Genomic DNA, 285,548 nt, shown 5'->3' with positions numbered 1-285,548 from the left:
AGGGCGACATACTTCTGTATGCATAAAAGACTAGGCCTACTCTGCTATGAAGTAGCTATAACGCTATAAACTTAACAAAACTTTAAAACTATCAAAAGGTGAACATGAATGAGTTGTAGCGATAATTAGAAGAATCTAAGCAGCACACTGACGTATATTACACTGAAATACTGCATATTTATTAGATGAATCACCTACTACCGATTCATACTCTGACTGTATTCGCGTTCCTCTCTCAGCAGTCCTAGTGTTTTAACATTGTTTTTTTCTACTGGGTCTATTCAGCTAAACGTTTTCGTGTTCTTAAGCAACTACAGGCTTTATTCTTATCGGTTTCATTTTTTCTTAAAAGGAGACATGTTTCGTTTACCCTTTCAGACTCTTAAAATCAATAATAAAGCAGCTGACAATGAGCAATTCAAGAAACACTTGGCCTAAATGACCCCTTTCGCTTGGCTATATTCATCTCTCTTAATTAGACTTCTAAATTTAAGAGGTCCCACACACCGGCTCCATTTCATATCCACATGCTTCACTTGGCACCGGGCGCTTTATTCACTGCGCATCCCGCAAGTGATTTTCTTCCTTGCATAACCTTAAATTACACTTGACGTGAACGCGCCGCACTAAGTATAGTCTGACATCCTACGACACGTGTAACCTTCCTTAATAAACTCGTACTGAACACAACCTGTCGTCTGCGTGACTATCTTCTAGTGGTCATCTTGGTAAAACCATTACTCCAGGAGAGTATGCGCAGCGCCAGACGAGAAGAGACGCAAACTTTAATACTGGAAGTTTGCATGCTTGTAAACTGCATGTATGTGGTTTCACTTAGCCCACTTACCTTCCCTGTTTTGTAATGATCATCTCAGTCTGGTATTTGTGAAACTTGGCCCAAAGCGGGTAGTTATTCAGGAGGACCTGGGTTTTCCCGCACACCTGTAGACCAGGTAAGGAATACAGCGGCGCGCGCGGGTACCCGTGTTGAAAATGCGCGTGGAAACCGTCCGAGTTGCCCGTGTAGACCTCTTTACTGCTGGGTGAATATCCATCTGCCCCTGTCGGCCCATAAGTCTGTCCCGTCCTGGACATGTCTGTCCTGGTGGGCGGCCGAACGCTGCTGAAACAGTTACTGAGCGGAGCCGGGGAGTAAAAGCGTCCCGTCTGCGCCCCGAACCCGGAGACGCTCGGGTCTGCGTGGTACGGCAATGTCAAAGCGTCCTGTCCGTTCGGAACCGGATCTTGATAGTACAACCTGGCGTCCTGGATGCCCATCTTGAAGTCTAGCTCCTTGCTCCGGTGAAGGTGAGCGCTCACATCGTCTTTAGCCAAACTTTGCGCGTCGGTTCCATTCAACATATTGAGATAGAAGTTACAACCTATGCCGCCCATCTGCAGCCCTGGTGTGAGCCTACGTGCAGAATCATATGTCGACCGGTCTTCTCTACACACTAGAATAAATCTCCTCGAAACAAACTTTCATGTAAATGGCTAAAAGAAAGTGAACTCTACTAACTTTGCGCTGCAGAAGCTTCCGACTTCTGAAAACTGGTCCTCATTTACGAATAATACACGACTAGTCCAATTATATAAAAAAAACAATATTAGGAGTAAGATTTATTGATATGATTATACTGGATATTTCTCTGTCTAGATATTATTTTTCAGTTGAGAATGAGCCCTGCGGAATCAAACACACGCAGTCTCTGAGCCTATATACATATGTGGACTGGTAATTGTGAGGAGGTGGGACCCAGACACAAACTGGACGGTGATAGGGTTGATGTTTCAGCGGGCCTACCCCTATTTCGACCTGTCAGAGATGACAAACCTTAATATTACTCCAGTAAACACTCCAAGATACGTACATTTGACTGTTTTGTTAAAAACACCCATCGTGTGTAATGCTGTAAAAAAATCTTTTTTTAATTAATTTTTTTTTTAAAGAAAATTTGTCATTAGTGTGTTAAATAATAGCCCTTCGGATTCGGACATAAAAATGCTCTCTACGTGTTTTTCTGAGCTTGTTAAATTTCTTAGTCAATTACGTTTGAGGTTCGTTTACAGTCGTCAGCAAAACGGATTTATGATGAGACCGGTGGGTTTCATCTTACAATGAAAGGAAAAAGGAAATGTGTCTTTACGTTTAATAAACACACAAGAATGGATCTGTACGTTATAATTACACTTTGGTAATATACAATGTATGGAAGAGATTTACTATAACATTTTGAAAGCATTTTAGTGGGACAAGTCGCAGGAATCTCATTAGGGAGTCCAAACAATAAATGTGTAGATATCTATGTATTTCTAACCACTGACAAATAGGAAATAAGTCGAATCTGAAAACACAAATGTTAAAATAATAAAAAAGCAAACAAAGTAATTTAAAATAACAACAAATATGTAAGCAGTAACAGCCTTGAACCAGCACAAAAATAAACAAAGAAAAAAAGTGTAGGTTAGATTATTTTTAAATGCAAATGCAAGTCAGACATCAACAGCAATAAGTAAATAAGTAACTAAGTAAACAAACAACCAAACAAATAGAATTGTAGTCTTGGATACCACAGTTCACAACAGTGCAATTACAATTTACATTTATGTTTGGACTAACTCATTCAAATATACTGACAGTACTGCTGTGCACCTGCACGCGCACACACACACACACACACACACACACACACACATAGAGGCATGCACAAAAAGCAAAAAGACAGAAAGAGTCGTCCCCCCCCCACTCCACAAGTACAGGTATGACACAGTTCTCTCTTGGTGCTGTCACTACTCTTAATTGCACTTTTGGTATCTCTCCTAGCAAGGTGAGCTCACAAGGTCGCGTGTTGAACTCATTGGTGTTGACACCCACGGCAGGCAGCAGCAGCTTGTCCCCTGCGCCTGGCTGAGCGACTTCCCCGTCCCTGAGAGGCTGGACACAACCTCAGTTTAAATCCACCGCCCTCCGGCTGCCCAGAGCACACGTGTCCCACGGACCTCACCGTGTCTCCATGGACCTCACCTTGTCTCCACAGACCTCACCGTGTCTCCACGGACCTCACCTTGTCTCCTAACCTCTCCTCTGCACATACAACAGGGCTTACCCTACACTATTCACAAGGACCTCGACCACAGTCCTCCGCACTGCTAGGGTCATTTACAGAGCGCTTTCAAATGATAGGGATTTGTATATAAACTCATCACAGTGATAACTGATACGTGACAGTTTTGTTTTCTATCAACAAGGGAGTTTAGACTCTCACAAGGCCTTTTTACCAAAGTAGTTTTCTTTGTTTCAGTAATATAGTGTGATTAAACCTTGGCTATGGCTTACATATTGATTAATGTCTTCTATTTTTTAATCTTTTATTTTTAAAAATAATGGAACAAAACATTGCTGTTGACTCCTGAACACTGAAAACATTTCAAATGCCATGTGCGATTTGTATGTTTCATCTAAGCGGAGGCAGACGTTCATTAAAGCTGTCTTAGTGATGGCCTTCTTGATCGGTTCTGTGAGGGCTGAAGCTGGTATTGCCGCTCAAGGCTGTCACATCACTTTGGCTAAAGTGTGATACATTTCTGAAAGCTGTCACATACACACTTCCTGCATAGCAAGTTCAGAGCACTAATAATCTGCCTTAAGCATCTGAACACTTGTCGAGTGATTGTGAGGACATGACTTTTGTAGGTAATCAATGAAAAGTGTGTATAATGCCAATATTTGGCATTTGGGAACATATTCAGTAAGAAAATAATTATATGAACATATTTAAACATTCTTAGAAAACAATGTCACATGTGCACTGTCTCTGCAGTTTCAGTAAAGTATTTATGTGGTGTGATTATGAAAACCTGACTCATCGCGTGAGGTGTCATCACGTGAAGCACATGTTTAAATGCTGGAAACGTTTCTAGTGTTGCATGGTACATATCTGCAGGCTTCTTTTTGGTGTTTCTGTAGACTTGAGGGGTCGTCTCCGTACGTTCTGTGCAGTTATTCTGCTACATGCAGCTCCTGGGTGTGGGCCGTGATGGCCGCTCGCTCTGCACCCGCGGGAGGGAGCCGCTTCCCCCTCAGCCCCTCAGCCTCAGACCCGGGTCGCCATGGGTCCAGGGAGAACACGCGGGCCCTGCACTGTCATGTCAAACGACGCACGTCGTATTGTCATAACCGTTATGATAGGTCAAAATGAGTTAAACTTCTTTGTACGTGATATAGAACATGCTGGTCTGTACGTCGCGGGTGAAAGAATCCTTTGGGAAAGGCTTCATCTGTAGAGAAGACTTCAACTATAGAGGAGGCTTCATCTGTAGAGGGGCTGAATAAATTCAGGAAACAAACCATGAAAGAGGAAGATAAGAATCCCTAGTGGCAGGGAGGCTGGGTGAGTTTTTGGGGATGGGCTGGTGTGGGTGAGATGTGGAGATGTGAGAAGGTATGAGAGACAGAAGTGGGACAGATCTCATAATCACTGTGTAAATAGCTCTGATTAGAGAGACCTAGCAGCATATGTGGTTTTTTTTCCCAACCTAGTCCCTGCATTAGGCCTTTCTGTCTGGGTACAGAGACCTAATTAACACAACATATGTTTATTTGAATCCCCATGCCGGGTGTGAAAGGAGGCTTTCGGGAGAAACCACCTACAGGGGCTGTGAATGCAGAGGGGGGGGGGGGGGGGCTGAGAGGAGAGGCAGCAAAATTAAGAGGTGTAGGAGAAAGAGTGAGAGAAAGAGAGAGAGAGAGAGAGAGAGAGAGAGAGAGAGAGAAAGAGAGAGAGCAAAATGAGTGAGTGAGAGACAACTGGAGGAGAGTGGAGAGAAGATAACACTTCATGCTCTGCGGAATTCGCACCCGATATCACATGAACTCTTGGAGAAGTGCAAATGTATTCCACTGCAACCCAAGAAACAAACAAGCTGCCACTTCCTTAGTTTATTATTAGCTGGTAATCAATGCTTGGTGTGTTAGAGAGGGGAGAAGACTTCTGCCATGGTACGGTCATGCTCACTGGGGCCTGGTTAAGGGTGACAGAGCTGCTTGAGTTAAGTTCAATTATCATATATCACTTCATAGAGTGAGATCCCTGTCGAACCTCCATTTTCTAGGAGTGCTAACAATAACGACAGATTAACAGTGAATTTAGATGGATATTTAACTCGCTAAGGTCTGACGAGTACAAATATATCGTACGTGTGCTGCCTGTCAAATAAGGATCCAATGTAACACAGAGCCACAATTTGCATACGATATATCACTTTGTGGCGACTACAGTGGTTGACGATGACATTATCCATTGGCATTCCAATTCCTTTGGTCATGTCAGCATGCTGGTGGTGTCGAGGTTAGTGGCATGGTGAACATTCTCTTACCGTCCCTTCAACCATGTGGTTTTTCCCTGGACACAGTGTCTGCGGGCGGAGCGCAACTCTGCACACACGGCAAACACACATGCCCAGACTGCACACATGACCTTTCCTGCTGAGAATGCTATCAGTAAGAGATGAGACCCAAGCACATTCCCATTCCAAGCCATGTGTGCATGTATACAAACACTACGGTTTGGGCCGCACCTCCAGAACTTCAGTCAAGCGGCTTGACGTATCGATTAGGCTTTAGTGGACGTTTAGCGGACATCGCCCAACGACGTCCCGGACCGCGACATGCTTCCAGTGTGGTTAAACTCGATTTTTCGTCAGTGCTGAACAATCGAGCCCCGAGTAAAGAGGCTGTGAGTGGACTTGCGGGAACGTACGGGCGGGCGGTGTGTGGCGGTGATGCCGTATGGCCGTGCAGAGCTGTGGCATGTAGTGTGTGAGGGAGGTCTCGCAGATGAAATGCTTTGCTGTGCAGCGGCTGCGTTTGACGGGACACGGCAGCTGAGCGCTCTCCTTACATTCCTGCTGCTTGCTCCGACCGCGCAATCATTCCCTCCCCCCCCAAACAAAGCCTTCCCTGACTTGCCAATGGATGGGAATGCTCCCCCCCCTCCACCCTCCATCTGCCGATCCCCATAGTCACGGTCACAGACTCGCCCCTGCCCGGCCACCGTAAGCGCAGGGTCGACATTAAGAAGACGTCGCCGCTGTCATGTCCACCGCGAACTGCCGAACGATGCCGCGAGCGCTCAGGGGCCACGTCGGCCGCTTCTCCGCGGCTGCGGGAGAAAGACGACCCTCTGAGGGGTGTGAGAGGACAGGCGGGCTTGGGTCACCCCTCTCTGTCTGTCCTGCGCAAAGTCATGAATGAGTGAGAGTGTGTCTGTTTGTGTCTGTTGGCCTACGGCCTGGAAAATGCACCAGGCTCAATATCATGTCTCATATACGTTAGGGAGCCACGGCAGACATAAATCAGTGTAGGCCATCTTTAAATCCACTTTTTAAAATATAGGCTCTAACTTTATGAGCATTGCGATTCTAATATACACAGACCAGAGTACTGAACACGGTAAGTGTTCAGATGGTGTGGAGGAACGACATTATCACTGACAGAGACAACAACAGAAGAATTTACAAATTTTAATCAATTTTTAATTGTCATTGTATACAAGTGAGAACCTGGCAGTTCACACGCAACAAAGAAGTCTTGCTGATAATGTAATGTTGTGTCCAGAGGCATGCGGGTTTAAAACAGACGTCAAGTACCCAGGTACTGAGCAGATGCAACGTTGAGTGTAATTTCTTTTATGAATCTGTCGTCATATTCCATCACTGTTCACCCAGGGCGCTGTGGGCTGCTAAGAAAAGCACAGGACTGAGTTAGTCACCTTCCTCAAGTTCACTGCAAGTTCAAGACACCTTAGCTCAGAGCAGAGGAGCGAAAACACATTAAATTGGTTGTGAAGTGAAGGGTGTCTTTTTCTTTTTTCTATCTGGTTTTGTGTACACTGGGGAGATTTTAAATAAAAATCAAATAGGTTCTCGTGCATTTATTTAGAACAGTGAAGTCAGATGGTGTTGACAGGGTTATGCATATGTAGTGCCACAGTAGGAATCATCTTTCTCTCCCAGTACTATAAGTGATATATGTGGTGATATAGAGAACTGGTTAACCATGTCATGGGAGACATATTTTTTTGTTGAAAATTGTTCTCTATACTGAGGCAAGTTAATGAGGTTATTTGTTGACGTACACATTTAAAAATAAATATGTGCAAAGAAATACTACAGTTAGCATAATGACCTTCACATGACCTAACCAATCAAATGGGCAGATTAAGCATTTACATAAGTAACTTTGAGTAAGGCCAGACTAGAGTGACCCCATTGATGGACCCCTGTGTTGCCCATGAGCAAAGCTGTAAAGCACTGCTGATATACTGTATAGAACATTTCTACATACTAAAGATGCATTGCATGAAATCAGAGTAGATTTTCATATAATCGGAAGCATCTCTGGAATGGTTAGTGCAGTGCATGGCACAATGATTCCCTCTCAGTCTCTTGAGCTCTGTTAGAAAGGCACAGGAGTGGTTTGGGGGGGGGGGGGGGGCGGGGACTTGCCCCCACCCAATCATTCCTGTTTAGACTATATACTACTATCTAGTACTCATACTACTCACCCCTGTGAGAAAGTGGAAATGAAACATACACCAGGCATAAAGGTCTCTCTGTGTTGAATGTGCAAGTCTGATTCAACCACCAAGTTCTTTTTGTAAAACCAAGTGAGAGTACTCATGACTCCTTAATCTGGACCAACTGGGATGGTGCATGTACTGGTGGGAGTACTGGGTGATAGCAGGTATCCAGTCTGAAGATACTTCTTTACTCTTGTCTTGAATGACCAGGAGAGAATAACTTTTCCAGGCTGGCTTGGAAACACAAAGGCAAATGATGATAAATGTTTTTGCCTAAATATACTTGAAACATTTATTTGAGATACTGACATGTGTCTGTTTTTCATTATATGTTATATACATAATCTGGATTGCACAGCATTCTTTGGTGTACAAGTTTTACATTCACTCACTACTTGAAAGGTAAATAATGAAATACAACAGTCACTGAAAACAAAATTTAGTTCTTACACCTTTTTTCTAATACTATGTCTGTAGGTTTTTGTTTTGATCTCCTACACTATGTAGGTTTGTGGTTTTATCTCCTACATGTCTGTATGTTTGTGTTTTTAACTCCTACATGTCTGTAGGTTTGTGGTTTTATCTCCTACATGTCTGTAGGTTTGTGGTTTTATCTCCTACACTATGTAGGTTTGTGGTTTTATCTCCTACATGTCTGTAGGTTTGTGGTTTTATCTCCTACACTATGTAGGTTTGTGGTTTTATCTCCTACATGTCTGTAGGTTTGTGGTTTTATCTCCTTCATGTCTGTAGGTTTGTGGTTTTATCTCCTACACTATGTAGGTTTGTGGTTTTATCTCCTACATGTCTGTAGGTTTGTGGTTTTATCTCCTACACTATGTAGGTTTGTGGTTTTATCTCCTACATGTCTGTAGGTTTGTGGTTTTATCTCCTTCATGTCTGTAGGTTTGTGGTTTTATCTCCTACACTATGTAGGTTTGTGGTTTTATCTCCTACATGTCTGTAGAGTTTGTAGAGTTTGTAGAGGTATGTGCTTGATACACTTGTTAGCAATATGTGTGGATAAAACACCACAACTCAGTGATTAGCCGTATTGTATATATTTGTTCACAACAGCTGTTATAATATTTGTATATGCTATTTGTAAGACTTAATAACTTTAATAAAAATAATCTTTTGAGTTCTGTAATGTAAACTGGCCCTGCCGTTGAGCTTCAACAGTCAAACCGAACTATACAATACACGACTGATGGATTTTCAAATGGACTTCAAAAGGACATAAATTACACCTGGCAACCCATCTTCATTTCCATAAATCCCTTATGTACAACCTCACGTGTAGTGCAGTGAGACTAATCAAACTTGCAGGGACTCCAGAGTGAGCTTGTTGTATTTTCCGTGAGCCTCAGGTGTCCAGTTTCAGGTTGGTTCTGTAATATCGCTGCTCTGACACACTTGGCATTGGAGCTGAGTTTGCTGCAGCCCGGAGCAGTCACCCCCCCGTGGGGTCGCAAGTATATTTAGTCCCAGGCTAGGAAGGACCACTGTGGGAAAACGCATCCTCGGAGGGTAGCGTGGTTCTGACAGAGGGCCCCGTCAGGTCTGAGAAGAGGGGAGACCTCCTGCAGTGATACCTGCCTTCTTTTTGACACACATTACTCCCTTTTCATCGCTCCCACTCTCTCTTTGGGATGTTTGCAAATAGGTGTTCTGGTAATTGACACGAATCCCATTAGGATTGTTTCTGAGGAGACACATTTAGAACACTCTGAGCAGTGTGAGCTGTGTTCAGGTATACAGCTAGAGAAACCTTGGGAGATTTGTGAGGTGTGTGAGGCATGTGATGTGTTTGAGAAGTGAGGTGTGTTAGGTGTGTGAGACATATGACTCGTGTGAGGTGTGTGAAGTGTGCCATGAGACAATGAGGCCTGTGTGAGGTGTGTGAGGTGTGTGAAGTGTGCCATGAGACAACGAGGCTTGTGTGAGGTGTGTGAGGTGCGTAAGATGTTTGAGATGTGTGAAGTGTGTAAGGTGTATGAGGAGCGTGAGGTGTATGAGGTGTGTAATGTGTGTGAGATGTGTGAGGTGCATAAGGTGTGTGAAGTGTGTGAGGTGCGTACGGTGTGTTAGGTGTGTGAAGTGTGTGAGGTGCGTATGGTGTGTGAGGTGCATAAGGTGTGTGAGGTTCGTAAGGTGTGTGAGGTGTGTGAGGTTCGTAAGGTGTGTGAGGTGTGTAAGGTGTGTGAGGTGTGTGTGAGGTGTGTGAGGTGCGTACAGTGTGTGAGGTGCATAAGGTGTGTGAGGTGTGTGAGGTGCATAAGGTGTGTGTGAGGTTCGTAAGGTGTGTGAGGTGCATAAGGTGTGTGAGGTTCATAAGGTGTGTGAGGTTTGTAAGGTGTGTGAGGTTCGTAAGGTGTGTGAGGTGCGTACGGTGTGTGAGGTTCATAAGGTGTGTGAGGTTCGTAAGGTGTGTGAGGTTCATAAGGTGTGTGAGGTGTGTGAGGTGCGTACGGTGTGTGAGGTTCATAAGGTGTGTGAGGTTCATAAGGTGTGTGAGGTGTGTGAGGTGCGTACGGTGTGTGAGGTTCATAAGGTGTGTGAGGTTCATAAGGTGTGTGAGGTGTGTGAGGTGCGTACGGTGTGTGAGGTTCATAAGGTGTGTGAGGTTCATAAGGTGTGTGAGGTGTGTGATGAGAGATTCTTAAGCGTTTCATTTCTAGCCTCTGAGATGACATGTCATTAGTAAAACAAACATTCTGGCAATGTTAAATTGCTGTCATAGCCTAATATATTATGTTAGAGGTGCTGTAAGAAAACTAAGTAGCACATAGGTGTTGTTTCAGTGACAAACTGAGGAATTTTTATGGACATATCCAGAGTGGGAGTTGGAGTGTCTGAAAAGCTATTTAGGACCAACTTACGACTACCTGCTGCTTTTGAAATGTAAAAATCTTACCTTTACACGTAATATCTTATACAAAGGTATACTTTAAATAAATAAGTATAAATCCTAAGAATCCCAAACAAATTGGTTTTGACAAAAACTTATTGAATATATTGCAATATTAATTAAATATTTCTGGGTCTAAGTTTCTTACAACTGCTCAGTTGCTGCTGTTAAAGACTCTTAACAGCTGCCTCTCCTACATGAAGCCTTTTATATACCACCGTTCTTTATTTACTGTGCTGCTGGGTCTACAATCAGTGTAATAAGACTGCAGTTGATTGAATGATTGACAGATCTAGTCATGCAAAAGGATGAACGTCTTGATTCAAGAGATGAAGAAGAAAAGCAATAATGCACAAGAATCGCTTCTGGCTATGATGCCATAAAACATAAAGGACGTGTGTGTGTGTGTGCGTGTGTGTGTGTCCATATTCCCCAAGGCCCTGCTCACTCGTCTTGCTCTTAAGCTGTGGCATGAAGCAGACATTGACGTGTGCTTGTCCATGTGTGTGTTTATGTGTCTGGTGTATTTGTGTACGTATCTGTGACTGACAGCCAATCGGAGGGCGGCGCTCAAAGGCGGCAAACAGCGACACTAAGGGCCGGGGGTGGCGACTGTCACTTGTAGCTTAAAGCGCCATTTCATCTGACAACAGCTTGCCAACCGGCGGTCTTGCCTGGGTCTCGTCTCCCCCAATTTATCTGGCTTTATCAGTATCAATCATTCAGATCATTTATTTTTAGTGGAAGACGGCCTCTGCAGCCCACTAACGAGCGTCTATGTGCCCGGCCCTGGCCCTGTTCCAGCAGACACCTCCACTGACAATCGCAGGGCTGTAGTCAACACGCATTAAGCACCTCCACCCAAATCTCACATCCTGTCATGCTCCTGCTGTAGCTGTGAGGGTTATTGGACGGGTGTTCCAAGGCCCAACAGTTGCAGAACGGTCAGGTTTGAGCATCAGACTTCCTGTAAAGTGCGAAACTGTCATGTTTGTATATGTCTGTTCTCTTTTTTTTTGTTGCTGGTGTGCAGAAAACCTTGTGTTGCTGTGTTTGCTTTAGAATTTGTCGTTATTTCTCTAGTAGTAATACGTGTGGTACTTCTGTACATGTGTGTGTGTGTGTGTGTGTGTGTGTGTGTGCGTCTTTGAGGGCTCCATATGAATGCACTATGCTTTGCGGTAGGCAAAGCACCTCACCAGTGCACAAGGACGAGGGATCTATTTTGTTGGTTTATGTATCCTTGTTCCCGAGGTTCTCGGGACGGTTCAGTTTTCTAGTAACCCAGCCGACGTCACATGGCTATTCTGGCCGGTCAGTTGTGACAGCCGGCCAGCAACAGCAACGTCAGGGCAGGAATGCAGCCTGGGGGTGGGGGGGGGGGGGGGGGGGGGGGTTTGGGCTGCAGCCGCTGATCCTGACAGAGGAAGTGGAGATGGGGGTTCTCCTGTTTCACTGGAAAGGCTGGAGCTGGTAGGGGCACATGGGCCCTATGGTTAAATGAGGAGGAGAGGGGACGGAGACAGGAAGAGGGGTGGGCAAGGTATTCGGCTGTGGTGCCAGCAGAGCCCGGCCTCTGGCATGCTGCATTCCTTGAGATCAACACCACGGTGTTTCCTTTCACCCCCCCCCCCCAAAACCCCACCCCACCCCCCTACCCCACCTCCACCAGCCTGCTCACTGTCCCCTGCTACACCAATACCACCATCATGGCTCCCCCCCACCGCGATCTGGCTTCCGCTCTCTGGGGAGGCTCATCAGGGTCAGTACAGAACCGTTACTCTCGGCCTTGGCGGTCTCGCCGACACCGTTCTACGCCCCAGCTTGCCTTCTGATATTCCGCCTTTGCAATCACGATGGAAATGAATTCTTTGGGGTTCACATATTACATAACGTGTGTGTATTATGTGCGAAAGTTTAAAATACAAAGTAAACAAAGTAAAGCTTGAAACGTACGCACCAAATTCTATTTTTCTAATTTCCTAATTATTAAAGATGTGTGTTATTTGCTCATTCTGGGCAAGAAAAAAAAAAAACAGTTCAAAGAAGTCACTGAAGGCCCAGTGTGGCCGTGACATTTGTGTCCACGGTGAGCGTGTATAAACTTCTGACACACAGCCCATGAAGCAGGCTGACCCGTTTGCCAGCATCAGCATGTGTGGCAGTAAATTAAAAGCATCTAAGGGCTGTTTCAAAATCATCAGGTTTAACAGCTTCCTCTTGCATTCACAGCCTGCTGCCGTGTCAGAGGGTCTGATTCTGCCCTGTAACGCTCCATAGAAGACTGTTGTACTTAACAACAGAACGTTCATGCTGTACTTCATTAAAGTGCAGAAGTCCTTTAAGAAGCCTCGAGGACCTGCACAGAGCAGGGTTATGCACACTTTGATTGTGCATTGCAGGAAATCGTTTAAAGTCTCCACTAGCTGGATGGGCACTACAGCACATGCTCAGAGGAAGCTCATTTTAACCTGCCATATCAGCTTTTTCAGATATTTTTAGAAATCAAATGTAAACGGCGAATTGACCATTCACAGTTTCAGAAAAAAAAAATTGAATCTTTTTCTTTGACAAAATGATCCAAACAAGTGATTTCTAGCTTAGGTAATAATTTACAGAAGCATTATTGAGTTTCTTTTTTATGCATTAAAGATTCGTGTGGTTAAACGGACACGCGCATATGCAAGCACACGCACATAAACCATCCTGAATCTCAGGTTACAAACCACACGCTCCTCCCCCCCCCCACACACGCTGAAAGAAACACCATTAATGAGTTAATGGTGATTACTGAGGGACATTAAAAATGACAGCAGCGGTTATATAGAGTGACTCTCTTGGTGTTGCCTGCTCAAACTCTGCATTAAAAGCACAGCAACTGTGTGTGTGTGTGTGTGTGTGTGTGTGAGGAGTGATTGAGCTATACTGAGGGTGAGCAGGGAGGGCTGTTGTGGGGGGGCTGACTACAGCACTCTGAGTTCAGGTTCATTCCTATTTTAATCACAATTGAAAATCGGGATATCAAGTTCAACTCACATGCTGTCATAGGTTTAAAAGAGTCACACGTTCAAACACTTAATGAATTGTAGCTACTTAAGATTGAGAAGAGAATGGTGCTGGTTTGCTTAGCTGATAACTGATAACTGGAACTAGATTAAGACTACAGCAGCACCTTGGGTAATTGTGCTCACTGATGGTAAGGAATGTCTTCATCATGATGATCACTACATGTAAACTCTAAAGACACATATAAAATCACCTTCATTTATCACACCTATGCTGATTATTGTTTTATCTCAGTGTGAAAATTGAGTAAGCCATTTGTCATGAGTTAAATATGCAGCTGTTTTCTGATCCATTATCTTTTCACTATATAAGCCCCGCCTCTTTGTGACACTTTGTGAACGTCTTCCAGAAAATGCTTTTATGGAAACCATCACCACATAACGAAGGCCAGCAGGTGTGTGTGTGTGCTTATTTCTTCAGTCCTGGCTGCAAAGTCATGCGCAACTGGACAACCATGAGGTCAGTGGTCATAGAGGCTGAACAGCCAATGAGGGCAGGGGTCATAGCTGTTGGACAGCCAATAAGTGCAGGGGTCATAGCTGTTGGACAGCCAATGAGTGCAGGGGTCGTAGCTGAAATGTGGGCATCATCAAGACTGCCAGTGGTGAGCTTTATTAAAACAAATGATTGAAATGACATTACCATATATCCATTCATCTCACATGCAAACTGAGATACACAGCGTATGCTATTAAAAATTATTAAGTTAGATATTTTTTTTGGGAAACCATTTCTTCAGAAATGATACTTCACTCTGAAAACTCCACCAAAAATGAAATAAAAGAACATTTTTGAATGAATGAATAATAAATAAATGACTGGAAAAGAAATTGAAGTCACTGTACACTGGCAAATTAAAGATTGTGACGGGCAAGGTGAGCAACTAAAATGGAAGCGATCATGCCAAGTCTCAGGGAAAAAGGATGATTTAATTGAAAGTGGGCAAACCAAAAACCCGTGCAATAGATCCAAATTAAGGATATAATGACCAGTGGTCAACTGTTACAAAGACAAGACATATATAGGCAAACAAACGACCCTCAGGTGAGACGGATCAAGGGCTCCGCCCACCTGAGGGACGCACACAACGTAACAAAACAACAGCCGCTGTGGACGGAAGCGACCGGTAGGGGGCCGCCTCACCGTGACAAAGATTTTTTATTTTACTGTCGAGTAAATAAAATAAAAAATGGGAATGCATTCTTAAAGTTGACAATACTGTTAAAGCAATAAAGTAATTATTTTTGTTTTTATTTTATTAATAAAAAATATATATTTTTGGCATGTATTACACACATTTCAGAAACTTATTTTCAAAAATGTTTAAAGCTATCAACTATACTTTTATGCTGTAATGTTACACATATTGTTAGCATAATGAAATCTAACTTCAAAGTTATAATAAATATTTCAGCATAGAATATTTTGTAATAGGCTATATGATTTTTGTATGGTATTCTAACCAGGTGAATGGGAATTCTGCTTACGGCCCTTATTTTGACTTCTAATAACATGTAATATGGACTATGATAAAATCACATGAATTTTTGGATTTTAATCTTCAGATTGTAGCTGACCGAATGATCGACTAAGATCTTAAATATGTTAGGCTGTCTACCTCATACTACTCTTTTCTTGGATATCTTCTCCCTCTGCCACCATTTCCACATCCTTTCTTCACGCTAAGGCAGTTAGCACATTAGCACATTAGTTACTCATTCTGCTTGTTACTGTTTACAGTTTTGCATAATTATTTAAACACTATGACTGGATGTTGGAACAAAATTCTAAAGTGTCCCAGTCGAGTACCAAATCCTAAACAAAGTTGGCAAAAAATGCTAACGCTAAACATTCTCCACATCAATCAGGCTAAATATTCAAAAGTAAAACCCCTTGTATTTGACATTCAGGGGCCCGCACGGCCCACTTTTGCTCTGAGGATAACACAGAGCAAGCAGAACCCAGACGATATGCGGTCCACTTCTGAGCCCGAACGCGGGCTAAGTGTGAGGAAAGCCGCGTCCGAGCTGTCCAACTGCGGCCTCCGTCATCCACACGCTCAGAAATGCGGAGCTGCGCTCAGTGTAGCTGCACACAGTGTGTGTGTGCCACAGTACTGTGTCATTTTGTATTGAAAAATAAGGCAGAATCTTCATGTGTGAGTCATCTATAGAAGAGCTCGATGTGCCAGCGCCTGGCTCCTCCCACCTCACCAAGAAACAGATCAAAGAGGAGCTCTGTGGTAATTTTGACTTAGGGGCTTTACATGGCTGGATGTATAGACATATACAGGTATATTATCAGCAAAGTAAAAAGATATCTGTGCTGTACAGTTACCAAGGTCTAAGAGTGAAAATGCAACAGGTAAAAGCCTACAGAAGATTTGTTTATATTTGTTCAATGAGTACGTCAGGGAAAGGGCCAAGCATATGACTGCATGTGTGTATGATGGAGAAGGTGGAGTGCTCAGTTTCTTTAAAGTAGCAATAAGACATCCACCCGTGAGGGCCATTTCTACACCAACCTAAAACATGCAGAAGTAAATGATGAATGACTTTTTTCATAGCAGGTTGTATCTGCTGATGTATTATATTTTGAATAGCCAGATAAATATTTTGACATGTACTGATTACCTAGCATGGACCCAGACATATAGGAATAGCTCTTAGTTGAACATTGTACTTAGTTGATCATTGTTCAACACAATTTTGAATATTGTGTGAAGTACAGAAACATTTAACAAGCTTGTAATTAAAGCCAGTCCATGAAAATTTGTTGAAAGTTTTACTCTAGTGACACAGGCAAAATACAAATACGCTTTAATTGATAGCTGTGCCAATGTGCAATAACTGCATAAGAAATGAAGAAAAGTGAACGCAAATGTTGTCATATTCTCAATGAACATTAACGACTATGGGGGAATTAATTAATAGTCATTCATAAGTGGGAAAAGTACGAGTTTGATCAACGTCCCTATGAAGTGTACATTTACTTCTGTAAAGTGAGTCATCGTTTCTGAGAAGGCCTGGTCCATTAGACCAGCTCAACCTCCGTAAACCACGATGTTCACTCGCACCAGTTCCAGACCCTCGGCAGAGACAGAGTCTGCGACTGGTTATGTGACATTGTTCAGCCTTTTTTAATGGGGGTAAAAATCACCGGACCCTTCAGAATCATGTCACTTTATAGATGGCTACGATGATGGCTACGATGTTCTTTGGTACATTATTTACATAGTGTCTTTACTCCACCTGACTGAACTGTACTGGGAAATAAATTATATCGAATGTAAAATAAACCTGTAGAGGTTATACCACAATTGGAGTCTAAATCAATGGGTGTTTTAGCCAAACTAAATGTCAAGAAGCACAATTGTATTGTAAGTAATTATTTCACAGTAAGCATGGGTATTAGTTTGTATGTATGCATATGAATTAAAGTAAGTAAGTCTGTGAGTGAGTTTGTGGTTGTGAAATCCTGTGTGAATTTGTGCTTTCCTGTGCTTGTCATGGGTTCCGTTGTATTTGTGTATACCTGTGTGAGTGTGCATGTATCTGCACTTATTTTAGGGCTGTGTGTGTGTGTGTGTGTGTGTGTGTGTGTGTGTGTGTGTGTATCACAGTATTCATCTGTGTTTGTGTGATTATTTGTGTATATTTGTGTATACCTGGATGAATATATGTGATAGTTTCTGGCTGATCTTTTGGATTTATGTTCCTATAAATGCATGTGTATGTATATGTTGTTTATGTGTGTTTAAAGAGCTTCCTGCAAATGTGTGTGTGTGTGTGTGTGTGTGTGTGTCTGCATGTGTTAGAGAGCTTCCTGTGAATGTGTATATGCGTGGGTGCATGGGTGGATGTCTGTCGGCTGGTGTTACGCTGACGTCGAGTGGTCTGGCCTTGTGTACCTGCAGGGTGCTCTCTCTCTCATCAGCAGCATTACGCCCCAGTGCATGATGGGTGCTGACCTCAGGGATGGGCCACTGCCGACCTCAGCCCACACCCTGCCGGCAGCCCCAACCCCCCCCCCCCCCCCCCCCCCCCCCCCCCCACACACACACACACACACTGACACTGCTCACTCTTCCGTCTCTGTCGGTTGTGCACGTGCAGCTAGAAGCCCACACACACACACACACACACACACACACACACACACACACACACACACTGCAGAGCCCTGCTTCCCAGAAGAGCATGCTGGGTAACCCCAGACCTCGAAAGATGAATGGCCAACACCACATTCTCAGAACTCAGAACTTATATATTGTCGCTGAGAAGGTGTTTGAGAAGACGGGTCTCAGTTGCGAGATGCTGAGAGACACATGAGCAGTAGAGACCTGAGACACATGCAGGATGAGCGCGGTAATGAAACGGCACTGATCTGGACACGTAGAGGGAGGAGGGGGAAATGTGAAGTGACAAAGGCCCGTTGTGTGGGAGCTGACATGACGCTGGCCTGACACGGTGCTCCCTCTAGGGGTTAACCTCCAGTCTGAAGCACCGGCTGAAAGTGGGTCAGGAGGAAGAGGTGGAGGGAAAGATTGAAGGATGGAGGGGTGAGGGGAGAGATACAGGAGAAAGTGGCAGAGGTAAAAGAGCGAGAGCGAAAGAGAGAGAGATGAAAGGTGATTGGTGTGGCGAAAAGGTGTGTTTGTGGGGTGGTTGACAGACAAATGCACCCAGGTAGTGTGTGTGAAGCAGGTGGGTGGGGCCGTGGAGGGGGAGGGGCCGTGCGGGGGCGGAGCATATGTGGGTACAGGGTGAGCAGGGGCCTCATCTCATGGAAGAACCACAGAGCTGATGTGCTGCTGTTCTCAATGCAAGTGCAGTGTGGCATCTCAGCACCCAGCTTTTGACAGGGCACCAGAGAAGGCCACAGCTGGCACCATACACACACACACACACACACACACACACACACACACACACACACACACACACACACACACACACACACACACACACACACACACACACACACACACAGCTGCTTCCAGAGTCACAGCATGCATGCTCACATAGTCTTGTGCCTGCACTGTTTGCTTCAGTAGCAGAGCAGGTGGTATGTGTTGTATGATATTTAACTAAATATGATGGTAAGTATACTGAATGCTGAATACTTATTTGGTGAAATATACATAGATTTTGCAGCATTGCACTTTGAACTGCAATGTTTTAAAGAGGGGGCTGAGAAAGACAGGTAGCAACAAGACAGGAAGTAACAACAGGTATTAATGTGGTTTCTGCTGATAGCACACCCACCTGGGCTCCTGCGTAACATTCGGTCATGCTTTGGGAACACAGATGGTGATTGTGGCTGCGTTATACCTCTGGTCATACCTGCAGACTCTCACCAGAAGGGCTCATTTGACTCTCAGCTAGCATTTTATCACAAACTGACCTTTGTTAATTAAAATTAACATCTGTCGCCTCAGCCCTGACTCGTTACGTCAGATGGAATCAACTTTGTGTCAAGAAGCCCTGGGGTCTCCGGCCCTAACGAGCCTAAGATCCTAATTAGTCACACAGGGTCCGAGGGGGCAGGAGGGTGCGGTGGGCAGGAGGGGCCACAGCGGGTCCTGCTGGGATGAGCATGGCCCCCGGGGGCCAACGGTATTTATACTTCATGCACCTATAACACACATGGTGTGGGTGAGACGTGATTGGTGCTGGACCCAGTTGACCCCTCCTTCTCCTGCCATTACAACCACTATCAGTCCAGAGAGAGGTGGAGGGCACCAAGAAGAGGTGGAAGGTAGAGAAGAGAGAGAGAGAGAGAGAGAGAGAGAGAGAGAGAGAGAGAGAGAGAGAAAGAGAGAGAGACAGAAAGAGAGAGAGAGACACAGACAAAGAGAGAGACAGAGAGAGACATAGACAGAAAGAGAGAGACAGACAGCCAGGTCAGTATTAGTGTTGGTGTATAGCGTACCAGGGTTTAAGGATCAATAGAAGAGCGGAGAGCTGAAATAGAGAACAGATGTAGGGTGGTACAAAGTGAAAGCGCTGGTTGAAGTCGCACGGCTTTGATAAAACGTGGTTCCTGCTGAATATTTTATATTTTTCTGCTGAGGAAAGCATGCCAGATATGCAAGATATGTTTGAATTCCTCGTCTGGCGTCCTCCACCGGGGAGGGTCAGTGTGAGTGCCTGACATTTAATGAGCTGACTACAAGCTTGCAGAACCTATAAGGGCCTGTGGGTTTCCCACAGTTCCATTATTATGAGTTGTGGTTTCAGTGGCTGACGATTTACACTGGCAACATTAAAGCAAACACAAACATCTGTAGAACAAGGCAATGAGTTCACAAATATCGAAACTTATACTAGATCCATTTTTTTTCCAGGGTGTTGTTCCTCTTCATTGGCTGCCAGGGCCTGTCCTCACGGTGACCGCCCCCTGCCCATGTGAGCTCTCGTTTGTATGTGTCACCTCATCTTTGTGTGGCTGTGCAGGAGAGCGTTAGCTCTGCGCGTGACAAACCTTTGGGTGGGTATGTGGTGGTTCGGATGTGGACTGGGGCTCCGCCTCGGAGAGCGGGTGGAGGCGGTGGTGGAGAGGAGGGGAGTGCAGTCCGGGACGGGTCGGACATATGTCACCAGCATAGGGGTGACATGAGGAGACACCCCAGCCAGGCAGACGCTAAGTCTTTGTGACGGCCTAGACATGGAGGCCATGACGTTTGGGGGAGGGGCACAAAGGGCGATCAGGTGGATGGTGGTAGATGTGAGTAGATCTGCTCCTGATGGTGTCTTCTGGCCCAAGAGGCATGACGAGCTGTGTTGGGCTCACAGCCATGTTGCCAGTGAGGGGAAGTGAAGTTGGGGCAACAATCCACCCACCTGCACACTTACTGTTTGCCCTCTGTCTCTCTCTCCTCCCACTTAAACTCTGTTTGTCTTTCACTTTATTCTGCCTCCTCATTTTCTTTCCCATCCTCCTCATCTTCATCCTCATCCTCCTCATCTTCATCCTCCTCAGCACTCCGGGGTGATGCTGCTCCACAATCTGCAGTTTTTTGTTGTTGTTTACAAAATAGAATTTTTTCGTAAATCAACCATTTACACAAAGCTACATGATCAGTTAAACAGGCGGATTGACGTTATTTTTCATGTTCAACATTAAATTAAGTGGTTATTCCTTCTGAATTAAATACAGTCATGGCAGTCATGGTCTGGTGGTAGGGAACTGGTCTTGTGACCGGAGGGTCATGGGTTCGATTCCCAGGCCTGACGCCATGACTAAGGTGCCCTTGAGCAAGGCACCTAACCCCAACTGCTCCCTGGGCGCCAGGCTAGGGCTGCCCACCGCTCTGGGCACGTGTGATCCACAGCCCACTAGTGTGTGTGTGTGTGTGTTCTAACTGCACACATGGGTAAAAAGCAGAGGACAAATTTTGATTGCGGTGAAAAATCACAATTGACAAAAATATGGCAAAAAAAAGAATACCTAAATACACAAATGAGCAAAACATCATACTAAGATGTGAAGAATTTTTACTTTCTTAAGAATTACTTTCATAATTCTAAAGTTGGATGGTCCAACACTTTGTACATTTGTTTTATTGTGGGACGATACCTCCCAGATGTTTATGCATTAAAACCTATACCATCTACTCAAACACTGCACCAATTCTCAAAATGTATTATATGTTTGTTTTTAGTTTGTAAAAGTACATTTTACAAAGCAGAACCCCAAATAGAGAGAAAATAGGTGATTTTAGTTACTATATTTAATTTTGCATTTTTAAAAGACATTTAGTTTAATACACCAAACACAGTTATATAAATGTAGTTATGTACTATATGTCAAAATATAGCTTTGTATTGTAATTATGCATCTGACTACTATGTGTCTGATTACAGTTTAACGGACGGCACTATAAAAATGTCGCAGTAACTTTAAGGACAGTTGCTCCCCGAGTGTAATCGTGCAGGTTAGTGTGTAAGTGAAGTAGAGACTATTCATTATCCTAAATATTAACACACATACTACATGTGGCTTTGTTCTTCAGTGTGTTCGTTCTGTGTTCTTCTAAATGGGATGAATGCAGTTGTGAAATGACATCTTCAAAGGTGGAATCCACGCAAATGGGACAAATGTGTTTGTGTTTAGCTTTAACCTCAGCCATCTTCATCTCAGCCCTCTTCATCTCAGCCCTCTCTTGTGGTCTCGTTCCTCATTCAGTTGTTTGTCAGTTAAAACAATTTCATGACTTTGTCACCATGAGGTGTGGGCGGTGTAATTCTAATTCATCTACACATCTTACAGACAACCCAGCTCCATAGGTGGAGTAGAGACAGGCAGCCGTACTCCTATATCCCCAAATATGTTCTGGAAGGTTCTTTAGAATAGAGGAGACAGAGACATGGTTCAAAAAATGTTGATCAATGATTATCAAAATGTCAAGGTGGAAAAAAAGGGGAATATTTGAAAACCTTAACCTTAAACATAAAAACACCCATGTTCCCATGAGGCAGGCTTGAAAACCCACCTTATATGTACTGCAGTTAAAACACACATGTCTGTTGGGAGTACCTTACTACTACCTACTATAAAAACACTGAGACAGAAGGCAGACTGCGCCAGTGAGTTGCAATATATTATAATGCACACAGGCCTCCATGTTAAACATGCACTAAATATAAAATCCCTGGAGGCAAAACACTGGTAGCTGTGAGTGTAGATCACACCGAAAAAACAGAGGGGAGCAGTCAGCAGGGAAAGTGCCGCCAGAACCAATTATCACACCTGCCACTCCACCCACGCCTGCCACTCCACCCACACCTGCCACTCCACCCACGCCTGCCACTCCACCCACGCCTGCCTCTCCACCCACACCTGCCTCTCCACCCACACCTGCCTCTCCACCCACACCTGCCACTCCACCCACACCTGCCTCTCCACCCACACCTGCCTCTCCACCCACGCCTGCCTCTCCACCCACACCTGCCTCTCCACCCACACCTGCCTCTCCACCCACACCTGCCACTCCACCCACACCTGCCTCTCCACCCACACCTGCCACTCCACCCACACCTGCCTCTCCACCCACACCTGCCTCTCCACCCACGCCTGCCACTCCACCCACGCCTGCCTCTCCACCCACACCTGCCTCTCCACCCACACCTGCCTCTCCACCCACGCCTGCCACTCCACCCACGCCTGCCTCTCCACCCACACCTGCCACTCCACCCACACCTGCCTCTCCACCCACACCTGCCACTCCACCCACGCCTGCCTCTCCACCCACACCTGCCTCTCCACCCACACCTGCCTCTCCACCCACGCCTGCCTCTCCACCCACACCTGCCTCTCCACCCACGCCTGCCTCTCCACCCACACCTGCCTCTCCACCCACACCTGCCACTCCACCCACGCCTGCCTCTCCACCCACACCTGCCTCTCCACCCACACCTGCCTCTCCACCCACACCTGCCACTCCACCCACGCCTGCCTCTCCACCCACGCCTGCTTCTCCACCCACGCCTGCCTCTCCACCCACGCCTGCCTCTCCACCCAGACCTGCCACTCCACCCACGACTGCCTCTCCACCCACGACTGCCTCTCCACCCAGACCTGCCACTCCACCCAGACCTGCCACTCTACCCACGCCTGCCTCTCCACCCACGCCTGCTTCTCCACCCACACCTGCCTCTCCACCCACACCTGCCTCTCCACCCACACCTGCCTCTCCACCCATGCCTTCTCGTTATTTTGCCCTTTCAGAAGCAGAAAGTTTCATAGGCTATAGAGAAAGCAGTAATTAACTAATGTCTATCTAACTAACAGGGTTCCTTTCGTATTACGTAACATTAGAAAAATGTAACAATTGAAAGAACTCTCAGAAATACTGCTTACAGTCTGTTATAAAAAGGATCAGCTAAGTACCACTGTCTCTCTGCCCTCTGAGTCTATACTCATCCACCCAGCAAGGTCTTCTCAGGAAGTGCATATCACAGTTCAGTTGGCTTTCAGACTTGCCAGTGTTGGTTAGCATTCTCAGGAAACTAGCCTATTGATTTTTTCACACCTGCCCCTGGAAGATTAAAACCACAATTCTTTCACACAAAGGAACGTTCCTACTATGGCTAAGCATTCATTACACAAACATTCACACAATTATTACATAGAGCCACGAGAGTTTGCTAGCATCTTTACAATATATCTAACGTCTACTGATATGCAACATAGCTATTACTGACTAGCAGCGCACTAGAAGACCAACACTGGGACAAAGTGGAAACACCCCTGGTGTTGTGAGGGTTACGCTGAGATTATTATAGTTACACCCCACAAGACTTAGCGAAGGCTTTTAACAGCTCTGTGATGACCACAGAGTTGGAGCCCTGCTTGCATGCCTCAGTTGTTTCAATTGAACATCTCAGTTGCCAAAGATTTTCAGCTCTGTGTACTCTATAATGATTATCAAAATGATGATTATGTTCTCAATAATTATGTACATAGCACATGGCCAATATTGTCACTTTTCAAAAGATTTTTTGTGTTTGATTAGGAAAGCACAACGCTGAAATACTTCCTATTTTGGTGTGACATTCAGAACGATTTATGCTCCTGATTTTGGATTCAACTTCAGAAAAAAAAGTCTCAAGTTAATGAGGTGTTGACAAGCGAAGGGAAATCAGATTTAACAAGCAAAGAAAGGTGTTGGTTTGCTCTCAGTTTTCAGAGCTTATTCTTACAGGATCTGACAAGTTTCATCCCAATGTTTCATCCCAGTTTTCCTGCTTTGATCGTTCTTCTGTAAAGTCGAGTGGAATTCATTCTTAATCCAGCCAACATGGGCGAATCTTACTGGTTGCTTCCATACAGCCAGATGGAGAAGGGCTTAACTTGTACGTTTTTGCTTGAAGTATTTGCTTGAAGATAAAAAGAGGATAATAAAATGAGACTTTCTGACATTACTCAGCTTTTTGCTAGCTATAAATGTTGATAATATTAATCAATTATTTGCGTATTTAGGTATTTATATGGTGTGCATGATATTTACCATATGAAATTAAGGATTTCAGACATTTCACCACCAGTAATGATTGATTTGGTTTAGCCATTTAAACTAATACTTTAATAGTATATTAGTGGCAACTCAAGATGACTTGAGTTAGATGTACGTAACTAAGAGACTGTATACATCACCTTGTGTTGGTTAAGCCATATCTCCAGTTTGTGATATTTTCATTGGGACAATGTCAACACTTGTTTATTGGTCCTGAAATTATCCCTACATGGCTTCCAAGATGTTCATAGTTAAATATGAACATAAAAAAAGAAGAGGGGAGATGTTACTTTATGGAAACACGCAGGCTGCACCGGTGATAATCATCAACTACTCCCGGCTAAGTAAGAGTGACACCATATTTAGAGAAAGGAATTAATGTGTGGTTGTAACCTTCACATTTCATTTAAAGACACTAATGTTGCAAGGAGGGGAATTTCCTCAATCAGTGGGGCTTTTTTTTTTAAGAAATAAAAAACCCAAAAAAGGGAGAATGATCCTATATCTGTATATGTACACGCATACACACACACACACACACACACACACACACACACACACACACATATATATATATATATATATATATATATATATATATATATATATATATATATATATATATATATATATATATATATATATAAACTATTTACATTTGTGCGTTTACCTGACAACAATAGTTTTTACTGTAACTAAGGGTAGTGATTTTCTACAGTGATTTCCTGCAGTGATTTACTCTAAGAACATGTAATTTTATGTGCAATATTTAAAAAGTAACATGGTATTAGATTAATTTGTGAAGGATATGATGATATTGATGGGCAATGTAATCATAAATATTTTTTGGGAAAAAAATTACTTTTGTTTCATATAACAAAATGTACTCTTTATATTAAACACCAAACAGAATTAACACACCTCTACACAGTTTTGACACCTTCACATTTGTATTTTTTTTTACATGTTTCTACAATTTCCATATTGCTACTTTTGGAATAAAAATTTAAGAAAATAAATAAATAAATAAAAAATTGACTGCATGATTACAATGTTCACCAAACTGCATAATTGGATCCTTAATTAAAGAATTCCTAATAAAGAATTAGCGCAAATATATATATATATATATATATATATATTTTCATTTCAGTGGCGTGTAGAACTAAATGACACATTAAATGAGATAAAGTAGTTTGGAGATTTTAAACAGTTGTTTGTGTACCATTTGTCATCCGCAACCGAAAGTGTGCTGTGCGCACACAGGAAGACGGCGTGGGGGGGGTTGGCTTCTGCTGTCACACCCCCAGCCCTGCAGCGCACGGGCAGGGGGCCGCACGTCTCTATTAGTGCTGTGAGGAAGCCAGACGCCCCCCGGCTAAGAGCCCCTCGCTGTACTCAGTGTTTCCAGTGCGACCCAACCCTCCCCCTCAGCAGTGATTCATCGCCCCTTCCTTACAATGAAGAGATGTGGGTTGAGAACAACCGGAGTTATAAATCGTTTGTTTGTGGTCGGAATTAGTGGGAGCGTTGCAGTTGTGGCAAAACGAGAAGTGTGAAGGAGGATCACATTAAACATTTGTGGAAAAGGAAAAAAGCAATATTGCTAATATTCTTGCTACTACTACTACTGACAATTAGATGACAAAGAAGAAAATAAATGCTTTAAGTGAAAATAAAGAATGTATGTGTGTGTGTGTGTGTGTGTGTTAGAAAGACTGGCCCTGTAGATGTGTGACTAGCTGCATGGTATATAGCAGCCGCTGTTTATCAGCCATTTCTTCCAATATAAGCTCTCTAATTGCTCAGAAAATTACAGCCGGTGCTGATTGCAGTTGAGATGGGTTGACATTACAACGATGTCTCGCATCTCACCATAAATACCACCACCCCCCCCCCCCCCCCCCCCCAAAAAAAAAAAGCCTCACCACTTTAATCGTGAGCCATCCTCGCACAGTCATGGCCTCGGTGACCGCCCACTGCCCTCTGCTCGCTTAGGCTGACGGGTGGAGAGATGTCACGGAGTTCAGTCTCGTCACGCCCTGACACTGGTTCTCCCATCACCCCCCACCCGTGCTGTGCTGTCCATCACGCGAGTTTGGCTGTGAATCATGGGACATGTCTGGGTGAGCACGTGGCTCCACACCTGGCCACACTATGCCGGCGGAGTCTCTGCCATGCCTGCATTAAAACACCACTGGGATTTTCATATCTACGTGCTGCTGCGACCGAACCCCCGGATCACGTTTGCGTTCATTTGGGAGCTCCGCCAAAACAATATGATGAGCTTTGTGGCTGAAATGATGTTGTGTAGATATGTATGTGTCTGTGTTGGGTTTGTTGTGTGAACGTACGAATAGAAATATCTGTACACAGACGAGCATGGATACAGTAAGGATGTGTATTTGTGTGTGTTTGTGTGTATTTGTGTGTGTTTTTGTGTATTTGTGTGTGCTTGTATGTATTTGTGTGTGCTTGTCTGCGTCTGCAAACGAACGCGTGGAGTGACTCACGCGCATGTGTGAATCTGCTCTGGCCCCTGTGGGCAGGGGTGTGTCACCCCTTTGTCTTGGCACTGCTAAAAGGAGGCCGGAGCGGCCACAGAATGTGTGGTGGCATCTGTGACATCAGCTAAACCCCTCCCCCCTGCCTCACTCCCGCCCTCAAGCACTTCATCTCAAATGAACTTCAGGTCAGAATCCAGCGATCAGTGATGCGACGCTGTGCTACCTCTGCCTGCCCACTGGGTGGGTGTGAAAGGGCAAGTGGAGTAACAATGCAGCTGTTTGTTTACCACCACGAGTTTCAGCCAACATCATTCAGCAGTGTTTGAGGCTACACGGTACTCTGTGATCGATTGGGAAACCTGTTAACTGCACAATACTGTATCAACAAATACAAATCAGTGGCCACCTTAACAGGAAAGGTGATTTCCAGTGCAGTGCCAAAGGTCAGTAGTTCCTGGAAGATGATTGTGCTGAACATTTTCCTCTTGTGATCCACCTGTCTGCAACAAATGGAAAGTATCTGCTGACAAACAGATCATTTCCAGGTCTTGCGGGTCTAGTGAGTTCACTGACATGCATGTATTCAGCACAGTAGACCAAGTTTATTTGATCATAAATGTGTGCGTGCATGTGTGTGTATGTGTGTTTGCATGTGTGTGTAGGTATGTCTGCTCGACTGGGTGCTGGACGTGGCGCTGATGCACTGTGACAGCGGGCACCCTGGCTGGCAGCCTCCCGGCGGGCACCACCATATTGCCCGGGTCCCCGGGGAACGGGGGATCAGCACGCCAGCCTCGGCAGGAAGTGATAATAGGCACAACACGTCTTGCTTTCGCACATTAAGGCGAGTGAAGGGTGACAGATCGGAACTGTGATACAGCCGTGTGGAAGAGAAGAAAAAAGGGAAAACACAGGACGGCCAATCGCCACGCGGCCCGGTACGGCTTGGCTGTGCCGCTCGACGCTACTGTGCTGTTGCCAACCCAGACATGGAGTCAGAGTCACGTGTTCTTCACCAGGAGGAGAGACATCCCTGACCAGGACACGAGTCCATGCACAAAGCCTTTAGTTCTTGACACCAGGGTGCCCATCAGTCACACGGAAATCCCAACAGGACTTTCAGTGGTCCAAAGGAAACCAATTTGCAAAAGCAGCCCTGCAGACAGCTGGCTGGTGATCTTCACTGATGTCACTGTGATAATGCCGTCCACCGTTCAGCTGTGTGACTAGCGTAAAGGGAGCAAATATGGCTACATTATTTCTTATAAAAATAAATAAAAATCAAGTAAGTATTGGGAGCGCTTAAATAGTTGACTCCATAAAAATGGATCTGTGGAGATATGCGTTCTCTGTAAGTGTGCTTAGAACCTTCTAGCTGTACTATTTCATGTTACTGCTGGGTTTGATTTATGAGCCTATCTAGGATAGTATCACTAGTCAAATGTCGCCAAGCGAATTGCGCTCTGCTCTGCTGGCACACTCCTCTACTCTCTGCTGCCCCTCTTGACTCCCGGTTCCTCCCGGTTCCTCCCAGTTCCTTCACTCCACCTCCCCTTGGTTGACAGTTCAAACACAGCTCACAGCAGGTCTAGCATCTACTGTGATCCCAACCCCGTTGCTCTTAACATGCAACAGACGGGGCAGGAGGGGCATGGTTCATAACACCCCTCCCTCCTTCCCAGTCACCCCTTTATTGAACACTCATTGCCAGACAGTAGTGAACCGTGACCATTAAACCTGGGCCCGCTCCCATCACCCCCCCGAAAAAATTGTTTCCTCTCCTACTTAACTGCAATAAAGAAAAAACGGAGCGGAATATGTAAACGACGTGCACGAGGACATCAAGGGACTGAATCGAAACTAGCTAGCGGTGGTAGGCTACGCTAACGATAGCTAGCGTCGCCACAGCAGGCGGAAATTATCATACAGTTAAGCCCGCCCACTAAGAGGGAAGATATGATTGGTCAATTTGAAACTGGTATTGCGCTGAATTATAACCGCCTGGCCCTCTGTAAACGAACAGTGGGACCACCAAAACATTCTGCAGAGGTATCACAGTCCTGATAGGGGAGATACAGGCTCACAAGCTTCCACTCAACTTAACCCTTCACCTTCCATCACAGATTGAATAGACACGATTGAATAATTTATTTGCTTATATTTTTGTAATTGTTTAGATGTCGATTGTCAAACTGTAAGTAGATAAAATAAAATTGGATAAATAATATTATATATATTTATGTTTTAAGAATATTTTTAGGCCCTCTGAGAGGGCGTAGAGGGCCCTGACGGTTCCCCACTGTTGCCAGATTGCTTTCACCTGTTCCCTATTCCCTCTGCATACTATCCCACAGGTCCGCTCTTCCAGTACTGTGTACTGGGCTCACGCCCAGAGACGGTCAACGACGCCACGCTGCAGGAGCATCCACTCAACGTGCCTGAGAGACTTGTAGCACCACACATGTGTAGCTCACTCTTTCAGTCTGTGTACTGAGAGACTTGTAGCACCACACATGTGTAGCTCACTCTTTCAGTCTGTGTACTGAGAGACTTGTAGCACCACACATGTGTAGCTCACTCTTTCAGTCTGTGTACTGAGAGACTTGTAGCACCACACATGTGTAGCTCACTCTTTCAGTCTGTGTACTGAGAGACTTGTAGCACCACACATGTGTAGCTCACTCTTTCAGTCTGTGTACTGAGAGACTTGTAGCACCACACATGTGTAGCTCACTCTTTCAGTCTGTGTACTGAGAGACTTGTAGCACCACACATGTGTAGCTCACTCTTTCAGTCTGTGTACTGAGAGACTTGTAGCACCACACATGTGTAGCTCACTCTTTCAGTCTGTGTACTGAGAGACTTGTAGCACCACACATGTGTAGCTCACTCTTTCAGTCTGTGTACTGAGAGACTTGTAGCACCACACATGTGTAGCTCACTCTTTCAGTCTGTGTACTGAGAGACTTGTAGCACCACACATGTGTAGCTCACTCTTTCAGTCTGTGTACTGAGAGACTTGTAGCACCACACATGTGTAGCTCACTCTTTCAGTCTGTGTACTGAGAGACTTGTAGCACCACACATGTGTAGCTCACTCTTTCAGTCTGTGTACTGAGAGACTTGTAGCACCACACATGTGTAGCTCACTCTTTCAGTCTGTGTACTGAGAGACTTGTAGCACCACACATGTGTAGCTCACTCTTTCAGTCTGTGTACTGAGAGACTTGTAGCACCACACATGTGTAGCTCACTCTTTCAGTCTGTGTACTGAGAGACTTGTAGCACCACACATGTGTAGCTCACTCTTTCAGTCTGTGTACTGAGAGACTTGTAGCACCACACATGTGTAGCTCACTCTTTCAGTCTGTGTACTGAGAGACTTGTAGCACCACACATGTGTAGCTCACTCTTTCAGTCTGTGTACTGAGAGACTTGTAGCACCACACATGTGTAGCTCACTCTTTCAGTCTGTGTACTGAGAGACTTGTAGCACCACACATGTGTAGCTCACTCTTTCAGTCTGTGTACTGAGAGACTTGTAGCACCACACATGTGTAGCTCACTCTTTCAGTCTGTATACTGAGAGACTTGTAGCACCACACATGTGTAGCTCACTCTTTCAGTCTGTGTACTGAGAGACTTGTAGCACCACACATGTGTAGCTCACTCTTTCAGTCTGTGTACTGAGAGACTTGTAGCACCACACATGTGTAGCTCACTCTTTCAGTCTGTGTACTGAGAGACTTGTAGCACCACACATGTGTAGCTCACTCTTTCAGTCTGTGTACTGAGAGACTTGTAGCACCACACATGTGTAGCTCACTCTTTCAGTCTGTGTACTGAGAGACTTGTAGCACCACACATGTGTAGCTCACTCTTTCAGTCTGTGTACTGAGAGACTTGTAGCACCACACATGTGTAGCTCACTCTTTCAGTCTGTGTACTGTGGCTGCTGCTCTTCCTCCGTGTTTTTTGTCATTGTCGCTACGTGGCGTAATGGACAGTAACGATGTGCCTCCTGCTCCCTCGTTCACTCTGCGACACGTAAACTCTGCTGCTACCACTGTTGCTGCTGCTTCCATTGTAAGAGCACGTTAGCTTTTCTGACAATGCTGTCTTAATGAGCCAGGAGCCTGTATTGAGTCTTAATGTTCATTAGTGCGTAGAGACACTTTGGATCAGTTTTTTATCTAATAGTCTGATAAAGGGTGCTAGTCTAACAATGGACACTCACTCAATGCAGAAATGAGGTCAAACTTGAGAAGCAGGAGATGGAAGGGGGAGATGAGGGAGGAGGACAGATAGAGAAAAGTGTAGATGTAGATGGATGAAGGTGGATGAAGATTGATGAGGGTGAATGAAGATGGATGAGGGTGAATGAAGATGGATGAGGGTGGATGAAGGTGGATGAAGGTGGATGAGGGTGGATGAAGGTGGATGAAGATGGATGAGGGTGAATGAAGATGGATGAGGGTGGATGAAGGTGGATGAAGGTGGATGAGGGTGGATGAAGGTGGATGAAGATGGATGAAGGTGGATGAAGGTGGATGAGGGTGGATGAGGGTGGATGAAAGTGGATGAAGGTGGATGAAGGTGGATGAAGGTAGATGAAGGTGAATGAAGGTGGATAAGGGTGGATGAGGGTGGATGAAGATGGATGAGGGTGGATGAAGGTGGATGAAGATGGATGAAGGTAGATGAAGGTGGATGAAGGTGGATAAGGGTGGATGAGGGTGGATGAAGGTGGATGAGGGTGGATGAAGATGGATGAGGGTGGATGAGAGTGGATGAGGGTGGATGAAAGTGGATGAGGGTGGATGAGGGTGGATGAAGGTGGATGAGGGTGGATGGGGTGGATGAGGGTGGATGAAGGTGGATGAGGGTGGATGAAAGTGGATGAGGGTGGATGAGGGTGGATGAAGGTGGATGGGGTGGATGAGGGTGGATGAAGGTGGATGAGGGTGGATGAAAGTGGATGAAGTTGGGTGAGGGTGGATGAGGGTGGATGAAGGTGGATGAGGGTGGCAAGGAAAAACTAGGGAGTTTTTCCTTGCCACTGTCGCCCTTGGCTTGCTCACTGGGGGCTAGGACTCGGCACTTGTAAAGCTGCTTTGTGACAACAACTGTTGTAAATTTTATTTATAAAACTGTATAAATAAAATTTGATTGATTGATTGATTGACTGATGAGGGTGGATGAGGGTGGATGAAGGTGGATGAGGGTGGATGAAGGTGGATGAAGGTGGATGAAGGTGGATGGGATGGATGAGGGTGGATGGGATGGATGAGGGTGGATGAGGGTGGATGGGATGGATGAGGGTGGATGGGGTGGATTAGGGTGGATGAGGGTGGATGAGGGTGGATGAAGGTGGATGAGGGTGGATGGGATGGATGGGATGGATGAGGGTGGATGGGGTGGATGAGGGTGGATGAAGGTGGATGAGGGTGGATGGGATGGATGAGGGTGGATGAGGGTGGATGAAGGTGGATGAGGGTGGATGGGATGGATGGGATGGATGAGGGTGGATGAGGGTGGATGGGATGGATGAGGGTGGATGGGGTGGATGAGGGTGGATGGGGTGGATGAGGGTGGATGAGGGTGGATGAAGGTGGCCTGAGTTCTTGATGTCATACACAGTAACCATGGCACAGAAGAATATAAAAAATACACAGACATAAAAAAATAATAAAATAAAACAGAATTAAGAACAATCACAAAATAAAATAAATACATACTGATTCCTTCAAAACAAGAAATAAGAAAACAAGCAAAAATGTACCAATATGTCCCCTGTACCAAAATGAATGAATGAATGAAATGATATAGCACCTTTCAAGATAACACAGGTACAAGTCTTCCACGACCAATCACACACACTGGTGAGAAGCAGCAGCCAATTGCACACAGCGTACTCTGCCGTAATCCACAGTCCCCCGGGGGAATGAATTGATTAATCTGTGAACTGTTGAAATGTACTACCAATCATTTATAGGTGTGGTACTATCCAGTGCTGATGGAGATTGGGTCCTCCTTTTAGTCTGGTCCTCCCAGCACTTCAGTCAAGAGAGATTTTACTTTCCACTGTCATCTATGGCTTACTTATTATAGGATTATATACAATGTCTGTTGTAACAGAAGTTGTAACACAATGCTATTAATAAATAACATTTAATTGACAATTGGATTTCTTTTTTGTTGGTGCTGGTTACTATGTAATGATTTTGATCTTTAGATTGGGTTGGGTTGATGTGTGTTGGGTTGGTGTGTTGGGTTGATGTGTGTTGGGTTGGTGTGTGTATGTGGTAGCCGTGTTTCAAGAGCCCGGAGTCTCTGGATTCATGGAAGGTAGGAGTGGGTGTTCTTCTGGTCTGTCTGGCCATCTAGTGGAGTGCTTGGGATATACAGGGATAACGAAACTCAAGGAACAATGATGCAAACCAGGCAGACTGACGTTTGACTAAACGCCTACACTTCTTTGGTCACTCTATGCTTGTGTACAGAAAGGTTTGAAAAGGTTATGTTATATAATTAACACTACAAAAGTAGCAAAAGGGCAAATAAGGACAGAAGCTATATGTTCACTTTAAAAAACTTCTTTAAAAATAGCGTTTGAATCTGCTATTTGACCTGCAGCTTTAACATTTATATTGTGGAAGGAGTTGATGGCCAATAAGAAAGATTGTGTTAACAGATAACATGGCATCGGCTCTGTCAGTAGGGGAAATGAACGAGACCAGAGTGCAACAGTGAAATGAAGGCACGTTTTAAACTGACACATTTTTTTAAGCAGTTTGTTAGCTTCTCTAGACAACACAGAGTTTATCCGTGGACCTAGACTGAAGCGTAGGTCCCCAACCTAAATCCCCATCTATGGTTTTACATTCACACCTCAAGATGCAACTGCAAGGCATAGTGTAACTTGTGTTATTTTAGTTATGAGAATGGAAGCTAATGGTACAAACAGTCTTGCATATATATAAAATATGCTGGTTACTTGCACTGACTTTGTTGCCAACTGGGCAAGAGGTGTCATAGGTCACCCTTAACAGGAAGCTTATCCTGCGTATGTGGAAGTTTTAAAATATTTCCCCAGCTAATATCACTGTTTATTACAGCCTCCCTCAAACATCCAAGCTCCATGGCAGCCCTGTGACACTTGTTGATTATCTGAACAAAAGAAAAAGGGTGATTCAGGTTGAGTTCGGGGCTATGGACATGGACATAATGAAGGAGTCATACAGTGACTAAGCACCATGGGTCTATTCAGTAGTGTGTTGACTTTAGAAAAAATCAGTGGAGTGTCTAAATTTGGTGCCTATTCAGTTGGTTAGGCACTGTTCTCTTTTACTCAGCAGTGGTTTTAATAGATCCTCTTGACTCCAGCATTCCTTTGAAAAACATGGCCTTCTTCACTCCATGTGGGGTGCACCTACTGGTTATTCTTTCATTCAGGCTCTTCAGAGCTCTGGTGATGTTTCAGAAACATATGGACAAAATCCATAATCTGTAGGAGTGATTGGCAGCAGAATCTGCAACATCTGAGGGCTGACCTGAGATCAGTGATTCAAGCCAGATTTACCCCAAACCCAAATAAGTGTGCCACTGAACCGGTAAAATTACTGAATATGGGCTTCCACTTGGGGTCATGCAGAGGTGTGTCCCCAAATTGATAAGACTGCAGCAATTGTAGATTGAGTGGTCGAGTGATGGAGTTGAGTGGTGGAGATATGTGTCAACAGATGTATGGCCAAGCTTTATCTGCAGGGTGGAGATGCATCCTTGATGGACCATTGGGCAATTAAAATTGGGTACCAGTATCTCAGAAGTCCACCACCTCCTCAATATAGAGATTTATACAGGGCATATAGAAACTCTGGAAACACAAAGCCTGTTAGAAAGCTCTGTAAAAACTGACCAGATCTATTTGCACAGGAAATCTAAAATATAGAACTATCACTTCATGCTGTACTACTGGGTAATGACACCTCTGAAAGTGTGAGAAATCCCCACGTCATGCCAACGTGTCCATGCCAGTTCTTTGCTAGTGCCATGCCAAGTCCATGCTATAGTGCTCTTGGGTTGGCCTCGGGATTAACCACCACCTCTTGAGGCCAAGCAGTTGTGAAAAACATTGTAAACATTTTGTGCAACTAGGCAACCTTTGCTTTGTGTAATGGAGAAAGATGGTCACCACAGGAGACCAGAGGGGACTGAAGGTTTTAGGCAGTACTGGTATTCTTCGCACTCAGGAACCACTGTCATCAGAGCATCAGAAACTGCCTTTCTTCAAGGTTCCAGTAGGTTGAGGTTGTAAATTTGGAGTGCATCACCTCTGTGTGTTAAGATTACATCATAGGTGTAAATGTAAACAATTAAGCAGTTTTGGTACTTTTGAAGAAATGTAAATGTGCCATATTTTGTTAATTGTGATTTTTCACTGCAATCAAAATTTGTCCTCCGCTTTTTACCTATCTGTGCAGTTAGAACACACACACTAGTGATTACTAGGGGGGCTGTTGTGCACACGTGCCCAGAGCAGTGGGCAGCCCTAGCCCGGCACCCGGGGAGCAATTGGGGTTAGGTACCTTGCTCATGGGCACCTTAGTCATGGCCTCGGATCTGGGGATCGATCCCACAACCCTCCGGTCACAAGACCAGTTCCCTACCACCAGACCATGACTGCCCCACGAAACTATTCTTTGTATGAAAGGATTTAAATGTAATTGGCTAAAGCACAGTACAGTAGAATTCCGGAACTCGACCGTCTCAATCAATCAATCAATCAAAGTTTATTTGTATAGCACTATTCACAACACATGTTGTCACAAAGCGCTTTACAGGATTTAAAAGGTTAACAATACTATGGGTCCAGAACCCTAATGAGCAAGCCGAAGGCGACAGTGGCGAGGAAAAACTCCCTATGATGGTGGGGATTAGGAAGAAACCTCGGGAGAACCAAGACTCAAAAGGGAACCCATCCTCCATTGGGCAGCCCATTAACACACAAAATACACAAAATACAGACAAATACACAAGTCACACACAAATCACACAATCAGTGTAAAGGTAAAAGTAAAGGTAAAAATGAAAGTTCTGGGTTTTAATATTGTCATTGTAAATGTCTGTTGATGAACGCCAGGCTTTCATTCCGTGTCGGAGCAGCGATGCTGGTATTGTAGGCTCCGACTGCAATGTTACTCTCCAGGTGAACATCGGAGAAAAGATACGAGATGTAGTAAATATGTAACAGATTAATCAAAGGCCAAACTAAACAGATGAGTCTTTAATCGAGTTTTAAACATTGAGACTGTGTCTGAGTCCCGAATAGAGGCAGGAAGATTATTCCACAATTGTGGAGCTTTAAAAGAAAAGGCTCTTCCACCTGCTGTGATCTTTTTGATCCTAGGAACAGTTAATACTCGAAGTTTGACGCAAAACTTAGAGAAAATTTTGTCTTGGAGATGGAGCAAAACTTCGGAATCCGACCCGATTCACATTACTTGTAAACAAATTACAGTTTGTGCTTCAGTCACATACCACTAGTTGGTGTTAGTTGCCATTGTTGGTCAATGGGTTTTAAACCATTTTGAGGCTGTGCTCCAAGCTTTTGATGTATTTTTGTTGTTTTTTGTGTTTTTTGTACTAGACAAAAAACGTGTCCCAAGAAAGACATATTATAAAAGCAGAAGAGGAAAACACTAAGAACAACGATAGAGTTGAAAAAGGCAATCATAGAGAAGTATGAAATAGGCATTCGTGTGATGGACTTAGCATTGGAATTCAACTTGATAGTTAAGAACGGATTAATGCGTTTTCAGTTATTATGGGGAAAACTGATTCGGAACTTGCCTGCATCGGAACTCACCTGCATCGCTTCTCGACGCTCCTTCTGGAACTAATTAGCGTTGAGTTCCGGGGTTCTATTGTAGTTTCCCCAAATTTGACTTACAGTCATATTGTCTGATTTTTAAAGAATTTATTAGCAAACTATGGTGCAAAATAAGTATTTGGTCAATAACAAAAGTTCATCTCAATACTTTGTTATATATCCTTTGTTGGCAATGACAGAGGTTAAAAGTCTTCAGAAGGTTGGCACACACCGTTGCTGGTATGTTGGGCCATTTCTCCATGCAGATCTCCTCTAGAACAGTGATGTTTTCAGGGCTGTCGGCAAGCAACACAGACTTTCAACTGCCTCCAAAGGTTTTCTATGGGGTTGACATCTGGAGACTTGCTAGGCCAGGACCTTGAAATGCTTCTTACGAAGCCACTCCTTTGTTGCCCTGGCAGTGTGCTTGGGATCATTGTCATGCTGAAATACCCAGTCACGTTTCATCTTCAATGCCCTTGCTGATGGAAGGAGGTTTGCACTCAAAATCTCACAATACATGGCACCATTCATTCTTTCATGTACACGGATCAGTCGTCCTGGTCCCTTTGCAGAGAAACAGCCCCAAAGCATGATGTGGCCACCTCCATGATTCACAGTAGGTGTGGTGTTCTTTGGATGCAACTCAGCATTCACTGTCCTCCAAATGCGACGAGTTATGTGTGTACCAAACAGTTCTACTTTGGTGTCATCTGACCATATGACATTCTTGCACCACTTAAAGATCTCTGCATTTCTGAGGCATTATTATTTGTGCCTTTTCTCTGGTTCAAGTGAGGAGAGAGTAGAGGAGACCAGCCCAGGTGACTGGGACACTGCCAACCACTGGAATTTAACATGAAGGGCTAGGAGTTGGTTCCTCTTTACATACACCCATTCTCTGTGCTTTTGACCTGTATATTACTCCGGCTGCAAATGGGTGAAATTGAGTCCCAGGACAGTTAAAAACCTATTTGAATTGAGTGTAGAAACGGAAGTCTTGCACAGAAGCACTTTATTGTCAAGGGAGGTTCATCCTTCTGTGTGATGAAAGTCAAAGCCCCTGAATCTCTGCCTCCAGCACGTTTTAGAGCAGCAACATGAAGTGAACCTTAAAAAGACAAAAAGGGAGAATATGAATTTTTATTATTTTTTTTTTACTTTTATTGAATGTAACTTAGTTAACACAGAATAGATATGGTCCAATATAGGTCACATTTCATAAATGAAATGATCCTAAATAAAAATGTACAAAACCTCTGATGGGTTCTGTCATGTATCAGAATTTAATTGGCATAATGGTGGTTACCAATAGAGACCACTATTTCCCTATAGAACACCTGTAGATCATGTTAGAGAAACACCATAGCTAGAATGTCTAGAATGAGTCACAAATTTCTTTAGAATGTGATGTCAATTCATCAGAAAAACACGACGCATGATTAATATCCATTAGACACCATTACAAAACCACAGAGAATCAACAGAAACTTTTAATGGTAAGAATTTTATGCACACATTTTTTCAGCAGTGATACACTGCTGGCTAGCCAAATCTGACTTCATAGAAAATGTATTATGCCTACATCTCGTTGATTTTATAGGTATTGGGCAGTATTATAGATATTCACAAAAATATATTATTTGGTAGAGGCGATGTGTAAGTATGCTCTTTGGCGCTGAACTTAAAGTATGCTCTTTAAGAAGCATTTGTTATCTATGTGTCTTGAATTAAATATTTTTTGTTTTTTTACCCTTTCAAATATGATGCCCTGGTGAGAAAAATCTCTTCCATCAAACATGCTCCCGACAAGTCCAACCTCTCTCATCTTTGTTCACAAACTTCTGAATCAAGTCATTGAATAAGGTCATCATTTGTAGGTCATAGACGCTGGTGTGAATTGATTTAATCCCCAGTAATTCACAAATTGTGTGTAGTGTGTTTAGCATAAAAGCAGGGCCTTGACCTGTCAGAATCTCTTTCAGGATAACGATTCAGGAAATTTAGGAAGAACGCCTCTGCAACACCACAAGCTGAGATGCTACAGAGAAGCGCTGCTTCTCAGTATTGCATTGCATATACCTCCAGGACTAATACAAAGCTCTGACCTTGTGTACGCACCTCAATGGACTGATGGGATCCATATCAGTTTTTTCCAGAGTGGGCCTTAATTAAGGGAAGGGTGCACAACTGCACTCTTGGAATAGCCGGGGGCTTAACCGAGTGACATTGGTGGCACGCAGCACCTGTGTTCGCTGCCTCAGATAACACGGCAATACAACTGGGAGAGGGGGAGGGATGTGGGAGGCAGGACGTCATGTAGAACGTTTGTTTTACCGTACTATTACTGTTAGAACGTTTGTTTTACCGTACTATTACTGTTAGAACGTTTGTTTTACCGTACTATGTACTGTGTGCTAATGCTCAAGGAAGCTGGGACAAAACTTTGATTTGTGTCCGACAAGTGCCGAAATATGCATGTAAGTGTGTATACATGGAAGTGTGCTCAGCCAATCAGAATGCACCTGGTAGAACGTTGACACTGTGGCTAAGTGAAAGTATAATAGATATCAGACTCTCCATGTATGTGTGGGTCACCTTTGGCTGAGGTAGGGTTTAGACAGGCTTGGCTACTATCAATGAGACACAGGTGCAGATTCTTCTGGGTTGCCTCTACCCTGCAGACAACTCCTCCTCAACCCCACTGCATTAAAATGAGGCAAAGCAAAAATTTTTAGAGGAAAAAAGTCATGTTATTCTTCAGTTCAATCTTGTAAACAATTGACTTTCTGGGCCTGTGGGATATTCAGGCCTCTTAAGGTAGATCACGTTTTATTTGAAAATGAACCTGAAATTGAGTGTATCCAGGCTGTTTGGGACAGGAGCTGGTGTGTAATCATTCCCTAGTACCTAATCTTACTGTTAAAGAAAGCTGTTAAAGAAAATAGTACCTACAGGAAACCTCGTTATATGTTTGTTGTTTGTTTGTATTTTGGTTTAATGATGTACCTGAAGCAGTGTACTAGGTGACTGACTGAGGCTCTACGACTATACCTACTGAACATCTTGTCTGTAGATGGAAACCTGTTGGAGGCTGATGACACCACCCATCAACACTCGGGACGAACACAGGACTGTTTGAGCCAATGATGAGACCTCTCTGAACATTCTGCATGTTGAATTATTCTGACAGTCAGGCAATCTGATAAACGTTTAGCAAGAAAATAAGACCTTTGGATACTCGCAAAACCCTTGCATCACTTAGAAAATACTTAAATCACTTAAAGCATCTTGACTTAAAGGCTTAAAGCATCTTGGGGTGAATACATCCACCAGAAAAGCTTGAGGAAACATTTGGGCCGTGACAACATACTGTAAGTCCTGATAAATACACTAAAAGGGGATTTTCTTCTGCAGGTAATGCATAAGCCTTCAAGGGGTGCGGAACACAATAACATTGTCCTCCAGGTAAATATGGTATTTAACTAATATATTGAATTGTTATATTTTGGTACGCCCATTATATTTTCCTCTCTTGGTATTCTCTTTTGTCTAGACACAGGGGTCCCATTTGTTTGTTCACAGGAGGAGTGTTGTTCTACTAAAGGCAGAGGAGGCTGATGTGTGCTGTTCTGGTTGTAGGCTGTCCAGCTGTCATGGTTTGGCTGTCTAAATATATATACATGTAGGACTTTGTAGCGTTAGACTCTACACTTCTGAGTCAGAGATGTAGTTGTGGAACAAAAGACCCAGAATACAATAATATATTGTGGAGAACAATGCAAAAATATAAATTGTGTGAAGATGAAATGTCTGATTATCTAACAATTAGCAATTAATTTTAGCTAGTCTTCCGTTTGTTCAGGGAAGATTAAGTGCATACTGGAGATGTACTGACGTGTACACTCATTAAACTCTGTAGCTGTGATACACTTTACTCAGCCAATTTAGTTACATAAAGTAAACTGATGACACTTTCAAGATTGGATCTCTCTGTGTGGGTATGTTGTTTCAGTAATGATGAGCTGTACACACATGGTGCTTGAACTGAGCTACGATCAATGTCAAGGTCATTCCAAAGGTCACCGAAATATGTTTTTCAGCACAAAAAATTACCTCAGCAGTTAGGGATGGGCCTAAAATAAAGTTAAATGGGTATAAAGGGCATTAGGTAATGAAGTAGAGTCCCATATTTATTTATTTCATTCCATAATTATGCTTTAATTATCCTAATTCCTATTAATTTTTGAATATACTATAGGCTTTTAAGTATAGGCTTTTGACATTAACATTCATGGGCCATAGTAGAAATAATCATAGCTAGTAACCTTTGTACCGCTTTTGTTAATCCTGTAGCCACGCAGATAAATGGGTGGGGTGCAATGGGTTTATTTTTGCTTTTCTTGGAAAGTAATACCTTCTTATTTATAGGCCTGTGTTTTCTTAGTTTGATCTTGACTGCTGGGTTTGGGTGTGTTCACGTGAAAAACTTTGCTCTTTCTTTTCTCTATGTGTGTACTCTCTGCATGTCCAAGATGAAAACAGTGACACTAAGAACAAATGAGAGAAAGAGAAGAGAGAAGAAAGTGGGAGAGAGAGAGAAAGAGAGAGAGAGAGACTAAGAACAAATGAGAGAAAGAGAAGAGAGAAGAAAGTGGGGGAGAGAGAGAGAGAGAGAGAGAGAGAGAGAGAGAGAGAGAGAGAGAGCGTACGAATTGCTTTCTTGAATTATGTGGTTTTGAGCAGCAGAGGGGTGGGTCATCCTGTGAAGCGCGCGGGTGTGTGTGTGTGTGTTTGTGTGTGTGTGTGTGTGTGTGTGTGTGTGTGTGTGTGTGTGTGTGTGTGTGTAAGAGACAGAAATGGAGAAATGTAGAACAAGAAACAAACAGATTGGCAGTAGAAGTGTAGAGGTAAATTTGGAAGAACACTTTATATTAAGTAAAACGTTTTATTGCATAGAAAATGAAGCATTGCCTGTAGTATTTAGAGATGAACGTGTCAGTCCATTAACTCATACTAAATTAGAGATTATACCTTGAGGAGAAATAAAATAACGTTTTTAGCTTTGTTAAGCTAAAGTTGTTAGCTCACCGGTTTAAAATTTTACAGTACAAGTTTTATACTATAGAAGTTTATACTTGAAAAAACAATTTTTTTGTGTTATTTGTCAACAATCATGAAAGCCAAGCAATGGAAGTGCAAGTTTGAGTTTATTTACCATAGTATTTACACAGAGAAAAATCAGAAACATTAGGCATGTATTTTCAATGTTGTTTAAATTTCCCTCAAGTTCCTCATAGCTATCACAAAAATATTTCTAAGGTTACGCATTATTAATGTTCTCACTGTTCGGTCACTGATTTGGCGAGTCATCACACTCTCTCTGTGGAAGCGTGTAGTACACAGGGCGGTAGCCACGTTCACAAAGCTTTATCCCCTGAGTTATTTAAGAATATCACAAGGTAGTCACACATAAAATTACAGACTGAAAGAGAAACCACTGAGATTTGAAAAGAGCTGACTTTTTTTTTTTTTTTTACGGAAAAGTAATGAACGGGAAAGATTAAACATCAGCAATAGCTTTTTAAATAACTCCTGAGTGAATTCTTTGTGAATAGTGGCTTGGGTGTCACTTGTTTTAATTTTGCAGTTTGTGGATGAAGGTGGAAGTCTAATTCTAAGGTGATGTGATGTGTGCACTACACAGTGCCAACGTAGTTGACACACTGCCTGTGTTTGTACTGATCTGTATGTCACAGCCACATCTGATGATACTTTTAGAAAGTTAAACTTTGCACTTTTTCTACGTATAAACATGTTGTGTCTGGTCAAAACTTTTCACAAAGAGATGTACATATATAGCTGTTTTTTTGTTTTCAAAACTCTCTTTGGTTGACTATAGTGTTCTGTAATGTTGGTTACAAATATCACTATAGCTGTTAGTATCCTGTGACACTGAGCCTTTTCTGTGATGCTGAGCTTTTGAGCAAATCTTTGAGCACCACAATTGTTTCAAATAACAGACCACTAATCTGTTTGCATGCTGTTCTCAGTCATTGTCTTTCATTGCAAATTTCTCCCCAGCTATTCCTCAGCTACTTGGCAGTCAGCTGAACGGGTTCGCCTGCTCCTTATTTGGGCATGTGACGTCGCACTTGGGGATCCAATAGTGTGATAGCTTTGTGCCACGTTCTCTCTTTGGTTAATTGGGCCATGGCTCTGCCTGTTCACAAAGGCCGTCAAATTAGACAGCTAGTAGCTAGCAAGGTTCACCACACAGTACAGTGCACACACAGGAAAGAGCTGCTGGAAAGGGAGCTAATTAAAAAGTTATACTTCATTCTTGTCATATGGCCTCCATGCTGTTTTATAGCAGTACATGAGATTATTAATCAGCAAACAATATCTTCCTCAACACACATCCCCAGTGAGCCTGCGAATGATCTATTTACACTGTAGATCTTACAGCTTAATACACTTAAATTCCTTTAAATACAGGTCAAGTATATGTACAGTACATATAGTTATGCATTACAAATAAAGGTGTTTTGTGATTTGGTCAGAAGAAAGAACTGCTTTTACTTCAAGTGCATCTTAAATAATTTCATAGTGTTTACCCATATGGTCCAGCTAAAAATGAGCCATGGTTCAGGGTACTGACTCTTCAGAAGATAAAATTCATGTTTCGTTAATAAATATACTTTCTGAACTGTCTATGGAATCCATAGTACCACTGACTTGGAACCATGGTCCATTTTGTTAGCCTTGATATACAGTTATACTGTCCATAAACTTGTGTGACAGAATTAATCATTACATCAGGACAAGCACAGTTCATCTTCCACATTGTTTTACTTGAAGGTGTGACACAATGATGATGATCTAATATGATCCAATAACACAAATGTTTGTCAGTTGCTAGATAGCATCTGAGTTTTCTAGAAAAGGTCTGGAATACATTCTAGAAAAGGTCTGGAATCTGCACATCCTGCAGATGTTCTTTGTCCAAGGACTTTTATCCCATACACAGGAAGACCAACAATAAAGATGCAGTTTACATATGATCTATATTAGAATATGAATGACATATATAGGTATAGATTTGTTAAAGGGAAATTCTACCAAACTAAGGTGTAATTAATAGAGACATTTGGGAATATTAAAAAATAAATGACATCTATAGGTCCTTTTTTGCTTTGTTAATATTTGTAAAGGTAAACGGGATATTAAGGGCTTGTATAAAGTGCTGAAGTTGAAATAATATTTATACCTACTTAGAAATGTAGTCATTGGCCATTTATCTCATAATCGTACCATGGCCCTGCTGCCCTGCCCTGCAGGACACACTCTTGACTACAGTCAATCAGTCTTTAAACAGTCACTCATCAGAAACATTACATATTGTGGCCCCTGTATGCACATCTATGGCAATGACTAGGGATAAGTAATGAAGGATCATGGGAGTTGTAGTTTAAAATACTGAAGAGAATTTGGATATTTCACTGTATGGATTATGACTGTTCTATGGTTTCTCAATGGTCCATAGACTACAAACGCTCTATGGTCATTCTACAAACGCAAACCTATTTTCAGACACATATTACAGTAAAAAAGAGTCTACCACCTCAAAATTTATCAAAGTAAAACAGGAAGAAAATTCAAGGTAAGGTGGAATGCCCCTTTTGTCAACTCTCAGTAGCATTCATTACTCATTAATGTATTCAGTTGTAAGAAAAAGATGCTTCTTGAATTACCTGGATTACATGCGATTTGATCACATGATCTTCTTCTAAGCCAGTCTTAGTTACCAAAACTTCAAAATGGAAGAAGTTTGTGAACCTCTAGGAAAATAGATTTTCTAAAAGAAGGTAACAGGAGCCAGGTGTTCCTGAGTCTACCAAAAACCAAACACTAAACAAAGTGGTGTTCACTGTGAGGATACCACAGAGGAAACCACTGCTCTTGAACAAGCCATTGTTGTCTCAAGTTTGCTAAATCTACACAGTGTTATATTTGGAGACACAACATAAAACACTGCATTACACCCAACATCAAAACCTCAAGCTCAACCCCAGCTCTGAAACATGGTGGATGGAGCGCTGATGGAGCTGCTTTGCGGCCTGGAGATCTGAGTGGCTTCCAGTCGCTGGGAGACCCATGAATTCCATGCTGGATGAGAAATTTCAGAGTATTTCAGGGCATCTGTATGTAGGTGATGTAAAACTCAAAAGACGTCGAGTCGTGCGGTATGGCAGTTATCCAAAATATGGGAGCAACTTCAGAGTGTCTCAAACAGAAGAAAGTAAAAATTCTCCAATCAGGGTCTTGACCTCTATACCACTGAAACGCTGTTGTTATCTGATGCAGCCTGTTCAAGAAGTATATCCAAAAACTGCTAGTAAACTATAAACAGTCCAAAATACCTCTCAACTTCTCAGGAGCTATCAGTGGTTTTATTACAGTTACTGTCAAGAAAAGAGGTACAAACTGGTTACTACTGGTGTTCATATACTTTCTCCATAATCATGATAAAACTATTTGCTGAATAAAGATATGGCACTGCAAATTGCTGTGTGTAAATTGTGAAATTAATAGGGATTTTTATTGTTGTGATCTAAGTAACAATAAGACAATATTCTAGGTGTCATTTATACAGAAGTATAGGTAGTCACAAAAGGTTCATGGAGTTTTTCTTGCAAATGTACAATGCACTGCCAAAAACAAAATAACCCCAATTTCACCAGGATCTGTCCTGAGCCTCCAATCCCATAGCCTAACCTGTAGGAGGCTGTTAAAAGTATTAATATGGACCAATAGAGAGTGCAGTGGGGGCGTGGTCGGGGTGCAGGGGGGCGTGGTCGGGGTGTCAGATCTTGCTGTTCTCCAGGTGCGAGTCAATGTGCTTGATCAGAGCATCGTCGGGGTAACCAACAGGGAAGATCAGGTGACAGAGTGGGCAGCTCCTGACATCAGTCTCCTCCTCCGTCTCCATCCACAGCTGCAGACAACACGGCACATTCATACAATTCAAAGTTATTGACCAGTAAACACCACGACGCATTAAATCGATAAAGTCAACCTTACTTTTACCAGGTGATATAAAGTACATTGCTAGTTTAAGATGTTCAGCTTCAGAGAATGAATACGCGATTTTTACGGTTTCGCACCATATGTACGGGATGCTCACGTTAATGGAAGGCCAGGACTGGGCGTGGTCTGCATGCAGGTATCCAGATGGGTGGCAGCTTAGCGTGTTGGGGCGTGCTGGTATTGGAAAGGCAGAGCAGGAGGCGGGGCCTCTCATGCCAGAGGTGGGGCCAGAAGCCCCCAGCGTCCGCGGGGGGCTGATGGGGTGGGGGCAGGTCCACTCCTCCTCGTCCTCCGAGGAATGGGGCGGCTGTGGAACGGCATGCAGCGGTGATGGACCGGGCTGAGGCTCGTAGTGGAGATGGGACAGTTCTGAGTGCTGGAAAGACAGCTCCCTGGAGTGTCTCGGGGACTCGGCCATACCGCCCTCCGCTACGCCCGCCTGGAGCCCGGGGTGGGAGCCTCGCCTCTGGGCCAGGACATGCGGACTCCCCACGTGCTGCTGCGGCGGTGTCTGCTTATGGTAGCTCTCCACGTAGGGCCGGGGTTTGGGCAGCGTGGACACGGGGTCCAGGGAGAAGCGTGGTGGGCGCTGGTAGGCGGAGGGGTCGGCCACCTCCGAGTAGCTGCGGCGACCCTGGAAGCTCGCCCTCAGGTGGTGGATGGGGGGCCTGCAGGAGTAGGACGCCGGGCCGTCGCTGATCTCAGGCAGGGGCGAACGGCGGTGCATGTCCGGCGAGAGACGCTGCAGGACCGGAGAGCGGCGTTGCGGGACGGGGGAGTGGCGTTGCGGGACGGGGGAGTGGCGTTGCGGGATGGGGGAGTGGCGTTGCGGGACGGGGGAGTGTCTCTGGTGAGGCACGGGAGAATGGCGCTGAACTGAACACAGGATACAAAGAAACCACAGTTCACACACCTGATAAAAGGTCCGGCAATTTTTAGACATCTCCCTGTCACTGACTGAATGGTAGTTGGTATCAATACAAATACATTCATATTCACACACAGGGCACTAATGTATTTATTATTTTACTATCAGAAGCAGCTGATTTTTCCAATGGCAGGGTTTGAACGTAATAAAGCACTAAGTGGAACCTGTTATTAATGTGACTCAGAGAACACTCAACAGTATCTTAAGATATACTAATGTCTGTAATGACTTCCTCTTCCCTCATGTGTTTCCTCTTTCAGCTCTCATTGTTTTTCCAAATCATGTGTGGGTTAGATTCTCCTCCACCATTCACTTCCTTGATTCTAAACATGAACTTTTACCTGTTTCTCTTTGACTGCAGTATGTTGAAATGGCACATAATGAAATTAAGTTCTGCTCTTACTTTACAAAAATAATAATTTTGCTCTGGTTGAAAAGTGATAAAGCTCAGCGTACTAATGGCAACTGCAAAGCTTCCTGCATGGGTGAGATAGCAATCAGCCATTTAGAGAAATCACCTCCATCTATGAATCAGTAGTATTTTTCCTCTATCTAAGCTTCTGCTTTTAGTTTGGTTTCCTATATCAAAGGGGAAACATCATTTATGGTCACGCGGTTGTGCACAGGAGTTTAAAGAAGCAAAGGGAGGCCTGTGTGTGCTCGTGCAGTGGCTCTTAAAGCTACAGCTAGTCAAGTATGCAATACTTCAAAACATTCAAATAAGCTTTAAAACCAAGCTGATTTTTGTGCAATGATAAAGGACCAGTGGCCCTGCCCCAGTAGACATTTGATAGTACGTGTTGAACTGAACACACTAGCACTTCTCCTTTGGTATTGGTTGGTTTTTCACTTCTTCCATTTATCAGTATTGATTCCTGTATGTTTGCTGTATTCTAATTCAACTGCATATTGAACTCTAACATGAACCCTACTGAATAGATGAAAAAGCACTTTTGCAAGTCATTCTGGGTCTCTTTATGAGTGCATAACTGATGGCAGTGTACGCCACACCACGAGCCATTCTAATGAGTTAATGTATGTTTTATTATTTCAGCTCCCGGAAGATTAAGACTAGCATGCTAATGCGTGCTGATGTGTGCTGCCCACCTGGGCTGACCGGCTCCTGTGACACACTCCTCAGGATCTCGCTTTGTTTAGCACTCAGTGCCTGCAGTTTGCCAAGCTCCTCCGTTAGCTCAGTGTAGGCCAGGGCCAGATTCACCCTGAGAGAGAGAGAAAGAGAGAGAGAGAGAAATAGACAGAGGAAGAGAGAGAGAGAGAGAGACGATAAAGTGTACAAACTCACTAAAAGGTCCATGCATCCATGCCATGGGTCTACACAGCTGACCTTTGGCGACCACAACATATCACATTATCACATTTATTTCACACACTCCAGGATGTCTAGGAATGGCCTCAAGAAAAAAATAACTAACAGACCAAAGGCCATTTTGGTTTTGCTGTTAGGTGAAACCAGCGCTAGTTTCAGTATACTGAATCATTTATGAATATGTTATCGGTCATAATGATGTGTTTAATATACAGTGAATATAACAGGAAAAGCACCTGCCCTTTACACAACCATTCTCTGACATCACAAGTACTAACTACATTTAATGATATTCTTCACATTACTATACTGTACTATACTATACTATACTATACTATACTATACTATACTATACTATACTATACTGTGTATATATATATATATATTTATATTTATATATTTATAAATATATATATATATATATATATATATATTTATATTTATATATATATATATATTCATATATCACTTAATATATCAATTTGATAGCAATTTTCCTTCATTTTTTAAAAGCTTAAGATACTCGATGATAAAAAAATGTATTATATACAGATATGTAGCAAATATTAACCACTTAGTACAGTGTGTCATTCTATCAAGACAGATAAATAAACCGCTCTTCACCACTTGAAGTTTAACCCACACATTAAAAAACTGTATAAGAAAAGGACCGATAGATGCAAAAGGCTGCGGTAGATTGAAACTCCATCTGTCATCAGATCCCCTTTATCTGATTACATCCACACCAATTTCATGCAAACCACGGAAGCTTAACTCTAAACACTTCTCGGTGTACAACGATGGTGTCAGATAAGGAGCGGTAGGAAGAATTCAGGCTGAGCTGGCATGTACACGATTGAGCATGTGAAATGCCACACTCGTTTTTCCTCGTCATCAACTTGGGTTTTTGCAAAAGGTTAATAAGGGTGGTCAGGAAACTATTCATTACAGCAGAGCACCTAGTTGTTTTCCTACAGAATGTTCATGTCAATTAGTGTGTGTTCTCTAACAAAGTGCCATGAATATCCATGCACGCTCTCACTCTCAGTAATAGTTGTCAGACAAAAGACGGGGGTTCATGGAGTACCATTAAAGACTATATGTAACACTTTTATTCCCTAAAGTTGACGACTTCACAATAAAAACCAACATGGAATAAAAAAAGCTATTTCTTTCAAAAATCTTTTGGAGACCACATATTTAACTTATAAAATCCAATGATTACAACTGGACATCAGGCATAAAAATGTATGTATCTTCCTGTAGTATCTACTTAGTTCACAGAGAAAAGTAAAACCAGAGTAACCAACAGCAGAAAACATTTAGGTTTGAATAAGGAACTTTATATGTGCCAAACCCTCAAAAATGTCCATTTGCATATATTGCAAACCACGGGAACTTCTTACTTTGCAGAAGCTGAATCTCAAGAGTAAAGCCGAAAAGCGGAAATACTCAAATGACAGCTATTATAAAAAGCATCAGCCCATGTGAACAAATAAAGCATCTTAAAGTCATGAGTCTTCAGTCAAGGGCTAATTCATAAACGCATTCGGATTCATAGCGCTAATCCTGATGTTGGACAATCGGTATGTGATCTTATGCGACCCTCCAGTGCCCCCCTGGTCTCTGCCCTCTGCTGCAGGCCAGTAGATGTAGATGTTCTTACCATGCTGCTCCTCACACGTCCATACAGGCTGCCACAGACTCTTAGTGTCTGACTTAATGTGTCTCCAGACAGACATGAAATGGATCTCTTGGACTTACTGCATCAGGTATTAGACAATGCATGACTTTTTCACACTTCTACAAACACACACACACACACACACACTCTCTCTCTCTCTCTCTCTCACACACACACACACACTCTCTGTCATACTGACTTTATCAGTCCAAGTCACACTTTGAAGGCATCACCTTTAGCTTAGAGCACCTTGAAGTCTGAAAGTGTGAATTCCTTCCGATTAAATGCATAAAAACTGCAGAGGAAGCTCACGATTAATCTCACAGAGGAAGACAGTGAGAGATTATCTCTCACACATATTAGCATGGACATGTATATGTGTGTGTGTGTTTGTGTGTGTGTGTGTGTGTGTGTGTGTGTGTGTTCATCTGGTCCACAGATGCCAATTATTCTTATGGATCATTTTACAAGTGCATGACTGTCATGCTCTATATGCATGTGTGAGTACGTGGGTCTAAGTGCTCCTGCGTGTCTGTGTGGGCACTGAAGTGTTTTGTGGTACCTTAGAAGGGATATTGATGATTCAATAAGTGTGAGTGTGTGGGAAGGGATGTGGGTGGGCATCAGAGGCATCAGGGGCATCAGGGGCATCAGGGGCACCAGGGGTATCAGGGGCATTATGGGGTGGATCTGACCTTTGCTCAGAAACTAGAGTTTGGAATATTTATTGACTTGACACTCAAATGTTGCCGCACATGCATGCACCTCTGGATAACACATGAATATACAATAACACAGACCACATATTATTTTGCTATACAAGTAGCAAAATAAGCATTACTACTACTCTAGTATATATTTGTATCCAGCATGGAAATAAACAAAAGGCAAAGAATTGTTGGATAATTTTGGTAAAGAAAAAAGAAAAAAACCATCATGCATTGTATGAAATGTTGATCTCTCAGTAACAGGCTGAATGCACTGGACTGTACAGTTCAAATACAGAAGGGACCGGCTGGAATCTTGCAGCGTGTGCAGCTCAGGAAAGAGACGGCAGACGCACACGCTTCTCTGCACAGACTGAGATGTTTACAGTAAGGACCTGCACCCAGGGTCCTATGGCCGTCCCACAATGGGCGCAGGGTGGTGACATTGCAGTGTGACAAACACAGGGGTGACTTCTTCACATAAGTCTAGTTGCTCTTCAGGAAATCGATGGTTAAAACCTAGAATATGCAAAACAACTGTCACCTCAAAGAGCACATAGCCATTTATAGACTGATTTGGAAGATACTCAATCTTACAGCCATTTATTGGTTTTATTGAGCTTTGCTGGTTTTTTTGTGTTCATGGCAGACTGCACATGTAATGAAGGACACGATACAAATATAATATGAAAAACAGTGGTGAAATAATGATAAAACCATGAGGTGGGGGTGCTGTGATTTGTGTCTTTGTGCATGTTTGAAACTGAGGTGTAATCAGTAAAAGAAGCTCTTGATCTGACGAAAGATGCCATCAGTTCAGATGATGTCGACAGGAAGGCTTTGCTGTTTTGATTCTGGTTTTCTTAGAATCTCCAACCCTTCAGCAAATCAGAGATCACACAAAAGCCTTCGAACTGTTTTTCAGCAACAAGGCAAATTTGCAGCGACGAATCCCTGCAATGAGTTTGACCATTTACATTAAATGCCAGCACTTACAAGAACAGGCCTGCCATTCAGACAGAGAGTGAGGAGGGAGAGAGGGGGAAACTGAGGTGAGTGAGCTGGAAAAGGAGTGGGCTCTGAGCTCTGCCTCTCCGTCACTTTACTTTCAATTCTCTCGTAATTTCTACATCCTCAGTAAGCGACGGCTCGCTTACAAACAGCTCGATAGAGGAAGGCAGTGAGCGGTGGGTCTGAGGAAGGCACTCTAAAGGGGGAACTCAGAGATGTGTTTTTTTTTTTTTCTTTATTAGCGCATGTGTTTCTGAAACTCACGAAAGGAAATGAATTTTTAAAAGCACCGCATTGAACCAGTTGAAGGAGCTTTGGTGTTTTAATGAAGTCATGTGGTTTTAAGAAGCCATACTGCCATCTACTGCTGACTGACAAGTTCATCAAGGTTATTCTGAGCCTCTGACTGATTCTAACGCTGTTCTTCTCAACATGAACTATGTCATTCAGATAAAGGCATAATCTATGACAAACCCTCAGTAGAAAATATGGCAATAAGGTATAATGATGATATATATGGATACATATATACAGTAGGTATATATATGTGTACATATATAAGGTAGGTGCTGTACAGCTGTGGAGGTAATGAATAACTTACTGTTCATCCCCCACCTTCTTAATCCACTCCACATCACACTGAGCACAGGTAGAGTTCACGTCCTGCACCACAAACACAAGAGACACATACACAGAGATGTATGTATTCTGTACATATACACAGTATATACAAATACACACATGTGAATATACACAAATGTGAGTGTGTGTGTACAAACCCGTTGTCTCTGGTTATTCTGAAGCTCTCTTAGCTCCTCCTGTAGTCTTTCACACTCCGCCTTCAGCTCCTCCTCCCTCTGACACGCCCCCTGAGCCTCGTGCCGTGCCCCTTCGAGCTCCGCCTCCAGCCGTTGCAGTTTGAGATCAGATAGAGTGTCCAAACTACGGGAACTCTGGAGGGTCAAAGCTGGGCAGTCTAATCCTGGTGTGGAAAAATATACATGCATATAAGGTAATTCATATGCATAATAAGCAGACATTTATCCTCACCAGCCAATGTCCCTTTGAAGAAATACTGTTGTTTTTGGCTATGCATATTAAACACACACTTGCATATCAAAGCTTAAAGATACCCTCTCATCCTCAGTTACTCAGTATCAAACCTAATCAGTCTCATTTTACTCTACATGCATTTGGCACACACACAAACACCACACACACACACACACACACACACACACACACACACACACACACACACACACACACACACACACACACACACACACCCCCCACACATACACACATACTCCTAGCCCCCCCACCCCACACACACCCCACATGCCTAACGCGTGCACACACACACACACACACACACACACACACACACACACACACACACACACACACACACACACACACACACACACACACACTCACACACAGTCCTCAAAGCAGCAGCTGCATTTCATCCTTCAACATCCTGTATCATGTCCACTTGAACATGAAATGTCTTTCAGGCAAATCAGCCTTTGTTCCTCGCCAGGTCCGGACGATAGCAAGCCGACAGACGCTGGGGGGAATAGACCGTCTGAAATTAACAAAGCCTCCCTTAGAAGAGGTGCATCACACAACCCTTTGGGTTCATTTAGTTTTTTGCAGTCGCTAAGATCCAAAAACTGGTACTTACAGCACAATTTGGGAAACCACTAACTGGTGCACTAAACCTTAAGCACCTTCCCTGCCACACTCATTTAACTAGTCTAAAACACACTTTTGTAAAACATTAAACAACTTTCAAAACTGAAAACCATGTGTTGCCCTTTGGAAAACACTGTCATGCAAGTGTCCAACCGACCAACCAATTATCCAAACCCAGTCCTCACAAGCAAAAACACTTCTGATTTTTACAAATCTTTAATAATCACGGCCTGTGTCTTACAAAGAGGCTACAAGCATGAAACCAGAGCCACTTTGGTCAGTAATGGGTGAAGTTTTCTGGAGGAAAAGGGTCCAGCAATAATTTGTGATTCTACACTGTGGCATCAGCCAGACATATCGAAATGAGAACAGACCTATGCACTGTACATACTACATGTTCTTACAGAACTGGTAAGAAAGAGAAAGAAAGAGACCATCGTCAATATGGTCAGAGCTAACAATAGCATACTTTATAGTACAGTACATGTAGCATGTTTTTCTGTAGTGTTCATGCAAAACCAAAATAAACCTTCCCCTTGTAATTGTGTTTTATGGTGTAAATATACCATGAAGAAATAACTTCAATATTTTTGAATATTCGTGTATATATGAGACCTCTGACAGACCTTCACAGCAGACTACAAACTAAACACTCAAACATGGTAGTAGTGTTTTCCATTTGACACATCAGTGTGTAGTTGTCATATATGAAAGGCTAATCATCTGATATTTGTGTGTAGTTTGGATGCAATAATATGGTTTTGGCAGAGTTTTGGTTGAAGGGTTCGCTTTTTCCAAGAGTGTGAGATGTTTTGCATGTTGTGTGTTGCATTGGCTGCTGTATGTTAAGTTTTGACAAAAGTAGACATACTTTCAGAAATTGGATCTTAGCAAGACCCAAATACGAGACAATGTGCACCCTAAACTTGAATGTCAAAGTAACTAGTTTATTTGTTATCTATGTATTCAAGTATATACAGCATGTGTTGCAGTACTGTTCATGCAAAATGGATGATAAACATTCCCCTTGTAACTGGGTTTTACTTTATGGTGTATATGTAGGCTACTGAATATGCATAAGTAACCTGTATATTTGTGAATATCCATGTATGTTTGAATACTATGACACACTGAACATAAAAACGGTGTTTTCCGTTTGTGTGTAGTTGTTGTATAGAAAAGGCATTTATTATATGATAATTTAATATTTTATATATTAAATTATAAAATATAATTATCATATATTATATTAAATATATGATATTTGAGTTTGAATGCAAAAATACAAATTTGGCAAGAGTTGAGGGAGTTTTGAATGAAGTGTTTGCTTTTTCCAAAAGTGTGAGAGGCTTTGCATGTTGTGCGCGTGGTTTTGGCTGCCGTGTGTTACGTTTTCACAAAAGAAGATGTCGTTTCAGAAACTGGCGTGTGACGTGCACCCAGGGGTTTGTGGCGTGCACCCAGGGGCGTGTGGCGTGCACCCAGGGGCGTGTGACGTGCACCCAGGGGCGTGTGACGTGCACCCAGGGGCGTGTGACGTGCACCCAGGGGCGTGTGGCGTGCATCCAGGGGCGTGTGGCGTGCACCCAGGGGCGTGTGGCGTGCACCAAGGGGCGTGTGGCGTGCACCCAGGGGCGTGTGACGTGCACGCAGCGGTGGGCCAGCAGGCCTGGGAACTGGCCCCACCACCTCCTCCTTTCTGCCGAGCATGATGCCTGTGAAAAGGAGGACGGGAGCGTCGGCCGCGTCTCCCCCGGCGTGGGCGCTGTGATTCAGCTGCTCATAAAGGAGCAGTCCTTGAACAGGCGCCTATCGTGATGGCTCAGCAATAAGCAAGTATGAACTCTCGCACGCCCACACGCGCCTGCACTGGCTTGTTTTTTCTGTGTTTTTTTTTTTACCTCTGCACTAGATTTCGCTTTGTCCGTTCGTAACCCAAAAGTAATCTCTCAGTTCATACTAGTACATATCAGGACTGCCCCTCCCAACCAGCAAAGAGCTGGTTAAGCTGAATTTGTAGATTTCCAGATTGGATAGCCTGAGTCTAACTACTGAGAGAGTCGACCCTGTCTTCAGCACAAGGGCCAGGGGTTAAAGGGTCATAACTCCATGGATGTATTTAACTGCGAGGGTCACTGTTCATCCTGCCCATAGAAGGTGAGTTGGAAGGCCTGTTTCCTGTGCATTCAAGCATGATACGGACAGGGACAGCAGTAACTCCTGAAGGTGGAACCTTCCTCAGGGGAGGAAAGGGGATGAAAGGACCTCAGTATGGGGGAGGACATGTTATGAGTGAGCACCGCTGACCATTACAGGAGGTCACAACAACACAGAGCTACTGTATTTTCAGAGTGAAAACTGGTTGTAAATTGGCAGTTCACAAGATCACCCCTGTGTAAGATCTCTTTAAATTCAGAGCAACTGTGAACATTGAGATAACCTTGCTTAGCCAAGAGGATGCTAAGTCTGCTTGTATTAGCAGATTCGTGCCTGATTTCCATGCAAGTGTACACGCGCACGCACACACACACACACACACACACACACACACACACACACACACACACACACACACACACACACATACACACACACACACACACACACACACACACACACACACACACACACACACACACACGCTAGGCAGAGCAGGACTCACTGTGTGTGTCAGGACTGGCATGGAGTTGCAGGTACTGCATGTCTTTACTGTGCAGCTGTGTGTTGAGTTTGTGGAGCGAGTTGTCTCGCTGCCTCACGGCCGTCTCCAGACTGTGGATCCGCTCCACGTGGTTCTCCACAAGAGACGTCTGCGTGAGACCAAGACAAAGCGGATAGGACGTTAAGCAGAGGCCCAAAAAGACAGACAGCCACAGTTCTATGGCCAGAGACTTAAAAGCTTACAAAGACTTAGAAAACCGAATAACCAAGACAAATGAATAGACTGAGAAAGGACATCACATTTCACACTTTAGATGCTTTGTAAGATGCCTAATGACTTTGGTCCAATAGCAAAAGACGAGAACGTGTAAATGCCACAGATGATGGCTATCTGAACGTGTGACTATGGCAGGAGGCACAGATGCTCCGACGCTTACATCACGAAAATTACACAAATCTTTTGACTACAGCCAAACACAAAGCCATTTGAGACACACAAATAATGTGTAATTACGAGTATACAAATATCTCAAAATGGTCTGCATTCCCGGCATAGCTGTATCAGAGCAAAGATCATCTGGCACATCTTGGCCCTGTACCCAATTAGCAGCTATGCATAATCCAGATTAATCAAACGGACACCTGGTTAGATTGAGGCCTAAAGCAGCTGCTAGGGCTACTTATAACTCCAGCCCGTGGTTTCTGAAGCCAAACTTAGCTGTGGCTTTCAGAGTTTTGTATGAATGTTTTAGTGAGCAGCCTCACCATCTTGTCCAGGTCTCTTTGGAGATTGGTCTTCTCCATGTGTATCTTCTCGTAAGCCTGGATGACATCTTCCAACTGTTCCTCACGCTCCTTACTCTTCTGAAGCTGAACGGCACACGTAAGTGAAAAGTAACACCATAGAACCAGAGCAGGATAAGGCTGCCAGCTCTCTGTATGACAGCAGGAGCACAGGCTTCAGAAACAATATGATATCGCCACACAATTGGCCATAGCATGGCATGGCCACAATTACAGAATGCAGAATCTTAAAAATTAAATGCCTCAGTCATGTTTTGTTGTCTGCACTTTGGTTGAAGACAAAACTCATAAGCCTTTGCAATGATTATCCCACTGAAAGCCTCTCGGCTCTGATCCCCTGCCAGTTCCCACTGCTGGTCTGTATATCAGGCTCCGCTAACCCAGATGAAGGCAATTTATTTTAAAGTGCCCTGTGACTGAGCTCAGCTCCAGCTCGCTGTAACAGTCCTGGTGTGATGAAGCACAACAAACACTCGTTGGCGAGAAGAAAGGAGATGGTGAGGACCAGAGCGAGACCACGGCCCGACAGGGAGGGAGTTGAAGACCGAGGGGCGTGTGGTCCCAAGGTAACGAACATCAGAGGGAAAGGGAGCAGATGGGAGATCAGGCCGGAGACTGCCGGCTGACTACGAAAACACGTAGCAGCCATCATGAAATGTCAAGAGGCTTCAGAAGTGGCTGAGCTGAGGCACGGCGAGCACGGGGGGGGGGGGCTCTGATGTCATTGCATCAGCCCCGTCACACGCAGCAGACAACGAGGCTCCCCGTCTCCTGGAAGCCCAGCGGACGAACCGCACCTCCACCCCTGCTGTGTTACACCACGCGGTGTAATGAACTTCCCCTCTCACCTCATGAGTGAGGATGTTGATTCTCTGCTGCAGGTTACCATTCTCCGACTGGAGCAGGGCCGTGTCTTTGGGCTCGAAGGAGCAGTAGGAGTTTCTGTCATCGCCAAAGTCGCCAATCATGGGGAACTGCACAGAAAATACCATCGGTGATTCAGCGCAGCCTCTCCTATCCAGCAATAAACACCTCATAATTAGTTTTCCATGTTTCAGTGTTATGCAAAGCAAGGCTTCAATATACACATTACTGTTTTTGGCATTGAGAATATATAACGTATATTCCATAGCATTAAATCCTGTCACACTAATTTAGGTGAAAAACTCCAAATCCTACAGGCAGTGAAGCAAAATTTTTGACAAATATTCAAATTTTGAGACACTTTATAAGAACTGTTTAAGAGGCATTGCAGAGAACCTCAACTCTGGTTATATAAACAGGTAGGAGATTTTATTACTGCAGTACCTCATGAAATACATTGACAGAGCTAAACAAAAACCTAAAATGAAAACTTTTTTTGTTTAGTAAAGCAAAATCTTTTTTTTTTCCACTACGATAAACTGGAGATACTGACTGGAGAGTTTCTGAGAAGAGGAGCCCTGACAAAGCCATGGTCTGCTCCTCTGTCTGATAGCACGATGTTGAGATTTGATAGAGAAGAAGTGAGCACATCATGTGAAAACGTGGCTCTAAGAACACAATAGGTTTTTGAGAAAGGGCTGCATAAGTCTGTTACCACATTTCTCCTATTACTGAGTACGAAGCTATGTGAAGGATTGGATACTATAACCGCTCCATCCTAAAGACGCTGTTGTTTAGAAGCTAGCCTTGCTGGCACACCTATGGGGCAGGCAGAGTTAAAGAGCTCTAAATGGCCCATCAGGCCCATCAGCACCTGTCTGTAATATCACCATTAAACCGGACCCTAATAGGCACCGGTCAGGACATCAGCAGTGATTGTTTGCACTTATGACTTTATTTAGTTCTGTCACCCATGCTGAGGGAACTGAGGGAACGAGACAGTCAGAGCAGACTCAAAGCTCCAGAGACGAGGTTAGAGTGATCATGGTCGTCCAGTGCAGCAGCGAGAAGAAGCCTTACTCAGCCTGGCTCTGTTACAGTGTGAGGAAGATTAATGATTCAATTTTAGGCACAGTAAGGCAGGTGCTGCATTTCTCTGGGCACACATTGGATAAGGTGTTTGTGGAACAATGCACAAGCATGCTGGGAGCAGGCAATTAAAGGTTCGGAAATAATTGGTCAGCCAAAGTATTGTGGTTGCAAACCCAGGCAAGCTGCAATATTATGGGACCCATGTCATAAGCATACGGGTGAGAGTATGTGCTGATGAAGTACCTCTGTCTCAAACATCCTGCTTCTCTGGCAACCTTGTGTACTTAAACAACACAATGTAATTCCAAGTCAACCACACTTCTGTGAAACCAACCTGTTCAGTTAGGAATCAATTTCACCTGCTGTTGTGCAAATGGAACAGACAACAGGGTAGATATGATCATAAAGGAGTGGTTCTGCATGTAGTGACCTCAGACCTTTTCTCTGTACTCATCCTTTCTAGATGATGTTTTGGTCACTTTGGCATTTTGCCAGTTCACCATAGAGGTAGCAACCCACAGAAGTTGCTTAGTGTAGTGCGGCTTATCCAGGATGGCACATCAATGCGAGCTGTGGCAAGGTTTGCTGTGTCTGTCAGCACAGTGTCCGGAGCATAGAGCAGTACACCAGAAGACATGGAGCAGCCCAGTAGCAGGACCACTAACTCCTCCTTTGTGCAAGGAGGAACAGGAGGAGCAGTGCCAGAGCCCTGCAAAATGACCTCCAGTAGGTCACTAATATCCATGTTTCTGCTCAAACTGTCAGGAACAGATTCCATGAGGGTGGTATGAGGGCCCAAGTGGGGCTTGTGCTTAGAGCCCAACACCGTGCAGGGCGATTGGCATTTGCTAGAGAACACCAAGATTGGCAGATTTGCCATTGGCGCCCTGTGCTCTTCACGGATGAGAGCAGGTTCACTCTGAGCACATGACAGAGTCTGGAGATGTGACAGAGTTTGGAGACGCCGTGGAGAACGTTCTGCTGCCTGCAACATCCTCCAGCATGACTGGTTTGGCAGTGGGTCAGTAATGGTGTGGGGAGGCATTTATTTGGAGGGCCACAGAAACCTCCATGTGCTAGCCAGAGGTACCCTGAATGCCATTAGGTACCAGGATTAGATCCTTAGATCTCCAATGTGAGACCATATGCTGGTGCAGTGGGACCGGGTTTCCTTCTGATGCATGACAATGCTAAGCCTCATGTGGCTGAAGTGTGTCGGCAGTTCCTGCATGATGAAGGCATTGATGCTATGGACTGGCCTGCCCGTTCCCCAGACCTGAATCCAATCGAGCACATCTGGGACATCATCCACCAACACCACATTGAACCACAGACTGTCCAATAGTTGACGCTTTAATCCAGGTCTGGGAGGAGATTCCTCCGGAGAAAATCAACCACCTCATCAGGAGCATGCCCAAGCATTGTAGGGAGGTCATACAGGCACGTGAAGGCCACACATACTACTGACCCTCATTTTAACTTGTCTTGAGGAATTTCCACTGAAGTTGGATCAGCCTGTCATTTGATTTTCCACCTGGATTTTAAGCATGATTCCAAATCCAGACCTCCATGGGATAATAATATTATTATCGGGTGTGGGAAGAGTTCAGTGAAGCCATAGAAAGTGACGTTCAAATGGCTCCGAGACGATTCTGGCAAACCGTCAGGGAATTCAGGAAGGGAAAGTGGTTCTCGACCGACACTATATACAGTGAGGCTGGGAATCTGCTGATCCCCGATTGGGGATGATATTAAGCAGTGGAAGGAATACTTTGAGGATCTTCTCAATCCCATCATCACGCCTTCCATAGAGGAAGCAGAACTGGAGGACTCGGATGAGAGTTTGTCCATCATTCGGGCCAAGGTGACCAGGTGGTTCTAGTGGGTGCATGGGAGTTTGCTCAACCAGTCCACATGTGTTTTGTGGATTTGGAGAAGGCATTGGACCATGTAACTCATGAATTCTTCTGGCGGGTGCTCCGGGTGTATAGGGTACTGGGCCCACTAATACAGGCTATCCAGTCCCTGTACAAATGGAGCAGGAGCTTGGTTCGCATGGCTGGCAGTAAGTCACACTGGTTCCCAGTGGGAGTTGGACTCTGCTAAGGCTACCCTTTGTCACAGATTCTGTTCATAACTTTTATAACTTTTTATGGGGTAGTGGCGTAGGGTGTTCGGTTTGGTGGCCTCTAGATTCTGCGTCTCCTTTTTGTGGATGTTGTGATCCTGTTGGCATCATCAGGCCAGAACCTACAGCTCTCGCTGGATCAGTTTGCAGCCGAGTGTGAGACGGCCGGGATGAGGATCATCACCTCTAAACCATGGGACATGGGTGGAGTGCCCTTTCTTGGTCGGGAGTGAGTCCTTGCCTCAAGTGGAGGAGTCCAAGTACAGTCGCTGCTCCTCCATGTAGAGAGGAGCCAGTTGAGGTGGTTCAGGCATCTGGTCCGGATGACACTGAAGCACCTCCCTGGTGAGGTGCTCTGGGCTTGTGTGACTGGGAGGAGACCCCGGGGAAGACCCAGGACACACTGGAGAGATTATATCTCTCGGCTGTCCTCGGAACGGCTGATTTTTAAATAATTTATTTGTGTGTTACTCACTGTATGTCTTGAAAATACATATCTTGCAAAACATTGTAGCAATATTCTGTTCTGAAGTCTAAACTGAATATATATCAATATTTGAAATATGTGGCATTTTCGTATGGGGTGTCTGCTCCTCCACACCCTCATCACTAAGGGACAAAAGAGTTGTTTATATACCACTGTGCTCCAGGCCAGCTGGGTTATAAATAAAGCTCTTTCATAACACACGTCAGGGACTCAGCAGTGCTCTTAACGAGCCCTGTCTGATCCCAGACGTTATTATTAATGTCTCCCATGGAGCTCACCCTCTCGGTACCAATAAGCCTGTTCGTTTGTTCTGCCCCTCCGAGTGTTTCCTGATCGCAGCTGTTCTGCTGTGTGGGAGTCGAGATGCAGAAGGACATGGCTCATGGTCTCCTGTTCTCGATCTGTTGCCTCACTAACAGGGAGCAGCCCCGCAGGCCCTGGGCATTACCTTTATCTCATAGAGCTTCAGCTTCCTTTTGATGTCAGTGTTCTCCCTCTCCAAGCCGGCCAGCCGGGTCTTGATGTCCTGGTAGGCGCTGATGAGGGCGAAGTGAGAGGCTGAATACACGTCCTCGGGTGAGGGCGACCCGGCCCAGCCCACTCCACAGCCATCCTCCTTCAGGCCTTCGGGTCCACCCAGCAAGCCCAGCTCGCCCCCGAACAGAGACTCCATCACTGCCCGTCCTCAGCCTGGGACAGATGGACAGAGGGAGACAGTGAGAGAAAGTGTGTGTGTGTGTGAGAACGAGAGAGAGAGAGAGACAGAGATAAATGTTTACACGAACGTGAGATAAAAGTTAGGCGTCTCGCGGAGCCGTTCACGTCTGGTACGCTTTCATTAAGTTCAGCTTCCAGCGGCAGGTGTTTCTGCGTTGCTCCACCCTAACCTCCAGACTGTCTTCTGTGTCTGTCACACTTCATTAGCCTCAGCGGCTTGGTTAACGTGGATGCAAAACAGCCTTGAGAGTAGCACACAGCTTTCCCCACAGCTGGCCAGCCATTGCAGGCCTTGTCTGCATGGCATGGCTGGTTGCTGTGGGGATCCGGTGGGCAGAAGCCATAAACTATTCAGTGAAGACCACAGGCATAGCTAGTTAAGAGGAATGAGCGGTCAGGTCTCCCTCAAGCAGAAGCTGCTCATTAATGCCATTAAAGAGATGTTACTATCACCTAGCAACTACTCAACAGTCTCCTTAATGCAAGAGTAGATGAACCCCGTGTCAACAGACAACATTGATCAAATTCATGGTCAAAGGAGCATGAGCACTTATAAAACTGTAAAAGAGCCCTATTGATTTGACTTCACTGGCTACTGTATTTAGGGCTCATCTGTGTGAATGCTGGATCAAATACATACTGTAAAGTCTCCCTGGAGAGTTCAAGTCTTGCACAGTGGCTGCCGGTTGCCAAGGAGCTTGAGGCGGGGCTTCAGCACACAGCCCCTCCCCCAACCACCCACCCACCCTGCGGCACGCTCGACTCCTCCCCCTTCCCCCCTACACCAGCCCCAAGGTGGGTCAAGAGGAACGGCGATGTCATAACAATGGCTGCAGCAACGTTGGGGGGGCGGGGGGGCGGGGGTAGATGGGACACCCTCACATACATCGCATGCCGTGCAGAAGACGGGATGGAGATGCATGTAGCATCAGGCTATCCATCTGATGTGGTACGGAGGTGTGAAGAGAATTCACTGCACACAAAATGAGTCAGCCATCCTCGCTCACCGAGCTATTTTCGAGCGCTTGCGTGTGCATATACTTTATATGTACAAAACTCCTTTGCCAAGATTTCTCCTCACGCTTCCACTCCCTCCCGCTCTCTCCTTCAGGGGTAATCCAAAATAACACCCACACAAACACTCATCCATTCGCTTAGGCAGGGTGAGCAGCATGGACACTGAGAGGAAGGGAGAAATAGCTGATAGTGCTGAGGGGCAACATGTGGAGGTGCTGGCCAGATTCTAATTTCCGGGACGTTTGAAGTCTTGCTATTAATCTGCACTCGTCTCAAAGTCTGTGTGGCACTCCTGCTCCTGTGGGGTTGATGGTTGGACTTCTTTTGTTATGGCCATCGTATGTATTGTTGAACTAAACACTCAAAAAACCTTCATTCATCTTATCAATGCCATGATATCGGAGATATTGCTAGCACGCATTAATGCATTGATTACAATACAGGACTGACATCTTGTCAGAGTACAAAATGCTGTCAGGATGTGAAGATAGGTGAAGATGGGTGTGTTTCTTACATCCCTCTCTCTCTCCCTCCCTCCTCTGTTCTTTCTCACCCCCTTTCTGCTCTCTTTCTCTCTGTATTTCTCTTGCTTTTTACTCCTCTCCCTCACCCTCTCCCTTTCTCTCTCCCTCCGTTTTCCTCTCTCTCTCTCTCCCTCTCCTCCAGGTTAGGGTCTCATTACGAGAGGTTTAGGTCCTCCAGGGTTCCATTAGGAATCCCACTGCCCTTCATTACCATTAGAGCACATACCAATACACACACACACACACACACACACACACAATGGCATACACACACACACACACACACACACACACACACACGCGCACACACACACAAAGGCATGCGCACACACACACAAAGGCATGCGCACACACACACACACGCATATACACACACACACACACACACACACACACACACACACACACACGCATACACACACACACACACACATACACACACACACAAAGGCATGCACACACACACACACACACACACACACACACACGCATTTTTTAATTTTAATATTTGTTGATTATTGAATATGTATTTTTCCACAGTATTGTTGTCCATACAGAAAGGAAATATGATGTTTTCAAAAAGTGTAAATGTGAAAAATCACATTGAAAACAAAAAAGCTAAAAATGTCATATGTTGGTAATAAATTGGTTACATATAAACATAAACTATATTTTACATAAATACATTTATGAATTTGTACATTTCAGCTCAGTTTTGTGACCTAACACTGTTTCTATTAGCGCACATTTTTGATCAAACCAAGCTGACAGCACACCAGTGCCTGACATTTGCAGTTCTTGATGGCTTGGCTCAGGTTTATTGGGAGTTCGGAGGGAAGACAATTGTGGCCCATCTGGTGGGTGCAAGGTCTGACTGGTTGAACATTCTCCAACCTAACCGACAGCCGCAATTTGTTAGCATTGTAATGAACAATGCAGGAAGAGGGAAACAAGGGCGCCCTCCTCGTCCGGAGAGCTGGGGTGATTAGAGGCACTCTGGCCCCTTGCATGCTACAGGCACAAAGCATCAATGAGACTTCAGCTAGCGTTCTCCTGATGAGAACTGCCGCTCCATTAGAGAGCCCAGAGTTCTGCTCACTCTGATTTGATTGCGACTGCTGTGTCTGGCTGTGGTTCGGTGGAAAATTCTTCTTGATTGCTTCGGCTAATAAAGTATTTAAAAGAAGCTTTGATCTCTTATCTGTTCTGCTTCAGGGCTTTAATGACAAATGTGTAAATTAATCACCCAGTTAACCTCTAGAATGTAAATTACTATTAGACTGGGATTCAAATGGAAAGAAGTAGACATGGATATCCACATATGTTCCATAATATATGCACTGTAATATAATGCTCCCAAATATGTAGGAACTGTGTGCAAACTGTCCAGAACACAGGGTAAAGAAAGGGCACCCAGTCCATACAAGTCCAGATCTGTCCAGTTTGGAGTCAGGACACAGTAGCAGAGGACAGCGCCTTTAGGGAGATCAGATTTCTGCTCACCTGGTGGAGCAGGTAAGGTAAGATATTAACACCTCCAATGTCATGGCTCTGACCACCTGTTCTCTCACACCACTAAGTGTGTACGTTGCTCTTGATAGGACCATCTGCCAAATCCTGAAAATGTAAATTTAGATATGTTACATTTTTAAATGTTGCCTTGGGCAGTGTTGTCTGATAAAGATACATGAGGTGGCATATTTATTTTAAGCAGTGAAAATATGTGCAGATTAGGAATGTGTGATACATATGGCATTGGCAGGAGGCACAGGGTATACCACAAAGGATGAGAAGGGCTGTCCTATCTGCATGTGCATATGCACAAACATAAAGGAATTCACAACTAATGAACTGATTGCAATGTGTTAAAAAATATATGAGAAAGCATCTGTCAAAGATGGTCCATTTTCACTGAGCCTACCTTCGGACACACACACACACACACACACACACACACACACACACACACACACACACACTCACACACATAGAGTGGAAGAATTCACAACATTTTCTGGAGAAAATCTTGATTCTTTTGTTCATTAAGAAAAATAATTGTTCATTCTTATCCTCAGCACTGCGTTAGATCTGAGACAGGGGAAGAATTGTGAGTTCTCACCAACAATCACACTCTACTGCTTTAGGGTAGACATTACGGCACACACACACACACACACACGCACACACACACACACGCACACACACACACACACACGCACGCACGCACTCACACACGCGCGCACTCACACACACACACACACACACACACGCGCACGCGCACGCACACACACATGCATGCACACACATATACACACACACACACACACATGCACGCACTCACGCACACACACTGTTGGTCCCACCACTGTGAGGGGGAGGGGTCTGAAGTATTTCAAACGGTTACTGGCTTCCCAGAGAAGAAAGAACAAGAATCCAGTGGTGAACCAGCTGAGTTATGCTGGATGATGCATTGACTGGTAATGTGAGCGTTTCCGTGATGCCATGACTCAATAAAGACTTGTTTATGCATAGCTGCCCCAGTGTAGTGAGTCTCTGCTCTCCTGAGACTGATTGGTCATCACCGCACCCTGGTCATACCACAGCATGTACACACACTCCACCAGCGCTAAAGCTGGCTCAGTATTTTAGCCTTTTATTGTTTTAGCTCATGGGCTTATTGGGCTGATGGAGAACGCTGTGCTGACCGTTAGCAGGCTCTCTGTCCCTCTTACACACTGTCTCTCTCTCCCTCACAAGCTCTGTGTCCCTCTCACATACTGTTTCTCTCTCTCTCACACACGCTGTGCCCCTCACGTACTGTCTCTCTCCCTCAAACACTCTGTGTCCCACACACTGTCCACTGTCTCTCTCTCTCACACACACACTGTGTCCCCCTCTCTCACACTCAGTGTCCCTCTCACACACACTCTCTGTTGTGTGTCGGCTCAGAAGTGCCAATGAGTTACTAAGTCTTTTACACACTTAGAGAAAGGTAGTGAAATATGACAAATCACTGACTCGGTACAATAAACGTAGGAGAGCCCCATGTTCTAGAAGGCTGCTAAGTCCAATCTGCAGAGTGAGAAATAATGAGACATGACATGATGAAAAGCTTGGCTAGAAAAGAAAACATCAACACCTGCACTTTTCCATTACCAAACCGCAAGGCATCGTGAAGGAAATCTCTTGATGAGCTGAAGTTTTTAATCAAACCAACAGGACTGGTCTTCAAACCACTGTCATAGAATATGATGTTGACTTTACCAAAAAAACTGCATTTAACCTTTACCTTCATACGATCCGCAGAAAGACCTCAGGTCACGAGCGAGGACCTCTCTAGGCCTGTCACGCGTTGATGATGTCACACTGACATATGAACTTCTCTTGTCTCACTAGACATACTGCACATAACCCGAGGAGCGACTCATTCAGCAGACAGCTGGAGACCCCTGCGCATTAGACGCTGGTTTTGGCCGCACGCTTGTTTGGACTTGTTACTCCAGCGTGTCTCCACCCTGCTTGATGTGGCGTGTGGGCGGATGGGGCTTGCGTAGCCTGACCATGCAGGGACAGGCAGCAGTGGAGCTCTGCTGAGGGAGAGAGAGTGTTGAGTGTGGTGGGCAGAGCGGAGCATTACGGTGTATTTTTACCAGAGTGTGGGAGTGAAGCAGGCACCGATACTACAGCTCGCCACTGCAACCATCACAACCACGCGGAAAAAAAAGAAACATTTTCTGCATGGCCACACGCGCCGCGTGGTAAAGGGCCGGTTCCTCAATGGAAGGAACGTGCCGGAGAAACGCGTGCAAATGCACAGAGTGAAACGAGAGGAATAAATGTCAGGCACGGAGGTCAGCGTGTGAGTCAGACGTACACGATCGATGTGATGTGTGTCTTTGCAGAGCTGCAGGAGGACGGAGGATGTCTGAGTGTCAGGTGGCTGATGTAAGGGGAGAATGCAAATTATTAGCCTTACTCCCACACGTCTCCCATGCTGCAGGGTCTGGGGGGGGGGGGGGGGGGGGGGGGTTGGGGCGGTGGCGGTGGGGAGTTCAGAGGAGGTTTATTTAAAAATGGTAAACTGACACATTAAAGGCGTCTTAAAATACACATGCACTCCCACTCAGCCATCTCCAATCTATCCGCTCCTGTGCACCTCCAGTCTTTTCAAGGTCTTTTTTCTTTTGGTTCTATCCATGCCCACCTCTAAAGAGCCATATCCACTCTCCAGCCGATACTAAAACTTCAGCATTGCCCCTCAAAAGAAGCTGCGTTTCATTGTAGTGTGGAAGTGAGTCATGGGTCTGTTTAGTTATTAGAACCGAGCTCATAATGTGGTTGAGTATCTCCCAGAACCCTCCGAGCTCACTCGCCTCTGAAACACATCAAACAGCGTTCCGCAATACTAACCCAGCTACCATCTCCTCAAACAACCACACACACACACACACACACACACACACACACACACAGAGAGAGAGTTGTAACTTTCATTTTCATTGTTCATCTTGTTGGCGATGATCTAAAAATCCTCTCACATTCCCCTGCACCCTCCAAATAACAAAGCGTAAAAGCAACGATTACATCAACCATGGAGAGAGTGAAATATGACTACAGTTACAGATAGCACATATGCAGACAAAACAACATACTGAGCATACTTATGAAATTATGCAAATGTAACACATTACACAGTGAAATTCAACTTGTTGTGATGATTATCAGAACTCTGGCTTATTGACCTAAACTAACAATTTAGAGGTGTCAATCATTTTTATTATATTCTAATTAAGCAGTTCACAAAAATTTGGTGAAGTGATAGCATTAACACTTTATAGCAACCAGGCAATCTGTTTACCATTCATTCAATTACAGTATTTCACATATACCATTAAATTGCTTATATAATCACTGCTCATAAAAATAGATCTCCAGTTATCAACCCACAAGCATAAGAAGGTGAAATACCTCCTACTGGGGGTCAAGTGCAGAGTGCAGAGATGGAAAACCCAAGATACACCACCCGGTGTTTCAAGAGTTAGCTCAAATAACCTTTATTCCTACCAGAACAGACATTAAGAACAAACTCTTATTTATAATAATGGCCTTATTATTTATAATGAGACACTTCTTAGTGAAGGGTGGTCACATAAGAAAAAGACGTTCAAACAAACACAGACCAAATCAAATGGAAATAGAACATTTACAAGTATCAGTCGATTCCTAAAAGCATTAACCGAGAAAAACTGTATCTAGTTTTGGGATTCTCTGTAACAGATTCCAGTAATTAGCAGCAGCCAATTAAAAGGATAACACGCCATGCGCCATGTTGGGTTTAGGGATATTCCCTGTGACATAAAGGGAAGAACTCGTGCTTAGCCATACAAACTGGCTTCAATAAGTAACTTAAATGGAGGGGGGGTGTAAATATCCAAGAAGACTTGTATAAATAAGTATAAAGTGTTAAGTGTGGAGCAGTGAAATAGTGAGTGTGCAAAGAGGGTCACTTAACAATAGAGTACAAGGCCATGGTGCGTTCTGAAGGGGGCTTTTGTAATGAATCAAACAGAATGAAAGAGGTCTCGAGCTTTTGAAGGACGCCTTTGCATAAAATCTGGAAATTATATCTCCATAATCAAACAAAGGAAATACGATCATTCAAACATTATTACATCTGACAGCAGGTGTAAAAGAGGAACAATATCTATGCAGAAAACCAGGTTTGCTTTAGCCTTTGACTCCAAAAAGTTGACAAGAAAGTGAAAGAAAGTCAGTGCACTATCCAGTGCCCTCCACAAAACTTTAGACTTGAATTAATGATAAATTAAAGCTTGTTCTCAAGTTGTATCTTCCTTTCACTGGGCTGACAGAGTCGTTTAAAGTCACCCAAGCTATAGAGGTGCCACTTTGCAGAGACACCAAATGACACCAGAGTGTCCTCTGCAGACATCATTATTAGAACTGCAAGGAAGTGGTGGACACAGGAGGCAGTCAAACAGGCGGGAGCAAAGCGTCCTTGGAGGCTCTGTGCCAGCAGGACAAGCTGGACTTGGTAGCTTCACAAGATCCCGTTCTGATAAATCCCAGAGAACAGAGAGACATCAGCTGTGTAGACATGAGAGAGACAATCAGTATGAGACGTGGAAAAAAGAGAAGAAAGAGAGTGGACATGGGTAAGCAAGGGGAATGAATGAATTGAATGAATTGGTACCAAAGCTTTGGAAGTCATATACATCCAGATTCAAGATTGTGATCCCATTTGTATATGATGTCCTCTCAAGCCTATACTAACTACATTGCTGGGGTCTAGACACCACTCCAACAGGGCCATTATACCCGAGAAGAGGGTAATTAAAGTACCTCAAGACCTCATGCCTAAATGCCATGGTAAAGGAGAGGTACTGGTGGTAGCAGCTAACAGCATATGTTCAGGAATAAAACAGTTAAAGAATAGTGTGGTCCTCGTCTATCAAAAAGACTAGATTGGTGACTGTGGTCTACTAGTCTCCAAATGAGGCTACATCTTTGGGTTTGATCTCTTTTGTGATAAGACAAAGTTACCTTACTTTTTAGCATCTATGCTAGCATAGATGTGTCATTTAGAAACATTTGTTGAATGCATTGGGATACCCATAGAGTAGCAGCCATGCTGACATATTAAAAGCTAAGAAAGATAATTAGCTTGTGTATAATGACTCAGGGACATCCTAGTGTACGTAAAGAGGTCTTCTCAACCACCAGCTTCTCTGGCTAATGCTAATGGTGCTGCCCAGCTGCCTCTGGCTTTGATGCTATAATGCTGAGATGACTGGGTCATCTCAGACTGTCATGTCAGCTTCAAACCACTTGAAATTGTGATGATGGTTCTAATAGAACCAGTCAAGTCTTAGCAACAGAAGATTCAGGAGGTTCAGTCACAGTCGATTCAGCTATAAGGTACAAGATGGTGTCTGAATCTTAAAGGTAGTCAAACTGTCCATCAAGCAATGTCAGTGTTTAGCAGTGTAGGATGTTACAAATGTGTGGTCTGTCTTGGAAATGTGCAAAGCACTAATATTAATTCTAGTATAAGAGTGACGACCTCATAGCATTTCCAGACTTGGAACTCCACAAAAGAAAAGTACGTCTAGCTTAACGATGGAGATGGATAGATATCCCAAAGGGTAAAACTAGCCAATAATCACTTATTATCAATTATTCCTTCTAAAACACATGGGACTGAACCATTATAATACCTTTTTTGTATGCATTATGCCCATTAAATTGCACACTAATACAGCAAAACATTCCTACTTGTACATATATAATTATTTCAACATAAACATGTATTTTTCTACCTTTTCCATGAGGTAAAACAGGAAATAATAATTAAACCATTGGGGACTTGCACTGCATGAAGCTTCTATTTCTAACCTTCAGTCAGGCAGCACAGTAGCCTCCACTTTTGATTTTTTTGTTAAAGAGAAAAGGCACACAATTTTGAGAAATTTAACAACAAAAACGTTTACTCTAATTAACCTTAAAGGGGTATTAGAAATGGAAAGCATGGCTATTCACATTCTGTACACTAGAACTCCCAGAAGGCCAGCTAGCATAAATAATGCCAGCAGATATCAGCCTATACTCATAATGAAGCATATTTCTGAGATGTGCCATCAGCTTGCTAGTACTGGAATGGTAGGCTAACTATAACTTGCATGCTAATTGTGATGTTGCACCTTTTTGCCATCTACTGACCAAAAGTACAGGGAGTTCAAATCTCTCGCTCTCTGGGGCAACATTTTGAATTCGGTGCCATTATTACCACATGGTTGTTGTTGAATTATTCACTGGTTTCAGCTCGACCTACATTTCATTTTCGATCAGCGATAGTGATGTTGTTTGACTGCTGTCTGTCATGCAGTGCAGTCAATTCAGCAACGAAGGCCCCCGTGAGAGCTTGTGAAGCAGCCAGTCACGGTAGATCAGGCTCACGTGAGTACTCATAAAACAGACAGCTATGGTAGTGCTGTTACTTTCCTCATAATCAAAAATTACTTTTGACAATCAAAAATTTCATTCCATAATCTAATATAATAGAATACTTGTTGGCAGCAATGAAATGGTAAATGGTGGATTTCCTATGAAAGGGACATTTCAGCCATGGTGGATTTGTGTCATCTTCAGAATGTTTTTCAGCTTGAGGTAAGAGATATTTGGCTGACTGTAATAACCTCACTTCCAAAGGAACTGATACATAAGTTTGTAGATGCATGCTGTATATGTGCAATACTGTAACTTGTTCATGAAAATAGTCATGTGATAGTCATGTGATAGTCATGCGATAGTCATGTGATAGTCATGTGATGTCTTAGATAAACTGAACTGAAGCTGCGCTGACCTTGTTGTCATAGTCCTGCTTGGTGGGAGAATGTTTTGGATTGGAACAGAATAATGGCAAAAAAATCATATGCAGAAAATATGTGACCAGACCACGTGCAATAATACAAATTTCGGTGCCAATTCACATGGTCATTTGTGGCAGCAGTCCAGCACAGAGCATTTTCCAGAGTATTGTAACATTTTCCAGAGTATTGTAAACTGGGAGTCCTGGTGTGGGAAGTCCTAACAGTGCTATAGCAGCAGTAGAGTGTCGGGCAGATATTTCTGCTCAGAGTAAGCGTGAGATATGTTCTGCTTCTTGCCATAAAACGGTGCACTGGAAATGCTGGTCCTTAGACAAAGGCCATCAACTCCCCTCATTTCCTTAAAAGTAAGAATTAGGAACTATAATCTATTAGGAAATGGATTAACAGTCCTACGGCATTAAGCAGCACTATAGCTGAGCACACAGCTTGTGCTTTGTGCTATGTTGGACTAAATTAATGTGGAACACCAAATGTATGCCTATATCACAGCTTATTGTGTGTGTAGTGTTTTATATTATCACAGGTTAGAGTGTATGTAGCATTTTACCTTATCACAGTGTTTGTATCACAAGTGTTTCCAGTGTTATATAATATAGACATGAATCCACTCAAATATTTAGATTGCTTTCATAATTTAATTGATTGAATATAAAAAATACAGCACTAGTGACAAACATAATTCTTCTTAAAGTAAATACCTTATTTAGATGCAGTACTATGTGTGCAACTAAGCTAATGCAGTAATAACTGTCAAATAAGGCTGTGTGTGAATGTAACCATAAATGTTTCCCACAATGTGAAATCAATGTGTAAGATTAAATACCCTGATAATTTAATAGTAACATCTACATTTTGATTAAACAGTAGTATCTTCTTTGCTGAGTTTATGTTTAATGTTTATTACATAATATATCATTACATAAATTGTTTGTCCACTTTACGTTTTAGATGTGTATCCAGCCAGGTATGAGTGGCTATGTGACAATGGCCCCTTCTGCAATACCCCAGCACAAATCATCTTTGTACAAATAAATGTTGCACCAGGCATATGTTCTTGTGGCTGTGGTGGGGTGTTGGCAGCAGGCGGTGACTTTTGATTGGACAGTGAAGGTAGTAAATTAAATTCTTGGACAAAATAAGATTGAAGGAAGTCTTGGCCTGGGGTAAGAGGATTTTTGGAGTGGGGATGAGTGGATCTGGGGGAGGTCTGGTGTACTGAGGAGCTGCCTTGGGTTTACTCATACTCTCCCTGCTACTGCCTCTCTCCCTCTCTCTCTACCTCTCCCTCACTCTCTCTCTACCTCTCCCTTCCTCTCTCTGCCTCTCCATCACTCTAGACCTCCCCATCACTCTCTACGGCTACCTCTCTCTCTACCTCTCCATCACTTTCTCTCTCTACCCATCACTCTCTACCTCTCCCTCACTCTCTACCTCTCCCACACTCTCTCTCTACCTCTCCCTAACTCACTCTCTATCTCTCCATCACGCTCTCTCTTTACCTCTCTATCACTCCAGGATAACCAGGAAAGTCAATGTTCAATAATTATGAATCCACATCAGGACTACAAAATGCAGCAACGTCACATTTAGATACATCATCTCAAAATCAACTACATGCTCTGGAATCTACTGCTGCGTTGTCCGTTTGCCACACGGATCCCCCCACACCCCTCTTGATGGTTAACGGTCTATTAACTTGCTTGTGTTATTGGTCAGGAAAAACGATCCTGTGTGTCCCTCTTATTAAACAATATTAGTAATACCACAAGCAAGGGTGTAGATTTGCTCTTGACATTGGTGGGGACCTAATTCGATCATCGCTGGATTGTAGCAGGGACACGTCACTTCTGTCCATGCTAATTCTACAGATATCCTGTTAAGATTACGGTGCTGGTATATTTTTTTTACCATATATTTACCATATATTTATTTTGTATTCAGATCTAGGTGTGAGCCTACAAATTCTTAGAAATTACACAGCCTGCATTGGGTTTAGACAATTTTCACAACCTATCAAATTATCTAAACGTGCAGCACTACTTGGTTCATTAATGCAGAAGCTACATGGTCGATCTCAATCGTGCCACGTTTATGTTCACACGAACAGAGAATTCAAGATTAACAACCCACAACCCGGTCCAAAAGAACTATCGTCATTCCAGTCTGCTCCAGCAATTTAGAAAGTAGCTAAATGGTTGTTTGGGGTAATGCTAAAGCAGCACAACTCGCTCGTTTTTTCCTGTAATGTAATGAAACATATTGATTTGCTGTGCTGCGTACAGACTACTGTTGGTCCCAACACTTATGAAAGTTACTAGAGTGTTAACTGCATCCTCTTGTGGAGTATTTCGAAGGTTCTCAGTACGCAGGAGCTTTGCGTCTAAAGCAAGCGCACCGATGGTGATAATCACGATTCACTTGTTTTGCATGTTAATTCACTACTAACACTTACTGGTTGCAAAACACAGCGCACAAGAATATTAGTCATGTATCACAATGTTTGATAATCATGACCAGATTACAGCTGCAGCCTTGGGCGTCATGAACAGGGGGAGCTTCCCATCAACATGATAACGGCGAATAAACACATTTACATCAGTTTTTAGGTTTTTACTTCACATATTCGCACCATTCCTTCTTAGATTTAGTTAGTGCACTAAAAATAAAGTTATTTTACTATTAGGTTATAATTATGTTTAGCATTTCATCAGATGATTAAATAATGGCACCTAGACTATTTGATAGAGCCACTTGCAAATGAAGACAGAAACAAGAATGATGCTTGGACGACTGACATAATACAAAAAACTCCTAAATGAACCATGCATTTCATAAGTGCTCCAACAACTGTCATTTTTGTGACCATTGCTAGGCCTATTTTTGCTAGGTCATATTTGGCCTATTATTTTTCATTGTTTGGGCCCATCTGCTTCCCTGTTGTATTGGAACTAGTGCATAGATACTATTTGATTGCCTCATACTGGCATATTCATGCTGTCATTGTCGTTACATCACGTAAGTAGCGTAATAATAGGGCACCCACATTTTGTAAACTAGGGCAACAAAAGGGATTAATTCAACCCTGTTCATACTGACTTGCTTGGGCAGTCAATCACCTAAACTCCAAGTGAGAGCAACAAAATGCTCACAATACTTCACAAACATTATAAGAAATGGTTTATTTGACCAAGATGGACCCAACAAATCCTGAATGTAGTATGAGCAGACAAGGCAATTAAGAAGAAGCTTAAAATCTTGAACCTCTCATTTTTAAAATAATGGAGGGGAAGTCATGAAGTAAGATTTCTCACTTAGCCAGGTAATGTAAGCCAAATGTCCATACTGTACAACTGGACAGTATTCACGTTGGGCCTAAATTTTATCTGAACTCTTTTGCTTAAAGAAAACGCTCCCAGGTTACTTTGACAACCCTCTGATTGTGTTCTTTACAGGAACACACTGTGGATAAAACACGTCAGAACTCGATAAAGTTAGCACCAACCTGGCACACCACAGGAGACATGCAAGAGACCAGGACGAGACGGATCAGAGCCACCGGCACCTTCAGCAAGTCCCCGGCCAGACCGGTGGAAAAGTAAAAAAAAAAACGTGCGGCGAATCAACCAGCGTGGAGTCACGCGCCGTCACGCCCCCTTACCCTTGCTAAGTCGGCCCTCCTTAGCGCTCTCCCCGGCATGCTAGAGAACCGTGTGCTTCCACACGCATCGCTGCACACAGCAGCTGGGCCCTCACACTGCTGCCACTGCCATCGTGAAGTTTGGGTCTCCAGCTGATTCCATGACAACCCTGTTGTGTTCCTTCCTCCATCCTGTTTATTTCTGAAGCCATGCTGAGGGGGTTTATTTTTTTCTTTCTTTTTTTCTTCTGCGGGGCAGTGGAAGGATGGAAATTCTTATGAGAGGGTGAAACCTCTAGATGCCATGGAGAAGATCTTTGGGGTTATGGGAAGGCAAAGCCTTTTCATCTGCTGGGCAGAAATAGTCACACCAGGGATGGGAGAAAACACCCTATACCATGCATATGCCATGTATATAATAAATAATGATAATAAAGAATAAGAATAATATATGGTGTAGAACATGTCTCGTAGATTTCAAATGTTGTGAAATTAATTATCTCCTTAACATGGTTCTTCATGGACAACAGATGTGCGTATATTATAAGAATCTTTTGTACTTTGTATTTGCATGTAGAGAACATGATCCAAGCACAAGTGTAGCCACACACAGTATGAAATGTTAAAGATCCTATGGCATACCACGGGGGTTTCCTATAGGCCCAGCCAATTTGCTTCACTCATATCAGCCTATAAGAGCACTAGCTTCATCAGGTAGGCGCCTCCCTTCGGCCTCCAATAGGCTCAATAGTGAGGTCTGGGGTTCAAGCCCCACCCCCCTCTAAGATCACTTTTAAACCATAGTCCTGTCACTTACCAAACCTTTTAAAACAAACCTACATTGTCTTCCCTGGTGATTAAGGCCATACTCAGCTCCACTGACACAGTTTAGTCATGCAGGGTATATCCATTAAAAAAGAACACGATTCCTTGAAAGGATATCAACATATTTCAATGTCAAATGGAAAGGGTTTTTTAATCCGTTTTATAATTTTTTTTCTTTTTGATGTTTGTGAGTGTATTTTGGCTTTTGTGAGTTGTGTGGAGAACCTAAATTGAAAAATGATTACACTTTAGTCACAAATAAATACAAAAATAAATGTACAATCATAATTATAGTAAAATTATACAAAATGATGTACAATTAAATTATAATGAAGTCGAATGAAACTGGGTGCAAAAAGTCACACAGTGACACACTTGTAACGGCATGCATGCATTAATCACGCATGCATGAACTCCCATGAGCTGACTGCTTGCGGTGTCTCAGGAGGAAGAGATATGTTGGTGTGTTTGAAAATGTCCTGCGGTATGACACACATGGCGTCATGGTCAGCATGCATATCTCGTTGACATGTGGAAGCGAAGACTCAGATTTGAGCTATTTTAACGCTCAGCTTTCTGAGCACAACACAGGAGATGTGCTAGTTTATTATGCTGTCACATGGTGACTTCAGCAGGCGGCCCAGATTTAATGCAGAGAAACACCAGACTAGGTTTGCAATCACTCTGTGTGGAAGAGAGAGAGAGAGAGAGTGCTGAACGTGAGGTTTATAGCATGAGCACTGGAAAGAAACACTAGGTGGGGTTCTGCTCGCTGTGCACAAGAGACTGTCTTACTCCGCTTTCTTGTTTAGATGCATTGCTCCATTACTCAAATGAGAGGACTGAAATGTCCTTGGCAAGGACACTGAGCGCTGTCAAGCACGGACACTGCCTCTCCAGGCTTGAGGCTTGAAGGGTTGTGGGGGGGGTGAGGGATGATGTGAGGTGAAAATGAGAATGATAGTTACGCTCCATGGATGAAAATGAAATAAAATTGTGTGGTTGTTGTTGCCTTAATGCCTAGTAGTCACTGCTATCACATAAACCCGCTCCAGCGCTCCCATGACAATCAGGCCCTGACGTCACAGCACACGCATGCTGAGAGGAAGAGGAATGAGGGGTGTAAAGAATAGCAACAGATAGAGAAAAAAGAGAGAATTCTAAAGGAGGAGCCTGAGGCGAGGGGCATTCATCACACAGTACCCGGAAAACCATGGAGAGGAGATGGGAGGAGAGGAGAGGAGGGGAGAAAAGGGGAGGGGAGGAGAGGAGAGGAGGGGAGAAAAGGGGAGGGGAGGAGAGGAGAGGAGGAATGGAGAGAGGATGAGGGGGAAGAGAGAAGAGTGGAACATGAAAGAGGGGAGGAGAGGATGGGGAGGAGAAGAGAGGAGGAGAAGAGAGGTGTGGAGAAGACAGGGGAGAAGAGATGAGGGGAGAGGAGAGGAAGGAAAGGGCAGAGGAGAGGAAGGAAAGGGCAGAGGAGAGGAGAGTAGGAAAGGGGAGAGGAGAGGGCAGGAGAGGAGAGGGGAAGAGAGGAATTGGCCGGAAGAGAAGATGGAATGAGAGGTGAGGATAACAGGAAAGGGGAGAGGAGACGTGAGGAGAGGAGGGGAAAGAAAGGAGCACAGACAGTGGCTGGTAGAAGAGGAGTGGCACTAAGTGGCGTAGTGGTGATGCTAGTGTGGTACTCCAGTACACAGAGCAGGGAGGCTCCACAGCCCATCTACACACCCACACACTGTGGTGATGTACACTCCCACACTCTTGCTGATATTAACTAGTAAACACCAGCTCCAAAAGAGGAGTTTACTTAGGAACAACACCAGCTTGTAATAAGCAAGCACTTAAATGGGTAATTATTATATAGCCTTGAAAGTCAAACCACACGCATACACACACAAACACAAACACACATGAAATGCAATCTTTATTCTATGAACTATGTACCACACCTACATCTAATCCTGACCCTGTACACATGGACACGCATGCTGTGTATATATTCTTTGTGTCAAGAAAGACAGAAAGATGGTCCGATATTTCCACAAGGGCGCCGCAAGCGGGTCTGATCAGAAGCGATGCCCTCGCGTGTGTCCGTGGCCTTCAGAAGCATGACTTCAGCAGGCTGCACGCTGGCCCTGAAGGTTCCAGGCGTAGGAAATCTGTCCACACTCTCTGCTCCCGTGCCAACGCGTTCCTTCCCACACGTCGGCCTCTTTTGCTGGGCTGAAGGAACTTCCGTCGGAGTCTTCCTCACGGCCAACCGGCAGGAGAGACGGAGGCGCCTGAAGTCTGACAACACGCTCTTCCTCTCTCGACCCCCCGTGGAGCGATCTCGCAGGGGCCGCGTGGGTTTATTAGCGGGTGTGGCGACGTTAATAATACCCCGCCATCCCCGTCGACGATCCACTTCGGCAGATCGAAGGTGGGAGAGACGGAGAGGGAGAGACAGGGGGTGAAGGGAGCAGAGGGGAAGAGCACTTCAAGCCTAGATGAATATTTTTAGGGCAACTTGAGGGAATTTCAGCAGTCCAGCCCTGAGACCATGTCAAGTGGGTAACCTGTTTACCTCGACTACAAAATCCAATAATATGTCCTCCATCGGAATGAACAGCGTGAGGCGGAAGCCTCTGTCTCTGTATTGCTTGCCTCCTGTTCCCCTTTAGTGCGTGACATTTCCTGTCTGTTCATATTCTCCATGCTGTTATTCTCTGTGCTCTTACATGCTTGGTATGCATCTCACCCTTGTGGCATATTCTTCCCAGTGTTCAGATCCTAAACCTTCCTAACCTTTTCTCCATGCTCTCTTTCCCTCTTCTCTCTCCCTTTCTGTCTGTATCTCTCTCTCTCTCCCTTTCACTCTGCATCTCTCTCTCTCTGCCTTGCAGATTATATTTTATTACGCCTCCATAGTAGGCAATGCGCCTTGTGTGGGCTGCAGGGTCCATCACATTACAGAACAGTTACATCATTTCCATGTGGTCCCTCGATTAGGCAGGTGTTTGCTGATATTTGGAGGGCCCGGGAGCACGCCCCCCCCCCCCCCCCCCCTTAAAACGGCTGTGCATACATTAGCCCTGCTGGAGTGCACGACATCACATAGGCACAACAGCAAAGCAACCTTTCCCCCAAACGGCGTCCCCGTAGTGTTAAAGCAAGGCAGACTCTCAAAGAAGTTTAAAGGTCACCGAGCTAACTACACACTGCCAGGCTATGGAATGTAAACCACCATTGACTTTCATTGTAGGAATCGGAAAGTGTTGCCCTGAGCCAAGTTAAAACAGGAGTCTGCGAGGAGCTTAGCAAGTCATGGCTAGCGCTCCTTTGAGAATAAGCAGCTGGGAGGAATGTGGCGGCCGGTACCTCTGCACCCCGTTATATAAGAGAGAAATGAACAGAAGTAGAGGCGGGAAGAGAACAGACAGAAGAAAAATAACAGAGGCACATCCTCAATGAGAGAAAGGGAAAAGACATTTCTAAAGAGGAGTTTAGAAATTAAGGAAAGGCCAAGGAGAGGCTCTCAGTGGCTAAAATCCTCCGTAGCAGCGGCGTTCAGTAAGCCTAACAGAGGACGTTTCTTATCAGGACCAATAAGTTGTTGTCACTACGAAGTGAAGTATGCAAATCTGCGCCTGCCGCGTCGCTGTGATTCACTACCGCTCCAAAACAACAGCGGGCCGAGCCATTATGCAGGACTCCAATCAGATGGCCTACAGCCTACAGCCACTGACCTGCATTTAGTGCTCAGAACAGCAGCAAGCTGATGAATGCCAGCTGTGAGAGAGGCGTGAGAGCGACGGCAGGACGGACACGTCAGCCAATGAGATTCGCTCTCCAAAACACCCACACCCGAAGAGACCAATCAAATGTCAGAAACACTTCAAACCCCACCTAAGGCCGCGACGCTCGATAATCCCATCTCACTGTGCTCCTGTGGGTCTGGGAAAAGCCATAAAGTGGATATTTCTGTCGCCGCCACCTTTCATTTACAGAGGCGGCCAGTGATTTTCTTTCTTTCTTTTCTCCGTTTTCCATGTCTATCCATCTGTCTGTTAGAAACAAACTGACCCGAGTGGTTGCAAAACACGTGCAGTAACTTGAAAGCCCTTGAAGGCCAGGGGATTTTTTTTTACCATCTGTTCTGAGCTGCGCTGTATCACGTACAAGCAAAAAAAAAACACATGAGGAACAAAGAACCCACGGGAGGGCAGTGTGGCCTGTTAAATATTCTGACACTTCTGGCAGGTGTGTTAAAGATCTGAAGGAACGCACCAATCCAGGTGCACCCTCCACCACTCCTCACTTACTCTTGTGTCCTCTCCAGTTCTACTTCCTCTGCTCTCCTGCTCTTTGAGTGACCTTTGTGACCTGCACCAGACGTTCATGAATATTCCAGCACCGGTCTCAGCTCCCCAGGCCTGGAGGAGCCGCTGTCACAGGCGGACCAAGGACATAAGCGGGTTACATAAACACACGAGTCTCCATCAATCTGTGTTGGCCAATGTGAGCACGACAAATTGATATGAAGCAAAAGATGACATTAGGGTTACATTCAGCATGGCCTGTTCTGTGGGACATCTAGGCTCTACTATACTGCTTAAGAATTGAATTAGCTTATTGTTATGTGTGTCAGGGTACCCATGCTGTTTCCTTCTCTTCTTGCTGTCTAATTGATCTAATTGATGTCTAATTGATGTCTTAGGATTAGTAATTCCCCTTGTTTAGCGCCTGCCAATGGCTATGTGGCCTAACCCACAAAAGGGGCGTGGCTTTGATTTTAAATGGGGAGTAGCGCGCAATGAGAAGTAAGACTGGCAGACAGATGAGCAGGGGTGTGTGTCTGACAAACGCTGTTTAGTTATATGTAAGCACACTGTTGAGATATTGGACTGGGACACTTTGGGTATGGTTTAGTTTGGTTTCTGTGTTGGTCTTTATTCTGTCATGTTTGTTGTTCCTATAAGTGGACAGTTTAGGTGGGCCCACATACTATATTACATCCAAGTAGGAATACTGCCTGGTTAATACACCAGTTTAGGGGCACGTGCCATCTTTGTATTTCTGGTTAATTAGTTTGAGTTAGGTAGGCTAGTTTCTTTTCTTTATTTCTTTCCTTTGGTACGGTCTACAGTCCACTTATAAGAAGTTTGGTTATGTCTATTGTGTTGCACTCCAGTAAAAAGAGTCTGTCAAACCATTATATCTGTCTCTAGTTTTCCCAACTCACTTGCACTCCACCGTGTCTTTATTTGTTCGGTCCGCCTCTACCCTAGACAGGGGCGGGTCGTAACACTTATGAAAATATTCTTTGTACATATGAAACATTGGCCAGTAGTGTCAGTATCTTGAAGTCCAAAACTAATATGAATATGACCAGTACAATCAAATCATGGCCACAAAGAGAACTATCTAAAACCATGCAAACGATTTCTACAAAGTAAGACTGAATAAAATTATCGAATGCTTGTGTTTTTATGAATAAATAACAATTTGGCTCATTTGTGGCAAGTTACAGCACAGAGCGATGCTATTTTGTGAAATTATGTGCAAGATGACAAAGTGAATCTGAAAGCATTAATTATATATCTGCGATCCTTAATGAAGCTAAGCTGAAAGACTGCTCATACATTATTATTATTATTATTATTATTATTATTATTATTATTATTATTATTATTATTATTATTACATTATTAAACCTGGACCAGGATAACTTATTTATGAATAGGGTTTGAGACCACAAACAATATGTCTCCATCCGCTATCTGCATTTGAAAAGAAATGTGCTTGAAGACACAAATACAACATTTAGTTCTGACACACTTTGCCTTTCCTGATGAAAGCAGAGGTAATCAAAGCACACCATAATAAACAGCACAGATAGGACAAATGACCGAACTCATCAGAAATGCATGGTTTGAGCTTTGTTTCTCTGGCTGTTTTCTCTGATGAGATCATTGCTGAATTGTGCCATCTGGATGCACGCAGGAGTAAGTAAGCCCTGCAGGAACAGACGCTGTACAGGGTCTAATTCCCACTATCAGCCTGCGCTCCCTGTGTTTAAACTCCAGATCAATCTCTGACTGACATGAGCAGTAAATTTGTATCAACACAAGCAATCCAATCTGGTAGTATAGAAGTAAATCCAGCTTAACCCAAAAGAATCTGATTTAAATTAAATGGACCTCTAATGCTGTTATTTACTCCAAGCGTAAACTTAACAGGTGTCTGCGCATATATATATATATATATATATATATATATATATATATATATATATATATATATATATATATATATATATATATATATATATATATATATATATATATATATATTTGACAGACAGGCATGAAGCAAAGCTCATGCCCCACAGACATTAGTTATGTGACTATGGTTAGCTCTAGGACAGACATTGTGACTTAACACCTAGTATCAGATTCATAAATTAGCTCCTGCAAATGGTTTCTCACAAGCAAAATGACAATAATGCTGAAAATCGAATTCACAGTAATCATGTCAAGGCTCTAAATGCCAAAGGATAATAAGGCCAAGTACTGTAGAAGTGTATCATCCATAATTACAATTTGCTAAACTTTTTTTTAGCTCCCAGGAAGCAATGAATATAAATACCCAAACCCAGCTGTCTGCAAATGTTGCTTTCCAGTAGGCTAATAGTTTGCCTCTGGAATTTAAAACCAATGTTTTCGAAACATAAATTTTGGACTTTCAGTTAATTGCAAAGGAAACTCACACACAGGCATTTGCCATGCTATGGTCACTCTAATTATGAGCATAAATAGCACCATATTAGAAAGGAAAAAACATCTGGGACATTATGATTCATGTGTTCATTTGCCTCCTCGATATCACTAAGGCCTCTTCTGGTTCACAACAATTATCTTTTTCACAGGAACTGTCTTGCAAAATAACTAACATTCAGCTACCCCGAGGCATCCTTCTCAGCTGGTGTAAAAACAACTCCAAAATCCAAGCCTGAAAAAAGCAATGTATCCCTGTTTATGGTGACAAGCCCATCGGACGTCGACATGTCTCTAAACCCGTAAGTAAACACTACGGTTTGGCGCGACGTGATTCAGCACTGGTAACTGTCCATAAAGCGTCACGCGGCCCCTTCAGTCCGTCTCAGCACAAGGCCAGAAAATACGACTAGTGCCAAAACTTAACGTTCACTTTTATACATTATGAAGTGCATAATCAAGTCTTAAGTAAGCACGAGCTAGCACAGAAAATAAGACAGCTGTCTGGCATCAAGTCAGAGTGTTGACTTCTGATTTCCCCCCCATCACTGTGAGGCCAGAGAGCTTCTCTGTTGGGGTGAAAACGCCGATTGTTCATTTCGCTGTTTGTTCGAATTGCTGACGATTGCTGTAGTACGAGTCAATGCGCAGTGATTTATCATTTCATATTAGCTGAAAGACAAGCGAAGCCCCCCGCCCACCCTTCGACTGCCTTTCCCGAACTTTTCCGTGAACATTAATTTTCATTGTGCCACGAGAAGAAATCACGCAAAAGGCGAGTGAAATGCTAAAACAGGGAAAATGCAGCATCGTTATGTCAACTCCACAGCATAGACATACACCATCCTTTGTGCAGGAAATCTAAGAGAAATCACAGACAACACAAGGAGAGATCAAATCTCCTGTAGATCCTTATCAGAAACTTACGTTTACTACAGAAATAGATTGCATATTGACACATTTCAAAAACAAAATACCAGGTTATTCCAGCATAACGTCAAATCGATCAATAGACCGTCTTGCAGTTTCACCTGAATATTTGCTCGTGCCGATGAAGACATTCCTTCCCATTCATATAGTTCACTAATAATATTCCCTCTGACGAACTCAGCTGCGGTGGTGCTGATGTCAAACCGCCCGAGCTCCCTTTAAGTACATGTACAGGGCTTTGTTTCAAAACTGAACACGTTTGCAGCAAATACGTTAAATACAACAGCCCTAAGAGGAGATCGTGCGATCTGCTGGATCTTAAATCCGCTATTTCCTCTAAAAGCCTTTTACGTGGCTCTGTTTGGCGTTTATATGATCGTTTGTAGAGCGATCTGTCAAACATGGCTGTGCGCACCGAGCGCTGTCCGCCACTGTACACCCAACGCGCATTATAATGTAGCCCTGGCTGAATAGTCCCAAAGCATGCGAAACCCAAATATATCCATATTTCTGAGAGCCATAACGAAATACTCACGATCTGCCATCGACTGCTCCTCAGATGCCATGTCTTAAGCGGGCGCAGGGGACCCCAAATGTGCTGGTTTGTTTAGTACCGGGTGCCTTCTGCTCCTCTGTTCTCTGTCAGAAGAGCGTTTCTTCTCAACTGCGCTGACTGTGGGAGATTAGAGAGTTCTGCGCTCGGCTGGTGATCAGCGTCGCGCTGCTAGAGGCGTCATTGCTGAGGGGAAACATTAACCACAAGCCGTCCGCCAATAATAGACCTACAAAAATTGCTCAATTTTTAATTGTACAGTTAAAATAGTCTTTAAAGCCTTTCTTTTGGCATGTCTGACTCATAAGTTGCCCAATAAAGTAAATTTGCGCTGTACTGTGTATGACAAAGGTGCAGGAGGGTATTATTACTTACTGAAACGAGAAACCTCAATTTACAGTAGGCCGATGAATACACTGTTAAACCCAACAAACAATAATAACATGTTAATGTTAATGAAAGAAAAGTGTACATGCACAAGACACAAACTAGAAAGGTAAATTGATGCTTTAAAGAGCTCAATAGAATATTCCATTTAGAGACAAATCAGGATCAATGGTCTTGGTTTTTCCAAAAAGAACATTTTCATTTGTTTAGCTTTCCCCCTATTCCATCAGACTAAATGGCCGTACCAACTTGCTAGAGCCCACTCGGCGTTACGGGCCAGTACATTGTGAGGTGAGAGACATGCGATGGCCTGAGTGCAGGAATTTGGTGAGCAAGTGTAAATGTACTGGTATGTAGTGGCTACTGGACCCCTGGGACAGCAGGGAGAGGTCGTTCTCACGCACGTCTGTAGTTCTGATTCATATCTTTAATGGAATGAATGAAACATATTAAAACACTAAACATAGGCTACGTGTGCTTTATGACATGAAGTTAAAAACATCTTACCAAGATCCAGAGAATAAGTGACAGGCCCAGTAGGGAATATGAGTACAGACAGCTTGGATGGAATATTTTTACATGGTCTTTTATGCCTCAAATATAATAAATCTCCTTTTAGTGCAAGTTACAAAGAACAAGACTAAACACCTTATTTAAGACAATAATATTTCCAATATCTTAGCTTAAACTGAACAAAAGCATATACAGCACAGCATGAACTTATTCAGGGAAAACCATGTATTTTTAAAATGAGCCACAGCCGGGCCTGTGGTACAGGATCCAGTGGATAGAGGTTGGATAGATGTTGCTACACTGACCACACAGAGGTGCAGTTGTGCAGTAGCAGTCAGAGAGTGTTCATGAGCACACAAACATCCCCCACACTTCACAAAGCAAAACAGCGTTCTGCAGAGGCCTGTGCACACGTCACTCAGCCGAGTTATCTCGCCATCACATCGAAGAACACAAGGATCCATAGTCCACAAAGAAGACAGGGGCTCTCAGATGATGCAGATTAAATTAGTTTCACTACATCTGCTTTAACCAAAAATGTCTATTATTAAAAAAAAAATTTTTACAGTAACTGGAAGATTTTCTTAATAAGATTAAACATTCATGTCAGTGTGAATTTAATTCTGAGTTTGAGTCATATAGGCTATCAGTCATGCCTGGGTAATTGCTGATCGGAACGAGAGTGTGAAATATGCACAACCTGCCTCTTATTGAAGCTGCTTTAATTATATAACAATGGATTTGGTCCATTGCACTTGAATGGAACACTTTGTCCTCAGCAATAATTACTATTAAAAATCAGAAAACTGTGGCCATGAATTCATTTATTACAAAAAGTTTTCCACTGTCCTGATAAAAGCTGGTGTCATGACAAAATCGGCCTTAAGAAATTTCAATGAATTTCAAAAACAAAAAACCAAAAACATACAAACATCAACAAACTAGAAGAGGACGAAGAAGAAGGCATGTCTCACCTTGAGGCATAGCCACTGTGCTATAAGGGTTTATTTGCTTTGATTTCATTTCAGCTTGGATATTGATATCATTTGTTATTCACAATAATGTTTACTAGAGGGACTTCCGCAATTGCATTTCTTTCACAAACTCATTACTTGTTATCATAAATGTATTCAGTACTATTGGATCGTCTACTCCTGAAATGTCCAATAACTGAAGTTATGTGCTATCTGACAAAACTGCAATGTTCTTTCCTGCTCCAGGACACCAGAGATATTTGATCTGACTTCAGTGCGTACGCCTGTGACGTGCAGAACTGGAAAGGGCGTCTTAGACGTGTGAAGGACAGAGAACATACACGTTTACGACTCTACACCACTGCTCCAACGTGCATGTCCCGTCCACAATGTCCCACCTCCGTGTCCTATTGGACAGAGACAGAACTAGAAGACAAAGCTCTTATTGGGTGTAGGGCTTTGATCCCCCCCAGCCTTTTCAGGGCACAAAACACGCGTTGTAAAGAGTACGGAGCGTTTAGTCCTGTCACAGCGCCGATAGGAAACTGCGCCTTGAATTACTTTGGACTTGTTTTTGTTTAAATAACGCGTCGCAATGAAGTTTGTTCGGTTTATTATGAAAAATTCTGCTTTGGCCAGCGTGCCGAAGCACATCGATCACTTTGCTAAATTCTCGCCGTCTCCTCTCTCGATGAAGCAGTTTCTAGATTTTGGTGAGTATATATTTTAAACGTTGTGATTCTGAGCAAAGTGGGGAAACGTAGCTTGGTAGGCTCTGTGTGCGCTGCAAAACAGCTTTGCAGCAAATGTGTAGCTAGCTAAAATAAATCGGTCCCAGTAAGTCCTTGAGTGTAATGTGATGTGTCAAAGCTATCCTGCTATATTATTACATTTCTGACTGACAGTGTGTGATTTCCAGGTTTAGAGCTCCCCAGTGCTGGGATACCTAGATAAAGCTTTTTATACCGATCGAGTGTTGCATCATATAGGTAGACTACTAGTGTTCAAGGTCTCTGTTCAACAACAGCAATTCTGCTGTGCAGTGTTTACATATAGATATAGTACACACACACACACACACACACACACACACACACACACAAATGTTTACAAATGTGTGTGTTATGTATGTATGCATGCATGCAATGTATCCACTGATTGAACTTTGTTGTTAAACACACAACTGTGTATAATGATTCAGGATCCACAAACGCCTGTGAGAAAACTTCATTCGTTTTCTTGAGGCAAGAACTCCCCGTGCGTCTCTCGAACATAATGAAAGAGATTAATTTACTCCCTGACCGTCTGCTGTCTACTCCGTCCGTTCAGCGGGTACATAGCTGGTAAGTCAAAACCCTGGTCGTATCTCCCGAAGTTTTGTAAATGCTTTTGTGATTGATATTGATAGCACATAGTAGACACCACTCCACTGCTGTCGTTGAAACTGACCCAGACGTTAATGAGGTGAACTGTTCGCTATTTGCTGTACATAAGATCTCATTGCTGGCCCGGGCAATCCTTCCATGAAGAGCTTTGTTACCTTTGCCCTACTTTCACTTCCTCGTTCTCCCGACCCGTGTTTATCCTGGTCTTAGTAGTACAACCTCATTGGATGGCCAGCTGTTCATAATATCAACTAATATAGATAATTTAAGATAAAATGTACAAACAAAAACATTAAACTGGCAGGTCTCTTGTTATTTTAGGAACAAAATTCAGTTTGTTCCTTCAATAATACATTTTGCAGTAAAAATATATATAATGCACACAAACAGTTCCACAGTTCTCATGTTGTGTTTTACTTCAATCATTTATCAAAATTGTGCTCTTTTGCTTAATTAATGCTACCATAAGTATATTTGTGCAAGTATTTCAGCTGTAATTCAAGATCTTGACATATGGGACCACCTGTGACTGCAGAAGTTGTCACTTTACTCAGATGTGTTACTTAGTGTACCTGTAGTCATGGTCTTTTGTATTTGCTAATAAAACCCCATGTGCAATATTTTACTGTGTGCTCAGGTACGTTCAGAGTTTGATGGAGATCCTTGAATTCTTGGAAAGAAGTCCTGAAGATCACAGAGTCCTGGGAGAGTACGTGCAGGAGGATTATATGAACTTCTAATCTGCTCTGAAGTGTTCTGTATTATTTTTGGTTTTCTCCATGATCTTGCACATGTGCTCTGACCTTCAGGTTCGTGGATACACTAGTGAATATCAGGAACAGACACAACGATGTGGTTCCCACCATGGCCCAAGGCGTGATTGAGTACAGAGAGGCTTTTGGTCAAGATCCGCTCACCAATCAGAACATCCAGTACTTCTTGGACCGATTTTACATGAGTCGCATATCCATCCGAATGCTTATCAACCAGCACAGTGAGTGACTGAAAACACGCCTCTTTCTGCCAAGCTTGACGCCGCCTTTGTTTTCAAAGTCTGCTGTAACAAAAAATAAATAAAAGCAGCTATCTCATTTAAAGTGCTTCCTGTGAAAAAAGTAACCTGTACATATTATGAGTAATAGGTCTTTTTATATTGCTTAATAGAAATAAAATATTCTTAAATTATACGGGGACGACTTGCTGTCGCCAGTGTAGATGTAGGTAGATTTTTGTTTGTGTTAAAAACATGATGGTTAACGGTTATTTTTCTCACAATTATAGCTCTGGTCTTTGATGGGGCCACAAATCCTATCCACCCCAACACCATTGGAAGTATCGACCCGCACTGCGAAGTGACGGAGGTTGTCAAAGGTGCAGTATAAGTGCTGTCGCTATTACGTGGAGGTTATGTTCACTATCAGAGACCATCACCATCGAAGTGTCCTGTACTTTTGGACGTTCGTACAGGCTTTAATGGCACGTGTGGTCTGTGTGCAGATGCTTACGAGAGCGCCAAGATGCTGTGTGACCAGTACTACCTCAGCTCTCCTCATCTGCTGCTGCAGGAGCTGAATAGTGAGTGATGGATTATGCCGCTTTCATTTCCAGTGCCTGTTATTGCGTAATTGAGTTGTCCAAACCGGATGACGAGCTGAGGCTCTGATATGCTTGTGCACGCAGCAAGTTGTGTGCGCTCTCATTAGAGTCACAGATAATCACTCGACTTTCCGCATACTACGCCATGTACGGTGTCCGAGTGGACATGGCTGACCGACTCAAAGTTTGACATTTGTTTGTGTCTATCTCTGTTACCCAGCCAACGACAGTAATCAGTCCATCAGCATAGTGTATGTGCCGTCTCATCTGTACCATATGCTGTTTGAGTTGTTCAAGGTGAGCCCCCTCGTCAAGTCACGAACCAAGTCACGGATATAACATGAACTGTGTTACCATGACAAACTCTCTCTTCTCCCAGAATGCTATGAGGGCAACCATTGAGAACTGTAGTGAAGGCACTAGTCTTCCACCTATTGAGGTTATGGTGGCTCTCGGAGGGGAGGATCTTTCTATCAAGGTTGGTTGAACTAAACGTCTGTTGAAGGTGTATAAGATTTTAATGAATGGTGAGCAGTCAGACAGCTTTAGAGAAAGGGTAACAAATCAGTGGAAGGAAAGAAATAATGAAAGATTTTCATAAAACACATCAACTTATTCAAATTGGCTTTTGAATTTCCCTTTCTTGGCTACTATTGGATGCGTTTCTGTCTGACAGTGATATTACTCAAGACTGCTCATTAGAATTACAAGTACGTGCTGCTGTGTACGTGTCTACACGCCCGTCTGATGATTTTTTTAAGGGTTATGCAATGTAAGTCTGTTAGCTAAATGACAGGTAATGTGTCCAATGAAATTACTTATTTTGACTATGAATGGCTACAGAGGCCTGGCTTTTCTCAGTGTTCTGAACAGATATATCTTAGTCAGAAAGTAAAACGTTATGTATGTAGTTTCTGTCAACTGAACCATGGGAAGAACGCTTTGCCATTTATCCTCCACCATTCATACAACTAACGTTGTTGCCCGTAGTTGCAATTGGAATTGTATTTTGGGAATCCAAGCAATAATTTAAGGTTGCCTGTAATTTGGGGTGTGGGTGGGGGGGTTGGGCTACAGAAGTGGTACTCTCAGTATTTATCTTGGATCTCCCTTAAACTGTGGGATGTTTGAGTGAATATGGTCCATCGCATTATTACTGCTGGTTTTTTCTCTTTATTATTGGGTTGGTATTCAACCCTTGACATCCATTCTCATTCAGAAATACATGCTGACTCCTTTTGCTAATCTTAGATAGGATTTGGCATGCGTCACTTGATATTAAGAGTCTATTAACTCGGTCCCACAGAAAGCTGATCGCTCCCTGAAGAGCGCTCCGTTTATTGGGATGACACAGAACATACATACACACCTGCTAGGACATAATGCATCAGATCAGTTGCCTTGGTATTTGGTTGCCATGACAATACCATGACCCTTTCTTTATCCTAATCGATTGTGCACCCCTGACCAGAGGACGGAGATAAAGTAGACCCTCGTTTCTTTCTAGGGCAGTTGTTTTGTCTGTGTCACCCCAGGTAACACAGGGTATCATCTGTTCCTCGCAGTGACTTTTTTTCGATTTATTTCCTCATTTTCTTGTTCCATTGCCTTGCAGCTTTCATGTGTGCTGTCTCTCTCCGTCTGCAGATGACTGACAGGGGTGGTGGAGTTCCTTTCCGGAAGACCGAGAATCTTTTCAGCTACATGTACTCCACGGCGCCGGTGCCTCAGTTGGACCAGCAGCACAGAGCTCCCCTGGTGAGACGTGTCTCCTGTCCCTGTCACCACGCTTCTTTACACCTGACACAAAGAGGTTCTGCACTGTCATATGAGCTCAGCATGTATGGGAGGAAAAGCTGGTTAGAGCAGTATGGTGAAAGGGTGTATGGTGAAAGGGTGTTTGTTAAAATGGTATTTGGTAAAAGGCAGTTTGGTAATAGCAGTGTTATTTGTACTGCACAGCTTATTAGCAGCGTGTTATAGTGGGGCTCTTCGAACACCTGTGCCGTTTTGTCAACAGGCTGGATTTGGGTACGGGCTGCCGATCTCGCGTCTGTATGCAAGGTACTTCCAAGGAGACCTGCAGCTGTACTCTATGGAGGGTTTTGGGACGGATGCCGTCATTCACCTCAAAGTATGCTAGCTTCTTCCTTCAGTCGGAAGTAGCAAATCAAACATGAGCCTAAACCTGTCCTTTATTTATCAAAGGAATCATTTCAGACAGTTTTATGCAAATGTGTCCTGCTCTGACAAACATGGCCTTGTAAACAACAACAAGGCTTTCGAAACACCTCGTTGTGTTCTTTTTCCCTCAGGCGTTATCCACCGACTCTGTGGAAAGGCTTCCAGTGTACAACAAGACGGCTCTGCGGAACTACAAGATGAGTCAGGGGGCGGACGACTGGTGTGTGCCCAGCAAAGAGCCTCTGGACCTGGCTGTGTTCCGACTGGCCAAGTGAGGGCGGGGCAGCGTCCTGGAGCCCCATCGGGCCCCGACACAGGGACCAGAGATTGGACCGCTGCGTGTGGCTGGAACTGGCCCACTCTCTCGGGAGACGGGCGGTCTCTCCCGTAGCTCTAGTCATCGCATGCAGCGGCCTTCCGTTCTGCCATAATCAACACATGGACTTTTATTTGAATCCACCTTGGTTTGAGAAAAAAGGTCTTTGTCACAATATTACTTTTACACCAAGCATGCGTGAGCGAGGTGGCTGAGAGAGGCGAAGGCTGGGTGGACCAGATGCAGGGGAGCGTGGCCAACAGCCTGCGATGCTAAACTTGTTAGTGGGCAGATGGTGAGCGACCTGACCCTCGTGGCTGGACACAGCCGTGGGCAGTCGGGACGAAGCGCCGCCCAAGAGCAGAAGGAATGGGCCTCGGTGGACGGGCCAGAGCTAATCATATGCGTAATACTAACATTTACTGATAGACTGTATGATTGGAGTTTGCTGTGGGAGTTAGCACTTATTACTGCAAGGTCCCTCAGTAGCGGTTTCGTCTTCTCGTTCCAGAGGGATCCGGTATGATGACACAGTTGGTTGTGGAGTTTGTTCCATTAGCTGCCAATGATTCTAAGCAAACAGTACCGTAGAGTCCACATTCACTATTTCATTAAACTGTTCTGTGATGATGGCACATTTCAGTACTGTAATGTCACATACCTGAAACACCATTTCAACATTATTCACACAAGGAAAGAAACTGAATATGATTATTGAATTATATATATTTTTGGAACCACGATGAGTGTAATGTGTTAAGTGATTTCTAAGTGCATGTTGTCAAATCAGACATGCCATCCCAAGTTTCGTATTATTGCCTTAGTTAAACATCTGTATGATTGTACACTCCACTAACTTAAACGTTTGTATGATTGTATACTTAACTAACCTTATTATTTCCATGACTGAACACACTCCATGTACTTTGTGATTTTGAGTGTCTTTTGCCTGTAAATTTAAGCTTGAACCTTAAGCCTTGCATTATATGACTCTGCAAGAATAAATATAGTATAACTGCTGGACAGATGAGGAGCCTTAACCATGCCTGATGCAGGTTTCATTCGTGTTCTGTAGTTTTCATTGTATGTGAACTTCAATCAGTTTATATACCTGTGTGGCTCCCTTTTGGAAAATGCATTTGCTGTAATAAACTACTAATTCTAAACAAGAACCATGCAGCTTGTGAGGACCATCATGCATACTATATTTATCCAGATTTTTATGAGACTTTAAACTCTATGACAAATGAGCGAGAGTTAATATTTTTCTATAAAATCTGTTTCCATTGTATATATATCATGAATATACATATAAAGGAAATAAACATGGTCAAATAAAACAAAACCCTAATTTTTTTGTCATTCATAAATTTTGCTTTGGCATAAGCCATTTGCTCACAGTCAGAAAGCTGCTGTGTAGCTCATATGAGGCTAACGTCTCATCATCTCAGATGCAGTTTCATGTTAGCAGCTGATTAATTGTCAAGTGCTTATCTGGAAATGGAGCAGATTAAGACGTGTGAATTGAGGAACCGCATACTGGGCATCTGCCTAGTGTGTGAAAGGTCGCACACTCTCAAGTAAACAACCAATGCTTGTATGTAATACGTGATTGGCCTGGCATGGCTAGATGGAAAAAATCCTTTGAGAAAGTCTTAAAATAGACAACCGAAAAACAACTGTGGCAGAACCAGTTGGGTACAGCAGAGGACAAACTGACCTAATCAGTTCATATATGGATGCGCTTGTAGTTACTGGTGCCTGTTAAAACTCAAATGCATTTGATTTATCTTTAGAGTATGATGAACTCAGTCGTTTGTGTTATCAGAGAGCCCACGTTTTGCTTTGATGCCTGATATCAAGTGCTGCTGGCTATTTACAATCCACAGAGAAAAAACACTCAGAGAACGTAATGTGTAGCATTGTGTGCCCACCGGCCAGGTTTGTGGGCATGTTTACTGCTGTACATATAAGAGGTAGCCATGAATACAAGGCAGCAGTTTTTGTCTTTATTCTAATTTATAGCCCACGAGCCTCAGATTTAACAGCTTAACTATGTGTGTGTGTTGACTGACTAAACCATATCTGCATACGCATATTGTCCAGTGAACACATATATGAATACGTGTGAATGAACTTTTTTAACGATCTCTCTGTTCACAATATCCACAAAAGTCAAGCAGTGCCGAATGTGTATTCAAGCATCTCAGTGTAAGGCAGATGGTGTCCCTCCTTCTCTCCAGCAGCTGTACCCTGCAGCTGCACCCCCGGATTGGGGTTGGGAGGGGGGAGTCCAAACGAGTGCAGTCATCCCAACCAATGTGTTTGTAATGTGTTTGACGTAAGTACTGAACACTTGGCATGCCCTCCATACCTCGGGTCTGTTTACCGCACTGGCGCTCACGTGAAGGGCACCTGCTGACTCTCACACCCCTGTGGAGGCATTTACCATAACTGTTCAATCTTTTTTGCCCTGCAATAAACTTTCTGTTGCTTTGAATTTGACACATATATATTTTCAGTTCTGATTACGAAACAAACGCAATTTGAGTATTCAATCAGAAACAGTACAGAACGGCAGTTCTCCACTTGTTAACTGACTTGAAACATTCGGCTTCTCTTAATTAGAACTGGTTGTGCAGCAGCAAAGTTTACATTGTGAAATTTGTCAAGTTTCAGATGGAGCCTGTAATGCTGATTTTATCCTGGATCACCACTGCGTTTCCGCCACCCCGTGGCCTCTCCTTACCATCGCATTGACTTCCGTCCTCATTGAAACAGATGCTGGCATCTCTAGCGCCATCTAGAGGAGCCCTGCAACTTCATCTCCAATGTTCTGTAATTACTGAGACTGAAACCATTTCCCACTCTTCAAGCTAAGACATTTATGTTTTATTATGCCTTCCATAAGATTTTGGACCCATTTCTGTCTGAAATCTTCTTAAATTCATTTCCATTCATAGCAGTCCAGTGGTTCTAATACACCCAAGATGATTTTCAAACTGAGTAATTGAAGCCATAAGCTTCAAAGTTTCGAGTTTACACTATCTGTGGTGTCTTTAAGATCCTGCCCATCATCTCATCAGCTTCGTTTCGCTGATATTGGCAGACTGTTTTGCACTTGCTAAACAGTAACTTAGCACATGTGGTTTCGGACTGATACTGACACTCACAAAACCCTAAACGGACAAAAGAGAGCGTGTGAAAGGGAACTCTAGTGCTGTGGTCTGCTTCCTGCCTGCATCACATTAGAACTTGAGATGATTTATTTTTAAAAACCGTTTGTTTTAATTACAAATAAAATCTTGTTTGCACTGGTTTTAGGATTCTTAATTGTCTTAATTGCATATTGCAAGTTAGAACAATAAATAACTGAATTAATGAAAAAGAAAGAAATAGTCTGATATTAGATTATCTAGCTATTATAACGCTAGTTGAAGGAATAGATAATAAATGTAGGTAACACTTTACATTATGTTTACAACATAAGGCAGTCATGGTATGGTGGTAGGGAACTGGTCTTGTGACCGGAGGGTCGTGGGTTCGATTCCCAGACAGGCCATGACTGAGGTGCCCTTGAGCAAGGCACCTAACCCCAACTGCTCCCCGGGCGCCGGGCTGCCCACTGCTCTGGGCATGTGTGATCCACAGCCCCCTAGTAATCACTAGTGTGTGTGTGTGTGTGTGTTAACTGCACAGATGGGTAAAAAGTGGAGGACAAATTTCGATTGCAGTGAAAAATTGTGCAAAAATTGCACAATTGACAAATATGACACATTTACAAGTATACCATTAATTACAGTAAAAAAAAAAAAAACAATGTGTAATAAGAATTTGATATATAGTACATGCTCTATAAACACTGATACTCCATGTTTTCCATTATGTGTGGACAGCATATTACTGGTATGTGTTGTTACACATTATTAGTCAGTTTTTATATAGCACAATTGGACAATAACAGTGGTTGTGCTGTGGTAGGCTATTGAATAATGTTATGTGTATGTTGTTTCTACATGCTGAAATCATGTTTCTTAACATGTTTCTTAATGCGTTCTTATAGCACGCATAAAGGAGTGAAGGAGTGTACAGAACAATAACCATGCACAATTGTATTAGTCACTTCCAAACCCCCCTCCAAACAACAGTATCCAGAGCTAGTACACTACATGTTGCATCCCAACATGAAATTAGCAGTACTTTCACAATTCTCCTAAATACATTTCATTTCAGCTACAGATAATAGACAACATGCCTTTATTTTGCTGACTTCAGGATCAAAAGTTGCATATGGCACATTTTCATGTGCACATTTGCATCTTACACACGAGCGCTGGTGTGAAACTCTAACCAGTAACTTCTCTGTGATTGGGTGCTGCGCCCTGCTGGACTCTGGCGTGGTCTATAAAGCCTGCAGGACTCTGGCGTGGTCTGTAATACCGGCAGGACGCTGGCGTGGTCTGTAAAGCCTGCAGGACTCTGGCGTGGTCTGTAAAGCCAGTGCCTGGGCACCGTTCTGGCTCTTCATTTTCAGGGATCTGCACCCACAAGAAAGGTAAGCAGCCAGCTACGTTACGCTTCCATTATTACTCTGACACCTCACATGGAAACTGCAAATGGAAACAGCGTTTGCAGACTTAATTAGTGACCAATGACTGACTTGAACAAATGACTTAGGAAGACAAAATATCTCTCACTTACAGATGTTGGCCTTGGGCATTTGGGTGCTACCTGCACTGTGTGTCTGTGCAGTCGGCAAAAAGGAGACTGGAAACTCAGTAAGCATAAAGCGGCTAAAGAAAATGCTCCTGATGGTTTTCTAAGAATGTGTTAGGAATCTTTACTATTTTTTTGTGGTTTTTATGTATCTGATATGAACTATTGCATCTTTGAATGTACAAAGAAATTAAGTAATATTTATACGTCCCAAATAATTGATAATTGATTTATATATGGTACTTCATACATATTTTTCAATGTGAATAGAAAACAAAAACCCAAAATGATTTAGAGAAATAGTTTTATTTTACAATAAACGTTTCTATTACCTATATTCTACTATATTCAATGAATGAACTCAATGACAATACAATGTAGAGCACTTACTTTATGAATGCGTCATCATTACGTTGTCCTCTAGAACGAGATGAAGATGTGGTGGAGAGAGGACCCCCTACAGCAGTCTCTTGATCTGGTGTACACGGTACAGTAGAACTGCCTCATATTCTCTGGAAACGAAAACATTAGCACCTGGAATGTACCTTAAAAAAGTGCATGAAGTCATTTTACTGGATTTTCTCTTTTGTAGGAGATTGAACACTTGAAAAATCAGCAATTGATAATGAAACAAAGACAAGATGACATGAAAAAGGTACCAGCTGTAGATCTAACTGAACTGTTAAACAATGTCTTATTTTTAATTCTATATAATTATATATATATCTTTCTTATATATATATATATATATATATATATATATATATATATATATATATATATATATATATATATTTGTTTTTGATTGTTTGTTTGTTTTGTAGGTTATGACGTACTGTACCCAAACACGAGCATACAAAGAAAGTGACGCTAATCTAACATCTCTGCAAGAAGGTCAGTACATTTTAAAATAATAAATACAAACATTGTTACATTTACACATGTATGGTGTGGGTTTCTAATAAAATTCACCATGATCACAATGAAGATTAAAAACATATAAAAGCATATAAATCACTAAAATATTGTCAGTGAAGTTGCTACATTCTCCCAGGTAGCAGCCCTGTGCTCCTCCCCTTTGCCCAAGACGATGAAGATGAAGACAGTGATTCAGATGGCCACTTGCTGCCTGACCCCTGCAATCATTACACTGCGCTGGACCAGAGCTGGAGGGCCACCAACTTCAGCACCAAGAATGTCGCCTGCGACCGGCGGGTCAACTGGAAAGGCTGGTACCGCATGTTCTACCGCGGCAAAACCATTCAAATGCCCGAGATCTGCATAAAAAAGGAGATGTGCGGAACCCACGCCCCGCTGTGGCTGGTCGGCGGACACCCACGCCTGCGTGACGGCATCGTCACCCGCAAGATCTGCGGTCACTGGAACAACAACTGTTGTGCCTTCAAATCGCATCCTATCCAAGTGAAAGCGTGCAGAGGCAACTACTACGTCTACAAATTTGTCCAGCCGATGGCCTGTCACTTGGCCTACTGTGCAGGTGTGGGCTCGTTTTTGGGTTTATTTATGCTACGGCAACTATCAGAGGTCACATCCGGTCACCTGTTTCAACATCTTTTGCAAACTTTCAGATGTTAACACACTTGTGTGTGGGAGGTGCAAGAAAGATGAGATCTGCACCAGCAGGGACAAGATCAATTGGTTTTGTAAGAAATCACCAAGCAGGGGTAAGTGCTCCTCTAGTCTAGCACCTAACTTCATTCTAAGACACACATGAAGGATTTTTTGCCTTTTACCACCGCAACAACCTTTTCTTTAATGATGATTTTCAGTGAAATCCAGAGTCCACTTCTTCGCCTCCTATCCTGGCCGCTTGTCAGGGAAAGTGAACCGCATCCAGTACAGGAAGGTGTACGTCAACGTGGGACAGGCTTTCAACCGGCTCACGGGTGTGTTCACCGCGCCAGTCACGGGCGTCTACCAGTTCTTCTTCTCCACACAGACTGCAAACAACGGTGCCAAGACTGACCTGTGGCTTGTTGTAAATGGCTACTGGGTTGCTGTGTCTCACACTCAAGTCAGTAGGTCAAATTCAGTGGGAAATCTCTCGACGTACATGACCAGTTTACGCAAAGGTGCCTTGGTGTATATAACCCATAACTGTGGGAACTCTTGGGCAAACGCAGCGTCCAATACCATCACATTTGGGGGGTCACTGCTTTTAAAACGAAAGTAGTCCAATCAGATCTGTCATAGTGAAACAAATGAATATAACATTTCAGAGCCAGAAACAATTTATATTTACATTTTTTTTCATTTAAATAAATATAGTGAACAACATAATAAAAGGTATAAGGTGGTTTCAAATTAGCTTATTTTGCTTTGTTTATTTTTGTAATGTTATTTGTAACGTTTTTAGTATTTATAGACATTATCGAGATTGTTGACCCAATATATTGTCATTACCTTCAATGAGCACACGGGGGAGCAATAACGTCACGTCTGGCAAGTAGCGTGAACGTGTACAAAATGGCACTCGGTCACGCGCAGGAGAACGCCGAGCAACTGTGCACTGTGTGTAAACTGCATTAAAGTTCAAAATATTGAATCGTCTCATTGTTGTGATCCCTTGTGCACTCTTCTAAAGTATATTACATGGCAGTTTATGAAGAATGTGTACTGAAATAATGCACAGGTAAGTCAGGTCACATTGTCTTAAAGGCCTTGCCTTTAAAATACACTTTTTAAAAGTCCCTTTTAAGCACTCTTGAAGACCACACCTAAACATATCATTGCCTTATATGACTATAATGAACATCCATTCTTGATTGTGAATTTCTGTTTGCCGTAATTTTTTTCAAGTTAATATGAAATAACATTTGCTGCGGAATTGATGTAATCTAACGATTCAAAACATAGATTATTTGTGTTAGACCGACTTTCACATCTATTCCGTCCACACTAGTCACATACTGAGGGGAGCGGGCGCGCGTGGAGGCGCGCGCGGAGGAGGAGCGTCCGGCTCTACGGCGGACGCCATTCGCTCGTGCTCGAGCCGCTGCGCGTGAGGGAAGCGCGTGAAGTTCACACGGGAACATGGAATGACGCTCCGCCAGCTCTCGCGTCTCAGCAGTCCTGAAGGCAACAAGTTTCAGAAGATCGCCAGGGCTGATGAGGATTTACGCGTTACCGTGGACTTTCTGAAACGGAACCACTCGACTTCTAGTGAAATAGTGAAAGCGGGTTGTGTTTATTTTTTTAAAGAGCCATGAGAGAGAATAGGAGCGTTGTTTTAAGCAGTTGACTTTAATGGATGATGGTTGGTGATTTGGCTTCATTCACATCAATTCTCTAAAACTAACTAGGTTGCGCTGGTCTGGTCTGTAGGCTGTGCAGATCTTTAAGTTTGGTTGTGAGATTCTGTTAGAAACACATTTTCGTTTTTTGGACAAAACTAAATATGGCAGAACAAGAAAGTTTGGAATTCGGAAAGGCGGATTTTGTCCTTCTGGACACCGTGTCTTTGGAAGACTTTATGGCCAACCTTAAACTCAGGTAAACAACCTTCTTGGTCTTTCACCCCAACTGTGGTACACAGATCATTGGAGATCAATACAAATGCACTTTCATGGTTGTCCTAAATCATAGGACATGGTATGATTATTGGGTGTGGGTGTGGATCTAGCATTATAAACTGCTTTGGAGGGGAACAAAATGAAAACATCACTATATCACTTTGCCCTTAAGGTAGCTCAGCTGTCAAACTGCATCTCTGTAGTAGACTAACCGGAAAGTTACTGACAGAGATATCTGTATAATGCCAATATTCAAACATACAGTTAGATCAACCTCTTAAAATCAGTGACAGGAAAAGATTTTGTGGATACAAGTTTACTGTGAATGCAACTGATGTCTATATAACAAACCCAGTGTTACTGCTGAGGACTGTAATTTATCCATGCTATTAATAGAGGTCACATTTATTGTCACTGATTTTGTGTTATATAATCCAGTCTGGAAAATGTGCATAAATAATTAACTTGTCCAACCAATCATTAGATCATTAACAACTAATTGTCTCTACCAAACACAAAAGTAGGCCTGCATTTTCAGTACTGCGAAATGGTATAATCACATACCAGACTCACAGGCTCATCACCAAGGCTCTCGGTGACTTTTTTATAAATACATATTTGTCATGTTTTGCTTAACATCTTGCACTATTATGTCATCAACCACAGGCTGCACCTGCTTAATCTGCACACAGAAAATAGCTAGAGGGGTGTGGACAATGGAAACTCCCCTTACATTACACACAATGGTAGAGTTTGGTGCAGATGATCTAATATTTTTACTCTATATTTCATAAAAGCATATCACATTTCCCTATTACTCTGTCAATAATTGACTGGCTGCCCACGATGTAGTGAATAGGACAGTAGTGTGTCTGAGTGAATGACACCTTGTCTTATCACAATAGAATATTTGACCTTGCTTAATCAGTAATCTAAAATACAAGTTCAACATTGGTTGTATATTTTTCTGATTGTAAAACGCGATAGCCTTCAAAGCTAAATCGCAGTTATGCCAAAGCATGAAGGATTGAGCATGTTTGTGTATTGTTTCCCAAAACAGACGTTGTGATTATTTTTGGTTTTGTTTGAACAAACTGACAGATTTTTGGAACTACTTTATTCCAGTTTTTCACCAGTCAATCTTCCAAAACATTATATGGCATTATATTTTATATATAAATAGATGGCATGTCGTCTACTAGCATCAGGTCTGTGTGGTTGTGCATGCTCTGTTTTTCCAGTCTCCCCTAGCTGTGGTTCGGGTGAGTGTTTGACTTTCTGTCCGGTCCGGAGATGGCGTGTGCAGTTTGTTATTTGCTGAGGGTGTGACCAGGCGTGCTTCCCGCTACTTCCCTTGCTCCACGTGTGTGTGTGTGTGTGTGTGTGTGTGTGTGTGTGTGTGTGTGTGTGTGTGTGTGTGTGTGTGTGTGTGTGGTGCTCTCCTAAGAACAGCTAAGGGAGTGGGATACCAGGTCACATGTTGTGCCCTTTAAATGGATGGCGTGCCCTTCTGACCTGCATTACACATTCACCCAGGAACCGCACTTGTCCACCAAAACAGAACCTGAAGATTATAGAAATTGGTGATGATGATACACAAGAGACATATTTAAAGTTATTTAAGTTTTGAGGAACTAGTCTTCAGCTCTGTATGCTACTCATCCAGTGATGATCAGGTGTGTTTAGACTAAACTTCTAGGCTAGACTTTTAATACCAGGAAGAGGAGACTAAATATAATGGAACTGGAGTACAAATCTTTACTTGCGGTTGTCGGCTCGGAAATTTAGGGAGTTTAGCGTTCAGGACCATCACACAGCTGTAAGAGCTCATTCAGGCTCCTCGTTCTGAGGTGTGTACATTAAACAAGTGTCAGTGCTGCTGGCACATACAGTACTTTACAGTGTTTATAATCTCAACCATGTTTATATGCCTGTACAAGATTTTGTGTGGGCACCGTACTTAACTGATGTCCACTCACTTATCTATGGCAGGGTTGTTTTGTCTGCTGGGTGGATGAATGGGAAATATTTTGGCAATGATCTGCACATTTCCAAAAACAATCATAAGGGCTGCTTGGGAAATGTTCAGAATTCCTTCAGGAGGTTCAGATGGACCAGCTGATAAGCACTACACCGTGGCGACAGGCTGAACTGGTTTCGAATATACATTCTCTGTCTCACAAGCTTCCTGTGTCATTCTTTAGAAATGTTCAGCTTAAATAGTCTATTGTTTTCTCGCTGAAACCAAAAATCTCAAAATGACTGAAGTGAGGAGATGTTTCCCTGTCTTGAAGAGTTCACCTTTGTTCCCTAAGCCCCTTCCTTTAACAGACTGAAGGTATATTAACAACCCTCCAGAACACTTGGGCCCGTTTGGGTTTCAAATGTTGTAGCGGTACCTCCCTGTTACAGCCTGTTCTTATAGATGTTCATGCATGTAGGTTTCATCATGACCTGAAGACTCATCGATATAGCACACGCCCCAACAAACGCTGATCTGACCTTATTGCTGCCTGTCTGTCCCTCGCTGAATGTGGAACCGAACGAATACAAAGTCATTCGTCCATAGCTAATTGAGAATGCAGTATCTGAAGCTCATTAAGGTTGAATTTCAACAGGTTTAGGATTGTGTATCAAATGAACATGGGTGCTTATTGCGAAACGCATCGAGTCAAACTGGATTGGCGTGAAAACTAGATCAGCTGGTTGTCAAATGAGAAATATCTTCAGTATTAGGCTGATATGTACCTGTAGAACAAACAGCCACTGTCTCTCCCCCATTTCAGGAGGTTAAATGTTCACTTGTTGTCTTAACGGCACATAAGGGCTGCGTGGAGCCCATCTGTGACACATGGCAACCTGATTCCCTCCCCGCACAGCAGGCGTGGAGATCAAAGAACTCCTTAGAGCTCTCAGGTGTACAAAGAGTCAGACACGAGGTTAAAGGTTCTTCTTCCTCTTCCTGTGTGCATGCGGCAGGTGGAACTGACCGAACCGAGCGGGCCAGCCCTCAGAAAGGCAAAGTGGGTTGACGGAAATGGCAACGCATCCGGGCTTAATTGGTCACTTTAAATGTCCCAATATGGAGAAAGAATATCGCTGAAAAAATATTTTCCATTGCTTTACTAAAGGCTCTGGGAATTTACCTTCTGGCTTTCCACGTTTTGAGCTTCTGACCAGCCCTCTGTCTGCTCCACTGCTGCCTTATATGCCATCTTGTCTCTTGGGCTTGGAACACTGATATGTTTGCCCATATCTAGAGTTCTGACTACCATAGTCACACTTTTTAATATAAAAAAACAAAGGCTACAGAGAGAATGGTTTTTACTTCCTTCATTTTATTAATGTTTTCTTTTGATTTTAATAGCAGCAAAATGTAATGGATTCATTTGAGATCATTTTTAATCCGTCTGCTGTAGAGCATTAATTAAAGGTTCATGCTCTGCAGAACCACACTGCTTTTCTGCCTCACACCATCACTTCGATTTGCAATCACTATATGCTTTTCTACCATTTGAAACTATTGAAAAGAGGAAAGAAAATACATAAAAATCAGCACAACGCTGTAATGGTGAAAATATGTTTCTCTTCCTGAAATGCTGGATTAGGGTCTTATTTTTTAAAAACGAAACCCCCTTTTCTCTCACTCTCCTGCAAAGAAAAGGGGGTAGTCTCGCCACAAGAATTTCCATACAACCCCCTGTAATCTGAAACACATTACCGCCCTTACATAAACAGGACTCTGCTTTTTTCTGTCTTTTTCCCCCCCTCAGAATAAGATCTGAGCCCAGCAGACGTTTCATTTGTGGACTGGGCCTTGGCGGACCGGCCCTAGGAGGCCAAGTAACGTTTGAGGTGTTCCCTCGCTCTCTCATTGGCCTGCGTCTCCTTCTCATTACCCCGCGGCCTTCACTGTTTTTATGGTTATGGCCGAGCCCCTCGCTCTCTTGGTATTCCCCCCCCTTCCTTTTCATGTTTGGCTGTTATTTTCAGCTCGGTACTAAGGACGCTTATATGTCTTGAGAATAAGAGTTTGAATTAGGATTTGCTAGAAGTCTAAATATGTTCTTTTCTGAGTAATCTGCTCATGGTAGATGAGGTCACACCTGGATCTATATTCACCACTTTCAGTTTCTACATGTACTGTAACCAAAATAGGTCAGAGTAGGCCAGAAGAATGAGCCTCATGCTGACTCAACTGAGTGGATGTGCAGAAATATCTTTCTAAATGCAGTTGTGCGATGTGTAAATATGAGATGCGACCTGAGAGAATGTGAGAAGCGGTGACCTCATTCTCGGGTGGCTCTGTGTGTCCCACCTGTTGACACCAAGCTTTGTTGTTTGGGTGGGAGTACACTCACACAGGCTGTGACTCACACTCATGTAGGGCCTTTCCCTCTTCTCTGTTCTTCTTTTTTCTCTGTTCTTTCCCCTCTCTCTTCCCTCTCCTCTGTTCTTCCCTCTCTGTCATTCTCTCTCTCTCTCTCTCTCTCTCTCTCTCTCTCTCTCTCTCTCTCTCTCTCTCTCTCTCTCTCTCTCCCCCACAGTCTAATTACATTTTATAGACAGTTTCCTCATTAGCTTTGCTTCACTCTCCCTCTTACACTTTCTTGCTCTCATTTACCCTCTCTCCTCCCCCTCCCTCTCTCTCTTTCTCTCTCTTCCCCTTTCCCCCTTTCGCTCTCCTTCCCACTCCCTCTCTCTCTTTCTCTCTCATCCCCTCTCCCTCTCTCTATTTTTCTCTCTCTCTCATCCTCTTTCTCTCTTTTCCCTTGTCTGTTTTTCTGCTTTTCCATGCCCTCTTTTTACTGTGATCGAAATTTAAGAGCTGTCCTCAGATAACACGCTGAGTAATGTCTGAGTCGTTGGCCTGTTTTTCCCTGTTTATTTTCGGGTTTTTTTTTGTTTTGTTTTGTTTTTGGACTGGCACCTATCTCCTCTTCTGTGTTGTTGATCTCACTCCAAGGTCTGGCCCACATGTTAAAGGTCCCCGAGTTCAGGCCTGAGGCCACGCCTAACCACCAGATCCTTTTCTGTCACTTTGCTACCGACTTCTGAAATTGTAGCCCTGAAACCTGCCCCCTTTCGTCCCCGTTCTCAGGCCAGCGACAGGGCAAACGTAGCAGTGATCCCAGCCAGATATTGGGAGGCCGGAATAACAAAACCTCAGCTGCACCCTGAGCCCCTCATGTCTGGCTACCACCTTATCAGAGGGACTAAAAAAACCCAACAAAAAAGGGCCGATTTGGCATGTGGCCAACAACTTGCCTCATAAATCACATCTTAGAGACCTTCCAATTTTCACTCTCTGTGCTAGGAATAAAATACCACTGCACGCCCAACTTCAAAAGAGTGATCATTCCTCTCCTCTCCCCTCTTCTTTCTCCTCCGCACACCAGACACCTCGCCGCTGTAACCTCCCCCTATTCCGCGTCTGTATCTCCGCGTAAGGAGAGGAGGTGACCCAGAGGACAGGGAGCAGGAGCGTGGCTAATGGAGTAAGTCTAGACCAGCTGGAAGCTCCCTAGGCGTAGTGGGGCCCGGTCAGACTGTTTTGTCTGCTGGCCAGCGGTAGGGGTGTTGCGCCTTTTTCGAGGCCCGTCGGGCCGTGACGAGGGAGCTGCTGTTTCGTGCTGAGCGGGCGTTAACCTGGCACGGGCGTGTGCTAACGCGACTCCCAGATGTGTCTGAAGAGCTGGGCTCGTGGCACGAATTGCCAGGGGGAAGTTAACGGTAAGGTGAAAAGCAAGAGTACGTCTGAGCTAAAGTGGAACGTGCAGGATTTAGTTATTCAGGGGCTGCCTTCAACTTTTAGAGTTTTTGGAAAAGAACAAAGGATCTTAGCCTTGTGCCTTATGTGTAACTAAAACACCATGTGGATTATAACTGTTGGCTGAAAAGAATGTGCCTGAATTTTGACGTGTTTTTTTTTTATCTATTTTAATATAAGAAACACTATTAAAATACTTTAAAGTGTGAACACTTCATCACTAGTCTGATTGTAGCCACAAGTATCACTAATAATTAACACGAGTTTTCAAAACACAAAGTGAACTGAGCTACAAATGATTTACAGCAGCGTTGCAAGTGTGTTTGGATAGAGAACAGAGATCCATTATCAGGTCTTACCCAGCATGCACTGTGCTAAGCTGTGCATGCTGAACGACGCTGCATGCTTGATGGTAAATTGTGTGTTTGGGATGATGGGATGAGAGTGGATCAAGAGAAGATTATCCCTCCTTTGCTGTGGCGGTGTCAAAGCAGATTGTCGCGTGTTGCGCTGGGGTCAGGACGCCTGTTTCATCATCTAACCTCTTAATCTGGCCGTTTGGCTCTGGTCAGCACTTTTTAATCAGTTCTCCAACTGGGGCAATAGACCTTCATCCCGATTTATCTCTCTGAATTTGACTTTTTGTTGTGGGATTGTTTTCGCACGCGCGCACACACACACATTCCTGCAACTCACATTTTTGCTGGAGTTTCTACTGATGTCAGGGAATGTCGGTTTCGCTCCACCCTTGTTAACGGTGGACAAATATCCACAAGAGACCCACCCAAAACAAGGCTGCAGGCTGTAGTTATCTACATCCTGGCCTGTAATTCCACTCTATAAATGGGACGGCTCTCCCGTGGCCTTCCTGCGTGTGTGAGGACCTTTCCCCCTTGGCCTGGGTGAGCACTGCTTACAGCTGGAGCTGGAACAGGAGGCTGGGCAAGACTCTCCCCTGGTGGAACACAGTGTTTCAGTCACACATATCGCTGTGTGTGGGTACGGAGAGTCGAAAGGGGGCAGGTCCAGGCAGCTGACGCTACTGCTGGGAGGTGAGCTGAGGTTATGTTGTCTGGGCGGACCGCTGAAGTTAAGGTGGAAGTTAAGGCAGGTTTGAGGGATGTTACGTGGGTCCAAGTGATAGACAGAAAGGGGCCGAGGTCCTGCCGTACTGATCAACCCGGCTCCACACCTCACCGCCTGGTCCTGCTCCCCTTATACGTCTCAAACCCATTTAGGTCTGATTCATTCATTCATATGCAAACAGGACCCAAGGAATTACACTGGGCCCGTGTGCTCTGATTTAGAGCTTCACACTGCCTGCTTTGTTAGTGTTGTTTCTGGTTAGTGTAACACCCCATGTCGGAGACAGATGGGTGCTGGTGATGACCCTCTTTATTCCAGACACACCCTGGGACTCGATTCATCACGTTTCAAGCACAGCTGATGTTGCTTTGGCCTGCTTCTTTCTTAGACTAGGAAGAAAGGTTTAGCAGTTGGAAATGGGTCAAGTGGTTCTAGCACATTTAGACTGGTTGTCCTGATGGAGCAGATGTCAGTGTAATAAAGTCGTCTGGGAATGGACCAGTATCGTAGTTATGGTAGGACACACAGTTGTGGGTCAGTGCCCCAGTGTGGGCTGTAGTGTGATTGGAGGATTTCAATAACGGATGACGGACAGAGCTATCAAGTGAGCATCGAACAGGCGAACTGTCCAACGTGGGTCCTGTAATCCTGTAATTCTGTAATGGTTCATGTTTGCATTTACATTTATGGCATTAGGCAAGTTGTCTTTTCCAACTTACAGAAGTGCTTGTTGATTTCTGACATGCAGAACACACTTTTCCACTGAATCCTGCACTATAGCCGACCAAAACCCACTGCATCTGTGGGGCAAAGTACTGGACACATGTGACACAGCCAAGCTTATGTTGAACTTGACCCAACCCGGAAGCATCCCGTTATGGGAGCTGGTCCCGCCCACTGCCCACGAGCACTGTGAACACGAGGTTCTGACAGGAGTGGGCCGCGGCGTCGGGTCGGCCTGCGCTCCGCACACACAGAACGCACATTGACGGGAGAACAATGGAGCAGGCACGCCACGGCCTCCCACCTCCGAGAGCGGCACAAAGGAGCCTTTAACGTCTGCCACGAGTGATCCGGCCTGCCCTGCGTCCCGCACCGGAGTGCCAGCGTCTCGTGCCCGCCCCTCCGCTCCTCCCTGCTCCTCACACACCGACGCAGACGTGAGACGGCACACTCATACGCACCGGTTTCGCCCGTTGGCCCCGAGGATCGCTCCAGAAAGGTGTCGGAACCGGGATAAGGTTAAGGCGTTCACCCATGCTGCCGTGTGTTTTGTACAGCCCAAGCTATGAATCCACACACTGATGCATCAAACCCCTGCACCTCCCGACAGGGGCAGAACGGACTTGGCAGAGGTGCGGGAGGAGAAGAAAGAGGGCTTTATTCCGAGCATGACCCGGGGCTTCTGGGAACAGGAAGGAAGTGAGACTTTGGCTCTCCTGGGGCCCGGAGACTAAAACAGACGACTGCTCCTCATACAGCCGGGCAGACGGAGTTGTAGCTGCTCACCTCTCCGTGAGCAGAGGGCGGCTGTGAGCGTGTGACGTGCGTTAGGCAAACGGACACCACGCAGTACTCCTTCTGCGATGGCAGTCCGTGACTGTGGCCTCCTCCTAATGCTTAATTCAGTTATGTTTAAGTCAGCATCCTTAATAAAAGCATATGTCCTTGATATTTTGCATTGTCTTGTGTTTGGTTTGTCTGGGGAACGGCTTAAGGAAGATTACGTTCTCTGAACACGACTTAAGCTTTATGCTTTGTTGTTTTAGGTTTAAGCTGTGAAATGTTTGCAGTATTAAGTAAAGTCCCACGGTCCACAGTTCAGCAGCTCTTCACCAGACTGTCTCTTCCGGCAGGTTTGAAAAGGGCCGCATCTACAGCTACATCGGGGAGGTGGTGGTGTCGGTGAACCCTTACCGTGCCATGAACATCTACGGGCGGGACACCATCGAGCAGTACAAGGGCCGGGAGCTGTACGAGAGGCCACCTCACCTCTTCGCCATAGCGGACGCCGCGTACAAAGCCATGAAGAGAAGGAACAAAGACAGCTGCATTGTGATCTCAGGTTAACTGACGTTTGGATCTAATGTGATTAGAGTAGACAGAGGTGCTCAGGACTCGCGTAGCCCGTGGTTCCTCAGTGTGGCTGGACCGCTGACGGAAGGTACTTGCAATCCTGAACAGGATGCGAGGAAATAACTTTGTCGTTTGGAATTCTTCACCAAGGCTCCTTCATATGAGTCAGAGCGTTTCAGTGAGTCAGAGTATCTGTGTCAGTGGCTCATTGTTGCATATTTATTGTTTAGTCGGGAAATTATTCTGACCTGGGGCCCATAGCTGAGGCTTCTGGTTTAAGGCAATTTGGAGTTTAAAAATACAATCGTAATTTAGATTTCAAAGTAAATACTGATGGGTGACCACAGGTTGTGACTATATTGCAAAAATATTTGGGATATTTAGTGCCATCTGGTGTTCAAAGGATATTTATGACCAGCATAAAATCAAAATGTAAATTTTTGATTTACTGTTTTGATTCACCATTATTATAACTCGAGTAAGTAAAAACAAATATTAGGTTGGCTAATATCCACTGCTTGACTGAATTAATTGTTCCTTACTGTTACAGTGATGCAGCATTTAACCTGACGTCTGACACATAACAAAACGTGCTTGTTTTCAGGGGAGAGTGGAGCTGGAAAAACAGAAGCCAGTAAATACATTATGCAATATATTGCTGCTATTACGAATCCCAGCCAAAGAGCAGAGGTGGAGAGGTGAGTGTTGCGGTCACTAGAGTGACCTCTCTCATGTGCTCTGATTGCTGTCGATAACGCTTCTATCACACTCGTACACCGACTGCATGGAGCTCAGCTGAGCAAATTGTGTTTGTGCATGCATACTGCATGCTGAACTAGCAGTTCTGTCGGTTTGACGCAGACCTGTATTGGAGCAGAATGAGCATCGGGACTGAATAATGCATGAGACGTGGCCACGCAGGCACGCCGGTGATAGGCTATAAGGCCACACGCAGCCGCGCTGGAGGCGATGTCATTATAAATGGGTCGTATTTGCTGACAAAATGCTGTGCTAAGCATGGGTTTTATTTAGCCGGATAAGAACGGGTACAGGTACGGGGCGCGCGGTTTGAACCCGCCCTCTCTGTGTTCTTTCACCTCCGTTGAGCAACAGCACCGCGGAGACTGGCACGTGGCCCACGGCATCTTTGACTTAGATTGCAAATGAAGGTTTCGGCAAGACCTCGGATCAGCGCGGCTGAAATTGGTTCATGGTTTATGGCCCACTGTAATGATGTGCTATTATCTGCCCTGCAAAGGTCAGAGTTCTGTAAAGCAAACCGAGGCCACGGCGGGCACCCAATGCAGCAAATATGAACAATGTGCAGTGGAGTGCAAGTCGAGACATGCTGGAACCTTTCTGCGTGTGGGTGTGTTATTCTGTGCGTGTGTGTGTGTGCGCGCGCGGAGATATGCACGTGTGTGTGTAACTGCTCATTGGAGTCTATGCAGACAGTAAGCACAAAGTACACTTAAAGCCTAAGCAGACACTTGTAGATTGGTTGAGTATCTGTCAGTGTTTGTGTGATGGTGTGCCTGTGTGTGTGCACATCTGTGTGTGTGCGCGTGCATATGTATGCACACACATGCATGTGCAGGTCAGGCCAGTGTTTCACGTGCAGTACAATCCAGGCACCAGGCTCTGGGACTCCACTGTGGTGACATGTTGGGCCCACAGGACCATGGACATGTGTGCACTGGCTCCTGGTGGCCGGGAGGTTGTTTAATTGCTAGCAGACAGGCGTTTTAGCTCATGCTGACATAGACCGAACCACACTGACTGCTGAGGTTAGTTCACAAGAAACACGTTAAAAGCTGCACGATTTTACAGGGTGAAAAACATGCTGCTCAAATCCAACTGCGTCCTGGAGGCTTTTGGAAACGCCAAGACCAACCGCAACGACAACTCCAGCCGCTTCGGGAAATACATGGACATAAACTTTGACTTTAAGGGGGACCCTATCGGTGGCCATATCAGTAACTACCTACTGGAAAAGGTAAGGGGATTTAATACAGTGATGCCGCACACTGTAGCAAACAGCTTAGCCCCGCCTCCCCCAACACCACCACCCCCCCACCCCCCACCCTTCTCAGCACTCAAGTGTTTGGCCATGTAAGCATGGGGATTAAACTGTAAACAAACATGTTTTCTCCACATGTCTGCCTCCTCTTCAGTCTAGAGTCATCTTCCAGCAGGAAGGGGAGAGAAGTTTTCACTCCTTCTACCAGGTGAGCAGAGAGACACGCACATGAGCCGCTTGTTTTTGTATTCGTTGCCTGGTGACGCGTGGCTGCCAGATGCTACGAACCTGTGTTTATTAGGCCAAAGTCACAGCCACCTACTGAAAATAAAATATACCCTCTGTGATGCCCGTGGGAAGAAATAACTGGGTTCAAACCTGTTCTTTGGAATGTTTTTCGTTCTGGGTTACACTAATCCAAAATTGTACTTGCTTGTGTACTAGCAGCTGGTGATTATGGTAGGGTTAGGGTGATAAAAACATCAGAGCAATAGGTGAGACTTGTAACCCAGTCTGCCTCCATCACGGTGTTGTAACCCAGTTTGCCTCCATCACCGTGTTGTAACCCAGTCTGCCTCCATCACGGTGTTGTAACCCAGTCTGCCTCCATCACGGTGTTGTAACCCAGTCTGCCTCCATCACCGTGTTGTAACCCAGTCTGCCTTCATCAGAGTGTTGTAACCCAGTCTGCCTTCGTCACGGTGTTGTAACCCAGTCTGCCTCCGTCACCGTGTTGTAACCCAGTCTGCCTCCATCACGGTGTTGTAACCCAGTCTGCCTCCATCACGGTGTTGTAACCCAGTCTGCCTCCATCACGGTGTTGTAACCCGGTGTTGTAACCCAGTCTGCCTCCATCACAGTGTTGTAACCCAGTCTGCCTTCATCACGGTGTTGTAACCCAGTCTGCCTTCGTCACCATGTTGTAACCCAGTCTGCCTCCATCACGGTGTTGTAACCTCTCTGCTCTTTTCCAGCTTGTTAAAGGAGCTCCAGATTCTCTCCTGCGCTCCCTCCACGTCCAGCGGGATCCTACTGCTTACAATTACATCAAAGTCGGCGGTCTCATCAAGGTGGGCCGTTTCACATCCTGAAGTGCTACCATGCGCAGTTCACACCACACTCCTCTAATTGTGAAGTCCTAACAGATGGCTTGGCCAGTGTTTGTGAACCAAAAGCAGCAACATCAGCTGTTACTAATATGATCCCACTGTGTTCTAAACGAACTATTGCAAACACAACAGTCCCTGCAGCACACGGTCAGTTCAGTGGACTCTCCATCGGCCAGGATGCTCGGTGCGCTCGGGGCCTTCGGCTTTTTCACCCCACGTTACACAGCAACAGCAAAAATATGCGAAATCACACTGTGCCCGTACACGCGTGGTGTGTTGCGTGTTAAGCTCCATATGGCGCTGTGCTGACTCAGAGGGCCCGAATGACAGAGGACCGCTCAGCTGTCTGTGGATGGGAGTTTAATGAGAGGGAACAGAAACGGTTTAAGGCAACAAACAAGATGGCGTCATGGAGCAGGCTGGATTGCGGTGTTCAGTCCTGGCACACACACACTCTTCGGCCCTTTGAACATTGTGTGCCACGGTTTTTTTTACATTTTTTTTTATAGGAACACTTTCTGGTCAAGCGTCTGGTCCAAAAGTGCTGTGGTTTCCACGGTTACCTACTGTATGAATTAGCCCCAGTCTCCAAGGCAGCATTAGGCACCAGAGGCTGGGTGTAATTAGGAACCCTACAGCTGTTGTTGTTCTCGGACTGCTGGGACATTAGTTACCACCTCAGCGATTCTCTGGGCTTAATTGTGCAACTGTAAATGCAGTGGGGGGGAAACTGCGAGTTGAGGTTTCCTAGCAAACAAAAAAAAAAAAATGAAAAACTTGTCCCATGTCAAACTTGAGGGCTATATCTGACCACAACTTAAGAAGACAAATTTTATAAAATAAAATAATGCAACACAATGTTTTTAAAACCCCAATAAAACATGATAAAACATGATATGTTTTGATCACTCTATTACACTATGATAAGGTTTTGCCATGATATGGCATGTAGGTTTCAGTCTAAATGACCCTGAACTAGCAGTTGTAACTGCCTTCACCAAGTCTCTTGTGCCACCTCTGCAGTCCTCCATCAACGACACTGCAGACTTCAAAGCTGTAGCAGATGCAATGAAGGTGATAGGATTCACCGCAGAGGAGATCCAGACTGTCTACAAGATCCTGGCTACCATCTTGCACCTGGTACCCTCCTTGGTTTTAATGTTTGTCATATTTACCTGTTCTGTAGTGTCCCACCTTTTGAGAACTGTAGCTTAGAGGTATGTAACCTTGGAGTATTTCTCAAACTACTAACGAATGGTGGAAGGAGTTCATCAGGGAACCGTGCTGGGTCCTCTTCCAGGGCAACCTGACATTCGGCAGCGATGGAGACGTGACCCTGATCGAGAACTCGAAATTGGTGGCGGTGCTGGCAGAGTTGTTGTCCACCAAAGAGGAGAACGTGGAGAAGGCGATGTTGTACCGTACAGTGGCAACCGGTCGTGATGTCATCGACAAGCAACACACGGACCAAGAGGCTAGCTACGGTCGGGACGCCTTGGCCAAGGTACAACACAGCACCTTCAGCCGGCGTCCAATCCATATCCAAAGTCCAAGGCTTTGTCCTGATTGCACACAGGCTATAAGGAAAAGTAATATTTTTATGTCAAGCAGGCCATGCTGCTTGGACCAGGAGACATACACAGACTCTTGAGACCAAGCATGGCTGAATGTGGCAGTGTTTTAGTTTGAGGTTAAAACAGCTGTCGTTTCAGTCTCTTAATGGTGTTCCCACTCTCTGCTCTGTGGCTTCATTCTCTTAGTGCCATGCTGAGACTAGAGATCCTGTTCTTAAAGTATTTACTCTTCCCCTAAATAAGGCACACTTGGGTCCCTGATGATTGGGGCAGAGTGCACAAACTGTAGTGATGAGGGCAGTTCTACCTCCTGGCCGTCACCTTGTCCACTTTTGAGTGTAGTAAACTGCACAGGAAGGGCTTTTGGGTTGGTCCTGCGCTGTGGCTCCACTAATTGCGTGGTTCTGACCCAGGTGTGTTCTACCTAGGCTATTTACGAGCGCCTCTTCTGCTGGATAGTGGGCAGAATCAATGATGTTATTGAGGTGAAGAACTACGACGCCAGGATCCATGGGAAGAACACGGTGATCGGAGTGCTTGACATCTACGGCTTTGAGATCTTCCAGAACAACAGGTGTTTCTTGCAATTGGAAAATGTATATTTTGGCAGTGTTTGCAGTCTGCCACATTGATTACGTATATATTATAGCAATTGATATAACACTCTTCCTCTGTCTCTCACCCTCTCTCTCTTTCACTCTTCCTCTGTCTCTCACCCTCTCTCTCTTTACTCTTCCTCTGTCTTTCACCCTCTCTCTCTTTCACTCTTCCTCTCTCTCTCTCTCTCTCTCTCTCTCTCTCTCTCCACCTTCTCTAGTTTTGAACAGTTCTGTATAAACTACTGTAATGAGAAGCTGCAGCAGCTCTTCATTCAGTTGGTGCTGAAGCAGGAACAGGAGGAGTACCAGAGGGAGGGGATCCCCTGGACACACGTGAGACCACGCAGGACCCCCCCACACACCTTTAACCCAGGACCCCCCCCCACACACCTTTTAACCCAGGACCCCCCCCCACACACCTTTAACCCAGGACACCCCCCCCGCACACCTTTAACCCAGGACCCCCCCCACACACCTTTAACCCAGGACCCTCCCACACACCTTTAACCCAGGACCCCCCCACACACACACCTTTAACCCAGGACCCCCCCCACACACACCTTTAACCGAGGACCCTCCACACACACCTTTAACCCAGGACCCCCCTCACACACCTTTAACCCAGGACCCCCCCACACACACACTTAACTCAGGACCCCCCCCTCACACACCTTTAACCCAGGACCCCCCCCCCTCACACACCTTTAACCCAGGACCCCCCCCCTCACACACCTTTAACCCAGGACCCCCCCCCCACATACACCCTTAACCCAGGACCCCCCTCACACACTCTTAACCCAGGACCCCCCCTCACACACCTTTAACCCAGGACCCCCCCCCCCCTCACACACCTTTAACCCAGGACCCCCCCACACACACCCTTAACCCAGGACCCCCCCCACACACACCTTTAACCCAGGACCCCCCCACACACACCCTTAACCCAGGACCCCCCTCACACACCCTTAACCCAGGACCCCCCTCACACCCCCTTAACCCAGGACCCCCCCCACACACACCTTTAACCCAGGACCCCCCCACACACCCTTAACTCAGGACCTGTAGTACACGGCCCCCTACATGCTCCCTGAACTCCTGGTCCACCTTTGTGCTGAGGCGTCAGTCTCATAATGAGTTTGTAGGGGTTATCAGCTCATCTCTTATACGTCGTACCGCTCTCTGACGCTCATAAAGTAATGCTGTGGTATGTGCGTGTGCTCTGGGCAGATCGACTACTTCAATAATCAGATCATCGTGGACCTGGTGGAGCAGCAGCATAAGGGCATCTTCTCCGTGCTGGATGAGGCCTGCATGAACGTGGGGAAAGTGACTGACGAGATGTTCCTGCAGGCGCTCAATGGAAAACTGGCCAAGCATGCTCACTACACCAGCCGCAAGGTAGGACACTCACCACACCCTGTCTGCAGGTGTTGGGGCAGAGATAGGGCTCTCACCACACCCTGTCTGCAGGTGTTGGGGCAGAGATAGGGCTCTCTCCACACCCTGTCTGCAGGTGTTGGGGCAGAGATAGGGCTCTCTCCACACCCTGTCTGCAGGTGTTGGGGCAGAGATAGGGCTCTCTCCACACCCTGTCTGCAGGTGTTGGGGCAAAGATAGGGCTCTCACCACACCCTGTCTGCAGGTGTTGGGGCAAAGATAGAGCTCTCACCACACCCTGTCTGCAGGTGTTGGGGCGAAGGCTTTGCATGACCTACTACATCAGTGAGAACTGATTATTTTGAAGCCTTCCCGGGAAAGTTACAGCTGTAGATGTTTTATAAGATAACGTCTAAACTCCAGTTTAAGCAAACTTGTAAGCTTTGAACCTGTTGTATAGCGTCCGTAGCGAAACACTTCCCTGAACGGGCACAAGAGGGCAGCAGCGCACGGTGAAAGACGTCCCTCTGTCTGGCTCCACACCGAGCTCTAGGTGACATCACTGACAACCAATGGGAGCTGGTACGACTGGCGGCTCACGGCCGTAGCGAGAGCGCAGAAGAGAGAAACGGAGACCAAGTAAGCTGCGGGAGACAAAGGTTTAACCAACAATGAGAAATCAAAACGGGGAAAGATAACGCGTTTATGCATCGACCAGCCCCCAGTTTCCACATAGAGGTTTAAGCTCTAGCCAAACGTGCTGCTTGTGGTCATCCATATTTGGTCTGATGTCCGTACAGGCAAGTGGGCAGAGATCCAGAGAGCTGTACGCTGCAATCAGGGTGTGAGCTTGAACAGCGAAGCTGCTGGTTCATCGCAGCATCACACACACACACACACACACACACACACACACAAACACACACACACACACACACACACACACACACACACACACACACACACACACACACCACACAGACTCACTCACACACATGCAAAAATACATACAACGATGACTAAAATAAGGTGTGAGAATGAGAACAGAAGGTGTATGGTAATTTTGATGTGTGAGGCTGGTGGTGTAATCAGAAAATATCACTTGGAGCTGGAACATTAATTAGTCTGTGGAGCTCATTTGTAATGTAGAAGATTACTGCCCGTTGTAGAGGCATCACAGAACACGGAGTTCAGACCAGAAGGAGGGTGTGACTCATTCCTGCTGTTTATGTGTGTGTGTGTGTGTGTGTGTGTGTGTGTGTGTGTGTGTGGAGCGTGTTCACGGTGTGTCATGTGTTGAATGTATAGCTGATGTGCGGTACCATACTAAACCTCAGAAAGCATTTGAAACATGGCATCACATAGAAGATGAATGTAGGTTCTTGTAGACGTTATGTTTCTTCTATCAAACCGAGATACAAGCTAGTTTTCTTGATCTTTTCTCTGACTCCTCGTTGTGGATCTATAGACATGGCGGTGTGCGTTCATGTCATGACTCAGGTCAGGCTGTACCCCTGGCAGAATTAATGTGTGCTCATTAAAAGGTTGGGGCCCCTGGTGTATTTTTTTTTTGTTTTGCTGATTCCACTTTCTTGTCTTCTCCATTTTAAACTTTCACATTTGACTGGTCCAAATGTGCCCAGACTCCGCACACTGCATATCTTCAGGCAGTTCACGCAATACTGTTATTTTTTCCTGAAACCGCGCTCAAGTGAGAGGTGGGGAGGGGGTACATGGGGGGGGTTGGGGGTATATGGGGTGTGTGATGGGGGTATATGGGGTGTGTGATGGGGGTATATGGGGTGTGTGATGGGGGTATATGGGGTGTGTGATGGGGGTATATGGGGAGTGTGATGGGGGTATATGGGGTGTGTGATGGGGGTATATGGGGAGTGTGATGGGGGTATATGGGGAGTGTGATGGGGGTATATGGGGTGTGTGATGGGGGTATATGGGGAGTGTGATGGGGGTATATGGGGAGTGTGATGGGGGTATATGGGGAGTGTGATGGGGGTATATGGGGTGTGTGATGGGGGTATATGGGGTGTGTGATGGGGGTATATGGGGAGTGTGATGGGGGTATATGGGGAGTGTGATGGGGGTATATGGGGAGTGTGATGGGGGTATATGGGGTGTGTGATGGGGGTATATGGGGAGTGTGATGGGGGTATATGGGGTGTGTGATGGGGGTATATGGGGAGTGTGATGGGGGTATATGGGGTGTGTGATGGGGTGTGTGATGGGGGTATATGAGGTATTTGATGGGGGGTATATGGGATGTGTGAGGGGGGTATATGGGGTGTGTGATGGGGTATATGGGGTGTTTGATTGGGGTATATGGGGTGTGTGATGGGGTATATGGGGTGTGTGATGGGGGTATATGGGGTGTGTGATGGGGTATATGGGGTGTGTGATGGGGGTATATGGGGTGTGTGATGGGGGTATATGAGGTGTTTGATGGGGGGTATATGGGATGTGTGAGGGGGTATATGGGGTGTTTGGGTGTATGATGGGTATATGGGGTGTGTGATGGGGGTATATAGGATGTGTGATTGGGTGTGATGGGGTATATGGGGTGTGTGACGGGGGTATATAACACTTTGCAGACTGTAGAAGTGAATCAGAAAGCTCTCTAACCTAAAATCTACTGTGCACATGATGTTGTGTTCTGGTAGTTCTCCAGGGTTGATTATATGTGAATCTGAAACCCCAGTTCAAATACCAGAAAAATTGATCTGAAACCGATCTTGTAAAATTCCTGACAGTACTCTTACTGAACAGAAGGCAGAAACTCTTAAATAAGTATATGAAGGTTTTGATAATGTGTCTTTAAGCTTTTAACTGTTATATTCTTGTCTGATGTTCTCCAGTTTATCATCACACATTTGCCTGAAACACATCTTTGTGAACATATCAGAAAATATAATTTGTCTGCAAACCTTCTATTTATTAACATGTTAATAAACTGATGTTTGGATCATGATGTTTGGATCATGTTGAATGGCATTTAACTGTTATTCATTTAAATGATTCAAAATGAAGCATCCTTTCTTCTATATGATGCACATTAAATCCTGTCATGGTTTCAGGTCTGAAAATGGGTTTGTCATCATTGATTGAAACATTCAGGCTTTAATAGGGCTTTAAAAGACATGAGTTTTGTTCTAGAATGATCAAAGGCAAGAGCTTAGAAACCTCTAGTATGCTACGAAACAACACAGTCTCATTTACTCTTGACCATGAATGTCCTCGAAAGTCAATAGAAGGTGCTTAAAAACGTCTGTAAGGGGTTTTTCATGTCGAGAAGTGCATATTCTCACTCTCTCTCCCTCTCTCTCTCTCTCTCACACACACGTGTGTGTGTATATGTGTATATATATATATATATATATATATATATATATATATATATATATATATATATATATATATATATATATAATGTCTGTCATTTTTTAAAGTGGTGTCATTTTTGCACCGCACACGTGACCTTGAGACCATTTGGGTCAGTACTGTAACAGTCAGTGTACAGTTGATATGGATGGAGCTCTAGACTGCTGAGTACTGATGTGTAGCTACAGTCTACAGTCTGTAATCCGCACTCCGTCTCCAGATTAACTCCCACACGCACTTCAGACCATTAGTTAATCCGTTGAAACATCTCTCCTGCTCTCACTGTCTCCCACACTCTCAAAATGGTGTTGATCCCAGATGTGTGTAGCTGGTGTTGTTCTCCCCAGCAGATTCTAATTACAGTGATGTGCTGACTCAGATCAGATGTTCACACTAGGGTGTTTGGGGAGGGGGTGGAGGCTGGGTGAAGTCCACAACCTTCTCCAGCACATGCTGGGTGGAGGTGCAAGGTGGAGGTGACTGGATGTTGCTCCAAGAGTCCATGGCATGGAGACAAATGCATGCGCATTAGCTGATCATGCTGTGATTGGATGTTGCAGCTCATTGACTGCAGCCTATTGGCTGTTGATGCTCAAACCCAAATATGTGGTGCATCTGGAATGGGTCAGACTAGTTCCAGCAGAGAGCAGTTTATTATACTCGAAGTTGCCTCATCTGAAATTAGCTGTAATTAGTAAATGACAGCATCTTGAGAAAACTTTTTGTGGTTGGTGTGCAATTAAGTCATACCAGTCCACTGCTTGACTACACAATGAATTAAATTCATTGACTTGGGGAGGGGTTATGATCGCTGCTTCGCACGGTGGTTTTATTTATTTTTTTCCTTCTGTGTGGACAAAATTCTTCAAGTGCCAGTGACAACTTTTTTCTTCAAAAGCGATCCTGACCACTTGAGAGCCGATCAAAGCGCCTCCTCTGTGTGGTTTTGAATTCTTAGACCGTTGAGCTCCAACTCCAGTCCTGATGGTCAGTGAATGGAACCTGATGTGTGTCCAGTGCAGAACCGTCCACGGACGTGGTCGGGCTGCAGTGTCACGGCTGTAATGAGCTGCTGTGATGTATGGAAAGCAGGTTTACAGCCCTGAAGAAGCGGAGCGAGGTGGTTTGGCGTGTCAGCTTAACTGACACGCTGCTGAAAGGGTCACAGGTGGGGGTGAGGATGGTGTAATGGACGTGAGGTGAGGTGGACGCTGGTGGTGGTAATGGAGCCAGAGAGGTGCAGGTGAACCTGGAGCCTGTAAGACCCAGAAATGACCAACATTAATACTGTCCCCACAATTACACTGCACGGGAAGCCCTGTCTGGTAATAACCCTCATCCACATATGTAATTGTCTTCGTATCTTCAGAATCCCTTGCAGGATGTTTTAACTGGTAGGTAATGAAGATGTGTCCTTGGTGATCATCTGGCCTAGTCTCTCTCCCACCTGCTACATGTCACTTCTCTCTCCCTTTGGCAAGAACACAAAGTGGTAGTCACAAAGTAGCATGTTAGACACACAGACACACAGGCTCAGAGCCATCAGATGATTTGAAGGGGGAATGCTATATTTAGAGGCGTGAATCCTCTCTGTTCCCGTTACTTTTCTATCAAAGTCCTCCAGAACCACCCCCCCCCCCCCCTTTCAATCGTCCCCGCCCTTCAGTGTGACTCATCGGCGTCTCGCGGCTCCCTTCCCCGTCTGGATCACCAAACACGCGCCGCACATCTGCGTAGTCCATTATTCCGACGTGGGTCTGTTTCCTTTGTTCCTGGGCGTGTGTTCTGGGCGTGCCCGGCCCAGTTGTGGAGAGGGAAGGGATGCAGCAGGCTGCTCGGACCCCGCCCGCCCGTCCCGATCCATTTGAAGCCGTGCCCGGGCTGGCCGTTTGTGCAGCTCGTCGGGAGCCAGCCAGCCAGATGGGCCGGGTCGGGTCAGAACGGCAGCTTCTTTCGGTCTGCTTCTTTCTGCCTTCCACCCGTAGCTCACAGAATAAACCCCCAGCCTTCTCGGCGTTCCTCTGAGCGAACGGCAGACCCAATCTTTGGCAGGTTCTGCTGTCTGCTGTGACTTGGCGAGTGAGCTGGACGTGGCTCCGTGACGTGGCCTCTCTGGCTGTGGCGGGGAGCTCCAGCTCCCTGAGTAGAGGTGCCGACCGCCGCTCCAACAGCACTGCAGCACTTTTCTAAACCTGCCTCTGTTTGTTAACGGCCCCTGGGTGGGTGGAGGAGTCATGGGGTTATTGGCCTGGTTCACGGTGATGGGCCAGTCTGCTGGTCTGGTCATCTGTGCTCCTTTGCATTAATAAAAGCTGCAGTTTCATTCTTTTACATGTATTTCTTACATAACAGCGATAACCGCCTTCATGGTGTTTTACAAATGATCCTTTAAGGGATGTTTTTTGTTTTATTTATACAAGCATTTGAGTTAGGAGAGGGAGCGTGATCAAATAGTGTTTTTAAATGTTTTTTTAGCGTCTGTAGATCCATTACTCATTCAGGATTCTAGGGTTAGTCTGATTGTGAGATGGATGAAACATCTCATACATGTAATGGCTTACAGAAACCACACATGCACATAGCATTTATCTTTGCAAATTTGATGGCTCACCTGGGTCTCTGTCTCTCTTTCTTCTGTATTTTTCTTTTTCCTTACACTTTCTTTCTCTTTCTCTCTTTTTAATCAGTTGCCTAACTTTTGATATCACACCTCCTGAGCACTGCTGTCTCCTGCTAAATGAAAACATGTCCTTCCTTCTCCAGTACACATGGTTCCCCTGCACACATCCTCTGTCTCTCACACACACACCCCTCTCCCACACACAGCCTCTGTCTCTCACACACACACCCCTCTCCCACACACAGCCTCTGTCTCCCACACACACCCCTCTCCCACTCACAGCCTCTGTCTCCCACACACACCCCTCTCCCACACACAGCCTCTGTCTCTCACACACACACCCCTCTCCCACACACAGCCTCTGTCTCTCACACACACACCCCTCTCCCACACACAGCCTCTGTCTCTCACACACACACCCCTCTCCCACACACAGCCTCTGTCTCTCACACACACACCCCTCTCCCACACACAACCTCTGTCTCTCACACACACACCCCTCTCCCACACACAGCCTCTGTCTCTCACACACACCCCTCTCCCACACACAGCCTCTGTCTCCCACACACACCCCTCTCCCACACACAGCCTCTGTCTCCCACACACACCCCTCTCCCACACACAGCCTCTGTCTCTCACACACACACCCCTCTCCCACACACAGCCTCTGTCTCCCACACACACCCCTCTCCCACACACAGCCTCTGTCTCCCACACACACCCCTCTCCCACACACAGCCTCTGTCTCCCACACACACCCCTCTCCCACACACACACCCCTCTCCCACACACACACCCCTCTCCCACACACACCCCTCTCCCACTCTTAGCCTCTCTCTCCCACACACACACCCCTCTTCCACACACACACCCCTCTCCCACACACACCACTCTCTCCCACACACAGCCTCTGTCTCCCACACACAACCCTCTCCCACACACACCCCTCTCCCACTCTTAGCCTCTCTCTCTCCCACACACACACCCCTCTCCCACACACACCCCTCTCCCACACACAGCCTCTATCTCCCACACACACTGCTCTCCCACACACACCCCTCTCCCACACACAGCCTCTATCTCCCACACACACCCCTCTCCCACACACAGCCTCTATCTCCCACACACACTCCTCTCCCACACACACACACCCCTCTCCCACACACAGCCTCTGTCTCCCACACACAGCCTCTGTCTCCCACACACACACCCCTCTCCCACACACACCCCTCTCTCCCACACACACCCCTCTCCCACACACACACCCCTCTCCCACACACAACCCTCTCCCACTCTTAGCCTCTCTCTCTCCCACACACACACCCCTCTCCCACACACACCCCTCTCCCACTCTCAGCCTCTCTCTCTCCCACACACATCCCTCTTTTTCTGCTTTTTTGCACCGTTCCTCATCCCTCTCCTCAAAATAAGGCCACGCTGTCACCTTGAGAGAACATTTTAAATAGAAAGGGGCTGAAACCGAAGCTTCCATGACACGGCTGTGAGGAGTGGAGCCGGTCTGGTGCGTGTACCTCATCCTCCTCCCTCTTCATCTCTCCACAGCTCTCCCCTACCGACAAGAGCCTGGAGTTCGACCGCGACTTCCGCATTCGCCACTACGCCGGCGACGTGGTGTAAGTAGCCTCACAGGACACTCAAGAGCACCCACACCTGACCAGGTGCGGTTAGGGACCGGGTGTGGTTAGGGACCGGGTGATGTTAAGGACCAGTTGCGGTTAGGGGTCGGGTGATGTTAGGGACCGGGTGTGGTTAGGGGTCGGGTGAGGTTAAGGACCAGTTGCGGTTAGGGACCGGGTGCGGTTAGGGGTCGGGTGATGTTAGGGACCGGGTGCGGTTAGGGGCCGGGTGATGTTAGGGACCGGGTGCGGTTAGGGGTCGGGTCCTGCTGTGAGCATGTATCAGAACCCTGCTCTGTGGGCTAAGGCGGGGAGCAGCTCTAATGTGGCGGTCCCAGGCTGTGGAAGCCGCGCCCGCTGGAACCCTGGGAAATCTCCTGATCTCATGCGCTCCTGCTTCCGGCTCACTCCACCACCTCCGAGCCGCGATTCATCTCCCATCCGTGGCCGTTTTAATACTTTATGAGTCCGTGTCCGGCCTGCCTCCTGGTGCTTAGCGTGTGTACGCGGCCTGGAGACGAGGCTAAAAATACGTCCGTCGGTGCACGTATATTAGCGGCGCGGCCTCTCTGTGAGTCAGCACCAGTGTAATGCTGCTGGCCTCCCCGGGTAATGCTGCTGGCCTCCCCGGGGCCTGAAACACTTACTGTAGCACTTAGACGGCCGAGAGGGAGTGGACAATCAATCGGCCACTCGCCTAGCATTTCCTCTTTGGTGTTTTGTACTTGGGTGCATTTGTGAGGATTAAGTGTAGTGCCCGCCATAGAACAAGGAAGCTTAAACCCACTTTCTGCGTGTTAATGTGAGGCTGCGTGTTTTCTGCTGAAATGCTAACGTGCCTGCCTCGCTGTGTGCTAAATCCACAGTTACTCTGTCATGGGCTTCATTGACAAGAACAAAGATACCCTCTTTCAGGACTTCAAGAGGCTGTTGTACAACAGGTCTGTGCTGCCATATGTTCGGTTTCATCTTCTTGCCTGCGGTAATGACCGACTAATGATAGCCTTTTTTGATGACCCCTGTTGTCTCACAGTTCGAACCCTGTGCTGAAGGCCATGTGGCCCGAAGGCAAGCTCAGCATCACCGAGGTCACCAAGCGACCCCTCACTGCAGGGACGCTCTTCAAGAACTCCATGATCTCCCTGGTGGAGAACCTGGCCTCTAAGGTAGGTGTTTGGAGCACATTTGTGTCTGCTCATGATTATAATGGAAGGGAATATAAAAGTCCATAACGGATGTTCAGAATCAGGTCGCCTTATTTACTGAACGCTCACCGTTGCCCCCTGGTGGTGTGCACAGGAACCATACTACGTGCGCTGCATCAAACCCAATGACGTGAAGTCGCCGTTGCTGTTTGAACACGAGCGCTGTAAGCACCAGGTGGAATATCTGGGCCTTCTGGAGAACGTCCGTGTTCGGCGTGCTGGCTTTGCCAACCGCCAGACCTACGCGCGCTTCTTACAGAGGTGAGTGTCCTCCACACACCTGACCTATTCAGTTCTCACACTCAGACATAAGCCAGAACCTCCCATCATGGTCTTCAAAATAAATGCTGTCATTGCACTTGTTTTGATATAGACTAAAATGCCGGAAACAAAAAACTGTAGATTTCTGTCACAAACCACCATTCTGAGAAAGCACATTGTGCAGGTGTACAATTGAATTGTTATTGCTACTTTGACAGAATGAATGTTTGTTTTCAACAAAAATTCTTTAATGCTGGATTTCTGTGGGAAATGGATGTGTGTGTTAAGGAAATGTCATATTCGACAACACAGGCAAAGGCCAGATAAAGGGAAAGACTTCCCAGCACACCGACAGCTCATGGTTTTGGCCATTGTTTCCGATTGGACACTAGCATTGGACACTACCACTCGGGCCTGCACAGTGAACAGAAAAGCTGTTATTATAAATCCAATATTTGTGAAAATCCGAAATACAGATATTAATCTGGATGTCATTGGCCTTAACCTACTTAATGTTGATACTTTTCTGAAAGAGAAGAGGCTGCTTCAGTACCCACATCTCTGCAGAGGTGTGTTCCTGCCTCTCTGCAGAGGTGTGTTACTGCCTCTCTGCAGAGGTGTGTTACTGCCTCTCTGCAGAGGTGTGTTACTGCCTCTCTGCAGAGGTGTGTTCCTGCCTCTCTGCAGAGGTGTGTTACTGCATCACTGCAGAGGTGTGTTCCTGCCTCTCTGCAGAGGTGTGTTCCTGCCTCTCTGCAGAGGTGTGTTCCTGCCTCTCTGCAGAGGTGTGTTCCTGCCTCTCTGCAGAGGTGTGTTACTGCCTCTCTGCAGAGGTGTGTTACTGCCTCTCTGCAGAGGTGTGTTCCTGCCTCTCTGCAGAGGTGTGTTACTGCATCACTGCAGAGGTGTGTTCCTGCCTCTCTGCAGAGGTGTGTTCCTGCCTCTCTGCAGAGGTGTGTTACTGCCTCTCTGCAGAGGTGTGTTACTGCCTCTCTGCAGAGGTGTGTTCCTGCCTCTCTGCAGAGGTGTGTTACTGCCTCTCTGCAGAGGTGTGTTACTGCCTCTCTGCAGAGGTGTGTTACTGCCTCTCTGCAGAGGTGTGTTACTGCCTCTCTGCAGAGGTGTGTTACTGCATCTCTGCAGAGGTGTGTTACTGCCTCTCTGCAGAGGTGTGTTACTGCATCTCTGCAGAGGTGTGTTACTGCATCTCTGCAGAGGTGTGTTCCTGTGTTTCTGCAGCGCTGCCTTGAAAGTGCCCTTGCTTAACCTTTGTGACAAACAGTCTATCAGAGAAACGACGGCTTGCCAACATACAGTATGTGCTCACATCCGAAAGCGATGTGAACCTGTTGAAATGATTCAGCGGTTTGCATAAATAGCTCCTAAAATGTGACCTGACCTTAATCTGATTACAAATCATTAAGGCAACACAAACGACATTTTACAGTTTCATATTTTTTTTAACGCTTTAAATAATTAAGGTCAAAGGTAAACGGACATACTGGGGTGAGGTCAGTCTGCTGCCTGAGAGCCTGGACGCTTGCGACCAATGGCTGTCCAATGATTGCGGAGCCTGTGGCCAGATGTCAGGTCACCGGTCTGGGTCACGCAACACAACAATGTCCTGAACCCTGGAGTCCATCAATAAGAGAGTGACCCAAAGAGAGCAGGCGTGCCGTGTGGTAGGACAGCCCCAGGATTCTGACTGCAGCCTCCGTGAACTGATGCAGCGTGACAGGAGGCATTTTTAGCGAGTCATTCTGAAGCGTACGTGAGCCGTTGTGTCTAGAGAACTGGGCCAAAGCGGGTCACACCGGCACACCGGCTCATGGCGCCTACGAAAGCTTTTGGATGACATTGCCAGTGAGCGGTAGCGCTAGGTGCTAAGTATACGCAAACACGTTCTCCTTGGTTGTTTAAGCCCTTTATTTCATATGAAAATGTCAGACCAGACCATATTTAACATTTTCTCAGGGTTTACATTTTTTTTTTCTATACATATTCTGTATGCAATGGGAAAAAAATTGTTTATCAATATGTGATATTATAGTCTCTTTCACATGTGCACTCTTATCTTTAAGGAGGTGTTGTCTGTTCCTCTGTGTCGTGTGGACACTGTGTCCTGACTTCAAGCCCCCCCAACACACACCTACACACACATACACAAACAGTTGATCAGATCATGTGTGACACTCCTGTTGCATAAACACCTCCTGGCTCTGAACAAGTATAATGGAGAGAGATGGCCTAACTGCACTAGAACCATTTTGTTCCTGCTCCCTGTCTGTATGAAGGCCACGACCATTGATGAAATATAACCTCCCAATGCACCAGTCGGGCAGTCTGCACTGTAGGACTTGTTCCAAGCACTCGCACCACACGATTTTTAAACACTCTCTCTCTCTCTCTCTCTCTCTCTCTCTCTCTCTCTCTCTCTCTATCTATCTCTCTCTCTCCCCCTCTAACCCACCCCCCTCTGACCGTGGTAGTGACACCATTCTACGTTTTGTAATTGATTCTTCTTGCTGTCTCATATAGCAAAATTCAATAACCGTGCCAATTTGGTTTTATTAAATGGGTCTTGCACACAGACAAAAGTTTAGAAAATTACATTTATATTACGTTCCCCGGATCTGTGACATTTCTCTTAAAATGTCTCTAGTACTGCAGACAAGATGAAAACGGGATTTGTTTATAGACAATAAAATGGGTGGAGTAAAAAGTGGAGGTTATTTGACACCTCTGCCGTCCCATCCCCCCCCCCCCCCCCCCCGCCCAGGTATAAGATGATCTCCGAGTTCACGTGGCCCAATCACGACCTTCCCTCGGACCGCGAGGCCGTGAAGCGTCTGCTCCAGGGATGCGGCTTCGAGCAGGACGCCGCCTTCGGCAAGACCAAGGTGTTCATCCGCACGCCCCGCACCATCTTCAGCCTGGAGGAGCAGAGGGCCGAGATGGTGAAGAGGATCGTCCTCTTTCTGCAGAAGGCAAGGACTCCGCTGGGGATCGGGCTTATTCCAAGACCCTGGGGGTTGTGTCTTTGGTTTGTCATTCAGATTTGCATAGTTGTGTAATTGCTTTTTGCAGGACGTCTTTGTCCTGGTCAGGGTTTTTAAAGGCTGTTAAATATGTACTGACTCATCTGCTGCTGAAAGTGGGGCATTTATTACATGGAGCTTCCTCTATACACACACACACACACACACACACACACACACACACCAGCCCTGAAGGCCGGGATGGCTCCAGCGACCAGTGGTGTGTTACGTCTGCACCAGCCGTCCACTGCAGACCCAGGCAAGGCTTTGACACTCCGCCACTTAATAGCACAACAACGTCCCCAGGCAGCCAGAGACCGAGCCGTCTACCCAGTCCCGTGCTGCTAAAGGTCCGATTCTCCCTTACTGGAAACACTTGTGTTGATGTCGTTCATAAAGTCAAAGTCAAATTGATTTGCACATCGCTTTTTCGAACACGTGCTGTAACAAAGCAGCTTCACAAATGTTTGGGTCCAGACTCGCAAAGTTAAGGAAGAAACCTTGGGAGGGCCAGATCTCAAGAGGAGATCCATCCCAACAACCCCTCCTTGGGCTATTTACTGTGTTATTTTCTTCAGTGTTTTCAGAAAATACACAGGGGTTTTCAGTCTAGTCCTGAGGGACACAGCCCAAACAGCCCAAACGGCCCAAACGGGCTTTTGTTCTGCTTCAGGTCACTGTATACCTGTGTTCAGGTCACTGTATACCTGTGTTCAGGTCACTGTATACCTGTGTTCAGGTCACTGTATACCTGTGTTCAGGTCGCCGTTCAAGGGCTTAAGAGCTCTCGATGACCTGGCTAAGACATACTAGGAGTTTGCCAAAACCCTCCTATGACTTGGGCCCTTGAGGACTGGATTGTGAAGCTTCGATCTAGCAGATCTGGCAGAGCTGATAATTATACTGGTTTTGTACTGTGAAACCCCAGTATTGCTCCCGGGTATTTCAAAAGGTCTTTGTGCTGTTCGAAATACTCTTGTGGCATAGAAGTTCATGAAGGTGTTTTTTGTGTCTGACGCTCTGTAATTTACCTAGATCCTACTTCCCGTTCAAGATTTAGATCATGAGTTTAAATGATTTTGTCATGGAAAAGAGCCACTTAATAGGTGATTTGAACAGAAGCCAATCTGTGAATTCCTACGTTGGTAAAGTGATCCACGGTGATGGCCACAGACCTCGCAGGGCCGTTCCCTGGACAGCGTAGCGTCAGCGTGCCCTCTGCCGGGACGAGAGGTTGACTGTGCGACCTTTGCGCCGACACGGTTGTGCGCAGCAGACGTATCGTCCTGTCACTGCTGCATGGCCCCCTGTCCCCCCGAGGGAAGGCATCAGCTTTGGGGACGTTGTCACTTCATTAAGCTCACTGCTCACCTCCAGGCACTCTGTCTCACCCGCGCTGATATCACTAGCGCCTGTCTGCGCCGAGTGACAAGCAGCACGGACCTAAACGTGCGCACGTTTATGAGCCGGAAGCCGCCATGATCTCTGTCCCCTCCCTGCCTGTGTCCCCCCCCCAACCCGTCCTCACATTCACACTCTCTCTCGCTCCGCAACTGGCTTTAGATCATCTTCCACACTACCCAATCCCTTTATCCGCACCGAGGCAGGCTTGGTTCAGACTGGTTCGGCTCATGCCAAGTGTGCCATTGTTGACAGAAGTGGTAGAATCAGTTCCATGAGTCCCACCCTTCACAACAAGCTCCTTCAGATAAATATATAGAAGCCCAGAATGAGAGTTCTTCCCTGCCATCTCTCAGAATAACCCTCTCTCTCCTGCTTGATGTAATAGCATTTAAATTGATCCCGGAGGTTCTGCAGGCCCCTCCTGTGCCGTGCTTTAAGGACGTGCCCCCAGGATGTGTCTGTCTGTCTCCTCCTCTCACACCTACACACACACACACACACACACACAGCTCATCTCCCCACCCGCTCATGTCTGTGTCCTCATGCCTCTCATTAAGCACTGTGTTTCTTCATCTCCTGTTCTCACACCTCCCCGACCCCTGACCCCACCTCCGGCTTGTGTCTCCTAATGTCCCCTGTCTTCGGCTGTGTCCTGATGAGTCCTCCCCTCGGTGTTCGGTGCTTAGCGCTTGGATGGCTCAGAGACTCGCAGCACATTTCATCAGCTAATACAGGATGTGAAGCTAAGCGGATTAGCTGCTATAAACACTCCGATCTTCAGCGTTAATCAAGACTCTTTTTCCTTTTTCCCCTTTAAATTCACTTTCAGGTTCATTCCTGGCCACGCCCATCATATGGGATGGCCATGTTCAGGTTTTTCTTGAATATTACAGCTTTTTCCACCTATGTTTATGGTATTTACACTTATGTCTATGGTATTTACACTTATGTCTATGGTATTTACACTTATGTCTATGGTATTTCCACCATTCTCCCCAGCTCTTGTCTTTTTTATAACGTTTCTAACAATGGTCCTCTGGATTTCTCTGCTGTGTATTATGTATTCCCGGGTTGGTCGTGGTTGGTTAGACCCTTCACAAATTGAACGGCACCGTCAGTCTTGCAGACAGTGATTCCCCGAATCCTCTTGAGCATTATTTTGCTCTTTTCAAACCTGCTGCAAATGATTTCTGTGATATTTGAAGCGTTGACTTTAATAAAGCAGGCCGCCCCATACGCCGGGTGCTCACCTGTGACGTGCTTTCTCTCATCCTGCCGTTTCGACTTGTCATGTCAAACTACAGGCTTTCAGGACATGTCAGGACACTTGAGCACAAGCCTGTGATGTATGACTATAATTTCCTAGTCCGTGCCGTGTGAGAGGCAGACGGCAAGGCACAGCTCCCAGTAATGTTGTGTGCCATTCAGGAATCACCGTCCAACACATGGATGAACCATTGAAGGACACACTGTATATGAAGATATTTATTTGACTGGAGAAATACCTAATGAGGACGTGATTAGTCAGCGCTCAGTTCTCATTACTTGCCAGATGTTTATTAGTCCACTGGTTATTTTTAAATGACGTTTCTTTTCTGTTTTTCATCCATATTTAGTACCACCAAATGTTGCCTATCAAAATAAGTCATTTCAACTTCAGTGTTTAGTATACCTCAAGCAAGATATCGGGAAATAAAAAGTTCATGATGAGATGATTGCTGGTTACTACGTGAACATTTGTTAAAATGGGAAATGTGGAAAACTCTAATGAGATATGTGAGTAATTATGGGTTGGGAGGCGGAGAGTGAGAGAGGGAGAGTGAGAGAGGGAGAGTGAGAGAGGGAGAGTGAGAGAGAGAGAGGGAGAGAGAGAGTGAGAGAGGGAGAGAGAGAGAGAGAGGGAGAGAGAGAGCACCGTCAAACCAGCAGTGACTGTGGAGGCGGTGACAGCTGCATCATGAGCTCTGCTGTTTCAGTAATGATGGAGGAATGGCAACCCCCCTCTGCCCCAATCACACACACACACACACACACACACACACACACACACACACACACACACACACACACCAGATCCCCGCCATCCCCAGCAGTCTGTTAGAGGTCACAGGAAAGACGGCAGCCTCCATCACAGTGTCGAGCAGCTCGTCAGCCCTGCGGTATTGATTTATGAAAATGTCCCCCCCCCCCGACCCTCCCCATGTCCTCCTCCTCCCCCCCGTCCCTCCCCCCCGTCCCTGGCGACAGGTCGCCTGTTAGGATCTGTCGTGCTGCCACTAAACCGTGTCCCATTCGCGGGGCATCAAGTGTGTCATGAAAAACCACAAATTTTTCCCAGGAGGATTTGCACATGCAGGAATTGTGCACTTGACTGTGATTGGTGGGGGGCTGGGGGTGGGGGTGGGCATGGGGGTGGTATCTGGACTGTGATTGGTTGGGGGGGTGGGGGTGGTATCTGGACGGCATGCACGCCTCTTATGTGGTGGGGTCACACAACTGATGAATGAGAAGCTCCCAACCTCTCACTCATCCGTTATTGTCTGGTGACACCTGATGGGAAGGGCCACGAATCCAAACAGGTGTTGATTTTAGAGAGCTGTATTATATTTCCATGTTTTGTTGTCCGCTAATGGGCAGACCATTTCACAGGACAATTATACTGATTATGATGTGTAAGTACTCCATTTTGTGATCCTATTGATTCTAGTGGTTTTTATAGCAATTGAACTGAAATAAATGCAATCCATCGCCTGACAACAGCTTGGCCAGCATTTAGCAGATTACTGGATTTCAGTCCACTGCCCTTTTTAGGGCCAATCAGAGCCGAGCGTGGTAATCCGTCACACTTAAATGCAATGGGGGAGATCTTCAGTCGGGCTTTGATGAAGCTGTAAACTTGGAGAAGAAGAGCAGAGGAGGAGATGCAGCATTGTGTCCAAGTGCTTAAAACGGCTCAAAATGGCTTATTGGCGTGGGGGGCGGAGTTGAATGGGAGGGAGACCCTGGTCCAGGCCTGATTTACCCACGCTCCCCTGGGGGTCGTATCTCTGGTCCTACCCCACTAACGATAAGCGCAGGCCGTCTGGCAGCCTCCCTGTTTAAACGCCTCGTGGGCCGTGGGCATGGCTGGCTGTGCTGGAGCAGCTCGGTCGCCCGTCTCAACACGCCCACCCTCGCTCACGTACCTCCACCGCCTCTCGCGTTGAGCTGGCAGGAGCAGATACTCACGGCTCGGGGCGCAGCCTGTCCTGCTAGAGAGGGCTGCCCCATTTTGGTGTTTGCGTTTGGATAATGTGATATGCAAATGATGCTCTAACAAGTCTAATTTTTATTGCATGCTTTAAGCATCAAAACCAAGCTGAGACATTCCCAGACGAGGGTTCTGTGACTGTCTTGGCATTCAGATGATCCAGAAAATGTCCAAATATTGCAAGCCGGTCTTTAACTGTGACGCACCAAGCATTCTCCAGCGAACTTTTAACAGTTTGCGAAGGCCGTGTGTACATTTAAAGAGAATGCGACATTTTGTTCCCGTCTTGCAGCCCTGTTCTGTTGTACTTCTGATACGAATTGGCAGAAGGCGTCTTGGTGCACTGTGAGCGGAGTGTGAGAATCATATGTAACGTTCAGTGACTGTGTTGGGCTTTGGATCACACCGTGCTGAGCAGTGACTCACCCGGGTCTCACAGCAGGAAGACGCACCCACAGAGTCACGGAGAGAGAAAAAGTTCTCTCTGCAACCTCCTCGCCTCTCCGCTCTCGTTATGGGGCCTTGCACTGACGACTCGTGAGCACGAGCGCTTGGGACAGAAGGCCACGAAGTTGAGATCTTAAACAGGTTTTGAATTAGCAAACGTTTAAGAACGCCAGGATCTCGCGGCATCGTCCTGGAGCGAATGCACAGGTGTTCTGGAGAAAGAGAGCAGGATCTGTTCAAGGGCTTTGTGCTGACTAGAGGGAATATTCGCCCTCAGAGTCCTTTATTCTGCTTTATTTAGCCAATGGAGTTGCAGGATACATCACTGTGTGGCACACGAAGTGGCTGTGAGGTGATCGTAGCTTCAGGCCAGCATGGGGTAGACACTGACATCATGAGACACACAGGAGCCATTACACTACACAACATATGGCCTGACTAGAATGGTTAGAGCTTCTTCTAATGAAAGTTTACAGATGACCATCTCATCAGGACATACTTCTATTTCTTAAGATTAATATTTAATTTTCATATAGCATAACAAATGTATAAGTATTCCTTAACATGTCTAGTTAGTGCAGATATGAACATGATGTCTGTGTCCACAGTCATGGGTATTCGCACACACAGCCTGTCCTAGAGTGTGAGAGCCAAGTCCTCTGATGGTCGGGGCAGTGTGTAAAGGGAAGGGAGCATGTAGCATCTGCTCCAACAACCCCCGAGAGACGCCTCGTCTTCCCTGGACATCTATTATCCTCCGTTGTTAGCGTGTAAGATGCTGATTACATCGTTTGAGCAGCACTTTGGGTGTCGAGCGTCTGTGTTTTTCTTTAAAACGAGCGTTTTCTGCTGAAGAGGTTCGCCGTAAGTGCGGGGTAGCGAGCGCCATGGTGGGGGGGCTGACCCTTGATGTTTGTTCGCACGTACCTCCTCGCAGGTGTGGCGTGGCACGATCGCGCGGATGCGTTACCGTCGTATGCGGGCCGCGCTGACCATCCTGCAGGCGTACCGCCGTTACAAGGTCAAGTCATACATCCGGGAGGTGAACGCACGCTTCCGAAACGTGGGGAGCACGAAGGACCGCGGCAGGCACGTCAAGTGGCCCACCCCTCCGAAAGTGCTACGCAGGTTTGAAGAGGCCCTGAGGAACATCTACAACAGGTCAGAACGCCAGCACACACACACACACACACACACACACACACACACACACACACACACACACACACACACACACACACACACACAGTGGGATGAATGGGAAATGCAGGATTCACGTAATGTAGGAGTTAATAGTGACTCTCACTCACCATTAACTCCCACTTCGCCTTCTAGCCAGTATGTGGGCAACGGGGGTGACGCGTGTTTTCTTTGTCAGGATCTGGCCTGAATCATTCAAACTCTACGACAACACGCATCAGCTCCCACTTCAGCACAGTTACCATTGTTCGAGGAACGACGTGTCAGAGCTATTTTCCCAACAGGGTCATTGAAAGTGTAACAGATTTCTCAGATTTCTGTAATGTGCATATAAGGCTGTAATAAATATTGGTATTTCTTTCTGTAAACTGTGTTTGTGTATGTGTTTTCTAGGTGGTGGGCCTGGACACTCATTAAAGGCCTGTCCCCCGAGGAGAAATTACAGATCAAGGCCAAAGTGGCCACACTGGAGTGCCTGAAGGGTCAAAGGGCAGACCTGGGCCTTCAGAGACCCTGGCAGGGCAATTATCTGGTCAGTGTCGGAACCTTTGAGTAGAAGGTTCCGAAAAAATACACTAAATGGAAAATTGAGCTGTACCAGTGGGAACATTATACTCCTACAGTGAATGATATGTAGACAGATTGCTTCTTTTCTTCCTGCTCATGCTGTGTGTTTGTGTGTCCTCAGAAGAGTGACAGTCCTGAGAAAGCGTCGACGTTCACCCTGGTGTCCAGTGATCTTCAAAGGAAAGACAAGTTCATGAGGGTCCTCTTCTCCTGCAATGTCCGCAAGGTACAAAATAGAGTACATGAAGCTGTGATCTACGGAAATGTATCTTACTAGTCTGATTTACCTTAACTTGTTCTGTACATGTATTGTATTTGCTGATCCATGTTGATTAGCTGATTAGATCTCTGATTGTAGTTTTTGTCCATTCTGAATCTCCAGATCAACCGCTTCAATAAGGCGGAGAACAGAGCAGTAATGATCACCGATCGTCACCTCTACAAGCTGGACCCACTGAAACAGTACAAGCCCATGAAGACCACCCCACTCTATAACGTACATATGTGCTACTCACACCCTTTATTACACACTACGCTCTTATGCTGCATGTTATGAGTTTATATTGATAACATATCAATGCGATGCTCGAAATCCTGAAACCCCCACTGCATAGGGAACGTCTATGTTTTCCTGTGACCTTTTGAAAACGGTGCAGGCTTTTCGTTGAAGACCAGATTGCGTAACGCCCTCCATGTTTGAATACCGCTGAAGCTACCTGTCGTGCTTCTGGTAGCCCTCAACGTGGGCTCGTCATCCGTCTACCGGATTAGCGGGAGCTTAAATCTGGGACGTTGACCTTGGTGACGCAGCGCTTTTCTTTTCCTTTTGTTGTATGGGAGTGATCTCTCGCCCTCATCATCGACAGGTGAGAAATACGGAGAGCCTAACCCATCTGTGGTGGGTCGGCGAGCGGTGCCATGGGCTCTGGGCCATGTTCCTGACTGAGCTCTGTATGGCTGGACTGGAAATGAGGGAGGGGCCTTGGCTCCTGTTCCAATCACAAAAGCAGTCTGTCTACAGGCGGTGTAGACGACCTTCTGTCCTCTAAGGACGGATCATGAGAATATCTGTCAGAAAAACGATTTGGTGCTGAAAGACAATGGGGTCCATCATTTAAAACTCTGCACAAAGAAAGCTGCATGCAAGAGCTTTTTGATCATATTATGATGTGTGTCTGTGTGTGTGTGTGTGTGTGTGTGTGTGTATCATATATATGTACAAATATATCACATATATGTGATTTGGCGTGATGTCCATGGACACCATAGCATTTAATGTTGCTTACGTTAGCAGTTTGATCATTTAGTTATTTGCAGGAGAAGAACATGTCATTGTTGCTGAACAGGCAAAAAGCTGCTGCCCTGCTAAACCTTCTTTGACCTCATATTTATTGCTCTACTGAGGACGATGCAGCCATCACAGCAGCACCCATTCAACTGACAGCTACAGGGTTTAGTACCCCAGCTCATATTGTATTATCAAACGCTTAAGCATTGAATATGCCCTGGAAAAGACATGGGGATATAAAAAAAAAAAAAGATAATGCAACACCCTCCAACCCCCCACACCCCCCCCCCCCCCCCCCACATTCCTCCCCTCTCCTCAGCTCCTTTCCTCCCTCCCCATTCATCTTCCTCTCTACTGTTGTCATGCCAACATCCCGGGAGATGGGGTTGTCATGACAACGGAGCAGGAGGAGAGATCAGCTGACGTCTGGTATCGTTCAGGCATGTGCACAAATTTACCTCCTCTGTGTTGCCCTTCTGTTCGGGCTTAAACGTGTCTCCGTTATTTTTTCTTTGTCTTATCGTCTTTATGTCGTTCTCGGTCTCCGTCTCTCGAGCTCGCAGTATCACAGTATATTAGATCATTTACAATATTACGTCATCTACGATATTTCGTTTGGGATAGTCCTGAGATATATATATATATATATATATATATATATATATATATATATATATATATATATATATATATATATTAAGCTTCAAATTGAGAGTTGTGTTTTAATTAGTTTTGGAAGATGACATTTTGAAGGCCTTCCCACGCACACCACTGCATCATCATCTCACTTATGTATACAAATATTTTGAGCTTCCTTAATTGTAAATGGCTCCTATTATGGTCCCCGCACACTCACAGACATATAGACAGGAGTCAATGGTTATGTAACACATTCCCTGAAAAACACACCGGGGAAGGCGAGTGAGGATGGCTGATCTCCGCTGGCTGATCTCTGTTGGCTGATCTCTGTTGGCTGATCTCCGCTGGCTGATCTCCGCTGGCTGATCTCCGCTGGCTGATCTCTGCTGGCTGATCTCTGCTGGCTGATCTCCGTTGGCTGATCTCTGTTGGCTGATCTCTGCTGGCTGATCTCTGCTATCATGGTGTGTTCTGGTGCAGCAGCACCAGAACGGTCCACTCTGATTCAGCCTTCGTCCGTCCCACTGCCCGGACCCTCACAACATTAGCGTCTAAATGTCGTATCCGGAACATGCACTCTGCCCATTGATGTGCTGGTTCCGGTTTGGTCCCAGCGGCGGTACCAATCCCATGTATGTGAACACTTTAACTGTGGCCCAGACGTGGCCGGATGTGGCCTGCAAATGGAGTGTTTCATCTCCAGTTGCAAAGAGGCTAAATGGCGTTCCTAATATGGTGGGGGACCTGGTTGTCCTATGAGTAGTGATTTTTGCTAATGGCGATGTTCATCTAGTTGTGTCCCATCTCCTCTTTGCACTGAATTGAAGAAAGACAAGTGGAGAAATCCTTAAACTGTTTCATAGAGCCCTGACTACTACTCACCTATGAACCCCTGCTGACGCCCTGTGCCATGTCCTGCACCTACAGCTCCACGTCCAGGAGAAGAGGAGCTGACCTGCTGCTGGTGACGCTGTTCCTGGTCCCTGTTCTCACCTCCTCTGCTCTCTCCCTCCCAGGTGACGGGACTGAGCGTGTCCCCAGGGAAGGACCAGCTGGTCGTCTTCCACACCAAGGACAGCAGGGACCTGATCGTGTGCCTGCAGGGCATCCTGCCAGCGGGAGAGAGCCGCATTGGCGAGCTGGTTGGCACCCTGCTCAGCCACTTCAAAAGGTAGAGACCCGCGATGGCACACCTGCTGCCCCTCACCCCCCCCCCCCCCCCCCCCACCCCCCACCCTCGCTTCCTGCCCCCCGGGGGGGCTGCGTGCGCACAGAACTAGCACCCAGCACGGCAACGCGCGCAACATTAGTTTTAGTTGTAGCGTCTGTCTCACTTAAATCAGAGCTCGCCATATGAGACACAGCAAATGGCCCGAGGTTTGTTCCAGTGACGCATGAGAGTTTGCTGGATGGACATTATATTGGAGCTCAGCTGAAGCACCAGGTGGGTGTGCTGTACGCTTTGAATAAAGGACGGGCCAGATACGCGGGGTGATCCCAGCTGATTCTTGTGAGGTGTCCCTGTCTGACTGTCTGTGCACGTGCGTCTGTCCATGTTTGTGTCTGTTCGCGCGCGCGTGTGTGTGTGTGTGTGTGTGTGTGTGTGTGTGTGTGTGTGTGTGTGTGTGTGTGTGTGTTTCTCTGCATGTGTCTGTCAATTCCAGTAACAGTAATCCAGACTCGGTTGAGTAGTCAGCAGGGAAGGAAATGAGGACATTGATGTTTTCCACTTCTGCGTGTTGGCCAGAAAGGTGTGTGGGCCGGACGGGGAGTTCTAGTGCTGTTTGTTCTTCCATCACCCTCAGCAAAGCTTCTAGTGCAGCACTTCTGAAATGGCCTACTGTAAACAGATTGAACCTTTTTGTACACAAAGAGCAATCAAACACACACTCCTCTTTCTGAATGTAAGCTCCTGCTTATTTACAGCTTCTGTCTGAACCTTAAGATGCTTCACTTCTTCTGCCCCATGATACATTACTAAACTCGCCCACTGGGATTCACACGAGCACTGCACGCCGTGAAGTAGAGGATTAATGTGTCCAGATATGGCCTAATAAAATTCACCCTATGCTTCCCTACTTGTGTAGAAAAGCCCCGCAACACTAGTGCTAATGAGCGGAGACGGCGTGTCTCCTTCGGGGCCGTCCGTCAGCGCGGGGCTGAGGCGTGTGCCAGGCCCCGTCTGCTGCTGGCTGCTCCATGAAGATACACGCTTCATCTTCCATCCTCCTCTCCATCGGACCATTTAGCAAAGCCTGCGGCCTCGAGAGAGTCCACCATGGGCCCGGGCCCTGCCCTGTACAGACACCCGGCCTCTGCCATCAGCACTGCGACACATGCGATTTTATCCTAGAGAAGTAACAGCTGAAACAAATACAGTTTTTACTGTTCGCGGTGTACACTGGGACTAGAAAGAAACTGCATACACAGACTTTTTTTTCTACCTGCTGTGTTTGTGTACTACTAAAGTGTGCTGTCTAACCCAAATCAGTCAGAGTGGCCAACTTTGCTTTATGAAAGCGCATAACCCTGTTGTCTTGGATGGCGCCAGGCAGTTGTTGTGATATCCAACGCCCACCTCATCCCCGCTGTAGTGAACAATAGCAGCTGACGTGTCCTTCCTCGTCCTTACCTCTGCAAACCAGGCTCTGGTTCTGTCTGTCTGTACCTCTTTCTGTGTTCTGTCCCCCCCCCTTCCTTAATCTCCCTCTCTCCGTTTCGTTTACGTTCTCTCCTTTTTTCTCTTCATTTTCTCTTGTCTGCACCTGCTTGCTCCCTCCCATCCTTTTCTCTCAGTCACTTTTCCTCCCTTTCTTTCCTTTTATCCTCCTGCACTGAACACGTGCTGTTGTTCCAGCGTTGAGGGGAACTCTATATTTAGCCGAGTTCCTGACATTGAGATGTAGATCCTGCACATAGTGCATCTCCATTTGCTCTTATTCTCCTCAGAGGGAACACTAGATCCATTATTCGATCATTCTTTAACCAGCCTTCTTCTCACACACACACACACACACACCCATCACAGGAAAATATGAAATCCATAATGATCTTAATAACTTGTAATTTATCATATTATAAAGAAAGTACATATGTCCTATGCACGTGAAAACATGACACGTAGTTCTTTAAAGAGAACACATTGTTAGTTTCTCAAATGTTTTTTGAACATCTTTTTTTTTTACTTAGTGGTGTTTATTTAGCAGTGGACGCTAGTTCTCCCATTTGCCTTTGAAGCTCTCAGGCAATATCACTGGAATATCACCGGCCCACTTCAGAAAACTGCCTCTGTCCATGAAACTCACTGCTGTCTCCTGCTCTTGTCTCTCACACACAGAGCTGAATGAGAAACCTGTTTCCATTGATATCTGGCTCTCCAGCGAAATGCCTGTGAGGAGCCAAATGAATTGATTCACTGGGGGGAATTCATTAACTGTGTTTTCTTTTCACTGTTCTCTGAGGAAATGAATCATGTTGTTTTCGGTCTCCATGGGAGTTCCTAGGATGCCGTGAGTGTATCTTCTAAGGCCCTGATAATATAAAGTGCACTGGCATTTAAAAAATGTCAAAAAGTGGTGCTACAGGCCACAGTTCTCCAGCTAACTGTGTGTAGGTGTGCGGATAGGTCACTGGGATGACAGAAGTTTGGTCACATCTCCGAGACTGTGGACAGCCTTAACCAGCTGCCACTCTGACTCTCCTCCCTCACGCTTCTCTTCAGCTCCCATGCAGGTATCTCTCACTCTGCTGCAGTAGTGATGTCTGCCTGTCTCCCTGTGTCACTCTTCTTCTCACCCTGCAGTGTAACAGCTCTCTCTTGCTCATACACGCTTGCGCGCGCTCTCTCTCTCTCTCTCTCTCTCTCTCTCTCTCTCTCTCTCTCTCTCTCTCCCTCTCTCTCTCATTCTAAGTGTGACTCAGCAGAATTATGTGCCATTTTTTTTATTGATCTCCGCTCTGCTAGGCCTCTGTCTTGAAGCTCCACACACAACACTAATGGACCTCACTGCAGAGGGGTGGGCGGGGCTAAAGCGTGTACAACCTGCGTGCTGAAATGTGTGTGGGGGACTGAGCCTACACTGCAACACGGTGGTGGGCCTGGTTGCCACGCGGCCCTTCAGACGCTGCCCACGTTCTTCGCCCGCTCCCAGCTCGGCGATGGACCCACCCCCTCCCTCCTGCCTGTAACCCCGCCCCCCCCCCACGCCGCTGTCCTGATGGGTAGCGTGAGGTAGGAGAAGCAGGTCGGGTGAGGAGCAGGAGCCAGGCCCACGCGGGAGAGGCCGGTTAGCGGAGGCTAGTGGAGTTCTTCAGGCGCTTTACAGCCATGCTGCCGACAGCCATCCTCACCGAGCAGAGATGATGGAGAGAGACCGGGCACGAGGGTGTGTGTGTGTGTGTGTGTGTGTGTGTGTGTGTGTGTGTGTGTGTGTGTGTGTGTGTGGGGGGGGGGGGGGGGGGGCTTGCTTTATATACCACTTCAGATACAGTTTGTACATACACAGAAAATGGTGTTGGCTCTATTAGTGTCTTTTGATTCTGTCCCATTGCTTTTCAGTGGAAAGTTCAGAGGCATTTTTCCTATTTCATGTATTCCGTAATTACCGAGCGCTTTAGTTCTCGGGGTGTGTCTACGCCGCGTGTCCCCAGAATGCTGTCAGATCTCCTTCAGCAAGGTCAACCTTTGTGACAAATTCCCAACACAGACTCAGAGGAGTTATGCTCCATCTCCCCTTATTTCCTCTTTCTCTCCCCCTCTCTTTCTCACTCCATCACCACCCCTCCCCCTGTTCTCTGGCTCCTTCGTTCCCTTGACTTTCTCCCTGTGCCTGACACCCCCCCCCTCCACCGCCCTGCGTTCTCTGCTGCAGATGCAGTTCCCATAGCAACCAGTCAATCCATGTTCATCTGATATTTAATCCATTAGTAAGCCATCCAGGCAAAGAATGCTAATAACAGAGAGAGAGAGTGAGAGAGTGAGTGAGATGTCAGATAAGAATATTTTTTCTTTAAATAGCTAATTGCTTGCCCCTGAATATAAATCTAGGTTTGAAATATCTATTGCTTTTGTTTATGATGAAATTCCCATCTGCACTGATTTAGGTCAAAGTCTTCTAGCTCAGCCGAACACATTTGCTGCATTAAGCTCCTCTCTCTATCTTCCCTCTGTCACCACAGTACACAGGAAGAACACTCAATGTTCCTCCATTACATTCCCATTCCTTCTGTGTCTGGGAGAGTACCACACACACACACACACACACACACACACACACACACACACACACACACACACACACACACACACACTGGTTTATTTGCTTATTTCTTTTTCTTTCCTGGAAAGTTTGGTTATTCACTGAGCTCGGTGCATCAGGGTAGTTTGTCACCTTCCACTACTGCAGCAAGAACGCCTGAGGGGGTGTATAGGGTCACTGGGGTTATTAGTAGATGGATGGATGTAACCGGCTCAGCTTGGTGTGTGTGTGTGTGTGTGTGTGTGTGTGTGTGTGTGTGTGTGTGTGTGTGTGTGTGTGTGTGTGTGTGTGTGTGTGTGTGTGTGTGTGTGTGTGTGTGTGTGTGTGTGTGACCTACTTTCACTAGCCCTGCATTGCTGTTGCTCCTGCTCTCTCGTTGCTTGCTCTCCATCTTCAAACCATCCAGACATGCAGGACCAGTGCTGCCAGTGAGCCCCGCCCCCTCCCCCTGCCCCTCCCCCCGCCCCTCCTCCAGTGTATAGTGGGCTGTTCGCAGGCAACTGTTTCACACCTACATGTCCAGTTAGCCGTGCACCACGACCTGCTCCTCCTGCAGCTGTTGTCATCTGTTCAGTGTGAACCACAACACCAGCACATGCACCTCCATAATCTCCACCGTGCATCTTCTCTTCTGCCAAACACCTCCCTATCAGTAGCTCCCTCCCCACCTCCTGCTGTGTCGCCCCCTCCCTCCACATCTATCTGTGCATGTGCTCCCCCAGCTCTTCTCCCTACAGCTCCTCCTGGCCTCCTTCCCAGGTTCAAGTCCCCACTGCTAATCCAGACTGAGCCACTTCATGGTCGATATGCTCTATTTTAATGGCCAATGGCGAATGACCATAAAAATGTATTACAAGGTTATGGATGAGTTCAACAGACTGGAGAAAATGTAGGTAACATAGGTAATGGAGGTAACAAAGGTAATAAAGATAACATAGTTAATGGATGTAACATAGGGAATAAAGATAACATAGGTAATAAAGATAACATAGGTAATAAAGATAACATGGGTAATGGAGGTAACGTAGGTAATAAAGATAACGTAGGTAATGGAGGTAACATAGGTAATAAAAATAACGTAGGTAATGGAGGTAACATGGGTAATAAAGATATCATAGGTAATTAAGGTAACATAGATAATAAAGATGACGTAGGTAATTGAGGTAACAGGTACTGGAGGGGAGAAAATGTAGGTAATGGAGGTAACGTATGTAATGGAGACAGCGTAGGTAATGGAGGTAAAGTAGGTAATAAAGATAACATTGGTAATGGAGGTAACATAGGTAATAAAGATAACGTTGGTAATGGAGGTAACATAGATAATAAAGATGACGTAGGTAATTGAGGTAACATAGGTACTGGAGGGGAGAAAATGTAGGTAATGGAGGTAACGTATGTAATGGAGACAGCGTAGGTAATGGAGGTAACGTAGGTAATGGAGATAAAGTAGTTAATGGAGGTGACGTAGGCAATGGAGGGGAGATAATGTAGGTAATGGAGGTGACGTAGGTTCCCCCTTTTCCTCTCCTCTCTTAAATCTACATTATTGATTTATTTGCTCCTTTCACACAAGATCTTATCACTAGCACCAATTCCACCTATTGTAAAATAACAGACTACGATGCATAATTAGCACACGCGCCACAATAGATCTACATGCTCGGCGTCTGATGCCATTGTGACTTGTCACCTCCTGTGACCAAGTCCCTTTGGGAAGCAAAATCGTTTTGAGCCTGTGGAGAAGATTACAATAGAGACAGGATATAAGGCACATGCTCCTTCACCCCTGGCATCTGTCCCATTGGGGTAGGAACTGTTAGGAGCAGATTGTCCTGGGTTTCCTGGGTGTCTTACAGCCTTACGTGGTGGGGGGAATTTCCCCTTCATCGGGAATCTGGCGAGCGCTGGTCCTGGCAGCCTGTACCCCACTCCCAGTGGGTCCGCTTACTCGACCGGGGTAAATCCCACCGGCGCCCATTTGGTGCTAAACCTTCAGCACAGGTGATTGACCCCACACCTGTAATGGAGTTAAGACCGTAGCTCTGCTCACAGAGCGCTGTGATTTCTGTCCCTCCAAACAGTCGGCTCTTGGCTCCATCCCTGGCTAAGACGGGCACTAAAACATGTCTGCTCGGCTTCTCTCTAGATTAGCAGGCTTTCGTATATCTGCATGGCTGATCCACGCTGCTCTCCCAGATGCTGGGAAGAGATGCTGAGATAGTCACAGGCAGCCTTTGATCTTCTGATTTCTTGGAAGCTGTTGTGCGGAGCTCCACTGCAGAGTTTCCTCAGCTTGGCTGCGCTCTCCGCCTTTCACTGGCCGCACCCAGCACATCCTTAGCCCCTCACTCTTCTCCCTCTGAAGACATGGGCCTTTGATCAACTCTTTTTTTAAGCTCTTTTCCCCATACGTTTCTAAATGGCCTACTTGGTTAATCTCCTTAAGAGTTATAGCTTCCTTACTGTTTAAGTGTGTGTGTGTGTGTGTGTGTGTGTGTGTGTGTGTGTGTGTGTGTGTGTGTGTGTGTGTGTGGGAGAGAGAGAGAGAGAGAGAGAGTACCGAAATAAAGAAATCTGCAGTAGATCTGCAGCACTCGTATGGCTCATAAAAGTATTGGAGGCAAAGGTTTGTGTGGACTGGATAAATAAATAATAGCTCTGGTTTAGACAGGGGAAGCAGTGGCCATTGCCTCCCCGCCCCCTCAGCTATGACTTTGGTGGAATTTTACATTAGCCATAATCAAGGCTGATCTTTGGACGGGGACAAAGCTTGTTTTTTATTTTATTTTTTTTCTCATTAATTAAACAGTTTCATGTTAGTATGACACTGGGGCTTTTCAGAGAACTGGGTTACAATGTAAGAATTGCATGGGAACCATACTAGCACTGTAAAGCAGTAAAATGTATTTACTGCAAATAAATAAATAATCAATTAGCATCATAGTCTGATTAAATATTGGGTATTTAAGTGTTTAAAATGCAATAGCTGGCAGGACAGTGGCTCTTATCCAAAATGACCCCAATCAGTGCCAGTTAGACTGACCTTTACCAGAAAGTAATTTTGTCTTTACAACACAACAACAGTAAAGTTTGCAGTGTTTGAACAGATAGGGGGGTGTGCATCTGATGCATCTGTACACGCCATCTTTTCTGTGTAGCAGCAGGCTGGGCTGGGGTAGGGTAGCTCTGCGCTAATCCCTCTGCACTCTATAGCACTAGCAGAGTTTATTATTAGCAACCTGAGAGGGGTGGCTTCATTTCCTGAGCAAGAGAGAGAGGAAGAGGAGAGAGAGATTCAGAGAGAGAGAGAGAGAGAGAGAGAGAGAGAGAGACTAAGAGAGGCAGGGATGGAGGGAGAGGTGGGGAGCATGTGAGACATGTGCTGCAGCCATGTGACCTATAGCGAGAGTGAGAGGGATATATATAGAGAGAGAGAAACAGAGAGAGAGAGAGAAACAGAAAGGGAGTGAAAGAAGGAGAGAGAGGGAGGCAGAGAAAGAGAGAAAGACAGAGAGAGTCAAAGCATTATGAAACGCTCTCCCCAAAAGTAGATTGTTGTGTCAAACCCTCAACAAAGTCATATAAACATAGAAACTGGAGGAACTTGAATTGGCTATTAAAGATAATCAGAACCTTTCTCAATTACTCAACAGGAACTCAAGGAGAAAATTCACAAAGTAAAATCAAAGAAACTGTTTAACCTTGTTCTGGGTATTGGTTTCTTTCCTGAAATCTGGAATCAAGGACTTATAACATAAATCAATAAGTGCAGAGATACATTCAAGCAATTACAGAGGCATCTGTATGAACAGTTATCTGGGGGAGTGGATGTGTAGCATTTTAATTTCTAGATTTCTGAACTTCCTTACTAAGTGCACTGTCCTAAGAAGAAGTCAGATTGGATTCCTTTCACATTACTGCACCAGAGATCACATTTCCACCCTACACGCCCTAACTGATTAATATGTAGTCCAAAATTAAAGAACAATTTTGCATGCTTAATAGACTTTAAAAATGTATTGATTGAATCTGGCAGCAAGGTTTATTTTACAAAATTTTAGAAAGTGGTGTATACGGTGTGTACTTATAATGTCAGTGTATACGGGAAATAGGTGCGGAAAAACAATTGGCCATAAACAAACAAACCTCTCTCAGGAATGTGGAGTGATACAAGGCTACAGTCTAAGTCCAACACATTTTGGCAAAAATGTGAGTCCACAGCTCCTGGTCTCACTCTGAATGTCTGATGTATGCAGATGACCTCGTTCTGCTGTCACCCACTGCACAGGGTCTACAGCAGAAACTGGACCTGCTGTACCTAAAAAATACTAATGTCCTGAAATTCCAGAAAGCATCAAGATCTCAGGGCTGAAGACACACATTTGCATTAGGTACCAACAATACTGAATGCTCAAACAATTACAGTTATTTAGGGATCAAAATGAGTTCTTCTGGATATTTTAACCTGACAGTGAATTAACAGGGAGGAAAAGCAAGCATGGATTTATATGCCACAAAACAACACGTATTGGTACAAATCCCAGTCAGAATATGGCTAAAAATGTTTAGAATGCAGTACCAGGGGTTGAGCAAAGAGAGCAGTCATTATTCAGCAGTAACACACACTAACACTATACTAACACTCACTACTACTACCCTAACACTACACTAATACTGCACTAACACACAAAACTACTACACTAACACACACACACACACACACACAAAGATAAGAGTCCCCTCAGCTGGACCTGGCACACAGTTCAGTACTAACACTACACTAACACACACTACTACTACTACTCCATCACTGCACTAAAACACACTAAGACACACTAAAACTACACTAACACTAGTGTTGCCATGGAGAAAGGCAGACAAACTGTCCTGGCTACCTAAAGAGGAGACACAGTGTCAGCAGGGCCAGGACAACAATCATTATTGCTTTTACTGTTATTATTAATAACCATTTCTGTTACTGGTAGCAGTTATACTATTGTTGTATATTCTATGTCTATTTGATAATTCCAGTGTGATTAGCTTTGGCAGTAGAAAAATGCATATTTGTCATGCCAGTAAAGCACCATTGAATTGAACTGAATTAAGAGATAGAGAGAGGGACAGAGAGAGTGTGATGGAGAGTTCTGGAAGTTCTTGAAGAAGGGGTTGTTTTCTGTACCAGTAGTCATGGGGTCGTCCTGGCAATTAGGGATGAGATGAAGGATGCTGTGTAGGTGCTTCTCAGCTCAGAGTAAACACTGCACCTTGCGGTGGTCTGTGATGTGGAGAGGGGCAGCTGTCCTGAAACGTGTGTGTATGTGTGTGTGTAGTGGTCTGTGATGTGGAGGAGGGCCAGCTGTCCTGAAGCATGTCTGCTGTATTTGAGTCTGAAGCATGTCTGCTGTACTGGGTTGTCGGGGGGGGGGGGGTGTTCTTAGACCTGTACCTTTCTTCTCCCACAGTTCCTCCTCCACACCTTGTCTTCAGCAGATAGGTATGCGAATAAAGACGCAGACAGTTGCACACACCCCCACAGGCACACTTGCAGCGTATCGATCAGGAGCGGCTGGTGTTTTTATAACTCTCTAAAGCGCAGTAACGTCTGCCAGTTAAAAATGAAGGCGGGGCAAGTTAGGGCGGCCAACCCAGCCGTGGGTCATCTTTCACATCAGTGTCCTACAGGGTGTACCCTTCTCCACACCCCGCTGCTTTTGTACAGATATATCTCTCTCTCTCTCTCTCTCTCTCTCTCTCTCTCTCTCTCTCTCTCTCTCTCTCTCTCTCTCTCTCTCTCTCTCTCTCTCTCTCTCTCTCTCTCTGTTTCCCTCTCTGTTTCCTTTTTCTCACTGACTCACTGGAGAACATAGCCTCTTGGGGGGGGGGGAAGAGCTGGAAAGAATTGATTTTCTCGTGGGCCATGTGGTGTGTTCTGCTTTTGAGCCCTTAGTGATCACGTCTGACCCCGAGAAAGTGACTCCGGAGTGGGCAGTTCCCAGATCTCTTTACCCTTCTATCTCCAGACATCCCTTCTGTTTTCATCTTGCTGATCTTCCATTAAACATATTTGTTGTAGAATTTGCCATAATTTGCATTAAGATGTAATGCTGGCACCTTTGTAGCCAGGCGGCCATAACATGTCGTTTCTATATAATTAATTGATCTATGAGATAGCAGGGGCAGGCCAAATGTAAACATGGCTTTTCCACCCACAGCACATATATTTGCTTTTTTCCCCAACCTACATCCTCATATTTAACCCAAACCCCTCTGTTTTACTCTTGTTCATAATGCTTATTCACATAGCATTGCAGTTCACCGCGTGTCTAGTTTAAAATGATGGCACTCCTTAGCTGACGGAGCCCCAGACTGCCAGACACCAGCACAGAGGAGCAGACCACAGCCGAGTGAAGTGTGAGACGCCCAAGATTCGCTCGCTTTCTGTGATCTGGAGACATTAGAAAACAAAAGGCTGGGACTTTACATGAAACAAATGCCTGCAGTTTACATTCATGTCTTACAATTCTTTTTATTATAGACCCACTGCTATATTAACTTTTAACTTTTCTCTTTGTTTTATATAGTGACTTATGATTTAGTGTAATTGATTTCATGTAATTTTTTTCCCCTGTGTCACGATGCAGCCCTGGACTCTTCCCTTCTGGCGTGTGTAGATGTAGTCTGGGCCTATATATGTACTTCCTGTGGGTGTGGCTGCTTGTGTACGTGTTCACTCGTCTCCTTAGTCCAACGTGCTACACGTGGTGCTCGTTGTGTGCTAAGTATACATTGTGTACGTTAATCTCGTCCCGTGCTCGTCTTTGTTGCGTCTAAATCGTAGATGTTACGTGTCTGCTACCTTAGTAGCTGGTGTTTGTTAATAAACGTTGTTGATACTGGAAAGTCGACTCTGTGTCCTGCCCCCGTTCTTCGTACGTAACGCCCCGTTTAATAAACGCTTCCTTGCAGTATCCCATATGAAGAGAAGGGACAGGGAGTGTTGGGATTGACAGCTGTCAGATAATAGCATCTTATCGACAGGCACAGACATAACATGAGTAAGAGTTTATTGAGTTGCCATAGAAACAGCTGGTGCAGCAGCCTGGCTTGTATAGTGGCTGTCTTCAAGATGTGCTTGAGAGGACAGCTTTACTGCCGCGAGAGTGTCTGTCATCAGCAGGATTTCACAGGTACCACTCCCTGTTCAGGTCAGTCCTCTAAATGATGTCACCAATTAGGCACATCATTAAGCAGTCATGGTTGTGCTGTAAATCACAGACGTCCCATTATGGTATTTTCTTTACTTCAGCTCGTTCTAAAAGGCTTACGAAATTCTGGTAGTGTTTGGTTCTTTATTAACCTTATGGCCTCATTTTGCTACTGAAAGAGATTGAAAGACACTCGGGCTATAATTCAACAGCGTTGCTAGTTTTGTCGGTACGGTGGTGTTTTGGAGGGTTGTGGTGGTCTGTGATGTGGAGGGGGGCCAGCTGTCGTAAAGCGTGTGTGTATGTGTGTGTAGTGTCTGTGTGTGTAGTGTGTGTGTGTGTGATGTGGAGGGGGGCCATCTGTCCTGAAGCGTGTGTGTGTGTATGTGATGTGGAAGGGGGCCAGATGTCCTGGTGCGTGTGTGTGTGGTGTGTGTGTGTGTAGTGTGTGTAGTGGTCTGTGATGTGGAGGGGGGCCATCTGTCCTGAAGCGTGTGTGTGTAGTGTGTAGTGTGTATGTGATGTGGAGGGGGGCCAGATGTCCTGGTGCGTGTGTGTGTGTGTGTGTGTGTGTGTTGTGTGTGTGTGTGTAGTGGTCTGTGATGTGGAGGGGGCCAGCTGTCGTAATGCGTGTGTGTATGTGTGTGTAGTGTCTGTGTGTGTAGTGTGTGTGTGTGTGTGTGTGTGTGATGTGGAGGGGGGCCAGATGTCCTGGTGCGTGTGTGTGTGTAGTGTGTATGTGATGTGGAGGGGGGCCATCTGTCCTGAAGCGTGTGTGTGTGTGGTGTGTGTGTGTGTGTGTGTGTGTGTGTGTGTGTGTGTGTGTGTGTAGTGTGTGTAGTGGTCTGTGATGTGGAGGGGGGCCATCTGTCCTGAAGCGTGTCTGCTGTATTTGAGTACTGGGTTGTCGGGGGTCATTTCTGTTGGGGCAACCATATTTGTCTTTACAATAATATACAATGTTCTGCCCCCGGTGAAAGACTGCTCCAGAACTTCCCAAAATCACTCTTCTGGTCTAATCCAATCTCTCTCTCTCTCTCTCTCTTTTTCTCTCTCTCTCTCTAGTGAGAAGAGGAAGCTTCAGGTGAACATTGTAAGTCCCATTCAGTGCAGTATGAATGGGAGAAAGTGTACTGTTGTCGTGGAGACCAAGATCAACCAATCACAGCCTGATTTCACCAAGAGCCGATCAGGCTACATACTGGCGGTCCCAGGCAACTAGAGGACAAGGCTGTACGACACCATCCACTGTTATCAAGTCATGGCATCAACACCACACACATTTACCCTCATATTGGCATGGTTTCTCTACCACAGTATATCTAAAGAGTACACCGATGTGTAGGAATGTCCTTCAAAACTCAGCATAAGATATTTAATCAAGAAAACATGTTGATTTAAAAAAAAGTATATGAAATGCACCTCATTTCAAATTCAGCAATAAGATCAGTGATGTCTAGTGAAGTTTATTTATTTATCATTTCAGCCAAATGATGGAAAACACAATTAATATTTATAGGAAGCATAAGATTCAAGGATTTGAAATATATAGCTAATATGCTGGAAATAGGATTTTTTTGTTGTTGTTGTTTAAAGAGAATATTTTTTTTGATGAAACATTCATTTAGAATCAAGTATGGCTGCAGTTCTGGGTTCGTGCATATCCCAGATCACAGTGATCATGGAACTGAGATCACTGCTTGATCCCGTAGGCTTTCTAGAAGGGTATGTTGAGCATATCCGTGATCGGGTTAACTGCTCGGAGAGGAGCATCAGTGTTCCATAACTTAAATGCTATTTAATATATGGAACATGCAGTTGTATGCAAATGTAAAATGATTTTGTACCACAGTTTATATAGCTAGATTATATACCATTTGTATACAGATTTCACAGCCACACTTTGAAATAAAAAAAAACAGAGACTGTTAACAAAAGGCAGGTATTTTTTTAAGAGGCAGCCATTTCTGTTGTTGTAAGTGGTCTAGATGCAGAGCAAGTGTGCTAACAGAGATATCTGTCTCGTACAGTGAAAACCATGTGGGTGCCCTCCCTCTAGTGCAGCACAAAACCAGAGAGGGGAGACTGCTCCTTTCTGGTTATTGATCCTGGCCTCTTTAGGAAAGGCTCATGCTCATTTGAGCACTCCTGCCATGTTTGATTGGCAGAGCTAAGATACAATACTTGCATACATTTCAAAGGAAAAATATCTGATTTTTACATATACAAAGACATATGTCATTGACGTCATTGGAGTGAAGGAAGGTTGTTTTAAGCCAAATATATGAAAAACATAAATAACCTGATTATTCCATACTAGCAAGCATACATTTTTCTGACTATACTGTACTCAATGTATGGTATATACTCTACTATCTTCTGAAGTTATTCAGTTATGTGATCATTACTATTGATGATTAGAGATAATATTGGCATAACCTGAATGTAAAATGGCGATTGCATGCATGTAGGTGTGTGTGAAGAGGGGTCTACTAGTGAGCAGGGAACCCAGAGAGAATTGTTCATTCGTACTAAATCAGGAGTGCAGGGAGCGTCTAGGAAGTCTGGCCCCGTTTTCAAGAGCCATTTGTTGAGAGAACTGACAAGTGGCAAAGTACAATAGGGACCTTTTCTGTTCCCAAGCAAAACTGTGTAAATCTGTTACCTAGTTATTTTTTTCGGTTTTAATCTCTTTAATAAAATTTTGGAGAACCGTCACGTAATTTTCTTTTCATCTGTAACCGTCCTTGCCACTAATTATTACTAAATGTCAACAGTAAGTACAGTAATTGTAATTCAACAGTAAGTACTGAAATTGATGGTATAGGTGCAGGAGTACTGAGTCTAATGTCCATTGGTGAGTCGCAGCGCTAAAATTTAAAGTAGATGATCACAAGTGCTGATCATAATAGCTGATTATAATTCTTTTTTTTAAACAAGCTTTGCACCGCTGCCGAGTCTGATCCATGCTAGTTTTCTTTTGGTGGGTTTTAAAATATTCTGCTGCTCTCTTCCGCTTCCAACAGGTTCTTGTCCTTGATGTCTTTATATAGGGAGAGATTTCTTTGCTGTAGAACAAAGTAAAAGCCAACGTCCCTCACACGTTCCACGTTCTCCGTGCTCCTTTATTCAAGCGTCCTTCTCCCCACTCTCCTTGTCCCTTTCTTTCTGTGTTTTGTGTCTTTTGGCCGTGCGCCTGGTTCCGTAAACCGTGCCACTCCGCTCACACACACACAAAGAGATAAAACATCGTGCCCGCCCCATGCCATGGGCAGAGAGACACAGAGGATGGCCCCTTTCTGTCTCAGCCCTGGCACTGACACAGCAGACACCCAGGTTACAGATTCCTCATGGGTCAGATGCTACACACCAGCAAGGTTGTGTGGGGAGGGCCAGGGCTCCCAGGTCCACGATGGAACTCATCCCAGGTCATTTCCTCTGTAGGCTGCATTCCAGATCAGACCATCATGTATAATTCAATCTGTTTATTTTAGGTAGTGAACTGAAAGCATAAGGTTAAAGTTTTTGCCATTTGATATGGTTTTGTTCACATTTATTTATTTATTTTTTTATATACATCGGCTTTCAGTATCATATCTGTAAAATCGCAATAACTTAAGTTTTTTTTTTTCTTTCAGCTGAAATTCTGAAAATTCTGAAATTATCAGCTTTAATTCTGTGCACTCTTGGATTATGCTGAACTTGACTTTTGCATTTCCAGTATGCACTCACTAGCATTAAGGAGAGCTTTAGTATTTTAGTTGTATAAAATCTAGTTCTGTTCATGCTCCTATAACCATCTCCTTGTCTTTGTTCATGGTGGTAATCTTGCCTGAACGTCCTTGTGATGAATCTCTGTGATTTAGATAAAGTGCCGAACAGTTTTAGACCTCTACACACCTGTCAGCATTTGTGACTTGTTCTAATCTGTATAATTTTGCTGTTAGGTTACCGTAATTGTTTGCGGACCACAACACATTCCTAATTTTATATTCCATGTATATAATGCATTCATTTTAGTTGTAATGTCAAGGAAAATCAAATCAAAGGAATATTAATTTTCTATCTTTCAAAACCAGGTCTGTTCTTTACTGTGATTTTTTTTGCCTTTTGTTTCAACTTTGTTCAAACAATAAGGAAAATGCATTTATTTTGCATCTTAATGTCATTCAGGAATAGAAGGGTAAGGGTAATTTGGTGCCTAATCTTTAAGAACTGCTGACACAGTTCTAGACATTTTCCCGTTTGTTTGTTTATTTGTTTTTCTTTTCTAAAGTCTGTGTGTATATCCTGTACCAAATATCACTGCTTAAATAAACATGCCCTGCAGGAACATGTTACCCTGTGTCCTGCTACTGCTTGAAATGTGCTAATCCTCTTACCACAAGTATGAATGATGACGAGAGCACTTTCTCTCTAGATGATGGTTCAGTCAGTGCGGTTCAGACAGTGATGAGGCCACATCTCACACAGTCCTAACCTGACTCAACACTCCGCCTGACTGCTGACCGCACCAGCGCTACCTGTCTGGGGAACACCGAGGCACCGTGCCATTCAAATGCCGACCGTGTTTGCATTTGTGCTCCGAATCATTCCTGTTTAGTGAGCTGTTCTACACAGCAAATATCAAATGTGCTGTGTAAGTCCCTAAACGGAATTGAATCTTTACAGTTATTACATTTTTTTGTCGTGTATGATGTCACTTTGATTTATAGGCAAACACAAAAGTGTCAGAGGAGTGAAGTGAACGGATGGCAAAATGAGTCCGGAATGGAAAATGAGAAAAAAAAATAAATCAAAAAGACAAAACAAATAGCAACACGCTTCTGTGCGTCTTTAACGATCAGTGCATTTTATTTTTCATCACAGTACAAAAATAAATAAAAATAAGCAGAACCAACTGAAAAAGTGAAATTACAGCAACTTCTTTATTTTTTTAAAGGATGTAATTATTCCAGTTGAGTACCATGCCCCCCCCCCCCCCCCCCCCACCAGTCTGTCTCCAGCCCATGCTGTGTTCTTCTCTAAAAAGCAGTATTTTGCATTCTCCCCAAACCCCATAAGAAAAAAAGAACTACACTTCTCTGTACAAACCAGCTCTCACGCACTCATACACACATGCAGTCACTGAGAGTGCCTCTCTGTTTTTCTGCCTTTGTAACACTGTTTTTTTTTTTTTGTTCTACAAAAAATACGCAACAAGTTAATGAAAAGAAATGAGCATCTTAATCTAGTCGCTTCCTTTTTAGTTGTAAAAGCTATTTTTCCGTCTTTTTTGAATGACTAGTCGGTGATGCGAGTGAAAAGAAAATAAAACAAAACTGGCACGTTTTGCATGGTGGCAAGTGACGGACTCACAGGCAGTGAGCAGGACTCCTGGATCTGTCCCCAGAACCTAAAAGCCCCTTCAGTCTCCTCTGAGGTGTGTCCAGAAAAAAACAACAACCTGTAAGTCCCTATGGTGCTAATCAGTGGACCTCGGCCTCTCATACGGCCTCTGAGCACACAGCACTGAAAACGAGTTCTCAGAAAGTTGATTTGCCACTTCAGCCTTGTACACTGTCCAGGTTTTAAGAACAGCTCTCATTTCAGAAGAAATTAGCCAACATGGATCAACATACTATACAGAGATAAATCATGTCTGCTTATATGATGATTACCAGTTTTTCTAGCTCTGTAAAGAAATCTGAGATACACTATCACTGAAAGAAAGCATGCTTACTTTTATCAATGTTTTGAAAATGGGCAATTAAAGACTGACATTTTTTAAAAACTTCTTCATGAAATGAGGATTCAGATTGCTGCTACAATTTAATTACATGTACCAAAGTTACAATGAATGTTCCTTCTAACCATTTACTTTTTTACACAAAATCTGACACGATCACAATCACAGTTATCCAAATATAGACCCATAGGTGTAGTCATCATGTTCACCAAAGAGGCTCTATACCTGGGATAACTGGTTCATTCAGTGACATTATGTTCCTAAACCTACACATATCAGCTGTCTAGCTCAACTAAAATCCTGCTAAGCTCCGCAGAGGTTCAAGAGACCCTTGACCCCTTAATATCCAGTCCACTGCAGGGACGTTTGTTCCTCTAAGAGTCAGCGTGGGGTTAAAGGTTATCTCTTTGCATGGTGACATTAAATGACTTAAAAGACAGAAATAGGCAGCTAGTTGATGATTGCTTTTCTGCTGTTGATACATGGAGCGTCCCAAAATAATAATCCTGCACCTGTGTTGTAGGTTAGAGATAGCGTGGTCTCAGATATACGTACTTTGGGCTGAAACCCACTGGAGATTGTGTAACCTGGTGATGCTCAGATTTGACTGGTTTTGAACTAAGCTCTCAGACATAATATCATTAGCTAAATCCTTCAAATGCACATTTGCATGAACCATAATCTTCATTTCCACCAAAGGTATCAAGTTCACAAATAACCTACGTCTAAATGCTACATGTGGAAGTAGCAATTGAACCAGTAATTTGTACAGTACATTACTATTTTTTATAAGTACAAAGGATGTCCTAAGAGAATAAATAAACAGCAATAAATTAAGAATGAATAGGTATTCTTAATATTAAGGAACCATTTTTAAAAACTGCCCTCCTTTGGTGCGTCCTTTAGACCTACATGATTTTCATCACAGGTATGGCACTGTTTTAAAGAAATTTACACTGAGCTTTTTCACTAAATGAATTCTTTCCCAAACTAGACAGTGACACACTCAATGACAAAACAACATTAGATACCTTGTGAAATTATGGCTCGATGTAGCAAGCATGACTAAATAAACTAGATTTGCTTTTTAAAACAGCATTGCCTAAATGCAGATGTTATTCTACAAATTGACTGGAAAGAAATAAAGCCATATAGTTTATGGTTTCAAAACACCATACAAATTGCATGGCATACATGCATTCGGTCATATTTTTGAGTAAAAAAAATGAAGTGTAACTAGTAAATCAATTGAAAAAATCAGTATGTGTACACCTCAGGACAGTAGAATGTCCACTTAATTCTATTCATAGATGAAAATAAAGTAGGTCTTTCATATCAACATGCCACATCTCACATTGTCTATCCAAACCTGCTGTGCAATGCTGATGCATTTTCAAAAAATCCATATTGTGGCACCCAAGAACTGTCTACAGACATATGTAAAGTATCTCACTGGAGCGCCCCTCTTTTTCCTAGTAAATACAGATGGGTTTAGACGTACCACTCCCGCAGCCAAAGTGCATATCATTCAGTCAGCACCCAGCAGTGTGGCAGCAGAGGAGGTCTGCCACGTCCTCATCAAAGTCTCAGTGCTTACTGTCAGCAGCAGGCCAGTCTGGCTCAGGTCCTTACCCATAAGGCAGTGCACATCTCCGGTAGTCAGTGGCTGGCCAACCACAGCATGGGGCCTCTCCACATTCAACGCTGCAGATTGGTTGTTCTTTCATTCAGGTGTTTATGTTGTATTTTCTACTTTTGATCTTGATGTTTTATTGGTGGAGGTGGGGGTGGGGGTGGGGTGGGGGGGGTCGGTTTGTGATGGTGATTTTGAAAATGTATCATATGTGACTATTTGGTTGAACCCACATCTGGCATTTGTTTTGGGTCTAAGCCAAGTGTTCGTCCTTACCACACCCAAACTGTGAAGAGCTTTAAAATGCAATTAATGATTTTTACAATAATTACCTAAATCTGTTCAACGCTACTCCAATCACCATTCATAGGCTTAAAAAAGGGTTCATTTTGACAATGCTTATTGAACATTTACTGATAATATCATGACTTCAGTCTCTTGTAACATTTGCCAATTCATATGTATTTATTTGTTTGGGATCCCGCTATAAAATTCCAGACTAGGGTTCAGCCTGGTTCCGAGCACTCCGGCCTTCTCCTCACCGGTCCAGCCCGATGAGCAAGCGGCTTCTCTCCTCCTCCTTCTGGCTTTCGTTCTTGAGGTCTGCAAAGACCTGGGTGAAGAAATGTGGGTCTGAGTTGATCTGCAGCATCTTGGCGCTCATCAGGTTGATGATGGACAGGCACCGGTCCCAGAAGGTCTCCTTGGAGCTTTCCACGAGGAACGGCTTGAGGGGGTAGGAGATCTCGTTGCCCATGTAGGAGTAGGACAAGTAGAGGCAGGTGAGCAGCACCGCCTGTAGCTCATGTTCGGAGGCCACTTCGGAGGAGACCACGTCCCGACAGAGCATATAAACAAAGACGACGTTAGCTGGCGTGATGAACCCTTGGTCCTGCCAGCCCTGGAGCAGCAGGGAACGGTCCACGCTGCGGAGCCAGAGCACTGGATCGGTAGGGGACAGGTGCTTGAGGCGGTAGCACCTTCGGCAAAGGAACTCACCCAGGCACCGTAGCAGTTCGCTAGTGGAGGCCTGAACAATTACCCTCTTGGGTGTGCCAGGTGCCACGTTGGAGTTGGACAGAGGCGCTTTCTTGACAGAGGAGGCCACATTGTTTGAGCTTTTGGAGCCTTGGTTGGATGGACTTGATTGGTCCTGGGTGAATGTTGATAGATTAGCACAGGACTGTGATTTCTTCAGGTTTTCGTTGTTCAGGTGAGTGACATTGTTCTGGTAGGTGGTGTTGGGCTGCACCTTCTTCGAACCCTTTTTCTTGGCTGAAACTGCTACTATCCGCTTCCACGGTAAAACATTGATGAGCGAGTGTCGCTTCAGGTTCTTGTCTTTGGCGTTCTTGCTGTTCTGAACAGCCGTGTAGTGGCCCACTGTCGCCGGGCCGTCCTCAAAGAGCGCAGCCTTCCGGTAGCTAGGAGACAGCGACAGAACCGTTCCCATGGTGCCAGAGGTGGGTGGTCAGGTCTCTAGGTCAGGATCGCCACACAATAGGCCTGGTTCTGGAGGGTCCTGCCTCACTACTTCCAAAACTGGAGACCCAGACGCAAGGCTTAATGTTTGTTCAGCATCAAAATCTGAACTAGTGATCAGCCTAGTGAACAACGGCGTCTGGTTGGTCAAGCAGTAAATTAGCTCCTTCCTTGTTCCAATATTCTTTTATCTCCGCGTCTGTAAAAATGAAACACACATTTCAGTACTGACAATAACAATGTTGCACTGATTTTGCAATGTTTACTTTTGTTCCATTTTGTTTCTGCTTTTTTGCAGTGGAAAAATAAGGTGCTTATTCTTACTGAAGAGCATGGGTGGTATGTGTTTTTGTTGTTTGTTTTGATTGTTTTTTCCTGTATTCTAAGACATAAGGTGTTGGATGTCCACATGGAACATCCAATCAATATTCCTGCTGACTGAAGTACTAACATGTTTTGAATGCTAGTACATAGCTCTCAAATGCATTTAAGATGAACCTCAATAGTCCTACAAAAGCCACTTTCCTCTTAACCAATAGTAGGCCTAAATATGTAGGCTAATCAGAAACGAATTAAAAGATATCAAGGTCAAATTAAGCAGCAGTTAACCTGCACAACACAACTAATGTAATGTAAAATTGTCTATAATAATAATAATAATAATAATAATAAAGAATATTAAAATCACATGTGCTAAAGCATAATATGAAAATTGCCAACATGACAAAATTGTAATTTTCTGAAGAAAAAATATTTGTGCAATTAAACTTCTAGATACATTTGTGGACTTATCTCTAGATGATTCTTCTATGTTGGTCAAGGACAATCTTATACCATACAATCTTGTAATATTTTGCTCCTGCTAAATGTAACATATGCACTTACATCATAAATCTTTCGCAGGGCCCAAATCTCTAATCCCACACCGTCTATGGGTTCCTACGGAATTTCTAAAGAAAAAGTAAATGACTGTGGTAATATTCTATTACGTACTGTTCTAGAACTCTTCTGTTCTCCTCAATGCACAATGGAAGTTCAAACATAAATATCAGATCCGTCTCGGTAACCATGCAGAGGATACAGAAACTACTAAAAATCTTTTTGCATTCTATACACGATAAATGACAACAACTTGTCAACGTGCAAAATTTCACAAGCTCAACAAAGTTACAGTAACCATCAGCCGATAAGTTTGCCCAAGCGGACAAATGCCATGTACGAGCCCATGTTTAGGATAGCTGACAATTAGTTAAAATATCAAGGAAAATATGCAGCGCATATTTCTCCTGGGTAATATATTTCCATACCCTATGTTTATTTGTCCTTTAGCACCATGAACAGGCTTTCGTTGCGTGTATCTACTGCGTACGTGTGAGCGGCTGTCCAAGGTTCTGAAATTGTGTAGCCCTTATAACAATCATTTTCGTAAACGGGTAGAGACCTACGAAAATTCAGAAGTGATGCAATTCTTCTTTGAAATGAATTATTACCTTTGCTATAACTAGTCCGCCAAAGCACCTGTGTTTAGTAACACTAGCATAGCATGTGTTTACATGTTTCACCTTTAAAATGGACTGACAAGAAATACAACGCCGAAGGTAATCTTAATGTACTTGAAACAACAAGATGGGAAAATCCGAATATTTTAATGTTTGCTATTCAAAAAGCTATGAATTGAATGCTACTTACTGTATTATTTTTCCAACGATGATGTTATAAACCAAGAGCCGCAGTAATGGCTGTTTCTGTATATCCTGTGATCTGCTACGCATCAAGGTGACACGGGAATAGCCATATAAAACAATACGTTTTAAAAATCTAAAATTAATATTAAAAAAGAACCCGGAGAAATGCCTTTAAGAAATCGAGAAAATCCGCACACCTTGTCTCGGCAGGCACCGTTCAGCACCGATGCTGGTGTCTCCCTTGGACAGAGATGCTGAGCGCTATGAAGCTGCGCTATTGGTCTTCTCCGCGAGAAACAGGCGTGTAGGTGAACGCAGCGCTGTCCCCATCTGTAGCGCAGTGTGTTATAGGGCTATACGTAAGGGTCGAGCGCCGCTCCGTGCTCCGTCCTTGCTGCTGTTTTACAAACTCCACCCAAGTAAATTGCACTGCGTAAACAAAGCACTCACAACCGCGGCTATTGTATTTAGGATGCGCGGTATATATAGTATATATTTTTCTTTATATAAAAGGGTAGGTCTTTATGTAACCTTTCTGCAGACATTTCATAGCGCATTATTTACTAGGTCTGTTGTTGATATTAAAAAATTACATTTAGCCCAGTGTGCTAGTATGCCAACAACAACAAAAAATCAATAATGCGAAGATTTTTTTTTTTTTTTACAACGAAACCTGTCTTGCATTAGGCTATAAACCTACAGGCTTATACGTACCATGGTACGTACTCAAACGGCAAATAATTCGTTAATCACCAATTAATCACTTGTGTTATTAATAAACAAGTAATCTATACATGTGTAAATACGAATAACTACTATGGTGTCAACGTAAATACACAGACGAAACTACAAGGCACAGAATGCCCTGCGTCCGACGTGTTCGTCAGCGCGTATTTCTGGTGTCCTTCGCAAGTGTTTGTGGGTACGCAGGTTTTGAATAGGGAAGATGGCAGCCGCAGCAGTGGTTGAGTTTCAGAGAGCTCAGTCTCTTATTAGTACGGACCGGGACGCTTCTATCGACATTTTACATTCAATAGGTAAGACGTTCTGAGTCTTATATAAGTGCTTCATTGAATTCATTTGACTTATACTAACTTTGACAGCAGTCTCTTCCCAACCATGAGCCGGCTGCTGCGGTGCTGACTCACTGCACTGTGTTGCTAGCGGATTAGCTTGACATAACTCACAGCGGCTAGCCGTCCAGCTAAGCTAACGGCAGCTAGCCATACAGCTAAGCTAACGGCAGCTAGCCATACAGCTAAGCTAACGGCAGCTAGCCATACAGCTAAGCTAACGGCAGCTAAGCTAACAGCAGCTAGCCGTCCAGCTAAGCTAACAGCAGCTAGCCGTCCAGCTAAGCTAACAGCAGCTAGCCGTCCAGCTAAGCTAACAGCAGCTAGCCGTCCAGCTAAGCTCTACTGAGGGTTCAGCCGTTGAATGGCCAGTTACGCTGGCCTAATTGTCCAAGCACAGTTGTGTTATTATCTATCTGTCAACGTTTAACACTCTGACGACAGATAAACCGTTTTAGTTCACCGTTATTTCGTTTTAGTGTAACGTTAGAGAGCCAACAGTGACCCGGGGCTCTCAGGGGCGACGTTAAAACTCACGTAGCTCACACAGCTAAGCTAGCTAGCTAGTTAGTCAGCGATTTCTTTAACGCCAGCTGCTCTTTGGTGTAAGTTAGAGTTGAGCTAGCTAACCCAGCTACGTTTACTCACATTTGTCCTCCACCTCCACTTACTAGACCCACTAGCCAGTTAAAGGAAATATAACTGCTACTTTACCACCTAGATATCTTGGTTATCTAGCAGGCTAGTGAGGGCCCCTGAGGCGAGCTAGGGCTGTGCTGCCTACTACCCGTTACAGAGTACAGTTAGCTCACTGTCATTTAAGTGTTGAATACAGTACTGCCTTTATGTGGTTGTACATGGGTTATTTAGCATTTATTTAACTCCTACAAGCATAGCTAACTACTTATCACGTTATTAAGCTGATACGGGCACTTGTTAAACGCTGTATACGCAGTATATGGTATGGTATATAATTTAATAACTAAATACATGGTTAAGTTGTTTAAGAAAAAAAATTACATTTTATTGACAGTCTTTTTCCAAAGAACTGAAATGCATTTCCTTGTAGGGGTTGGATCTTATTTTGTGGTGCTGTGAAGCCATATTTATTTGAGAAAGACCTATGAACTCTTTTATTTGCTTACACATTCATTGTTCTCACATGTTTTCCTCAGTCAGGCGAGATGTTCAGCAGGACGATGAAGAGGCCGTACGTGTCAAAGAACAGAGCATCCTGGAACTCGGCACCTTGCTTGCTAAGACGGGACAAGCAGCAGGTGACACTTTATTCAGAATAAAAAGACCCACGTGTAACTCTGAAGTACCCTATTCATGGGCCTACAACATCTCTACAATGTTTCACTTTTTCTATTCTAGAGCTCGGAGGGCTCCTGAAGTTCGTCAGGCCTTTCCTGATCTCCATCAGCAAGGCGAAGGCTGCACGTCTGGTGCGCTCTCTGCTCGATCTCTTCCTGGATATGGAAGCAGCTACAGGCCAAGAGGTAGAGCTGTGCCTCGAGTGCATTGAGTGGGCCAAAACTGAGAAGAGGACCTTCCTCAGACAGGCCTTGGAGGTAAATATGTCATTAGTGTTGGCCACGTATGGTATGTGCTGTGTTGACCGTATACTGTATTTAGACTATCTGTAGGGTAAGAAGTGTGAGACTGAACAGTATGAAAATCCACATGCCGTATTTTTGTCCTGTAGGCTCGTCTGATCTCATTGTATTTTGACACCAAGAGGTACCAAGAAGCTTTGCAGCTGGGTGAGTGTCCCCACAGAAATGTCCTGCTGGGATGACGTTGACCTAATCACATAATATTGGCGCATCTTGCTCACTTGTGTTCTGTAAATCTGCTAAAATGCTAAGACCAACTGTTCCCACAGGCTCCCAGTTATTACAGGAGCTGAAGAAGATGGATGACAAAGCTTTACTGGTGGAGGTCCAGCTGCTTGAGAGCAAAACGTACCATGCGCTTAGCAACCTGCCTAAGGCCAGGGCTGCCCTTACCTCAGCCAGGACCACCGCCAACGCCATATACTGTCCACCCAAACTTCAGGCAGCCCTCGACATGCAGTCAGGCAAGCCTTAAACTCATTATACCCAAGAACCCCCATTTGTCAAAGGAAAAAACATGCCGTATACACGTACATATGTAATGTGTCTTTTAACTTGGGAAATTATTCCATGTGTGTCCTGTAGGCATCATCCACGCGGCTGAGGAGAAGGACTGGAAGACGGCCTATTCTTACTTCTTTGAGGCGTTCGAGGGCTACGACTCCATCGACAGCCCCAGGGCCATCACTGCTCTGAAGTACATGCTTCTCTGCAAGATAATGCTCAACTCGTAAGTGAGGCTGCAGTGTGCAGTTGTTCTCGTGCCTGTGTGGGAGTCCTATATATGATCCTGCGCTTTGCTTACTGCGTCGCCTGAAGAATTGAGCTTCGGTGTGTTTTATGGTTGCGTTGGAACAGCACTGCTAGTTGGAACCACAGTCCTGTAAGTAATGGGCTTAAGTGATATTAAAACGTCAAGGTTTCCTGACAGTGATTGCAGAGTAAAACGGGGCAGTGAAGAGAATGTAGATGCAAGTCCTTTTCTTACTTTCAGGCTTGTATATTTGAAAAAGTCAAAGGAAACTTTGCAGTCAGCAAAGCCAGTAATGACCATTGCTGTTAGCGGATGAGCTGAGATGCTAAAGCCGTGCCCGTGTTTTCTTATCTGCAAATCTCACTTTTCATTTCTGTTTCGCCGCTTTATAGCCCAGAAGAAGTACAAGCCTTGATCAGTGGCAAGCTGGCGCTTCGCTACGCTGGGAGACAGGTACGTACGCCCCCACGCTCCGCACACGCCTCCGCGTGACTCCCCAGGCTTCATTTGACCTCCCTGTCTACACGCGTAAACTGAGCAGCTCTCCCTTTTCTCTGTCCCGACCGGTAACAGACGGATGCGCTCAAGTGCGTGGCGCAAGCCAGCAAGAACAGATCGTTAGCAGACTTTGAAAAGGTGAGACGGGCGTGCCGACAGTTTCTTTTGGACACACGAGTTGTCTTGTGTCTGCCGCTCATTGTCCGCCCTCCGTTGTGCACGCGCCGATGCGTAGGCTCTGACGGAGTATTCAAAAGAGCTGAAGGACGACCCCATCATCAGCACGCACCTGGCCAAGCTCTACGACAATCTGCTAGAGCAGAACCTGATCCGGGTCATTGAGCCCTTTTCTAGGGTACAGGTATGGACGTCCCTGACCACAACAATAATCCGGAGACAATATAAGCACTTTTGAAAGGCTCGCTCGAGTTCCGTAAAATGCCGATTGGGTCAGCAGCGTAGAGCATGTTGAGCGTTGCCACTGATTTAGGAACCACATTTCTGAGTTCGTGTTTCCAGCTGACACTGAACCCATTTTTTTGGTTTCTGTCTCTGACAGTATGTGTTTCATTTTCTAGATAACACACATATCAAGTCTCATCAAACTCTCAAAGGTAAAAAAAAATCTTTGGCTTTTTTTTTTAAACTAGGACACTTAAAACAAAAAAGTTATTTCACTTTTGGATTTGTTTGCTTTTATTTTTGTATTATTTAAGGAGGCAGATCAAATGCACATGCATATAAGTGATGCTGAAAATAAGACTGAACCTGATGGGCATGTGGACAGATCAGATGAACTTGTATTTTTGTCTGCAGGGTGAAGTTGAGAGAAAATTGTCACAAATGATCCTGGACAAGAAGTTTCATGGCAAGTCGACATTTGTTCAGTTGCTGCTATAATTGTGCCTGTACCACTGTCTTAAACTGGATATTGGCAATGGATAACTGCTAATAATTACATGTCTCATTGCTGCCCTCTAATGATACTTTATTGTAGGCATCCTTGACCAAGGTGAGGGAGTTCTGATCATTTTTGAAGAACCCCCTGTAGACAGGACCTATGAGGCAGCCCTTGAAACCATACATAACATGAGCAAAGTTGTGGATTCACTGTACAACAAAGCTAAGAAACTTACATAGGTAAGATAATAGCTTTGAACATTTCATCACATCCCTCTTCACTCTTAATGAGGAAAATCCATGTGCAATTATATAAAGCAATAACATGTATGTGTGTGATCTGTTATGGCCTTTGTCTAGATCACTAATGTGAAATTTGTTTTTGTCTCCCACACAGAACAAACATGAAAGGATGTGTGTGTGTGTGTGTGTGTGTCTGCATGTGTGTGGCCAACGTGTGGAGCCTTTTCTTTTGTCAAAGCGAGATGGGACAATATAGACTCACAAGCTACAATGGGATTCACTTGTTCCCCAACCGAGAGTTTTTAACTCCTCTTTCAATGGACAATTTCATCCCTTCTTAATTTTGCTGTTTAATTTTCTTCCCAGTGTATGACTCATCGGCCAGTACGGCCATCAGGGAATATTGTACAACTCAATAAAATATTAAAACGTCATCACACAGAAATGTATAACTCTTCTACAGTTTACGTTACAACCATTCTAAGGTGCAGTACTGACTTTTAAGTCCCTGTTATTTTGGGGTCACTAAGGACTGTGGGTAACTGTGTTTGTCTACCTTAGTTCTTGTCACTTGGAAGCACATTTTTTCTCTGAAGTAGGTAGTAAATCTTGTAGCCAATCAGGTTAGGTCCTTAGGTTGTATAGGTTCTGTAGCAAGCACAGTTGCCAGCAATCAGACCAGTCATCGATATTTTTCTAATCTTTTACAAATTCTTAAGTTTGATATACTATTTACTCTGGCAGTATACTGTTCATGATACATAATGCAGTTCATTTTCTTCAGCTCAAATTGGTGGTGTTAAACACCGCTTGCATTCTCTTTTTATGAAAACACAAAAAAATGTGTCCAAACATTAAATATTCTAACATTTGCTGTATAAGTACGTTTACTTGTTTAATTCATTTTGGCTGTATTACCACTTTGGAGGTCTGGCACAGAACAGTATGCAAGTTGTATATTGATAATTAAAATAGCCAGTGTGACTTCAGAAAGTTTCCGCAAAAGGTTTTTTTTTCTTTCCAAGAATAATTTTTCATTGGATAAAGAAATTTTGCTGTTTATGGTCCACACTTAGAGATCTTATTGTTTAAATTTTTATCCCAGTTTAGATTGACTTATTCTTGCATGTTTTGTGATTTATTTGTACAGTTTATATATTGGGAACTTCATGCTTGCTTTTGTACCTGAGTTTATAAGGTGGTAATGAATACCAGTAGATGTTAATGAATTCAAATTGTCAGAAATGGCAAACTGCCAAAAGTTTCACTTCAAATGACAGTGTTAGTGGTTTGCTCACCTAGCTCACTCTCCATTGGGTTCCCTTAATTATTGTTTAAATATATCAAAAACATCAGTTCTAAATGTGTGATTACTGATGAATACAATAATAATCGATTTACTTTTGTGTGGAGGACTCCTAAATATCCCTGTCATTTTCTTTCTGTATAGTAAGCAGGTTGCATATAAACGTAGAGCTATTCTTAGTTTTCTGTCATGGTGAGGTTTGTTAGGGAGCCTACAGACGGTTGATTACACACACACACACACTAGATTGTTTATGGATTCTATATGGAAACAAATAGCATTGTAAGAAATTGGATTGCTGTATTTCAGGTCTGCACTGGGGAAGTGAGACCAAAGTTTTTATTTTGTCCAGGTTTTATAAGAACTCTCTGTGACCATTTTTTACATTGTATTTCCCTTTACCTCATATATGCATACATGCACACACACTCCACTCGCACATACCAGGTCACCTATATTTGAACTGCAATTACTGAGTATATCTGATGTTCAGATGAGTTCAAATAAATATTTTCTGCTGTTATGGAAGCACTTTTCAAATACCTTCAAAGATGGTCCACGTCTAACCTCTAAATCTTCATCATGTGTGAAAAGCATGTCCCATCTCACTATAAAATTTTTCTGTGTGGTTCATTTTCAGCAGGTAAAATTTACTACATGATAGCTCAGTAAGAACTTGGGTGTAGTGGTAGCTCAGTGGTTAAGATATTTCACTGGTAATTGGAAGGTTGCCAGTTAAACTCTCCCACTGCCGATTTGCTACCGTTGGTTCCCTGATCAAGGTGTGCGCGCTTATTTTTGGAGACTTTTATTTTGAAAATTCTAACGCGGAAACGAGACACTCTCCAGCTTCACTTATACATAATAGCTAACGTGCGAGTTGTATCCATTCACTAGATTGTTTTTTTACCTGTTCCTTCTAAAACAGACGGTTAATTATTATTATTTAATGGCTGTGCAACGCCGAGGAAACGTTAAAATCTCAGACGCTAACACCACTGAGAAAAAACTAAAAAGGTAGTAACGCTTTTATTTTCCCAAACCGAATGTCTTTTACTTTGCATATTGTCAGTTGCATTGCAGTCTGCAGAACACGATTTCAGTTTTCAACAAACTCAATAAAGGCGATATCAGATCATAGATAAATATCTAACTAACGGCTTAAAACCAGAAAACATATCCCCAGCGGGTTTCTGTTAACACGACTAAGTTAACATCCAGCCAGGTGATAGTTGACCAGCTGCACTATGAATATTAATGTATGACATTTGCTTAGGAGGTTGCTTGAGCTGAACCTGTTGGTAATTCCGCGAATGTGATGAATGAATGAATGAATGTAGTAGTTAGTGTTATAGATTTGTTTTGACGTCTTTTGCTCAGGATTAACGCACAGAGACAGTCCTTCCCACGCAGAGCACACGCCATCACTCTGCTTCTGACTGCCATGTGTGTTGTAATGAGCTGGCTCTTTATAAGTTTCAATGATGGCATCACAGAGACTCTGGTCTCAAGACAAGAAGTACTGTCACAGCCCAGAGTGTTCCTGGTCCAGTGCTCTGAAGATTACAAAAACTACAAGCGTTTCCCAGGTATTAACTTATTGATCTCTGTATTAAAGTACATATACCTGTGCCTCTATTTAAAACTGCTATCTGTTGCTGCATTCTCATGGTTGATGAATGCAGCCATTCAAACATGGTTCAAGCTTGCACAGCCTGTCATGTATTTGATTCCTTTATAAATTGCACCATTGCACTGATGCACAGACCAGGGGTTCCCGGTTCCTTGCTGTTGAAAACCCATTCACTACTGAAGCATGCCTGGCTCAGGTCATCATCCATGCAGACCATAATACCTGGAAATGGGGAGCTCGGGCACTCAGCCCACCTAGTCCCAGATAGTATTAATGAATGAAACGGAAATGGATAGGAATAATGAATGAAACATTTAAAACTCTCATCAGCATCATCATCTAAGATCACCTGCTCTTCCCATATGCTGTGATCCCAACAAAGAATATGCCAGTGTGAAAATGCATAGTGCTTCATTTCCATGCGTTTTGATGGCTGCTTGCACTCACACAAAATAACAAGCAAACATATTAACTCGCTGTTTGAGATTAGCATTCTCCCATAGACTGACTACAATGAGAAGGGCCATCACAATGACAGGATTCTGCAGAATCGAGCCGTCAGCTCTTGAGTTAACATTAAACCCAGTGAGTTTTGCCTTTTGTTGGCATTTTTGAGGGTGGTAAGTCCAGCTCTTTTACTTTTTACAAAGGTATGTGAAATTGAATTTCTGGTAACTATAAGGTTCATGAGAAGTTCTTGTAGGGGGCTGCAGGATCAAAGAGACATTTCGGCATGTTTCAGTGACCCAGATCCTGGGACACTGTCAGCACTTACTGATCCTAAAGCAAAGACATTTCAATAGGAAAGAGTTACTTCCTGTAGACAGCAACAGGACTTTAAAAAAATACTGGCATCTTCAACACTCCTCACTTCTAATTTGCCATGTTTTATTCCTTTTACTAGAATAGAAATGTTCCGTTTGAAGATTGAGTTGCTCAGATAAGCAAGGAAGGGTCCTGTTCTACCAAGGTGAACATAAGTGTGTGTATCATGGGTGTTCACTGGTCAACTACTGCAGGAGCCACTCACATTGTCGGACACCATGCGCTGAGGCCCTATACGGAACTCCTAACTGGTTGTCCCAATGGGTCTACGCACGACACAGAGGTGCTGGAGTTGATCAGAACTTGCATGGGGTCAAGCAACATGACGAAGAGAGAGGGCTTATAGTAGTACAGTCCACACCCCTAGCAGTAAAACTACATGCTATAGATGTTCTGTGTGATCGTGATGTTTAAAGGAAATGGTAACCGCAGGCTCCAGTAGTCACTCAGCAATGGTTTTGTGTTGCTTTGTAAGTGACAGAACAAGTTGTTGATGAATGAATGAAGGCTGAAAAGCAGAGGACGACACTGCTTCTGATCTGATCTAGAGCTGGGCGATTAATCGATATTATCTATTAATTCGAATTTACAGTTAAGGACGATGTGTTTTTAAGAAAATCGATTTTCTGAGATTTAATTTTCACCACCGACGCTGCACTGTGGGCTCCCGTAGTTCAGTGAGTTTAGCACCTCCCACCCATCCACCCTCAAAACACACACACACAAACATGACGGCGGAACTTGTGTCCAAGAAAAGAGCAACTAGCTCCGTGATCTGGAGTTGGTTCGGTTTTGCGGCGTCAGATGTAGACCAAACAAGTCCTCGCTGTAAGGTGTTTGAAACCGATAGAGGGAGAGAGCGAAGAGTGCTATTCAGTTGCGCTGTCAATAAAGTTTCCCTCCGCGGGATATTTTGGATTAAGCAGTTTCTGCCTCGGTCACCGAACCCGCTTCAATGGATTATACTTTCGCGAGTGACCGTAGCGCGCGGCTCCGGGCACCTCGCGAGTGTGTAAAATGGAGACAAATTAAGTATTATATCGCGATCCATTATTAGTGTTGACTTGTAACTCCTGCGGTAGCCCAACTCAAAAGTAGACCAAAAAACCGCACCCCGCGACCCCATAATTTTTACCCGCGGCTGGATTTTCCAAACAAGCCCAATTTGGCGTGAAAACGCGAACCTGGCAACTATTGTAGTATAAAGTATAAACTGTGGTAGTATAAAGAAACAGTGGAAGGAACATTTACCTGACGAATTTTAATGTTACATTGTGTTTCAGGTTTGAAAAGTGCTGGAATTTAGGCTAAAGTGAGGGGAGCCCTGTTCTTAATCAGAATGTAGACAGCGTGACTGTCAGTACAACATGCAAGAATTGTTCAATTGTATTTGTTTTCCATTTTATTAAAGGGCACCAAATTATTTATATCTATTTATTTTTTGAGGGTGTGTTTTATTTATTTATTTTAAGTTTGAGGTTGCATTGTGTCAATGCTTAAAGTATGTTGGAGAAAACCTTCTAAAAGTTACTGAATGTTCTCACTTGTTTACAATTTGTTTCTGCTTGCACTTTAACCCCAAAGGGGAAATTTAAGTGAAAAATAAATTAAAACTTTTTTTTACCATTCCTTTATCATCTGTAGTTTTTTAGTAGAGGAAAATAAATCTATTAAAATCGAAAATCGGATTTAAAAAAAATTAATCGAAGATTTTTTTGGAGGGCCATATCGCCCAGCTCTAATCTGATCTAATGATCTGATCTAATGTGGGAGATGTTGTCTGATGTTTTCTGTCCACAGGATGCACTCCTGTGAAATGTGGTAGATCAGTGTCAGACAGTGTGGTAACCGAGGATGAGGCACAGGTGCTCAAGAGGTGAACACACCTTCACTAACGTGTAAACACAAGCAAGAACGATGCACGTACATTCATGAAATGTCCTCTCTGAATCCACAGGTTAGCCATCAGAGGACTGTCACTCGGTGGCTCAGATGGAGGCGTGAGTAGACGTGCTTTATTATAGACTATATAGTTTCTTCCTTTCTTCATTTGACTTTTCTGCCTTTTTGTGCCTGGCAGCTTTCTCAAATACATAATCAGAATTTTCCCTAATTATGTTCAGTGTCTAGGTTACATTGATTATGAATGCACAGCCATGTACCATACACAAGAGGGCAGTAGATACATGGAAGATGTATCTAATACAATGACTGGTTTATACAGTGTATGAAGGTTCTAATATTGATGTTTCATTGTAGCAAAGCTGTAGCACCAATTATGTCCTGGTTTTTAATTATTACTAATAAAGTAACAATGTATAAATTCGATTGACTTCAGAAGACCTCAGATGAAATCACTGAGTGACATGGACACATTTAGGCAATCGAAAACAGCCCTCATTGTATTGATAAACCACATGGTCCAGCTAGCTTTATACACAGTCAGGCACAATTACATTCATCTTTATTTGGTATACATTTCCTATTTTCAATCAAGGTATCAAGGCTGCAAAAAGGAAATAAGCTTTTGAATAAAGATAGCTTGTCGCTTGACTGTGTAGGGACTGTTCTTTGTGTCACGTATAACTCTTTCATGCAGGTTCCATAAAGACAGACAAAGGGAGGGAGTTCACTAACGCTGAAAAGGTTCTCTAGATCCTAATGATAGGCAGCAGACAGCATCTTTAAATCCATGTGATCTTTTCATCCTGGATCTATGATTATTTCAAGGGTACAATATCAGAAAGAAGAGCAGAGATATCACAAACTGCAGGTCTGTGACATTTCTGTGGCGCACCATGAGATAAGGTGAAGTAATGGATGTGGATTTGTGGGGTTGTGACCCAAACTGCAGCTGTAGGAATGCCTCTAGAAACACTGCCACTGCAGTGTAAACGGGTCTGTTTAGACAGCACAGAGCCCTACATCAACCCAGCGGGTGGCTTGAGGTTTAAGGCTCTAACCCCAGGCTGATTCTCCATGCAAAGCATTTTTTTAATGATGTGTGGCTGTTTTAATCTGGAGGTGGGAATACGAAGTCCGTGTGAGGGTACTTCACGTACATCTGGATGTGTTCATGTGGTGGATTGACCCAGAAGGCAGGGGACACCCCCCCCCCCCCCCCCCCCCGAATCTTGCACCCATTCACTGATCTTTTTACCAAGAACTAGCAGCAACAACATGTGCAGACACGCTTCACATATGCCACTTATTCACTTCCTTGGGAAGTTTTCTTTTGGGAATCCTAAACTCTTACCTTCTCTCCTATGTATAGGATTTTCCCTGACATGTTCAGTATGTATGGTTTCACTGGTTTGATCTGGTGTGTGTGTGTGTGTGTGTGTGTGTGTGTGTGTGTGTGCGTGTGTGTGCGTGCGTGTAGGCCTCGATCCTGGACCTCCACTCTGGAGCCCTGTCATGGGGAAAGAAGTTTGTGAACATCTACAGGTGAGTGAGTGAACCAGTGCTGAACTTGCAGGGGCCTGGAGCGTCCAACTGGGCCAGACTCAAGCCTAGAACAGCACCATCAGCTGGGCTCACTGAGCTTTTCATCTGTTCATCAAAAGGTGCCTCTGGGTCCTTAGTCCTCAGGCAAAATCAGTTCGCTTTTTCTTTTATTTTTATCCTTTGGTTTTGTTTTTCAGGCTGCCTGTCTTAATTCTTAACATCTTGAAGTTCTGCAGACCCACTCTGCTGCGTGGGGCGTTTCCTCCTCTGCCCTCAGTCAGATTGACACGCTGCATTCTGTATTCGACAGGCTTGAGTTGCTGTGGCGTTTCTGCACATTGATAGCCTGCATTTTAATATGCCTGCAGTCTTTGTATTCTGCCCTTTGAGTAGCAGGTCCGTTTAGCCGGGACACGGAGGCATTGCTGATGAGGTCCGTTTGCTCCAGTATATCTCAGTCCTGCTTCATCTGTTTCCTTTCCAGATACTTTAGTGCTGAAATAAGGGATATTTTCACAGAGGAGGATTTTAACCTTTATAGGTAATTTATAAATGATCACAATGACAAAAAAGTAATAATAAAACACCCATGCAGTAATCAAATTCTTGATATGTGTCTTTGTAATGTTAGCCCATTTATTTATGTATTATATATACATGCTTCCCATATGTTTACAAATGTTTATGTAATTTGAGAGCTAATTAAAATCCTATATAGGATTTAAATTGGCTCTCAAATTACATAAACATTTGTAAACAGACATTTAACAAGCAGACATTGTTAGGGACATTAGGGACATCGTTAATAATAGTGTCCTGCTCCAAACTAGGGATGTGCGTGGGCGCATTCAGAGAGCCATCGCTGAGACGTTTGGGCTCGATCCCCGGCAGATGCACCTCACCAAACCCACGTTCTTCTCTCGCATCAACAGCAGCGCTGCCAGAACCACTCACGATGAATACTGGCACCCACACATCGACAAGGTATCACTTACACTCAGCCTTAGATCTCACACACACACGTGCACAGATGCATACACATTCATTCAATGACTTTATTCCCCCCCCCCAATACTTCTTTTAACTGTAAGAATCTTGCCAAATTCCTTGATTGTCCTTTCAGTTTAGATTTGTTTTATTGCAAGCATCTAGAGTCAGTGACCCTGACAAAACATCTTTATGGTCATCACTGTAGAAGTGTTTATTAGATTTTCTTTGGGCTGCCAACCTCATTATTGTTTAGTACAAAGGTTGAAGCTAGTAATTTCAAAGTGTGTTCAGTTGTGCTCATTGAGACCCTTTGGGAATCACTTGCACATTGGATTCAAGACAGGTTGGACAAAGCCAACTCTTTTTTCAATTTTGTTCACCTTGAGCATTGTGCGATTTACGGATGAAGAGTATGTGGTTTTCTGCACATATTTTCGAGGACTCTGTGCTTAAAGCCAGCCACCTTGTTTTTTTTCTTTCCTTTATTCTTCTTTTTGTGCGATCAAGGCCAACAAAACAAAACTTTCAAAAATATAAAAAAATTTCAAATGAAATAAAATTATTGTGTGAAATGGTGTTGTTACCAGTGAACAGTACATGGCACCATGGCATCTTATCACACCTCTTCTATATCATGGGGTTCGTCATATTATAATATTAGTCATGGTGTTATGACCTGCATGCCAAATGAAAGAATGAAGTCTCAGTCACACTTTTTTGTATTCATTGCACTTCTTATTTCAGTACAGCATTTACATTGAGTGTGCACTTGTGACCAGTTGCTCATGAGCAGATTTGGGATAATAAGTCACATTAGACTTAAAAGACTGTCTTAAAAACAGACAGTTCATTGTTAGGTGATAATTCTTCTTTTTTTACTTCAAATATATAGTTAAATGCCACTTCAGACAGAAGGCTTGATTATTCACTGAACTTCATTAATCATTAATCACTGGGTTAGTCTGGAAATGTGGTAAAGCTCATTAAAATTGTCCAAACTTCAGTAACTTCAAACGATATTTCAAATAAAGCATGTCAAGTATTTAAACAAAACTACGATGCTAATTGGGTTATTTAAAGTCCAGTAGACTGAAGGTTATCTGATCTTAGACTTCACTAATTGGACTCGGCGTCTGCCACTCATAAACTGCCTGGTTAGCTTAAGGTTCGGGTGAACTCTTCATTATCTCACTGGATGTGACACACTGGACGCAAATCCAACTAGGTCGTTTCAAAGTGCCATGCAAGCATCATCTTCAGCTAATGAAGAGTCAATTCAAGTCTTTCACTTTTTTTGTCATTTCTGATTCGCTCCCTACTTCCCCTACTTTTGGACGAGATCTTGTTTAGTTGTTCCTGTCTTTCAACTTCATGTGCCTTCTTCACTCTTTCTTTTCTTTCTTCACTCTTGTTCTCCTGAGCCAGTTGTTGGGTTGTGAGTTGTGAGTCGGTGGTTAAATGTGGAATTGTTGGGCAGCAGTGGGTTGGTGCTGTGTCAGCTTCTCCCAAAATCACTTTTTAATTGCCTCAAAGAGCCATGTTTGCTAATGTTTAAGGAGTTAGCATAGAGCAGGACATTTGAAAAAAGTATAACAGGGCCATGCATTTTCCTCTGCCAAGTAATACAATAACTGTGGAGAATTTTTGATTAAAAGAAAAATAATTCAAAAGTTGAATTTAGAATATAAAAAATAGCAGATTCTCATCTCCAATCCCCCACCCTGCCCCATCCCGGACTGTCTCTGGTCAGCTGGCAACCCTTAGTTGGCCTGTTTGGTGTGTGCCTTGTCCAGGGCAGGTTCCTGCTTTTGCATTGTGATGACAGGATAGGTAAATAATAATTCACTGAATTGGAAATGGTTTGGATGGTGAATCAAGGTGAAGGTGAATTTACTCATGTAACAAGGAGCCACTGTCTTCCTGTTTATGGGTACTGTACTGCTTTATTTCAGACCCGAAGCTGCTTTCTGATAAATACTAGAGTGATTATTTATTAATTAAGACTAAAACATTAAATCTTTACTATTACATTATTCGATTACAACTATTACATTCAACATGATTGCTCACATAAATATCATTATTATCATTGTGTTGTTAATTCAAATCAGTAAATGTAGTTTGCATTTGAGACAAAGTAGATTTAGTCCAAATATTGATTAATGTTTTAATTAAGAGGCAATTTGCTCTCTTCTACAACTGAAAGGAGATGTGGCATGTTTGACACTTGGCTTGACTTCAAAGTAACATCATCTGAGGTGATCAGAGCACTCAATGAGCCTCATGGGGGAATAGCAAAGATCCCATCTGTTCCTTGAAGCAGGCATTTATAATTGATTGCTATGAAACTCTTTAAAGGAGCATTCTAAGTCAATATCCAGTTCTTCACAATCTGAACTAGTCTCATATCAGCATATAACAGCAGCTTAGATATGAAATATGAGACTATGGTTTTCTGACCATAAAGATGGACTGAAATATGAAATGAACATGGAAGAATGCTATTTACATTTCAACAATATTAAGGAACCAGATCTGCATAACCTTAATCAATCATTTTTTTGCAGAAACATGCTATTTGAGAATTGTATTGCCATATTGTGAGGTTTTATAATATTGAGAACTAAATGACCTACCACCCACTGTGGAGTACCTGAATCTTAACCAACAGTAAAGCTGTTTTTGAATGCTTAATAACATGACTCATACTTTATTTGCACGGCTCGTTAGCAAGCTTAATTCAGAAGCATGGCTTTGATTCTGAAGATTCAACTTTTTTTTTTGATGGCAAATATCAACGATGTGTAGCATTTTTAATTGGATTTGGTTAGTTCACTGCACCTTTTATAGGAGCTGGGTGTTGGATTCCACCTGTTTGACTCTTCATTAATTCAGGGCACCGCCTGCATTTTTGAGGCAGCTGTATAAAGTGCATTCAGAATTTTAAATGCTGCTGTCATCTGTCATTCCTTGACACAGTTTTAATAATTGCCCTAAGACCACCCCATTTGCATAAAAATGGATTACACCACTCTGTGTATCACCAGAGTTTGCCCCTGTGAGACTGGTGAAGAGATGACATAGGATGGTTTAAAAGAAAAGAAAAAAAAACCACAAAAAAAAGAGCAATTTCCCATGGGATTCCTGCTGTTGGGTTTTTCTTGAATGTGCACTTGAAAAATGCCATGACAGGACCAACCTAAGCTTTTGGAGATCTGAATCAAATAGTTAAATCTGTAATTCTCTATCCTAGAATTAGGAGAGAGACTTCCTCCTGGTGAGGTAAAAGAAGAAAAACTAAGGCACATGGAGCAGTGGAAAATATTCATTGTCTCATTCAAACATTTAACCCTTCTTAGATTATATATTTAATTTCCCCAGTGCTTCATGTACATTATTATATTCCACTGTGAAACAATTGAAAATGAGATGAATAAAATGATGTATAAGATGGATATTTATTCATCTAAGCTTGGAACAAGTACTAGCAAAAGGAAAGAATGTCGTCCTAAATTTGTGATTTAACAGGTGACCTACGGATCCTTCGACTACACATCATTACTCTACCTAACAGACTACAATGTGGATTTTGGAGGGGGGAGATTCATCTTCATGGACCAGAATGGTAATAGAACAGTGGAGCCCCGGGCAGGTAAGTGTTATTGAAGTACAGTGCTATTACTGAAGTCCCAAGATAAGGTTCATAGAATGCTGTTAGAAGTGAAGGAAACTTTATCTCTTTAGAATAAACATTTTGTTTTGCTTTGTGAGCATGACCTGCAGGTGCATTTACTCTCAAAAGTGCACAATTTAAGCTTTTTGGAGAAGTATTGCCTTACATATGATATGTTCACACTACTTAAAAACAAATAATTTTACCTTTCTAGACACAGTGGACTAAATAAAATGATCATTAAGTCTAGTTTGATTAGCGTTCTTTTCAAAAGATTTAGTCAAAAAAATAGTGGCTTGATAGGTGATCATTTCACATGGATCATTACTGCTTTAAACTTAAACATTAAACTGGACATTTAATTTAGTAATTTAGTTGGGAACATTCATTTAATCAGCTGAAGTAGCTAAGACATTTTAAATGCAAATTGGAAGCCTGACATTTGTGTTAGATATTTGGGATATATTGTCAACACAAACAGCTTCACACAGCTGACACGATACTGAAGACTGATCAGTTAAGTCTGTCAGGACTCTAGCTAGCTACTCTTAAGAATAATTTGCCACACTGGTGAAATTTATCTAGATAAATTAAAATCTGTAGCAAATAAAAGTATTTTATTTAAATACATATTTTAAATTGTTTCATATACACTGAAAAGGGTATTAGGGTATTAACTAACTTAAATAAGGTTAACTAAAGTTATCACAACCTAGTGGTAACTTGTGGCAAGTCAGGTGGTTTCATTTGACGCTATCCATCTCAACATGTTTCTCAGAATTTAGAATTGATTAGCTAATGCTACATTTTGTGATTATGGTTTGAAATTCTGTCAGAAATGGCTCTAGGTTAATCTTGCTGGCTATGTTTGAACATTACATCACGTAACATAATTTGCTAGCTAGCTATGCTATCACCAGCAATCAGGGATTGGGATTTGTACAAAGTCTGTGTAATTTAGCTTGCTATATTTTTTTCTGTCAGATTTTGTGTCTGAAAGTATGTGTTCTTCACTTGCACTCACTTATTTTTGTATATCCTCACTGCAGATTTGCCTTAAATTACATTTGAAGTAGCAACGTCTTGCAGCAGTTATAACATCTTTAAAAGTGATTTTGAATGTAAAGCTGAAAAATCATCGTTCATCTTCATTGAATGGTCAGACGTTGGCAAGACAATTTTTTTTATTCAGTCTAGATTGTGTCTCCTTTCCATGCTGAGTAGGTTACAGACATCCCCTTTGCTTTGCAATGATGCTGTGATCGCTACACTGTAACACAGGGGCACAAAAAGGGTGACTTGTACCAAGCATAATGCTTTGAATTTTGGTTAAAAAAAAAATTAAGAAATGTCAATAATTGGTTATTAACCCAGAACTGCTATAGTCACTAACAAATCAGGCCTTCTTGATTTAATTGCTGCTCATTTTGTTAAGTATTTACTATCAAGGAACTTGCATAACTATTACTTTTACACATTCATTTTACCTTAAAATATTTGCTGATAAAAATTTGCTTCTGTTAATTGTAATGCAAGCTTTCTAGGGACTTAAATACCTTTAAGCACACTGTTCTGATTCGTTTTTTAAAACCTATGCTTAATTATGTGGTTGTGCACTCCAGTGAGGCACAAAAGAATTAGTTGAAATTATCATCGAATTCTTTGAATTATGTAACATTTAGCTTAGTGTCTCTCCTCTGTCAGTTAGAGAGGGGAGAATCGTATTTTTCTGGCAACAGCACAGTTTTATTGTTTCATATCTTTTTTTTACTCTTGTATCTTTCTCTTTTTTATGCTAGCCACTCATATTGTCACAGTGCACAAATAGTCACTTGATAGGTCTGACAGGTACAAAATGTGATGCTTCTGCCTCAGTTTTTTTGATGAAACTTAATCTGTCTCATTTAACTGGATTAAGCTCGTTTACCACTTTAGTATGACTGCACTTGGGTGAACTTTAACATTTACTCTTCCTCTAAAACATATCAGGAAATCTGTCTCGGCCCACGGCTGCTAGGCGTTTGAGATGGTGGAGGTGTTTTGTCACGTAGCGTGACATCTGATCACTCAGCGAGCACAGGAATAGCTGCAGGCAGGTGAAGGGCAAATGCAGATTGGTCGATATGCTCTCACTCTTGAATACACATGGGTCCTTGAAGGGTGGCGTGGGGGGGTGGGGGAAGACTTATGGGAAATGTCGACAAGAAAACACATCTGTTGACTCCAAATACTGTGATATTTATCATCATTTAAGCACTTGGAAAAATGTCACACATGGTTAATTCATCAACTCGTGGGGGCTCAGTTTAGAGGCCTCGCTGCCTGTTCTGACCGCGTCTGTGTGCAGCGGGTTTAGAAGTTTAAAACGTCTCCCAGCGTTGCTGTGCTGAGCGACTCCGACGGTATACTGATTACTCGTTGCGTGAAGATGATGAACCTGCGTGTGCTTGCTAAGGTAATTACCACCCTGATGTACCTCAGTTACAGCGCAATTTACAATCAGCCTCCCTCTTTGACCGGGAGGAGGGGTGGAGCAGCGGGCGTTAGGCGGCCGGGAGACTTGAGTGCTAAACCAAGTGTCAGCGTGAAGGGCAGGAAGTAGCGTGAGGGGATGGACGGAGAAGGAGCAGATCATGGTGGGGAAAACCTGACGGAAGCCTGCGGGTCCAGAGGGAGTCCTGGGGCTTGAGGGATGCCGATTTGGTGAAGGTGTCGGTGGGGGACGAGGCTCTGTTAGAAACTGGGGATATTGAGAGCAGGCACCAAGGGAGAACAGCTGCTTGCGTAGATTGGCACCGGCCTGGGAGAAGATCCACAGCCCCTAGGAGCTCCTCACGCACTCCACACCAACTGCGTTAACGTGAAGTGACAGGTGTATTCTCGCCACGTCTGTGCTCTGATTGGAAGGGGAAGAATGAAATGCCTTGAGCGGGTGTTTTGAGCTCGGTGTTTGTCTGCTCACAGGAAAGGCAGGTGAGAAAGAGAAAGCAAGCACATTTTAAGAAGGTGTGTATTGTTTAATGACCGGCATTAAACCGCCAACTTTGTTTTCTAGGGTACTAGTACTGTTTTTTGCCTCAGAAGTTCATGTGAAGATTTTAGGTAACTGTATAGTGACATTGGTCACTGACATTTGTTAGGGGAAAAGGGTGAGGAATACGATACCACCTACCTGGTTTGTTTGTTTATTTGTTTGTTTTGTAGTTGTGTGCATTTTGTTAAGCTATGAATAATCAAGTATCTAAGAAAGTACTAAACATTAATTTTTGAAAAGGATTTGTGTTTCTATGCTCTATGTGAAGAAGTGACTGGTCAACAGTGTTACCCAGTAGCGGAGAACAGGTGTATATGGCTGGGCAGGAAGGAGAGAAATAAGTGCTCTCCTGAGTGCTGTCTGTATCACTTCTGTCTGTTTCCAGTAAAACTCACCCGTTCCCTCACACACTTGTCTGGAACAGAAGCTGTGGAGTGCAGTGTGAGTAAAGACAGAGCCAAGCTGGACAAGCTGCAGAGACAGAACGCAGAGTTTCAGGCTAGCAGTCAGTCCTTCGTAAAAGTAATTCAGAGTGGAATCAAGAGGCTGAGTGGAAAAACAGTCACAATGGGTGAAGGTCCTAGCTGTATTTTCTCAGAATATAAGGCTGACTGGAGAAAGAGCATCTGAAATCATCCTTCATAGAATTTTTTTTTATTATCGGCCAAATTGGAGAAAGGGGCGAAAATGATTGACATATACTGGTTTAATGCACCAAATAACCATGGCACCAAAAAAGAGAATGATAAATTGGAGATTATTGAAGCAGTGAGGAGGGCCAACAGTGTAAGACTTAGCTTACGCGACAATCATGAGATTAATTAATCTCACCCTGCCTAAAATTAGGATTATTTTGAAGGGCCACTTTAAGGAGCGCAGCTTGTCTGACCTTAATCATAGACATAAACAGTATAATGCAAGACAGCCAAGAGTTGACACAGAGCTTCCTGTCTGGTGCACCTGAGCCCAAACAGTGTGTTAGCTTAAGCTTGAGTGCCAGGTCACGATGAACGATACAGCTCGAGTTTGATTTAGAGAAAGTTCCTGAGTGTGATGGAAACCGGGCTATCGAGCGATAATATTAAGTACCATCTCAAAAAGTGGTAGAAGATCAGGCAGTGACAGATAAGGTCTCAGGGCACAGATGAATGACTCAGGCAGTCTGGAATGGGATCAACAATGAAAACAAAAGGGAAATGATCAAAAAGGGCAGAGCAGATGTGATGAGATCCAGCAGAACTGGAGATGTTTCCCCAGAAACATGTATGGACAAAAAAAGTCACAGAAAATCAAAGAGAAAGTGAACTATATGAGGCAGTCAAGCAGTTGAAGGAGGTGAAAAAGAAGATAGATAACCTATGACAGGGCAGCGTTGTGGCTGCGAGGACTCACATGAAAGACACGGGTAAGCAGTCTGATCATTATTTTAAATGAGGAACATCCATAGTATGACTGTCGGAGAGCTTGTCAGAAAAAAAAAAACATATTCCACATACTGAGGTATGTAGCATTGAAGAACTCTTGGGGCCGACGAAACTGTCTGGCAGAGCTGTGAATCAAATGTTGTTATCAGTGAAGTATAGATGCAATTTGCAGTCACTGAGGTACTAGAAAGGACTTTGGACAAAAAATAAACACAGTAGAAACAGAGGAAATAAATAAATAGATAAACAATTGCAAACTACCAAGACAGGAAGTGGCCAAAGTGGGCAAGCTGGGAACTGTAACTCACTGGGGAGACACTTGAGATGCAGCGTGAGGACAGGCCCTGTCCTGGCAAAACAAGATGTTCTGTTTGTGCCTTTTGAATATCAAAGATGGCCAGAGGGTCTTAAGTGTCGATGTCGGGATTATTAGTCTACAGAAGAAGAACACGGTCTTGTGTCACTGACCCATCCACAAACGGCATCAGCCACGACGTACTTCCTCCATACACAACTGCTGGATACATGAAGCAGGTGGAAGCTGTTTGACCAACTTCTACCAGGCTGGAGTGCTGATGATTTATGGCTATTTTCTAACTCAACTGGTGAAGAAATGGACAGGGGCAATAGCACAGCTGGGAGAAATGAGTCAGAAATCTCAAGAGAGGAGGAGATGAGGGACCTTTCTCTTGATTTGAGTTGCCTGACACAACAGCAACTTCGCCTATCTGCTGGTATCTTCTAAGAGAAGAGAGTGGTGCTTTCTTCAGATCTATGTAGATTACAACGAGGTGAATAGGAAATGTACTCCACTCAATCCAACAAATCTAGATCACTTAAAAGGCCCACCACCTGAGTATCGGGCCCAGCAGGGGGCGTTCCCACAGAAGGGGGTGAAGAATGGGCCCAGCAGGGGGCGCTCCCACAGAACAGGCCCAGCAGGGGGCGTTTCTCCAGAATGGAGTTAACAAAAGAGTTGTTGAGTGAAACAGCAGGGTTTGCACCTAATTATCTACTGTTTGGCCAGAATCCCAGACTCCTGATAGATATCATGTTTGGGTTGACAGCAGAAGGCCCGAACCCTTCACCTCATGAGCATGTTGAAATGTGAGGACTCCTGATGGAGAATGCATATCACTTCGCTTCAGAGACTTTGCTTCGAGAGAAACCTCTTTGACAGGAAAGTATAGTGTTGCCATGGGGCTGTTTTTTGTTTCCTGCATGCAGATTCACGCTATGTAACATAGGACAGAAGGGTGGACCAGGAAAGCTTAGATTGTTTTGGCAACAGCCAGTGTATGTGGTGAAACAAACGAAGCAATGGACAGCTCTGTATATGCAATCAGAACAGAAATCTCCTCTGGAATATGCTACTGTCCAGTGACTTCCTGCCTAGAGAAGAAGTGGATCTGCCCACAGAGCCATCTGGACAAGGAGGAAACGGCAGCAGTGAAGTCATGAGGAACAAGAAAAGGAGAAGTGCTATGGATGAATGAGGATGACGATGATGATGATAATTTTGCTGCAAGATTGGAGGAGGGACCAAGATTTCAGTTGAGAGCAGAATTACTGGAGAACCCGGTGGATTTAATCAACAGCAGAGAGAGAGAGAGAGAGAGAGAGAGAGAGAGAGAGAGAGAGAGAGAGAGAGAGAGAGAGAGAGAGAGAGAGAGAGAGAGAGAGAAAACACTTCAGGAGACCCTCCGGTGGAGGATGATGCCATCTCAGGGGAGGTGGAAAAGCTGCCCATGTCACAGATGTGATGGAGGAAACGTTCACAGACATTCCTGATGAACAACAGGACTCATTGGTTGCTGTCAAAAAGTATTCTTTATGAGAAATTAAGAGAAGACATTTACCTATTCTATGTTGGCCTGCCTTATTTGAAAATAAGAGTCAAATCATACAGAATAGATAAGTTTAAGTTATCTGAATGGTTCTCATGTGTTCTGGTTCAGGGTCCCACTGGAAGATATACAATGAGGAGTAAATCACTATTGTAGCACACTGTTGTCAATGAGTATTGTGGTGGCTGTGAATACATCTATATATTCAGGGTATCCCCTCCCCAAAATTGTCATGACTGTTAATTAAAATTACTTCATAATTTCAAAAGTTGTTAGCAAAAGAGAACTTCATAGCAGCTGTTATAGTTGGAGTGGTTATATGCAAATTTAGGTAAATGACAATGACCAGGAAGACTACAATACTGCTCTACTGTGGCAAAGAAGTGATTTATTTTATAAATTATTATGACATACCATTACATTTCTAGTTTTTTTCGCAGCAACATATTGTCTAATTACTTATTGTTTAGTCATGTTCATTCTCTACAAATGCGTCTTGGTACAGCGTTTAGCATTTGGGCAGAGTGGGCATCAAACTGTGTGCGGGGAGTATAATGGTGTTACCATTTTACCCTGATATGTACTGTTACCCACTAGAGGTTTAGCTTCTTTGTAATGATCTGCTTCTGTGAGAATAGACGTGTTTTCTCTCTTCATTATTTCTTTTTAATGAGCATTTATGAGTCTGTCAGTCACGTGTCTGGTGCTGTTTACCAGTATTACATATTTCTCTGAAGCTCTTTAAGTGATAGATTTATCTGAAAGTCTATCACTCATTTCCTTGGATTATACAGATTGCTTTTACGTATCTGGAAACATACATAATACACAGAAACATAATACACAGAACATACATGCACAGAAAGAACATTACTAATTTTTACATTGTTTCCTCCCCTTTAGTATACTATATCTGATAATTCTGTCAATTTTTAGAGTAAAAGTACTTTGTGTTGTTTTATATTTTTAATGAAGTTTTGGCAGCACCATTTTTTCCTGTGCCTGGCAATACAAGGCGCTTACTGTATTCCACCAGTGTTTTGATGGCCAGACATAGTAATGGGGTATTGAGGAGTGTCTTGTAAAATGACTGACAGGAAGTCAATGTAAACACTAAACTAGATTCCATCCTTAAATGCTATGTATTATTTTTTTTATGTTCTACATATTTTAAGGCTTATTTCAATTAGTAAGACAAATAGTGAAAATCGAGTAATGCGACTGTAATGTGTGAAGAGATGATCGATCTGTGGAATCAGCCAAAAGCATAAAACAGGTGTTTGGGTATAGGGCAGGAAGCTAATGAATGACTCAGTTTGTTACATTCCCTGCTAAGCTCTCTCTCTGTATCCCTATTGTTTGTTTTCAGTTAATGCCCGAATCTCAACACACTTGTCTGGTGTGATTTGCTTTTAAAGATTTTGATTGTTTTAGCTCTGTGCTCATACTGGTCATTAAACAACACTATGATGTTGTGAAGTTAAAGTTTAAATTAAGGGTATGAATGTCCAGATTGGCTGAACACAGTTCATTGTAAACACAGTCTTTATACTGTTGGGTATAAACTGAGGCAGGTTTGTGTTAAAATGAAGACCACAAAAGTATCCCTAAAGCAAGGTATCATGCGAATCAATCAGAGTACATTGCAAAGAGACAGTGAAAATATTAGGCGTGGTAAAATCAGTTGTTTTATACTGTAGCAACCCTTGGATTTCAAGAAGAGAGTCTCGACAGGCGCTTAAGTTTTCTTTATTTTGCTTGAATCACAGCATAAACGTCGTTCATTTATTTCACCTCATAGCGCCGTGAAAACTGAATAAAATACAAACAAGATATCAGTCACTCCATACAAATCACACCAACCATATATAAACCATACAAACAAACATACCTCGCTGCGCTGACCAAGGACTGCAAAACATGGATTGTCTTACTCTGTTGTTAGACACAGGCGTCAATATTTCTTTTAACAATGCAAACTCGCAATACACCACAACTAGGCTGCCTTTGCAAACAGCGACGTCTCATTACGCCCACCTGTGACACCTTTACCTTTATAGGCATTCCACCCCGTGCAATCCACGGCATCCCCAGCAGGACAAATCCAACCACATAAATACAAAACGCACACAAACATGCACAGAACAAAATACATCAACACACAAAATCAAATCAATAAATTCAGTGAATTTAAACCAATGATCCTGGTCAGTTACACTCCCACCAATCATGTCATGTTACAATTCATACATGATTCTCAATTCTAAGGATCATTTAATATCCCAAGGCCAAATGTGCAAATAAGCATAAAATATTCATCATATTCATTCATGTACCCATATGTGTGTGTGATACTATTCACTCTCAAGTAGCAGAACTAACTTTTGTATTGGTCTTTCTATGATTGAGAATTTAGATGGAGAATTGTGTTTGGATGATCTCTGTTCCCCTACTTGTAATTTAACCCTTCGAACCAAACCATCACCATCCACAGTTGTTTCCACCACTCGTCCCAACTGCCACTTACTTCTCTGAAGAATTTCTTCCTTGATAATGACCACATCATTTACCCTAAGGTTTCGCCGGGGGACATGCCACTTCTGCCGTGTCGAGATATTGGACAAGTACTCCCTCTTCCATCGGCTCCAGAATTGTTCAATCAAATATTGAATCCTACGCCATCTCCTTGTACCATATATGTCCTCTTTCACGAATTTCCCAGGAGGCGGAAGTGCAAGCTTTGATTTCATAAGAATGAGATGATTAGGTGTTAATGGTTCAAGAGAACTGGGGTCATTTATTCCATCCAAAGTCAATGGGCGGCTGTTGACAATGGCCATGGCCTCATAAAGGAGTGTTCTAAGAGAGGCATCATCAAGCCTGCCTACACCTTGAGCCAAGGTAGCATTTAGGACGTTTCGAATAGTACGAATTTGACGCTCCCAAACACCACCAGCATGACTTGCTGATGGAGCATTGAATACAAATTCACACTGCCTTTCAGCAAGAAAATTTTCCAAGGCCTGGTGATCACATTGTTTAAGCGCTTCTCTTAATTCATTCTTGGCTCCTACAAAATTCCTCCCTTGATCACAATACAGCCGACTCACAGCTCCTCTTAAACTGATGAAACACCGGAGAGCATTAATAAATGAATCTGTAGATAGATCTTCTAACATTTCTATATGCACTGCTCGGGAATAAAGACAAGTGAATATCAGACCATATCTCTTGTACTCCTTACGGTATCTTTTAGTAAGAAATGGTCCAAAGCAATCCATTCCACAGTTTGTGAAAGGAGACGATCTCTCAACACGCTCTTTAGGGAGCTCAGCCATGCGTTGCTCTTCCACAGGACGCCTCAATCTCCGGCACTGTACACACTTGTGTATGAGCTTGGCAACCAACTTACTGCAACTAAGGATCCAAAACCCATTTGCCCTAAGTTCCATTTGAGTTTGACTTCTGCCCTGATGGCACACTTGAGAATGATAATGAAGTAAAATGAGCCGAGTGATGTGACCATCACTGGGTAAAATGACCGGATGACGAAAGGCTTCACTGAGAGCTGCATGTTTCAATCTTCCACCAACGCGGAGTAAGCCATCACTCAAAATTGGATCGAGACAGAAGAGTGGACTGGAGCTTGGAAGACGTTGTCCCATTTCAAGCATCTTTATTTCTTGGCTAAAGGACTGCTGTTGAACAAGGCTTATCAGAACTTTGGCTGCACTCTCACGTTCCTTTACAGTCACAACCTCCATGAAACATTTTGGCCCAGAGCACAGTCTTTTAATTCTTGCCACTACCTTAAGGAGTGTTGTCCAGGATGAAAACCTAGACAAGCGTTCAAGCATGTCTGTACGCTCACGTGTGCTTGATAGAAATAGTTGAACTACCTTCACCTCTGGGTCGCCAACCAAGAGATCTGATGGAGAAGGTTCAGCTTGAACTTCTTGCCTCCACAAGAACTTCGGACCTGATAGCCAGTTAGATGACAGAATCTCTGATGAGCGAAGTCCCCTAGATGCATGATCAGCTGGGTTTTCTGATGTATCAACATAATGCCACTGACTTGAATTTGTATTTTCTCTTATCAACTGGACACAGTTTGCTACAAATACATGAAACCTCCGTGCTTCATTATTGATGTATGCTAGAATTACTTGAGAATCTGTCCAAAAGAACTCTCTATCAATCTTCATGTTCAACTCTGATTTTAAGAGAGCACTCAGTCGGGCTGCAATCACAGCAGCTGACAATTCTAAGCGGGGAATACTTGTGACCTTTGATGGCACAACTCTAGCTTTAGCCATGACAAGGCTACAATGGACTTTGTTATGGTCATTCTTGTAGCGCAAGTAAGAGCATGCTCCATATCCCACACTGCTGGCATCTGAAAAGTGGTGTAATTCAATGCTCACATTCTTGCCAAATTGTGTTGGATAATAACATCTTGGGATTGAGATCTCTCTCAACCCCTCAAGATCTGTTTTCCATTCCTCCCACCGTAAACGCAAGTCATCAGGAAGTGGATCGTCCCATCCAATACTCCTACGGCACAGCTCCTGAAGAACACACTTTCCACTTAAAATGAATGGAGCCACGAACCCCAATGGATCGTACAAGGAAGCTATGACTGAAAGAATACCACGACGGGTGTCAGGTTGGTCTTTCCAATTTACATTAAAGCTAAAGTGGTCAGTTTCGATTAGCCACTGAATTCCCAATGCATACTCTACTGGGGAAAAATCTTGATTGAAATCGAGGCTTTCAATGGTCGCCGCTCTTTCAGAGGGATCCACACAACCAAGAACTGCTTTCTCATTCGAATTAAATTTGTGAAGCCGCAGGCCTCCTCTTTTGCACAACTCCTGTGCTTCAACTATTAACTGAGAAGCTTCTTTAACTGAGGGAACGCTCACTAGTCCATCATCAACATAAAAACTGTTTGTCACAAAGGCTGCTGCAAGTGGATAGACTGACTTGTATTGTTCTGCCAAGTACTTCAAGCCAAAGTTAGCACACCCTGGGGAAGATGCAGCACCAAAAAGGTGAACAGCCATCTGATATTCTTTGGGCTCACAATCCAGGTCTCCATGCTCCCACCATAGAAACCTCAGATAGGTGCGGTCCTCAGGCCGGACAAGGAATTGGTGAAACATTCTTTCAATATCGCAGATGATCGCTACTGCCTCCTTTCTGAAACGGCAGAGGACTCCCACCAGAGAACTAGTAAGATCAGGGCCTGTCAAGAGTGTGTCATTTAAAGAGATGCCATGAAATTTAGCTGAACAATCAAAGACAACTCTTAGCTTACCAGGTTTTTTAGGATGGTATACACCATGATGAGGTATATACCACATAATCTCTTCCACCTCTGTCTCTGGAACCAGCTCTGCATCACCATTCTTGATCACCTCTTCCATAAAGGTTTTGTAATGGTCATACAATTGTTGATTAGCTTTCAACTTCCTCTTTAAGTGATGAAGGCGAACTATAGCCAGCTTCTTATTATTTGGCAGTGAGGGAGGACCTTGGCCTTTAAACGGAAGAGGCATCTCTAAATGGCCATTATCTCTCTGTTGAATGTTTTCACTAAGAAGCTGAATAAAATGCACATCGTCTTGAGACACAAGTTTGCCCTCAGAATTTCTCTCATTAAAGTCAGACTCTAAAACTCTCAGGATGTCTACAGCGGGTGGAACAGCAATTTCCTTCACTCCAACTCTGTGCACAAACCTTTGGCTTCCTTGTCTCTCCAGATGGGGATTCGCTGCTCCTATTATACTCCATCCCAATTCAGTCTTTTGTGCAAATGGCTCATTCTCATGACCAATAATGACCTCAAGGGGTGCCAAAGCTGAAGGATAATCGTATCCAATAAGCAATCCCACATCACAATCTTGAAGTGGTGGCAACTTATCTGAAAGATGTTTAAGATGAGACCACTGCAAAGCTGTAGCTCTAGTTGGTATACAAGACTTGTCAACAGGGATAAAGTCACGTGTATATGCTTGACGTAACAAAACACACCCTTTATTGTAAAAACTTCTAACTTGCAAGCCACGTACACTTTGACTAGCTATGACTGTATCTACAGCAGTCATTGTACTTAACTTCAACTGCAGAGGTTGAGTAACTACATTTAGCTCTCTAACAAGGTCTTCCAAGACAAAGGTTGAATCGCTCTGTGTGTCAAGAAGAGCATATGTAAGAATTTCCTTTTCAGGTTCATTTACAGATGACAAGAAAACAGGAACAATGCTTGAAGTTGCAGATGCCTCTCGAATCAATGCATGAGAATTGACCTTATGAATGTCCTGGAACATTTGCCCTTCTGTGATCGCAGAATCAGTCGTTGTAACCTCTCCAGAGTTTCTCTCTCTTCATGCAAACAAGTCGGATGGCGACGGCCACACACCCCACATACATGTCTTGTCCTACAGTCTTTAGTGATATGGCCCTTACGTAAACATCCAAAACAAAGATGATTTTGATATATAACTGACCTTTTTTCTCCCATAGATTTTGCTCCAAAGACTGGGCACTTAGCAATACTATGAAACTGATCCTTGCAGATGGTACACGGTTGCCTTGGCCTAAATGCAGATCCACTGTCTGAGATCTTTAACTTATGATCCTTTGTTTGGGCACTTGTGTTAAGAGCCTTTGCCTTTTTATGTGGCCTCTCATCTGATGGTCTAAAACTCTGCAAGAAAGGAGAGGCAATAGGGTTGCAGGCTATGCGTGCTTCCTTCAACACAAACTCTGTGAAGCGGTTAAAGGTTGGATATACTCCCAATTCATCAAGTTCTTCTACAACGATCCTACTCCATTTTCGTATCATCCAATCTGGCAGTTTTTTCAAAAGCTTATGATTCTCCTCGCAGTCATTTAAAATAGCGAGTCCTTTAACATGAGGCATGGCTTCCACACAGCCCTTTAAGAAATCTGCAAAATCTCTTAATGCAGACGAATCATTTGAGCTTATCTTAGGCCATTTCATAAGTTTGTCTCGAAAGGCCCTTTGCATAACAAATGGGTTTCCATATCTATCTTCTAAAACGGCCCAGGCACCCTCGTATGCATCTTGAGAGCTGCGATAAAAGAACCCTTCTACAGCTTTACGTGCCTCTCCTGCAAGGTAACCTTTCAGAAAGAGCATCTTCTCACCAGCAGGAATAGGTTTCCTGCCAATTAAAGTCAGAAATGACATCTTAAAATCAACAAACTTCAAAGGATCTCCAGTGAACACAATTGGTTCGGGAACAGGGAGACGATTTAAGCTTAGAGAACTAACAATTGCTTCAGCCAAGCCGACTGTCGAACTCTGAGAAGATACTTGTGGTTGTGATTGTATGACTCCTTTGCTTACGGGTCTGCTTGTATTCATAACAGACGGGGTTCTGATAACAGGAACAGTATCACAGAGCTCTCCACCTGCACTCTCCACATCTCCTTCAAATTTATTATATGTTCGAACTCGAGCTGCAGCCACCTTAACAGCCATGTCTGCTTGCATCATTTCCAGTCTTGATTTCTCCTCCTCAAGCTTTTGCTCCACTTCCGCTTGTTTCTGCTTGATTTCGACCATCATCTGTGTCTCATGGAATTTCCAGTCACTTTCCAGTTTACTGAGTTTAGTCTGTTGAGCTTGTATCTCCTGCATAGATTTTGCATGTTCTAACTTTGCTGCAAGATCTGCCTCTGCATCTGCTCTCTTACTAGAAGCTGAATTGGCCACGGACACATCTTCTAACGCTTCCGGTACTTCTGAGAAGACACTTTCAGTGTTTGTTCCGCCGAAAACAGATTTATATTCTTCTCTATTTAATATCATCCGTACTCTTTCCTTTTCCAGTTCAGCTTTAAAGGGTTCATGAACAAGGCTCGCTTCTATTCGTTTACTCACTAAATCACATATTTCTGTAGTTAGTGTATTACAAGCATCTAACTTCGAAACAATATCTGGAGTATTAATGGAATTGCGTTGGAGTGGTTCATAACTTTGATTGACGCGGTCATATCCACTTTGAATGTACTGATTTATTTTATCCAGATCTTCCTTTGAACAAAATTTCTTAAGACCTTGTCTACATTCTCTAGCTCTGAGTTTCCAGTTTTCGTATGCTTTAAAAAATGCCTTTACGTGTTTCTTAGCTGATTCTTCGCGCATCTGCCTACCTCGTTCAGTAGGTCGCCTTTCACGAGAACCAGAGGCCATTTCTTGTGTCTCAAATGATTTTTCTTCTGTTACAGGCTCTTCAACAAAGGCTCCCTCATCAATGGGTTTACCTTTTCCTTCCAACACGGACATCTTAAACTTCTAATTATTATATAGTTTGTAATTACCTCTAAGCAATCAACAAATCATATATTAAGTGTGTAAAGGTGCGGCATTACTTCGATCGTTAAAACATTAAAGTATCCAGAGTAAAATTTAAATGAGCTTGTGCGAATAAACTGCACTCAATTGAAACACGTTTGGCCTATGCGGGTTTGCTTAATTTAACTAAAAAATGTTAAAGGCTTATCTGGACCATATACATTTCAAACATGAACAAGTTACATTTGAAATAAGACCACTAAACATCCATACGTTAAACATTTCAAGCATATTAAGTAACAATCCAATTTCAAACATTTTCTCGGGAAGTTCGTTCGCAAACAAATGAAACGTTACTTCTGCTTGAATCAACCATGGACGCACGACGACAGTTCAGCTCAATTAGATTGTCCAGTTAAGTTCTCTCACCGCATCTGCAGTCTCTGTATGACCATACCCACTTCTCGTGGAACGAACTACAGCAGCCTCCGCCCTCCGACGCAGACCGGCTGGACAGACGACTCAGATGTAGCGTCGAGTTTTCACTGTAGCAACCCTTGGATTTCAAGAAGAGAGTCTCGACAGGCGCTTAAGTTTTCTTTATTTTGCTTGAATCACAGCATAAACGTCGTTCATTTATTTCACCTCATAGCGCCGTGAAAACTGAATAAAATACAAACAAGATATCAGTCACTCCATACAAATCACACCAACCATATATAAACCATACAAACAAACATACCTCGCTGCGCTGACCAAGGACTGCAAAACATGGATTGTCTTACTCTGTTGTTAGACACAGGCGTCAATATTTCTTTTAACAATGCAAACTCGCAATACACCACAACTAGGCTGCCTTTGCAAACAGCGACGTCTCATTACGCCCACCTGTGACACCTTTACCTTTATAGGCATTCCACCCCGTGCAATCCACGGCATCCCCAGCAGGACAAATCCAACCACATAAATACAAAACGCACACAAACATGCACAGAACAAAATACATCAACACACAAAATCAAATCAATAAATTCAGTGAATTTAAACCAATGATCCTGGTCAGTTACATATACATTTGTAAAAATGCATTAATGATCTTAGCAATAGAAAACAACTTGTCAACCTAAAGTTGTAACTATGACCACTGAAAATATTATGAACTGTGTAAAAGAATGAAAAATGCTCATTCAACTGTTCTGTAGCTTTGTCCGTAGGCAGAAAGCACAGAAAGAGAGAAACATGTCAGCCTGACAACCAGGCAAGAACAATGTAAACTGTTAGTAAGCCTCAAGTGTATATATATAAAAAAAAACCCTGTAAAGTTCTGGGACAAAATCATCTGAACAGATGAAAATAACTTGTACAAGAGTGACAGAGAAAGAGAACTGTGGAGAAGCAAAGGAACTGTTTGTGTGTATCTTCCAGAGATGTTTGACTGCCACTTTACACTGGGCATTCACTTTACTGATACTGAAACCGCTGATGGCAGCTACCAACTATAATTCCTATACTTTACTCAAAATAAGCATAAACACTTATACATTGATGCATTACAAATTTTATTAAAACATTCTGAACTTTAAAATCATAGTGTTGTGTCATTTCTAATCTAATATGCAAGAACACAAAACTAAAAGAACTTAATTTGTCACATTGTGATTACAGACCGAGACGCACTGAGATTGTCCCAGTCTGCACTCTACACGTTCTGTGCTTCATAAGACAATTAATGTTTCCATTAAATATTACAACTTCAGATGATAAACACATATTGGATGTCTTACCACATACTAATTTTCAGAGAAAAACTTTCCTGCATTTACATACCATAGTAATTTCTATATGCTAATTACCTCACCTTGACAATTGTAGTCAAATCATAAATTCTTAAAACCTTACATTAGCCCGAATCTCTTTGTTGAGACTACCATGGATTTTTAGCCATGCCTGTCATTAGGTAATACAGATTATGGATGCTTGACAGAGTCGGTGGAACTTAAGACAATTGATTACTGTTGGGTAGAGCATTGATTTTGGTCCTCTACATTAAGTGCATTGCAACCTTCACCCTATAATTAGCCCTGTGCTGTTTAATTGACCAGCTCTGCCTACCATATTATCACATACATACAGACCATCCCTCAATCAACCCCCCCCCCCATATATAGATTATATTTGAGATGTTTTTGTTCCTTGCTCGAAGTCTCTCGTCAGGCTCCTGAACTGCGAGGTCTAATATAGCAGACAGATTTGTCCAGGTTCTCTCAGCTTGTTGGATTTGCGTGTTGTTACAGATTGCCAAGGAATGCAGTACACCATGCCAGTTTTATTCAAATAATCACCACATACATGAACACCTTTGCAAAGTTACCCTGTGCCCCCAGACATTTGTGCTATCCAAAACTGTTCAGAACAATTGTCATGATAAATAGCAGTGTATGGATGTCGGGGCCAAGCTGGCACAGTGGGGGTAATTTACATAAATATCCTGTTATCTCTGCAAATGTCTCATTTTGGTGTCATGGTTCCTGTTAGGTTTAAATGTGTACTTCTCCTCCTACCAACTTATACTTGTCCAATAACTGTTAATAATGTTCTTATGAAGGTCACGGGTCATGGGTCATGGGTCAGTGAAGCAGATGGATATGTACCTGTGTAAGCAAAGCAGCATTTGAAGCCCAGTTTCAAAGCTCAGTTTTGAACATCGGAAATACAAAATCTCTTTTCTTTGTTAAATACATATCTGAAATAAAATGGATTCATTTGGGCTCTGTAAGAGTCTTCAAGCCATTTTGACGGCTCTCCTCAATATACTCAAATGCGCAGTACTGAACACATCTTCACTGTATAACTCTGCTAATCACGCCCCATTTCCTCCGCAGGACGAGTGTCTTTCTTCTCCTCAGGCTCTGAGAACCTCCACCGTGTGGAGAAGGTGGCATGGGGCACACGCTACGCCATCACTGTGTCCTTCACATGTGACCCCGATCATGCCATAGATGACCCCGTCTTGCCATAGCATCACTGGTGTCTTGCCAGGACCCCGGACCTGAAGCACAAAACCAGAAATTTGAATCCCACTGAAGACGTGTCCTTATGCAAACGCACTTGAAACCTGTTGACAATAACCAGAACAACTATAAAAAAAGCATATAATGCACTGTATATTGTTATTATTTTTACTGAAGGGACATTTTCACACTTTCAGAAGATTGTCTTTTGTGTGTGTGTGTGTGTGTGTGTGTGTGTGTGTGTGTGTGTGTGTGTGTGTGTGTGTGTTCTCCCCTTGACTTTGAGCATGCTTGTCTCGTAAATGGCTCTTTTTTCTTGCCTGCCTGAGCTTATTTGGTGGTCGCTTTTAGTCACAGCTGAATCATTTGTCTCAGAATAGCTCAAGCGGAAATTCTAAATGGGAGGTTTGAGGGACATTTCTAACAAAGAGCTGAATTCTTAGATATCCTACTGATAGTGATTTTTAAAAGCTAATCACTTCATACCTTTCCCCAGTGTGAATCTTATTATTACAATAAAACAAAGGAAGAATAAGAAATCAGAACTGGCTGAATGAGTTTTCTTTTTAACAAAAGGTTTTACCTGCTATAGGTCAATTACCACTTTGGCTGTCTACTGAACAAATATATTTAAATAGAATCAGCAAGGTCTTTACCACATGCCGCGTTCCCTATTGTTACTCAAAGAGGGAGATATAGGGGTCAAATTAGCAGCTATGTTGCAAAGGTTTACTATTCTACATACACTGATTGTGCCTTTTAATATCATGCCATGCCAGGAAATCAATTCATCTCACTTCCTGAGAAGTGTGTATTATCCTGAATTAATTCTACCAATTTACGTCACGAGTGATCTTTGTAATAATTATAATCACAATCATCTCAGCACTCAAATTTAATTGTAAACCTCTGCTTATTCAACTGTTTCAGTGCATTTGATAATATTAATGTCTTCAGAAAGTTACACTGTACACACAGATAGTCTGTAATAAAAAGGCAGTCTGTCTGTCATTTCGCCCCTCACACAGACTACATGACACACCTCAGTTCTTTTCACTTTCTGAATGGTGTGAGCTGAGTGAAATAGTGTTGAGCTGCTGAGGTAAAACCTGAGGTTTGGGATTGACCCTACTTTCTCCTCTGGCCAGAACAGAGCAGTCTGCATTTTTATAGGATCACAAACGAGTGAGTTTACTTCAAGAAATGATTATTCATATAAGGTGATTCAAAGGTCTCCCTATGATCTATCGTAGCATGACAACATCTGTTATACATATGGGATGTTTGTTTCACATCTCTCAAAGTACATTTTTCAGGAATAAAAAAGTTAGCTGTTGTATGGAGTCTTACATTTACTTCATGTTCCTGAAGCCTGCCATCTGATCTTATAAGTGCTCAATCATTCATGTGAAGAAAAAGACCTGACTAACCCTGGAGAACAAAATGTTTATTAAATAATAATCCATGTTTGTGAAATACAGGGCCAGTCATCCAGACCCAGAGTAAGCATAACTCTAGACTAAGAATTATTTCCAATGGTCATTTTGCCGTTGGCTCTGCAATTTAGCCCAAGATGAGCCTTAATCCAAGTAAAGGAAACTGGCCCATAGTGTTTGGACTGAGTGAAGTCTCTGAAATGGGAGTGCATCTGTAATCCATCATTTTTATAGGCTGCTGCTGTACTGTGAGACATGACAGAAGCAGCGCTGTAGTAGCACACACACCCCTCTCCCTACAGGTCAGTACAGCAGGGTGGTCGCTACACATTTCAGTGTCCAAAAATAATATAACATTTTGACGCAGCATTCATTAGTAACATGTCCATCAGTGTGGTTCATTTGGGTTTCCTGTAATCAGCTTGTACAGGTAATTTATCTTTAATATTGGTTATTCTTTACTGATCACTGCAAACGGAAATTCAGAGTGACATCATTTATTTGAAGCATTGATCATTTCCAAGCAGGTTGTACTGGAGCAATGAGGTATTCTGTTCCTACTAGTGTGACAGCAGTGACATGAATTTAGAAGGTCTGTAATAGTGTAATAGTTAATAAATTATACTTTGAATCAATTCATTGTGGGGGACAAATATAAATATTTAAGTGATGGTTTCTAAATTGACTGTTTAAATTTAGTAATAATTAAATGGAACAGAGGAATAGACTCTGAGCTTTTCTTCCTAATTTGTGCATTTTCTGAGGTGTGCAGCCACTTCCTTCCCATCAGTCTCATTATTATTTTGTCATTGTTTCCATCATCTGGTCCATTCTATTCAGTCCTATAGTGGAGAGCTGAAGTTGTACTAGCGTTGTTTGCCTGTGTTGAACAGAAGAGCATATATTAAGTATATTAAATTCAGTACTGACACAAATATTTTACAAGATGCCCGACAACCACTAAAACATTATATTGCTGAAAATATGAGCGAACTTAAAAAAAGAAAGATGAAAGCTAATACACACACAAACTTGCTTCTTTACCTATGTGTGCCCAGGGTGCAATGCCAGTGGAAAAAAACACATGACTAATGTCATGGGCCAACTATGTGTATTTTCCACCTGTGTGTATTTGGGGTTGTAAGAGTCTTACAACATAAATCAGTTTGACACAAGATAGGCATCAGTGTCTCCTGCAGTGTACTAATCCTTTTAGCTGTGTTTTAAATCAGTATGATGCTTTTTACACTCTTGATGTAATGTGATTAACATGAATAAATAGATTTAAAGCTGTTCTAGCCTATGCTAGGTCAGTAGTTTGGTTGGGCATTGATGAAATTTGGTTATGAATGTGAATCGTCAGATGGTCTTGATTGAACACATTATGATACAGTTGATAGATTTACATAGAGTAGTGTTAATACAGTCTTCCATCACTGTAGTTTTACTTCAGAAAATCTTGTTACAGCAACTGCACGTTTTCAGAGCTACTTAATAGCATCGTGGACACATGGATGACTCAGTACATTTAGGACATATTACACGTAAAGTCCCTCCAGCACCATGTGGATGGTCTATATGGCTATGCTGAAGCAGTTAAAGCCAACCTTCTCACTGGAGATAAACCACTATGCTGTTAACACTGATGTCATTGCATAAAACCATCTGTTTGCTAAACCCAATAATAACAAACGCAAAAAGCATATGAATAATTTCACAGTCAACCAAGAGGCTTATACAGTAAATGTGAAATAAATTCTGAAGCTTTTTACTAGTGCTCTCCTTTACAGCTAGTGTAATATATTATTATACGTGACCTTGGTTAATAAGAGTGTTTTCTTCACAGAACCATTACGTAAAATGATACTTTCAAAATGCCCAACTGACTCAACTCTTCCACTTTTGATCTAATCCCACTGTAATAAATACTTACACATAAATATGTAATAAAAAGGGTGTCTGCCAGAGAGGTGCAGAATACAGAATGATGCATAAAAGACCATAACACTGCTGTGACTGTACCATATCATATCACTTCTGTGACTATACCATATCATATCACTGCTGTGACTGTACCATATCATATCACTGCTGTCACTGTACCATATCATATCACTGCTGTGACTGTACCATGTCATAACACTGCTGTGACTGTACCATATCATATCACTGCTGTGACTGTACCATATCATATCACTGCTGTGACTGTACCATATCATAGCACTGCTGTGACTGTAATATAACACTGCTGTGAGTGTACTATATCATATCACTGCTGTGACTGTACCATAACACTGCTGTGACTGTACCATATCATATCACTGCTGTGACTATACCATAACACTGCTGTGACTGTACCATATAATATCACTGCAGTGACTGCACCATATCACTACTGTGACTGTACCATATAATATCACTGCAGTGACTGTACCATATCACTGCTGTGACTGTACCCTAGCACTGCTGTGACTGTACCATAATATATCACTGCTGTGACTGTACCCTAGCATTGCTGTGACTGTACCATATCATATCACTGCTGTGACTGTACCATATCATATCACTGCTGTGATTGTACCCTAGCACTGCTGTGACTGTACTATATCATAGCACTACTGTGACTGTACTGTGACTTATACTTAGTCTGATTGTGTGATTTGTGTGTGATTTGTGTATTCGTCTATATAATATGATTTTGTGTAATTTGTGTGTTTTTGTGTGATTTGTGTATTTAACCAGGCCACCCAAAGGGGATGGGTCCCTGCTGAATCAGACGATTCTATCCGGATACAAGCACCTGCTGGTGGATGTACTGATGCCGGGGTTGGATGTGCCATTGCCACAAGAGGTCGTGTGGATGCTAGCTCCTATCTGAGGCTCACCATCTGCACCGAAGGGACTGTGACTACTTGGCCGGGGAACAAGAATGGAGGATGGGTTCCCTTTTGAGTCTTGGTCCTCTTGAGGTTTCCTCCTAATCCCCACCATCATAGGGAGTTTATTCTTGCCACTGTTTATTTTGGGATCTGGACCCATACGATTGTAAAGCTGCTTTGTGACAACATGTGTTATGAAAAGTGCTATACAAATAAATTTGATTTTGACTTTGACTGTACCATATCATATCACTGCTGTGATTGTACCATATCGTATCACTGCTGTGATTGTACCATATCACTGCTGTGACTGTACCATATCATATCACTGCTGTAACTGTACCATACCATAGTACTGCTGTGACTGTACCATATCACTGCTGTGACTGTACCATATCATATCACTGCTGTGACTATACCATAATGCAGCCGTGACTGTACCATATCATAGCACTGCTGTGACTGTACCATATCGCTGCTGTTACTGTACTATGTCATATCACTGCTGTGGCTATACCATAATGCTGCCATGACTATACCATAGCACTGCTGTGACTGTACTATATAATTTCACTACTGTGACTGTACCATATCATATCACTGCTGTGATTGTACCATATCACTGCTGTGACTGTACCATAGCACTGCTGTGACTGTACCATATCATATCATTGCTGTGACTGTACCATGTCATAACACTGCTGTGACTGTACCATATCATATCACTGCTGTGACTGTACCATATCACTGCTATGACTGTACCATAACACTGCTGTGACTGTACCATATCATATCACTGCTTTGACTGTACCATATCATAGCACTGCTGTGACTGTACCATATCACTGCTATGACTGTACCATAACACTGCTGTGACTGTACCATATCATATCACTGCTGTGATTGTACCATATCGTATCACTGCTGTAACTGTACCATACCATAGCACTGCTGTGACTGTACCATATCATATCACTGCTGTAACTGTACCATACCATAGCACTGCTGTGACTGTACCATATCATATCACTGCTGTGACTATACCATATCCTATCACTGCTGTGATTGTACCATATCACTGCTGTGACTGTACCATATCATATCACTGCTGTAACTGTACCATATCATATCACTACTGTGATTGTACCATATCATATCACTGCTGTGACTGTACCATATCACTCCTGTTACTGTACTATATCATATCACTGCTGTGTCTATACCATAATGCTGCCATGACTATACCATAGCACTGCTGTGACTGTACCATATCATATCACTGCTGTGACTGTACCATATCACTCCTGTTACTGTACTATATCATATCACTGCTGTGACTGTACCATATCATATCACTGCTGTGATTGTACCATATCGTATCACTGCTGTGTATGTTCCATATCACTGCTGTGACTGTACCATACCATAGCACTGCTGTGACTGTACCATATCATAGCACTGCTGTGACTGTACCATATCACTCCTGTTACTGTACTATATCATATCACTGCTGTGTCTATACCATAATGCTGCCATGACTATACCATAGCACTGCTGTGACTGTACCATATCATAGCACAACTGTGACTGTACTATATAATTTCACTACTGTGACTGTACCATATCATATCACTGCTGTGACTGTACCATGTCATAACACTGCTGTGACTGTACCATATCATATCACTGCTGTGACTGTACCATATCATATCACTGCTTTGACTGTACCATATCATAGCACTGCTGTGACTGTACCATGTCATTGCTGTGACTGTACTGTAGCACTGCTGTGATTGTACCATATCACTGTTGTGACTGTATCATATCATAACACTGCTGTGACTGTTATCTGCATTTCTGACTCCACTTCGAATTTAATGGCTGTGTGAAAATGTCAAATTTCAGTGGTGAGCCTTGTGTTCTTCTGTCCTCAGAGATTGTCTTTCTTTTTTTTGTTACTGTCAGATTGAACAGTAGGGTTTTCCCCATATGTCCTACTACACTGAGTTTGTTATTCAAGACAGAGTCCCTCAAGGTCATAGCTGTTTTCACATGCATCTTTGATCCTGATCAGATGACATGGAATCTAGAAGCTCAATGTTTCATTAACAAAATATGATTAAGCTTCTATTTAAAGCTATAAAGTTCTATTTAACATTCAATAAAACACATCTCTATCTGGATTATTTTTGCAATTTTCTGACCTCATGTGCTTCATGTTATTGAATTCAGTAGTTTGTGCAAATGTTCCAAGTTTTGGTAGCAGAATATGTGTCTCTTGTTTAAATGTATCTGACCTTATTATGGTCTATGCTTTAAGGAGTGGAGGTGTGACATGTTTCTCAGGCCAGCTGTTACATCCATCTGCACCATTAGATCCTTGGAATGTATTAATGTATGAGCACTAGAGTTATACCACATGCATATGCATGCGAGTGAGATCTGAGATTAGTGGTCTGTGACAAATGTCACAGTTACGGATGTGATCAGGAACGTGATCACAGTCCAGTTGGAAAATTCTTGAGCAGGTTTTTTAAAGGAAAGCAAATTTAATAAGGCTTACGCTAGCAATGGAGAGCTGATTAGTCTAGAGAAAGAAACTGTATGTATGACACTTTGTATGGACATTGGCATGATAGCTTAATTGTTTTACACCAACCGGGTCCACCCTTTCAAGGGTAAGGGTAAAATGTATGTTAGCAAGCTGCTACTGCTTATGAAAACTGAACTCTATATAGCCAATGATAAAAAAGACATAAAAGATTACCAAAGCCCAAATAACTTACTATTCCATTTTGTGAAATGGAATTTGCATTTATGTTCTCAGACTGGAACAAAAACCAGTCTTGCACAGTGACTCTAATGTCTGCATGTTTGGCAGACAAAACATAGTAGTAAAAGAATGAACTAATAAACTACATTCCACTGTACAACAAATGCAGTGATTTATTTAAAATATTCTTCTGCTTTCTGCAAGACTATTTCTTTATTGTTTATTCAGTCTATGTTTTTTGTCCTTGCCTTGGTTGTATATTTATGCTATCCCATTGAAAGTAAAGAGACCAATAATGGCAACTAGTTTATTTTGTATTTTGAAAACCATATGCAGCTGACTGCTGTCTGGTTATGGATGAGACCTTTCATGCAGATTGTATTGTTGATGTATTGATATAATAATATGGCTGGACATTATTGGTTTAAAGACATTGGAGTGAGCTGTAGATATTATTACTATATATATATACTTGAGAACTCAATGTAAAATACCTCATCAATTATGTAAATACCTCTTGTGAATTAATATGAATAATTTCCTCTTTGTTTGTATTTCCCTTCTGTAAGCATGAATGCATCTTAAGGCTTAAGACATCGATAAAGAACCTGTTGTTTTTATTTTCCAAACGTTTAAATGTATTGCAGATACGATAGAGGATTTTATGTGTTGATTCTGTTCATGCCTATGTACATTTCTGGTAGTTCTGAAAAGATGAAAAGGTACTTGGATGAGCAGAAACAGATGACTGATCACAGTCACATTTACCTCTGAAAAGCAGGTGGTTTATCATGTCGCCGTTTCACTGCACCTTTAATTGCGCCATCACCAGCGTCTCAGAGTTGAACTCAAACTGGTTACTCGATGAAGCAGACTTCCCCCAGGAGTATAAACTCGGTGGGCGCTTTTTAAACGATGAAGTGTAACGATAAAAACTCTTATGGCGATTTTGAAGATACTCCCGATAGTTCTTGGTGAGAAGCGTGTAAAGAAAAGGATTTATGCAACTGTTGCTGTAGGTGAGACACGCTACAAGGTAGTTGATGCAGGTGTGTGTGTGAGAGGCCAGTCTGAGAGGCTCATGGTACAGGGGTAAAAGTTGCCATATCCAAAAAGGAAGAAAACAAGCCCAGAAGACTAGCACGATTGTAAATATCATTATCAGCACTTTTTGCTTTGGAGAACGTTTGTTTCCCTTATTTATGGCTGAGGTCCTTTGCGATTCTAGGTATGTCCTTGCTAATCTGGTGTACAGGTAGCCAATTATGAGTCCAGGCGCCATTATGCTTGTGCAAAATAGGACAGTCAGATAAATCTTATAGGCTTGTGGTGCCCAAGTTGGTGCGCACATCCTTTTCACCCCTCCATCTGCGGCCTTTTTTGTGGTCTGATTAACCATGATGATCATAGGCAGAGTTAAAAGTAATGATAGTATCCAAACGCCCCACGCCATGGCTTTCCGATAGCTCTTGGAGCGTTTGACAGTATCCAAAGGTTTCGTTACGGCCAAATATCGCTCCGTGCACATTACTGTTAATGTAAAGATACTTGCGTGCATAGTGAGGAGGTCCAGACTCAGAAGTATACGACAGCCCACATCCCCGAAGTACCAGTCCTTCAGAAAGTACGTGCACACCACAAACGGGATTGTGGAGAGGTAAAGGAGATCCGCGAGTGCCAAGTTAATTATGGAGATGTACATAGAAGTGGCAAACCGAATAGAGTGGCACATCACCACGAGTGTGTACACGTTCCCCGAAACTCCAACCACATAAACCAGCGAGAGCAACGTCCCGAAAGTCGAGGTGATGACCAGCTCGTCTGCGGAGCCCGAGTTGCTGTTGCGAGACGCACCGTGGAAATTGCCTGGCTTGCTGAAATTCATTGCGCCCGCGAACGCGACTGGAGCAGCCCGTATCCCATAGAAAACTTTAGGAGGATGCGATTTGGCAGGTGCGCAATAGCGAGACACTGTTTTGGTGATGGAGAAGCGTGTCTGAGCAGAACCGTTGAGGTCCGCAGCTCCTGACGTCACCTCCACGTCTTCCACTGTTCAATATGATCAAAAGTTCTGTCCAACACATTGGTGATGGATCAGGAGCACTGGCTAACCAATATTTTGTTCAAAATTGTTGCTTAGATTTTTTCGAGTATAAGTTCTGTTAATAAATTAAATTGCAGACAAAACCGTAGATATATTATGCAGAATAAAAATAAGATGGTAAAATAATAAACTATATTCATCCAAAATAGTATTAGCTACTGATTTTACTAAGTCTATCATCAATTATGGCGAAGACGATTCGGCTGTGGAACCTCTTTTACGCACGAACGAGGTTGACTTACAGTTGTACACTACACATAAAACAATAAATTGAAAAACTCCCTTAAACTTAATCTCAGTTGAATAATCTGCATGTTAAAATGCAATTTTACGACATGAGGAGACATTAATATAGCCACTAATCTTATTTGAATGCCTAGATCTATTCATTTAATAACTGGCATTTTTATTATTGAAATGGAGGGAAAATAGAATATTTGAATCACAAAAATACATTTATTTTTTAGTGTAATGTATGTGAGCGTGTATGCACTTGTGTGTATGTGCAAGTGTGGATGTATGTCTTTAAGTGTGCACCGCAGTCGTTAAATAATTGACGAGTAGCACAGTAACAACATTTTCAATGTTTTTACTCTGTCCACAATGGGTGTGAAATGAGGTCATATGCGATTAAAAACAGGTATAATTTGAATTCAATATTCTGCAGTTTAACATAATCATATGTAGGTAATCATGTTTAGTCAAATGTAGGTAATCACAAATGTGGGCAAATTGCTCATTTTCATTTGAATCATTTTGGTGAGCAAATAGTGATAACGAATTAGCGGCATGCACGTCACACACTCATAGATTGCTGATGGTAATCTGTGTGATGTGTAGAGTCTTTTATTTTGTCCTTGTTTTCTGGTGCCAAAAAAAGAGAACGTAAAATACCACAAGAATTAGCAGGAAACAGCATACAGTCCATACAGTCCATACAGTCCATACAGTCTATGCTGATATTTTATTGGGGTAACGCAGAAATCAAAACCCAAGTGGTCCAAGGTCAATCAAAGCTAGATCAACTAATAGAGGCACAAAATAAAAATGCAAAGTCAATCACTAAAGGCAAATCACCACTATGAGACATTACGTGGTAACAACAGCCCATTATTAAAACAGGAAGAGCAGCAGAGGTCATTAAGAGGACAGTCACAGTAAACACAACTAAGCAGGTGGAGCCAAGAACAGGAGTGTCATATATATGGTGTATTAAACATATTCCATAATGCATAAATCTTTAATAACTCTTTCCAAAAAGATTACATTAGTATTTTACATCTTAGGTATGCTGGTATTGGCTCCAGCCCTCCCCTGACCCCGACTAGTGGGATTAAGCGGTACAGATAATGTATTAGTGGATGCATGCAAATTTTATTCTGAAGAATTTAAAAACACGTAATTATCATAGCATTACAGTTTTTTGATGTCTAAACAGTAGATGTTCACAATTAAATTAAACCAAGCTCTGCAGTGTTATAAGGTATGTGTGCAGTAAATCTACAGAGACGGTGTGAGGTGAAATCAGGAAGCCAAGAAAACAGCAGGTTATGGCACAAACACACACACACACACCACACACACACACACACACACCACACACACACACACTCTGACACACACATAGGCACATTCACACACACACACACACACATAGACCGGCACAGACACAGGTACTAACCCAAATGGGCTACCAGGATGCCACGCACAGATCCTTGTGTTAGGCAGGTATGGCAGTCCAGGGAAAGCAGGTGTGGGTGTGGGTGGAGGTCCCTGAGTGGCCGTGGCCTGGCCAGAAGGATGTGGCCCGTCTCTTGGGCAGCCAAGGAGTGCATGCTGCCCTCCGGTGCTCCTGGGGGGTGCTCGTTGGCCCTAACCCCACACCCCCCCTCCCCCCTCCGAACTGCAGTGTGGACGGTATGCACGTCTTGGCTGAGGAAAGCGTCCTCCTCACCATGGGACGCGTCTTCTCTGGAGAGTGCACCTTCGGGTGATGTCCCCCACTCACTTCTACTTCCTCCTCCTCCCCTTCCTGGTCTGAGGTCTTTGGCTCTCCCTCCATCACAGAGGGAGGAGTCTGTCCTCTGCTCGGGCAACCGTGTGCACACTTGACGAAGCACCTCCCAGCCTTGGAGGCCCACGTCTATGTGAAGCATGCCCGGGCCTGGGGAGAGGGTGTACCAGCACCACCCTCTCCCTACACCTCTCCAGTTCCGCGGGAGAGCACTCTGCCAAATACCGAAAAATATCAAAGGTGGAACTCCCGTACTCTGCATTTGGGTTGGGAGCAGACGGAGTACAATGGGGATTAGCCTTACTCTTCCCTTCATGCTTCCCTTTAGTCTTTAGGCATCCTGCTTAGTCTGTTGGTCTGAAACGGTGCGAGGCTAAATCAGGACGCCAGTGCGAGAACAGGCTACACTTTTATTAGCAAGGCAACTTTTAACATAGAGATTACATGCAATGTAGCGGGACATTCGAGTCAACAACAGACAAAGATGCTAGACATGATACAGATTTATGACCAATAACAAGGAATAAGTGAGGCATGTAATGACAAGGGACAGGTGATATGAATGGAGATGAACACACACACACACACACACACACACACACACACTCTCTCTCTCTCTCTCTCTCTCTCTCTCTGTAATGCACCGACATAGACACAGGTACATGTTGACAAAGACATGTAAACACAAATGTAAACACACACACAGACACACCCAAGGGAGGAGTCAGGGGCTGCACCGTAACACCTAGGTGCGATAACACAAAAAATAAGTACAAAATATTTGGTGCTATCTTGCCAAAAGTTTAAACATTTATTGTTAAATACAAAGGGCTAGGGGACAACATCTAGTCTTTTCAATGGACAATTTTCTGAATATTAATTCAGCCCCATTGAACCCAAGGGATTCTGGGGAATGGTATGAATTGTGAACAACAAAAGAGGAAGCTCACCATCCCAGTCCTTCTGGTGCAATACACAATATTTTTGCAACATGCTTTTCTTGGTGTGGTGGAATATCTTCAAAACCCCTTGTTACTCAGGGTGGTAAGCACTAGACTTTTGATGAAGGATATGCGTAGTCTTACGAAAGTGACCAGATGTAAAGTTTGTCCCCTGAGCCGTCTGCTCATATTTTGAGGCCAAATGTTGTGAAGAAATTCACTATGGCAATGCTATTCAGGGAAGGGAGGGGAATAGCTTTAGAAAAATGGGTAGCAGCACACATAGTTAACAAATGCACACAGTCTTTTTGATCGGTTCTCCGGTCACAGGAATGGACGTGAATATAGCTGCTGGAATAACCTGGTTAGGTTTTCCAATTAGGCAAGAACAACATAAATGAGCTACATCTGTCTTTATACCTGAAAAGAAATGTTGTAGGACACAGAGGTATCCCGTTAACATATGGTCAAGGGCTTAACACATTCTCCCTATACAGTGAGGGTACAACCACTTGACATATGCTCCTCCATTCACACTCCATTTTAATTTCAAAACACCATCTTCTACATAATAAGCCACACAATGCATGGCAGGCTAGCTCTATAACATCAGCAAAACATTTAAACACACACACACACACACACACACACACACACACACACACACACACACACACACACACACACACACACACACACACACACACACACACACACACACTTAGAGGCAAAGTAAAATAATACTAGGGGCTGTGCTGCAGTAATGAGCTTTAAAAGTGGCACATCTGATACTGTTTGTGACAAAAATCACTTCATGACTAGACCCTACTGCCTGCTTTGTCTCTTATAGTAAATATATAGTCATTACAATGTAATGTGTAATAGTACTGTGAATTTCCTAGTTATTACAGTTATTAAAATGTGTTAACACATAGTTATAAACATTTTTTAAACACTCAGATTCACCAGTTCCTGCAACTCGGTGATGCATAATGTTTTCCCACTCTCATATGTACCAAAGGCACTTTAAGAAGGTTAGTAAGGTTAGGGTTAGGGTTTAGGGGTAGGGATAGGTGTAGGGTTATGGTTAGTTAGTTGGGTTAGGGGGTAGGGATAGGTGTAGGGTTATGGTTAGTTAGTGGGGTTAGGGTTAGGTCTTGGGGTTAATGGCTTACAGATTAGGTTTTTTAACCCTTTGGTGCTCAGGCACACCAACTATTTCAGGGGATATCCCCTGGAAAAGTAACCTATAAAAGAAAAATTAGGGGGAGGGGGGAAAAATAGGAAAAGGATGTCATGTTGTGTATTTCTGGGTGGCTATGAAAATGGGTCTGGAATTTACCAAGGGGTGAAAAAGGAGAAAACCAGGTTTCAACAGGTAGGAACGTGTTTGGACTAGGGCCAGGGAAGGGGGATGGGGGGGGGGGGGGGGGAGGGGTTAGGGTAAGGGCTAGGTAAAGGGAGAGGTTAAGTTTAGGGCTAGGTGCACTGTAAAAAATCTTTGTTTGCTTATGTTCTGTGAATATAAAAATTTATGTGGGCAAAGCATGAAACATAAAAATAATTACTCCAAAAACAAAAAACGAGTTGTGCCATCAGCTGCTGCATTTTTACCATTCAACTTAATATTTTGTGTTCAGTGAATGAGCATTATGGTTCTCAGTCAACATGTCAAGTCCAAAGTAAAAAACTGTGTTGGGCGAGCAATAGTGGTGGTGGTGAAACACGCATGCTCGAGAGAAGATTTTCTTGGCGCCTTCTGCACCAAAACTAAAATGAAGACCCAGCGTTTCACCATTTATCTAGAGGACTTCAAACGTTCACTGACTGAAGTTAATGTGGATCTTTACTAAGCTAACACAACTAACTTGGTGGTGTTTGTTGAGTTTGAATTTTGAACTAGGTCGTATTTCAACATATTTTCCAAACGTATAGTTATCAAAACTAGAGCTAAGCCAACAAGTTGTTTTTCAGTGTTTAACTTTGCTATGAGTTTAGTAATGTTAGTGTTAATACTGTTGTGGTTGGCAAGGACAAGCTACCGATTAACGGTTAACCGTTACGCATTAACTGTCCGTTTGGAATTTAACTACCTCACGTCGGCAAACTGTTAGCATGCGGACTAACGTTAGCTACCTAGCTAGCTAGATCTGCGTAGTAATTAAGCATTTGCTGAAGCCCAATCGATTTCTAATTAAGTACTTTTTTAGATACTTTTTCCAACCACATACAGCTCCGCGGTCAGTTCTCCCGTTTCCCTGGATGTGTGTTGTATGCGTGTTAGTGTCCCCCCTCCCTTAGAACCAGTGTGTTTTTGCCGTTAGCGTATTGCTAATAAATTAGCATTGAGCTAACGTTGGTGTCATGGCTCATTCTTGTCCTGACTCGACGACGTTTCAATTTTTATTACATTTATAAAGCAGCTCTCATATGCCTGTTTGGTAATATTTTATGTTTACTTTTTGACATGCAAATAAAATGCACAATTACTTAATTATATTCTGTATACTTTGAATTTACTTCATAAATCATAAAATGTATAGTTCAGACAATTTGGATACTAATGAATAATAATTACCTGAACTAAACAATTGTAGCTGGAACAACATAAAACATTTTGTTGGCTCAACTTATTTTCTTTAATTAGACTGAATTCTGTAGTTGTCAGCAGAACTTAAAATTTGCAATTTGCAGAGCTTAAATTAGACCAACTAAAAAAATTAGGTGCAACGGGTCACTAAGATTTTTTTAGTTGGTGAGACTTGAAATTTTTTACAGTGTGAGGAGGAAGGTTAGGTTTTAGGGTCCGGGGAAGGGGGGAGGTTAGGTTTAGGGCTAGGTAAGGGGAGAGGTTAAGTTTGGGGCCAGGTGAGGGGGAGGGTTAAGTTTTAGGGCCCGGGAAAGGGAAAGGTTAGGGTTAGGGCTAGGTTAGGGGAGAGGTTAAGTTTAGGGCTAGGTGAGGGGGAAGGTTAAGTTTTAGGGCCTGGGAAGGAAGAGGTTAGGGTTAGGGCTAGGTAAGGGGAGAGGTTAAGTTTAGGGCTAGGTGAGGGGAAAGGTTAGGTTAAGGGCTCAGCAAGGGGGGAGGTTAGGTTAAGGGCCAGGTTGGAAGGAGGGGGTAGGTGGGGGGGGGGGGGGGGGAGAAAGGGGGGAAAAAAGGTTGGGGTAGGGCTGTGGGGAAGAGGGAAGGTTAGGTTAGGCGTGGATAGATCACCCCGGCTACTAAGCCTCGGGGCATCTCCTCTCTGGCCCCAGCGCCTCTGAGCATCCTCTCGCTAGCCCCAATGCCTGCGAGCAGCCCTTCGCCGGACTCAACGCCTCCGATCGTTCCTTAGCCAGCCCCGACGCCTCCGAGGATCCCTCCTCAGCTCCTGCTCCAGTGACCTGGAAAGGGTCAATCCCTATCCCCTCTGCCCGCCAGCAGATGCCTTTTTCCCCGCTGCCAGTCAGCAGACTCCCCCCGGCCCCGCTGCCCACCAGCGGACTCCACCCGTCCCGCTGCCCGCTAGCGGACTCCACTCGTCCCCGCGGCACGTCAGCCGGTCCCGCCAATCCCTGCCATCTGTCTATGTTCCTCTCCTGTTTCCCGGGAGACTGTGCTTCCTACATGTGGGCCTGGACTCAATGTATTGTCTGCTTCACCCAATGGTTGTTCTGTCTCAATGCCCATGTTCCCCTTGGTCCCTCGTCCTATCCCTGGTTTTATGTTGGTCCCTGTTCCCGTTGTTGTGTCTGTCCGAGTCTGTGTACCTGTTCCTGTGTCTGTATCCGGTGGTGTGATCTCTATTCCGGTCCCCGTGTCTGTTCCCCAGATTGTGAGCCACTTTGTTCCCGTGCCTGTGTTTGTCATCCACCGTATACTTACCTCCATGATTGCCTCAGCCCCGTTCCCTGGTATACACTTTTCAGTGTCTGTGGATATGTATTTAAGCTTTTTCTACCCTTGGCATGCTTCTGTGCCTCAGGTTTTTCATTCCTTTTGTTCCCAACTGGACTTTGAATATTCATAGGCATGACAGCTAGTCCCTCCCTTCTCGCTTATAGCAACACCCTCAGATCAATACTTAAAAATCAAAATCTAGCAAAAAGAACTGGAGAGAAGCCAAAACATTGCTACACGTTCTAACTCCACTTGGATTTCTGTGGAGGAATCCAAGAAGCAACTCACTTTAAAAACTCACTTAATTTGCTCACACATTATCTCTGAAGTTATCTTGCCTTCCATTTTAATTTGTAGAGTTAGTGTTAGTTCTGTCCTTCAAGAAGTAATTAAATGGTCTGTGGTGTTTTCCGTTGGTTTGTTCCTTCCTCCAACTCAGTTAATACCTTGTTATCTCTCTGAACCTAATGAATCTTGTGCATCGTGTACATTATAACGTTAAATTGTTTTAATTATAACGTTAAATACATTTACCCAATTGTATTATATATACAGTATATGTCTAGGCTTCCATTTACACAGCTAGATAGGGTCCCTAACATAGCCTATGTAAAGACATATTAGAACATAAAGAACAAACAAGTACAAACCGTAATCAACACAGAAGTGTAAGCACGGAAGTTCACGGGCAAAAAGAAACACCCATACAACAACAATCAATGATCGGTGACATGAAAGACCACACATAGACTATACTCACATACCAACAAGGAACACCTGACATCGCTAACAAGGAGGAAGGGATACAAATCATGTTGCGGGATTACAAAACGCACATGGCCATACAAGACAAAACAAATATAATTGACAGCTAGGGGATGGCAAACCGTTACACATGGTAGTAGTTCAATGTATTAAAGAAAAACTTGTTTTGAAATCTTTCAATCTTTATGTTTAAAGAAGGTCCTTATGTGATAACTAACAACATCAATTGATGCATCAGTTTCCTCCCTACCAACAATTCAAATAACAAGAAAACAACTCATATTTGTCAGAATACAGCCCCCCCCCCCCCCCCCAAAAAATGAACATTGAAATATTGTCTCCATTTCCTAAGCATGTCCCAGATGCATTCAAAGCATCAGTAATCACATTGTTCCTCTATGCCACATAATGCACCACAAAATTATAAAGTTGAAGTGCTAGCCTCCATATGAACATGTTCCGATTATCCGTATGACACTTTACAGGAAGTAGATCATGATTTGTGTAGTCCACGGTCTGTCCTGCGTTCGAAATGTAGACTTCAGAATGTCCAAGGTTAGTGCCTCCTTCTCAATAGTTGAATAAACCTTTTGATGCCAAATATGCTTCTTATACAAGTAAGCTACAGGTTTATCAGTTCTTGCAGCATCAGCTAGAAGCAGAGGTGGGACCAAGTCAGTGTTTTGCAAGTCTCAAGTAAGTCCAAGTCTTTATCCTCAAGTCCTGAGTCAAGTCTCAAGCAAAGACAGTCAACTCAAGTCAAGTCTCGAGTCAAGACAGGCAACCGTCAAGTCAAGTCCCAAGTCTGAAACTTGGAATTTCAAGTCCTTTCAAGTCTTTTATTTTTTTTACAGGCACCAACGCTTTACGAATGCTACGCTGATGCGTTTCTTTACTCGTTTTTTTGGTGTCCGCCAGCCAAAAGATGACAGATCATTTACATTTTATCTTCTCTTAATTACATAAATGTACTTAAACAAGAATGTTTCGTTACATCATTTTACACGAAAATAGCAAGCTTCATTGTAAGCAAGATATTGTCATTACGATAAAATTGTCATTTGGATAAAATGTTTAAATATAGACTAATAAAAGGTTAGGGTTATTTTTTCATTGTTTTCTGTTATTGTGGGGTCACGGTGTAGGCTACTAGTTACCTGGAGATTCAGTGGTGTCTGATGGCTGCCGTCAGAATTGGTGACCCCAGTTAAAAAGGCTCACCTGTACATCCCATTCATGATTTCTTTGTTGGCTGCAATGGTGAGGGGATGGTAAATCTTGTTTAAGTACATTTATGTAATTAAGAGACGATAAATGTAAATATAAACATCTGTCATATTTTGGCTCGTGGACACCAACAAAACGAGTAAAGAAAGTGCATCAGCGTAATTTACGTAGCATTCGTAAAGCGTTTGTGCCTCTGAACAGAAACTGTGAAATAGCGCCCCCTGTGGTCACAAAACTCGACGGTCACAGAATCTGGTGTAACGCCGGTCTGCGTCAGAAGGACGGAAATGAAATTAATGGGGCGCACTTTATAAATATTAATATGCGTTTTAAAATTTAGATTTGGGGTAAAAAAAAATCAAGTCTTTGCAAGTAAACAGGTTCAAGTCCAATTCAAGTCCCAAGTTATTGGTGTAAAAGTCCAAGTCAAGTCTAAGTCTCTGAATATTTTTTCAAGTCAAGTCAAAAGTCTTAATATTAATGACTCGAGTCTGACTCGAGTCCAAGTCATGTGACTCGAGTCCCCACCTCTGGCTAGAAGTAACACTGCAGCAATCCTGAACTCACATGCATCCACAGCTAAAACTAAAGGGCATAAGTCCATTGCAATCAGCCAAAGTTCATAGGCCAGTGTAGTGCACATCTGGTCAGATGTTCCAAACATCTTAGGCTCCATTCTGTAACGAGCCCAGCAACTGTTGCAAGATGATGAAGTCTGCAGTGAAATCCATGTACAGTATTACCAGCACTCTCTTCAGCTCCCATCTGAAGAGACAAGATAATCAAAGAATAAAACAAGACAGAAAACAAACAAGGAGCAGGTTTATGCAAAAAAACTGCACAAACAAGAACAAATACTTTAACTTCTATACAATACTGATATAAGAATGACAGTAATCACATACAAACAAGGCACAGGATGTAGTAATCAGAAGACACTGGAAACACACTGTTGTTGTAAAATGTGATACATAAATACATTTGACTTTCAATTTGACTTTAAAATTTGACACTGACAAGTAGACCCATGAGACAAGCACCTCCTTTCTTCCTTTTATCCACTTGTCAACTGCTGGAACAATCTCAGTGTCAAACTACAGCCCCCATAATGCACAGCTACAATTTCCATGTTCCTCATCTCCTCAGTATTAACACCACCTAAAACTGCTTAAATATACCTACCCTTCCCTTCAGTCCTTGCAAAGTATTGCCTACTCTTTCTTGATTAGCATACTGAGTGTTATTTCTGATAATCTCATGGTTCAACCTGGTTTCCCTTCCTACAGTTACGTGGCTTCTGTCTCTTTTGGATCACCTGGATTTGGACTATTTTGACTTCAAAATTGCATCACACAAATTCTCATTCTCTCTGGCTCTGACATTGCCTGTTATCGTCTATGCCGATAAAACATTCAATTGTATCGTCTGCCTCACTACACATACTCCTCACACTGGGCTTATCCAATAAAGATGGGGAACTTGATAGAACTGAAACTGATCTAGAAAGCACATTGCAGGTGTGGAATCTATTAAAGTTTAAAGAGAAATGTCATGACTCTTCTAGAACAAATGGACCAGCACCAGAAGATAGTTTGATCTTGCTGCCAGGTTATCGAACCTCTCTGAAGGCTGGGAGTGATCTTTCTTTGCTTTAGGGCAAACATCACGTGTAACATGTATGTGTGTGTTTTCATCATCAACTTGCTCACTCAACTTGCTCCTGCATGGCCAATGGGTAAGTTTGAAAACAGACCACACTGTTGTTAGGTTTACAAAATAGCAAAACAAAACCAAACACATAAATAGGTAACAGAAACTGCAGAATAGTGAAGGTTACAAAACATATTTATTTAATGATTTCAGCACTGATTCCTGGGTAGTTTTGCACTTCATGCATATTCCTATGTAGATTTCTGCACTTTATGCATATTCATATGTAGATTTTTTCACATTATGCATATTCATCTAAGCCAGTTTCTTCTTCTTTTTTAACATTGACTTTCAACAAAAGTCAGTTTGCCATTCAAGTCAGACATGCCAGTTATTTTTGAAAATAAAGATGCATTGCTCTATTTTGTTTTACTTATGTATGTCATTTTTAGGGCTTTTTTACTACATATTTGCATAAAACACCTCAACGCTTTATTTAATTGAAAAATCATGTAAACCAGGCAAATGTCTACTTAGATCATCTCTCATGAACAATGATACTTGGTAAGACTGGGCAAGTAAGAGATTAAATATGTCATGTCATTGACACGTCTAGAGGGGTAGAAGGATAGATCCAGTTGGAACTCATGCCACTATGCATGCACTGAGCATGCATTAATCATGCCAGTGGGGCTGGATATGACCTTAGTCAGTATGGATCTGAAATCCAAAGCAGGCAATGTCCATACGGAACTAGTGGCACTGTGTCCGCATTAATGGTGGGACTCCAGACCACACTGTTCAATCTTTTGCCTTTGTCATGGCTATTCAGTGAAACACTGATGAAGGGAGGATCTGTGAAGATCTTGCAAAGTTCTTCAAAATAGTTTATTTTATGAACTGAGAGGGCTGGTCTCTGTATGAATCTCTAATGGTTTTGCACATGATATTTGGCATGATATCCATTGTATATTTGTCATATACAAATGTTTTAGATTGAAGTTGTTTTACACAAGGTTTAGTATGTAGGTAATCAGTATCTTGTTGAAAGGAGATTTAAGGAGGTTCAATGAAACAAAAAAATCTGAATAAACATCTGCAATATTATTCACTATCATTTCCTATTTTACTATTATTTACCTATTTTCTTAATTTTACAATGCTGTAAATGTTATGAAATTTACCATGTAATGACCATTACATTTTTCCTGAGAACCAGCTAAAATCTTAACTAGGCCTGTACGTAAAGCATTAAAACCTCTGTAAAATTGCTCCCAAGTGGTGTGACAGAAAAACATTCACCCTATCATTGTGGGTTTGCTGATTCAAGCCCTGATAATCCCATAGCCATCTGTGGCTGAGAGTCCAAGGGAGCAAAAATTGGCGCTGATCTCTGGATAGGAGGCATGACAGTGCTTTGACATTCCCAACTTCATTACCCAATTGTAGAGGTCACTGTGCTTGCATAGTGTTGTTTTCTCAGTGTTCTCAGCTGCCCTGTGTTGCATCATAAATATGTTCTGGTTGACTTCATGTGTCCCACAGGAAGTATATTCACATGCTGGTTGTCATATAACAGGGGAGAGTCAGCTAGGTGGTTGATGGAATTGATGTAATGACTTAAGTTGGGAGAAAATGGAATACCAGTACATCTGCAAAATCACTTTGTCCCATACCATCTTTCCAAACGCTGCCATCTTTTGTGGGTTTAAAAAGTAGTTCTAATTATCTTCAAAGGAAAAATTCAAGGTCAACATTCACACTGAGTTACATTATCTGTTTAAACTGAATGTTTGAGATTGTAGAGTTTTAGGGAAAGCTTGGGGAAGTGCAATACTTTTTTCCCATAATGGCCATTAAAAAGCCACCGCATTTATTGTGCAGTAAAATTAGAATTTTACTAGCTTTAGTTGTGTTGACTGTGCCAATTAGTATTTCATCCAGCTGCCTGACATGGACTCCACCTAGAACCCATCTGTCGATAATCCAACCAATTATCGCGTGCTTACCAAATCTTCAATCCCTGATTATTGATCTCCCTAACCTGCTACTCTCACCTAGCCCTCGTGAAGTATTGTCATGGTGTTATCCAGCATACTGAGCATTCTATTGTCCTGAGTCTTCGGTTATCAATCTGCTTTGGCTTCCGGTGTTCTGTAACTGTCCGGTTTAGGCACATTAACTCGTGGCGTTGGACCCATTGGACTGCATTCATGTTTACCCCTGTGTTCAGAGACCTACAAGAGGTGTTAAGTGTTTCCCGTTTAATAAAAGGAGTTTAATTGTCTGCAAGCGTCTGGCTATCGGTGTTTTCGTTACAGTTAAGATATTAAAACACAGCAGGACTTGTATTACCAATAACAATCAATAACTGTTATCAATATAGGCACGTCCTGAGTTAAGTGCTGTAAAATGGTTCTGCTATGGCAGTTTGTTTTCAAAGGTATTAAACAGGCAGCATAATGACCTGGGGTGGGTTTCCCGAAACGTTCGTAGCGCTAAGTACTTCGTAACCTCGTATGAAACGTACGAGGTTAAGAAGTACTTAGCGCTACGAACGTTTCGGGAAACCCACCCCTGAACTCTTTATAAAGAGTTTGTTCACTTTAGGGCTGATGCTGGATACATTAGGCATACACAGACGTTTGCAGACTTCAAAGAAGTTAACACTTTAATGACAGAGAAGCAATACCAAAGAGAGGTTGAGGGCAGTCCGGGTTCGTACACTAGAAACAATCCCACCGAGCAGAAGTACCAGAGGGCAAATCCAAAGGGGAAAACAGAGAAGAAGAATAACGCTCTGTATGCTTTCAGAATTGTCAGCAATACTTCGAAACGAAAAGGTTATTAAAGGGACGTCTTATATAGGACATAGCTAATGAGCGACAGGTGTCTAATAATCTGGGGAGGCGGATCTCTGCTATCGTGGTCGGGCATGCTGGGAAGTGGAGTTCCCGGAATTGGAGGCCATGACAAAGGCCACAAACCAAGAATGTGTAACATTGAGTGTGTTCATACAAATAATAACTGCAGAAAATCACTTTTTGTTAGTAATCTGATCAGTGTTTTTACATGCACTTGAGTATTCAGATTTGAGTATTTAGATCATGGAAAGACTTTGGGTTTACATGAGTCAGGCAATAATGTGATTTCTATTTTGCAGCCTGCCAATAATATCACAGAATGATGTCATGTAAACTTCAAACTTCATGCTGTTGCTTTTTGTAAACATGGACCCACTTTTCCAACAAATATGGATCTTTGTTTTTTAACGGTTACTAATGTCTACTAATAGTGCACAATTCAAATTCTTACTTTCCTCAAACATGTACTGCATTTCAGATTCTTCCCAAAAGTTTGCCAGTGCTGGATTAAATTTAGCTGGTTACTTCCGGACAGCTCTGGTTATGTCTGTAACTGAGAAATCCCAAATAAGGGTATACACAAGCTGGGAAAACAGATTGCTGAGCAAAAATCCAGCTCTCTTGATTAAATTTCTTAATCTGATTTCTGTTCCCTAATATAACTTGAGAAATCAGAGTATACTGTTTACATGAGCACTTAAATAATCAGTTTAATGTAGAGAGCTCTTTATGATCATCTTATGAAGTTCATATAATCCCACTCTGAAATACTTCTTAAGTTAGTTTACTATTGTTTGCCAAAGCACTGGTGTGAATGATTTTAAATGCTCCTTTCCCCTTAAATCACATTCTACCTCATCTGCAGTATATACTGAATCACTAACTAAAAATATATCCATAGAACCCAGTGCATTGAATAATTTTTTCTCATCTTGACTTATGAATATCAGCTTTGTTAGGCAGATGACACATGCTGTTTGATTAAAGGGGTCATGTATGCTTGGGGTTGGATGTAGTGCTTAATAAAGTGAACCTGTGTTCTTTCAAAGATGTAGAGGACAATGAGTCTGAGAGATTGAAGTGGCCCACTCATTTCATGTCCTCTTCTATCCACATAAAAACACAAATTTTACCTTTATGGGACACTTTGATCTTTCTGTCATCCTCTGCTCTGTGAGGACGCGTACATGATGAGACACAGACGAATGCAGACTGTATCATTGGTGAATTTATTAACAAAAATGTGGCAAGCGGGCAAGGCCAGAACCAGAGAGCAGGTGTATTCACTTAAGCCAATCTCAGGGTCAAAAAACAGTCCAGGCATTGCAAAAAGACAAACAGGCAAAAGTACATATGGGGGAACTCCAAAGAGAGCGTGCGTGAAACAACCCGGGTCTAACCATGAAGCAGGAAGGAAAAACGCTTAGTATGCTGACCAACCAGAGCAACCAGGTTTTCAAGGGCAAATCAAGAGCAAAGTCAAGGCACAAGAAAACAAACTCATACCCAGAAGTCTGTTTGTGACGTGTGATGGAAGTGCAAAAATAGGGAAGCGATCACACCAGTCTCAGGGATAAAGAAACAGGACTGAACTACACCAACTCAAAACCATCCAAATCAAGGAAACAATAACCAGCAGTCAACTGGTACATAGACAAGATATATATAGACAGACCAATGACCCTCAGGTGGCAAACTCCCTAATGGGCCACAACCTCCTCAGGCTCGAACACAACGCAACAAAGAAAAGACAAACATGAACACTGCTGCTGATGTCGACAGGAGGCCTCCATATTGTGAAACAACAAAGCAGCACAATTTTCACAGCACAAGTTTCACAGGTACTAACACAAAACACAAGTCACCCACCTACTATCACACCCCTCACTACTCGTGCACATGTTTCTCATTTCTTCTGCCCCTTAAAAGCCTCACAGGTCCCACCGTTCAGCATTGTGTATTCCTGAGCCAGCCCTGAGAGAGCTAGACTCCTACACACCCTGAATTCACCAGAGATCCTCTTAATACACTTCGAGTAGTGACTTGGATTGTTTATTATAGTACCTTTTGTGCCTCTCTTCCTTTTCACTGGAGAGCTGTCTGTTTTGTTTGCTAGTATGGACATTAAAGATGTAACAGCGACCTGATGATGCATCCATGTTTATATCCAGTGAGGAGACATTCGCACTGTGAGACACAAACGGAGGCTTTCACCAGTGAATCTTGCAACATTTACATTCTAGTATTTGTCCTCTGTCAAACATATAAACTTATTCCAGTATACATAGGATAAGAACATATTTAAGTTGCTTGGGGGCAGTCAGGATCAAGGCTATAGTCAGATATATGAGGGCCGAGACAGAGAAGAGTCTTCATACATGTCTTCTTTTGCATCTTGAGGGATAAGTGCGAGTTGAGCCAGGTTAGAAGCTTGAAAGAAGCAGAATGCAGAACGAATATTTTGATTAGTGCTTCTAGCCGTGTGGGAGGAGTTCTGAATTTCAAGGAGTGCATAAGTGTTTTAAACCTGATGTGAGTCACTGCAGGAAGTCAACGAAAGGAACACAATAAACCTGGAGGAGCTTTATCTTACAGTCCACGAGCTGTCTATCAAAAGAAGTACATTCTTCTGATAAAGATCTCTAGAAAAAGCCTACCAGAGTTATTTGAAAAAAATCCTTTATTCCTGTTTTCTACTGTGTCTTTAATTGGATAACTACAGTAGCTGAATGTTGTTTTTCTGCTTTCATAAACAAACAGCAGAAGACAGCAAATTGCATAAACTGTTGCACTTTTAAAAATATGGGCTGTTTTGGGGTTTCCATTATGAGAGTGCACTCTGCGTGATAGTAGCTTTAAATCCAGGCTGCAAAACCTGCTTCTTTGACTTTCTCTGGTGTTCTGCAATCTGACAAGCTGAGAAGTTTTTGCATTTGGACTAGAGAACATAAAACAGTGAAATACACAAATAAAATCATTAATCATGACCTTTGTGTCTTGTTGAAGTTGCTTCATGGGAATTGTTAGAACATGCAGTTTGCCTGGATTCATTTATGTGTGTGTTGTGCATGTTAAATTATCCATCCATCCATCCATCCATCCACCAGGGAGGCGGCCAGGTGGCATCCAGACCAGATGCCCGAACCACCTCAACTGGCTCCTGTCTTCATGGAGGAGCAACGACTCTACTCCGAGCCTCTCCTAGATCACCGTACTTCGTACCTTATCTCTAAGGGAGAGCCTGGACACCCTGCAGAGAAAACTAATTTCAGCCTGTATTTGCGATCTCATTCTTTCAGCCACTGCTCAGAGCTCTTGACAATAGGTAATAGTCGTAATGTAGACTGGCTCAGCTCTCTCTTCACCACAACGGTCCATTACAATGTCCGCAACACTGCAGCCGCAGCACTGATCCAACTGTCAATCTCCCGGTCCATCCTTCCCTCACTCGTGAACAAGAACCCAAGATACCTGAACTTCTCCATTTGACGCAAGGACTCACTCCCGACCCAGAGAGAGCACTCCACCCTTGTCCGACTGATGTTAAAAAATATATTTTTATTGTTTTCTTGTAAATCTCTTTCATTTCTTATGAGAAAGAAAACAGTCTGAATATTTTAAAAGTGCTGAATTTTTATTTTGTATGCATAAACCTGACAATTATATATTGTCATGTTATTGTCATGGTGGGCTGGTCCGGCTCCACAGGGGAGCCGCACACTTCACAACCTCCTGTTCACTCCCTAGATCACAATCCCCCGCCTACTCATCACTGCTCATCATTACATTCACCTGTCCCTCATTTCCGGTCGCCCTCTTGATAAGTCCACAGGTCCTGCCTAACGTCGCTGTGCTTTGCTTGCGCCTACCTGGACCTCTGACGTCACACGCTACCCATTGATGGCCAAGTTTGAGTGACTCTCTTCAGAGCTCAGAGCGCTATCCGCTCCTCTGATTCCTTGTATTTAACTAGCATTACTTGCTTTGAGGCTGTGCTGTGTCTATGATGGAAATGGACATTAAAGTTGACCCAGCACAACCTCCTGTGTCTGCTGCATCTGTCCCCCTTTACAGTTATTTGTGTATTTGGGGAATAACATGAACAAAATCCAAGTGACAATTAATGGAAAATAGTCTCCAGATGGATTGTCATTTGTTAGCAAAGATGGCAGACAGATTTGGTCTTTAAGATTTAGAAATTGCTTAAAAACATAAAAATACACATTTGTAAAATACATTCATGCTTAGATAAGATAAGATAAGATAAGAGGTCAGTAATGTATTTAGCTTCAACACTTATGTATTGTGATAGAGAGGGAATAAGAGCAACAACAAGAAAGCCAGTCTCTTACCACTTGCTTGTGAGAGTCCTACTGATGATCACCTGTAGACGAATCTACTTTGCACAGATCATGAAAGCATGTTCAGTGAAATATTTTCCCTTTATACTGTAGCCAGTAAGCTCAGTATTCACTTGCACACGCTTATTTGTTGTTTGTTGTCTAAATCCCCCACTGATAAAGCTAATTTACATTTACCTTTTGATCATGGAGTCCTGGGATTGTAGTACACATTCGCTTCTGATATTGAGAGGTGGTAGCTTTAGACTGGGAGAACTCTTCTCTGAACTCCTCAGTTCTTCACAGGCTTAGTGGACCAATCCACCTAAAGAGGCCTGGAAGAAGGGAAGAACTGATCTTCAAAGTGAGGTAATAATTCATGTAAAAAGGGATCAAGATTGTATTTGATTTATTCTCATAGAAAATGAATGACACACACACAGAAAATCTAATTAACTTCAGAAAAAATCACAACAAGCAAACTTTTTACACAAGGTTACACTTATGGGTAACTCCAAAAGCTATAAAAAATATATTTAATGACAATTGGCTCTTGTGTATATGGGAAAACCCACTTAATAATAACCACAAGTTTAAAATTGCATTTTGTGTTACTGCAAAATCTCCTGGATTAAATGTCAAAGCTTTCAGTCTCTCCATCAGCAATGTTTTGGCTGTATTCACAGTTCTAAATGGCACCAGCTGCTCTTGTTACAATAATAATACATGAATATCAAGTGATAAGTGATTTGAATGATGGATTAAAGGCCTATGTGTAGAATACGTATTGCTTCTCTTATGCAGTCTGTACCTCTGGGACATATGGAGCAAATCTGAAAGGTCTGATGCTGTCTTATACGTCTGCCTTACCACAGCCTGTTCAAATACATAATATAATGTAAATACATACTATGACCCAAATGTTTCCTTTATCAATCTGTCTAATTGTACTTCAAATTTTTATTATCAAACCAGGGGACTGCAATATTAAAAAAACCTTTGTTATCTGTGTAAAATAAGCATATTGACACAGTTATCTGTCCCATGAATATGACCACTGCATAGGTAACAAAAGCACTGAAAGACTTGTCACCATGGACGTAATTTTGATTTCAAAAGTGGGGGGGACATGGATTCGTCGCTATTTAAATATTTGGTTTTAACCGTAAAAACTGGGGGGGACCAAAGCCGGCTTTTGAAAAAGTGGGGGGGACATGTCCCCCCCGTCCCCCCCCAAAATTACGTCCGTGCTTGTCACGTCTAGCTCCTGTCAGTCATGTCTTTGTTGTGTTCTTCCATGTGCTGATGTGTGGTCTTCCCATGTGCCCCACTCCCCTGTCATTAGTTACTTCACCCCTTGTCATTGTAATCACCTGTTTCTAGCCATTTGGTGGCAGTATATATTCCTCTTGTTTTCTGCGTAGTGTGTGGGTCAATGTTTAAAGTTATTCTGGTTTGTCTTGGTCTGGTTGTTTTTCTTACATTTGATCCAGTTCATGGTAACGGTTTCAGTTTGGTTTCCTTTGTGTTTCTCCTGTGGTCCTCTGTACTGTGTTCATATGGCATATCTCAGTTTGTGACTGTTATCGGCTAATTCTTCTCTTTTGTAGGTATATGTTCATGTAGGTCATTGTTATTTGTCTTGATGTATATTGTCAGGCTTGTAATATCCAGATTAGCTCTGTGTATACATTTACATTTACATTTATGGCATTTATCAGACGCTCTTATCCAGAGCGACTTACAAAAGTGCTACTGTACTAAGCTTGTGTACTATGTGATCTGTTACCTGTAAATATACTGTATGTTATGATTTTTTAGTATCTTCCTTTGTGGTTGTGTCTTGTTTGATTATCTTAATCTCCATCTAGTGTTCTGTGATCTGTGTTTCATGGTTAGTTATGATGCCGCGTCGGTCAAGTAAAATAAATGCATGCCTATACATTTTTTATGCTTTGGTTTGATGCTTCAAAAATCTCTGAAAACAAACAAACAAACAAACAAAATGTATTTATTTTCAAGATAAAATAGATATTTAGTATTAGGCATAGTATACAGAATTTTGTTACAACAAATTTAGTTTGCTTTGTTGGATGTTTTTAAACATTCATGGGGCAATTACATTTGAGATGATTTCATAATTTTCTTTCCATGTTCTTATTTTGAAATCATTCATAAAACTTTGACATTATAATAAATGTTTACAAACATTATTTGTAAATGTGCAATGTATGATTTATGCCTAGATATATTTGGCCTCTGGAACATCCCTTGCAGTAGGCTGCCAATGTAGAGGACATCCACTCTCCTTGGTACCACTTTTCCATATAATATATGTGATGGAGGGAGTGTAGCAGGATGTGGAGATGTGAGCAGACTTTACAGACATTTTATTTAACAAAGTACAGCCTTTGATGATGGATAACATTCAACACACACAGACATGATCAACAACTGACAAAGGACAAAGAGGAGTAACACACTTAAATACTTAAATGACAATGAGAAACAAGGGCAACATACCTCAACAAGAAAAGAGACAGGTGATACACATACACACAGATACATCAACACCCAGGGAAATACACTTATGGACATAGACAAACGAAACCATACACAAATATACCCGAAGGGACATGCAAAAATTAATTTTTTTTTTGTAGGAAGCAAAATCTTTGTTGACCAGTGTAACTGCTGCATGTCTTCATTTTGCACTTAATAACCATGTTTTCAAGTTTCATTAGTAAATTCAGAGCTGTACTAGATGACTAAATCACAAAATTACAAAAATTTACCAATTGTGGTTGTGGGCTGATTCCTCACTGCCCAGACTGATTGACATGTGAGTTGCCACAGCAACAGGCAGCTGTCCAAGGTGCTGGCCAAAGAACAAACACGCGTCAGCACTCTTGATTTGGACAGCAGGAATAGGCGGTGGGCGGGGCCAGGAAACAACACACAGCTGGCACACCACTCCCTGAATGGGGGAGGCACTTGGCATACAAAAACACCCTCACCCATTAAAGGGAATATATGATTTACATTCTCACATTGTGTTCATTTTACTTCCTGTGTGCCAGCACCTCATTTAGAACGTCTTTTTCTTCTTGTTCCTGTCCTTGTCCAATAAGGACACCACCAATCATACATCATTTTATTATTCTTAAACAACTGTCTAAAGATAAATATTTCTTCTGTATTTAACTAGATGTCGTACTTATTAAACTTTCCTGGCATCCCTGTGTTATGAATCTGTTCACCTGGCACCAGCACTGAGGGCTGAACATGTTTATAGTGTTGTTTGTGAACCCTGATGGCTATGATCTATGTCTAAAGATGAATCCAAACCATAACAACCCACATCAGAGATTGTTTGTATCAGCCCTCCATAACAGCTCAGCCAAAAACATTCTGGTTACAGTCTAATGTGCCAGTTCACCTCTCCACTTTCTGACACATTTGTCACTCTGTCCACTGTATGGACCCACTTCATCTCAGATTGGACATTGGGCCACAAGTGTGCACATGTTTCATGGTAGATTATGTGACTTGGTATCCAGAGGTGGTGCTACTGATAAAGGCAACCTCAAAGACAATTGCTAAAAAGTTCCTCCTCTACAGCTACACTGGCACATAGCTGTATATTTTAATGAACAAGTGCACCACGTTTTCTTCCTTAAGTAAGCGTCTTCATAAGCAAAGGGCAACTTGATTGCATATGGCTGAAGCACATCTTGCCTTCAAAGAGCTACAGTCAGTAAGTGGACCCTCACAAAGCAGGACTTCACACCAGCGTACAGTCAGACGCCTCTGACATAGTTGTGTGAGCCCTCTTGATCCAGGGCTTTGATGGTGAAGACCATCTACCCTCCACATCACCTGGATGCTCAAACCCCCCAGAGCAACGTTACCACTTGCTCATTCCTTTCCATCCAGGATGTTTTTCAGGTGCAGGATAGAGCAGGATCGAGTGCAGGTGTTGACATGATCTTTCCCTGGCAATTGTAGTCCTATACACCCTGTGTGAGCATTAAAAAAATGTTTTGTTCATTATTATACCCTTTGAATCTTTTTTATTTAATAATGCACTGGAGAATGAGATGTATTTTTTTTTCAGTCTACAGACACAACATTATGATGCTAATAAATGTGAGAAATGTGATTATCATTGAACAAATCAATATTCCTCATAATCATGATTGTTGGCATTAAGCTTATCTTATCAAGCAAATAAAGTAGCAAATAAATGCACAAATTAAAATACATTTTTTGCAGTCTTTTGAGAATAGAAAGCAAACTTTTCTAATCGAGAGCAGTACAAGACCACAAGCAGCCAGATCAGTGTTAGGACCGGGCAGCATGAACACCGAACCTGCCACAACTGGTCATCTTCATACCCACAATCTTGCGATTGCAGATTGCTTTTGCTATGTTTATGTCTTTTCTTATGATGAGGCAGCTACATGAGGAATCTTGATTGCTCCACCAGCTTTTACTGTCCATATCCTTGAAAGACATTTAATATTATTTATAATATGCTAGATTTAAGCCTATTATTTTTATTATTATTTATTATTATACCTGCATGTTTTTTTGTCATTTTTTCTTTTCAGGCTTGTTGGCTGGTGTTTGAAATGCATGCGGTATGGTAATAAGGTTTGTGGTGATGGTATATCTGTAATGTGCAAAAAATAAAATAAAAATCCTAAATCAGTCTCTCGCTCGCTCACACTCACTCTGAGAACGTGGACAGGGGGCTCCTTATGCGGACTATGAAATAATCCTGCTGGTGCCATTGCAGATAAAAAAAAAACAGTAAAATAGTGGAGATGCTAATGTAGCCTTGAAGGACCCCTGTGCTGAAGGATTTGGTATTAATGGATGTATGATTTATTCTGTGAACCCTATGATAGGAAAGAGTGTAACCAGGCAATTAAAATTAATACATTTTTACCCATTTTAGATGGATTATAAAGGTTAACAAAGCTGCATTTTACATATAGAGCACTCACATGTGCTTCTAACATCTTTATCCAATTTTGATCTTTGTGCTCATCAGTTTTGACCCTATAACAAAGATTTTTTTTGTTCCAGCTGACTGGACTGACTTTTGCACCTTAGAGGGCATAGGGCAGTTATGTCTAAAATTCACTGACAAAATGGAAATGTGTGATTCTCATGGCATTGTGAAAACTGCTTGCAGGTCAGATTTAGAATGTTATTAAATGCACCTGAGATTCTCAGACCCTGATGGGCTGCAGAGATCAAAGAAGCGAAAAACATTTTTTTATAACAGAAAACTATTACTGGATTCCTGGAGGAGTCAACACATCCAACATAAAGTATTTATAATATGCATTTTTTGTTTCATTGGACATCAAAACCTTTCAATTATTCAATTGAAAATAAATTGCATATTACCTTTTACTTTTATAGGCATATTCAGCTTCTTTAATCACCCTGTATCATCTTGTGACCTGGTGAGATTGTGGATTTGTAAGGAAGGAATATCAAAAGCTTTGCACATGCATGTAGTAAAGAGAGAGATACAAATACCGGAGAATGTGTAGTCAGTTATTTGGTTCCGTCGCCTACATCTTAATGCTAAGGCATGTATGAATAATTTATCTAGAGAATATACAACCTACCAGTATTTCTCTTAACAGGAAGGTCAATTATAATAGTTCAAACCACTAAAAGTCTGCTTTAAGTCTCTATTATTGAGTATGTGGAATATTGCTGTTAGTACATTACCAGGGTAGCTTGTGTTTCTACTTTAAAGTTTTTTTTTAATATATGTAGCAGATCAAACCTCACTGAACCCCAGTGTCTAACAAGCTCCCAAATACAGGCCCAGGTGCCTCAACCAGATGGCTGCCCGGCCACAACAAAAAATACTATACAAAAAATACTGTACAAAAAATACTACAAAAATACTCCAAAACTACATCGAAACTGTTCCACCTAGAAACTACACTCCACTTTGTTAGGTACATCTTGCTAGTTCCGCGTTGGACCCCTATTTGCCTTCAGAACCATCTTAATCCTTCGTCGCATAGATTCAACAAGGTACTGGAAATATTCCTCAGAGAGTCTGGTCCATATTGACATGACAGCATCACGCAGTTGCTGCAGATTTGTTGGCTACACATCCCAAAGGTGCTCTATTGGATAGAGATCTGGTGAGTATGGAGGCCATTTGAGTACAGTGAACTCATTGTTGTGTGTGTGCAACAGTACTCAGGTAGGCTGTGGCCTTGGCACGATGCTCAATTGGTACTAATGGGCCCACCACCAGTCTGAACCATCAATACAAGGCAGGATGGATCCATGCTTTCATGTTGTTGACGCCAAATTCTGACCCTACCATCTGGATGTCGCAGCAGAATTCGAGACTCCTCACAACCAGGCAACATTTTTCAAATCTACTTTTTTTGGTGAGCCTGTATGAATTGTAGCCTCAGTTTCCTGTTCTTAGCTGACAGGAGTGGCACCCAGTGTGGTCTTCTGCTGCTGTAGCCCATCCACCTCAAGGTTCTTTCCTCCCCATTCTGATGCTCAGTTTGAACTACAGCAGGTTGTCTTGGCCATGTCTACATGCCCAAATGCATTGGGTTGCTGGCATGTGATTGGCTCATACAACATTTGCATTAATGAGCAGTTGGGACAGGTGTACCTAATAAAGTGGCCAGTGAGTGTATAAATATGGACTTTTACTAGCTGGGCTGCCCAAAAGAGGATGGGTTCCCTTTTGAGTCTTGGTCCTCCCAAACTTTCTGGACCCATGCACTTATAAAGCTGCTTTGTGACAACATGTGTTGTAAAAAACACTTTATAAATAAAATTGACTTTGACATATTTGCAGATGTCCTCACATTTATTGACTTTAGCTGCACATTGCTGTCTCTGATCTCAGCAGATCATATCATGGTAACTGTCAGAGCCATTAGCCTAAAGAGAGTTTCTCCATATTAAAAACATGCCATCAGGGAGACTGACATGACATCAGAGCCAAACATGTGTTTGGCTAAACTAGTCACAAACCTGTTTATCTGCAAATTACCATTTGCTTAAAAAACATTGTGGAAATGAACATGAACTGGATTCTATTATACGCTTAAATGGCTTTGTTAATTTCCTGGTAGATTTGTGAATGCAGAGAGACACTAACCCATCATCTTCCAGACAAAGGGAAACATTTTTAGCACATAAATTATTTTGTAAAAACACCTTGTTTTGTTAATGGTTTCCTGAGAAAATTTACAAATGTTGGAAAGTCAAGGTATTGTGTCGTGGTCCATGAGTACCAGGAGATATTTATACACACGCATTCCGCATGGTTAAGGACATTTGATTTTAATTGATGTGTGTGTACCTTGAAAAAATTATGCTAGGTGGTTGCTAGCATTCACCGTGTGTTTCATTATGCTCCTGAGCATTTGCACACAGCAGACAAAGTCAGATGAGTAGTAGCTCCGTTAGACCAGTATGGCCGCTGCTCCTGAGACGGCGGCTGGCTCTGCTTTCGCTCGCCACTCTGGCAAAGCGAGTGCGTTGGCTCTGGAGCTCAGAAGAGAAGCGCAGCCAGCATTCGGTCCCGTCTGGTGACACGCTGACAGACAGCTGGGGAGGAGGAGGGAGAATTCACCCCGCTGTCTTTCTGCTACAGCTACAGCTCGTGACCTTCCTTACCCACTGGGGCTGCTCCACGGAGCAGGTCTGCTCTGGTACACACGCAAACAAACAAGACTGCTCACTCGCTGGAGTGCTGCTTCCTCTCTCGTAATCCCGCTCGGCGATGTGGCTGCTCACCACGCTACAGAGGACACTCGTGCCTGACAAGACAGTTGTCACCCTGTGGTCCAGCTGTCGAGTCAGAGTGGGCCAAGTGTCGTGCAGCGGTAATTACAGAATCATTTAGTCTCTGATGAAATTCTGTGGAGACTCTCAGACTTGCTTGCTGACTCTAATATGAAGCGGTTGTTTTAGGGTATCTTTAGGGTACTTGTAATCCTTTGATGAAGTGTTTTGCGGATGTCTTTTCATGTGGTCTGTCATTGTTGAAGGCAGTGTGGCATGCCATTTGTGTAAACAAAATAACTAAAAATAAGTAATATTTCATGAAACACGCAGCAGCATCATTGCACAATAATCGCTAACCAACATGTAAATTAAGAAGCATCACTTTAGTGCACAAATAAGAATCCCTGTATGAATTGCATGGTGGGATTGGTTTGGCCTAGACTACACACAGCTGTGTGTGACAGCTCTCTAAGTTGATTGCTTTTGATAGACCTTCACATACAGTGATTGTGATGGAAACCCTTGATGAAAGATGCAGGAGGAAAGGAAAGCCATCTCTTCTTATTTTCTTTTCTCCGCAGACAGCACCTGACAAGGAGGAGGGAGTCAGAAATCCCACCAGGGCAATGTTGAAGCTCATTAATCTCATCTCCTTTAGATTAATGGACACTGCTGAGACATTTCTGAGGCCTTACTGAGCCATTTATTCAGTTACAGCTGACTTCAATGCCATTATATATTATTAGCAAAATAACACCATATATTTGGAAACATTATTTCCAACAAGTAGCAATAATATTAAATAAATATTAATATAATTTAAATGCTATTAATAAGTAAATGCCTATATCATAAAACGGTAACACTTAACATTGTGTTTACTTACTAACGTGAAGTAATGCATTAGTTAACATGAACAACGCATGAAGTAACACATTAACAATAATTAACTAATGTTAAGTAAACATGTAACACCTGCAATTCCTGTTTAGGCTCTTTGTTGCTTGCACCTTTTTAGAGCTTTAGTGTTTTAGTTTGAAGCAAAAGGGACTAAAGAGCTAAAAACAGTATGGACACACTTCACTTTATGCTGATAGATTCTGGATATTTCCAAGTTACCCATTACTTATGTAGGTAAATCAGTACAATGTAATATATTCATTTAAGGTTGTACTAAAAAAGGTGCAAGCAACAAAGAGCCAAAACAGGAGTTACATGTTACTGTTACATGTTTAATTAATGTTAATTATTGTTAATGTGTTACTTCATGTGTTGTTCATGTTAACTAATGCATTACTTCATGTTAGTAAGTAAACACTTCATGTAAAGTGTTACCCATAAAACAAACATCACATTAAGCATTAAATAAAAGGAACTTGTAAATATGGTTTTGGATTACAGTTGCTGAGTTGCCAGTTTCACTGTAATGCTGACATATTTTGCCCAGTCATTGCTTTATGACCTTTTTCACCTCTGATGTGGTGTATTTCTGTGCACTCTGCTTCCCCACAGTAAAAGTAGACAGAGTGCTCATGGGTAATTGGAGGGATTGCCAACGAGTACACGCAGGACCACTTGCCCTTTCCCTGTGATTTATGGTTGAGGATACAGCAAGGTTAGAGGCTACACCGACTGGCATGGCCTCCACGCGACGAGGGGCAGGCGGCCCGGTGCACGGCCACCGTGGCTGGGTCATGACCCCGTCCACCCACTTTCGCCTTCCACGGAGCACAGGCAGACCTGGGCGTAGCGTAGAAACCATGACTTGATTAATTTCATCAGAGGTAAGCAGTGCTTAAAGTGATTAGCTTACCCAAAAACTCCTTTACACAGTAATTTACTTCTGGTGGTGTTCTGGTTTTTAGCCATTCATAGATTATACTAATGCTGCCATGTTTCCTCAATAAACACTTGCTTAATTCATGTTTTTAATACTTAATGTTTTTTAAACGTGCTCCAGAAAATTTACAGTCACTCTACTGTATATGTGTACAGGCGATTTGATGTGATTAATGACACCAATAATTTTGCTTAAAGGAATGTTCTAGAACCCAGGTCTGATTGGTCAGGGCAGAAATAGAAGGGTACACCTAAGGTTACAGAGTTCAATTGGTTGCAGGTGAATTCATAAGGGTACTTGGCCATCAAATTCCCATTTAGAGAGCATAAAGGCTTTATGGAATTTATTTAATGCTTCCTAAGTGCTATTTCATGATTTCACTGGATGTGAAAGAAACCTATAATCCTCAGAGCAAACAAGGAAGATCTCTTGTTCTTTAAATCCTTCACTTTAAAAAGGAAAGTAGGTCTCTGTTCTGTCATTTGATATTCCTGACACACAGTGCTAGCCGTAAGCATGTGGATATTGCTGGCTTTAGATCTGTACTTCACTGTTTTAAACAATGACCTAAAGTGCAGACTGTCAGCTTTTATTTAAGGGTGTATTTAATGGGTGTACCCATATTTGGTAAAACGTACAAATTACTGGCATTTTTATACATTGCCCTGGGCAAATTGGGTGCTGTTGTATCGTTTGGTTCATGCACAATAACAGAAGGTCTAGAGTAGATTATATTTGTGCGATCTGTATCTGAAGTCTGGTGCTGTTGCCTCTCAACATTAAGATGAAAGAAACAAAATAGCTCAGCATGAGACTGAATAGATCAGTTAGAACAAACACAGCCAAAACTTTAAGTGTGTCAAAATCAGAGGTTGGGAGGACAACCATGTGGCAGGAATCCAATCTAGGAACATTTGCTAAGAATTGGAGCTGGTTATTCCCAGGCAAAAATGGGAGGAGCCAAAAGAACACAACAGAGACCCTGTGGGTCTTCCAGATGCAGACAGATAAACAACCAATGGCAAACTAAATGGTAGTAGATAAGAAGAAGAAGAAGAAAACCGTCTGTCTCAATGACAGCAAAGGTACCAAAGGAACCTGATAAATGCAAAGGATTGAAAAAGGAAGTAGAATGAACAGGGAAGGAGAGAGGAATATCCAGCTATGGTTCCTAGGAAAACAGCTCATGAAATATTTAATATAGGACAGTAGCCATGTTGCTCCAGTCTAACCCTAGAAACGACAAAATTACTGCACTGGACCCCAAGCTGTCCAGACTTCTCAGAAGGGCTCGCGTCGGAGAAAAGGGGTCAGAATGCATGTGAATATATTTCAGAGGTTTACATGTGGAATAGGTTTGAATTAGTATTTTCCTAGTAGCAACCCATGTGTTTATAAGGATGTAGTAACTGTCTCAAGGGCTTGTTTGATTTGAAACTACATTTTTTTGGCCTTTTTAAGCTGCATTTTCTCCCAGCTGATTAAGTTAGCGGAGTGATGTCAAGAGGTCAAGAGGTTCGGGAAAGTTTTTAAAGGGCTACGGGGACCAGGGCCGTCATTACCATCATGCCTGGTAAACAGTGATGCATGATTGCGTGCAATGATAAGCTATACAGTTGCATATTTTTTCATTTTTACTAATGTGGCTTGAACAACTGTCTTATGTTTCACTGCCCTGTCAACACACTTGACAGCAGACAGAAATCCCTAGCTAGTCTGAGCAGAACCTGAGTTATAATGAATCTGTTCATTCCTGCACAGCTGTAGTGTTATTTGTTGTGCTCCTGAATAGGTTAGCTGAATAGATTAGGCGCAGACATTTGTGTGCAGTACCCTGTATTATTCAACCTCATGTTTATGGAGACACTGAAAGTGGATCCCGACCGTCTGTTCAAACATTTTGCTGGCAGCCCCTGCAAATGAGAGTGGAGACAGACAGACATGGCAGATATGAAGACAGACGGACCACACACAAAGTCAGCTTTTACATCAGACACTGTCTACATGTACTTTGGAATAATGTTCACCACACCTTTCTGTTTTGTTTGTTTTACTGAGTTCTATATTGTGCTCATATCAGAAAAAAAGCATCAAGCATTACAGTGTATTAACACAAGCATGCTTTTTAATGTGGGAGCAAGACATGGAACTCACTGTTGACAAACTCATCAAGCACCTTCTTCCATGGGGAACTAGGGAGGCATTTGGGGACTGTGTTGAATGTTAATCTGATGTTGTTCATAGATTCAGGATAGTGGAGTGGAGTGTGTTTTAGCATAATCATGTCTCACCTGCAATTATACAAATTAACTCTATATTAAAAGACTCAGAGTTTTAAACAAATAAAAACTGGTTCAAAGTTTTCCCAACTGATTCTAGTTTGTCGGAGTCACGAGTTTAGTCCTTTACTTTAGTCCTTTATTTGAGTTTCCTCAAAAAAGATACAAATTTCTCTTCATTTATCTATCTACAGGTCCCTATTCGTGGTGGTCCTAGCACTAATAATTTATCCACTCTGAAGGTAAGCTTCAATATATAAATTAAACATTTATGTAAGAAAGAGTGTGTGTAAGTCAACTGTATACAAACGCACTAAGTGATCTGATATTTGTATAAATAAGCCACCTGTCACATCATGTTTCTGTGGTTTGGTTGACATAGCTAAAACATTTGGACAGATGTTTAAAATATTTCAACAGATATTACCAGTATATATATTAATAGAAGCACTAAATGTGTTTGGTCTTGCTTTACTAAAGTGGGGGTGGGGGAGTGAGACAGATGGTGGAGACATGGCCTACTGTCTGTCTTTTGGGAGTCCATGATTTCATGTACGGGAGCATTTAAGTAAGGGGGACAGTACTGGAATGTTTTGCTATTAAAAGCACAAATGTTCTTGAGGGCTAAAAGTTTTTTCATTAATTACCTAACTCTTCGAAAGTTGCACTTGTCTGTAAACGCAGTCATGGCTTGGTTTTGCTTCTGTATCTTCTCACCTTAGCTTCAAAGAGGGTTGCAAATTATTTATAACACAGACCTGACCACATACATCTACATCAAGTCAAATGTAGAATTTAGACCTCAGCCCAAACATCTCTCAGGCATTTTCAGTGAGATATTTTTCTCAGGGAAGATGACTCACCACCTGTCCTTGGATACACGCACTTCACAGAATATGTGAAAATGATCTCAAAGTACTCTTCATTGAGCTGAAATTAGATGCAGTTAATTGAGATACATCCCCCCCCCCCACCACCACACACACACACACACACACACACACACACACACACACACACACACACACACACACACACACACACACACACACACACACACACACACACCCTCCCTCCCACCCCCACTTGCAAACACCATGCCCGCCAGTTTTTTTACTTGATAGGCTGACAATCAAAGCTGGATATTGAAATGTGACAGTGGCACACAGCTTTTTCCAGCTCGCATTTCTCACATTGTGAAAGTAGACCTCTGTATATATAGTGCAGCAGCACGGATCTCTGTGGCATGTCTATATGTGTTGTGTACAATGTTGGCCATCTTTTTCAGTTATTTTTCTCAGGCTTATCCTGATACACCAGTAAGCAGGTAAGAATCTGTGTAATGTGTATCATTACCGACTAACTGTTTTGAATCAGGATTCAAATGTATTTTTATAATTGTGGAGGTAGTTAAAATGTTTTCACAACTGTTGGTTATTCTTCTCTTCTTGTTTACTGTATTGCAATCTAAATATGAAAAGAGCATTTTTACACATACTAATCCAGTTATTCTTATACAGCATGTTATTTGCAATTTGTTTTACTGAATAACACTTCCTTTGTGTTTATCATATGCGTGCCCTGTGCTCCAGAATTAGCATGTGTATTTTTGATTAACAGTTCCAGAGTGATCCACTTCAGTTCACTTTGTACTCACAGATGTACACACCAATGACTATTCTGCCCATGCAGTACAAATATAAAAATGAATGAAAAAGTGTGCTTTCCTAGCCCTCTTCTACGCATATGCTAATCAAAGACTTAATGGCTCGTCTATCCAGAGCTGCTACACGAATGGAGAGTTCCCTTTGGCCCAGTCGTCGTGTAACTTAGGTAGTTTTGCAAGCGTTTGATGAGTTCTGGTGCCGAGATGTCTTGACAAAAGGAAATCTAACTGGCACCTGCTCATTTGAAAACTGCACTTCTCCAATGTAGTGCTCACAGACCATAGTCAATAAACACTCCAGTCCAGCATCAAGGCAGTTATTCCAGAGGAATTTTCAAGCAGCTTTCTATTGGTCGATAAAAGACTGCCATTCTCAGGGCTTATCCAAAGTTGTCCGGTCTCTTTAGAAAGGGAAGCACAATGCTTGAAGTGGCTTAAACCATCCCTCTATAGATTTCTCCAGTAATCACGTTGGTGTAGAGGCAGGCTCCAGCTATCGCTTCACTGCACAGATCCCAAATGCGTCAAATATCGACTTTAAGCCAGTTGGCGAAAAAGGCACGCTGTGTGGTACTTATCATTCACATCTCTCCTCAAACACTCACAAAATTCTCATTTGCCAAAAGTGTTCCTTCGCCAGCATTCAAAAACTGTAAAGCTGTGTCACTACACCACAGAAATCTAAAATGACCTGTTTCATGCTTCTGTGGGCCTTTACTCTAATAAGTTCAAAATTTGCTGTCAGACTGCTTCATTTTCATTCAGTAATTAACTCAAGCTGGTCATCCCCACAGAAGGAGCTTATCAATGTAGATGTCTGCTGAAGACCTGTCCAGATGCCAAAAATATTAATATAACCTGAATTTTTCCTTTGTGTAAATTAATAATTAATTCAAATTCACATTCTTGCTGTGTTGCATCAGAAAAATCAAGCTGTTCCTAGCTAATTCATTTATTTGTTTGTTCAGTGACAAATCTACTAACTGATCTGTCCATCTTTCTATTTTCTGTGACCTTCTAATTATCCTGCAAAAAAGTATTTTCAAATGTATCTAAGAGTATAAAAGTACAACTTTATTTTCTAAGTAGAAATCTGCTTCAAGCTTTATTATCAGAAGAAAGAACAAATATCCCATGCTGATAACTGTGTTGATGACCCCACAGAAGAATGTGACAGTGAGTTCTTTAATTTACCCCACCCACACATTATAGACAAATAGATATTATATTGCCTACTATTTATTTTTCTTTCAACACCGCTTTTTTCTTTCCTTATTAAGTATTCATTCCCAGTCCTGAATCTTCAGATTCTGCTCCCAAGGTCCCACTGCAGCTTGCCTTCAGAGGATGATACAAATGAATACCACATTTATTTGTACTGATCTCCATTCATTTCACCAAGACACATGGGTGTTTTATTTAGTCCTTTTATATTAGGTTAAACATATGAGCTTGGATCAGTTTACTATTCATTCATCTTGTTACACGTAAGGACAGGCTAACGAGAAAGTAGACAGGCTGTGATTTCTTTGTAGCTTGCAGGTGTGAAGGGTTGCATACCTTATGCCTTTTGTGTTTGTGTTGCAGCACCAGTCATCTTGTATATACGATGGTTAGTACGGTTGTGTTTTCTCTGGAGAGAAGTGTTATAGCAGCCATTGTAACATGCAGTCTGAGCATTGCAGCTTCTCAACACTTAGCCCTAAACACGCACTGCAGTGTCTCCTCCATACATCAAAATAATACAACGTGGTATTCAGTACTATTAGTGTAGTGTTAATACTTATGCTGTATGTTTATTATGTTAACATAAATGTTCAAATGTTCTGCTTTCTAAAATTTTATATAATGTTAATGATGGCCTTAAGCACTATATTTTGTTTGCCGAAAGATCCTGTGAATTGCTCAGGATTCGCAGCGTATATTTTTATTCACATAGTCAATGTCTTTTTTGATCTCATCAAGAGCAGCCTGGGTGACATAATGAGGAGACTAAAAAGGGAACAAGTGTCCCCTGAGACGTAAACAGTGAGACGTAAACAGTCCTGCATGTTTTCATGTTTGCTGTTGCGAGGAATCCTGTATCTCCAAGGTAATCACTATTTTGGTCAATCGCTAAAAAAATAAAACACTAATGGTAAACAGAGGAAAACACACAGACAGGCCGTGGGACAGTCAGATTTCCTTTTTAAAAAAAAAAAAAAAAAAGGAAATATTTCTTGTGAAACTGGAGTATGAGAACTGTTACTGCATGTTGTTGGTTATTCAACTGAGCAGATGCTACTGCAGTGGACCGTATGGGCTGTGATACACATGCTATTTCACCGCTGTGATCAGTTGTATTACTTATATACATTTGTTTATGAGCTTTGACCAATGCATTTTGTCATCACGGTTTGTCATCACTGTTTCTCACATTGTTTCTCACATCACATATTTTATGTTTACCATCGTACCAACTTAAGCACGCTCTTCAAATAAATAAATGTACAATATCACAGCTCAATCACAGTGATTAATTTAGCATTAAAACACAGTCATTTTAGCATTAAAACACAGAGCATTATATGTTGTTTTGAATAGATTTTGAATATGTTTTGAATGTTGCTTAGTCAGTCATTATTTTTTGCTTGTTAAGATAGATTTTTCTCCTGAAAAACTGAATGACACATCTACACCTGCTGTTCTGATAATTTTGCTTACACCACCTATTAAACTCTTTCACACAGGTAGATTAGGCAGGTATATAATTACTCTTGTTGTTCTGGGCTCTGGAACACAAAACGGAAGGGTTGATTCTTGTGTTAATACATTACAAAGTGTGAAGAGGACATTTTTCCTTACAACACCTTTGGAGACTTGAGTGGCAATGCATTGTATATTATTATTGCTGTACCATCCACAACCAGAATTCTCATCTAATTGTAATTTAGTGTGAGAGCTGTGACGGTGGAGGTCTCAGGATTTAGTGGATTAACCCCAAAGAAAATAATGTATAGAGGGGCACAAAAGCCAGAGTCAGAGAACGAGGGAGAGAGAGAACATGAGCATTCCTTGGGTCATGAGGAGGTGAATACTCTACATTGCAAATACAAAGATTAAGCCAAGTAGATGACTCAGAACGGATTCACTTCCTTCATATTCTGGGATTTTTTTTACAGAGTGACAGTGAAGGAAATATGAGAACATTCTCTTTAGCGCTGACATAAATAGAGATATTTGAAAGACATTTCAGGATGAAGTGAAGTTGGGTCAGTCTTGGCCCGGAAAGAGAGCTTGAAAGAACAGTGATCATAAGACTCACAATCTCAGAGCACCCACAGACCAAGGTGGATTTCTAAAATCATACTCATTTAGATTGTTCAAAGCAACCAGTGTTAGATGTGCGAATTAATGAAGGCTTGTGTGGTACAAATCAATAATAATATAATGTTGTAATTAGCATTAAGCTATCTGAATTTAATTCAAGTAATTCATTCATTAGTATATCTTTAAAACACCAACAGAGCTCCTTCTCTTGAAAAAAATCTCAAAACTTTCTTGGTGTCTGTGAAAATGTTTGTTGTTTCACATTTTACTTGCTCTGCTAGACTTACTGACAAGTTGGAAAGACAGAACAAAGCTCTCTTGAATCTTTGATGATGTTGGTGAAGTTTCAGATTGATTTGTAGGCATATTCAGCAAAGTGGGGCAGCGGTTTTGAAGAGTTTTGATGTAAGGTTTAGTTGGGTTATCTTAGCACTGGCCTGTCTTGGCTGGAAAGTCTGACAGAAATCAAAGGCCCTGTGGAGTCACCGCTAGAGATGGACTACCTTGAGGTGATCGGTTTCCACATGATCCATCTTTTCAAGGAGGCAGATTTAACAGAAAGTCATTTTCTCTCCAAGACTGCGGTGACCTAGGCATTCCAAAAAGTTTCACTTCCTGAAGAGAAGAAAAACATGATTCTTTTTCCATGACACAAATTCCCAGAAGTAAAGACATGATGCGTTTCATGTACTGAAATGAAAATATACGTTTAACGTTTTACTACAAACCCGTTAATAAACGTAATATTAAAAAAATCAGGAATTGGTAATAATCCTACACTGAACAGTGTGTAGCATGTATGTAATACATAAGTTTAAAATGCCATAGCACATGTATATGAGCATATGATCCACAATAATGCATGGGAGATATAAATGATTGTATACTGAACAGTACTTGGACTGGACTTGGACTAACACATGAGGGGTCCTAAGTGGTGCATTTATAACAACTACAGATCACTTAATGTTCAGATGGTATAGACACAGGATTTAACCTAGGTATCGACTTTGGTACAGAGTTCTTAATTATGTGCTGGTAGGGAAACATCAGTTGAATAAGGCCTGAGAGCCTTAACTCCTACATTGATGATAGGGGTCCTTCCCCTGGCTGGAATGATGGCAAGTTTGGTGTTTCTAGACTCATCTTATTTTTGTTGTTTCTGTTGGTTTGGTGCTCATTGTCTATTAAATCCTCCTTTTTCTCCTTTCTATTTTGCTCTCCTCGCCCTCCACAACAATTATACGTGTTAAAATGATTCCATGTGAAGTGAAACTACAGACCCAAAATTGCTCATTTGAATCATGACAGCACCACATTTTAAGTGGTTATATTAAAAAGATCTTTGTATAATCAGTGAATAGCTGTTTATGTTTATGGTTTAGAATTTTTATTAGCCATTTGAGATTCATTGTAATTAGTGCCATTTATTTAAAATTCTGGACTTCAACATTTAAATGTACAAAGTATTGCACTAAATAGAATATTTAATTATACTTTTAATTCTGAATGCTTTTTCTTGGTTTCTTGGACATGTCTTTGTTGTCCATTAGGTTAAAATAAAAATAATATTATTATGTTAATAATAAAAATAAAAACAAATGAGGCTGACAGTGCAGCAAAGTGTCACGTTGAGGACCCCGGCCCTTCCCTTTTGGGCGTGTGTATACGTAGTCCACGTGCTTTGTCTGCGTCAGTGGATATCCATGGTTAGGGTTATGTCGTGTGATTAATAAGTCTCACCTGTGACTTGTCTCGTAATCACGTGGGGCTAATGTGGTTTGTCTATTTAATGTGCGCTCGCGCAGTGTCCTATGCTCGTCGTTGTCTAAGTCTGCACGTTGTGTACCATATATATGTTACTCGTGCGCTTATTGCACAATACCTGTGCGAATAATAAAAGTGAGTGTGCGTAAATCTTCGGACTCGTGTCTCGTCTTTCTCTCCCCCTCCGAGTCCATGGAGGGGATCCTGGAGGTTGAGGAGGAGTGAATGGACATGGCGGAGGAGCTCCCTCGCGTTGCACCCGGCGCGTACGACAGCCGCGCTGCACCTTTTGCTTACGACAGCCGGCACCTGGCGCGTACGACAGCCGCGCTTCACTTGGCAGGTCCGCCAGCCGCGCTGCACCTGGCACGTCCGCCAGTCGCGCTGCACCCAGCAGAGGGTCCGCAGCGAAGGCTGGAGGAGGAACGTCCCCTGCAGCGTCTGCAGCTCCGGGCCTCTCTCCACTCCTAGCTCTCCTCCTGGCGCGTAGTCTGGCGCCTGTTACGTGTTTGTTTGTTCCAGTGTTTGTAAGTCTACCCGTATGTTTACCAAACCCCCTTTTTCCCTCTCGTTCCTCTATGTGTTAATGTGCCCGTGTGTGTATTCGCGTCCGTTCCGTTTAATGTGTCAAGCGTTCTTTCCCCAGTCTTCTCAGGGGGGGTGTGCTAGGCGATTCGTGATGGACGCTTCGCCAAGGGCAATCACCTCCCAGATGCAGGACTGAGCGCGTCGGATCCGCCCATTGTCGTGGGTTCGGGGCACTCGGTTCTGTTGGCACCCCGGGACGGGTAGTGCCCTTGGAGGGGGCGTCTGTCACGTTGAGGACCCCGGCCCCTCCCTTTTGGGCGTGTGTAAACATTGTCCACGTGCATCGTCTGCGTCTGTGGATATTCGTGGTTGGAGTTATGTCGTGTGATGAATAAGTCTCACCTGTGACTTGTCTCGTAATCACGTGGGGCTAATGTGGTTTGTCTATTTAATGTGCGCTCGCGCAGTGTCCTGTGCAAGTCTGCACGTTGTGTACCGTATATATGTTACTCGTGCGATTATTGCACAATACCTGTGCGAATAATAAAAGTGAGTGTGCGTAAATCTTCGGACTCGTGTCTCGTCCGTCTCTCCGACGCCCACGTCACAGAAAGAAAACAAAAGCAGAATTCAAATGACTCAAAGAAGCAGATCACCAGCCAATGGGAAGCCAGTATCTGCCCTGTGAAGCAAGGCTGAAATGTTCACCATCAACACCATGAACTTGTGGGTCTTAAATAGTGCCTGGAATGAGAAATAATGAAAATGAGGTGTTGTGAATTAACTAATTACAACTAATTTCTAATTACAAAGGGACAGTGAATGAGGCAGAACCTGATTGTGTTCGTTCCTAGGAGTGGACGTGTCTCTCATGGCCTGGGCTGCTGTGCCGTGACATTTCAAAAATAACATTTTAGTGATAAATTAATTATACAGTACATGCCAAAAGTTTGGACACACCTTCTCATTCAATGTGTTTTCTTTATTTCCATGACATTGAAGGCATAAAAAAACTATGAATGAAAACATGTTTTATATTCTAGTTTCCTCAAAATAGTCACCCTTTGCTCTGATTACTGCTTTACACACTCTTGGCATTCTCTCAATGAGCTTCCACTAATTATTCCTGATAAGGCACACCTGAAAACAATTTCCAGTGACTACCTCTTGAAGCTCATTGATAGAATGCCAAGAGTGTGCCATATGTGTTCATGCATAGCTTTAATGCCTTCAGTGAATCTACAATGTACATAGACATGAAAATAAAGAAAACACATTGAATGAAAAGGTGTGTCCAAACATGTCAGCATGTTCGACCACATGTTTGATCATGAGTCTGCTTGGTAGCTGAATACATTGAGCCAAAGGTCAGTAAGTGACTTTGTGGTTGTATTATCCGACCTGAGACACCTGAGTGAAGTAAGGTGCTGAGCTGTCAACTTTTCTTCATGTGGTCATGAGTTGGATCACATGGTGGAGATCACATTTTGAGGAGTTGGATCAGATGATCAATCTGAAATTCTTTAAACTCTTATCTCTGACAGCTTCTTGCACATTCTGGAGGAGGGGGAGAATGTGTCTGCTGCACATAACTGTGGCTGTTATGGCAGTAAACCAAGAAACTGATGGTGGACACCAGGAGTGACAAACACCATCAAGCAGAAGAAGGATGTCTGGGCTTGGCATTTAACTCCTGATTCTACTGAAGGATACCATCAGTAATCCCAGATACCATCAGTACCCAGATTTGTTTAAAGCCCTGGAGGTTGTCCTTGTATTGTCTTGACTGACACACCACTACAAAATCTTATGGACCTCAGGAAAAATGCCCCAGGATTAGCAAGCTGAAATGGTGGTCCCAATTGTTAAGAAATGAGACTATAAAGTGTGTGTAAAATATATAGATACCACACTTCTCGGACTCCCTGCAAATTACATCCTGGCTGTGAAATGATGGTCTACATTTTTACCTTCACCTACTGTAGATTGAGGGGGCATAAGAGTTTGCCAGTACAGCACACATATTTTGTGGAAGGTGTTGTTATGTGGATGGTGTTCTGGGTGTATGGGATATCAGGGTTAATGCAGGATGTTGGAACTATGTCTGCATCCTTGACATTTACATCAAGCTCATTCAGTGTGGACACTGGACTCTACCAAGTATAATTGATTTGAACCCAAAGATAACACATGTCCTCCATTCCTTTTCTTAATCTTCATAGCCAAGCCCAGGAGGGTTAGGGGTTAGGGGTTAGGGTTAGTTAGGGTCTCTTCTTGGGTGGATCAAGAGGTTGCACTGCCCCCCTACCAGGATTATCTCTCTGTCCCATGAGCACTTATTTAACGTGATTCTCTCTGACTCAGTCCCAAAACTATATTGTAAGTTTCTACATTTTACAGACAACCAGGCAGGTAGTTATCTACATGGTAACATTAGCTTAATTTTGGTTGTTTATTGCTTGATATTTAATTAGCATTTTTACAGAGCCTGGAAGGTGACATCATGTAAAAAATATAATAACCCATGGCCACGCCTTATTAAAGCATGGGAACGACGTATTAATGATTGGGAACGAGATATTTAAGGTGTGGGAACGAGATAATTAATGCATGGGAACAACTTATTAACATGTGGGAATGAGATAATTAACACATGGAAATGACTTATTAACGCGTGGGAACGAGATAATTAAGTAATACCTTATATAAAGCCAGGTTTACCTTCCTTGGGCAGTCAATTAGTGCACATCCCCTCCTTGGCAGTTAGTTCGCGAACATCCCTGGGAGCTGCTTGCTTTGCTGTGAAAAAAAAAATTGTTGCCGCGCATGAAAGGCTACATTAGTATCTCGTTCCCATGCCTTAATGATCTCGTTCCCACGTGTTAATTATCTCGTTATTACGCCTTGAATAAGTCATTCCCACAGGTTAACAAGGCGTGGCCACATGTTATTATTTTTTTATATGATGTCACCTTATGGTCTCCATACATTTTAAACAATTTTCACTAGTTAAAATAACTAATTCTAACTTTTAATTCTAATCATTTTGCTGCTGACCTTATAAACCTGTTAAAATATCTTCACTTGTTACTATAATTGATATATAAATATATGTTTAACATTTAAAAAACTTTCAATGTCTTGCCAGTGCTCAATGTGCTACCTCTTCCATTTCATGCCAGAATCCAGTTTCTGCTTTTCCCTTGCCAATCTAAAGAGCTCCCAGCTTGAATGGTTCCTTAATGCCACAGGCAACGTGGGCTGTACATTGCACATATTAGGGTGAAAATGCTGATAATAGACATCATAAATGACATCACATTAATCTAAAGGGGGTGGAAAGGGAGATGATAAGTTTTACAGTTGTCTTTCCCTGGCATCTCCTCTTATCCCTCTTCAAATCAAGCCCAGATATGTAGCTCTGGTTTTCAAAATATGATTAAAGACATGTCATCCATTATGTGTACCCATCCACCTCCACCCACTTCGGATGTGAGTGGTTTGATGGAGTTCAATTCTGCAGGTTAGCTGGAAGCAGGACTAACAAAATGTATTAACACAATGAGCACATACTAAGCATCCATGAGTTAATTTAAGCTTACAGTTAATGGCAACTGCTGAAGATGAAGTGATATAATGGCTTTGCCGGGCGATGAGTGCAAATACAAAAGGAAGTGATCACAGCAGTCTCAGGGAAAAAGGAGCATTTAATGGATAAAATGCATTAAACCCATGAACAAATCCAATTAAGGATACAATATCCAGCAGTCGACTGGTACAAAGACACAACATATATTGTAACGATGGTCAGATGCAGGGGTAACGCAAGTGCAAGTGATTGAGTATTTATTAAAATGAGAACAACAAACGACGAGACAGAAACACAAAAGAACGATGGGGACTACACCATAAAATGAAGGGCTGACACTACAGAATGGGTCTACGAGACAACTAAGAAAAGTAAGCATACATAGAAGCATCCCACAACACACGCTACACGAACACAGAAGGGAGAGCCAAAATACCAAGGGAAGCAACGACAACTGGGGAGAGCGGGGCACAAATATCAACACCGGGCGAAGTACGAAACAATAGAACTAGAATGAGGAAAACGAACAAAGAGCATGAACGGGCATAAGGCGAAACAGGGAGGCATGGAGGAGCAGAAAGGTAAGGGAGGACTCGCATACAAACAATGACCGACACAGGAGTGTAGAACGGAAGGGTTTAAATACACTGACAACATGACGGTGAAACGAGACGCAGGTGGGAACAATGAAGATAGGGGCGTGGCTGACAGAGGGAGAAACCATGGGAACGGGGAAACTAGGCGGGACCAGGATGTGACCTATATAGACAGACAAACGACCCTCAGGTGTCGGGTTTCCTAATGGGCCACACCCACCTGAGGGATGAACACAATGTCACAACAGGACAAACATGAAATACTACTGCTGCTGATGGGGGCGGCCAGCAGGGGGCCTCCGTACCGTGACACTGACATTAGTCATACCTATAGACCTATTATACATATTGTGGCGAAGTCAAGAAGGAGGTCGGATGCAGATTGCTCATTTTTAGTTAGTTTATTCAGAAACCAACAGTGCAGTTTTGCTCTTTAAACGAACAGAGAACGTACCACAGCACACACACTCTCGTCGTGCCTACCCCCCTTTCTCTCACACACAAGACATAGAGACGATGAGCACGAACATATCCTAACTCGCGGAGCATCATGGGAGTCGTGAATACTCCGCCTCCTCCTTAACTGTACCCACCCCACACGGAACAACAACAATAACAGAACCTCCGCGACGCTACATTACCCCTTCCCCGAGCGTCAACCGCCCCGGTTGAACCACAGTCATTGAACACAATTATGGAACAAAGTCATTAAAGCGGCGCGGTTTGACCCTGTGCCGTCGCGGCCGTGACGGCGTACCCACTCGCTCAGTCCTACCCCCCGAACGTGGAGATCTCCCACCCGTACCCCGCAAGTCCTCGGGCAAAGACGCCGCCAGCGCCAAACGGTCCTTGTGGACCACCACAAAGCGTCGTCCCGTGCGGACCCGGTACACGACATCACTGAGCCGCTGAACAATCAGAAAAGGCCCCTCCCAGTCGCTCTGGAGCTTCGGGCTCTTCCCCTTCTTGCGCTTGGGGTTAAAGAGCCACGCCGCTGATCCCGCAGCGAGTGGCTCCCCCCTAGCGCGTGCGTCGTATGCCCGCTTCTGCCAGACGCTGGCCCCAGCCTGGTTCTCCCTGGCTGCATGATGAGCGACTGCCATCCGCCGCTGAAGCTCGACGATGTAGCCCGGCGTGTCGTGTTCAGGTCGTTTGTCCGGTGCCGTCCCGAACACCAGCTGCGCCGGAGTCCAGAACTCTCGCCCGAGCATGAGGTGTGCCGGTGTAAACCCACTGGACTCCTGCACCGCCGTCCGACACGCCCAGAGCACCAGCGGCAGCTGCAGGTCCCAGTCGCTCTGATCAGCCTCCACCGCCATCGCCAACTGGGTTGCCAGCGTCCGATTGAAACGCTCCACTAAGCCATCACTCTGCGGGTGAAGGGGAGTCATGCGTGTCTTCTGGATGCCCAGCAGCCGTCAGACTTCGTGCATGACGTCGGCCTCAAAGTTCCGCCCCTGGTCGCTGTGCAGCTCTTCTGGTGCCCCGAACCGGCTGAAGAACTGGTCGACCAGGCAGCAGGCTGTGGTGACGGCGCTCTGGTCGGGAACCGCATACGCCTCGGGCCACTTTGTAAAGTAGTCGACCGCCACCAAGATGTATCTGTTCCCGCGCTCCGTAGCGGGAAACGGCCCCAGCACGTCCACTCTCTCCATGGGCATACCAGATCGCAGTGCCTGCAACGGGGCGCGGGAACGTTCCGGCGGCCCATTCTTCGCAGCGCAGGCAGGACAACAGCGCACGAACAGCTCCACATCCCGACGGCAGCCGGGCCAATAGAACGCCCGCCGTAACTTGCCCAGAGTCTTCGTGACGCCGAAGTGCCCTACGCCAGCTTGACCGTGCACGGAGTCGAACACCGCCTGCCGCAGCTTTCTCGGCACCACCAGCTGTAGCACTGATGTTCCCGGTGTCGGACTCTCCCACCGGCAGTAGAGGACGCCGCCCTGCTCCTTTAGAAGGGACCACTGTGACACTGTGACCACTGGGACCAACCGGTGTCACAGTGGTCCACTCGGGGCGGACACCACTCACCAGCCACTGAAGAACAGGTTGGATCTCGGGGTCGCTCTCCTGGGCGGTTCGGAGCTGGTCGGGACTCCACGGCACCACTGGATCTGGACGAACGGCAGCACAAATTTCGGAAGAGCCTTCTAGTCTGTCGCAGTAAGCACACGACAGCTCAAGGCAAGGGCGGCGGGACATTGCGTCAGCGTTTAAGTGTTTCCTGCCGTCTCGATGTATGGCCGTGAACTGGTACTCCTGCAGCGCCGTCAGCCAGCGGGCTACCTGACCCTCAGGTTCTTTAAACCTCATCAGCCAGGTCAGGGAGGAGTGATCTGTTCGTAGTGTGAAGGGGACGCCGTACAGATAAGGTCGAAAGTGTTTCAGTCCCGCTACCACCGCCAACAGTTCCCGCCGCATCACACAGTAGTTGCGCTCAGGTTTCGTCAGACCGCGGCTGAAGAAAGCTATCACCCGCTCTTGTCCCTCTTGCACCTGGGACAACACCGCTCCAATGCCGAAGCCGCTTGCATCGGTGTCCAGGACGAACGGGCAGCCAAACTGCGGGAGCGCCAGCACCGGTGCAGAAACCAGCGCTGCATGGAGAGATTCGAACGTGGATTCTTGTTCCTCACTCCACACAAACTTCACCTTTTTCTCCGTCAGCCGGTGGAGTGGGGCCGCCTGTGTCGCGAAGCCGCGAATGAAGCGTCTGTAGTATGAGGCTAGTCCCAGGAAGCTTCTCAGCTGCTCCAAGTTCGCCGGAGTCGGCCAGCGTTGAACAGCGTTGACTTTCGCTGGATCTGTAGTCACGCCATCTGCCGCAACGACATGACCAAGGAATGTCACCCTCCATTGCATGAGGTTACACTTCTTGGGATGCAGTTTCAACTTTGCAGCACGGACAGCCTCAAACACTTGTCTCAGACGTTGAAGAGCTTCATCAAAATCCGGAGCATGCACCAACACATCGTCCAGGTACACCACGCACCGGTCCTTCGGCACCTCTGCAAGCATGCGTTCCATGAGCCACTCGAACGTCGCCAGAGCGTTACACAGACCAAAAGGCATGACTCGGAACTGCCACAAACCTCCTCCCATGGTGAACGCCGTCTTCTCCCGCGCCTCAGCCGCCAGCGCTACCTGCCAGTAGCCTCTGCGGAGGTCTAGAGAGCTAAACTATCGCGCACCCGCAAGCCGGTCAAGCGTGTCGTCGATGCGGGGCAGCGGGTAAGAGTCCACCTTCGTCACGGCGTTGAGTCGCCGATAATCTACACAGAACTGCCAGTCACCAGTCTTCTTTCGCACAAGCACCACTGGTGCAGTCCATGGACTACTGGACGGCTCGATGACACCCGCCTGAGCCATTTTTTCGATCTTTTGCTCAGCGATTTGTCGCTTCGACCACGGCAGCCGATGTGGTCGCAGCTTGATTGGCGCAGCGTCGCCCATGTCAATGCGGTGTTCCACCATGTCCGTTCTGGTGCACTCGGACTCGTCTGCCGCAAAGATGTCCACGAACCCTTGGAGAAGTCCCCACAGACGCCGCCGTTGTACGGTGTCCAGCCCCTCGCAGCTCGCTGACCACAGCTCATGTACTGCTCTTTTAGTTGAGCTGTGGTCGTCGCTTCGTCGCTCGGGTGCGCCGCCGTCAGCGTCTCGAGCCTTCCCCCGCCCACTCAGCGCTGCGTGTTCAGCTCCTTTGAGCGAGCAGAGTCCAGCCCGAGAGCGCTGCCGTGCTGCTCGGCTCGCATCGGGGTCCTCACCACCACCCGGCGCTGCGTGTTCAGCTCCTCCGGATGGTGAGACTTCCCCTTTGCGAGCCGTGCATTGACACCAGCCGGTGTCGTCGCTCAGCTGTCCCGCCGCCTCGCCGCGCTGTCCCCACAGTGGCACTGTCTCATCCCCAATCTCGATGGCTGGACGTCGCGTGCACACCTTGGCTCCAATCGCCGCCAGCAGATCGAGCCCGAATATGCATTCCTCCTCCACAGCCGCCAACCAGAACTCATGGTAGAACCTCTTCTTCCCCATCCGTACCGACAGCCACTGTTTGCCGCTGATGGTGACGACTTGCCCGGTGATGGACTGCAACCTCGCTGTCTCGCCGCTGCTGTGACCGGTTCTCACCACACTGGGCCTAATAATGGACACAGTGGAACCAGTATCGATTAGCGCAGAGTGTGTGTCCACCCACCTCACATTGGAGCCACACGCCGTCACACTTCCCCAACCGGCCAGCCACAAACTCGACATCGAGGGTAGGCTTTTTCGGGACCCGGTCACCCCTCACTGACTGGCCCTGTCGCCGTTTCCCGCCGGCAGCACCTCCTCACAATCGCGTGCTCGGTGGCCACGCTTCCGACACCGCCAGCACACCAGTCTGCCATCTCGCGTTGTCCTCTGCCCGTTGTCTTCTTCAACCTCAGCTGCACAGCACACTGCTTGGGGAGGAGAGATGGAGAGAATCGGCTCGACGCGTTCGGCTTCTCTGACTGCCTCATCCAGTGTCAACGGTGCCGTCAACCGCAAGTGCTATTGCAGCCGGTCAGGTGTGACGGCATTGATAAATGCCTCGAGCGTCAGCTCGTGTAGCACGTCTTTGGAAAACTGCGGGTATGCTTGGCGAGCTAGCGTTTGTAGCTCGACTGCCAGCACACTCAACCTTTCGCCGCGATGTCGCTTCCTTGCTCTCAATGCCAGCCGCTGCTGCTCGGTGGGTGGTATCTGGCTGAATCGCCGGCGAGCGTCGTCTTCTTCGCGCCGACCGTCGTGCTGGATCTCGGTGGCCACGCTGGCAGGTTCGCGAGGCCTCTTCACCCGGGGGATGCCGCCTTGCCTCCGGAGCTCTTCCGCCTTGATCTCTTCCTCGACTTCGTCCAGGGCGCGTTGGATCTCTCCGGCTGGAGAGATGCGCTTATCCCACTTCTGACACCAATGTGGCGAAGTCAAGAAGGAGGTCGGATGCGGGTTGCTCATTTTTAGTTAGTTTATTGAGAAACCAACAGTGCAGTTTTGCTCTTTAAACGAACAGAGAACGCACCACAGCACAGCACACACACTCTCGTCGTGCCTACCCCTCTTTCTCTCACACACAAGACACAGAGACGATGAGCACGAACACATCCTAACTCGCGGAGCATCATGGGAGTCGTGAATACTCCGCCTCCTCCTTAACTGAACCCACCCCACACGGAACAACAACAATAACAGAACCTCCGCGACGCTACAATATGTTTTAGTGTTGAATCCTTCACTGCTATGAGTATGTCATAAATACTTTTCATTTTGTCCAGCTTATACAGCGTTTGTCTTGTTTATATATATATATATATATATATATATATATATATACACTGTAAAAAATCTTTGTTTGCTTATGTTCTGTGAATATAAAAATTTATGTGGGCAAAGCATGAAACATAAAAATAGTTACTCCAAAAATAAAAAACGAGTTGTGCCATCAGCTGCTGCATTTTTACCATTCAACTTAATATTTTGTGTTCAGTGAATGAGCATTATGGTTCTCAGTCAACATGTCAAGTCCAAAGTAAAAAACTGTGTTGGGCGAGCAATAGTGGTAGTTTAACCGTTACGCGTTAACTGTCAGTATGGAATTTAACTTTACCTCACGTCGGCAAACTGTTAGCATGCGGACTAACGTTAGCTACTTAGCTAGCTAGAACTGCGTAGTAATTAAGCATTTGCTGAAGCCCAATCGATTTCTAATTAAGTATTTTTTTAGATACTTTTTCCAACCACATACAGTTCCACATACGTGGTCAGTTCTCCCGTTTCCCTGGATGTGTGTTGTATGCGTGTTAGTGTCCCCCCAGTGTGTTTTTGCCGTTAGCGTATTGCTAATAAAATAGCATTGAGCTAACGTTGGTGTCATGGCTCATTCTTGTCCTCCTGACTCAACGACGTTTCAATTTTTATTACATTTATAAAGCAGCTCTCATATGCCTGTTTGGTAATATTTTTGACATTTTGGTTTACTTTTTGACATGCAAATAAAATGCACAATTACTTAATTATAATCTGTATATTTTGAATTTACTTCATAAAGCATAAAATGTATAGTTCAGGCAACTTGGATACTAATGAATAATTACCTGAACTAAACAATTGTAGCTGGAACAACCTAAAACATTTTGTTGGACTCACTAGGTGTATTTGGTTAATATATAACATTTTGTTGGCTCAACTTATTTTCTTTAATTAGACTGAATTCTGTAGTTGTCAGAACTTAAAATTTGCAATTTGCAGAGCTTAAATTAGACCAACTAAAAAAATTACAGTTGTGATCAAATTTATTCAACCCCCACTGAAATAAAGTGTTTTGGCCAGTTTGACATTGATTTTGATCATTTCAGTCATCTTATTTACAATTATATCAAAGAGGCACTTATAAATTAGACAAACATAACATAATATTTATGATGGAATAACCACAAATGTCTTTACTGTGCTCACATCATTATCAGTTTTATTCAACCCCCTAGTGACATTATTTTTTAGTACTTAGTACAACATCCTTTTCCAGTTATGACAGCTTTCAAGCGTGAAGCATAGCTTGACACAAGTGTCTTGCAGCGACTTATGGGTATCTTAGCCCATTCTTCATGGGCAAAAGTCTCCAGTTCAGTCACATTCTTAGGCTTGCGCACTGCAACTGCCTTCTTTAGGTCCCACCAGAGGTTCTCAAATGGATTTAAGTCTGGTGATTGCGATGGCCACTCTAGAATGTTCCAGCCTTTCATGTTCAACCATGCTCTAGTGGACTTGGATGTGTGCTTCGGATCATTGTCCTGTTGGAAGGTCCAACGTCTCCCAAGCTGCAGGTTTGTGACTGACTCCATCACATTTTCCTCCAAGGTCTCCTGGTACTGAAGGGAATTCATGGTACCCTGCACACGTTGAAGCTTTCCTGTACCATTAGAAGCAAAACAGCCCCAAAGCATAATTGACCCCCCGCCATGCTTCACAGTAGGCAAGGTGTTCTTTTGTTCATAAGCCTGGTTCTTCCTTCTCCAAACATAGCGCTGGTCCATTGTCCCAAACAGTTCTAATTTAGTTTCCAAAACCTGTTCCAAAACCTTTGTGGCTTGTCCACATGACTTTTGGCATACTGCAGTCGACTTTTCTTGTTCTTTGGAGTCAGCAAGGGGGTGCGTCTGGGCGTTCTGGCATGGAGGTCTTCGTTATGCAGTGCGCGCCTTATTGTCTGAGCTGAAACTTCAGTGCCCACATCTGACAGGTCTTTTTTCAGTTCCTTAGCAGTCACGCGGGGATTTTTCTCCACATTACGCTTCAGGTAGCGCACAGCAGTCGCGGTCAGGATCTTCTTTCTGCCACGACCAGGTAACGTTTCCACTGTGCCCTTTAACTTGAACTTGCGAATGATACTTCCGATAGTGTCTCTTGGAATATTTAACAACTTCGCAATCTTTTTATATCCATTGCCATTCTTGTGAAGAGCAATAACCTCTTCTCTTGTCTTCTGGGACCATTCTCTTGCCTTCACCATGCTTGGAAACACACCAGTAGATGTCTAGAAGGAGCTGAGTATCACAGTCCTTTTAAATCTGCCTAATTGGTGCTTATCATGCTTGATTGCTGCTCGTTGACATCCACAGATGTTTTCAAAACCTGATGGAAAACACTGGAATGAACCTCTGTTCTTAGGAGTGGTAGTCGTAAAGGGGTTGAATAATTGTGTCAATGAAGAAATCACAAAAAGGCCATTTAATACTTTATGACAAAAAAAATTGATGCTATCTTAGTTGCATTTAGTTCTTTAACAAGTCCTTGTAAGATTTCATTATGAACACAATTACAAATGTGCACTGAATTCCATAAAACCCTTCGCAGCATTGGGGGTTGAATAAATTTGATCACAACTGTAGGTGCAACGGGTCACTAAGATTTTTTTAGTTGGTGAGACTTGAAATTTTTTACAGTGTATATATTGTAGCGTCGTGTTTACAACGGTGGCACTGATAATTAGGGGGCGGGGCATTCATGCTCCGAGGGTACTTAAGTTCAGCCACCATCAGGGTGATCGTTGTTCTTGTGTTTGAGGTTAGCGTAATTCTAAGGGTGAGGGCCCTTCGGGATACGTTGGTTTACTTCTAAGAGTGTTGTCTGTTGTTGCCTGACTGTTCAATAAAGAAATCGCTATGAGCAATTTTCCCGACTCTCGCTTCTTCACTTCGCCACATTGGTGTCAGAAGTGGGATAGCAGGACTTCTCCGGCCGAGAAGTTGCAGCGAGCCCTGGCTGAAGTGGAGCAAGCCTTAGAAGAAGAGGAAGCCCAGCTGCGGGACACGCGCCCGAGATCGCGTACCGAGCACCGCACCACGGCCAGAAGGACCGGCGAACTACGAGAGCGCCTGGAGACCTGCGTGGAGCCGTGTGCCGGATGGCCCGGCGGCGAGGCCAGTGAACTACAGCACCGCTCACGTGCACGGGACGGTGGCATGCCGGTGACGGCGCGTCTCCCCCGTTTTGATGGCAGCGCACCTTGGGAATGCTATGAGGCGCAACTCAACGCAGCGGCGCGCCACCTGGGATGGACGGCAGCAGACACGGCACTGCAGCTAAGCCTGTCGCTAGAAGGGGAGGCACTACAAATTCTCCTAGATGTACCGGAGTCCGAACACGGCGAACTGGAGTCGCTCAAAACAGCGCTCCGGCAACGCTTTGGCCGAGTACCGCTCCAAGAACAACAGCGGCATGCGCTAAGAGAGAGAAAGCGGCGCAGGGGCGAGAGAGTGAGTGTCCTGGCAGTAGAGCTCAACACGCTGGCACGACAAGCTTATCCGCGGTTCCCAGAAGAAGCGCGCCAAGAGCTAGTGTTAGAAGCGTTCATTGACGCGTTAACGCCGGAACGACTTCAGCGGCATGTGCGGCTAGCAGCACCGCTGAACTTGGCAGACGCCGTGAGAGAGGCGGAGCGTGCCGAGTCGATCCTGTGCTGCCCGCTCCCCACGACCCCCGTTACACCATGCAGAGCGGCTGAGGTGGAGGAAGAGGAAGCGCGCGTGCAGCGAGTTGCGCAAGATCAACAGCTTGTTTGCTGGCGGTGCCGAAAGCGGGGACACCGGGCCCGCCACTGCAGGGAAGTAGAGCCGGCGGGAAACGACAACGGGGCCGGCCGGTGAGGGACGGCTCAGCCCCCCCCGAAGAGACCCTCACGCCAGAGCAAGTAGCCGGCCGGCTAGGGAAACAACACGGACTCTGGCTCCGGTGCGAGGTGGGCGGCGTTAAACTCACCGCACTAGTTGACACGGGCTCGACTATTTCCATTATTAGACCGGGGCTATTACAACAAGGCTGGGATAGGAGGGAGACCGTTAGACTGAGATCAGTTACTGGCGAGGTTATAACAATAAAGGGTAAACAGAGGCTACCGGTGAAACTGGGGCGGCAAACGACACATCACGACTTCTGGCTAGCACCTATTCAGGAAGCCTGTATACTGGGGCTGGATCTGCTAGCATCCGTTCAAGCTCGGATCTGCATAGAAACCGGAGTACTAAAGACGCGCGGAGAACACCTGCCGCTGGAGGAAACCGAGAGCGAACAGCTGAGTCGTGTAACAGAGGCCGACCGTACAGACGCCGATCGGCGTCAACGCACGGCGACCAGCGGGAAGTCCCCCTCACCCGGAGGAGCTGAACACGCAGCGTCGGGTGATGGTGGAGGACCTGCTGGACGCCGAGCGGCACCCCAGGCGAACCGGGCGAAACTCCGCCCACTCGAAGGAGCTGAACACGCAGCAGCGAGTGGACAGGAGCGAGCCCGAGGAGCCGGGGGCGGCGTACCCGAGCTTCGCCAGAACCCCTCTGACGTAACACAAAACGCCGTACGAGAGCTGTGGGACCGAAGTTGCGACGGACTCGAGGCGGGACAGCGACACCAGCTGTGGGAGCTGTTGCAGAGCTACATTGACGTGTTCGCCGCAGACGAGTCGGAGTGCACCAAGACCGACATGGTGGAGCACCGGATCAACACCGGGGACGCAACACCTGTCAAACTGCGACCACATCGGCTGCCATGGGCGAAACGTCAAATAGCCGAGCAGAAGATTCTGGAAATGGCGAGGGCAGGAGTTATCGAACCGTCCAGTAGCCCATGGGCTGCACCAGTCGTGCTGGTACGCAAAAAGGATGGCGACTGGCGGTTCTGCGTCGACTACAGGCGGCTGAATGCCGTCACAAAGGTAGACTCCTACCCACTGCCCCGCATCGACGACACGCTGGACCGACTCGCAGGGTCACGGTGGTTTAGCTCCCTAGACCTGCGGAGCGGCTACTGGCAGGTAGCGTTAGCGGACGAGGCAAAAGAAAAGACGGCGTTCACCATGGGGGAAGGCCTGTGGCACTTCCGAGTGATGGCATTCGGCCTATGCAACGCGCCAGCCACGTTCGAGCGGCTGATGGAAAGAGTGCTAGCTGCAGTCCCCAAAGACCGCTGTGTCGTATATCTAGACGACGTCCTTGTGCACGCTCCAGAGTTTGACGAGGCCCTGAACCGGCTGGCTGAAGTGCTCGAAGCCATTCGGGTAGCAAAGCTAAAGCTGCACCCCAAAAAGTGCAGCTTACTACAGCGCAAGGTAGCGTTCCTGGGCCACGTAGTTACACCGGACGGGGTAGCTACCGACCCAGCCAAAGTAGAGACCGTGCAGCAGTGGCCGACGCCGATCAACATCGAGCAACTACGAAGCTTCCTGGGGCTGGCATCGTACTACAGGCGGTTTGTCCGCGAGTTCGCCAACCGGGCAGCGCCCCTGCACCGGCTAACAGAAAAGGGGGCCAAGTTCGTGTGGGGCGAAGAACAGGAGACGGCGTTTCAACAGCTGCGCGACGCCCTCACCTCTGCACCTGTACTAGCTTTACCGAGAGCCGGCTGCCCGTTCATCCTGGACACCGATGCCAGTAAATTCGGCATTGGCGCAGTGCTGTCACAGGAACAAGAGGGACAAGAGCGCGTGCTTGCGTACTTCAGCCGCGGTCTTGCGAAAGCAGAACGCAACTACTGCGTGACACGGAGAGAGCTGCTGGCCGTTGTAGCGGGCCTGAAGCACTTTAGACCGTACCTGTACGGTACGCCATTCACACTGCGAACCGACCACGCCTCCCTGACGTGGCTCATGCACTTCAAGGAGCCAGAGGGGCAGACGGCGCGCTGGCTAACGGCTGTGCAGGAATATCAGTTTCAAATCCTGCACAGAGAGGGAAAGAAGCACAACAATGCCGACGCCCTCTCACGCCGACCGTGCAGTGAACAATCGTGCAGATACTGCGAGCGGCTGGAAGACAAATGCGAGCAACAGGCCCGCTGCGCCGTCGTGCGACGCACCCCAGCCACACAGTGGGACCCAGACGAACTCCGCGCAGCCCAAGAGGCAGACGCAGGACTGAGACAGGTGGGGCAATGGTTGAGAGAAGGATGGCAGACGGAACGGTCGGCAGTGACGCCGTTCGGGCCAACCGTGAGAGCCTTACATGCTCAACGCCAGAACCTGACGGAGCAGGAGGGGCTGTTGTATCGCCGCTGGGAGAGCCCCGTGCCAGGAGTGGTGGTATTGCAGCTGCTAGTCCCGCGAGCGCTGCGGGAGACGGTCCTCCAAGCGGTGCACGGACAGACCGGGGTGGGACACTTTGGAATAACGAAAACGCTGAAACGGCTGAGACAAGGGTTCTACTGGCCGGGCTGCAACCGCGACGTAGAACTATTCGTCCGCTGCTGTACGGTCTGTACAGCTAAGAAGGGCCCTGCAGAGCGCTCTCACGCACCGCTGCAGTCAATGCGCGCCGGAGCACCCATGGAGCGAGTCGGCGTCGATGTGCTGGGTCCATTTCCTGAGACGGTACGGAGAAACAAGTACATCTTAGTGGCGATGGATTACTTTACCAAATGGCCCGAGGCCTATGCTGTACCTGACCAAAGCGCCATAACCACGGCAAACTGCCTGGTGGAACAGTTCTTCAGCCGGTTCGGAGCTCCCGAAGAGCTCCACAGTGACCAGGGGCGGAACTTCGAGTCCGAAGTGATGCGGGAGGTGTGCACGCGGCTGGGCATCGAAAAGACGCGGACGACGCCGCTGCACCCGCAGAGCGACGGACTCGTAGAGCGTTTTAACCGCACACTGGCCACACAGCTAGCTATGGTGGTGGAAGAAGACCAGAGCGACTGGGACCTGCAGCTGCCACTGGTGCTGTGGGCATACCGGACAACGGTTCAGGAATCCAGCGGGTTCACGCCAGCCCTGCTCATGCTGGGCCACGAGCTGAGGACTCCCGTCGAGCTGGTGTTCGGGACGCCACCCAGCACGCGAGAGGACTGCAACAGCCTGCCCGAGTACGTGAGGGAGCTACTACAGCGGATAGAAGTAGCCCACCAGCTGGCGAGGGAGAACCAGAAAGGAGCTAGCGAGCGGCAGAAGCGGGCGTACGATGTGCGCGCTGGGGGGGGGCAATCGCTCCTGGGACAGCGGTGTGGCTCTTTAACCCCAAGCGTCGCAAAGGGAAATGCCCGAAGCTACAGAGTGACTGGGAGGGACCGCACACCGTGGTGAGTCAGCTCAGCGACGTGGTTTACCGAATCCGAACAGGACGACGCTTCGTGGTGGTGCACCGTGACCGGTTGGCACCAGCGGTCGAGCCGGGGGGTGGGGGAGAGCCCCCCAGCCCTGGACGCGCAGTTTCGGAGGAGCGGGACAGTACAGAGCCGGACCACAGGGGAAGCCCAAGGCGGCCCAGGAGGCCGCGGAACAAACCACGTTACCTCCAAGACTTTGTACCTTAGCTGGACTGTAAGGTGAGCTACCGAGACGGTTACCTCATAAACGTGGGGGCAGTGTAGCGTCGTGTTTACAACGGTGGCACTGATAATTAGGGGGCGGGGCATTCATGCTCCGAGGGTACTTAAGTTCAGCCACCATCAGGGTGATCGTTGTTCTTGTGTTTGAGGTTAGCGTAATTCTAAGGGTGAGGGCCCTTCGGGATACGTTGGTTTACTTCTAAGAGTGTTGTCTGTTGTTGCCTGACTGTTCAATAAAGAAATCGCTATGAGCAATTTTCCCGACTCTCGCTTCTTCACTTCGCCACAATATATAGCCTACTGTATAATGTTTTTTTAGTGCTTAATTTGCTGCAGGGACTCCACACAAATCTTAAAGCCAAGGAGGTGACTTGAATGCTTCTCTTCATTTTAGAAAAAGATTGTGTTTGGATTTTATTATTAAAAACAAGTTATTAAAAACAAACATTTACTGTCACGCCCAGCTCCACCCTCCTCCCTTGTCCCGCTTTGTTTCCCCATTGCCATAGTCCTTTCTGTCTGTCACACCCACGTCTTTAGGATTTCCACCTGTGTCTCGTTTCTCCTCCCTGTTTTCTGTGTATTTAGGTTCCCCTGCCCCATTCCTCCTCATCGGTCATTGTTTGTATGTTCTCCTTGCTTGCTTTGCTCTCTCCCCTGCTGCTACCTTATGTTTCATGTGTTTTGCAGTCTCTGGTTGCTTAGTTCCTGGGTGGTATGTTTTCTGTGTATTTTAGCTCCTTTGTTTCTCTGTGTTCAAGCAACGTTTTCCTCTGTTACTCGTCTAGTTATTACCCTAGCTCCTGTTGTTTAGTATTTCTAGTTCCCCCGTTGTTTTTTGAAGTTGGTTGTGTCTTTGTAGCCTGCTCGTGTCCTTAGCTCTATAGCCCCTTTAGTTGTTTTCTCCTTTTGTGTTACGATTCTCCCCGTTACATTCTAGTGGCTTGTGTAATTATGTTGTCATGTTTATTCTCTTCCCCTAGTTGTCGTGTAGCCCTGTTCCATGTTCGCCCATTGTTATTTAGTGTAGTCCCTATCGGCGTTCTGTGTCTATGTCTCGTAGTTTATCTCCCTTTTAAATAAATACTCATTCGCTTGCGTTTGCGTCACCTCTGCCTTCGTCAAACGGTACATTTACAAGACATTTCAATACAACAATAGAACGTCCAGGAGTAACAAAATGTAACTGGTGTCATAGTGCACCAGTTGGCCACTCTCAACAATGTTGTACACCTTGCTATCACACATTACTATACCTCCTGGAAAAAAAACATTTTTCCTTAAGTGGCAGTCCCCTCCCCGGCTGTCCATGTCCATGGTGTGAGAGGTTTCAAGTAGCCCATGCAACTGGGTGGAATCTAGAGGCCTAGCAAGGGAGACAAGGTATGTGTGACTTCCTCACTCTCAGTGTTCTGTGTGAATGCAAGGGAGTCACACAAGTATTGCAGCCCTGGCTGACTCTGACATGGCGGGCAATCTAATGGACCACGAAACAGGCAATGTGGCTGACACCCCTGCCATCCATGTTGCACATGAATGCACTGGATGGAAGTAATGTGGGCACAGGACACATCACATGTCACTCCCCACATCCAGTTGCTAACTGATGCTCCTCCCACACAGTGTCTCGCTTGCCCCTACCTAGCGTCTGTTTCTATGGTTACCTGGTCTCTTGTTTTTATTTTGGTTTACTTACAGGATTTATTACATGTCCTTTGGTTTTCCTCCCTTTGTTTAGTTCACCATCTTTTGTCATTACTTTCAGCTGAGTTTTGTTTAGTCTATGTTAATTGTGTTCATGGCTGGTTATTGTTAAATCTTGGCATGTCATGTTTGGTCTTGTTTAAGCTTTTGCATTTGTTTGTGTTTGTATATTATGTCTTCTGGCTTTCTACATATTGGTATCTTGACCCTGGACCATCCAAACGATTGGATTTGCCCCTAATTGATCCGTAAAGCAATAAAGCAAATTTCCCCTGTGCAAAGTGAATTTCTGGGCTGCATTATCAGGAAGACCTGTATGCAGATCAGCCTGCAAAGGTAATGTGCCATGAGCTGCAATGGTTCCTGGGATTCCCCAGTACCATACCAGCAGTTCATCAGCTCATTTAGTACCCTGGCTAAGTCCCTGGCCAACCTGCCCTATGGACAGGTGCTCCATCTGAAGTGCACTCTTGCAGTTACTGTGTCTTTTGCTGTACTGAAAAAAGCCTTCACCAGTGCTCTGGTACTGCAGGAGTGTGATCTCCCCTTAGTCTTGGAGATAGGCACTTCATATATAAGGAAGGGGGCCTTGCTGTCCCAGCAGACAGGTAACAGAGCAAAGGTAAATCCAGTGGCCTTTCAGTTTCAGTTCACCTCTTGAGTGTGTCAGGAGTTCCTTGGGAAGCTCAAAATAATGGCCAGCCTTACCTCAGGCCTCAATAACAAAGGGATCCTCCCTGCAGGCATAAGTGAAGTGGCTCGACGGAGAGCAGCCGTGCATTGTTGGCATTCCATGTCTCTGTCCTGAAGCCTGTGGTCACAGGACCCCTAAAAGAGGACGGCAACACTGGAGCCTGAGGCGGGACCTGCATACCAATAATCAGTGACATGCACATGTCCCTGCTTTGCCTTTTAGTTCCCAACTCTATTTAAGGACTCAGGAATACGTCCAGCTCTTGTTTTTATTGTTTTCTCACTGCCGTGCTGATGTCTCGAGTGTTACTTCAGGCTCTGGTGCTTCCCAGTGTCTCAAGTTAGAGTGCTAAAGCTATTCAGCCTTTCTTCTGCTTTTTTTTTTGCCAGTTCACCAGTGTGCTTTGTGTTTTTGTTTGTTCGTGGAGAATAAAGACGCACACTTGCATCTCGCTCACTTCCTGCACCTGTCAGAGCCTATGAAAAAGCCTTGAACATATGTCATGGTTCAAATACATTGTGCATTTGAATATGTAAATGAGACATAGTAAATAAAACTGCATTGTTCTCATCAGCCCCTAAATATGTTGCTTGCCATTGCATTTATCATGTAGTAAATTGTGAAATGTACATTATTGTGGATTTTCGTTTTCTATTTAGAAAATGAAACACTAAAAGCTGGATTTAATGCTTGATGTGGCATAGTGAACAAAGCTCTCACCTGCACACACACATGCACACACACAAACACACACAAGTGGACACACATATGCGCACACACACATGCTCACTGTTCACATTAAGACATTCACAAAGTTGATAAGGTCCATCTATTCAAAAAATAAAACATTGCCAGAACAAAATTAGTCAAGCCAATGGAATTATCTTTTGTAATTATGATTATACTTTTATTAATATTTGGATTTACTGCATGTTCTGTGACCTTAGAATAAGATCCCTTTAATTCCCTTTAATTCCTTTAATAGATCCCTAGCATACAAGCAGGCACCAAAGTGAAAAGTTAATTCACAGCTGGCAGAGGATGGAATATCAACAAAGTGCTGTACATCCTACAATTAGGTAGGTAAGTACTTTATTGATCCCGAAGGAAATTTAGCATTAGACTGCAGTTTCCTCAAAAGTCTCAAACATCTTTCATTATTTTATTTCAGTTTTCGTTTTCAGGGAGGATTATTTCACAATTAAAAAGACATCACTTGATCTCCCCAAAAAATATATATTTTTTATTCTTTGGTCTTTGAAATCTCTGAGCCATGAGTTTTAGGAGAGGAGAAGAGAGGAACCCACATGCACATCTCACAGTGTCATTGGTACATCTAAGTGTGAACGTTACCATGTGTGGTATCCCTTAGGCCAAAACAGCATTCCTCTCAGGTGAAATGAATTTTGCGATTGTGTGCCATCCTCCTCTGCTGTTCAAATTCTTCTTTATTCTTGTACCAAGAACTTGTCTGGAGTTAAAGGTGGAAACTGGAAGCCTGTAGACAAATGGATCTTGTACTATCAATTCCCTTTATTGTTTTTGTTTTGTTTTGTTTTGTTTTTTGGTTTGAGTATCTGGCAGATATATCTGCATTTTCCTATAAATGACCCGTCTCTGTAAAAGCTTCATCCTTGAAATACAGTATTGAGGGATTAGGAATGAAAGTCAGTGCCTACTAAGAATGAAACGCAATACATACTGTTCTAATAATACATGTCACAAGTGATGATTTCTCTTAATAGTTACAGTCATCCATGCTGAGAAAAACTATTAGTTTCACTTCCATCCTGCCAAAGAACACCAGTCCCCACAGGTTCATTATGGATCTGGCAAAGAGCTTTCTTCAGCTAGTTTAGAGAAAAAAACATCATGTATTACATGACCTAAACAATAATTCAGCAGGTTCAAACCTGTTACAGGTTTACAACACAGGGTGTTATAGTGGGGGTTATGACAGTGGCCCTGAAAGTGTGGCACAGGGTGTTATAGTGGGGGTTATGACAGTGGCCCTGAAAGCCTCCAGCACTGTTTTTGTCTGTTCTCGTGTTGTCCATTGAAAGCACTTAATCATCACAGCTCATCAGGCTGGTCATCTTTATTAAAACCAGATGTACCTGCATTAGAGTTGAGTCCAGTAAAGCTTTGTCTACCTTTCTGTGTTATCTTTTGTAAGCTGTATTGGCAGCTTTCTAACACATTAAAAGGGTTAATAGGACTGTAAAGCTATTATTTGCTCAATTTGATTGCCATCTACAAACACATTTTCAAACCATTCTATATATTGTCCATTTACTGAAAATATTCTTGTTGCTGTGTAATTGGGGGAGGATTGGAGCACAAATTTCTACACCCAGAAAAAGAAAAGAACATCTGTTAGTGTCACGAAGTAGCCCAATCCCTCCCTTTGGGCATGTGTATGTGTGGTCTGCGTCCATTTTTTTTATCCATATATGTATTTCTTTTGGAAGTGTTCATCCATCTTAACTATGGCTCATCTCGTCAACATAATGTGGTGCAGTTGGGTTATTTGAAAGCATATAATGTGTCAATGCCGTGTTCAGTTGCTCGTCTTTGTGTTGAATCTACTCAATATAGTGTTTAAGTGTTTGAATGTCACTGTGTTTGTGGTTTGCTAGAGCCGCATTTGCGTCTGCAACGTCAGGGCCATAATCCGCTTGGCCCTCAAGTACCGATCTGCTGCCTCCAGAGTCCCACATGCCAACCAGGCCTGATAGGACTGTCTTCAGCATGACAGCCTCCCTTACCCAAGGGGTCCACCATCGGTTCGGGGATTGACAATCTTACGGCCACAGTTCCAGTCCACCGCATTGACAGTGGGGGTACAGATCAAGGCCTACTCTGACTCAGCGTCGTTGGCCTCCCTCGGAATGCGGTCAAAGCTCTGCTGGATGTGAGAGTTAAAGACCTTTCTGACAGGTTCCTCTCTCAGACTTTCACAGCAAACCCTCACAATACCTTTGCGTCTGCGAGTTCTGTCCAGCATCCTTGCCCACCTTCTGATCCAACTCCCCTCTAGGGTTGACAACTCAGCACCTCTCTTTACCAAAGTGCCCAAGACACAAGAATGCAAGTCCGATGCCATGACTACAAAGTCGATCATCAAAATGCAATATAAGGTTTCCTGGTGCCATGTGCACTTATGGACACCTTTGTGCTTGAACATGGTGTTCATTTTGAACAGACTGTGACAAGCACAAGTCCAATAACAGAACACCACACAGGTTCAGACCAGAGAGGCCATTCTTCCAAATCACACCCTTCCAGGTACTGTCGCTACCCACATGGGCATTGACGTCCCCCAGAAGAACAATGGGATCCCCAGAAGGGGCACCTTCCACTTTGCCCTCCAAGGACTCCAAGAAGGCCGGGTACTCCGAACTGCCATTTGATGCATAAGCACAAACAACATTCAGAACATTCATTCCCCAACCCAAAGGCGCAGAAAAGCAACCCCTCTTGGGAAACATCAACACACATATTTTTTAAATTATTTAAAATTTTTAATTTTAAAACTTGATCAAATTGTATGTAGGCTTTTTTTTAACCAAATAAGCTGAACCATTGCATTGTTGGAAAGTTGTGAAAAAAGCTGATTTTCATTTATTTTTATTTCTAAAATGTAACTTGAAGTGAATGAGACTTCATGTTCTTAATTTTGTTCTTTCTCACATTTTTTTTAAGGTGAGGTGATGTGGACCTGTCAGCAAACTCTATTACCTGTATAGGTCTCCTATTACACGGACTCTATGTGACAGATGGGAAAATTTTGTGCAAGAAATGAGCAAGCCAAAGTCTTGCCCTGAGGATGTGTGTGTGTGTGTGTGTGTGTGTCTGTCTGTCTGTCTGTCTGTCTGTCTGTCTCTGACTCCTTTGCATGTTTTTCCATCTTTCTCTGACTCTACTGCCGTCAGGTTTGGCTCTCACCATTTGCAGGCTCAACCCAAAACCCTCTGAGTGGAAAAAACACATAATGAAACTTTAAAATGATAGTGTTCCATTACCGTAAAAGTTAGGGTCCTTGGGTATCAGATTGTCTAAGCGATACTGAGCTTAACCTATTTTAAAAGCATTGCCACAATATTTTCCTCAGGGCCAGATGTTTCCCACTTGAGCTTTGAAAGGAGGCACTGTGCCAACTGCAGGGATCTATTAGTATAATTAGTGTGAGAACAGAAGTTAAATTAAACATCCCTTAATTCATTAATGCAGCCAAGCACAGATGCAGGCACATCACACTGGTCATTCATAAACATAGTTAATGTAGGGAAAATCTTCTGGGAATGAATCAAGAATATAAAACAGAATATGAAGTGAGACAGACAACCATGAGACATATTGTCAGTGCATTTAGTGGTTGCTTTGAAATATTAGAGAAGCTTTGTTTAGCACCTAGTATACTGAATATTTTCCTTCTTGTTATTTTAGCTCAGTGGTTCCTCAGTGTTCTTTTCAGACCCCTAGAGTTTCTATATTTTTTCTCTAAGCTCCCAGCACAATGATACCTGGCAGACTGCAGTTCCTTATCGGTTCTTTGTGCTTTGGGATCTAGGACAAAATATGCAATATCTCATGGCTCATCAATCCAATCAATCTCAAGATATTTACCCATAGGCTTGCACATGTCTGATGAAGTTAATCAGTAGACAATACATGTTTTTAAGAGCTACAGCAAGAGAAAATACTGATCTGTTCTTGCCCTCTGATCTGATATGACTATGATGTGATTAGGTAGTGTAAACATAAGGAGCCAGAGCTTTAATATATAGATTAGCAAAAATATGTATAGTACAGCATAACACGCTACCTAGTTCTAAATGTTATTATTATTATTGTTGTTGTAGTTTAAGACTACTATTGCATAATTTGCTATTTGTATAGTATGCATATCTGCACATGGTCACAATGCCATAGGACACAGTAAAACAAAATAAAATTAAATGAAAAGCCAATGAACACAGTAATTGGGATGTTGAAGGTGTGAGTGCCATTAGCCAAAAACAAGAAACAACAGAGCATTCTGGGTTGATGTTGTTTTGGGTAACTGGTCTAACGGCACATTCCATCGGCTGAGTCTGGTCACATGGGCCTGAGATGAAGCAAACACCTCCAAACATCTTCAAAATTGGAAAGTAAGGCCAGCTCATGGATATAATGAAATAGGCATCATTCTTGAATATGTTACAGACGAAGAAGTGGGGAAAAAATACAAAGTGACAGTAAAAATGAACAGGTGAATATTGCTTGAGAGACTATATTGCAGGTGAATATGGCTTGTAAGGCTTTCAAAAATGAAAAACAAATTGTAAACATATTAACTTCAGTTTTCCTGGGTGTTCTGTTTAAGAAGGATAGAGAGAAATGTAAGAGAATGTAATGGAAGGTAATATAAAGGAATTTAAGGGCTTTAACTAACTCTAGTGCACAATTCCCCAGTTTCAAAAAATGAAATCAGATTCCACTTATATTGATGTGAAAAAAAGTAATTTAGATTTAAATTAGAATGTACATTTGTTGCAAAAAATATAAATCCAGAGATTATAGGGAACACAGGAAGAAATCATATTCCCTAATCAAATCTTGGCTATCAATGCTTTCTGCTGTCTGCTCTGTGAGATTAGGAGAGTAGTGCTACAGTGCAGCTCAATGAGGGAACATTTGAGCTGTTCTTTTTTGCTGGTGGTCTGGCTCCATCAGCTCGTTGAATTTGGCAGTGGGATGTAAAACAGAGTGACACGGGGCTGCGTGTCCCAGCACGGCCCTGTTTGCACCTCCCTTATCTCACACACTTTAGGACACACTGCACAGTGTTTGACCAGACTACGTAATTATGGAAGTCAATCCGTTCATTGTCTGCCTCTCTGCTTCCTTTTCTACCCCTCTCTCCTTCCATCCCATCCCCTCCCTCTCTTTCTCTCATCTTCCTCTCTCCTTCCCTCCCTTCCTTTCTTCCTCCCTCTCTCCCTTTCCTTCTCTCTCATCCTTTGTCACGTTGATCTCAGTTCCTTGATACTAATGATGGTACTGCTATGGTCAGTTATTATTTGTTATTATTAATTTTGTTGTTACAGGACAGTGTATACTCTCAATATCCTCCACTCATGGTTCAGAGAATAAGATACCTTCTTTCATTCAGATGGGACGTCACAGTCGTTTTATACATAGAAATAGAAACATGGTATCTGAGCAAGTATATTTATGTATTCTTATGCATTAGTTTCACACTTTTCATCTGCTGTCCCATAAATGTTTTTGATGATAAGATTATACTCATGGCTATAATCCTAACAATCCTTGCTCGTAGGTACTCATACCTCTACTTAATCTGTCTTCATTTGTGGTCATTGGTCAGAGGTACATGGTTAATACACTAATTCAATAATTAATTTAAAGATTATGAGGTCCTTGAAATAGTCAGCATGTATAAGTTATGGAGGGAGTGGAAAATGTGCAGAATATAAATACACGTACAGTTGTGATAAAATTTATTCAACCCCCAATGCTGCGAAGGGTTTTATGGAATTCAGTGCACATTTGTAATTGTGTTCATAATGAAATCTTACAAGGACTTGTTAAAGAACTAAATGCAACTAAGATAGCATCAATTTTTTTTGTCATAAAGTATTAAATGGCCTTTTTGTGATTTCTTCATTGACACAATTATTCAACCCCTTTACGACTACCACTCCTAAGAACAGAGGTTCATTCCAGTGTTTTCCATCAGGTATTGAAAACATCTGTGGATGTCAACGAGCAGCAATCAAGCATGATAAGCACCAATTAGGCAGATTTAAAAGGACTGTGATACTCAGCTCCTTCTAGACATCTACTGGTGTGTTTCCAAGCATGGTGAAGGCAAGAGAATGGTCCCAGAAGACAAAAGAAGAGGTTATTGCTCTTCACAAGAATGGCAATGGATATAAAAAGACTGCGAAGTTGTTAAATATTCCAAGAGACACTATCGGAAGTATCATTCGCAAGTTCAAGTTAAAGGGCACAGTGGAAACGTTACCTGGTCGTGGCAGAAAGAAGATCCTGACCGCGACTGCTGTGCGCTACCTGAAGCGTAATGTGGAGAAAAATCCCCGCGTGACTGCTAAGGAACTGAAAAAAGACCTGTCAGATGTGGGCACTGAAGTTTCAGCTCAGACAATAAGGCGCGCACTGCATAACGAAGACCTCCATGCCAGAACGCCCAGACGCACCCCCTTGCTGACTCCAAAGAACAAGAAAAGTCGACTGCAGTATGCCAAAAGTCATGTGGACAAGCCACAAAGGTTTTGGAACAGTGTACTGTGGTCAGATGAAACTAAATTAGAACTGTTTGGGACAATGGACCAGCGCTATGTTTGGAGAAGGAAGAACCAGGCTTATGAACAAAAGAACACCTTGCCTACTGTGAAGCATGGCGGGGGTCAATTATGCTTTGGGGCTGTTTTGCTTCTAATGGTACAGGAAAGCTTCAACGTGTGCAGGGTACCATGAATTCCCTTCAGTACCAGGAGATCTTGGAGGAAAATGTGATGGAGTCAGTCACAAACCTGCGGCTTGGGAGACGTTGGACCTTCCAACAGGACAATGATCCGAAGCACACATCCAAGTCCACTAGAGCATGGTTGAACATGAAAGGCTGGAACATTCTAGAGTGGCCATCGCAATCACCAGACTTAAATCCAATTGAGAACCTCTGGTGGGACCTAAAGAAGGCAGTTGCAGTGCGCAAGCCTAAGAATGTGACTGAACTGGAGGCTTTTGCCCATGAAGAATGGGCTAAGATACCCATAGGTCGCTGCAAGACACTTGTGTCAAGCTATGCTTCACGCTTAAAAGCTGTCATAACTGGAAAAGGATGTTGTACTAAGTACTAAAAAATAATGTCACTAGGGGGTTGAATAAAACTGATAATGATGTGAGCACAGTAAAGACATTTGTGGTTATTCCATCATAAATATTATGTTATGTTTGTCTAATTTATAAGTGCCTCTTTGATATAATTGTAAATAAGATGACTGAAATGATCAAAATCAATGTCAAACTGGCCAAAACACTTTATTTCAGTGGGGGTTGAATAAATTTGATCACAACTGTAGATCTATTATGTCTGCATCTACTGTAGCTATATCTATTATGTCTACATCTACAATGATCAAAGGTATATACATGTCTGTCACTCCCATTCCCCATGTACTTGTCTTTTTGGCTCAGACGTTTAACTACGGTTAACTATGAAGGAACAGCTGCTGTAGGCTTGCTACAGCAACACCCTCCTCTGTATATGTGTGAGTGGTTATCAGAGACTCAAAGGGGTGTTGTCTGTAGAAGCTCTTGCCTGAGCTTAGTATTTTTTTTAAGTAAGTTGTGGTACAACGGTAGAGTTACTTAAATCAGCATTGGGGGTCATATATAGAACAAATCCTGTAGGCTGCATAACCTGCAAGCTTTTAAACAGACCATGTGTGTGTGTGTGTGTGTGTGGGGGGGGGGGGGTTGTTAGGGTTAGGTTTAGAGCATGTGGATTAGGGTTAGGCATTATGGGATAGGGTTAGGGATTATGGGATAGGGTTAGGGTTAGAGCATGTGGATTAGGGTTAGGCATTATGGGATAGGGTTAGGGATTAGGGGATAGGGATAGGGTTAGAGCAAGTGGATTAGGGTTAGGGATTAGAGGATAGAGTTAGGTTTAGAGCATGTGGATTAGGGTTAGGGATTAGAAGATAGGGTTAGGGTTAGAGCATGTGGATTAGGATTAGGGGGTAGGGTTAGGGTTAGAGCATGTGGATTAGGGTTAGGGGATAGGGTTAGAGCATGTGGATTAGGGTTAGGGATTAGGGGATAGGGTTAGAGCATGTGGATTAGGGTTAGGGATTAGAAGATAGGGTTAGGGTTAGAGCATGTGGATCAGGATTAGGGGGTAGGGTTAGGGTTAGAGCATGTGGATTAGGGTTAGGGGATAGGGTTAGAGCATGTGGATTAGGGTTAGGGATTAGGGGATAGGGTTAGAGCATGTGGATTAGGGTTAGGGATTAGAGGATAGAGTTAGGTTTAGAGCATGTGGATTAGGGTTAGGGATTAGAAGATAGGGTTAGGGTTAGAGCATGTGGATTAGGGTTAGGGGATAGGGTTAGAGCATGTGGATTAGGGTTAGGGATTAGGGGATAGGGTTAGAGCATGTGTATAACCCTCAGTGGAGAAAAATTGTTTGACTCAATATGCTGGAACCCATTTGTCTGCACCACACGCAACATGTTCGCAAGTGTGGGGAAATATGTTGTTTTTTTCCCTTGCTACAGCTGATTTTCATTCAGAGAAATGGATCAAGAATTCCATTTCCATTGCTGTATTACAGACAATCTGGCTCCTTAGATTTGTAAACAAAGTGTTTTTCTTCTTAGATCTGTAAACAATTGCTAAGTCTAGTTGGTCTATCCATACATTCACATTATAAGTCACCTGGATTCTGATGGCCCTGTCGCTCCCTAAAGGGACCCTAGGTTTAGGGTTATGGTTTAGGGGTTAGGGTTAACCTTAGAATTAGTGGTTAGGTTAGGTTTGGGTTTAACCCTAGCCACCCTACTGACCACACTCCTGCTATATAGTAGAACAAAACTGCTCTTACATCAGTGTAAACACTTAAACAATCGAGGGAGAAAAACTCAGACATCATAGCTTTCACTCCACAATTCTGGAATTTTCTTTTTATGGCCATTTTAGGACTGCAAAGCCCCAATACCATAGAACAGGATAAGAGGGATTTGTCACTGAGAGATTGTGTGGGCACAAGCTGTGCTCTGCGCAGCCGGTGGTGGGTGTCTGGTATAAGACTGAAACAGGCTTAAGACTGTAGCAGGGTGGTGCTGTGATACTGTGAATAGGAACAACCACTCAGCACTCGTCCCCCTGTTTTACTCTAGAAGCCACGTCTCTGGTCTTAAACCCGCTTTCATAAGGCCTTAGCAGGGGTTCAAGTGGCACCCACCACAAGGTGCAGAGGATCATGGTAATTATTTCAGTAAATCAGTGACGTCCCTGGTTCCATTCTGTCTGGCTGCATCAAAATCATGTCTTGATCAGTTAGGTGTCTCAGATTAGCAGCTACACGAATACATACAACGAGATGAAATTAATGATCTGCTTTTACATTTAGGATGACTATTGTTTGTGAGTCCAAGAAAATGTGCCTGCACTGGTCTGATTGTTTTACCCTTCGATGATGTTTGAAACTTCTGTGAGTTGCTGTCCAAGAAGTGACTACACTCCCTAGTCAGAATCACAGAATCCCATCATTGCTTAAATGTGACGAGTATACAAGGAATCCATATAGAATGTGACATCATGACATTGTTTACTAGACACCTTTACCTTCACACCTCAGACACAAATACAGTGCTGGATAAACTTTATATGGGCGCTCTGCTGGACACACCCTGCGTCAGCACTCTGCTAGACACACTGTGTCATGACTCTGCTGGACACACTTTATATGGACACAGTGCTGGACACACTTTATATGGACACAGTGCTGGAGATATCCCATAGTAGTGCAAACAGTGAACCGCAACAGTGCAGGCAGAATTCTGCTTTGCAACTGTTGTGCAGTGACATTTAAAACTAAATGCAGACATAGAATATTAAAGGAAACAACATGTCATTCAAAATACAGACCAACTGTGGCATTTTTCAGGTTATAGTGTAACTGCTGATTGAAGGATGTTATCAAGCATTTGCACAAGATGCCTAAGGGTAATGAATATGCCCGATGATAAAATAGAAGACATAGTGGTATGTAATTGAATAGACAGTTTAAAAAATGGGCAAATTAGCAATCTACAGAATAGCTTAGAGGCACTAAGAGAAGGTGAATTTAAGAGTGGGAATGGGTTAATTGGGGCCATTCATTCATAAGCTAAATTGCTTTAGGGAATAAACTGTGAAGGTGAAGGGTTGTGTAGGCGGTGATGACCTCAAACTGCCCAGGTGATGGCAGCTTGATGAAGAGGTACCGGGCTGAGGAGTGTGTCTGTGCTGACTGTCCCTGGTTCTGCTCAGTGGAGCGAACAGCATGCTGCAATATAGCATTGGGTAGGGTGGAAACAAGCAGAGACATCGGCAGGCAGTGAGGACACTCGATAATTGGAGAGCTAAAGCAGATCGGGACACATGAAAATACAGGTGGATGCTCTTGCTTAATAGACATTGCTTAAGGCAAGCGGAGCCTTGAGTGTTGGGATTGACGTACGAACCAACTCAAGTCTGATTTTATAAATTGTGGCAGCACATTGAAATGAGTAGTGATGTCAATGCCATTAATAAATCATCTTCAGCCCTTGGAAACAAGCGCATGCACACCCATTCCTTATTTACATATCATATGCACATGACATGCTCCAATTTAGGCTCATATACATATAATTTACATGAATTACCCCCTAAGTCAGCAGGCTATAGTCACCAAAACTTATTTCAGTAAAACTGAGACAAAAAAGTTGGTGTCCAAGTCACTGCAAATAGAGATGTCTTTCTCATGTGCACAATTTTTATTATTATTTTAATCTTTTTTTTTTTGCTCATGTTCTAGATTGTACTGATAACAACGTGTGTAACGTGGGTGATGTGGGTCAAGTAGGTGATGTGGGTCAAGTGGGTGATGTGGGTGATGTGGGAAATGTGGATTCTCCCTTTTGGACAGATATGTTGGTGCAGATGTGGACTAGCATGGTTGTACCAAAGATCATGACTGTATCTAAAGGTCACGACTGTATCTAAAGGTCATGACTGCATAATGAGAACAGTAAGCAGCGCTTTGAGAGGCACATGCAAAAAAATAATAATTTGAACTGAATTACCAGCAAAAGCAGGGCTATTTATATTATAAATAAAATGGGTTCAAATCAAGACTTTCATAAAAATCATAAGCAATGGGTAACTGTGCAGTAAATAAGGTGACATTTAAACATGAACGGCAGGTACACTACGTTTTTGCATAAAAGGTCAGTATGCAGTTGAAGTTGAAGCCTCTCTATTCAATGTTCTAATACTTATTTTTAGAGTGTACATGGTATGATCATTAGCTTTATTACAGGATCATGATTGCTCTACTTAGCTTGGTGTCTGTAGCTATTAGCTGGAAGCTAAGCTCACTTTGAAAGATTAGAGGTACAATTTAGTATTCCAGCCTTTTCATCGTGATAAAATCCATTGTTATATTGTTATATATAATTATTGTTATATCTTGTTATAGAGATTAGGCAGATACATATTTTGAGACAAATTCTTTAACATGGGCTACTGCTAGATACCAAAAGAAACTTTCCGAACTGTGCAAATGCTTAATTAAACCACAAATTTTGAAATCCATTTAAAAGTTAGCATGGTGGGGAATCATTACGATGTCCTTTTTAATTCTTTAGAGAAAAAGAGGATGAATTTAGAATTTTCCCTGAGCTGAGACAAATGATCCCATTTGAATTTCTTTTCCTTTTGAAATATTTTTCTTCTTTATAAAAATATACTTCAAAATTTTATGGCAGGCACTGGATGCTTAGTCAGTCACTTCCAGTACATACCATTCAAATCTAAATTTCTTTCTTCAGTTATATTTCTGTCATGGTACAGCCCCTGACCCCTCGCTCTGGGTGTTCCTGTTCATAATTGGCCAACAAACTTGCCTGACCTTATTGTGAAGAGGAAGATGCAATTCACCAGACCCAACAATGCAGAGGAGCTGAAGGCCACTATCAGAGCGACCTGGACTCTCATAAGACCTCAGCAGTGCCACAGACCAAGTCCATGCCACACTGCATTGCTGCAGTAATTCAGGCAAATGGAGCCCCAACTAAGTGAGTGCTGTACATGCTCATACTTTTCATGTTCATACTGTTCAGCATTTCTAAAAATCCCTTTTTTTTGTATTGGTCTTAAGCAATATTAAAATTTTCTGAGATCATGTGTTACAGCCATTTTGCATACATTAATCATTAGTTAATTTAATTATTAATTTTGTGTCAAATGCAGAAATGTTATGTTTTGTGATATTGAATGTCGCCTTTTTTATTTTTATTTTGGATAATGACGCACCTGAGTTTTTGGTCACAAGGGTAAAGGTTATATGACGTAGGATAGTTTGGGGAAAGGTAAGATGGGAGCTTGGTAAAACTAACTTTTTGACCACGCTTCTTTTTCTCGATTTCATTACCTGCCATTGTTAAGAATTATGGATCATGGATTAAATCAACTAACATTTCACTTGTCAAATAAATAAGTTTTAAATGTAACAGAATCGAGGAGTGTGTGTTGATCATGCCGGGCTTCAGCGTCTTATAAATAGGAGAACAAATGGATAGAACATAATGAATTTGAGGTTTTTAATGAATTTGAATTCATAATAATGAATTTGAAATTAAAAGAAATAAACACTTAAGTCTGTAATGAATGAGTATAATATACAAGTTTCATTATTTGAATGGAATTACTGAAATAAATAAACTTTTTCATGATTCTTCATGATGATTTCATGATTTCATGGTTCTAATGTCACGTTGAGGACCCCGGCCCCTCCCTTTTGGGCGTGTGTAAACGTTGTCCACGTGCTTTGTCTGCACCAGTGGATATACGTGGTTGGGGGTTTTTGTCGTGATTTATAAGTTTCACCTGTGAATCGTCTCGTGATCACGTGGGGCTAATGTGGTTTGCCTATTTAATGTGCGCTCGCGCAGTGTCCTGTGCTCGTCGTTGTCTAAGTCTGCACGTTGTGTGACTCGTGTGTGTTTCTCGTGCGCTATTGCGCAATACCTGTGTGCATTAAAAAGTGACGTCTGTCTACAAAATCGAGGATTCTGTGTCTCGTCCTTGGCGTAGCCCGAACGTCACAGAACGACGAGCCGTAAGAGACACCGACATGCCAGGCTACAAGCCAAAGCCCAAGAAGGGCAAGAAGCAGAGTAAGCGGCATCACCGCACGTCTTCCTCCCCTCCGCGCCGTCCGGCCACGCCGACTATGGAGCAGCTCCGGCAAGACCCGGAGTGCTCCTATATGCTGTGCGCGGCTCGGGAGACCGCTATTCCCTGGCTGGCGGAGGAATACGGCCAGACGGCGGTAAGGGTGTGGCAGGAGAAGCACCCCTCTCCTTCCAGGGATCCCTCGCCCATACGGGTGGGCATCCACGAGCTAGAGGGCTCCTCCCCGTGCCAAGAAGCCATACCGACGGTCGAGGAGTTGGAGAGAGACCCGGTGTGTGCTTACCAGCTGGCCACAGCCCGGGGGCTCGAGAACCGGGACCCCGAGATGGCGGAGATCTTCCGGCAGAGCGCGGTGAGGATCTGGAGGGAGAGACATGCTCCTCCAGCCCGCGCTCTCTCGCCTCTGAGGGTGGGCTCGTTCGTCATGGGTGCTACCGAGTCCACCCCAGAGAGCGAGTTCGGGTCGGAGGAGGAGAAGGAGGTAGAGGACTACCCCCCCTCTATATGCGACGCCCCCACCGTCGACTATGGTGGGGAGGAGGAGCCAGATGACGTGGTGGAAGGCTACCCTCCGTCATTATGCGACGCCTCCACCGTGGACTACGGTGGAGAAGAGGAGGAGGACTACCCTTCATCTGTGGGTGACGCCTCCACTGTGGACTACGGTGGGGAGGAGGAGTCTGAGGATGAGTCGGAGGACGAGGATTACCTCCCTCCGCCCGTGTGCCCCTCTCGCACCGCAGAGAAAGGTGAGGAAGACGGGGAGTACCCTTCGTCCGAGGGCTCCTATACCACGGAGGGAGAAGAGAGCCCTCCCCCCTCAGAGATGTCTGTGGAGACCGTGAGAGGGAAGCGGACGCCCTCTTCCACTCTCTCCGGCGACAGTAAAATGGACTGCTCCCGGGGTGGCAGCCCGGAGCAGTCCATGGAGCGGAGCCAGGGGAGGGAGGAGGACATGGACATTGCCGAGGAAACCCCAAACGGCCCGCACGGGGCGTCTGCCAGCCGCGGTGCACCAGGCGCGTACGCCAGCCACGGTGCTCCATACGCGTACGCCAGCCGCGGTGCGCCAGGCGCGCAATCCAGCCGCGCTGCATCAGGCGCGCAAGCCAGCCGCGCTGCACCAGGCGCGTCCGCCAGCCAAGCTGCTCCCAACAGAGGTTTCGCAGCGACGCCTGGCGGAGGACCGACCACTGCGGCTCCCGATCTCTCTACCCTCTATGCTCTACTCCTGGCGCGCAGCCTGGCGCCTGTTATGTGTTTGTCTGTGCCAGTGTTCGTCAGTCTTCCCGTGTGTCTGCCAAACCCCCTGTTCCCGTTTGTGCCTCTGTGTGTGAGTATGCCAGTCTGTGTGTTTGTTTCTGTTCCGTTTAATGTGTCTCCCGTCTTTTCCCCCGTCTTCCCAGGGAGGGTGTTCTAGGCAGTCCGTGGCGGACGCTTCACCAAGGGCGGTCACCTCCCAGACGCAGGACTGAGCGCGTCGGATCCGCCCATCGTCGTGGGTTCGGGGCACTCGGTCCTGTTGGCACCCCGGGACGGGTAGTGCCCTTGGACCCCGGCCCCTCCCTTTTGGGCGTGTGTAAACGTAGTCCACGTGCTTTGTCTGCGTCAGTGGAGATTCGTGGTTGGGGGTTTTTGTCGTGTGATTTATAAGTTTCACCTGTGAATCGTCTCGTGATCACGTGGGGATAATGTGTCTTGGCTATTTAATGTGCGCTCACGCAGTGTCCTGTGCTCGTCGTTGTCTAAGTCTGCACGTTGTGTGACTCGTGTGTGTTTCTCGTGCGCTATTGCGCAATACCTGTGTGCATTAAAAAGTGACGTCTGTCTACAAAATCGAGGATTCTGTGTCTCGTCCTTGGCGTAGCCCGAACGTCACATCTAATTTTATGACCACCACCTGTATATGTAGTCTGCTCCTACTTTCGTTCATATATGTACTTCCATTGGGTGTGGTTCAATGTACATACATTCATCAGTCTCACCTGTGTCTCATCTCATCACTTGGGGCTTGTTTATTTTAAGGTGAACAGTATGCATGTCTGTCGATGTTGTCTGTCGAACATCGCTCATCTTTGTTGAGTCTGCCTTCTGTGTGAGTCTCGCTATGTGTTTACTGATGATTACGTGTCCATGCTAGGCGCTAACTGCGCAGCACAATTGAAGCCTTTTGTGAATGAACAATCGTCTTGGCATCCTGCATACGTCCCTCGCATCACAATATCCTTTTGTGCTGTTCAGTTCAGTTTTTTTTTAATCTAACTGAATCAGCTAATAATCTAACTTAATCAGTTGAGGAGACATCCACAAAAATCCTTCCACATAAGGGAGTCTGTTTTTTGTGGAAGATTGTCTTCATTGCCTTTGTTATAATTTATTATGGTAGTATAAGAGCACAGGCTAGATGAACATTGATTTATGCAGGCTCTTTTCAGATCACCTAGCTATAAGATCCAGTTAATTTTTCCTTCAGATTGGTTAGCAATGGATTATTATTATGATTAATAGTAATACTAATAATAATAATAATAATAATAATAATACATATTAATTCATTTTAACAAATGCTTCCAAGTGCTGTTTCTCCAGCATTACAGTTCAGCTTAGTAACATCATAATTTGCTGAGACATTTTAAAACATGCATGACAAAACAAATGTAAAGTGTATCCAGACTTCCCTGAGCACAGGATTTCACATCATTGTTATCAAATTTGCAAAGTTGCAAGTATACAAAGCAGCTTTTCAAATGTTTGGTTCCAGCTCCCTAATGAGCAAGCCAGGGCTGCATGTGAAGAGCCCATTCAGTATACAGGGCCTGTGCCTTTACTCCCAATTAGGTCACTGGGAGAAGATGAGATGCCTTTTTAATGAATCCATCTGTTGCACACTTTGCAGAGCCATGGATGACAACACAGAATTGTTCTCTGGTGTGATCTCCCATACAGCAGCACTCATTCAGGGCTCAACCTGTAATGTTCCCTGTGGTGTGCAGGCCCAACTGGATCTGGTCTCTGGTTCACACTCACATCCATTACTAAATCTGGATTAGTGGAATCCGATGAGTATTCAGGAAACACACTGTTTTCAGTTTGGTTTATTGTGCTATGAGGATGTTTTGTTCCCCAATGATTCTACAAAGCTGAAAATGGTCTTACAGAAACATGGCTCAAACGAGAAGAAAACTAGGTTTTAAATGAGGCTACACCCATAGGGTAAAAAGCTCATTTACATAGCTCCTAATTTTAATAATTTATCACTATGCTGTAGGCATTTATCAGAAAATACGATTACAAATTCATTTTCTGAACACATCTGATCTAGCTAAATAAGACATTCTCAGTCAGTCATTCTCAGTAAAAAGTATTTGCATGCCAGCAGGGCCTGATTGAGTTCTAAGAGGAATTTGCTTATGTCCTGTGAAATATAGAAGTCTATGGATAATCATTACTTCATTACACTTTAAATATGCCATCAATAAAAGGTCAAATAGACATAAATAGACCTAAAAGGTCAATAAAAGGTTAAATCAAGCTTATGCCTTAGTGCATATTTGCATGCTAACAATCTGATAGTTTGAATGTAAAACAGCTAGAATAATCCCAGGTTTGTATTCTGTATATTACAGACCAAACAGACATTCAATACCAGAAGTGATTCCACAGGTCTGCAAATACCAGAAGTCTGTAGCAGTAATGATTTTATTCACACTTCCAATGATGAAATTGAAAGTTACACACAAATTGAAGTCCATTTAACTGTGTCTAATGAATATATAATATTTACATCCTTTATACAATTATTAACATTCCAAATAAATTTAATTTAAATTTGACATGTCAAAGCAGTTTGTAACAGAAATCTACATTACTCTTCTTTTACTCCACTTGGAACTAGCTAAATTATTTCCTTCCAATAATTTCCTTCCATTTTTTTTTCAATAGTAAACATTGCCATCGGTCAATAATATATATAAATATATAAATCTATATATTCCATTTCTGTTTATATCTATGATTTTGAATAAACCTGTGGTGCAGCATTTATGCATTACATCTGCATAATAATGACACATAAAAATCCTGTCAGGATTCATGCTGCATCTCAGTACAAAGACAGTTTTAGTGAAGATCACAATCTTCTGATCAAGGTTTCTCTGCTGGTTGAGACTGATCTGAGCTCAGCTTTCGACACAAAAGATCACAGATAATAGAAACCCAAACAATCTACCTTCATCAATCTGAAACCATCTCATCATCATGCCTCTTTGTGTTGGATAAATATGTCTGACAGCCCTGATTCTCTTGGACTGTATTACCGACTGACTTTGGATTTGCCCTTGATTGATTGATTGATTGATTGGGTGATTGACACTGTAAAGCTAAACCCCAGCAAGATTCACAGTAGATACAGAAACTAACCAGAAACCAGGGAAAACAATAAAAAACAAACAAAGAAATGACAGACAGAAAGAGGAGGAGCTAAACATGAAGATGAAGATACGATTGACAAGGTGGGGCGGAGCCCAGCATGCAGTGAGTTTCTATGGCTGACGATGCATACATCAGCTAATCATTCTAGCTCACAGTTTATTGCCTCAACATTGCACCAGCTGGCTGCCCATAAGAGTCTAAACAAGCGTCAGTTAGTCCAGAATGTGGCAGCTAGAGGTTTTACAAGAACCATATTGTTTCACTAGCCTATATTTTCCCTCACTACTTTGGCTGTCTGTCAAAATCTGTATGTTTACTAAATGTAGCTACTAACATATAAACTCTTTTTGTCTCTGCTTCTCAGTGAACTTATTTCTCACTATGAACAGGAACTACAACAAAATAACTCAGGAAAATACATATATTCATACATACACATGCAGTAATATGAATCTCATATGGGGAACTAGGGATGCATACGTGTGTGTGTGTGTGTGTGTGTGTGTGTGTGTGTGTGTGTGTGTGTGTGTGTGTGTGTGTGTATTTTCCTGGGGTTTTTTGTTGTAGTTCCTGTTCTTGGTTCCTGGGTTGGCGGCCATCTTGGATGGAAAGGTTAAAAGGACAAACACGTGGAACTGGGGTTGGCGGCCGAGAGGAAATGCAGCATTTCTTCTACAGCTCCTCTCATCGTCTTCCTCACCTCTGTTTTTGGAATGTTTAAAACAAATGTGAAAAGCCAAAATGCTGGGTATTTTTTTTTCATATTCCACAGATGGACTTGCATGTGACCGTCCGTAGGTCTCTCTGCAACAGACTCCATATGGGTTTGGGACATTTTGTTCTATGACTTCCAGTCCAAGTGCCAAATGTAATGGATGTGGACTTGAGGTTGCTAACTTCAAACCACAGTTCTGTATTAATTGTCCTGTTTGGCTTTGTTGGGTGTAGTGTACTGTATGTCTGAATAGTTTAATTGTAGGTTATTTACTTAAAATGACAACATCCTGCTAAGTTCTAAGATTGATGCTCTAATTGCCTTACATTTGCCTGCTTCAGACGGGGCCACCAGTGGGGGGGCCATTCAGATTTCCGTGGGGGCAGGTGCCTCTATAACACTCCCCCTTTGTGCCCCCATGGAGTCGAGGTGTTGGCGCTGTCGGCCCACTGCTCTCAAGTTCTCACACAACTCTGGTGTAGGAAGGCGGAGTGGGTGCTGAAGTCTCTGATAGCCCTCATGCCTGTGCAGCTGCCTCTGCCTTATCTGGTGCTGACGCAGCTGTAGGAGAGAGCTTATCTGCCCTCTGGACCAGCATGTGCCACTGACCCTCCAGCTGGGCCTGACGGGCTTATCTGCACCTGTCCCCTTCCCCTCCTAATGAGATTAACATGAGTGTCATGGAAACATTTGAATAGTCCATGCACACCTCCGTCCATGTTTACACTTTTAGCAGACTGACAAGATGCAGCGGAACTTCAGACAGGAGGGGAACCATACGCAGGGCATGATGTTTATAAGAGAGCTAACAGGGCACAGCCAGTAGAGAGAAAATCAGGAAGGAAGAAGACAGGAACCAGAAGCAACATAAGATTGCTTGGTTAGAAGGTACTAAGCAAACAGTACTGTGTTTACGTAGGGAGTTGATTAGAGGAAACAGGCCAGTAAGGCTACCATTCAGGTGGGAATGATTGGTGAGGGTGTGGTTGGTTGTGTGGTAATTGTTCAGGTTACAGCTGTGCTGGAACTTTTGTTTTGCTCTCTGTGATTAATCTGAACACTCCTGTTTAATGATTGCACTCACCTTATTTATACAGCCATTGCTCTGTAATTGCCATTCACTTTATTACCAAAAATTTTATTTATTTTGTTGTTAGTTTGGCATATTAGGATAAGTTCCCCTTCTGAGTCTTGGTTTCGCTGAAGGTTTTTCCTCTTTTAAGGAGTTTTTCATTGTCTCATTTGGCTTGCTCTAATGGCCTGTAGCACTAATGGAAAGATGATTTCTGTAAATTTGCTTTTTGACTGTTACGGAACAGCTCCGGACCCTTCCCTGTGGGCGTGCCGCTATGTTGTCTGCGTGTCGTTATGTCCATGTTTGTACTTCCGTGGGTGTGGGTTGTTTGTGAGCGTGTTCGTGGTTACACCTGTGCCTTGTCTCGAGGTCACGTGGGTCTGTGTAATTCACCTATTTAATGTGCGTTAACGCGGTGTCTTGTGCTCGTCTTTGTCTAAAGTTTCGTGTCTGCGTGAGTGTGTCTGTCGTGCTGCTCGCGCTCCACCCGGAGCTTCACAGTGTGCGAATAAAACGTTGTATGTTCACCGTTAACGGCGTGGTGCCTGCCTCCTTCATCTCGCCGTCACAGAAAGACGAGCCAAAGAAATGCCGGGTTACACTTCTACGCGTAAGAAGGGGAAGAAGAAGGTGAAACACCACCACTCTTCTTCCCCCGCACGCCACCGCGACACCCCCGTCCCAGTAGGGGTGGAGTTGCAGGAGCCTGTCAGCAAATACATGCTGCATCAGGCTCTGACAGCCGGAGACGAGGAAGGGGCGGAAGTTTTCCGGCTGGCCGCAAGACGGGTGTGGATGGAGAGGCACCGCTCTCCACCCCCGGTGTACCCTGAGGAGGACTTGAGAGAGGACCCCTTCTTTGAAGCTGCGTGGCGAGAGGGACTCCGCGCATTGAGAAGGGAGTCCTCCCCTCCGGCAAGCGGTGAAGAGGGCGAAGAGGGCCCTCTGGTGGTGTACGCGGGTATGGTAGCGGCGACCCCTCCTGAGCTCGACGCAGAGAGCGAGGAATCGGGAGAGGAGGGGTCAGGCGACGAAGCCCGCTACGCGCCATCCGTGTGCTACGCCCCCACCGTCTGCTACGACGGGAGAGAGGAGGAAGTTAGCCCTCCGCCGTCTGAGTTCTCCGCTCCTACCGTCTGCTACGAGGGGAGAGAGAGAGACGGCAGCCCCCCGTCATCTGAGTACTCCATTCCCACCGTCTGCTATGACGAGAGAGAGAAAGACGGCAGCCCCCCGTCATCTGAGTACTCCGTTCCCACCATCTGCTATGGCGGGAAAGAAGACATCAGCCCTCCGTCGTCCGAGTGGTCGGTGCCCACCGCTCCCCACGGTGAGAGGGAGGACAGCCTCTCGGTCAGCTCCGAGGAGACCGTTAGGTCGGAGAAGGGGTGCCCAGACGGAGAGAAGGTCCCTTGTGCTCCCTCAGGTGGGAGCGAGATGAGCTGGTCGCGCTACCCCGACTCCGAGGAGCCAATGGCGGTGGACCAGGAGCTCTCCGAGGAGGAGGAAATGGAGACATCAGGGGAGGTGGAGCCGCCACCCCCGAGAGGCACGAGGGGAGACTGGCTTTGCCAGCGGTCAGGAGGGGAGAGTGAGGTCGCCGACTGGGGCTCCTCAAATCGCCACCGGATCGCGGCAGAGGACAGGAGCTCCAGTGGTGCCCAGAGGAGCGGTCAAAACGCCGCCTCGTGCAGCAGCCAGCACAAGGCGACGGGGAAGACCTCCGGTGGTGCCCAGACCAGCTGCAAGACCGCCGCCTCGTAGAGCCGTCAGCGTGCGGCGTCAGAGGGTTCCTCCGGTGGCGCCTGGAGGCGGGGCAAAAACGCCGCGACCACCGCAGGAGGGCGCGAGCGCGCCCGGAGCAACACCCAGCGCTGCGTGCGCTGGAGGGACTGTTCCGACCGGAGGGATTACGCCTCCTGTCTATCCCGTGGCCCCTGGGGGATATGCGCCGCTAGCTGCGAGCCTGCTAGCGGTCCCATGGCTGCCTGTACCCGTCTGTTTGTCTGTCCCGTTGTTCCCTAATTTCCTTTTCCCTTTTGTGCCTTTCGTGTTCCATGTACCTGTGTGTGTGTTTGTCAGCGTGCCATTGTTTAACGTATTTTCCCCTGTCTTCCCAGGGAGGGTGTGCTAGAGCTGTCCGCGGCGGTTCCCGCCGTCGGGGGTGACTGCTCTCGGAGGCTCGTGATCCCGGGGGCTCCGGACCTGCCCGTCGGTGTTTGTTCGGGGCACTCCCGCTACGCGGGACGCTCCGGGAGTAGCGAGCCCCTGGCAGGGGGTTCTGTTACGGAACAGCTCCGGACCCTTCCCTGTGGGCGTGCCGCTATGTTGTCTGCGTGTCGTTATGTCCATGTTTGTACTTCCGTGGGTGTGGGTTGTTTGTGAGCGTGTTCGTGGTTACACCTGTGCCTTGTCTCGAGGTCACGTGGGTCTGTGTAATTCACCTATTTAATGTGCGTTAACGCGGTGTCTTGTGCTCGTCTTTGTCTAAAGTTTCGTGTCTGCGTGAGTGTGTCTGTCGTGCTGCTCGCGCTCCACCCGGAGCTTCACAGTGTGCGAATAAAACGTTGTATGTTCACCGTTAACGGCGTGGTGCCTGCCTCCTTCATCTCGCCGTCACATTGACAACACTTGGTATAAAAAGTGCTATACAAAAAATTTGAATTTAATTGAAATTAAACACATTTCAAAAGTTTAAATGCATCACTAAAAATAAATACTCACTTTTAACTCCCCTTTATGTATCATTTCCACTCAGCTATTTCTCAAGTACACAAAGCAGCATGATACTGATTATCAGCATTAACAAAAAAACTGAGAAACGGAGGCTTGGGCATTCTTTATGGCATGCAGCATATGTTACTAATAACTAATAATAATAATACTCTCTGTAATCAGCACAAATTCAAAATCACCATGCATGTCAACACAACACAACTCAATCTAACTGAATGTGCTGAAATGAAATAATTATAGTTAAGAAACAACAGCCTGTCACTGACTCACTGAAACATCTTATACATTACTCAGAGGTAGATCAAAATTTACTGTATAATAAGATTCTATAAATTCAAATAAAAAATGCAAGACCAGTTCGACATATTGGCTTTGACTTTTTGACAGTTTTAGCAGGGAATACTTGAATAATCGTTAGAGGAATGTGAATGCAGTTTGAGCGATTTTAGTGAAAGTCAACCTTTAGCTTGCAGCGTTTGATGTATAGTTCAGCCTAATATCCTGTGTAAGTCTAAAGCACAGCCGAGAAGAAGCACCAGCCCCAGGCAGAGTATCTTCAGCTGCAGATTACACATCTTTTCCCTCCTTTCTTTTTTATTTATAAGTCTGACATTGACAACTACTAATCAGTTGTGTTCATTTAACATGTTAATGATGCACTCAACACAGTGGCATGGGGCATCATAGAGGTCACATGACTGCAACCAAAGCAAGTTAAATGCAAGAAATACATAAAAGTATTACGTGTTACGCTAAAGCCATATTCAAAATCCATTACCATCATTCTAGAGGTCAGCCAATCTCACTTCAATGATTCTCTCACTCTGAGGATTAGCACAACTTTCATGTTGATTGGGCTATTTTAATAATTTATATATAAGGGTGAATGAGGCTGGCCCATTATTACAAAAATGGGTTTCAAGGACTCACAGAAGCACACACACACACACACACACACACACACACACATGAGTGAAATGGTCTTGTGGGGAGAAAGACAAATTGCAAAGACCTATAATTAGGTGACTAGTAGCTTAAGTGCACGTGTAATGAAATGTGAGAAGAGCAGAGACTTCAAGTCAAAGCTGAAAAACACTAATCAATTAACATGCGTTAACATATTTATTGATTTAGTGCCAGCTTCAGTTTTAATAACGTATAATTGCATGCACCTATCATTCAAAATCATTACTACAATTCCTGTGTAATGCAATATAGTTTATGGGGTGGCCAGGTCTGGAACGTGTTCAGCTGCTTGGGGTTTGATTTCACCGAAACCTCAGTTCCATCACAGGGCTCATCCTCCAGTGGATTTAGATTGGCCAGGCAATTTGTTTGTAGAGCTTAGGAGAATTTAGAGCTGTGTTATTGCGGAGGAAGTCCATCAAGCATATCCTGTGGTAGTCTCAAACTACATTTTTTTAGAAAGTAAGATGCTACACAAAGGAACATTCACGATTTACAGTGTCCTCATTTTTACAATTTACTTTCTAAATATCTTTTTTTTTATTATAAAAAGATCATTCTCCAAAGCAAAGCGTCATTGTTTTCCTGATCTTGTGACAATCCCAAGAGAAATTAATACATGAGATTCAGAGACATTTTATGATAATGTGTAGAGGCACAATTTAAATCACTTGTTGGTGGGATTATGGTTCAAAAGGTTGATTAAATAAAGTAAGATTTATGCAGTGAGCAATATGGGAAAGAGAATCTAATTAGGCTGAAAAGATTATAAATGACCAAAATCTTTCACAGGCTCATGTTATTAGTAATTAGCAAATGCCATCTGCAAATTCAAGAAGATAGCAATTTGAATATTGAGTAATTTGAAGCTTAAACATTTTGCAGTCTTGAAGTTCTTTTGCGAAACCCCAGTTGCTGACAAGTTAGTGGTATCAAATCTATTTTCCAGTTTTACCACTGTGGAGCTAGGAAATCTATGAAAAAACAATGAAAGCCAGTATTAGAGGGGCAGACAATGCGTGTTATAGTGGGGTAACTACAAAAATGTTCTTTATGCTAGGATTCCCTGGCTTCACTGTGTTAATATTATGTCATTTGCAAGATTAAGATGAGACAGCAAAAAATGTCCTTGATAAATCATATAATTAATTTAGACCTAGCGTCTTTCCTTGGTGCAACACGTTGTATTCTACTGTAGATATACACTTCAGAATCCAAATGCATTGATATAACAGCCCCACAAGGAAAAACATAGATAAATGATTGGCCAATATTTTCATCTATCATCTAATCATTACTAACACATTGTAGGACACACAGCAAGCAGGAGAGCCACTCCTGCTAACACACACACACACACACACACACACACACACACACGCATGCGCACACACATTGCACCTGTACTGCTCCCAATTATTAACCAAAAGCATTCATCTGTCCTCTCCCTGTAATAAGCCCAGGCACACTCCTCCAGTGCTGTGAGAACTGATACCACGACTACAGCCTGTTTCAACAGTCTCAGCGCTTCCAGTGTTTGCCGGCATATTTTGTTTTGTTCCTCTTTCTTTGTTGTCTTATTGTTATGGAGAAT

At 43.9% G+C, this 285,548-nt stretch overlaps 9 protein-coding genes and 1 long non-coding RNA gene across 15 annotated transcripts in view; 6 read left to right on the top strand and 4 right to left on the bottom strand.

Moving 5' to 3' along the window:
- Positions 1-1,708, bottom strand: part of tbx21 (T-box transcription factor 21) — a 12,021-nt gene extending 10,313 nt beyond the window's left edge. The window contains exon 1 of the mRNA XM_076999212.1: positions 848-1,708. Within this exon, the coding sequence (XP_076855327.1) occupies positions 848-1,395 (548 nt within the window). The 5' untranslated portion in view covers positions 1,396-1,708. The remainder of the gene's footprint in view (positions 1-847) is intronic.
- Positions 1,168-3,336, top strand: LOC143510159 (uncharacterized). The gene is made up of 2 exons (XR_013129918.1): positions 1,168-1,308; positions 2,825-3,336. It is a non-coding gene; the product is annotated as an uncharacterized LOC143510159 (long non-coding RNA).
- Positions 3,337-42,456: 39,120 nt separating this feature from the next.
- Positions 42,457-84,956, bottom strand: tbkbp1 (TBK1 binding protein 1). Of its 4 annotated transcripts, none has more exons than XM_076999204.1 (10): positions 84,797-84,956; positions 61,891-62,132; positions 57,720-57,845; positions 56,833-56,937; positions 56,069-56,216; positions 52,485-52,687; positions 52,307-52,368; positions 48,081-48,196; positions 46,143-46,921; positions 42,457-45,953 (listed from the first exon to the last, which is right to left on the bottom strand). In XM_076999204.1, exons 2-10 carry the CDS (start codon positions 62,113-62,115, stop codon positions 45,822-45,824), a joined length of 1,896 nt encoding a protein of 631 aa, XP_076855319.1. In that variant the 5' UTR covers positions 62,116-62,132; positions 84,797-84,956; the 3' UTR covers positions 42,457-45,821. The 4 variants fall into 4 exon arrangements, with proteins under 4 accessions (XP_076855319.1, XP_076855322.1, XP_076855321.1 ...); XM_076999207.1 differs by lacking the exon at positions 84,797-84,956 and adding an exon at positions 84,363-84,677; XM_076999206.1 differs by lacking the exon at positions 84,797-84,956 and adding an exon at positions 75,611-75,686.
- A 2,072-nt stretch (positions 84,957-87,028) lies between these two features.
- On the top strand, positions 87,029-93,344 carry pdk2a (pyruvate dehydrogenase kinase 2a). Its single transcript, XM_076999208.1, has 11 exons — positions 87,029-87,401; positions 87,890-88,031; positions 88,711-88,782; positions 88,883-89,067; positions 89,355-89,444; positions 89,571-89,648; positions 89,890-89,966; positions 90,049-90,147; positions 91,317-91,427; positions 91,690-91,803; positions 91,985-93,344. Exons 1-11 carry the CDS (start codon positions 87,284-87,286, stop codon positions 92,126-92,128), a joined length of 1,230 nt encoding a protein of 409 aa, XP_076855323.1. The 5' UTR covers positions 87,029-87,283; the 3' UTR covers positions 92,129-93,344.
- A 3,251-nt stretch (positions 93,345-96,595) lies between these two features.
- LOC143510152 (uncharacterized) lies at positions 96,596-99,456 on the top strand. The gene is made up of 8 exons (XM_076999200.1): positions 96,596-96,724; positions 96,873-96,947; positions 97,310-97,372; positions 97,478-97,540; positions 97,710-97,779; positions 97,940-98,383; positions 98,475-98,570; positions 98,676-99,456. Exons 2-8 carry the CDS (start codon positions 96,873-96,875, stop codon positions 99,077-99,079), a joined length of 1,215 nt encoding a protein of 404 aa, XP_076855315.1. The 5' UTR covers positions 96,596-96,724; the 3' UTR covers positions 99,080-99,456.
- Positions 99,457-99,888: 432 nt separating this feature from the next.
- Positions 99,889-153,781, top strand: myo1d (myosin 1D). The gene is made up of 22 exons (XM_076999196.1): positions 99,889-100,398; positions 109,131-109,339; positions 109,955-110,048; positions 111,181-111,346; positions 111,525-111,578; positions 112,345-112,440; positions 113,503-113,619; positions 113,780-113,983; positions 114,482-114,627; positions 114,871-114,985; positions 115,880-116,050; positions 123,606-123,676; positions 124,546-124,620; positions 124,713-124,845; positions 124,979-125,145; positions 127,925-128,132; positions 134,222-134,445; positions 134,878-135,016; positions 135,173-135,277; positions 135,434-135,547; positions 137,995-138,149; positions 150,507-153,781. Exons 1-22 carry the CDS (start codon positions 100,304-100,306, stop codon positions 150,661-150,663), a joined length of 3,015 nt encoding a protein of 1,004 aa, XP_076855311.1. The 5' UTR covers positions 99,889-100,303; the 3' UTR covers positions 150,664-153,781.
- Positions 153,782-154,543: 762 nt separating this feature from the next.
- On the bottom strand, positions 154,544-160,772 carry cdk5r1b (cyclin dependent kinase 5, regulatory subunit 1b (p35)). 3 transcript variants are annotated; one of them, XM_076999201.1, is made up of 4 exons: positions 160,167-160,772; positions 159,974-160,048; positions 159,170-159,234; positions 154,544-158,483 (listed from the first exon to the last, which is right to left on the bottom strand). In XM_076999201.1, exon 4 carries the CDS (start codon positions 158,253-158,255, stop codon positions 157,341-157,343), a length of 915 nt encoding a protein of 304 aa, XP_076855316.1. In that variant the 5' UTR covers positions 158,256-158,483; positions 159,170-159,234; positions 159,974-160,048; positions 160,167-160,772; the 3' UTR covers positions 154,544-157,340. The 3 variants fall into 3 exon arrangements, with proteins under 3 accessions (XP_076855316.1, XP_076855317.1, XP_076855318.1); XM_076999202.1 differs by lacking the exon at positions 159,170-159,234; XM_076999203.1 differs by lacking the exons at positions 159,170-159,234; positions 159,974-160,048.
- Positions 160,773-160,846: 74 nt separating this feature from the next.
- psmd11b (proteasome 26S subunit, non-ATPase 11b) lies at positions 160,847-166,471 on the top strand. Its single transcript, XM_076999199.1, has 13 exons — positions 160,847-161,006; positions 162,218-162,319; positions 162,420-162,616; positions 162,751-162,808; positions 162,931-163,125; positions 163,247-163,391; positions 163,808-163,868; positions 163,989-164,051; positions 164,149-164,274; positions 164,492-164,527; positions 164,730-164,781; positions 164,911-165,053; positions 165,211-166,471. Exons 1-12 carry the CDS (start codon positions 160,916-160,918, stop codon positions 165,051-165,053), a joined length of 1,269 nt encoding a protein of 422 aa, XP_076855314.1. The 5' UTR covers positions 160,847-160,915; the 3' UTR covers positions 165,211-166,471.
- Positions 166,472-167,203: 732 nt separating this feature from the next.
- ogfod3 (2-oxoglutarate and iron dependent oxygenase domain containing 3) lies at positions 167,204-194,583 on the top strand. Its single transcript, XM_076999195.1, has 9 exons — positions 167,204-167,379; positions 167,743-167,951; positions 170,621-170,696; positions 170,778-170,820; positions 172,203-172,267; positions 172,752-172,808; positions 173,098-173,251; positions 176,786-176,909; positions 194,447-194,583. Exons 1-9 carry the CDS (start codon positions 167,312-167,314, stop codon positions 194,581-194,583), a joined length of 933 nt encoding a protein of 310 aa, XP_076855310.1. The 5' UTR covers positions 167,204-167,311.
- On the bottom strand, positions 194,486-203,661 carry LOC143510148 (urotensin-2 receptor). The gene is made up of 2 exons (XM_076999194.1): positions 202,432-203,661; positions 194,486-194,613 (listed from the first exon to the last, which is right to left on the bottom strand). The coding sequence occupies exon 1, from the start codon at positions 203,546-203,548 to the stop codon at positions 202,466-202,468; it is 1,083 nt and encodes a 360-aa protein (XP_076855309.1). The 5' UTR covers positions 203,549-203,661; the 3' UTR covers positions 194,486-194,613; positions 202,432-202,465.
- Between the last annotated feature and the right edge of the window lie 81,887 nt (positions 203,662-285,548).

The sequence above is a fragment of the Brachyhypopomus gauderio genome, chromosome 3 (genome assembly GCF_052324685.1).
Source record: "Brachyhypopomus gauderio isolate BG-103 chromosome 3, BGAUD_0.2, whole genome shotgun sequence".
NCBI lineage: Eukaryota > Metazoa > Chordata > Actinopteri > Gymnotiformes > Hypopomidae > Brachyhypopomus > Brachyhypopomus gauderio.
Note: the sequence above shows the minus strand (reverse complement) of the source record. Positions and strands in the feature narration are given on the sequence as shown.

Excerpts from the sequence above, each read along its gene's own strand:
- tbkbp1 (XM_076999204.1), bottom strand. The coding sequence starts at position 62,115 with ATGGAGTCTCTGTTCGGGGGCGAGCTGGGCTTGCTGGGTGGACCCGAA. Across the intron at positions 48,197-52,306 it reads AAGAAGGTGGGGGATGAACA|GGTGAATCTGGCCCTGGCCT; the intron begins GTAAGTTATTCA and ends TCTCTCTCTCAG. Across the intron at positions 45,954-46,142 it reads AGTCCTGGCCTTCCATTAAC|CTGTGGATGGAGACGGAGGA; the intron begins GTGAGCATCCCG and ends TGTTGTCTGCAG.
- pdk2a (XM_076999208.1), top strand. The coding sequence starts at position 87,284 with ATGAAGTTTGTTCGGTTTATTATGAAAAATTCTGCTTTGGCCAGCGTG. Across the intron at positions 89,445-89,570 it reads AGTGACGGAGGTTGTCAAAG|ATGCTTACGAGAGCGCCAAG; the intron begins GTGCAGTATAAG and ends GTCTGTGTGCAG. Across the intron at positions 89,967-90,048 it reads TGCTGTTTGAGTTGTTCAAG|AATGCTATGAGGGCAACCAT; the intron begins GTGAGCCCCCTC and ends CTCTTCTCCCAG.
- LOC143510152 (XM_076999200.1), top strand. The coding sequence starts at position 96,873 with ATGTTGGCCTTGGGCATTTGGGTGCTACCTGCACTGTGTGTCTGTGCA. Across the intron at positions 96,948-97,309 it reads AAAAGGAGACTGGAAACTCA|AACGAGATGAAGATGTGGTG; the intron begins GTAAGCATAAAG and ends GTTGTCCTCTAG. Across the intron at positions 97,541-97,709 it reads GACAAGATGACATGAAAAAG|GTTATGACGTACTGTACCCA; the intron begins GTACCAGCTGTA and ends TTTGTTTTGTAG.
- myo1d (XM_076999196.1), top strand. The coding sequence starts at position 100,304 with ATGGCAGAACAAGAAAGTTTGGAATTCGGAAAGGCGGATTTTGTCCTT. Across the intron at positions 111,579-112,344 it reads GTTTTCACTCCTTCTACCAG|CTTGTTAAAGGAGCTCCAGA; the intron begins GTGAGCAGAGAG and ends GCTCTTTTCCAG. Across the intron at positions 135,017-135,172 it reads CCTGGCAGGGCAATTATCTG|AAGAGTGACAGTCCTGAGAA; the intron begins GTCAGTGTCGGA and ends GTGTGTCCTCAG.
- cdk5r1b (XM_076999201.1), bottom strand. The coding sequence starts at position 158,255 with ATGGGAACGGTTCTGTCGCTGTCTCCTAGCTACCGGAAGGCTGCGCTC.
- psmd11b (XM_076999199.1), top strand. The coding sequence starts at position 160,916 with ATGGCAGCCGCAGCAGTGGTTGAGTTTCAGAGAGCTCAGTCTCTTATT. Across the intron at positions 161,007-162,217 it reads CGACATTTTACATTCAATAG|TCAGGCGAGATGTTCAGCAG; the intron begins GTAAGACGTTCT and ends TGTTTTCCTCAG. Across the intron at positions 162,617-162,750 it reads TCCTCAGACAGGCCTTGGAG|GCTCGTCTGATCTCATTGTA; the intron begins GTAAATATGTCA and ends TTTGTCCTGTAG.
- ogfod3 (XM_076999195.1), top strand. The coding sequence starts at position 167,312 with ATGGCTGTGCAACGCCGAGGAAACGTTAAAATCTCAGACGCTAACACC. Across the intron at positions 167,952-170,620 it reads AAACTACAAGCGTTTCCCAG|GATGCACTCCTGTGAAATGT; the intron begins GTATTAACTTAT and ends TTCTGTCCACAG. Across the intron at positions 176,910-194,446 it reads AACAGTGGAGCCCCGGGCAG|GACGAGTGTCTTTCTTCTCC; the intron begins GTAAGTGTTATT and ends TTTCCTCCGCAG.
- LOC143510148 (XM_076999194.1), bottom strand. The coding sequence starts at position 203,548 with ATGAATTTCAGCAAGCCAGGCAATTTCCACGGTGCGTCTCGCAACAGC.